Here is a 211,952-nt window from a genome sequence, read left to right as displayed (position 1 = left end):
TTGATCCCTTAATTCTGGCTAAACTCAACAGCAACAAAAGCAGCTATATTTTGTCTGCAGTACTATAGTTAGAAAAAAGTACAGTCAGAATCGCTAGATTTGGATCTAAGGAATGCAGTGCTTATTTGGACGAGTCTTCAAAAGCCACAACAAGGTACTACACCAAAGCCACAGTTCTGGGCTGCCAGATTCTGGCATTCAGGACAGTGATAAAAATAAAAGAGCTCTGTCTTGCTTTATGCCATGCATTCTTGTGATTTCTTCAAGCAAACAAGGAGTTAGCACGGAGTGAATACACACACAAACAAAGTAAGCTGTGTTCAGTATTCAGCAATGCTTGTTGAGTAGTTTTGGGCGTAGAGCCCACAGTAATGAATAGAAAACTTTGATCAGTGTATCTGTGGCCTGCCCAAGTCATTTCATGTGATCTACAATTCTGCCAGTAACATCACTCGATGGCCCTATTAATGAGGAATGTTGGAGCCTGCCTTCTTTGTGTACATTCTCCCATCAGACTTGTGAAGTAGGAGTCATCAATTTTTATCGGATCGGGAGCTCTGAAATGCTTATTCAAGGACATCCGAGCCCTTAAGTTACCCTTACATTTATCTTGCCTCACTGGGAAAAAAGGTTTAACAGGTCTCTCTGGACAATGAGAATATGAACATTGAGAGCATGAAGTCAGAGTCTTGACTTCACTTCCAGCAGACATATATCTCAGTTCCAGCTTGACTCTACTCAACTCACTAGAACAAATATATATATATTTTTTTTTTCCTCTGTAGACTATAGTCATGGCAGTTCTGTGACTCCAAACTGTTTTCTTGATGTTGTTCACCAGTGCAGGGCTGTCCATGAAAACAGTCACTTTCTGGAGGGTCATAATTTTTTCCTCTCCACCCTGTATATTAGTGGTAAGATGAGCCTTTCTTAAGGGCTATGAAAATCATAACAACTGCCATCCCAAGAAGGACAAAAACACTGCTGCCTTGTAGGTGGCCCTTACAGATGTACTGAATTTTCATTTTAATTCTTGTCCCCTTTGCTTTGTTTTCAAATATTCTGTTTTACAAGTCATGCTTGATTGATAAAACACTGTCTGAAATAATCCCGAGGTGGCTATTAGTCTGGTCTGGCTACATCCCCCCACCCCAGCAGTGACATGTTGTAGAAACAAAGTTATTCTCCTGCCTTTTCAGTTCTGTTTGGGCTTTACTCTGTAATGGGTCATGGTATATTAAACAACTGGATAAAAGCAACATATACATTACCATTATTCTGCTTCTAGCTAAAGCTCCAAAACTAATATAGTGGAGAAGCTTGGTTAAGAATTTACTTATAGTTTTCTTTTGCCATAAATTCAGCCTGAAGAAATCCAGAACAGCTGAAATGGCACAGTCTCTGGCTGAGTAAAAAAAAGGCACATTTATAAAACTAAAGAAGACTTATGAAAATATCCCAGCTGGATTATGAAAAATGTAGGAGGGAATAGAGTGGAACAATTGCATTTCTGTTTATATTTGCCCACTCTGAAGAAATATTTACAGAAGTGAATGACTGAGAGACTGTCTCTTAGAGACAGCAGGTATTAGGTGTCTGAAATTCCTTTGAGTTCTAATTGTTTGTTAACAACAAGATTTTTTGGTAATTATTTTGCCCAAAATACATAGGGATTTAATGTACATTGTTTTAGGTGAAGATTTTTTTAGAATTCAGTCTTTTTCTGTATTTACTTTATAATAAAGAAAAGGCTGTGGTATAGTAAAAAAACAGCTAATTTTTTTATTATTTAATATTCCATCTTTAGAAAATAGACAGCATTTTCTTACAAAAAAGGAAGATTTTCTGTGCAAATGTTTATACTATATATAGCAATAAATAAAATTGCAAGCAGCCGTCTTTCTGGCTGTAAAGACAGAGTGTAATGTTGAGGCAAGTCTAATTATTAACCCACAAATATTATTGAGGGGTTTTGTACTATTCAATGAATTATGTGTTATATGTTTAACTTGTGACATAAAATATATAGGAACGCAGTCCAAAACCCAAATCCAAACAAAGCAAGCCTCCACTTAACTTTGTTGTACTTCTAAATTTCACCTTTTGTGCCTTTGGTTCTAAATAGCGAGATGAAATTATTCAGTGCATTAGTATCTGTTTTTTTCAGAGGCAGTGATGATGCTGAGACCCTGCTACAACAAGATTGTTTAACAGCTATTCTTCTCATATCCTATAGAAATGTATTTGTAAGCTTCACAAGCTGCTAGCAAAAGCTGACTTTTTAATAGCAGCCACTATCCATCCTTTTACTGTATGTGATTTACTGGCATTAGTTTGATGGCATGTCCAAATAAAGTAATGGCCTCTTTTTATAAGTAAGTGCTGGTTTTATCCATAGTTTATTTTCACTGAGCTTTGCATAAATGTACTGCTGATGTGCATTAGAATAAAATGTTTTAGGAACATTTGGAGAAATCACTTAAAATTTCTCTTAAACATTAGCCAGGGCATAAGTGACTATAATACACTGATAATCATCAAAACTCTAGATGTGACATTGTTTAGCTCCATACCTCTCAACCCAAAAGGTGGACACCACTGCCGAAGCCTTGAAGCATTGTTTACTTCCACTGCTGTCTTAGAAGCTGACTACTGTACAGATCCTTCTGTACTGCCAGAATGAAAGAGTAATTCTGCTCAAAACTGTAGCTCGAAGTAAATGCAGTGTTCATGAATGATCTCTGCCCATGAGCTGCACTCAGAAGATTCTGAATTAATTAATGATTAATTAATATCTGTATGTCTTAATTGCCCATATGAAAAGAAGGAAAGGAGAGGATATTGTGAAAAACAGAGACAGGGCTGTGCCAGAAAAGGTTCCTTTTGAAAAGACTTTGTTCAGGATACTGGTCACTCAACCTGAGCGCAGTCATAGTTCCAGCTTGTTTTGTGAACCGGCCCAGTCCAGCTGTAGAGCTGAATTAAGGATTCCCGTTCATAACGTAAACTGGAATCGTGTGCTCAGTTCAGAGAAAACTTTGATTCTTGTTCACTGATGAAATTATACTTGTTGTGGAATCGTGGGCTTATTTTGAACAGTAATCTGAAGATGTGATGTGTCAACAACTGCTATCCTATGTCACTGTTGGAAGAAGAGAAACTTACTCTCTCAGTTAATAACTTGATTTTTTTAATCTATACATACTACAAACACTCTATTCTTGTTTAATTTTATTTTAAGATTTTCCATTGTGTGTTTATCTTTAAAATAAATGTTAGCTAGATATGACTCTAGAGAAAGCTGTCAAATATACATTTATTCATAGAACTTCAGTGTCAAAACAAACCTGCTAATACTAGGAACTATCATTAGTGAAATTGATTGTCTTGAAAATGTTATAATCTCCATTTCCTCATCCTTCTGCTCAAAACCCTGGAAATGAAAGAAATTTTTTCATAAAGATCAAATGATAGCTATAAATCCTAGAAAGTAAAAATATGTTAAAGGTAGAATTTTCTCTTGGTAGACTTATAATGAAGCCTGTATAGACGGAAAGTCCAGTAAATCTGTTAGATTTCTGTAGTACCAAAACTGGTCCATATTTAGCTGTATGCTACTGCTTAGAAATCAAGTTTGAAAGCTGTAACAGTGGCTACTGTTCTTTCCCTTAGGGCCCAGACAAGGAAATCCAATATTTTCTGGTCAGCAGCAGGAATTCCACTTTGTAATCTGACACTCCTTACTCTCTCCTCTCAAAGGGAGTAAACCAAAACATTAAAGGCAGAACAGATTTTCAAATCATGTAGCATTTGCAAATCCTCATACACCTTTAATGATTTGCTGGCATGTACAGACTGAAAGCTTCATGATCTGGCCTTTCTCTTGTCAGTTCCTGCTCATTGCATCATCTAATAATGCCCTTTTCACTGAGAATTTGTGCTTTCTTGTTTCTCTGATTTCAGCCCTATTATTCCAAACTCTTGAGGAATAAGAAGAGTCATAGAAAAGCCAAGATCCTCATAATAGGAGGCTGATACAGCTCTGCTGTAGCCGAGTTATGCTAATTTATACCAATAAGTACTATGCAGTTATTCGAAAGAGAGTAGTCCCTTTTTTCTACTTTTTTTTTTTTTTTTTTAATTTCTGCTCTCTAGTAAGCACGTGGCAGTAGCATACTTATGTAGTGGTAACAATTGGAGCTTTTCATGCTCAGAGTGAGTAACTCAACTGTAGTCAGTCTGTAATTTCTTTCTAACAGGCTTGTTATTTCTCTGCCAATGATATGGTGATGGTTAAAGCCAGCTATACAATTTAAAAACAGACTATTTGTGAGCACAATATGTCTATCCAAGCACACTTCTGTCATAACAGCACATAACCCTACTCATCCGATGACCACTGGTTGTAGAACGTGGTTGGAACACACTGGATAGAGCAAGCATGTTGCTATACAGTTTTCCTTACTGCTGTCATTTTTGTTTATTCATCTTTCTGTGATGCTGTAAATGATAGATACATATTTTTACAAGGATCATTGCAAAGTCTAAGAAATGATAACTAAGAAAGTTATCGAGTTGCTTTGGTTGCTTGTTCTCATTTAGGATTTGTTCAAGTTCATGCTGGTGTCAGCATGCCCTCTAACTTCGTCAGAAGACCTCAGTGCTATTTGAAAAAAATCAGATTATTTGCAATGAAAGACTTATCAAGCATGACACCAATTGCAAACTCAGTTGGTACTATATAAACTTCCATAAAATTTGTTTGTAGTAGGAACAAATGTAGTAAGGAGAGCAATATTAGGAAATCTCTGGTTGCAGTTCTCTGTGTTTTCAATATATGTGCTTCACTTTATCTGTATATGTTGAAATTATCCATCCTTAAGATAGCTATTTTTGGAACATTTCTTAAAACTGTGATATTTGCTGGAGATGCCTAAGAAGTTCTGAGAAGTCCACTCCTGAAGCTAGTGCAAATTTCTTGGGAAATCATAGCAAAATTTTTGTGAATTCTTACAGCTTGAGTCTGAGTACATCCCTAGAGTTGACACCTTTGGCATATGACATTTAGCTCAAATCCATACCCAAACAATGACAGAAACTATTCATGTAAATTAGCAAAATAAAAGCTTGCACGTTTCTGTATCTTTACTATAAGGAGGTTGCAACAGAAAATTCCAGCATAATGACTTTATGCTCACAGGAAATGATGTGGATGTTGTTCATTGTCACTCTTAACAGTGAATGTTATACAGCTGAAATTTATACATTGTTTGCAAAGCAGAGAGGAAGGAACACTAGCATTAGCACAGGGAATTGCAATCTCGGGCTCTGCACTCTGTTAATTATGAGCCTGAGACTCATGGTTAATGGTGATTAATGTCTCTTTATATTTCGTTAGTTTCTTCCTTGTGGGAAAAGATCACATAAAGCTGAAGTACTTTCAAATAACTATTGATATTAATTGATGAAAATTTTTACAAAAAGTTATTTCTAAATTTGTTACCGACAAATTAAGAATCAAATGCTCATCAGAATGTGCCATTTAACTAAATAAGATGAACATAACTGCACTGAACTATTGTAACTGCTTCTTTTTCCCACAGTGTTGTTTTATTTTTTTAAAACTTCAAAGTCTCCAAATTCCTCCTGATTGATGCACTGATATTTTAACAATGTCTTTGTTGTGTACTGCAATCACACAAGTGCTAATCCCCTTGAGGAATCTGGCAGGACTGTGGGAATCTTCCAGCCATAATTGTATCTCTATCGCAAACGTGATGATATTGTCAACTTCGGCTGAGTTGACAGAATGTGCTGTTGGTGTTAAGGGTGGATTATATCAACTTTCTCTATTGACTCATGAGTCTAATGGTCATTCATTTATGCACTCTTTGCTGTCTCTGGTAGGGGTTTTTTTGATACTGTTCTGGAAGTTGTTAGAGATATAAATGCCTGCTGTAATTAAACAAAGAAAGGCTGTAATCATTAAAACTAAGAGGAAAAGCCAACAGGAAATCCTAAGTACATAGTTAATATAAAATTGCTTGGGAAAAAAAAAAGGTATTGAATTATAATCAGTGAAACTGAATTTTAATGGACATACTAATGGGGTAACAAAGACAACTTTCATTTTTGTTGGTTTGAACATTAAGAGAAAAATAAAGCAATATAAAGATGCTGAATGTAGTTTCACTTACTGTGCAACCATGTGGCCACAAGTCGCTGGTTTACTTATTCAGTTGTTTACAAGTTATTTTAGCTGAACACTTTAATATGTTTGTTTTCTTGAACAGTTTCTAAGTGGAGAATAATTCCATTATAAGATAATTTTGGGGTAACTGACTTTGCAGCTTATTCATTAAATGTCTAAATGTGTAACCTCCTCATATTTATTCAGTTTTTGGATCTCTGCCTCAAGCTGTGATTATGATTTTTTCAAATTCTGGCATGGACCATCCATTTCTCTGGTAATCTTAACAGGGTTTTCCCCTTTGTACAGGGCAAAATCTTGATTTTTTTTTTTTTCTTTTGAATTACTCTACATTTCTGCTTTCTCTGACATGAGAAAAATGGAAAATACCTGTCATTGAAAAGATCTAGTAGACTTACGACTTGCAAAATATTTATTCACTGGATTTTATTTCCTGTGACCAGACTAAGAAGAAATAAATCCTGTTTGTTGTTTGGTTGGGTTTTGGTTTTTTTATAAGAGGGAGTGGTTAATTTATTTTGATTATAATAGCATTAATGGAGCTAAGGGCCATTATGGTTCTCAATTTGTAAGACGAGAGAAAGACAGATCCCGTATTTGTTTTGCTGTGTATACTATATCTGGACTCCCTAAAGTCCACTTGGCCTACAATCAGTTTCAGAAAGACATGATTTGGCTCCGAGTCAGATGTTTCAATTGAAATCAGATAGCCAAAACCACAAGAATCTAACTTGTTAGAAATGGTGACTGTTCCAAAAATGCGAATCCACAAGACTGGCAAACGTACCGTAAGTAGAGGACATATATAAAGCTTCTGCAATACCCTTGGCTTAGGGTTTTGTTAATTTTGCTGCTGTCACATCATTGGGAAACCATGTGCACTTTGCCATATGAGATGAGTTTTCTTTGTTTGCTGTTCCAAAGCCAGAATATATATTTTCTGTATTAACAGTGGCTTTAATTCTAATTTTCACTGTATAGTACTTGCTATGAAACTGCTGCATGGAACCATTTCTTAACGACCTTGCACCATCTCCTGTCTTTCCACAGCACTCAGAATGACCATGCTTGCACTGTGAATTCCTAGACAAAACATGATGCTTCCCTTTATTGGAGCAAAGAGGTGTAATTCTTCTCAGTTTACTAAATCATGTTTAGAATTTTCTTTTTCAGGAATTTCTCCCAGTGGCATCTCAGGGATTCATAACCAAATGTGATTCCCAGGACAGATCATCAACTGAATTAGTTTTGATGTTAAGGTATGATGTTTGCTTACTTGTCATTCAGTGACTTTGCAAATGTGCTTACCACTTTCTTGTGTAACCATCCCTCAAGTTCGAAGGAAGAAAAGGCTGGAAAAAAACTCTTCAGAGAAATAGTACTAGCTGAAATTTGCGATTTGGTTAAACTAACTCACCTAGCAAAAACATGTGTTTTAAAGGTTTCAGTAGGATAGTTAGCCAGGTTTATTACTGTGCACTGGCCAGCATGGTATTATTTTGTGAACTACACCTGATGTGTTGTGCAATTATTGAATTTGCCTTTGATTCCAAGCCCTAAGGTATAGGTAATACCTGCATGTTAGATTTTTCTGTATTTGCTACAGCACTTTACAGATGCTTAGTACTGTGGGAAAAACATGCACTAATGACTGTGCAACCTACTGTTGGTCAATATGTGCCTTATTTTTCTCTGTAATTAGTTTCTTCATTTCTCTTTCCTCTTGAGTTTATTAGCCCCACAATTATCATTATTAACAACATTTACTTTTAATCAGTTGTGGTATTTTAATTCTAATTTCTTATTTGTCTTCCCGTGTTATTGTCAATAATTACAGTATCCTTGTAATATCAGTACCATCTGCAACTAAATGGAAATACTGGGTTTCCAAGCTATTATTTTTATTCCGTCTTATCTGTTCAAGTAATGAAAGCACGAATTCCTAGTACTAATCACTGCAGTGTTTCTTTTATGTTATCTCCAGCTAAGCATTTTCATTTGCGTTTTAATGTAGATCATTCATCACATCTTGAAAAGCTAATTTAATTCTTATAGAGATGAAAAACACCAAAAAGCAATTTAAAATTTTCTACTTACATACAAAATAGTTAAAGATGCAGTTTGACTTGCCAGCACTCACTTAGCAGCACATGAGAAAATCTTTGAGAAATAAAAGGCTGTTTTAGTGCCTGTAAGCGTGGGATCTGAAAGATCTTTAATTAGCTGTCTGTACCAAGGATAGCTATTGCCGAAACAAGTTTTATGCTGCAGTCAGAACTGACCATAAAACAGGAATAAGGTTATTTGATTATTTCACAGAGACAGTGCAGTTGATTCATCAGAAGATGGGCTTACCACTGAGCATACACAAATTCGAACGAGTGGCCTAGAAGACAAATTTACATCCCTTGTAGTGAGTTGGTGCGGTAGTATTTACAGTGTAGAGAATTTTAAGGGCTGTAAAAGACCTGAACTTTTTCCATGAGAGCCACCAACCTATTTTAAGACAAGGATTCAAGTACTGAATTTTTATAACGTGGCAAGGAGAAGCCTGAGTTAAAGATCCCAACAGATCTCACATGCTGACATAGACAGATAAGCACTGGAAGGGTAAATGAGCAATAAGGTGAAAGGAGGTGTTGTGAAAATGCCAGTCTTTATTTTAAAGTAAAGCCAAGGGCAGGGAGAAATAGGTATTTTAGCATAGGGCTGGATCTCTAAACAAGTTTAGCAGCCGCTGGTCCAGAATCCTCAATCTCTTAGACAAGCAAAAGCTCCTATTTAGGTCTCATCTGTTTATATTGATGCTGATTTTCACATTCTTTTGAAGTTGATATAGAGATACCATATCAAACAAGTGATGAATTCAGCTTCCAGTGAATAATTCGAGACAGACAGTGCTCTCTACATGGAAATGCCGTAAATCCTAAATATCAAGCTCCTTCAGCAGGGTTTTCTCAGTGATTAAAGTTATGTTTGAAGTTTGTTTTAGCCAGCATTCTGGTCAACACAACACTTTATTGCTAAAACCCAGTAAGCTCAATTAGATGAAATTTAAGTCCAAAACACTCAATGAATATTTTGTGGCTTAATAATAAATACAAGCTATTATTAGGTTTAAATACAGAGTATTACTTTACAGAAATGCCATTTTTAAATGAAAAGGCACAATAGTTTCAAAGAGGCTTCATGCAGCACTATGCTCCATGTGAATACAAACCCTTTAATGTGTTATATAAAAAAGAAAAAAAACAGTTTATTGCATTCACTTAGCTTTACACTATTAGCCAAAAAATGAATTCCATTACTTTGCCATTAACAGCTTCAGGTACCGGAACAATTGTCTGTTTGAGCTCTCTTAACAACTTCTGACATGATGTGTTTTCTTCAAAATAATGTCAAATTAGCAAGTTTGTTTGCTAGTTTTAAGCAAATGGTTCCTCACTCTTCCAAGTTCATCAGTATATGCTCCTTGAAAGTGTCTAATGTTTAGGCTGAATGTCTTAAATTTAGTGTATGCTGCACGGCACAATGAGATCTCATTTCAAAAGCTTTTGAATTTTTAAAATACCAAGAGTAAACCTCTTTTTACATCTTACATTTATTTTTTCTGTTAAAATTCACAATACGTGGCCATGTCCCACGGAAGCTAATATTGTAATACTCTGTAGTTTGACTAGTTACAAGGAAATTGCTACACTGTAATTGTTAGTACTTCATTGTGATTAGTGATTGACAGAGAAAAGCCTCCTGGTGTGAGTCCATGCTGGAGTCAGTAAACACGTGGTATAAAAAATACAGGATTCAAGTTCAAAAGGCATTTTCCTGATTAGTTTACAAATCTTTTCTTTTAGCGAGATCCAGATTCTTCCAAGTCACATAGACTGGACTTGATCCTCCTCATTAAACAATCATCCCCAAATCAATGTCAGTGTGTACTGTGCGTATCTTCCATTCTTTGGAAGAGATGTGCTGTTGTGTGCCCCCAGGCTGCTTAGGACATCTGAGTCGCTTTAATCTGACACGTGTGATATTATTACTTTAGTGAGGCCATAAACATGAACGTGATGTAGCCCTACAGGATGTGGAAGATGTGTTAATGCTATTGCAGGCTTTTTTTGGAGGGAGTTACTCTAACCTGTGATGTTATTATTTTCAATTCATATTTGATGGGCTTTTCAGGTATTTGGCAACTAAAACTGCCTCTGGGTTGTTTTTTAAATTCTGTATTCTGTGCTAACTGCCTTCTGGAAGAATTAAATGTGTTCTCTTAACCAAGATGGCTTGTACAATATGTCCTCCAAAGGTTAATTTTTTGAATCTTGAGTGTATTGGAACAGTTTGTGGCAAGGTCCGAGCAGATGGAAAAGGAGTTACTTCTCAGGAAGTTCAAATTTAAACATAGATCAACTCTTTTTGCATTTTTTTGTTAATTTTGTTCTGGTTTAACCGAAATATATAGTATTGGCAAAAGTGCCAGACTGCATGCCTTCCAATTTGGCTTTACAGTCAATAAGGTTCAAAACAGAAAGTAAATGCTTCTGAGGGAGAAACAAGGATCAAGCTGGAAGTGTGATTCAAGACAGTGTAGTTAACCATATACATGCAAATGAGAATTCCATCCTTTTACACAGTCTGGAAATAAAAAGCTGATGGATTGAGCCTGTTATGTAATTTCATTTTGGAGATGAATGTGATCATTTCATATTATCCATGTTCAGAAGTAGGGAGGGTTCCAGTACATTTGTGACAAAAGCAGGAAAGGAAAATAGAGTGAAAGCAGAGACACATCAGACAAGGAGGGGAAAGGATTTCAAAAACATCCTAACGTACTGTGTTACAGATGGCTGATAAATAAAGAAGATGAGGATAGACCACTAAGTGAGACTTCTGGGCTGGAAGGCATTGTTGTATCTTCTGTAAAAACAGTTTCATTAGGATGCAAGGTGTGGAAATGAGATAGTCTACAGGACAAACAAATCAAAGAAGGTCGAATCCAACAAAAGCCAATCTGCATCATCATTTTTCCCTCCTTTTCCATGCTGACAATATCATGGTCAGTGTGTACAATCCTAAGCATCCAGACAAGCATAAAATATGCTAGGAATCCACTGCCCATCCCTGAATGTAGGGAATGTGTGGAAATTAGCTCCAAAGCAGCACAGACTACCAGTGGGAGTAGCTGGTGTCTGTAACTGCTCTGATTTGTGCCGCTCTGGGTCTCACTGATGCTCCACATGGAGCTTAGGAAGCCTCATCGTCATCAAGGTTGAGTTATTCCCTAGGCAGGATTGCTCATTGGGATGCCCATTTTAATTCTGAAAAATGTTTCAAGCAGCTATTCTAGAACTGGTGTTATGGAGTAAGAAGCCTGTTTCACTGAATTTCTCTGGAGAGTTTGGGTGAATCTTCCCAATTCTTAAGCAATTTCTTCGAGTTTTAAATGGCTCTGAAAAACTGGGCAGTGTTACAATCTTTGAGATTTTCTTATCTCTAATGATGTTAGCACTGATGAATGAAAAATATTGAATAATTTGGAGATATATAATTCCTAGAAATAGCACTAGACTATTTCCTTTTATAATTTGTAACACAGCCAGTAGAACTGTAGGATATTTTGGACAAAGTCCTAGAAAGTGCCTCATTTGTGATAAATAAACTAGTAGTTGAAGGATGTATCGGAGCTGCTTTTTTCAACTGGATATATGAGTTGATAGAGTAATTTCAAATATTATATGTGTAGTATCCTGCTTGAGATCATTAAATCATTTGACTGTGTATGTTTTCTCTTAGCACTCCTTAGGACATAAAAAGAGATTTTAAGACATTAGAAGAGAAATAGATTAGCATAGCTGAGTATTAATGTGGGAATTTCAATAGATGAATGTCATATTTAAAAACTGGCCTCTTTAATTACTTATAGCTAATGGATGTCTTGGTTTGTTCTGTAGGAAGGATACTGCTAATTTAAATTCTCATGAATTACTGCCTCAAAGTGTACTTAAAAATATTCTCTGTACTAGAGACCCAAATTAGGGGAAAGGAGATAAAACAGCTGTTACTGCTGTTGTGTCAGGCAACATTTATTTGGCTAGACAGCTTTTTTTCATACTACTTACAATAATATGTGTTTCAAAAATACAGATTAGACACAGCGATAAATCTGGATCCCTTCAGTGAGCCTGAGTGTCTGCATTCAATTACAGCCTTCTTAAAATACAGTGGTGGATTCCTGCTTGTACCACACTGGCTGAGTCCCAAACTATTTTAACAATTACTGTCCCCAAAACACCAAGATTTGTTCAGAGCTGGAATGTGAGACCTCAGAATACTCAACCAGAGTCAGCTGATATCTCTTGACACCCACCAAAGGCCTTCATCTCTTCTAATGTTGCCTTCTTTTTAAAGGTTTCAGTCTATCAGATACACTGTTTTAACAGACCTTGTTTCTTCAATTTGTTTTTATTTTGATGAATGCATGCTGCTGCCTTGCATTGGTCTGCATGTCTGTTTTCTTCATCACTTTCCCATGGAAGCTCTAAGCTGCTCTGTCCTTTGTCCCCTTTGCTTGTTTGTAGTATCAGAGTAATCTGCACGCTATTAAACTAACTTTCCTGAGTCACCCTAGACTTCTCCCTCCTGTAGAGATGAAAATCTCAAGATATGTCTCTTGATATTCTGGAATTAAGCCATCAGTTCAAATTCTGTATGATTAAAGACAGCTCCCACCCTTTTCTTCCAAATCTTCCTCCCATTTCCTTTCTCTGCAGACAACTCCATGCTTTCTGCTACTTAGCACTGATCTCTCCCTTAGGCCCTCACATGCATATAGTCTAGATATTGTACATTGACTCTGTACATAACAACTTTGAGACTTTATTTTGGGTCTGAACTATAAAATACCTTTTCTCTGAACTTGAGAGTTTCGATAATATACTGCTGTTATCCACTCAGGATGCAGTTGCACTCTTTTTTATTATCTGCTAATTTTTAATGTCATTTTCAGCTTAACCACAGCCTCTTCTCATCTCTCATTTGCCACCAAAATCTCCATTATATTACAAACAATCCATGATGATCAGTTTGGGGCCTTTTTTTTAAATGATACTTTTGCCAAAAAGTGCTCATTAGTTGTTATCATTGTTTAGTTCTCAGCATCCTTCTGCTTGTCTGTGCCTAGGCACTGAGGTTTTTGTCTGATTTGCTGAGAGTATAAGATGTTTCTGGCGAGGATGCCCTCATTTTACTCTTGTGTTTACAGTACAGTGTGAGTCTCATCTGTGACCAAGGTTCCTACAAGCTGTGGTAAAACAGGCTGTGACAGATGGGTTTCACCATTCCTCAGATGTCTTTTTTTTTTTTTGTCCCTACTGCCACTGGCTATAGAGGATCAGATTCTCTCCTGTAACACTAGCTGACACTAGAGGAATGAATTGCTGAAAAATTAAATGTCATAATTAAGTGCTTACAGGAACTGAGATTTCTGAACTTGTAAACAAAAACAAGCATTACATGAGAAAGATACATTTTCTTGGAGACCTATCTCAGATGATGTTAAATGTCTTACTTTTCTTTGGGGTAGAAGAACAAACAAATCATGATAAAAGAACACCCATGCCCTCACCCAATTCCCTCCAACTCTTAAAGAGTTGAGTCCTCTCTTTTGTGTATTTCCCACCATTTTCTGTTTCCTTAACTCCTCTCTTTCCATTTTCATTGGAGTTCTTAGGACAAGTTCCAATTTTAGCATTGTTTTTCCAACATTATTTTTCTACAATAAAATTCCTCACTATGCGTTTCTATAGTCAGGGCAGACCATTCATTTCAATAGAATATGGTAATTTATTCCAGTCTTCCACAGTGAGAGGGTTTTGGAACAGCAGCCACTTAAAGAAAAGTCAGGAAAGTAAATAAAAGCAGGGAACAAACTGAATATGAATATATCTCAAGCTTATAAAGTTGAGATTGATTAGCTGTTTAGTCTAACTATTTCTTCTAATTGCAATATGCATACACGATATTCCCTTTGTTCATTTTTAGCTTTTTGTAGGCAGCATATAGACATTTTTGTATCTTCTCCAATATTTTAATAGTTTCCAGTGACTATTCACAGACTAAGCGAGAGCTTCATTTTGAGCCAAATAGTGTCTGTTCTGCTTTCCAACCTATATGCTATTTTCTAGTTATTTGGATATTGTAGCCTCTTTGGTTGTACTTTCTGCTATCCTGTTTTGTCTGCCTTGTCTATATTCTATTCTTACAACCTTCAGAGAATGTTTTTTGGGCCACATCCAAAGCTGTATTTGTTCAGGTGAACTTCAGGAAATTTCAGGGTGAAATAATACTTCATTCTAACAGGCCACGGAGAATATAAATAGATCAATCAAAATGATGTCAGTTATTACTATCTGGGGTTATGAGTAAACCAATGTTTAGGGAGGAAAACTGTCTAAACAAATGAATGCCTATGAAGTTAATGCTTGGGAAGGTCTATGAGCAAGAGGAAAAACCATTGTATCATCTTTTCCATCTCATATATTACTTAATCCATAGTGTGCTTTTTTGACGTCTCTATTTCCTGTTTGGATAATGCGTATGTGCTAAGTTCTGGTGATGAGTTATTTGTTTGTGCAGTTGGGTTTCAGTCAAAATAAAAAACTTTAGAGCTCCACATCAAAGCCAATATCGTAATTAGTTAGCACTAAAACTTCACTACTTCGATAAAAGGAAATACTGTGTTCCTCACAGCAATTCCAAATAAATAATCATTTCAAATTAGGAGAATTATAAGCTATGCTTAGACCTGTTGGGGTCCCAATCCTTGGCCTTCAGGGTCAAATCAGAGCATTTCAGAGTGCTGCTTCCTACCTGCTAGTAAGAACTGCCTGCTCGTGACTGTTTTTCTAACCCTCAGACTCATTCAGCCCCACCACCTGCTGCACCGAGCTTGCAACACAGATTTCTGCACCCAGAGTTGTATGGTAAAAAGTGTCTGTGACAATCTGTGCTGAGCACCAGACAGCACCCGCTAGGGTCGGACTATCTGATAGCCCAAATTAAAATATTTTAAGCTATGGTTGCCCTTTGTATTACGTGCCCTACTATAAGTCTGTAGCCAGTGTCTTAAGAACTTTGTCATAGTGTTCAGTGGATTATAATTTTCTTATTATCCGGTGTCATCATTCCCATTAGTAACTACTTTATCCAATGGCTAAGCCTGCACACAAGCACTAACTGATAGCAGGGCTGTGTAAGTGTTCCTGCGTAACCGTTCCTGCTGCGTATTTTTAAATAGCAAACAATTTTTAAACAGTTAATAGAGGAGGAAGAAGAGGCTGCTGCTGCCACTGGATCCACTACCACAGTAACCATCACAACATCACTCCTTATCCCATCTGTTAATTGCAGTGAGACTTATGTGTGATTTGGACACACATGGGCATCTATGAACTCTGTCCAGTTCTGGGCTCCCCAGTTCAAGAAAGATGAGGAGCTACTGGAGAGAGTCCAGCGGAGGGCTACGAGGATGGTGAGGGGACTGGAGCATCTCTCCTACAAGGAGAGGCTGAGGGAGCTGGGCTTGTTCAGCCTGAAGAAGAGAAGGCTGCAAGGGGACCTAATAAATGCTTATAAATATCTGAAGGGAGGGTGTCAGGATAGGGCCAAGCTCTTTTCAGTAGTGCCCAGCGACAGGACAAGGGGCAATGGGCACAAACTGAGGCACAGGAAGTTTCGTCTGAACATGAGGATGAACTTCTTCCCTCTGAGGGTGACGGAGCACTGGAACAGGCTGCCCAGGGAGGTTGTGGAGTCTCCTTCTCTGGAGATATTCAAGACCCGCCTGGACAAGGTCCTGTGCAGCCTGCTGTAGGTGACCCTGCTTTGGGAGGGGGGTTGGACTAGATGACCCACAGAGGTCCCTTCCAACCCCTACCATTCTGTGATTCTGTGATTCTGTTTAGAAGCGAACTTCATAAATGGGATGCATTAATAATTATTTCCTTTCATTCTAGGTAAGATTTATTAAATCAATAGGCACCTCAATTTATCTTGTTAGGAGTTAATAAATAACCAGTTGGAAAACCAATCCTTGCTACAAGTATACTTGGAGTGCAGGTTTTATACTTTTTGGTTTCACGTTGTTGATGGATTATCGTGGTCTTAACACATTCTTTTGAAACAGCGTGGGGCATTTACAGGTTTCAGAAAACACCGATCCAAAAGTACAGGAGCCATCTGTTATGGAGACTACCTCAAAGTGCACTCGAAGACTGGAATGCAAAAGGTCTCATAGCTTTTTTAAAATTAATGCATCTATTACTTTAATTTTGTATTATCAAGTAAGAGTGTGACTGCTCACATCTGTGTGAAGTCTCTAGGGTTAAAATATTCTTTAAAGAGATGTTTATTTTTGGACAGGCCTGTTGAGTTGTCTGCTATTGTATGCTAAAGTAGCTGCTCTTGGAGGTCACAGAGAGTTCAGCTTTACAAAGACACCCCTATTTTGTAGAAAAATGAATTTTCAGAGTCTTTAATGGGAACAAACAAAAATGTCTCTAATAACACTCTTCTAGAATGTTTAGGATAATTACTTGTCCAGAAAGAAGGGGGAGAAGTAACGTAAGGATACGAGTTCGGACAATAATCAGACATGGAAGCATAAACTCCACTTTCAGTAAGTGTAGATAGCTGTGTATGTTTCCAATGTTTCTGCCACAAGAACATAATTCTTGGGTTTTTGTGCTTGTTTCTTCCTCCTAAACGTACATACTTAGGGAAACATTAACTGACTTTTGGTCTCTGAGCAGCAGACAATAATTAAAAAGGCACAGATCCAGAAACCGGACCCAGTCAGGTGGAGTGTGCCCTTGCACAGTGGAAGACTTTGGAGTCCCAAGCAGTCAGCAGGGCCAGCCTGCATTGATCCCTCTGTATCATCTGAGTGAAAGAGTGATTCAGCCCAAAACCATAGCTTAAAGTAAATGCAGTATACGTGAAAGATCTCATTCTGATAGCTGTGAAAAGAGAAATTCTTACTCTTTCCCAGGAGGAGGACAGCTTTAGCTGCAGCAGATGAAGTTTTGCACTGGTGTAGCACTTCATTTATGTATCCCAGATACTGAGAGTGATTTATTTTATTGACCCACTTAGCGGCTGGTTTCATCTATTGCAACAGCCAGTTCCAATCTAGCAAGTGAAGCTGACGTTGAGAAGAGCTGTATGAAGCTAGACACCTGTCATCCACTTGCAGCTCTCAGCGTGTTACATGAAGGCACAACAGCAGGGAATAGCAGAGGCGTGCAGAGACACGTCCGAGCCTAAACCATAATTTTCTCTGCAGACGCTTTAAATGAGTATCGCTGCTAGTAGACACGTACCTGCTTAGCATTAGATGTCTTAAGACACTTTAAAAATTACAAAACTCTTGAAGAGCCTGGGTCATCAGAGCAGTGCTTTGAAGCTGGATGAGCGTTAACTGGGATTTTAAGGGGAGACTGGTGGGAAATTATTTGTTCTGACGGGAAAAGGTTTGAGAACGGAAGCTTTGCAGACGATATTCGAGACATTTTCTTGCAATGCAAATTGTGTGCGTATTCACTGCATTTTTTCCCGAAGGTGCAGACGAAGAGCAGCGGCTGGAGGCGGGCGAGGTGGCGGTCACCGTTACCGCTTTCCGTTCAACGCGCCCCCCGCGCCCGGGTCCGGCAGGGCAGAGCCACCCTGACGAGCAGCGCAGCGGTTCCTGGCGGGCCTGGCGCGGCCGGCGGTCCGTCGGGGCGGGCAGACAGAGGGCCACTGGTCATCCCGGCCGCCGGGATGGCGGGTCGGCCTTCGTTCGGGCCGTCTCCGGAGGCTCTGCCCTTCGGCCGGGGGCACACCGCGCCGCCCGTGGCCGAGCAGCCCGCCCCGCCGCGGCGGCGAACGGCGGGGCCTGGACGGGGCCTCCCTCCCTCCCCTCGCTCGCCTCCCGGCCGGCCCCGCTGCGGGCGTCCCCCCGCCGTCGACGGGCCGGCGGGGTGAGCGCGGGGGACGTCAGTGAGAGGGGGCCGGTCCTGGGCAGGGCAGGGCGGTCGCGTCCCGTCCCTCCCCGCCCCTCCACACGGCTCTCTCCCCTCCCTGCGGCTGGGGGTGGCCGGGTCGGCGCTCGCCGGGATCCCATTCCTTCTCCCTCGGTGCACGGTGGCGGCAGGAGCGGGGAAGGGCGAGCCCAGCGGGGCGCGGGCCGGAGGCGGCGGTGGCGGGAGCGGAGCCCCAGCGCGGAGAAGCCGCCAGAGCCCGGAGGTGAGGCAGCGGCGCCGCTGAAGTTGTGAGGGAGTCGGGGCGGGGGGGGGAGGATAGGGACCGCTGGGCACGTTTCCATTCATTGCCCGAGCAGCGGCTGGGCTGCGGCTCCCCGCGGGCCGGGGCTGCAGCCGCAGGACGGCCCGGGAAACCGCCGCGGGGGGACGGGGCTGCGGCGCCGGCGAGAGCCGCCCTGCTTCCCCCGGGGAGGCGGCGGGGCGGGAGGGCAGCCGCTCGCCCCTTCCCTGCAGGGCGGCGGGGACCCAGGGCGCGACCCGGCGGCGGCGGGGCGCCCAGAGCGGCCGGGCTGTCCCCTTCCCTCCCTCCCTCCCTCCCTCCCTCCCTCCCTCCAGCGCGGAGGTGCCGCCGAGCAGCCGGCCCCGGGCGAGGGTCGGCGGCGCTGGGGGGAGGGGGGGGGTTGCCCCGCGCACCCGTACGCAGCACCGAGCGGCCGCGGTTGCCGCCCGGGTGCCGGTCGCCGCGCTCCCTCCAGTCCCGTTTCTGTGGGAAGCGCCACAAGGAGCGGGGCGGGGACGGCGGGGCCCGGGGCGGGCGGAGCGGCGGGGGACTGCCCGCCGAGGGGGAGGAGTGTCCCATGGCGGCTTCGTGAGGGAGGGGGAGCCGGGCTGCCCCCGGCCGGGCCTGCACGCGCCGACCGCGGCACCTGCGGCCTGCCCCGCCGGGCAGGGGCACGGGCGGGCTGCCCGGGAGAGCGGGGGTTCAAGGCTTACCTTGGCGCCTTCCCGCCTCCGGCGTGTTCTTCCTTCCCGTCGCCTTTCGGGGTTCAGTTTTTGAGGAGGGGGTGAGGGTATTTTGTTTCTTAGGGCCCTTCAGGAAGGGGCGAGAAGTTGATGGCACAAGTTACCGGTGAAGGTCTTTCGGTAGCTCCAGAGGAACTCGGTAACACCCCGAGTTTGGATCCCGTAATTCAGAAGCTGCGGGTGCGCTGGAGGCAGGCTGCCAGTGCTGTGTGCAGAGACCAGTACCTGGTGGCCGGGCAGCTGGGTTGCTCCATCGTAGTGGGCTTACACCGAGCCAGGAGCCAGAGTGCCTGCGTCCCAGTGAGAGATGTGTTGTGAGGAATAACTGAACACAGTTAAAAAGCTCTAGCTGGCCTCATCTAGAAGAAAATATTATATATGTTAATTAAAAGGTTTGGTTTTCTTAGGGAGACATTCCTAGGCGTCATTACAGATACCTTAATGAAGATGTCTGCTCAGTCCCTGTCCTGCAGTGGCTGCACAAGCTCACACCTGCAAGGTTCCCTGTTTTCAGGGGCTTTGCTTTGGTCACAGAAACCTTCTAGAGCTGTAACTCGTCGAGGCCGAAATACATGCTGTGCGCAAAGAGTGGCTTATTAGAAAGTGTCAGCGGCATTAAAATCAATGTTCCAGTTTATTTTTCTGAATAAAACACGCTACAAAAACATAATCCCAGTTAATCTTTGGCACTTGCTTGAGTATTTTCTCCATGTCCAGCCATTGTTAGATGCAGGATGTGAACAGACCGTCAGTCTGCTCTCTTAGGGCAGTTGTTAATGAGAGGGTTTTCTCTCAGACACAGTTTCATGGGACCATTCCTTGATTTTCATTGCATATGCTAGGTGCAGCCACTCCAGCTTTAATCACATCGGTGCTTTCTTCTCAAGTTTTCTCTGTCTGGGTCACGGAGTAGGTTTGATCAGTATGTAGGAAATTGCCCACTTTATCTTGTTTTAGTTAATCATCTGTTTTTATTAAGCATTCTGGGAAATGCCTGCGTGATGATGTACTGGCATATGAGGCAAGTAACAGTGGTGTGTCATTTGCTTTTAAGAGTATAAATCACTGGGACTGGATGCAGCATTTCTGTGTGAGAATGTTATAGTCCTTTCTTTAACCTATTCAGTCAGAGCATAGTCCTCCATTTCTTCTAAGTCACTGTTGACTGTGCTGGGTTGGTAGATTTGAATTAGGAACACTGCCGGAAAAGACTGAAAGGAAGCCAGTAATTGCTGTGATCCTTTTACATATTCTAGCTTGTAGCTGTGAAAATTGCTTGTGGTGTTCTGTAATACAGTAGGACAATGACATATTAAGTGCTATACGCTATTGCATCAGCAGAGCCTGGTTGGGCTGCAGGTAATTGTATAGCTGGCACCAGGCAAGAAACACAATGTTTTGTTTTGTGTACAGTGTGGACATTACTGTTTAAATAACAATTCCATGAAAAGGAGGATTCGTTATTCTTCAGAGTGATGTGAAGAGCAAAATTATTATTCATCAAAATTTTTATTTCCAGAAGCTTCTCCTTTGTTAGACATTCAGTACCAGCTGGAGGGCTCCCCAGTAAAAGGGAAGCATTGGTTGTGACGAGGGGACGTGTTGAACACAGGATGGCGGCTCCTAGCTGATGTAGGATTCCTGGTTGTCTGCTGTAGGCAACAACCCATTTCTAGGAATTTCACCCTCAGCATCTCAAACCCAACTTGTTACAGGAGGAAAAGGGAAGAGTCTTTTCACGTAGGAACAGCCCCCACCTAAGCGATGAGGCTTCCCCCTCGCCATGCAGCAGTCCCAGAGCTGTGTGGTGTAGCTGGGGGCTGGGTGGGGATGGCTGCTTAGCTCTCCCTGACTGTCTTCGCTTCCTATGCACGCATGTGCATTTGTGCATAGGCACAAGCACATGCGGCTCCTCTTGTTGACTGACCCTTGGCACCATCCAGCTTGTGGGGAGGAGAGCAAAGATCGACTTCTGAACTGCTGTTGGCTTCTGGCAATGAGAGAAGCCGTTTTGTGTCCCCATTCCTTCCTTCCTCCTGAACAGGGGCTTTCTGTGTCTTCCCATTTCGTGCCTTCCTCTCTGTTTTTGGTGCCTCCCTTCCCCCGAAACAGTTCCCATTTCTCTGCATTTTGTCTAGGGGATAAATCATTTGGGGTGTCAACATTTTCAACTCCCTTGGGAGCAAGGGCAGAGGTGGTAAGCAGCTGGAAGGTGTTACTGGATCTCAGAGCCCTTTCTTTCATGCGGAGACAATTGCTGATGTGATCATAGCTGACAAGTCTGTTAAAATGGTGCCAAAGACTTTTGCTTAGATTACTTCTCCCTTCTGGTTTTCCAGCTTTCACAAAAATTGACAGGATTCTCCCAGGTCACGGTGCCTAAAATCTGCCCTGGAAATGTGGAACTAACAGGCTATGCTCTTTCAAAATTGTCGTCCTACGTACAGATGAACTGGAATTAAGCTGAATGTAGAGCCTTTGTAAAGTCCAGATAAAAAAGCAGTGTAATTACCACTTGTCTTTTAAAATTGCTGGGGAGGTATGGTCAGATACTCTGAAAGCTGTGTAAACAACAGCTCTATTATTTTATTTTTAAACAGTCTTCCAAGTAAAGCAAATAGTTTTGGTCATTTTCATGTTATATTATTGAAAGTAGTTAATTCATTTTGGAAAATATTTTACTGCTGATCTGAGATATTAAATTTTCTTGACTGCCTTTGTTTCTGTCTATGTTTAGACTTTAAGAGGTATGACATAAACGACGGATGAGCATTTCAACACCAGTTATTCAGAAAATAATCATTTTTCCTAGAAGTATTTTCCTAGAAAATAATTTTGTGATTTTGTAATTCTAAAAGGAACAACGTCCACAATGAAAAAAGATTTAAATTATAAATTTGCTGCAAAAGCAAGCAAATGACTGCAAGTGTGCCCGATCTGTGTGAGTGGATCAGGAATATACCTGAAATTCTGAACTAAGGGAGTATATGTAGCAATGGGGCAATTACCTTTTCCATGACCAAGCACAAAGAAGGCACAGCAGAAGATATTTAGAGACTGTTGTGCTGTTGATGCAGTGAATAGGATCCAGTTTCTGATTCAGTATATATAATAAAAATAAATAAATCACAGTCCATTGCTAAAGATTAATTTCTCCAGTTTTCCTTCTCTTGTAGTCCTCTTAATCTTTCTCAGTTTGAAGCTATATAGTCAGGTATGAGTTCTGCAAAGAAGAATGCAGAATGTTTAAGACACAGCTGCAGGAGCAGAGTGCTGCAGCAACATTTGTTCCTTAAAATATTCCTTATTTATATCCGTTTAAATGTTGTTGGTTGGGATTTTCTTTGAGGGTTTCTTTGAGGCCCATGGTGAAAGCGTGGAAACTGAATGATAAACCATGAAAATGAAATACTATGAAAAGAGGGGAAAAAATGTCTTGGAGAAGTCATATTATGTTGCAGTCAGTGAGAGGACTATAATAAATGATCCCAGACACACAAGGAAGCCTTACTTTAAGCTGATTTTCTTTCTTTTCATTTTCACCTTTATACAGCTTCTGGTGCTCAGAGAGGATTAACAAAGTGATATTGCCGAAGCAGCTATACAGCGTCCTTTGTCATTGGTGTCAATGCTCTATTTCGAATTACTTTGTCTTAATGCTGTCTTATTATCTTGAAGACTGTGGAGGTATTGTTAGGTTTATGTTTTAGATATGGTATCTAACACCTTACCAGTGAAAATGTCTTGGGTTTGAATTAGCTTTAGGGTTCACTAATTGACCTTCATGTTTGCTAACACCTGACATTGCAAACATTGTCTGTATTCTCATGTATTGTGATTCACCAATAACAGTATTGATGCTGTCACTCTGTTCCAGATGAATAGCTGTAAGTTGCATAGATAAAATCGTATAATAGGCTTTAATAATACAGTTGACATTTATTTTAAAGTTTGACTGTAGGTTTGTTGGCCTTTTAATCTTGCAGGATTCTTTTTGATCCCAAGTGGGTTCTTCTGCTGTGGTGCTTTAGAAAGAAGTCTTGTAAGTTTACTGCTAATAGAAATGGTCGACATGATAACTGTAGCAATTACAAACTGGGCCTGGTCTGAGCTGGATATTGCATTGGTTAATTAAGAGCCGTACAGTTTTTAAACCAGCTTCATTCAGGTACTGCGACTTCTCAGCGTGGCTGAGACTTTGGGTAGCTGTGATAGAAGTTTCTTGGTTCAGCTTCTAGGCATAATCCCTTAAACCTGTTTGGAAAGAATCACCTGTGATGTGGGGCGGATAAATCCAGTCTCTGTATTTGATCTTCTGTTGAGACTGCAGATAGGGTGCTGGTTGGTGCCATCTGTGTTTATAGATTTTGCAATAGTGTTCACTGGGAAATTATCTGAAAGCCAAATCAGTTTACATAGGTCAGTGAATTGCAGCTTGCAAGGCTTATGTCTGGGATCACTGTAAACAGGTTTTTCAGAGTTTTCATTGAACTTTCATTTGTCAAAACCTGACTTTATCACTGAAGTGCGTGGTGGTGCTAATGCACCGGTTTTGTATGCTGGCAGATGCATTTGAGAGAAGTTTTATTTTAATTGTTAAGTACTCTTGTTTTGTCTCTTAGCATGTACGTATTGCTGTGATATGTCCTGTGCAAACAGTAGTTTCGTGGAGGGAAAGCTGTAGCAGAAAATACTTTCATACAGAGGGATGGTGGACTTTTATTCCTGACATGTTAAATAAGTTATATATATGCAGTTCTGTAATGTAGTTACTGTTCCTGCAGTAAAGTACCTGTAAAAGAGAAGGTGCTGCAGATAAGAGCACAGTTTGTCAGATTTCTGGATTTTACTGTAGCAAGATTTGTACAGAACATCTCAAGAAAGTTCTTTGTGTGCAAAGAATGGCAACATTTTTCTGTGGAACTCACTTATTTCACAAAATAAGGCAGTAAGTATACGTGGTTCTTGTGACAATTTCAGCAATCATTACTCTTATTTCAGAACAGACACCTGATAAAACCTGAGCATCGTTCTGCACAGGCAAGTCTGAATAATTTAAAATTTACAAGAAAATTTCAAATGTAAATTGTAGTCTAAATATGGTAAAGTGTTCTTTTATAGTTTTTATGTGTTGAGATTAGTTGCACATATGTTGATGTTAAATTCAGTCATATTTGTGGATTTGTTTTTGTGCTCTTAGAAAACTGTTAACTTACGAGTTCAAAGTCAAGTGGTGGGCTGAGTTTGGCATGATAATGAACTTATAGGTTTATGCTCAATAGAAAGTTTTATGTAATGTTATGTCTGCTCTCTCTGTATTGATTTTTCTCAGGACAGTGTTGATTTGGTATGGTTTACCTTTCAAGAGTTAACAAACATCTCATTTTTCTCTCTGTTTTAAGTTTTCTTTAAGCTACTAACAGACATAGTACATGACAGCTGGCGTGCAAGATTTTCCACAGACTGCCCAGCTGGTTGCTCTGCTTGAGATGCTAGATAATTTAGCAGAGGTATCCAGTTTGCAGAAATGTGCATGAGGTTTGTGTTGTGCATACATGTTTATTCAGTCGTTAGTCATGATCATGACTGCATAAAATCAGTGTAATTACCTTCAACCAATCTTTATATCTATGTGACCCAGATCACATTCCATGACAGCCCTGACAGCTTGAATTAGAGCTTGCCTTTCATCGCAGCCAAATTTGGAGTGCAGAAATATCCAGCCTTTCCTGAGCTTGCTCAATGCAAGAATGGGGCATGTTAATGTGAAAGAGTGAAAGTCCGGTGTAAAACAGAGCCTTAGGAATGTTAGAATTCATTGGCACTTGACCAGCCCACATAAGCAGAGTTTACCTTGTTTTTCTGTTGCACTTTGCGTGCATTGCATTGCAGATGGGCAGTCTGTTGCTTCCAGGGTGCATCAGGAGTGTCGCGCATGCATGTATGTACTGTACTCTGCATATTATGCATCTACTTCCAAGCCACGTTTAAAGAATGCCTGGGGAAGGTCAGAGGATAGAAATCCATGCTTTCAGCACAATTTCCCCAGCTCTTGGCTGCTAGTCTTCCTTTCCACAGGCTTCTTGGAGCTGAACAGGGAAAGGGTCTGGATAAATATTTTATGTATGAGCAGGTTGCTTGTAACCTCATTTTTTCCAAAGCAGCCTTGTAACAATCCCGCCCTCCTCCTCCCTCTCCCCCACTTTTTTTTTTTTTTAAATCACCAAAAGGAGATGCTGCCTCTGGTCCAGAGGAAAATATCATAAAAAAACAGGACTGGAAGAGGCCTTAAAAGTCATCTAGTCCATTCATCTGCCTCAGGTTAGGATCATGCATGTCTGTCATCTGTGACTTGTTCTTAGGAAATTAACAGTCTCCCTTACATCATCATGCTATGAGAAAAATTTCTTTTCATGTTATCCAATTCACACCTTGTTGCAGTTCAACACCGTAACTGCTCATCCTGCATCTGTCTGCGACAAAGCAAGTAATTGTTTTTATTCTTACTATCCTAATTGTTTTTCTCCTTAGCTATCATAGCCTGCTATTTCTTTAAACCCAATTCTTTGACCTCATAGGTGCCGTTTTCTCTACATTAGTTATTTTTGTTTATTTTCTTCATGTTATCTTCTGTTACTTAATGTCTATTTTGTTCTGTCCAGTTTAAGACTGTACTCCACTTGAGGTTTAAATGAAGTTGAATAAAATGGAATGGGATCCTCTTCATACTTACTGACATGATACATGTCTTTTTTGCTGCACGGTGACTCTTTTTCATGGTTAGGCAGTGATCCCCCAGGATCAAAGGACACATGTTCTAAGACATTGTTCTCACTGATTGTTTTATAGCTGGTTATTTCTGCCTAACTGTAGCATCTTGCAAATGTTCATAATGAAGATTACATTGTTTTTTCAGGTCATTTGTCCAGTTCGTTGTCTTGAATTATCATCTTTTCCTCCAATAAACATGCTACCTTTTTCTACATTAACATTTTGTGGTCATAGAATAGTTTATCACATCATACAGATCCAGAAAATACTGAAACAAATGTTCTTTGGAAATCTTACCTTAAAAAAAAAGGGAAGAAATTTTTAACTCTTTTTTTTTCTGCTTGTAATGAACTTTTTCAGGGAAGGAAATATAGAGGAAAGAGAACATTTTAGGACAAAGTATTTTACTTGTAGTGCAAGTGATTTAAATTAGCCATGTGTATTGAAGAATCTGTGGAAACAAAAATTCCCCAGACTCCTGGTAGTCCTGTGGACTAGGAAAAACAATTCATGCCGATGCTAATGCTCATTGGGAAGCCTCCTTTCTCCTCAACTCTTTCCATTAATTTACAGGTGATGGAGGTAAATATTTTCACAAGAAACTGTTGGCTTCCATCCTTGTGTATTATTGTAATATTAATACTAGTTCATTGTATAATCAAAGCCTGTTGAAAAATGTACTTTGTAGGGTAGTAGCTTTAGTTTTAAAAGTAAAAATTGTGTGTGAAAAAGGAAAACAGAAGGGCCAAACTCTGAAAGAATTAAATGTCCTCAAGAAGGCAGATTAGAAAAGAATTTGGAGAAGAGGTCAAGGACCAGGAAGTCTGCCACAGAGGGTATGTAAGGCCAACAGGTTATTGCGGAATAAAAAGAACATTCAGGGAAGTTAAGGCCATAGTAGAAGGACTAAATGCATATTTTGTTTTTTCTGTTCACTGCAAGGACATTCAGTGATGCATAACACCTTCCATACAAAGAACAGGTAAGTTAATGAGGAGAAGAGACAACTGGGGATGCGGTGATAGTTTTATAAAAATATGAACGGCATGGTGAGGGTGATAGGGATCAGTTTTTCGTTGTCTTTCCCAGTACAAAAACTAATGAGCATGGAAATGAAGCTGGCAGGTGTTGGGTTCAGAACAGCAAACAGAGGAATTTTGTTTTGTGCACATATCATTGAGCTGTGTAACTCCACAGGATGTGGTGGATACTGAAAATTTATACCGATTCAAAGGGAGACTGGGCAAAATGAATGGAAGAAAAAATCTGTAGGGGATTATTAAATATATAAGCATGACCTCCAGCTTTGAAAATCCCTGAGCTGCGAATTATTGGAGACTGGAGAGTATATGGGGAAAGTGTGACTAAACGCTCACACTATTCTTATCCTCTTCCCCAGACATCTGCTTTTGGCTGCTCTTGGAAACGGGGGTACTGGGTAGAAGATTTGACCTGGCATAATTCTAGATTTGTCTTTTTAAGTTGTAAAAACTTAAGACACATTTTTCTGTGAGTTAGCAGCTCGGGGTAGCATCTGCAAATCTTGTACTTTGTAGACCGAAAGCCTCCTATTCATTTTCCTTGTAATTTAAGACAGAAGTACATTTTTAACAAAACACAAAAATTACCATGAACATTTGTCTGTCTCCTGCCAGTTGGCGTCAGCTACAAATTATGTTTTATTTCAATCATGCTAAACTGCCAGATGAGATAATACATATTGTCTTGTTTAGGCAATCTAAGCAATGTCTGTAATCCTAACTTGGTTTTTAATAGTTGTATTTAATATGGATGTTTTTTGTTTCTTTACCCTTCTCCCTTCTATTATAGATGCATTTTAACTGCTGACATGAACACAAAATAAGTGAAATTCCCTGCAGAGTTAGAGAAAAGACTGAAAGCTCTTAGATCTCTTGTGGGGACAGAGTAGTATTAAAGGGAGGAGGATGCTGTGTTACTATTCTGCAGACACTGATTTACTGGGCTGATTTAGAATGTTGATTCAATGGTGTGTTTTCAGGGCACTCACCGGCTGATTAAAAACCCATCTTGCATAAACATACCTCATCAGCCGAAATTTTGTCATTAACCTTGTACTAGTGGGTTTTCTGCTCTGTCAGATATTGTCATGTCTCTATGGCGCTGACAGTGCCAGACCAGGCATTGTTCATTGTCCTTCAGCTGGCATGGAGTCGGCATGAATGCAGCATCCTGTGCTCTGGCAAACTTGTCAGAAATATGATTGTGTCTGCACCTGCTCAGGGGTAAATTTGTATTGCGTAGTGATTGCACCAGATGGTATTGTACCAGATGGTAATCTGGCATTAATGAAGACACAGACATGTGTTGCACATGCATTCTTTACTCTTCTGTCATGTATTAATATATTTAACACACTTTCGCTGGGTTTTCCAAAGTGACTGTGGGGGTTAAATTAACAATGCCTTTCACTCCAGACTGTATCTGCAGGCTTCTTCATGTCTTACCACCTAAATGTTTGCTCAGTTCTTGTTAATACCAAATAAACAATTTTGTCCTCCTTTTCTCTGTGGTCTGAGGCATGGGGGAACGTAACTCTGCCTGAAGGTGGAAAGCCCGGGCAGTGATATACTGCCATAGATGTGGGGGGTTTTTTGTACCAGATATTAGACCATTCCATATTACTGGTGGTTGGGTTCCCAGGTTATCTTGGGCTGCTGCAGCGGAGGCTGGGTTAAAGAGGCAAGGATCATGGAGGTATTAGGAAGTGCCTTCCTGAGTCTTTGTAGTCTGTTCCCACATCTGCAGCTGAAGTAGCTTGAGCATACTGAAACTCTGTACAGGTTACTTCAAATACCAAAGTGGGCTTTATTGAAGTATGTGGCTTTGGAGGTGGGGAAGGAAAGGCAGCATTTAGGTTTGTGTAGGTGAGAGTATTGAAGTTTGTTGTAAATAACTGTGAGTGCTGTTTTGTTGTTGGGATGTTTGTATATACTAGCTACTTTGATGTCTGCACACTGAGTGAACACTAATGTTACTACAGCAGAGTTGTTTTGTGACTACCTTAAGAATAAACGGTAGGAGAACCCAGAAGTATTCTCACATTCAAATATCATCCTCTGATACCTGTAAATATTTGAACTGATGATGTATTTGTGTATAGCAAATACAGTTCTTTTCTCTTAAGGTTTATTAAAGCTGTGCTAAATGCAATTAGTCAGAGTCAACAGCATCACAGCTGGGTATTTCGGAATTGATAAAGGATGATGAATTTTCTGTTTAGACAGGAAAGTCGTCTAGCTCTTCTGTTGGACTGAAATAGCTCACCTGTAGAGACAGGGAAGGGTTCAGCCATGTCATTAACTGATTATACTGAGAAGAGTGTCAGGTAACATGAAGCTTCTGTTTAGACATATAACAGTCTGCCTTTAGCTGAAGAATAATGCAAGGTTCTTCACCAGAGAATGAGGGAATACATCCGAGGGGCTCATACTTTAGATACAATCTGTGAAAACAATCCAAAGAAAATATTTTTAATGGTTTTTCTTCATTTAGCCTTTTGCTGTTGAGTTATACTGCAAAAGAAATAAAAGAAAAATGGCCTTGTATCTAGCCATCAATCAGTCAATCAATAGATCATTGACCTCAGATGTAGTACCTATGATAGTGATTCTCCTTCTAAGTTTTTATGTAACCAGACCATACTTTTTAGGAGAAAACTGTTAAACACTCCTTTTGGAGATTAGATTATGGAAGGGAGATCATTAATTAAGTAGGAATCCAAAGAAGTCTTTATTGTCATCCTTTCCTCCTGCAGTAATCATGGTTAAAATTTTGATCATAGTAATAATGATAATAGTTGTCAGGTACTATTTTCTCATTCTGTATTATACGACATCTAAAGATGTCAGAAATTGTCTCAAATGCACAAGAAGTTCTAATGTTGTCATAAAAAAATAATCATCAATTGACAAATCTTCCATTTGGAGTTTTTCATTCAGAACCCTTGTCTGTGGCCATAGAGTTCTCTGCCAAGGGACAGCCTGCATTTGCAGACATTGATGTTTATGGCTTCACTTTCCATTCATGCTTGCTCTTGTGACTAAGTAGAATATATTTTTTTATTGACTACATTTTTTTTTTTCAGTGAGTATGAAGAGTTCCGATTTGCATCATACAAGCCAGATGATTTGGAAAACAAATATGCCTCCTTCCAGTGTGCTTTCCTCTACCGGAAAGACTGAACAAAGACAGAGACTGATCAAAATCAATACTGTCATTACTTAGTTGTGTTATTCTGTATCTGATAATGTGAAAGGTTATTTATAAGCACTGGTGAATTAAAATCCAGTGCATGAGACCTGTGTCTGTCTGTCTGGGCTGAGGCATCATTCATAGTCTGAGGGGATCAGTATATGTGTAGCCATCTTTGCAAACACACGTAATATACTCCACATTCTAAAATCCTCAGATGTTATGGGCCATTTCATGAAGATGTTAGTCTGATAAATAAAGAATGGGCAATTACAGTCCCAATGAGTAGCATGATGAAGCAGTTTGCAATCTAGGGGGAGACAAAATTACCCCATTCTTACTTTTTTGTGGGCTAACTTACACCGTTATGTGCCCCTCCTCAGTCGAATTCTCAAAAATATAAAGCTTATTTCCCTTTTCTTTTTTAGAAAACAGTGTTTTGTTTTCGTGTTAGTTTCCCGTGGTTTCCTGCAAAGCCTGAGAAGCTCAAACGTCATTATGTATCTCCTTATTCAGAGAGGAAGCAGGTAACATCAAGCGTTTGTTTTTTCTAAAGAAACTGTAACTGATAAGAATAGCTAAAAACTTTACATGAAATAGTAACAAATAAACACTGGCTACATATTCACAGGCATCTAGAAGAGTCCTGTGCGCTGGGCATTGTCCTTGTGCAAGGGCAGGATGCAAGGGCTCAACTGACGGACCCTGAAATCTGGGCTCCTCTGGGCAAAACCTGCAGCTCTCTCCTTTCTCCCCAGTAGTTTGCTGTGAGCTTTGTTGCTTACGGCAAGGAGCCCTCTGTTGTCTTTGGAGCGCCACGAACATCTCAATTTTGCTTCTGAGAAGCAAGCAGCATACCTCTTAATCTGTGTTTATCTCATTACCAGATGATGGAAATAGTCTGCTGGTCCTACAGTGAAGCTAGTGTCCTATTTAAAAAATAACAAACATGTCCACCTACCGGTTCTATCTGCTGTTCACAACTGGCAACTTCCTAAAGTCTCTTTGCTGTACACTACTGTTCTGTTTTTGCATATAACTCTAAATTGCTCAATCCTGGATGAGTTATATGTCCTAGTATGTCTGGATTTCACTAGTTCAAATTAAATGTTTCTTTTGTTTTAACATGTGCATGCCATTTCTCCATTAATGATTGAGTAATGTAGCAATAGTGTTTGTTTATGAACCAAGAGGAAGGAAAATTGCTGCTCAGCATTGTCGTTACTGAGTAGAGGCTTATCCACATTTTAAGCTTTGAATCTTATTTTTTCCATGCATACTTTATGTCAGGGTTTTTTGTGTGTATGTGTGTCTTCATTTGACTGAGATAAAGATTTAAAGGGGAAAATTACTATATATGGCTATAGTCAGCCTAAACCTATCTATGCAGCAGAAGTTTGCTCCTTTTCTTCTATTTTTTGCCTTTTTTCTATGAATTTCGCATGCTCTCACAGTGGAATAAATGATTCAGTAGTTGGTCCCTCCCTCTGCTGAGAGCCAAGTTTTCGAATGGCTCATGTTTAATCTATCTTGTTTTGAAGATAGGGTACATTTGGTTTTTAATAAAGGGCCGATATTCTTTACCTGTCAGCCAGCTGGAGGAGAAGCAACCGTTGAATGAAAAATTTGATATTCCTTCTCCTGTAATTTAACATGATCGGGAAGTGGCTGGTTTTCCCTTTCTTTTTGCATGGAGGTTTGGATGTTTGTAACTTGTAGGCTGGCACAAGATGATCCCCACTGCTGTGGTTGCTGGCTGTGGCTCAGAGCGCTCTGCAGTTCTGAAAGCCTTTGCATCTTGAAGTTTAAAAAAACAAATGAAGTGGTCAATGGAAGACTTTTGTTTAAAAATGAATTTGTTTCTCGTGTTGCATTGGAATTATTTGGGGGTGCAAGCCTGTGCAGAGGCCTGTAGCTATTCCTGCATCCTCAGATGCCCCTGGGATAGCCAGTGTTCAGTCTGGCAATGGTAGTTGTTCTTGAGGTGCTGGCAACCATTTGGTGAATGTCTCTACTTTTCGAGCCATGTGTAAATGATCTGAGCATTGCCCTGAGTGGGTTAGTTGCTTCATCATTACTACGTGTGATTTTCCAGAGGGAGTGTGTGGTCCAAGAGACCTCACAGATTTCCTGGACGTGGCCCACACTGTAGTTGTATCTGTTATTTATTATATCCTTTCAGAAACAGGAGATAAACTCGTTTCCCTAATGATTATGGTTTTTTCGTATGCTTAAATGAGTTTCTGCCTTTAGAGGGAAGTTGTTTTGGCTCCCTGTCACTTATTTGTCTGTGTACTAATGTTTTTGCTCAGCTCAGCTGGAAGACCCTATTGGTTTGTTCCAGCCCAAGGTAGATAGTTATTTAAACATGTGAACAGTTAAGTTTGTAAACACATGCATTATCTGGAAAATATTATAGAAGCAAGTGGCTGTGTGTTGCAGTTTTTACGATATGTAATATTTATAATAATGTGATTGCTTGTTACATAGTTAACTTCTGAGATGTATTTTGAGTCTTGCATACACACACAGAGTCTTAATTTTGTTTGATTGGACATGTGAAAAAAGTATTATTTGACCATAATTTACATGATTTTATGAATAATTTTTTAGAAATCACAGTTCACTCTTGTGCAGAACTAATATATCATTTCTCAGGACAAGAATCTTCTAAGAAAATACCAGCAGAGATAGAAAACATAATATTATCCCTCATTCAGCATCAAGCCTTCCAAATTAAATATCAGCAGGAACCACACTGTACTGAGTTTTATCTTGAAAAATGTTGTTTACTACTATGCAGCTATGCAGTTTAAACTAAAAAGCAAATGGGTCTGAGAAACCTAAAACCTGTTAATATTTAAAGAAATGGAAAAATATATAAGATCTGAGTTTCAGGTAGTAATGAAAAAAGATAGTCCAGTAGTTTGCAAAAATATTCTATGGACCAAGAAAGGGGGGAAAGAAAAAGTGTTTCTTCCCTGTTTTACAACATGCCTCTCTGTCCCAGAGTAAATTTACCTTTGGTTGAATTGCAGGCAGTTTAAGGTACCTGTTATGAAAATATGTTGACAGAATCAAAGGAATTAAGAAGAAGGTGTCAAAAGGATGAAAGGGTTAGTGGGATGATTTGTGTGGAAGACAGAACTACTCTTAGTGGCTTTGTTAAACAGTGGTGAAATGAGGTCAAAGGAGCAAGGTCATATAGGAAGAAATGAAGAAAGTGTGCGTTGTGTGTCAGTGTTACTTTGTGAATTGGAATTATTTTCTCTGGAACTGTTTCCTGTCAAATACCAAAAATTTCCTTAGTCAGAGATGATAAAATTAAATAGGATGCTTAGTTCAGAAAGCAATGCTGTAACGAGCAGTCTTGCATTGACCTAGACTGACCAGACTGTCTGTTTCCTATCTCCAGTTTCTAAGAACAGTTTATGGGGTTTGTTTTGTTTTGTTTTAAAACCAACTTTTTCCTCATTAGTGCTAACGTTCACTGAAGTTCTGATGGAAATATTCATTGAATATTCACCTTAATGTGAGGGTCACCACAACAGTTCAATGTGTAGGTTTGTAGTTAACCCTTTCCCTCTTAATCTCTGGGAAATTTTTCCATTTCATGGGTTTAAATTGGCATGTTTTCCATTATTTTTCCTCTTTTATGATTTTTTTTTGTTTTATGCAATAATGTGGTGGTGCCTGTCATTCCCATCTCCTCTCTTTCTTGAGGCCCATCAGTGCAGAGAGAGGGCACTGGACTGGATGAATTGTGAACTGTATCCTGCCCCGACTTCCTCACTGGTGAGGACTCAACAGCCCCACCAGGCAGCAGAACTAAGTACTTGTCTGTCCACTGCAGATGCATGGGCATGGGACTGGAGGACATGTGCTGATTATAAAACCAGGGATCACACTGTACCTGTTACATTAACTGGGATTTATACATTTTGGTTGTATGAGTGTATGTATGTATAGTTATTTATGACTGAATATTGGAGAAGCTATATGTCTTGCAGGAGCCAAAAGGGTGGATGCTCCATTTCATTGAATGTCCACCACACATAGCCATGCAGCTCCTTTTTCTTAAAGCAGCTCATTTGAAGTCACTTTTATCTTAAAAGCATGAATAAATACTGAGGACTTGCATATTTTGGGTAGGGATCGTGCAGCCGGTAGAAGAGTCCCCAGTCTTTCATGTGTGAAGATGTGAAGAGGTGGTTTGTAAAACCTTTCATTGGCAACTTTAATATAACCAACAGACAATGAACTACAATGAACAAAACAAGCAAATAAAACCTCTGCTTTAAAAAATGGAGAAATGTTAATGCAGATTTTCTTGAACAGGAGGAACAGCTGAACTATTTCCATTCGCTTTCCAAAACCTCATAACTAAATCCCCTCTTAAGAATTATTAAGTAACGCTCACAATGTACTTTTCAGATAACTAAGGGACCAACCACATCATCGTCATACATTCTTCTGGTGTTCCCTGAAGAGGTGGATTGTGGCACACTGCCAGGAAGTGTGGTTTATTAAATAATTATCTATGGTAAATGCAAATTTTGAACTTATGAGGCACTTGCATATTTCACAATTTTAGACAGCTTTTTGTGATTGTCTGGTTTTATTTTTATTTTGTGTATTTACAGTTGATACTTTAAAAAGGTGAACATTACCAAAAAATGATCAAAATTAGTTCCTAAAGGCAAAGTTAGCTTATCCCTTTTAACAGTTATTCTTTCATTGCATTGTTGACTTATTAGGCTTTTTGAATGCATGAATGTTTTGAGTCTGTTGACTTTTAAAGAGGCAACCAAATCCTCAACTGTCCATATTGTGGCATGGCTGCTATTGAGAAAAAGTGCTTCTAAGAAACCTCAGTGTTCTGAAACATAACTGAGAGATACTGTTGTGTGATTAGCAACAAATGTACAATATCAGTTGGTCTTGCATTTATAGCGAGGGAATTTATTTTAACACGATCATTTAAAACAATTTCCGTAAATCTGTAACACTTGATTTGGTTTTATTCTAAAACAGGTTCCAATAGTATGTTTGTTTTCCTCCTATAAACAGAAGAAAACGCAAAATTGGATTTGAAATTCAAGCTTCCTTTAGTTTGACAAGAACAGGACAGGAGAAATTTGAGCCATCTTGGCTGGGTGGTGTCAGTTTCTTGCTAAAATTTCAAGTATTGATTTTTGTATTGAAAGCATGCATGTTAAAGGAAGTCTGGCTGTCTTGTTTCAGCTGAAATGAAGATACTTGCTTCAAAAGAGTACATGTTCACTTTAGTACCTTGAATTATTTTGTCTCCTGGCCCTGGGAGTTCCTCAGAGCCTGTATTTATTATTCCTTTAGTCAATTAATAAAACTTATGTTGAGCATTTGAGAGAGAAATGAGTGCAGATAACAGTGAAAAGAGAGAGAAGTTACTTAACAGATAATTGCGGTTACCAAGGAAGCACACACTGACCTATGTGCTGTATGCGCTAATGTATTTTCCATGTACTCTTCATGTGTGTGGTGTACATTCATTTACTCTGGGCGTATGGTCCCATTTTGTGGCACTTTTGGTTAGCTTTTGACATGCAGATCTCATTAGTCTCCTGTACCTGATGGAGAACTCTTGACTTTTTAATCTTTTTCCATCCTGAAGTAGGAATTTACCTTTAGGAATAGTGATTGGTGAGCAAGAAATTGTCATGCTTGTATTGGTACTTATTGTGGATACATCATAGTGTTATCATTTTTCTCATGGTTGGTCTGACTTCGATAGAAGAAAGTTATGATACTGTGTGTCAGCAGCCTTGGAGAGGGGGTCCAGTGCAGCAAGGTGGTCATGTGCTACCGAATAGACAGGGCACAAAAGCCTCCAAACCTTTAATGGTCAGTTCTATACTGAAGATGGGAGTCCTGTTGCATGTGTTGTATCAGCTTTTAATCTCAGAATAGCCAAGGGAATAGCTAACTCTTGTCTTTTGTCTATTGCTTTAAACTATTTTCACAGAGCTGCCCTGCCTTTCAGCTTTAGATGGTTGTGAAGGAAACCACTGGGCATAGCCTGGGAAATGTTTGATTTTGCTCAGAAGAGGCTGGAATTGATCATATTGACCTAGCTGAGGTCACGCTTTCTGAGTGTTTCATGAATAGGAATTTTCCTCTGTAAAACTTGAGTTGGAAAACAAATTTTCAGTCGCTTACAGAAGCCTAATTCCATCTGTTTGTTTATTTATTTAATATAACACTGAAGACATAAATTCCAGTTCTTAAACATGGTAAGCCTAGATAACGGTTACACCTTGAATTGTCTACGATACACTTTCAGGTGTAGTTGTTAGTGTGGCAGGGCACACTTGACATTTGGGGTTTAAAAACCAGAAAAAGGAACCAGAGTACGTTAAACAATGCTGTGAGCATTGTATCTACTTGTCTTTCTCTTCAGGAGTGATTACTGATTAATGTTGTCTGGAGCTTCTCTTTTTAAGGCCATTATGCAGTGTTGCGTTCATGTTGATGAGGGTTTGGGGTCTTGTCATGTCAGAAGCTGGCTGGCATTTAGGAGATCTGGGGAAATATCAGCATTGATTATAAGAGGAACTAATGCTGGAAATCTTAATAACTAAGAATAGCTATAGACAGCCTTTAGCTGTATATTTGTATTTTAAGTTTACATGAATCTGTTGATCTAAAATGAAAGAAAAAGACTTTTCTTAGAAGTGTTGAAAGACAGACCACCCATTTGCAGTGATAGTGTTGCAGTGCCAGTAGAGATCTGACTTAAGTTTATAGAAGTATTATGCGGGGTAAGAGGAAATTAATTGAAATGTATGGTTTCCAACCATCAAGATTATACAGGATATGTATACTTACGATCACATAGATGAGAAGAAATTAGTTCTACGTGTGCAGAAATCCAAAATGTAAGGTGAAAATTTAATTAAAACCTTCAATACAGCATAGCTGACATAGTCACTCTTAAAGCCCTTTTTCAGCAGCAACTGCCCCATGCCCGTTTTCAGTTATCATAAATTCTAGAGGAACATCCAGGCACTTCCTTTATGAATTATTTGAGAGCACAGAATTGCCAGAGGGCCTCTGGCTCCCAAAGTCTGGTCTCCAGCTTTTGAATGCAGCTAAACAGTAGATTTCTAGTTTTAAGAGATTCACAGAGTATCTCTTTGCCCACCTCGACATGCAACTCAGAATGCTTCCCAGTCCCACCTATTAACCTCTAGACATCTGTTCATTTCTAGCACACACATTATGTCTGTATTTGGTTCCAAATATACAAAAAAAAGTTTGTTTTTTACACTAGTCATTTGTACTTTAATTTATTAGGATGGGATAATAATCAGAGTTCTCAGAACTTGGTCTCCTCCTGTTTCACTGCTCATGTGACTTCAGTCTTTGGATGCTGAAGAGGAGTTAGCTACAAATCTCCTTTAAAGGAAGCCAAGACTCTGGCTCCATGGGTGTGATTGTCCTGATCAGTGTATTCTGGGCTGTTGAGTTTATTCTATGAGGACCAAATTGAACTGCAGCATTACAGTTTGTGCGTTACTCAATAGGAATGGTATAGCTGTGAATGAAAGTGCAAAACCAACAAGGATTTTATTAGGTACTGTTGTTCAGTATTTGGAAGAGACACTCTAGCTCTTGTCACAGGTTTATAACTAAAGAGATTCCACTCCAGTGATGCCAGCCATTAAACATCCATCTTTTAAAATCACCAGGGCCAAAGAAAGTGCATCCAGCAAATTCGGAAAAGCTGAGCAGTGAGTTCTCTGTTCTGTTAATGCTATTTACATCCCCATCCTCACCAGCTCTCTCCCCAATTTGTTGTGTTTTTTTGACTCCTGGAGAAGTTTCAGAGCCTAGAATATGAGGTAAGTGTTTTGTCTCTAGTTTGTTAGATTACATGTGATGACATAATGTTGTACAACACAGACTTGTGGGCTGGATCTGCGTTTTATTATGGGCTGCTGGGGAGAAGAGGTTAGGCAGACAGCTGGATGTACATATGGGTGGGTGGACTGTGCTGTCAGCCCTGAATGGTCGAATTGCTGTTGCTGTCTGAGGAGGTAAGAGCAGCATGATGGGGGTGGGCAGTGGTACACCAGAAACGGTCACTGGCTACCATTGCCAGCAGCTTCAGCCTGACCCTCTGCATCAGGTTGTAGTAGGCAGCAATATTTTGCTCTTCAAGCAGTGGGTGCTACCTGAAAACCACACTCTGCCTTCTCCAGGGAGAAGGTGCTGGGTGGGCTGGATGGAAATACTGGAAAAGCCAGGCTTTAGGGTAGGACCTTGTGCTGTGTATGGTGGGATGGAATTAATAGGTGCTGAAGTATGTAAAGCTGGTACTAACTGATATGGGTTTGTGGAAAATTTATCTGATAAAATGAACTTGGTAATGTTTTTACATGAAGTGACATGTTCAGCACATGGATAAAGATGTGGTAGGCTTAGGTACAAGTATTTAACCTTTCAACACCCATTTTTGTACTTCAAGTAGAACAAAGCAAGATCAAAGGATCAGCTTTGACCTGGCTAAATGGCAGGTGCCTAATGTAATTGTAAGTGTGGAGTTGTCGTTGTTGAGCTGGGTTTGCAGATAAGCTACTGGCTCTTCACTGGTATTTTTATTGGTGACATAAAACAAAAATCACACTACCCCTGCCAAACTCTGAAAAGTTGGCAAAAACAGAGTTTGCAAGGACTGAAAGGACCCCTGTGGTCAGGCAGCCTGACTTCATGGACAATGAAGCCGTTAGGACACTTCTGAATGAATTCCTGTGTGAGCTGCGACAAAAAATGAGCATTCTGTGCAAATTTAAAAAGTCACCAGTGACAGAAAAATCATTCCTTTCCCCACCAGTGACATATAGCAGTTGGTGGAATGACAAATAACAGAAAGAGACAGTGATGTGGATAGGTTGGTAAGCTGAGTCTGGCTAATGGCAGTTCTGAAGTCAAAGTCATCCTGATAGGAAACGTGAGTAACTCCCATGGGCATGTCCTGTGTGAAATGTGACAGCTCTGAAGAGAGGGCCGCAGCAGATAATCCGCTCAACATGAGTTCTCATTGTAGCACTATGCCCGGAAAGGACTAGTGCAATTCCTGGGTATTAAAGATGAAGTGATCTACATAGGAGTAGAGGTTATATCATGTATTTGGTACTGGTACTGCTGGTACTGGAATACCCTGTTAATGTCCATGAATCAAAGATGGTGAAAGGATCTATAAGGTCCCTTCCAACTCAAACCATTCTATGATTCTGTGTTGACTGTGACCAGAGAAGAGCCAGAGAAATCTATAGTGGACTCAGAACTGTGCCCTAAAATGTATTAATTTGGTTTAGGGTGTCAGTAAGAAAGTTATGAGCAATTCTAAAATCAAGATTATGCTTCTTTTTCCCCTTGAAAAATAAACTGTAATTCAACACAAATTATTTCAGGGAAGGTACATGGTGTTCTGGTTCGGCTGCAGCCGGCAACAAAAGCGCCACGCGGCCGCCCCTCCCCCCGCCGGGGTGTGGAGGAGAATGGAAAAGAATAGGCAGAAACAGGTGGGTCGGGATAAGGGCAGTTTGACAGAACAGCAAACAGAGGGAACAGCAACAGCAACGATACAGAAAAGGGGAATGCACAAAACAAACCAGCAGAACAGAGCCGCTCTTTCGGACCGAACCGCCGCTGCGCCCTCCCGAGCCGCGAGTGAGTTCCCGCCGCGCCGCCCCCCCCCCCCCCCCCGCAACCCAGCATGATGGCACATGGTATGGAACACCCGGCTCTGTTTGGCCAGGTGGGGTCAGCCCCCACCCCCCCAGCTATGTCCCTTCCTGGATTCCCTTCCTGGATTCCAGTGAAAATTAACCCTGTCCTGGCCAAACTCAGGACATTATCCACCCCTTATTCCATACCATCTACGTCATGCCCAGGTCCTCCTTTGTCCAGTTGATCACCACCACTTCTCCTGTCTCCAGATATCATTCCCTTAGTCTATGGATCATCACTCTAAAGTGTCCGTTGAGTTCATTTAATCCATGACTTCGGGCTCCGTCTGTCGTAATGGTCTTCCGTGGCAGGAGAGGTGATGTGTGGTGATGGGTGGTCACTTGCTGCATCCGGAGCTCACGGCTGATGTATCTGGTACGGCCCGTGCCCACAGTCTGCAGGTTGGAGACGTCGATCTCGATGAATTTGCAGCGTGCCAGTTGTTGAAAACCAGATCCAGTCCCATCATCGCTGTGCTCTGCTAGGTTTTCATCGAAAAAGTCCATCCTTCTTTAATCTGGACGATTCTTAACTACGATACTACTGGTACAAAATATAACAATTATAACAGTGATAACAGACAGTGACAGGGTTATTTAACAATTAACTTTATACAATTTATTTATTTATGGACTATTCTCACCCAAAATCAAATCCCCATGAGGTACACATCGGACTTCCCCATCGTTCCGCATTACCCACCAGGTACACCCAGGTCCTTGAGCAAAAGCAATCCCGCGGACGGGCTTGCCTTTGCCCGAGGCAGGACTAACCCAAACCGTCTTCCCTAACGTGTTCTGCATGTGCACTACAGGGACTTTATCCCCTTCTACGGCGCGCTGAGGTTTTGACTGGGCAGGACCAGCCTGGTTGGTGGATCCCCTGGTGTTAACCAACCAGGTGGCCTTTGCTAAATGGGTATCCCAATTTTTGAAAGTCCCACCCCCCATTGCCCTCAAAGTGGTTTTTAGCAGCCCATTGTACCACTCGATCTTTCCAGAGGCTGGTGCATGGTAGGGGATGTGATACACCCACTCGATACCGTGTTCTTTGGCCCAGGTGTCTATGAGGCTGTTGTGAAAGTGAGTCCCGTTGTCTGACTCAATTCTTTCGGGGGTGCCATGTCGCCACAGGACTTGTTTTTCCAGGCCCAGGATGGTATTCCGGGTGGTGGCATGGGGCACAGGGTAGGTTTCCAGCCATCCGGTGGTGGCCTCCACCATTGTGAGCACATAGCGCTTGCCTTGGCGGGTCTGTGGCAGTGGGATGTAGTCAGTCTGCCAAGCCTCCCCATATTTATATTTTAGCCATCGTCCTCCATACCACTGAGGCTTTACCCGCTTGGCTTGCTTGATTGCGGCACATGTTTCACATTCATGGATAACCTGTGCAGTGGTGTTCATGGTCAAGTCCACCCCTCGGTCACGAGCCCTTTGGTATGTCGCGTCTCTTCCTTGGTGGCCCGAGGTGTCATGGGCCCACCGAGCTATAAAGAGTTCACCCTTATGTTGCCAGTCCAGATCCATCTGAGCCACTTCAATCTTAGCAGCCTGATCCACCTGGTGGTTGTTTTGATGTTCTTCAGTGGCCTGACTCTTAGGGACTTGGAAGTCCATGTGACGGACTTTTACAACCAGCTGCTCTAGCCGGGCAGCAATATCTTGCCACAATGAGGCAGCCCAGATAGGTTTGCCTTTGCGCTGCCAGTTGTTCTTCTTCCATTGCTGCAGCCACCCCCACAAGGCATTGGCCACCATCCAAGAGTCAGTGTAAAGATAGAGCACTGGCCACTTCTCTCGACTGGCAATGTCTAAAGCCAGCTGAATGGCTTTCATCTCTGCAAACTGGCTGGACTCACCTTCTCCCTCGGCAGTTTCCGCGACTTGTCGTGTAGGGCTCCATACAGCAGCCTTCCACCTCCGCTGCTTCCCCACAATGCGACAGGACCCATCCGTGAACAGGGCATACTGTTTCTTATCTTCTGGCAGCTGGTTATACAGTGGGGCCTCTTCAGCACGTGTCACCTCCTCCTCTGGCGATGCTCAAAAATCTTTGCCTTCTGGCCAGTCCATGATTACCTCCAGAATTCCTGGGCGACGGGGGTTTCCCATTCGGGCGCACTGGGTGATCAGCGCGACCCACTTACTCCACGTAGCATCGGTGGCATGATGCGTAGAGGGGACCCTCTCTTTGAACATCCAGCCCAGGACCGGCAATTGTGGTGCTAGGAGGAGCTGTGCTTCAGTGCCAACCACTTCTGAAGCAGCTCGAACGCCTTCATACGCTGCCAGAATCTCTTTTTCAGTGGGAGTATAGCGGGCCTCGGATCCTTTGTATCCCCGGCTCCAGAACCCCAGGGGTCGACCTCGAGTGTCCCCTGGTGCTTTCTGCCAGAGACTCCAGGTTGGGCCATTCTCCCCGGCAGCGGTGTAGAGCACGTTTTTAACATCTTGCGCTGACCGGACTGGACCAAGGGCTATGGCATGAACTATCTCCTGTTTAATTTGTTCAAATGCCTGTCGTTGCTCAGGGCCCCATTCAAAATCATTCTTCTTCCGGGTCATGTGGTACAGAGGACTTACAATCTGGCTGTAATTTGGGATGTGCATCCTCCAAAAACCCACAACACCCAGGAAGGCCTGTGCTTCCTTTTTGCTGGCTGGTGGGGACATAGCTGCTATTTTGTTGATGACATCCATCGGGATTTGACGGCGCCCATCCTGCCATTTTATTCCCAAAAACTGGATCTCTTGCGCAGGTCCCTTGACTTTACTTCGCTTAATGGCGAAACCGGCTTTCAGAAGGATCTGAACTATGTTCTCCCCTTTCTCAAAAACTTCCTCCATGGTGTCACCCCATACAATGATGTCATCGATGTACTGCAGATGTTCTGGAGCTTCACCCTTTTCCAGTGCAGTCTGGATCAGTCCATGGCAAATGGTGGGACTGTGTTTCCACCCCTGCGGCAGTCGATTCCAGGTGTACTGGACGCCCCTCCAGGTGAAAGCAAACTGTGGCCTGCACTCTGCTGCCAAAGGGATGGAGAAGAATGCATTAGCGATGTCAATAGTCGCATACCACTTGGCTGCCTTGACTCCAGTTGATACTGAAGTTCTAGCATGTCTGGCATGGCAGCACTCAGCGGTGGTGTGACTTCATTCAGGCCACGGTAGTCTATTGTCAGTCTCCACTATCCGGTAGATTTTGTCACTGGCCATATGGGACTATTAAAGGGTGAGCGAGTTTTGGTGATCACTCCTTGACTCTCCAGCTGGCGGATCAGCTGATGAATGGGGAGAAGGGAGTCTCGGTTGGTACGATACTGTCGCCGGTGCACCGTTGTGGTTGTGATGGGTACCTGTTGTTCTTCAACCCTCAGCAACCCCACAACGGAAGGATCCTCCGAGAGACCAGGCAAAATGGACAGCTGTTTAATTTCTTCCGTCTCCAAAGCAGCTATGCCAAAAGCCCACCGATACCCCTTTAGGTCCTTGAAATACCCTCTCCTAAGATAGTCTATCCCAAGGATGCACGGAGCCTCGGGGCGAGTTACGATGGCGTGCTTCTGCCAGTCCTGCCCAGTGAGGCTCACTTCAGCCTCCAATACACTCAGCTCTTGGGACCCCCCTGTCACTCCAGAAATACAAACGGACTCTGACCCTTTGAAATCTGATGGCATTAAAGTACACTGTGCACCAGTGTCCACTAGAGCTTTATACTCTTGTGGATCTGACGTGCCAGGCCACCGAATCCACACCGTCCAATAAACGCGGTTGTCCCTTTCCTCCACCTGGCTGGAGGCAGGGACCCTGTAATCCTGGTCAGAGAATTTGCTGCTCACCTGCTGTAAAAATGACTTGGAGGTCCCTTCCAGAGGATCAGAATCAAGAGCAAACTGTCTACCTGGTCTGGAGAGCTGGCTGCTGGAAACTGGAGAGGCATTTTTCCTAAGAGAATCCCCTTTGGTGATTGTTTTACCTTGTACGCCACTAGTGCTTACCTTGACAGCAACCTGTGGCCTAGGGTTTTTCGCCCTCACAAGCCTTAGTGCTTTTTTGGAGACTTCTTTTATGTGAAATGGTACATTCTTGAAGATCTGAATGTAACTGAGAACATCTGTAAATCCAAACAATTTCTCTAGATATATCACTCTTCTATAATAAATCATGGCAGCTGGAGGACTGCTTTATTTATACCTGCCATGTCTTATTTACAGGATGAAACACCAACATGTATGTTTGATTTCTTTAAAAAAAGGTGTCTCTCCAGCTGCAATACATCACTCCTTCAGACCTTGTTTTTGGAGCTTTTGTCATTGCCATTCCATTGTATGTCTATTATAGGTGCAGATTTTGGCATGATCTCATTAGCTGAGCACTTTGCCGTGTCACCGTGATTTTTAAGTCTTTTCTTTCCAGCATGACTTCTGCTGTTCCACAAAAAAACAAAACAAAGCACCCAAGCCAAAAAAGCAATTAAAATTCCTGTCTTTTGTGCCCTTCCCTGCCAAATTAGCTTTGTTTGAGATTGCTTATGGCATAGTAGAGTAAAAACAAACCTAGATGCGATGTAGTGCTTTGAAGAAAATCCTGTGTACTGAGTTATGCTGTGAAATAAAGTCTTGATAATATATTTATTTAAATATAAATGTCTAGAGACACATCTGGATACTTTGCTTAAAAAATAGATAGTACAATGCTTTATAAGCTGATGTGACTGATTTCAGATGTTAAAAAAGCAAATGAAGAACATGCCAGAGCAATGTAGACTTTACCATTATTTTGCAAAATCCATGGTATGAAAATAGAGTAAAAACAGTCAAAATGCTAGAAAGACCAAGCAAGGTCTGTTTTAAGTTCGTGTTATGATTTTTTAGTTGGAGTGTGCAATGACTTTTACCTAATAAGAAAAGAAGTGAATAATCAGTTGTTCACTGCAACTAACTGATCTGCCTGCAGGATGATAATTAAAATGAGTCATGCATGTAAAAAGAGACTGAATCTTTCTCTCCCTTGACTCATTTTTCTTCCATAAATTTGTTTTCAGAATGGCTTGCTTTAAAATTCTGACAGAAATTGATATACCAGTATATTAAGTCATAAAAATGCTGGGTACAGCTTGAAAGCAACTCCAAGTACTAATCCCCTGCAGAGCTGAAAAATCGAGCAGCTGATTCATGTTACCTGAGCTTAGAACCTGCGATGTTTGTAGGGTCATTAGAGAGAACCAGAGACCTTCAAGGGAATAGTGAGGCTTGCAGAATTAGCCCATGGAAAGCGTTGCTTATCTCCTGCCTACCTTTGGAGTGGAGGTAGCTGACTGGTGCGTGCTGGTTATCTCTACCAACGTGGGACCCTCTCCTGAGGACATGTAGGTAGAAGGTCTGTGCCTTGCCCCATAGTCTCACAGCACATTGGTTAAAGAGGTAGTGCTGTCACCTCCCTTTGCCTGCCAGTTGGGGTGCTTGCTATATGACCTGTATTCACATCTCTCTGCAGGCTGGGGGACCCATGTGCAGTCACCACTTCCAAGTGGTGTGTCCTCACCACCAGGACACAGAATTGTCCAAGGGAGAGGAGCTGGAGGACTTTACCCTCTTACTGAAGCTAACCCAGTCATGTTGAGAATAAGAGAGCCAGGAGGAAGGAGAAAATGGTTGAGGGAACCTGATTCTGTGTGTGTTTTTAGCTGGTGCCTGAAGTTGGGAGTGGTGCCTGCAGTCAGGAGTGGGGAGTTACTGTTTCTAGGTCCTGTGCTTAGGAGCATGACTGATTTTAGATGACTTAAATACATGAACAATATAAAATGTCCACAGACTCTGGGATTGTAAAGCATTACATCCCTCTCATGATTTAATTAGAATTTCGGGTTGTTATCTATGACTGATGATGAAAGCACATGTTGGGCTTCTGGTGCAGTTTTTTGTGTGGAGAGCCCCCGTGTTTTGGCACTGATGAAAGAAAACCTTCAGCCCAGCAAAGACCCGGCTGCTGAGCTGTCACTGCTGTGGGGTGGGCGGGCAGGCAGGCTGCTGCCCTGTTGTCTCATTAGACGTGTATTTCAGAAGTTAGCTTCCTCCCAATGCTAATTTTAGGTGCCAGCATAAGCAACTTGATGTTAACTTTACACACCTAATTACCAGCTGTGTCTGAGAATTTCACTCACAGTATCGCCAGAAAAAAGGAATTACATGGTATTTGCTAGTATATTTTGGAAGTATGTGGTGTGATGTATCCTTTGTTTATCACCATGAGACATTCCTCATATTCAAGGTTTGATAATTTCCAAGGAGCTGAAAACCAATGGCTTCAGTAAAAATCAGCGGAAGAGGTACTTCTCGCTATCCCTGACTGCTTTTTATCATAGATCAAAGGGAAATAATCTTGGTTTTCTTAAACATGCTAGGAATAAAAGTAAAATTCATCTATTCTCTCTCCTATCTCTTGCTTTTGGTGCTTGCTTAAGAATGTTTACTTGGAGCTCTGCTAATATATGTTAGTTTTTCGAAAGACATTGTCAGAGATGGATTTAAAAAAAAAAAAAGGTTTTGTTTTCTAGAATTGGTAATCCTCTCCTGAAGAAACGTAAGAAAAGACTCTGCTCTCTGCTAGTTGAGAAGATGAGATTTATCCAGCAATTGACTTCAAGTGTTTCACCAGGTAAATTGTTCAGGATTGGTTTTTTTTATTTTGTTAGGAATATTGTAAAGACTTTAATTGAGAAAATGGGTTTAAATTAGTTTCTCAGATCACAAAGAATCAGAAATAGCATTGAGACCATCAGGTTCTTAGCTATAATTAAAGTAAACCTTAAAAAAAATTACTTCACATGTAAATGTTGCCGTTTCCTAGTGGCTATTCTGTGTATTTCCACATCAAAGGAAATGGGCTGCAAACAGTTTTTTTAAGGCTGACTGGCTTATACTTTCTGCAGACTGAAAATGTTAATGTTTAAACACATGGAATCAAGGGGTTAACTTGTCTTTAAGTGATTATTCAGACTGGTTAAATATTTTGCCAATTAAGAAGCAACAGATTTTATGTGACCCTCTAGAGTGGGATGGGGATTATTAGAGCTTGATCATTTATAAGCTACACTTGATGTAAGGGGCTAATGTTTATTGACTGAACTCTTGGGTTTAAGAGAACTTTTTCTGAAATATGGTGAGATCTAATTTTATTTCATGTTGTTTGCAGAGAAGAGTTGTGGGGGGTTTTGTGGTTTTTTTTTTCTCAAAACATTGAAAATAGTTGAAGTCACTCATGCAGTTAACTAAAGGTCCATGGGTCTTTGCTAGAGATGCAGATGACAGATGCACAGACACAGAAATAGGTATGTATTGGAAGTACATTAATTTGATTTAAAACCAGCTCTTTTGTGGATTGGGTTTAAAATTTGGGATAACTTGGAGACTGTTTTGTATTTATCCTGCATTTACTGAGGACTGAGCTTCACTATATTTAGAGTGTAAGTAGTATACTGGCCTCATGAGGATTAATTAAAACTATGGCCCCGTCAGATTTTCTGTGCAACACCTGTAAGAAGAGTTTAACATGGAGAGGAGAACTAGAAAGAAAAGGATCAGGTTAATTTGGCATCTGGTCTGGAAAAGGAGCGGTTTTTTTTCTTTTGTAAGGAGGCTGGTTGTATCCAGGAAAAAGAAATTTTTTCTGGAAAGGTAAGTGTTGCTGTGGTTGGCCAGGAGCAAAGAAGTGGGGCTCTGCTAAAGGTGTACAGAATGTCCTTTTCTTGAGTGTTTTTCCTTTTTGTTTGGGATATTGATCATCTCAAAAGAACAGAACTGAAGAATGCATTCTGACCCAATGAACTAAAACACCCCACCGTTTCCAGTAGGATCCAGTACAGGTGGGTTTCAGGAAGCTTGATGTAGTTGACAGAGTGCCACTGAGCTGCTCCTTGATGAGTTGTGGCCAGTGGTTCACTCACAGCATGCGCATTGTTGGACTGAAAGTTGTTATCCTGCTTATCCTGCTATGCCTGTTCTTCTGTGCCGTATGACTTCATACATTTCTATGACTCCCAGTATTGCAGGAATCTTTGTGTCTTTATCCCATCTGTTACAAGAACTATTGTATTTGTATTACCGAGTTGCGGTAAATTTGTGGCAACTAGGTGCTGTTCCTGAAAACTTGGAAATTCTTTATAGAAAGGTGAGGGTTTTTTGGTTTAGTTTGGTTTGGTTTTTTGTTTTTGTTGTGGGGTTTTTTTTAAATCTCTGTCTGCTTAAGAGAGGAGCTTCCAGTTCTCTTGCTTGCAAAGACAGATGCAAATGAAATCTTATCTGAAAAAAGATTTTTTTATCTAGATTGGGACAGGAGGTTCCTTCAGCATCACAGTTTACTTTGGTATCCCTTAGAAGGATAAAGGTCTGTTTTCCATAGTGGCCAGCTCTTGGTGTTTCTTACCAGGAGAGAATTTAGCTTCATAGGTTGTCTGCCCTTGCAGTAGTGAAGCCTGGGTGTCAAGTTTACCCTGATCTCATTTTGACACTCGCCTTTAAGTAGGAACATCAAGATGTTATGAGGCAAATAATTTTTTGTTTGCTTTTTTTGGACATTTGACCACTGAAGAGTTTCTGTTGATGTTCAGAACAGTCGTAAATGGGCAAATTTTTTTCAGTGTTCTCTCTCTGTATTTAAAAATTGCACAACAGAAGTGCTTTATCACTTGGGGCATACTTCAGGTGATCAGATATGTGTTCAGATATGGTCAGATAAATTAGTTTGTTAACTGGTGGAGAAGTTTAGGCCATTTAAATTCCTCTTCTTTAATTAAGCTTGTAATTCTAAACTGCTGTTTAAAATACATGTGGTATTCTAGGAGATCTAGGATGCTTGCATAGTGAAAGATGCAAGTTTGTGTTTTGTTGCAACATTAAGTATCCTAAAAAAGGTAGGCCAGTAAATCATTATCAGTTTTTATAGTATACTTTAAACTTAGTTTTCTCAAACAACTGAAGATAAGTGGCAAGCACTAGGTATAATATTCTATGGAAGCATTGTTATTTTCTAACTAAACTGTGAAATGTGCATTTGCCTCTGAGATAATTTTATGCATGTATTTGCAAACATCATCCATTTGTTGGTTACTGCACAAAATACTGTGAATATGTCTGTTTTAAAATACTTAGGACACATAATGCTAGCATGCCCTCATTACTTAATTTACAGATGTTTTATTTTAATGAAATAGTGTGCTACAAACTTAACTGTGTTTGTGTTGCTCAATGAGAAAATGGTTTTGTTTATGTTAAACTGTTGTACTGTTCAGTCAGTTAAAACAAACAAGCAAGCTTATAACATTTTTAGATAGGTCTCTCCAAAATCTGGAAGAGTTTTTGTTTATCTTCCGCCATGAATGCAGAAAGCCTTAGCATGAGCAATTACCAAGGCCGACTATTTGTTCACTACTGCAGTCCTAATAGAAAGCAGAGATGTCTGGAGTCATCAGAAAAAAATCAATGTGTGGGCCTGACTCCTGTCAAGTGATCCAAGAAAAGGTGTTACAGATGGGGCAAATTAGGGATCTTTACAAATCCCATAGATGAAGCAGCCTTTTCCAGTGGTCCCTGAAGAGGGCAGTCTTGAGCGTGGCCCGGTGTGTAGATCCCCCAGAACTGAGTGAAGGCATACCCTGGCTCTGCTCCTCATCAGCCCTGCTCTTCCCCCCTCCCAGACTAGCTCAAGAGAAAAAATACCCAGGCTTTTACATGTAGTGTCTTGTTAGGAAGGTCTGTCACGTGCTGGCGTAAGGGAGGAAAGGAGATGGGACTGAGTGACCAGGCGCAGGGCAGTGAGAAGGGAGGGCAGGAGGGGGAAGGCCTCTGTTGTGTTTGTCTTTGGGTGGCAAGAAACCTTCAAACTGCTTTGATGGCTGCTGAAACTGCAGCCTTGGGGTTACATGTAGGCCTCTTTCTTCTACCAGATGCTTTCCTTTTGCATGTGAAAGGCGTTACTCATCATTTTGATCAAAGGAGGTCAGTGGATACAAGAGACTAAGATGAATGAGATTTTTAGGAACAGATCTCAACCTTGGCTGCCTGTAAAGGCCATGACAGGACTGATATGAAACCAGCCTTGCTCTGCTTCAGATCAAAGCTTTGCAATCTGCTCCCCATCTTATTTCTACTTCCAGATAATTGGGGACAAGCACAGCAGGACACTGTCTGTCAGACACATCTAAATAAATTCTTAATGCAGAGATTCCTCTTCAAAGCATTCCCCCTTTACCCTCCCCAGCAGTTAAGCTTCACAGATGGAAGGAAGCCATTTTGTTTTCACAAATTCTGTCGTTACCATTTGAGTCTCCCATGGGTATCTCTTTTTTCCAGGATTACAGTAGCAGTAATGTTAGTTTTGGAAAGAGGAAAATAAGCTGGTCTGTTCCTGGAAATCAAAGTAGTGCTTTATGCAACAAGGGGAGCTGTGGTGCTGTGGCCCCTGTACTCTGGATTGAGGAGTGACTGGGAGACGTGGCACTGGCCACACTAAGATGAGCATTTCCAGGTATAAGACTATGCCCTAGAAAAACATTAACGGAAGACGCAGTTGTCGGCAGCGAGGAGTAAGTGATACCACAGAAACAAAGCCTAGATCCTCCTGAGACCTATCAAGATATTTGCTGTCTTGCGGAGACATACTCAGTGGTCGAGTTACTTATCTGGTGACTGTGGATGTCTCCCTTCCGCGTCCTCATCTGCTGTGGGGATCGTCCACTTCTGCATCTGTTGACGGTAGAGATTAGCTTCTGTTTGAAGGGATCTTCCTGATTCCGTTCAGGCAAAGTGCATTAGAGGGTCTGCTCCATTTACCTGCCACTCGCCTGAGGTGTCACACTGCTCCTGCCTATGCGAAAAGCAGGCGTGTGCTGGTGAGTACATCAGTTCTTATGAGAACTTGTTATGGAAGCTGCAGTTATTCCTGACCTGCAGAGCTATTCACCTCTGCCAAGGGAATCAGTTTCCTGTTGCTTTGTGAATGGTTCACACACTTCTTGAGAAAGAAGACGGACCAGTGCTTGTGTGATGATGCTGGTGGGCAGAGCAGCTCTCATAGCGGGGTGGAAGTATATAGCACATCATGAGTCCTGCCAATGAGTTTGTGATCAGTCTCTTTGCATCTGGAAACTGCTAATCATAATCCTGTACTGCCAGCCAGTGTGAGGACACAGTGGAAATTGGTGGTGATGGGGGTTCTTTTTTTTGTTTGTTTGATTTTTAGGGCTGTATTTGGATAATTTCTTTTTAAATTTTTCTCATCATTTCAGTGGTCACTCGTAATGGAACAAAAGATAGAGGATGGCCTGGACACTGGTTTTATACATTTTTGGCTGGAGAACTTACTGCTCTTTGGTTTGTTTAACAAAACACGGAGGCTTGCAAATGCACCTTGGCAGAGGCAGTTTCCTGGTGAAGAGCAGGCTTCCATCTGGTTTTGTGTGGATTTAAAAGAAGTGTTTGGATGATGTGGTATATTGGTGAGCTAGGCTCCAGAAAGATGTCAACAAGTGTTGTACTGGTTTGTGTAAGTCCAGCAGTTAAATACGGTGTTAAACATGTGAAACATAACCTTGATGACTTTTTATGAGAGTTTCTGGCAAAAGTATGATGATACTATGCTGATGATATTAACACATGCAAGAAAAGTATTCTTTGCAAGGATCCCAGCATTAAATGGTTCCTTAAGGTACAAATTTTATTCCAACCCTTGCAGTTTATAGATTGTGACTTCATTTCTCCCAACACTATATTAAAATGTCTTGCTGTATCTGGAGATCTACTGCATCTCCACTGGGAGGTTTTATATGAAGTTGAGAACTTTCCTAGCACAAATAAATGTTGCTAAATCGCGAAACCATTCCTTGTAGCTGTCGTGGCCATTCACTGTCTTGTATAATTTTGAAAACTGATGCTTCTTCATTTTAATATCAATATTGAGTCCTTTAGGAACTTTCTGCCCTGAACAGCTGTACAACTTCAGTAAGTATCTAGTTGTCTGTCAAGTGCTAGTTCAGTGTTGTATACTTTTCTTTTTCAGTCTTGGTCCTTATTTACATCGGATATTATCAGTATATTTTAATTTCTGAGGGAGTACAGGACAGGTGAAAAAGCAAAGGGGAAAAGAGCAGGTGAGGGAGGGGGATGCTCTTGTACAGAGTGCTGTATGTCCACACCTGAAGACTGTTTCTCTGCTCTTGTTCCTGGAGGCATAGGTCCAATTCTAATGGGAATGTGGTGCTTGATGTAAGGAAAAAAGGAAAACTGTAATTTTTACCTGGTACTTTATTTTCTTTAAAGGGTAAATTTGTATCAACTAAGTCAGCTTAGTTAAGCTTGCTAAAAAGTGGAAATTGACCTTTTAGACTTCGAATTTGTTACAAGGTAGAACATGGTCTGTTTTGCAGAATTAGAAGTTAATTGAAGTATGTTTAAAATAATCAGCTGTTTAGTAAAGCACCTCTTAGTGGAAAATACGGGGCTTAAGTAGCATGAAATGGCTTTACAAAAAGCAGTGACATACAAGGAAAGTGATTGACCATGTTAACAGATTTGGATCCAAGTGAAAAACAAGTATTTCAGATTTAATTTTTCTTTGTGGCTGATTTAACTCTTGTTCCATTACTTAATGGTGAGGAATTTGATTTGATATTACCTTTTGACTTTTCCAGCTCCACTCTTAATCCTCCTCAGTCTGTGCTATCTGTGTCTCCAGGCTATTCCAGGCTTCAACACAGATGAGAAAGCAAACAACCCCCTGCCATTCAAAACCAAACTGAAACAAAGCCCCTCTGAAAGAGTTTTCCATGCGTTTTTTCCCCTGCTCTGACATACATACTCTTTCTCAGAATTTGAGATATTCTTTATTCAAGTTTTATATACTGTTTCTACCCAGCAAACTTCAAAGGACTAAGCGTTAAATGCATGATTAATTGCCTTTGCTAGTTAGGTGGGACTGAACTACATCTTTGTTGGATGTCAAAAGAAAATGAGTTTGCTTCATAGTTTCAAAAAGGAGAATGATTTTAGTAAGGAGAACTTTACATCCAGTGCCTGGAAAATTGCCAGAAATATATGAGGGGCACGGATAAATTTTTGAAGCGAAACCTTGGAATTCAAAGGTTGTATAAAGCATTCTTTCTGTCAGTAATACGCATATACTTCCTTTCCATCTTTGTCTTTTCATCATTTTATTCATACTTCTTCCCAAGTTTCATTATTTTCTTTCCTTTCCTGAACCGTCACCATTTTCTGTCTTTGTGGTCCTTGAAAAGAGGAAATACAAATGATGGTGTTCTTGAACAAAACCTGGTGAGGTTTTTACAGGGTAGTGTGTCAGCCTTCATCTTGTAGAGTTATTTCATGTTTGAGATTCTCTTGCTTAGTTTGGGGTGTGCTTAGTTTTAAAATGCAAACATTGACTTCTGAAGGTACTCCAAGTTTTATGTTTTCAGTGTGCCCTCAGTTCCTAGCAGTCAAACTTGTTTTAGAAGCTTATTCTCTGAGGCAAACTTTACAGTAGGGCACAGGACACTGGCACTATCCTGTCATTTAAAAGGAGCCATTTGTTTACTTCTGGAAAATGTGGGAACTGTGAAGGACCGGTGTTGCCAATAATGAAAACCCGGTGAGACTGATTGTCAGGAAAAAACAAACAAACATATACTACTGAAACAAAAGTTTTACAGATGGGCCTGGTGACATTTTTAGACATGTAAATTGGTTGAGTGTTATCAATAACACTTTCTTTTACCTGAACTGCGACCAATGCTTTGCCAATTTTTCTGCTTAGCCACTCTAAAGATTAAATTGAGGTGTCTTACAAATAATTTTTTTCTGTCTAGAACTTTTCTTTTCAAGATCTACAGATATGAAATAATCATTAAAAAAATCAAAGTTGATTTTTTTCAACAGTAGAGAAGCAATGCAATGTGCTGCCTGTTAAACAGATTTATATAGAAGATCATGGGAGGCTGCTGAGCATGGCTCTAGAATATCATTGTATGAATACAAGCACGGCCTTTGTTAAGCTTTATGGATCACCTACTTTTTAAATAGGCTCCAAGAGCAGAAAAACTGCAGATTAAAGAATAATGTACTTTTTATGCTTCTGTGTCTTGAGTTCTGTTTCTTCTGAAATCTGATTTTCCCAAAGCTCTGTAGAGATCATAAGCAGTAAACTGACTGTATTTTGGTTGCTATGATCAAATGAGGAATTTGAAAATACAGAAACAAGAAAACAGCAATTGATCACAGTGTTACACAGGAACATCTGTCTGGAGTTTCAAAGGCAGCTAGCTATCAGTTAAGGCAGATTTTCTGTCTGGCTGTGTGAGGATTGTGTGAGCTTGTTGTGTCTATATTGAAGCTGCTGTTCTCCTGCTGTGCAATGACAGATGGATGTGTCTATCCTGAGAGATCTGTGACTTTGGCTGACTTGTACTTTCCAAATTCATGCATAGTAGAGCTTGCTCTAGTCCTGCAAGAGGGAAGAAAAAAACAGAAGACAAACCCAACACAAATGAAACATATGGTGCCAGGCTGTATTGTGAAATCATCAAAAATATATTCCTTTCTTCTTTTTGAAGACAGATAGGTTATTTTTCTCATGGGAAGCTAACAGCTTTTGGTTTGTTTTTGTAAGGATATAACATATCCACTGCATATGTATGTATATAGTTTCCTTTGCCTTGGATAAAACAAGTTACGGTGCTATTCTAGAGTACTCACATGGACAACCAGTACTAAAACTTGGGATCCTGAAAAAAAAAATTATGATGGAGACTGAATTTATTGATCAGTGGGAGGGGAACGTGTATATTTCAGAAATACATGTTTTGTTTTCTAATGGTGTGAATTAACATGTCATTACAGACATGTTAATTAGTTTTCTAATTACATGAGTTTCCTTTACTTCATATGTAGCATAAATGTATGTTAAGTATGTGTAACAAAAGTTTGTTAACAAACAAGTAAACATACTTAACATAAAACTAAAACTGTAACATAGTTTTATGTTATGTTTACTTCATATGTAGCAAAAATGTATGTTAAGTAAAACTAGATGCCGATGCTTACTCTTCAGTTTACCATTGTTTAGTTCAAACACTGGCATTCTTGTTTCTATGATGTTTCCTCTGCAAGTTTGTGAATTGTTAAGGCCTGCTAAGGCAGTCTGTTAGTCAAGTATGCACCACTGCAATTGTTTAAACTGGGAGCTATAAACCGGCCTTCCAGACTGAAGGATCTGTTTAAACAAAGTGTTCATTTAAGTCCTGTACAAACAAATACATAATAAAGAGCTATGTATCGTAGAAGGGGAAAACATGAAATGGGCTGTGGGTCAAGGCACCATTTTTCTTTTCTGGGATGTTTTGTTGTCATGTGACAAGTAGGTGCATATTTTTAAATTACTAGAAAGACAGCTACTAATTTAGTTAAATATTTGACTTGCCTTTCCTCATGCTGTGGTTTAGACAGGTGTGTTACAGCTCATCCCTGTGTTACCTTTAGTTCTGTACAGAAATATTTGAAGGAACCGCATGAGGCAGTGTGACCTGTATCTGTTACACAGACACACTGGACACACGGTGCTGTATCAGTGGAAGCATATTGCTCCCGAACAAAGGATCAGTCAGAGCCAGCCAGTGTCTCTCTCTTTCTTAAACTCGTAAGAGACTGTCCAGTCTAATTCCATCAACTGCCATGTTCTGTGAAAAGTTATTTCTTTCTGCTAATATGTAACTTTATATATCAAAAATAATTTGTTCAATTCAGTGCAGTGTATTTGGAGTCTAGTGTAGGTATTATCACCTTGATCCTATTCAGTAAAATTTTGATCCAGATCCCAATGGAAAGATTCCTGCTTACCTAAATGTTTGCCAGTGTGTATCAGGAATCCTTGCCAGCTGTGTTTCTGAATGACTCTTAACACATCATGGTAAAGGCATGGCTGATTTCACCCAAGTCTTTGTTGAATGATAAGGTATAAATAGCTTCTGCTGGCAAAATAAACATTTCGAATGGTGAATTTAATTAATGAAACGTGGACATTTGTCAGAAGTAAGGGATAAGAAATGTGCTGATCCAGTCCTCCTTCATCCATGTATGTTATTTTGGTTCTCTCTAGTATGCTAGTATTCAGTTCAGTTCTTCTAACTGGGTTTTGGATAGGTCTCTTAACTGCTCTAATGCTCTACTCTCTGATGAGATCCATCACTGTATTGCCAGCATACAAAAGATGTGAGGCCTTGTACTTCGAGTCCCATATATGCGTTGAACACAGTAAACTGAAATTATGCAGTAACTCTGCACAAGTAAGGTCACAGGCCCCAAGCTGATCAAGCTAAAAGAGTAACTATGAATATTTTACTCATGAATGGGTACTGGTAAATGGAGTGACTCTACTATCATACTTTCTGGGCTACAGGTAGGTCTGAAGCAGGAATGCATATGTTAGAATCTAACTCGGAATCTATAGCTGCAGCTAGCATTGATGGAGAGTGGAACCAAAATGCATAAATGCCAGAAATTATGTGTTGAGTAAACTGTGGAAATAGTTTTCAATTGCTGTCTCTTGCTCTTGGTTTTCTTTCCCTTTAAAAACTTCCTTCTGTTTAATTTTTCTTGTATTAAAAAAAGGGAGAAAAGCAGCTTTTGATGTGCCTTGAAGGCTAAATAGGTTAGTGTGACAGTATTTAAATTAGTGCACATGTGATAAGGCTGTTTCCGGCAGTACCGGCAGACTGCTTTAACTGATCAGTGCGTAACAACACATATTAGTGGCATAATGTCTTCTTCATGTGCTGAATCCACTGTTCAGTGTACCTTCTAGGTAACCCGACATTTCCATTTACTTCAAGGCAGGTACAGAAAAAAAGATTGCCTTCTTGCTATTGCTGCTGCATTCTCTGTGTCGTGACAGGCTGTCAGAATGGTTTGTGTCTCTCCTGTCCCTCTCTCACAATCCCATGGAGAATTTCCCGCCTGGACAAGGTCCTGTGCAGCCTGCTGTAGGTGACCCTGCTTCGGCAGGAGGGTTGGACTAGATGACCCACAGAGGTCCCTTCCAACCCCTACCATTCTGTAATTCTGTGATTTCTAAACTACAGGCCTTTTTAGGCACTCACATTTTGGGAAAACTTGGCAGGAAGGCGACAGTGCTGACTGCAGTTGTGAGCTAACAGGGGATTTCCATTAGCACAATAGCCTCCTGCTATAGCGATAAGGAGTGCCTCAGACCAGAATGATGGAGACACCGGCTTCCTGCACTTTCTCAGCAGTGCAGCTGGAGGCAATACACAAGCAGGCCCCGACTTACCAAATCTGGACAAAGGGGTTTACTAAGTTGTTCAGAATTGCATTGTTAAACACCTGTTGAACCAGTCTGTTTTATTGCCCCTTGACAGGCTTTTGAAGGTAAGCAGTAAGGTTAGTGGCTTAGGCTATTTTTTTCCTACTATCTTTACTATTTTTTTTAAATCATTTGAACCACAATATCCCCTCAGGCAGAAAACAAGTGTTTTTTTCCTAGATGGTCAGGAGTCACTCTTAGTAAAGTCCACTTCTTACCGTTTTCCTCTCTCTCCTCTCCAGGGATGTCAGCATACTATTTAAGTTCCCATGTGATTAACTTACCTTGCTCTTTCACTGATTTTAATAGCTTACTGTGCTCAGGTAAGAACTGGGAGGTTGCTAAACCGAAAAGTCAGCATTATGCTTCTCCTCTTTGTCAGGGACACTTTAGTCTGACTCTTCAGAGAGTCTTTGAGAGGACAGGAGATTCTTGAGATGACTGGGGAACAGCAAATGTAAAACTACACTCCCTACTTTCTTCTTTCTATAAGTGTTTTTTTCTTCTTTTTTTAAAAGTACTGGGGAAAATGAAGTGAATTGTAAGCTAGTCAATAAAATCTTAAAGAGGAAAGGAATTATAACCTGGTCAATGAAACCTTAATCCCCACACACTTTTTTAACAAGTTATTAAACATATGCTTTATAAGCACCTCTGGGATAGTAAAATTGATAAGCAACCATTATAGATTTATCAAGATCAAACTGTGTCCGACAATTTTAATTTCCTTCCTTGTCAGTGTAGCTATCCTAGCAGATAAAAGATGAGCAGTAGATGGATGAGGTATCTTGACTGTTATTTTTTTCATGCAGTGACTGCATGTGATATTCTTGACTGTCTCGCATATCATTCATAGAAAATGGGTGGAGAAGGCATGAAATCATTGTAAAGTGAATACACAAGTGGTTGAGAAAAGGTCTCCACATGTTAATGGCTCGCTGACAACTGAGAGGGCATTTCAGATAGGTCCAGTATCTTCTGTTTCATTTTGTTCTGGATTTTTATTAGGCGCTTTGCTAGTAGAATACAGAGAATGTATTTGTGGACAGCAGCAAGATGTTGCATTAGCATGCTGAAATTCAAGACTAGTTGAGAGTGATGATGGTAAATGACTTTAATGCTGTGGTCCACAGACCATGTGAATCCACTGGTTGCTTATAAGGAGTCGTGAAGGGTAACTAACCAAAGCAAGCCTATTATCAGTAGGCCTAAATTCACTACATAGGGTTGTATGTCTCCACCGGAAAATTTAAAGGGGTTCCCACGTGGGAAAAAGGTTGGTTGGAAATCAGTTGTTTTAACAATTTGGAGAGAGAGTCCAAAGAGAATGAGTTCAAATTCCAAAAGGAGAACACAATTTTCTATGTTTTATGTATGTATTGAAAGAGGAATAAAAAGCTAAAGTAGTCTAGCCAATGAAAAGCTGGGGTTTATAGTTGAAGGACAGATACCATATGAAAAAGGCATGTCACAACTAAGGGGACATAGCTGTTATTCTCCACTTAGCACTGATGAGATCTCAGGTAGAGGACTATACAGCAGCTGCAATGAAGTACTTTGATAATATGACCTGCAAGAAAATTTTGAAGGAAGTGACCTTGTTTCATCTCATAGAATAAGAAATGAAGGGTTGTGGAAGAGAAGTCTTATGAGAAGTGAAAAGCATGAAAACAAATACTGTCATCCATTAGAGGAGGGCAGAAAAAAAAGTAGTATGACTTGGGACAGATAATAGAAAAATAAGAACTGTCTTAGGTATGCAAGTTTCTATGGCAGCTGCCCAATACACTGCTTCTATTATGTGATTTAGCCCTGCGCATATTCTCAATAACTTGGTTTTATGGCACAATAACTTGTTTCAGTTAGGCACTGAAATAGATTATTAAAGATGTTGTGGCATAGCTTTTGAGATTAGAGGTTTACAGAAACAGGTTAGACTCAAAAAAGTGTCAAGGAGTATCTAACTATACTTGCTTGTGTCTCACAGCAGGGATTAGGTAAGATGATCTTTTGAAATCTCTCCTAACTCCTCCTATAATTTTACTAGTATAGGAACAACTTGAGTTAAGGAAAACTGACTGGCTCTTGAAACAAGGTACCACAGGAATGAGAATTCATGTGGAAAATCTTGTGCTGGAGAGCAGTAAGGTGGTACATTTTTTCAGGGGACTTGCTTGTGGCCAGAGCCAACAAGAAGGTATTAGTAATCATGGGAGTAGAGTTAACTCTGTCTAAAGACGGAGGCGTTCACAGCCTTTTGAACAAATCTGTAAGGTTTGTTTCCCCGTAACTCTCCTCAATAACTAAAGTAGTTGTGCCAAAACTGTTGTCCTCTTGATTTCATTTTGGTTTACTGGAAGAAATAAGTTCTCATATGTCACCTAATTGGGGGTCAGGGAATCTCAGCTGCTACGGGCATCCAAGTCACACTTATTTTCAAGGCTGAAGTATTACTCTCATTCCCGATGGCTGTTGAGCACAGTAGAGAATAGAATTTAGGCAGCAAATTCTGTCCAAAAGAACCAAATCCTATTTCGTGACAAACAGGGGATGACAAAATTAAATCTTGGTTGGTTTGTTTTCCCCATAGAAAAGGTATACATTTAATTTTGCCTTCATTTTTAGAAAAAGTTCTGAAAAATACCTCTGTACCTAATTGTTCTTGCATTATCACTTATGCATTAAGTACCATAACGCTAAAAAACAAAGAAGCAAACCCCAAAACATCCCCCAAACCACGCCATTCCTGTGTAGCTGGATTTGATTGGCCAGTTTGCAGACTTCCAGATAAATCTGAAGGGACTATAGATCTTGATGGAAATTTAATAGTTAACCAAAAGAAAACGAACATTTAAGACACGAAAGGGACAGAAATCTTGACCTAAATGACTGCTCAGTCCTTATACTGGGCAGGATCTATCTACTGTGCTGGATCATTCCTCAGATACAGAGTCCACCTGTCCAGTCTTGATTTCCACTGAATTAGAAAAGCTTTCTAGAAGTGGACCAACATTTAACCTCTGTAGAATACAGCCTCAGCTTTTAAAGCTGGTTGTACCTAATTTGTTTTCCTGTTTCAGAGCTGGCCATGGATCATGACTCGCTTCCCAGTAGCGAATGAAATCACACATATGAGAGTTAGAATAATTTTTCTCATTTATAATTTTTGTTTCTCACCATAATTATACAGGACTGTCCAAATCTGTTCTGTCTTACATTATATCATGCTGTTGGCAGAAATGGTGATTAATGCTATTTGTAAACTGGGAGGGGAGTAAGAGTCTAATGTCTGCGTACATTTTGTGCCTATTGGTTTGTCTGTCTTCATCTGGTATTTGGCAGGTCTTCCAGTATTTCATGAGAACAGAAGAACAGCCATGTTCTGGTCAGGCCAAGTGTCGATTTAGTTCCATACTTTCTCCAAAGGCAGCTAGTAAAGATGCTTGGGAACAAAAAATGTCAGAAATGTGTGAAGTATATATAGTGATTCTTTCCCATGGTTAGGTCACTTAATTAGTGGTTTAGGGACCTCCTTAGCTAAAGGTTGCACCCAAGCATTTGTGTTTTAAATAACCAGCAGTGGGTCTGTCATTCAAGAATTTAGTTCTTTTTTGAGTCCGTTTGTGCTTTATGTGTGTCTAATGTCTTGCTGCAGTGGTTCCATAACTCAGGTATACATTGTGAAGACAAAGCATTTCCTCAGTTGTTACAGATGTGCCATTTAGGGAGCTGCCCACTATTTTTTGTTGTGAGAAATGGTTCTTTTGACTTTTCCACATATCAGTCATTCTGCCAGCCCCTGTGATCTTCTCCTTGGTGATTTTTGTTCTTTGTTGAAGATGTCCAGCTTTTGTGGTCTTGAAAGGATTAACAGTGCTCTGAGTCAATCTCACAACAATGTGAAAGTACCACCATCCAATAGGTAGCCAGTGCACTGATTTTTTTTTTTTACTTTGCTACCAGTAAAACTGAGCCAAGATTTTTTTAATTAACCAAGGTTCTGTGAAGACCTGTTAATGCCTATGTTCATATATTAAGGATTAGATGATGTACACATTAAGGAGGAACCAGACTGTAGTTCTGAAAATGGTGATAACTTCCACAACTAGTATATTACTGAAGTTCCTCCCTTTGTATGCTGTATGTAGTCATTAATGGTGGCTACTGTTATTCGATGCGAGATATTCACACAGGCATTTTTGTTGCTGAAAGCACTTGTAATAGCTCTGTATTTATGTTTTTTCCTTTTGTTTAAGTATAAAAATTTAAGAATAATGAAAGCAATCTTATTATAGCATCTTACTGTGTTTGAGAAACATGTTGATGAACAGCTGCCAAGGCTGTGAAAAAAGACCTGGTGACAATGAATGGTGACACAATCTGATGAAAAGATGAACGGTGACCCAATCTGTTAAGCCTGTAAGCGGATTCTCTCCAAGTGCTCTGGCAGTCCAGGTGTGCGTCACTCTTTGCCTATCAGCCAACCACATGTGCCTGTCTACAGTTTATCAAATGCTCTGTTACTCTCCTTTTGGCTATGCCGCACCTTTATGGCCTTGCACGAAGGAGGGACGGTATATATGGCATACAGTAGTGGAAAGGACAGTATGGGTATAGCATTGTGGCAGGTTTGGGATGTATAATAGCACTATGCAGTGTAGAGGATTAGGGAGCAGTGAGTAGTGGGAAGGGCTGGCATTGCAGTGCTGCTGAACGTGAGGGTGTTGAGTATGAGGTGGTGGATGGTGGTGGGAAGTTCAGCAGAGAGGCTGGTGGGACATGGTCCGTGTGGCCTGGAAAAGAAAACAGGTCTGAGTCCTGTTCAGTTGTTCACTCCTGTATTAGGAGGAAACCACATCAGTCTGTGGTATTAGGGGGTTAGGGTGCATAGCTCACAGACCTTCCTGGCAGCAAGTATCTTTCGTGCAGACTTGTTACAAGGCATTGTCCTCCCCTAGCTGTTAGGTTTCTGAGCTGGGATATGTAGGTGCTTCTTTCTCTATGAAATTTTTTTGTTCAGTCAATTGATTTCAGCCATCCGCAGAAAGGCAGACTTCTCAAAGCTAACAGGGTACCTCTAATTTACAAAAAAACAGGTGGCCAGTTGGAGGAGGAACTGTAAAACATCCTGTTGGAAGACTTGATCAACTGTGAAGCACAAACCTGACAAAACCAAAATTCATTAGTAGCAGAGCTCATAGAACTAGTTGCTTAATCAGTTTTCCATAGCTGAGGAATTCTTTACCGTATAAGGGTTTATTTCAGATGCAAGTTTTCCATTAGCAGACAAACACTATAAATTTTAATTAAAATAATTCAGACTTCACTCCTCCAAAAGTCAATGAAGTATCACTCTTTGTTTTGTGTGATTTGTTCATATAGTCTATTGGGAGCCTTAGTGGTGAGAAGGATTGGATGGATGACTCATCTGTCCTTACTGCTTGCTAGGTTGCATGGAGGATACTATGTGTGTGCAGTTTGCAACTCTAAGCTAGAAGTTGTAAGTTTGTGCTAGACCATGTCATCATCTGCTATGTGTTGTTTGAAGCTGCATACCTACAAGAACTTGAACTGGGGAAAGACACTGCTGGAGAGAAGAACAAACACCAGTTTGGCAGGCAAAAGGTAGGGCCAATATGTGGCCTGCTATGAAATACCAATCTTAAAATAAAGCGAAAATGTTATATGGGTCTTCCCTCTGCACATTTGTCAATGTTTTGAGTTACAGAAGTCAAAAGCAAACCACAGGTTTTGGCAGGTGGGCTAATGCTGTCTAGCCCAGTGATCATAAATGATGACTTAAAACATGTTTTTAAAAATATATTGCTTGTACTATTATCTAATAACTCACAGTATGTTTAAGTTAGATTATTTCAATCCCTTGGCTCTGCCTCTATTATGAATTATAAAATATCCCTTTTCTTTAGAAACAGAGAATTCTGACTGGCAAGGTTTATAAGCCCAATAGATCAAATTCAGTGTAGTATTAAAATTCTATTTAAGTACTTTAGTGTTTCAAAATTAAATTGTTCTGTAGTAGCCAGTAATTGCTTAAAGTTATTTCCACTGACACAAGCAGGAGCAGTTGAATTAAACCAGTGTTTAGCACTTTAAAAAAAATTACTTAGAATATATGACATTTTTGTTGTTGCTTTAGTGATTTTTTTTTTCTTTCTTTCATAGCCAAGTGATTTCATGTTATAATTTTATATTGGCTTTGCTGTTGATAAATACCAGTCAAAGAGCAGTGGGTTGAGGGGAGGGGGGGTTCTTTGTAGCCTTATTTCTAGGCATTGGTCCAAAGTACACAGCTAAAATGCTTTATAGGTTTTCTGTAGAGCAGGGCTTTTAATGCAAAGATCACCACAGAGTCTTTTTGATGCAATTTTGCAAATACTTGACTCTTGTTCTTTCCTTAAAATTCAGCATTACATTTAGTGGTGGCTGTTAAAAATACATGTGATTGACCTGCATACTGTGCTTTAAAGAGGATCAGAGAACTTCTCAATTTTTCATGAACATGTGATGCTTTTGTAACAGTATGGTAATGAGAGGAGGGGACATGAGTACTAATTGTGTAGAAGGCTCAAGAGATCATCTTGCTGCAATGAATGTGAAGCAGAGAGCTTCCTTTGGACTGTTTGGGTAAGGCTGTACCCTGATCTGCTCCTCAGTGCCCATGACTGAAGTTTATGATGCATGGTAGATGCCTTTAGGCAGAGAATGAGCAGCCAGCTTTTCATTAATTTGTAACAGAGAAACTGGTGGGAATGTTGTTCCATGTCATGGAGAGCTTGTAGTGAATTCCTTCAGTGTTAAGCAAGCTAAAAATAATACTCTAGAAAATGTATGCTTTAGCCAAACCCTTTGTTTTATGAACATCCATTTGAACATGGGTTAAAACTATGCTATGAAAGTAAAAAGAGCAAGAAGTGTCCTCCCTCTCTTTATTGTAATCTTGAAAATACTAAGCTGTTTAATACATTTAAGTGAAGATTTTAAATTGGTCAGTGTTCTGGTTTTGGATACTGTATATGCTTGTGTAGGAATGATTTGGGGGATTTGTCTATGTGCAATTTAAAGATTCTGTTAGAAAACTTGTGTAGTTTTGTAAGCTCTTTAGCTCTTTATATCCTGTAACTATTTTTATGTCCCCTTGCCTCATGTTGATTGTACAGAGGGACTGGGGTGGATGAGCTAGCCCATCTGTCTGTGAATAGATGAGCTGCTGAATCCAGCAGCTCCTAGTAGGCAGAGGTAAGGAAGAATTGCACACTAGCTAAAACCAGTTTCCTTAGCTGCTGTTTAGAGGCATAAAGTATGAAGAAATTTTGATTTCCACAGGAAAGGAAACAAAGATAAGAGCCATGGGTGTAGCCCTTTAAAAACCGTGGTGGAATGGGTAATGGAGGGAGAGTTGCCAGAGTGGGAAGAGAGATCAGCTGTTGGAGGGAGCAGAGATGTAGCTGAGGGGCCAACCACAGCAGAAGGAGGCTGGTTGCAAGTCAAAAGGAAAACTTCCAAAAAGCAAGCAGTGACTTGCAAGCAGAGCATCTTTGCCCTGCACAGATTTCATTATCTGGTCCCCAGGTGCATTCAAGTGTGGGGAGAACCAAAGGCAGCAAGCTGTCTTTATAAGCTTTAATATTGCTGTGAAAATAGAATGCATTCATATTATTTTTAAAGTAAGTTTTTAAAATTTAGGTCTGTATGTCTCTTCCTTGCTTCAGAGAGCAAAGATGTTAAAATGCTGGACGAAGCTGCATAGGTATGTTGATGAAGCTGCATAGGTATGTTTCACCTACTGCATCTTCTTGAGGAGCAAATGGTCTATGACAAGGATGTTCAGGGGAAGAAACCTGCCTCCCGTGAAAGTTTCACACTGCCTCTCTCAGGAGAGAGGCCTGGACTGGGGTCCTTTCCTGCTGATAAATGACTGCACTCTTTTTTTTGTGTGTGTGTAGGAAAAAAAAAAGGGGGGGAATTACCAGAGTATTAAGATGCTGTTCTGCTCCCCGTCTATGTGGTCACTAAATCATTAAAGCACTTGGCTGTGAACGTGCGTTTCTGTCCTCGCTGCAAGGTCGTTCACGTTGTCCCACCTCTCCTGGCCAGAGAGGCTGGAACTGGTGTGTCACCAGCCTGGGGCCACAGTCTCTGGTCTCAGCAAAACTGTGCCACTGAGTAGCTGGGAACACAGCCCTCTTTGTGCGGGGGGGAAAGGGAGATTGGCACTGACCTCATTATTTAGCTCATAGCTCTCAAGGAGAAGAGTGTGGAGATCTCATCTCTGTTCCAGAGCCTGTTCTTATGGCCTTAAACGGTGAACAGTTGCAAACCTCTCTGTGGATCTCATCTTGATTTGAACATTTGTTTTTTGTATTTGTATTGGGGGGACAGGAGACGGGAAATAGCTGCAAGCTGACCTAGTATCACTTATTTAAGCTGGTGTGTGTGTCCCTGAAAGGCTATGCCTTAGTTCCAAGTGTTCTGTTTTTAGACCAGTTTTACTTTGCTAGCAGAGTTCCTTAGGGCAAAATGTACATTTTAAATCGCTGTGGTGGCTGCTTGTCGTCTGTTTTGGTGGCTGCTGTATAGTTTATGCGTCTGTGAATTCATGAAGAAAGAAGATGAAAATATTAGGTGTAAGGTTAAACTGCATAACCCATAAAATGAACTATATGAACATGAGAACATCTAAGCCAGATGGATTTTCATAGTGTGGAGGTTTGTGGGTAGAGCTGCTGCCAGTCACACGGATAAGGGTCTGGCAAACATAACTCCTTAACTTTTTTTTGGTAATACTCAGAAATAACAAAGATCTATTTATCAGAAAAACCCTTGCTTAAAATTCAAACAGGAAACAAATGGAAATCCCATTAACTTTGTGTTGAATCAGGAAAATACTTAATTTACAGATACCATTTTGACTGAATACAGGAATGTGTTTGTATTGTAAAAGGGGGAAGAATTATTGAACTTAAAAGCTGTTTGGGGCAATGTAAACATATTACTTAGCCAAAACACTTAAGCAAAGGAAGTGTGCCCTTCATGCTTTACCTTAGGAATTAATGTTTTGCTTTAAGTGGTAGTAATTTATACAACTTATAAATACAATAAGTATTGTAAACTATAAGGGACTAAAGGTTGGTGTTTTTTTTTTCCTTCCTTCCTCTTTTAAGGAGTGTCTTTCATGTCTTTACTGCTATAGGCCTATTAGGAAAGACAGCTATATTCTATTATGTTCAGAAGTGCCAGTAGGAATTTCATTTTTTCTTACGCTTAGGCAATAGCCTTAAGTGTCAGTTCCTAGTGTTTATTTTTTATGTTAATGTTGGCTTTAAAGTCATACTTGATCACTGCATAAATATGGAACAGAAAGCTGCCATTAAAGCTTTTTAGTTTGTTTGTTTGCTTTGTTTTATAGGAATATTAAAAATGTATATTGGCCTTATGGTTGGCCTCACAGCTTTCCTGCACTAATCTCAGAGTTATTTTGTTTTTCCGCTGAAAGCATTAAGCATAGTTGTCATCTTGTGCTAAGTTTTATAAAAAGGACTTTAATTTTACAATGTAGACAAAAGCATTCAATTTGTTTTATACAGACATTCACAAAACAGGGAATTAAAGAGAATTCTTGCTCCTCTTTACCTTTATGAGTAACTAAAGCATCTTCATCCACTGCCACTGTGTTTTTCCTTCCTATTCTAGTTTTTTTTAATAGTATGTCTAAATAGTAACTTAGGACACTTCCACTTCAGATGATCTGTGCCACAAATTGAAAAACATTATTCCAAAGTTAATGTTTAAAAGAAGTTTTGAATAAGGTTGTCCTTCTATAAAGGCAGAAAAATGGGAGTCACATCCCTAGCAGGCTAAGACAAGATTTACAAAGAAATTGAGATTTTTTGTAATGTTGAAAAGAAAAAATTGAAAAAATGCTGTCTGTGGCCAGACTGTTGGTGAGGAGTTGTTTGGCCACAGGCTCTGTAGTACTGCAGCTTAGATTTTTACCTGGCTGAAAGGCATTTTTGTCTTCACATCCAGCCAGTTCATTGCTATCGAGAAGCTCTTTGGCTTGTCTGTGTAATGTTGGATCACTGTCCAGGTGTGAAGATCCAGAATAGGTTCCAGGTTAAATGTGTTGTTCTGTGACTTCAGAGGATACGCTTTTCCTTCATCTTCAAACAGTGCCTATTGGGCAGTTCATTTTTTTCACTCTTAAGCGGTTTCTTGTCTTGGCATTCAGTTCTTAGAATGTGAGCAGTCATGAAACAAAACTTTAAAAAGTTCTCAATAACCAGGACTTTGCCTTTCAACAAGTAACACCCTGGTGCTGGAATAAAGTCTTTGACCAAAAAAGGCAGACCCAGAGTAGTATAGTTCTCGAATGCTAATCATTTAACTGTTCACTGGTAGGTAGTTAATAACATTGGGTAAATTAAAGCTTTAAATGAACTAAAAGAAATTCACTACTAAGAATTTTGACCGCAATGCCATGATGAACCTGAAAGTCATAAATACTTATTTTAATGAAGAACCTATTTTTTATAGCCCAACATTCAACTTGGTTTTTGATTTTCCAGAAGCTCCACAGCGCTTCCAATTTTGAAGATGCAGAAAGAGAAAGTTTCTATTTTCCTTGTTCGGTAGCAGCAGCTGCCTCTGAATTTCATTCTTGCGAGCTGGTGATTGTAGACAACACAGTTTAACAAGCCAAATGTGATATGCATCTTAATATTACTCAATGAAAACATGAAAAAAAAAATACCAAGTGTGACTAAAGGCTATGTGAAATAAAGTCCCTAGCCTCACAGATTCCTGATTGCTGGTCCACACAATCCTTAATATTGTCAAAAGGGCTGACTGAGGTAACCAAATGGACCAGGAAGAAGCCTCCCTGATCAGGCTTTTAAAACCATATATAAATATTTTTTGAGCTTGGTTGTAGTGTGATCATGGAAACATTATATATTATTTATAAAGAAAATAAAGTTGTTGAGAGAAAATGAAGTGGCATTTACTTAATTTATCTTTGATTCTAGTTGTTAAAAAAATACTTGTTTTGGGAGCAAGATGCTTTTGATTGACTCTGTGGGAAGCCATTATGTTAAGCACAAAGATTTGAGAGCCAAGCTTAATAGCAATATATGCTGTCATCCAAACCTGTTTGTCTTTCATTAAAAGCAAATTGTTTAGGCTGTAGGAATATAAAAATTAAAATAGGAAAAACACACTTGTTATAGACCTGTAGGCTTTTAGACGTGTTTTTAAACTTGAAAACATGCCTTACAGATAGCTGTACAGGTACTATGACATGTAACCTGATACAAGGTATTGATTCACATAATAGCTGAGAGGAATGTTACAACTGCCTGGCATATACAGCCAGAAATTAACAGTATTTAATACTAGTTTCTGTGACACTTTCTTAGTTCAGTTAGATTTTGAGTTAATCATTAGGAATCTTTCATCAGTATACTTACAAGTATACTTTCCCTAAAACCACTGTTAGCATGTGAAGTATTTTTAACAAGAATATACAATATTCAGAAGACAAAGAAATGACAGATGCTGTTAATTGCCTGAATTTTTTAAAGTAGCATTTCCTCTAGATGGCTTGCCATGTATGGAAACTGGAACACTGTACCTACATGCACAATCCTGAATGGCCTTTGCTGGATGAACTTTGTTTCCAGAAAACTCGACAAAGTTGCGGAAACTTCAGTGTTTATCCTAGTGTATTGATATCCTTGCTGGGCATTCAGTGATTGTGAAATAATCTATCCTGCGTGTGACTTGTGAAGATACATACTTTCTGTTACTGACAGGGGAAACTGTCTTCATGTTACGTGCAGGTCACGTTTCTGATGTCCATCCTCAATGCATGATTAAATGTAAACCAAGGGTTTGGTTGTATGATGAAATTATTTTGTGCTGTGCTTCTGGATTACTCTGTATAACCCATTTCTTGCTTACATCAAAAATTTCTGACGAAGATTGAAATATATAAATCCTGATTCTGAGAATGTTTTTGATGTTAATTCAGAATCTGGAAGATGAAAACAGAATTTAGGATCTTAGTGGGTGCCCCGGACATTAAAAGGATGCTTAAAATTATTTAAGACTTGATATTATTTAAGACTCTATGTAGAAGAATAGCAGTTCTGTCTGGTTTTTGGTCGTTAAAAAAAAGCACTAGAGAAGTAAAAGCCTATACTTAATCTTCTTGGTTTTACTCTTCTATTGCTTCTTTTCATCTTTGAAAGCACTCATTTTCTCTCACTTTGAACAGTTATATGACTGGAAGAAAACCCACTATAAATTTCTGTTTCAGAAAGGCTGGGATGAGGCTTTTTAATTTAAACAAAGTTGATGGTTTGCACACTTGGATGCTTGTCTGATGGGTTAATGGAGGACATTGAGTTTCAAAGAAACTGAAAATGCCATTTTGCACAAGCATGCAATTTTCAAAAATCAGAGTAGTAGCAAGCACAAAATAGTCCATTCTCAAAAAAAAAAACTTAGAATAACTAGCCTTGCTGATGCTTTAATTACTGGATGGTATAATAGAAGTGGAAGTGTTGTTGAGCATTTGACAGATTTGTCAATATATGTGTTAGAATAGGATTTCCTTCTCTGTTAAGTACCTGTCTGTTATGGTTTGGCTGCAGCCGGCAACAAAAGCGCCATGCAGCCGCCCCTCCCCCCGCCGGGGTGCAGAGGAGAACAGAAAGAAACAGGCAGAAACTGGTGCAGTTTAACAGAACAGCAAACAAAGGGAACATCAACAACTACGATACAGATAAGGGGAATACACAAAACAAACCCGCAGAACAGAGCCGCTCTCCATGACCGCCACCACACGCTCCCGAGCCTCGAGAGAGTTCCCGCCACCCAGCTTTCCCCCCCAGCATGACAGCACATGGTGTGGAATACCGGGCTCTGTTTGGCCAGGTTGGGGTTGGGTCAGCCCGGCTGTGCCCCTTGCTGGATTCTGGTGAAGATTAACCCTGTCCTGGCCAAACCCAGGACACTGTCCTGTTATTTAGTTATGAAAAGGGACATCAGTTCAGCTTCACACATGAGCGCTCCTTTGATCTGAATCCTCTGGGTTTTTTTGCTCGTTATCCAGGGTACTGGTGTAGGGTAAGAGTAAGTTCCAAGCCCCTGCTGTTCCTCCTGTAAAGCAAAAAACAATCTCTTCTTTTTTCTTGGTTCCTCTTTTATTTTAATTTCTTAATTTGCTCTCTGTTGCTTGGTGTTCATCCCTCCTTATTTCTTAGGAGGCATTAAATGGCTGCTGTGGTATTTAAAGAGGGTATGAAGGGACTCTAATAGGGATTTCTTTTCTGTCTCAGTATGTTAAAATCGATGGCTGCATGTTATGGTGCTTTTCCTCCCTCCCCTACTGCTGGAAACATGAGTGGATTAATCTAGCCCCAAACTACTATACGGAAACACTTTGTTCTTAGTCAAAAAAGTCAGTGCAAGTCTGTGAATCATATTACGAAAATACTGGATTGAGTTTCAAGCTTCAAGTCCCTGCTGATACATTAAATTGTTCATGGTATTGGCAGGGAAGAAGCAAGGGACCTTTTTTTAGCTGGATAAATAGGAGAAGTGTCAGCTACAGATGCCTGGAGAGAGAGACTCCAGACAAGCCTTTAGTACAATTACAGAAGGACAAAGTGGAAGAGACCCGTGGGACTCCTATGTGTATTGAATTTTGTTTAGCCTTTTGGTCACAATTACAGAAAAAAAAGCCGCACAAACTATAGGAGTCTTGAAAGTGTGTATGTTTGTAGTCTTTTGGATATAAATATGGAGGTGTTACTTTTTTTTTTTAAATATGTATATTTATGTCTATGTATGCTGTAGTGTTTTAGGAAATGGTATTGGCAGGGGGTACTCAAGCTAAAAAAAATTACAAGTACCTCTCTTCCAGTGCCCATAGCACATGGAAGAAAAGTCAAAACTTTTTCTTCAGATGTTTCCCAACATTTGAAGTAAGCGAATTCGTGTGGGACTGGCACATAACTTGGCAGCATGGATGCTCAGCTTCGGTGCTGTCCTGGCTTCAGCAGCATTGGATGTGCAGAAGGAGATTTTGTTCATTTCCCTGATATTTCTCTGCAGACAGTTAATGACTTGTTTAAGCTTCCCTTGCCTGCAGGGAGCCTTCAGTAGTTCTTTACATGAAATAATTTAAAATGGAAGAATAAAACTCAAAGTCATTATTATTTACAATTTGTTGATCAGTATGGTAATCATGCCTGCAGAACCTGCCTAGTTTTTATGTATAAATAAGGATATTTGTTGTATTTTAATCCTTAGTCAAGCAATATTGCTTATTCTTTTAATGTTTTAGTGGCTTTAATTCAGATTTTATAGGAACATTTCTTCCAAAGCACAATGCTGTCTGATCATGTGCTCTGCATTATATATCTTCCCTTTGTGATACTCTTTAAGTTACAGAATGAAACTGAAAATATATAATTATCATATGCAGTGGGTCCTCTTTGTGCCTTCAGACTTATGGAATTGGTTATCCTATGCATTTTAAATAGAATTACTAATTAAGTAATGTCAGACAGCAATTTTGCTGAGAAAAATACTTCTAGAACCCAACAGTGTCCCTTGCTGTAGAAGGTAGATTTTTTTTTTTCCTTATCTGTACAGTTTCTTTTTACATAAAATATAACTATTCTCTTATTTGATTTCTTCTGCATCTTTTTTCCTTTTTCACTCTAGGACTTCTCTCTGGTTATCATTAATGTTCTTCATCTGTTTCATCTGAGGTGACGCAGTGTTTCAGCACTGGGAACACATATGGGACTACCCAGTTTTAACCTGGTTTACACTGTTGCCAGTACCAGTGTGGGGGAGGAAGGGAACAGAATGGAAAACAATGATGCTTATTGTTGTACAAGTGGTTTGGTTTGGTGTATGTGTGTTTTTGGGGGGTTTTTTTGTTTGGTTGTTTTTTTGTTGAGCATCTGTTGTCACCCATGGTGCCAGTCCTAATGACTATGGAGAAAATTTTGAAAACACCTCTTGTAATGCGAGGTAATACCATACCCCTGGCATCTGCAGTTTAAAAAAAAAACACCAGGTATTGGGAAGTTCACAGTAACATTGTAGGGAGTTGGCAGCTGTATCTGGTTTCTTTGACTGAGTCATCAGTTTGGTGTGGCTGAACTGAAATTTTGGCCTTTCTTTGACGCATCCTCATAGATGACTAATTGTTACTTTAAGCTCAGAATTAAGTAAAATAAAATAATAATTTTAAAAGTGTCTTTCATTTACCCTTAGCCCTCCCTGTGAATTTCTTTCTTAATCACTGTAGATAATGTCACTCTTGTACTCGTTACAGGTATAGGTCAAATGAAGATCCAAGCTAGTGTCATAAGGCCATAAATAAAATGGTTAACAAGAGGTTGTTTAGCCTGGTATATGGTAATAGCCAGTGGCCTAAAGTACAGCACAAATTTACATGGATGCTTTCATAGCCTCCTCTGCTCTGCATCTTGAGGACTTACTGGCTCAAAGGAGGCAGTTGTTGCGTTTAATGGCTGTTGTGGATCTTTCCTTCATTAACTTCATCAACTTGTCCCACTATATCTTGAGCAAATACGGAATTTAGCATGCACAGCAAACTGTGGCAGATTTCCTCACCGTAACTGCGTCTTGCATGGAAAAAGTGCTTTCTTCAACCTTATGTTCCCCAGTATGCTTTGGTGCTGTCAGCACCTGCATTAGGAAACACAGTGTTGTTATCTATTCTTCCTTTCTGTGCTTCTCAGCATTTTGCAGAGATCAAAAGAAAATACATCCTTACCACTTAAATGTGTGATCCGTTCTAAAGACGCTGACTTTCATACTGTAATAGCCTGGAACGTTCTCTCACAACTGCAGAGCTCTGTGAGGAAACCATTTATTTTGTGTGTCACAGTGCTGCAGGATTTTGCCACCTCTGCGTAATTTTGAAAAGTTACCTGACAGGCCATAAAATGGATTTTGGCTCTCTGGGTAGACTACTGGGACATGAAATGATGACCTTTAGGAAGAAAAGAGGGATTTTGCTTTGCCTTTTTAGTTATAGTGGATGACTTCTTAAGCATTTATTAGTGATTTCCATCTGAGAGCATCTTATTTTTTTAATCTTACTTGGAAAAGAAACAAAAACATTCAGAAAAAAAAAGCTTCTTAGATTCATGGTGTTTCTCCCTGCACTTCAGGATGCTATTACACATGCTTGTGATTATCCACTCTGCAAACAAATGTCAGAAAAATTCATCTGTTTTCCAAGTCCCACAGAAGAACAGATGTGGAATTAAGTTTCAAACAATGTACTCTTAATCACTTACATGTGGACGCGAAACGAACTGGACCTCAGTGGGAACTGATTGGATACTTTCTTAGTTGAGTGTGGAGTGGAGAATTTGCATTTTTCTTAGGCTTCATTCTCTGAAGGGTCCTTTGAAAACAGTACTAATAAAGCAACAAGAGAATGGTCTGTTTCAGATATTTAACTCTTTCTAGAGAGCCAAAACCTCAGGGAAGCACCTGAATGGAGCTGGGATGGATTATGTATATGAATATTAAAGAGATTATGTGTATACGTGTAATTTTCTTCCTTTATTTGAGAGCTCTTTTGATGCTGTAAAGGATATTGGGGAGTAAAGTAGCTGCTTATCATCTGTGTGCTTTCAAAAGCAATGATGTAAACCAGCCAGCTCTGCCTGTAAGAGATTTCAAGTCTCTGTTCAATTGCTGGAATACCATAAGAAAGCAATTATGTCAGAAAACTTACTCATGTTGTGTTCTAAACTTCAGCCTTCATTAGAAAAATCACTTTAAAAGGTAGTCCATACATCTGCTTCAGAAAGCTAATTTTAGTGGAGAAAAGGTTAGTATTTAGGGACTCTGGAACTTACGTCTTCAAACTTTATAGAATTATGATTTTGAATCAGTGCATTGGACAGTTACCGAGACTTAAGTAATTGTTGGATTCTTGGAATTAATTTCTTCGTAATTGATAAGAAAACTCATGGAAACAGGGCTATTGATAATTGTTCCCAGTGTGGTTGCCCTTTCTCTTATACGTATAGGTTTTGAAAAATAGTGCCTACTAGCAGGAATTTGTATTTTCCACTGATGCAGAACTGAAACTGTTATTAAAATGTATAGCTTATACGTATAAGATTATTTTCAGTTATATGATCCAGTGTCATCTGGAAATAATTTGCCTTCCTGAACCTCCAAAAAAGTAATGGGAGGGAAGAACCTAACAAATGTGTTGCTTCTTAAATTTTGACAAACTTGATTAAACAGACAAAATTATGTCAAGGTTTATTGTGGTTCCTCTGAAGCTTGTAAACCCACTTGGAAGTTTTTAAAATTAGCTTTATGGTGTTATATTGAAGAGTTAAGCGGGCTGTGAACTCAGCTGCAGATAGTTTTTCTCTGGAAAATAATAGTCGCCCCCCCAAACCTATAGTGGAGTAAGGAGATTAGTAGTGATGCATTTTCATGTCTTCCAAGGAACAGGAATGGAGTCCTCCATCTCACTGCCTTGTTGTCTGTCCCTTAACTTCTCACTTTGCATGTTCGTCATGTTTATTCTAGTAGCAAGCAAATGGTCAATGCCAATTAAAATGTTCACTGCTAATAAAATAGCAAAATTGTTTTCAGAGATGGAGAGAATAGAAGGAACTTTCAGAAATGTTTGTTATGTTCAAAAGAGGTGTTGTCTCTTAGCTTGACTGCTGGTGAGATCTGTGAAGGTTATAGCAGAGTTTATGTATTCTTTAAAAAAAACTTTCATATGGTTTCCTGAGGCTGTTTTGCTTGTGCTCTGTGAAGTGACCAGTTTCTTCCTTTTCTTTGTTTTTGGGGAGGTCTGCTTGACCTTAGTTTTTCATGTTTTGTTTCAAAATAACTTTCTTTCATGGATATTACTTTGTTTATGTACTTTGCAAAAGAAAAAAAAAAGAGAGAATAACATTCAAAATAAACATCTTTATACCGCCATGTCTTGTTTTTTAGCCTTTGTCTGGAATGACATAAAGGGCTAAGTTTTTCCTGTTCTTTAAACATGACTTTGTGAATGCAGTCAATGTAGATATCTTGGGCATGATCAAGACTTCAAATAAATGCAGTTGTCTGCTGCCTTTAATAATCAAAAGCATGGGATAGAGCCAGTAGTTCTGTATGGGGCTGGTAAAGTTCAAATGAGAAACTGTATTTTTGACATTTAATACTTTGAGAGTATTTTAAACGGACTTAGAATGCATGTCTTGGTTTTAACAGTAGAGTTTGGGGTGGCTTTAAGCTATTAAATACATACTTTCTGAGGGGTGATTGGAAGATATGCTAACATCCTCTAAAAAATTTACTGAGCTTTGAATGAGAAGGCCCTTGTAAGGGAGTTTGTTCCCTGGTTAATGCAGGCAATCGGGTTGTATGCAATTCCTTTCATCATAACATCAGCCTCGCTTAAAACTAGGAAGGTTTCTTGCCTCTGCTTTTGTTGTTGAAAGGTTGTTGCAGAATTGTAGAATCATAGAATGGTTTGGGTTGGAAGGGACCTTAAAAATCAACTAGTTCCAACCCCCCTGCCATGGGCAGGGACATCTCCCACCAGACCAGTTTGCTCAGAGCCCCATCCAACCTGGCCTTGAACACTGCCAGGGAGGGGGCATCCTCAGCTTCTCTGGGCAACCCGTTCCAGTGCCTCACCACCCTCACAGTAAAGAATTTCTTCTCCATATCTAATCTAAATCTGCCCTCTTTCAGTTTAAAGCCAGTACCCTTTGTCCTATCACTACATGCCCTTGTAAAAAGTCCCTCTCTAGCTTTCTTGTATGCCCCCTTCAGGTACTGGAAGGCTGCTCTTTTAGATGGATTAGAAATCCTTCTCTTAACCTGCACCTTAAGTGTATTCATAATCAATTCACAGTTATGTTGCTCCTGCTGCAATGTTGGCTTTTAATTTAAATATCTCTCCTTGCTAATCAGCTGCGTGCAGTAGCTGAGTAGTAGTAGAAACAATACTTCTGTTTGTCACCATTTTTTTAGGCTAAAGAAGGCAAGACCTCATATCTTTTCTTAGCTCTCTTCCCTTGATCAGTACAGTATTCCTTACGTGTTCCTATTCTAACCTGGATGTCTTCCCCTGCCCCTCACGTACGATACTAAGAATTCTTTGTAGTATTCAACGTAAGACCTCACTGGAGCCTTCAGCAATTGGTAATACTGTCTCTCTGGGTTGATGATAACTTTTTTGATATATTCTAAGATTATACTGACATTCATCACCCCTGTATCTTGTTCTAGCTATTGCCCAGCAGGCTCAAAATCAGTTACGAGATGCTTCCAAAGGTCTTCCTCTTGTCAAAACAATACACGCATATTAAATAACCGTTCTCTAGGAATTCAAGCTACCAGTAAACATTAACTAACTCTGTGAATCTGGTGGAGAATGTCCCCTGAACTGTAAGTAAGACTTCCTTTTTCTAATTCATTGCTTAAATTTGGAAAATTGTTGTTTAATGAGAAAGTACAGTGTTTTTTTAAAAAGTTATAAAACAAGCCTAAGTTAAGTGAACTGATTCATATCACCATCTCAGTTTCTCAAATGGAAACATGAGGAAAGTGAGGAATCTTCCTTCATGCAGTTGTCGATAGAAGTTAAAGGAGCAGACATCAAAGAATTCAAAAAGTTTTTGGATCAAACTTAAAAGTTTGGGTCAAGTAAACATCCTCTCACAAGTTTCAGTAAAGAATTTTAGGGGACGATCTTATGATTACCTTGAACTTTCTTGCACATTGAATACCTACCTGTGGGATCGTTAAGGTTAATCAATGTCAGAAGATAAACAAGCAGGAAGCCTAAGAATACATATTCAAGAGAAACACATCTGACTAAGATTCATATTCAGTTATTTGTAGTTAGAATTATACATGTTGGAAGGGACCACTGAAGACAGTGGTCAGTTTTACCCTCAGTTGGGAAGGAGGGTTAAAAAAAAAGTTGGGTAGCTTTCTTCCCCCTTTCCCCCAGCCATTCCTATTTGAATTGAATCCTTCATGGATTATTCTGCAAGCCCATTATTTCAGTCTGAAATTGTCCCATGACACTTGAGTTCAGCCTTGCAAGTACTGTATAGGAAATGGTAAAGGTAACAATCAGTATGTCTTTTTAAAGAATTAACTTATAATAATCTGGAAAGGGAAAGGAAAAGCAGAAACTGAGATCTCTTTTTGCCCTCTGAAATAGGAGACATATTTAGATGTGATTCTCCTTGTTGTGTGTACATCTGTTCATGGAGACAGTCTTTCACAATCTTCTTTTAGGTATCACTAGGAGCTCATAACTTGTCAAGAAGTTACATCTCAGTTCTACTGAGAAAAGTATTTTAAACAATAAGGAATTTTTAAAGAAATCTAAAGAATAATTACAGCTTCTTACAAAGTGTGTGCTGTGACAGTCTTCAAAGAGAGTATTACCGGCTTCAGGAAAAGCTAAACCTAGATATTTTATTTCTTGTATTACCAGGACATTTTCTGAAAACAAGATTGTCTCCCTAGCAGTATTTAAGCAAATTGGCTACAGGGAAAGCTTAAAATGACAAAAATTAAAAAGGCAAAGGAGAGCTTCTTTGTGGTAAACAAAACCACAGTTAACATATTTCTTAGTTGCTGTTCAATTCCTGCTATCCCTGGGGCTAGCTAATTGTTCCGTCTGCAAACTGAGTACAATTTTTAACTCCTACCAAGCAGCGGCTAGGTCATTTCCCCTTCCTTGGGTTAGCATCAAAGGAGTACCTCTTTGTGGGCTTGTAAGCTGCTGTTGGAAAAGCAGGCTGGCTGGAGGTGGCTCCGGACATTCAGGGGTCTTTAGAAACTGCAGGATGTTCTCCAGAGCAGGTAAAAGTCAGCAGGTAAGGCCTGAATAAGGATTTCAATGTCTGTAACATTATTTTACTGAAGCACTCAAGAAAGGCACATGGAATGTTGCTCAGGGTCCCATCTTTCTTTCATTTTTCTTTATGTTGGGTTTTTGTTTTGCTTTTTGTTTTTTACAAGACTGAAAATCAGTTCTGAGACACAAGCTGGAGAAGAGCTGAAAATAAACAAGTTGCTGTGCTCTAAGGGGTATTTTTAGCTTTCAATTAAGGTCTTGATTGCATGATAGGCATATTGGTTGGTAGTGTTCAGATAAACTTCAATAGAAGGAGCTTTGCTTTGATGTCAAATTGAATGGCGTAAGCTCTAGAATTTGTCACTTAGCAAAATCATTACATGAATCACTGAAGGTTTCCTGATTAAAAAGCGGCTTTTCACCAGTGGAAGGTAACAGGTAGTGCCTGTGGGTGCTTTAATTTGATAAACTGCTTTTTATGTGTATTTTTGAATTGCATCTATGAAGATGAAAGCCGTGAGGAAGACATGAAAATTAATCCAATACAGATTATATGCTTAAGGTAAACAATATTGTTTTCCTAACACTGTAGAGGAATTTGCAGTTGTATTTTGAGGACTCTTAACAGATTGTTTGTGTCTTAGTAAGTCAGTCCCTAGTTCTGTGTTTGGTTGCTTTGTTAGGTATCTTGTCTCAACTGTCAAGGAAGTTGAATGTCAAAACAAGTCTGCTTTTCTTTGGGGGGCAGGGGAGGATTGTTCTTAAGGGATCTTTTTATTTAGGTTGAAGCCACAAAGCAAACAGGTTCCTAATTCAGTTGTGCTATAGGAGTACTAGAAAACACAGGAACTTTATAAGGCAATTTGGACATTTTAATAATTGTTTTCATTTTTTTGTAATAGTCAAAGCTGGTGTCACCAGGATGATACTCTGACTGTAACTTTGGCCTGAGAAGGAGGTGTTGGGTTCAAAACAAAACAAACCCCGCAGCGGCTGGCTTAAATGGGGGTGGTGTGTGTAAGAGATAATATCTCTCTTTTTTTTTTTTTTCCTAACCGATGATCGGATAGCTCTGCAGACATCTGCAACAGGCTCAGACTCTCTGCCAATGAAATAAAACAATGCGTTAGCTGCCTACATCTTAACAGAACTCCACAGTTGTCATCTTCAGGCCTTCTGGAAAAGATAAGTGAGTTGTCCTCCTTGGAGTCATTCTGTTCCACTTCTGCCAGCAGATGGCTTTATTAGTAAACAGCATTTTGCAGGCCACAGTGTCTGGTAATCTGGGGGCAATAATTCAGATGCTAATAATACTCATCAGAAGTTGTTATTTATTAAGCCAGATGACATTTAGGAAGAATAGCCTGAGCTTGCCAAGTGATTCTAGCTCACTGCTGAGGAGCATGCTGCTGGTTAGAGCATTTCATTAGCGACCCCCCGGCACTGATGGGCCTTGGTCTCCCCTGGGTCCTGCCCATGCTCCTGCCTGGGCCCAGGAGCCTGTGCAGTCCAGCTGGGGCCATCAGTCCCTGCTGGAGCTGTGTTACCAGTGTGCCTGTTCCAGTCCCAGCTGCTGCAGGGTTGACCTGGAGCCTGCCTTTGCCTGATGACCGCTGGGCTGTCCATAAGGCTGGTTTCTCTCACCATCTGTGTGCAGGCCACAGGCAGCTGTGCAGTGCTCGCCCTGGGGCGAAGCTGCATTCCTGAGTCACGTCTTGTGTGGTCCCTCTTGGTGGTGGCCAAGCTGCAGCCATCTAGAGCAGCTTTATGGCCAAAATGGAGCCAAGAAACATTTTTAGTGACTGTGGATGTTCTTACTGGAGATATTGCTGCAGAGGTATTGGGTTTGGCTGCCTTTGGCTGGCAGAGGTGATGGGTTGTATGGAGCAAGAGCAAAGTGCTGGCTGTGGTGTAACTCAGGGTCCTGCTGTGGGAGGGTGACTCACCTGTTTTCTTTCCCTGTGACACAGAGATGTGGCTCAAGAAGCATGTTGTAAAGTGAACCTGTTCAGTGCTTTTACACTGCCTTTAAAGTAAGCAATTTATGTCCTTTTATCCTCATGAGTAACACTAAAGATGAGAGCTCCCACTGATTTAAGTAAATGTAGGATCGGGATCCTGGCTGATACTCTGTATACTAACTTCAAATTAATTTTTATGCTTAGGTAATATAAACCCTAGAAGACAAAACTCATTGTAGAGAACAACTTTACTAAAAATAAATTTGCTTGTCTTTTGCTTCGGTTAGTAATGACTGACTTGTTAAAGAAATGTGGTAATTTGATTCACTTATCACTCGAATGCTTATTGTATTAGGTAACAGGCTAAGGGGGATCTTTCATTCACAGTGCAGGTCTCTTAATGCTTCCGTATTTATTCTGTTTAATTTTGTGGGAATTGCTAGGATTATAAAAATGTAAAATTTGGTTTAAACATTTTAATGATGTGTCAAACTATGCTGTACCTCTTTCTTGGTTAAGGTGGTGCAGTGGGAAAATAGGCATTAAGAGCAGGGATCAACAGTATATTAGAAGTACATCTGGCTTTTATTAGGTGTAAACTTCAGGGCAGGTGCATTTGGGTGAAATACTTTTTGTAGTGTAAAAAAGTGAGAATTTTTTTGTTCTCATTGAAATAGCTTGCAAATTATGCAAATTACTCATTGAAATAGCTTGCTCTATATGGTATGCTCTTTTGAATTTGCTTTAAATTACATACATATAGATATGTAGCATGATCTTCGAGACTGAACAAATTAGATAGATAAACCTACAAAATAAATAAAAAAACCTTCCAGTTTTGCTTTTTGCATTGTATGAAACAGAGAATAATCAGCTTGAGAAGAAATGTTAAAAAATCTGTTGTATATCTCAAGGTGCTAGTTTCCTATGTGTTTAGCATTGTAATCCATTTACAGGTTTGGGGGTTTTTTAATCTGCTAGCAGGGTATTCCTAAAGAAAATACTTTCCCTTTCTTGTTTTGCTGTTATATCTGAAGGTAGCCTTAATGACACCTATGAAATTGTATGGGTTTTTTTATTTTATACTGTTCTGCATTGATAGCAAAAGACAAAGAACCCAGTGAATGCATTATTTGTATTCATAGTGACATAATTGGTCATACAAACCTTCCTGAAGAAAGTAAATATTTCTTTGATTTGGATACTTGCTGTTATATAATACATGGAAGTATCACACAGTAGTATATCTGAAGAAAACGCTACTTGAAAAGGGTGTCTTAAGATACCGAGGAAATATCTGTATTCTTTTTTTATTTTATTTTTGCTGGGGAGCCTACATATACCCAATTCCTGTTGTGTACAAAGCCAGGGTATGTGACGCTGGGATGTTATCAAACCAGCTGTGTTCTCTTAGCAGTGTCCAGCCTTTTTGCTTCTCCTGTTGACTGTAAATAAACAACTTTAAATTGATGACTCTTCTTGGTATAGAGACTCTTTCTCCCTGAGTTATACTAAAACATTTCTCCCTTGCAAATGAGAAAGGAGCTAAAAGTGAAGAATTTAATGTTTTCGTCGGGGGCGAGGCCGGGTGATGCGGCCAAATTCATGCCTAGTTGAGTGGAAAGGAAGAAATGGATTTTATGTATTTTTGCCAGCTGTTGTAGAAATCCATCTGAGCTATTGCAGAAGGCATAAGAGCGACCTTCTGAGAGAAAGAGTGAGACCATACATGTGTTTTTCTCATTCTGTTTTGTTTGGGAGGATTTGGGTTTCATTTTGGCCATCTGCAGCATAAGGAAAGTGCACACTGCCCCTGTGGTGATGGGGTAGTGGAAGGCATGTGGAGTTTCTTCTTGTTAGCTTAGTCACAAATGTGGTGGCATAAAGAGCCCTTCTTTTTAATATAGTACTTGCTTGCCTCCTTTTTTTTTTTTTCGGTATTTCTTGTGTATGAGTGAGGAAGACCATTGATGTGCCTTTTGGTAGGTGAATGGATCTATGAGAAAAGGCTCTTCTGCAGCGTCCTTTATGGGCTGATCCTGTCTGATCCTGCCAGTACCACTTCTCTTTCTTAGGGAGCTCAGACTCAGGCAAGGAAATTCTCCTTAAAATCACCAGTTAATTCTAATTGTCCAAGCAATCCATCATTTTCACATACTTAAAACTGATTGTGCATTTTTGGGTCTAAAAGAAAACAGTTTGGCCTTTTTTATTCATGAAATGTAGTCTCTGTCTCTGCTAACGTTGGTGTATTCTCACTGCCGTGTTAACTGCTTTTGAGACAGAAAAGTTGGAGTAATCACAGCTACCTAGTCCAGTCTATTGTTGTGGGGTTTTTTTGTTTGTTTCCTGGAGGAATATTCTATGTGCAAGGAACTCAGAGGCCATCTTAAGCCATGCTTGACTTTCCAGTGCTCCCAGTATGTTTTCCACTGTCCTCAGCAGCATGCTTTGTTAGGAGTTATGTGCCAATTTTTTTCTTTTGTTAAACCATCTTCACCGAGGCCACATTATCTCTCTTGTTTAGAGTCTGCTGACCTTCCGACTCCCTTTGTTCTCTTGTGTAACAGGAGGTTCTTCGTATATTCGGTCCTGATGTATGTGTAAAAATGCAGAATTTGTTATTATTGTGGGAAGTCCTGTAGTTCAGTGTCACTGAATCAACCTTACCTTACCTTTATCACCTTATTTTACTACTTTTTAGTACTGGGGATCCAAAACTGGAAGTGGTATTCCAGATGTGTATTCCTGGAGTGCTGGCTAAAGGCAAATAATTGCTTATTAGTGGGAGTTTAGCCTGTAGATATACCCCAGGATATTCTTGGCCTTCCTTCCTGCCAGGGCTAACTGCTGGCTCATGTTTAGCCCACTGTCTGCCCAGACCTCCAGCTTCATTTCAGAGAGCTGCACTCTATGTAGTCAGTGACCAGCCTGTCCAAGGGATTAGCCCGTCTCGGGTACAGGACTTCATTTTTGTCCTTGCTGAATTCTATGAAATATGTGTGTGGAGTGGTGGAAGGGGCTTGGAGGTGCATCTCATATGCTTGTGGGGTGAATGTGCTATGCAGTTTAGGTTTTCATTCCAGTGGTTTAGGAATTTCCAGAGTTCTTCCTAAGTCATACCTGATTTTAAAATGTTATAAATTGGAATAGAACATACAAATAATTTAAAATGTATTTTCAAACCTTGGCATACTTTATTAGTAAAACAGAGGAAGAGAAGAAGATGTAATTTTGTGCATGCTTAGTGGTTTATGTGTTACTCCTTCACATGTGCTTATTTTTCTTAACTCCTTAGTGTTTGGGGCAATGTCTAGAATGTTGCATTTCTAGCAAAGCAGAATTGTCCTAGTAGTGAAATATTACCCATGTGCCTGTAATCTCTTACAAGTGGAGCTGTACCATTCCAGCCACCAATGCTAATCATAAATATTATTTTAATGTTTTTGGCTCTGTACCTTTCTTACATTTTACATCAATTATTTCTCTAGGTATTGCCAATCATCTGAAGTGGTTTACTTCAAACAGTAGTAAGTAAATGAAATTAGCATTGTATTATCTGGTATTTTCAATGCTGTCTGATTGTGAAGTTTGACTGCTGTTTGATGGATGGAAGATGTGCAGTCCGTTTTGAATATTTTCTTCGAGCACCAGGTTCCTGCTCAGAGCATTCTTCTGACATTTTTAAGCAGAGATTTTAAGAAGGTAAAGCGGAGGTAGTCTCAGTGACAGCTTTTGATAAGTGAAACCTCCTCCACACCACCGCCTTGACTTAGAAAATACTGAACTTGAAGTGTTTCAGGCAGAATAGTTCAGCCTATACTTGTTGGACCAGTAACAGACACTGTGACCTGTTGTATGAAATGAATGGTGCCTGCATCCAGACTTCTCAGAATCATGCCAGTGTATATGTTAAGCAATTAAAAAAGTCAGATATCATTCTATAATACATGGAAACCTAAGGTAAATTAATAAATTACTGCAAGCTGGATATTTTCTTTCTTTAAAACCCCAAGCTGTGTCTGTGCTTCTTAACTCCCCCTCTGCAAACTGTGGTGTCCTTTGTAAAGACAGATTATTTTGTTGATGCCCTGCACCCTGCTCACTGCTGATTCTTTGCATCTGGTGTGCCAGTTATGTGCCTGTTGTGACGGGAGAAAAATGCAGGGAGGATCTAAGGAAGAACTTTAAAAATTTCAAATACTTTTTAAAGTGAGTTTTGAGTTTAGTAATGCATTTGTGAATATATTATTTCCACTTCTTTGGCTGTAGGTGTAGACTGGCAAAGAGAGCCTTACAAATGCAGAGATAAACTCACTATTAATTGTACTTAATAGTAGTAGAAGTAGTAGTAGTAATAGTAATGATAATAACGTTACTACTTTCAAAAAGAAGCTGCGTTTTCTTACCAAGAGATAGTTATTTGGAATAATGTAATACTTCTTTTTCTCTAGTTTCCATAGCAGAGCCAGTTTATATGAAATATTTTGGATTTATGGAATCATGTTTGATTTCAGTGCTGTTGGCAGCAAATGTTAGTTTTTAGCACCCATGCATGTGGTTGCATGTGCTGTTGACTTTCGTGGCCAAGAACCAAATGCAATACATTGAGAAATTCTTGCCTTGTTTTTGCCTTATTTTTTGCTTTAATGACCTCTGAAAATTATGTTTGTATAGCTCTTAATTTCTAGAAATACCATTTAGTTAAAACTTTGAAGGAATTTATAAGTTTAGAACATTTACCTGCATATAGTTCTGTATTTAGTATCTGCTTGCTACTTCTGCTTGTATTTTACACGGAAAAGTAAATAAGTGAATTTTAAGTGAATTTGTCAGTTAATTTTGGATAGTTCCTTTTTGCCTACTGTTTATCTACCCTCATGCCACCATCCTCCACCCCCTGACAATTCTCAGGGCTGAACTGCTGTGTTCATGGTATCATCGGTGCACACGTGGAACAAATTGATAGTTCCTGTGCACTTCCCATCCACTTTATTCCTCCTCCTTGGTAAGAATGAACCTTGTTCTTTCCTACTTCTGTGAGTGTTCACCAGGGCGTTAGAGAGTCCTCAAAAATAAGTGGTACATTTTGTGATATTTGTATTAGTTCATTTAGTACTCCAGAGTAAATGTTACAGGTTCTTCCCTATTTTGAATGTGTTCACTTATCTAGGATATTTTTGGTCACAGTGGATAACAGAAAGACCCAAACAACAATCAGGTTCCCCTAGAAAAATCCGTGTTTTGCCCTTGCCTGTAAGTGTAGACTGAATAGGGCCATGTTAAATTTCAGGATCGTGAAGAGCTGTGGAAGGAGGAATTCAAACTACATTGAACCACATAAACCAGTCTTGTTCTTGCTGAGATACCTACATGGATTTATGTGGCTTAATTTACCTCTGTGCAAGTGTGACGCATTTAGTCATGCTCTGTGTAAGCTAAGCGCCACTACACAAGTGTGCCACTACAATGAAACAGATGTTTTAACCCAACAGGTACCACTCCAGTGCATGTATTACGTGATCCCATGAAAAGCTGAAATTATAGTGTACAATGGACAGTTCTGGTCTGTGCTTCTTCACATATAGGATCTGATAACACCGTGTGCCTAGTGTTCGGAAGTCACTTGTCCCAAACATTCTGAAGATAAAAACAATCCTTCTGTTGAGCTAAACATACCTATCATTTCAGGGAAATTTAAATAAAATATACTCAGTGTTTAAAAGTAACCCTAAAACTTGCTTCTGACTGCTGCTTGTTGGTGACTCAAGTGTGTTTAAAAGTAGTCTTACAGACCATTGCACCCCACTTCCATTTAATAGAAACAAAAGCAGCAGTGGACGTTTTTTCACTTTCTTTCCTTTTGTCTGTCATCAGAGGGGAGAGAGGACAAGTTACTGAGTCAGGAGGATGTTAAGGTTTGCAGTTCTTTCCTTGGGAAGCACTGGGAACTTTCAGATGCTGAAAACCACATTGAACTGATAATTTGCTTATGAAGCAGCAAATAAAATGGCTAATTTTTCTCTGACTCTTGCATTCGATTTCTGCCTCTTTTGTTAACCTACTAAGTGATATTAGGAAAGTTAAGTGATTTCTAGTCCTTTTGCGTGTTTAGATTGCAAGGCCTTTTGTCCAGATACTGTGCTTCAGTTCATCTTGCTGTACTTTGATGCCTGTGGAGTCCTTCAGTTGCTATAGTATCACTGCTTTTACTTGCACAGTTTCTCTCACGCTGTGACACTAACTCTCAGGGACTCACTGTGTGAAGTGGAATCCTGAATATTCACACTAGAATATACGTTCTGCAAGAAGAAAGCTAGTAATACTATTCAGAGCATGGTTTAATGTTGCGTCTGGTCTTGCGCAACTGCAGCCTGGTGCCAAAAGGGGCAGTACCGCTTCAGCCTGTTCTTCCCGTCTCTTGCATCAGCCCCCAGCCCCAAGGTGAGTTCAAGGTAAGCAGCTGATTCAACAAAAAAAATTAACTGCCTTGGAAGGAAAACTACATCAGGTAACTACACTGGCCTGGCTTATCCTGTGGCTGAGAAATTACTAGACGTTAATGCAAGGAACAATGAGGGAATAAGCAGCTGGAAGTAGATGGGGAGAGTAGTACTGTTCCTTTCAGCAACAGGTAATAAATACACCAGAAGAGACATAGCATGAAAACCTAGGCTTATTTGAGAGCTGCATTTTACGACCAGATTTTGAACACAGCAGAAGAATGGCTTGCAGTGGATGTGACAGCCCAGCTTCAGTTCTGCTGATGTTAATTGCTGCTGTTACATATTCTTCACTGGAAGTATTTTTTTCTCATATAGCTTTATAATTGTTTTTTCTAAAGTAGCAGTCACCTTTGTGATCCGTATTACAATTTCAAGGCATGTTTCTGATGCCTAAATATATCTTTGATTTTATTTAACTTTAATTTAAATCAAAGTCCACTTAATCTTGCAAATTGAGCTGACAGAAGTTGCTCTTGATGTAATATATTCTGCAGACCTTGTTTTTCTGATTTCCCTTTTAAACTCTGTCAAGAAACTTCATTCTGCTTTAAAAATGGCTTGTGTAATTGGAGTTGACTCTTTGAAGGGCATTTTTCACCCACTACCCTTTCTCTTAAAAATGTATACACCAGATTAGATTGGTTTCTTTGATCTTACTTTCTTTATGAGCTTCATGTAATAAGATCTTGTGTTGAAGGACCTGTCTTTTCTTCCCCACTCACCCTAAGTGTCCATGAAATAAAGAGGGGTGAGTGGGATGGAAGAAGAGAGAAGTGAAATGTTAAAATGATTTTGCAAAATGTAGTGACTAGTTTTAATTGAGGAGCTTTTACACACAGCCCACACATGCTTGCAAGGACGGGAATATTTGCTGTCGATTGCATTCATGGGTGAGGTCGCTGAGTAAATTCAGCTAAGCAGTGCAAACAGTTCAGTGGCTCAAAAAGCAAGCGTGCCTCTGAGAATGCTGCAGCCCAGTGGGGACCCCGTCTCTGAAGCCGTCTGTATGAGTGACCTAGCCAATGATGTTGCTGAAATTTCACATCTGTTATTTCTTACTGCCCACTCTTCTGGCAACAGCCAATCTTCAGTTTTTCCATTATAGGTAGCTGCTGGAACTAAAAAGAGCTTATTTTCAGATGTGTTAAATAGACTGCGTTTTACCTCCCCCCCCCCAGCTTCTTTCTGCTACATACTACAGCACACTGACTTACTTCAAAAGTGCAGGATCTGTGAGTTGCATGTGCTAGATGTTTCTGAAGATATGCAGATGTTTTAGCCTGTGCATGCAAATAATTTCTTAGAAACAGGGCCATCAGAAAGTCTGGGAAAAGAGATATTCTTAAAAAGAAACTGTCAGTGAAAGAAGACATCTATATAGATTGAGAAGGACTGATTGTCAGGAATCACCAGTATTACCATTGAAATTTCCACCCTGGCTGTGATTAGGGTTACCTTAGACAGAAAACAGAGAAGTACTCAGAGCTCAGTGGTGGAGCCAAGTATTTTATGTCAAAGTAGAACTAAAATCCTTGAAAGAAACAGTTCCTTTTTCATTTCTTGAGGCTGACTTGCCCTTTTTCTTTGTGTCTCACAGAGGAATTCTTCTCTTGTATCCTGGCCCTCTCTAGCGTAATCTATTGGAGCTGTTAGATTACTTCCCAAAGCTATTAAAAAGAGGGAGGTATTAGGGCCTCAAAGCAAGCTTGCAAGTAATCTGTTGATGGCTGTTCAAACCCGTGTGTCTAAACACATTGTGGAATTGAAGCATATAAAACAATATGGGTTTTTTTCCTATTAATTCATGCAGACAGACCATTGAAAAAGCATGCAGTGAGAGTTATGAACTGAGAACTGGGCTGCCTGGTGAGCAAATGTTGCTGGCTGAACTTTTTACAAATACCAGGGAACCACCAAAATCCCTACTTCACTGATTTTTAGAACACCATGACATCAGTAGAGATGTGTCTTAATCAAGGACATGTATTGATACAGGTAGTCAGGAATCTCTGACACTTGAGTCCGTGGTCTGATCGTGCCACTGCAGTTCTCCATAGGGGCATAGCACCTTCCCTCAGCCCCGTAATCGCTGCTCCCTGCAAGGTAGCGCGTAAGGACTTAGGACAAAGAGTAAACAACAGTGAGAGAATATTTTTGGCTTTCAGTACAATGGAATTAGTGGGAGGAATGGGTGGGAGGAGGTGCTGTGACATGTCTGACCCAAAGGTGAATGTCTCCTTATGCTGTACATACGTCCTAAAATGCTTCAATATGCCCATGGAAAATGTCTTTAAATGGTGTTCTGCTGAAATATATTTAATATTCCTGATAAAATCAGATATTGCTGTAATTGAAAAAGATTGCTATACCAAATGTAGAGTTGTTATTTCATTTTGCACTTTTTCTATCACTTTCTATCTCCTACAACCCAAGAAAAATAGTTTTGTCTAGTTGATAGAAAGTTGCAGTTGTCATTTACTGGATCATTTTTAAATCCACCTCTTAGACAAATAATAAAGGAAAATAAATATTTTCATGAAGATTCTTTTGGGGCTAAAATTTAATGCAATAGAAAATGAAAAAGTTATTAAATGAGGAAAAAATCCTTCCCTGCAGATAATTATTTTTTTTCAGATATTGGAAAACTTGAGGCTGAGAAGAACAAAAAGCAATTCTATACTAGGGAGGCTGAAAACATCCCTTGAAATCCAACTAGTTTTCCAGATTGCGTTGAGCATATTTCTCTCTGGAATTTGGATACCATTTGTATCCCTTCCTGAAACTGTCAAATCTGTTAGGTGTATGATAATAAAGTACTGATGCATGCACATATGTCGAGACAACATTATATTTAATGCAGTTAAAGCATATTCTAGGTCTGCCTCCCTGGCATTCTCACCAGTCCATCCTCTGATGGCTGGTTATTAAGCTATTTTTCTTTGTTACTGAATTTTTTTTTAATGACTGTTTTTCTGGCAGCTGAAGAGACTGCACCTCAGAGGTACTGCTAGCATACTAATGCTTGTGATCTATAGAGGGGATGCTGCTTAGTCTACACGGGCAATATCTAAGTGAATCAAAAGAGAGTTGACCAAATGCTGTGCCTCTCACTTGGAAAGTCCTTATCCTATTTATTTTTACTTCTTTTTATCACCAGTCTGTGTGTACAGTTCCTTCTTATTAAAGGAAATCAGTGAACAGTAATAGCACATTTTAATTTGTGCTACATTTCAGCAAATGATTTAAAAATTCATTACTACTTTTTTAGGTTGGCACTTGACTAACAAAAGGCGGATGGGAATTAGGATTAGCAGTGCAAAATCATTTTTTAATATGTTCTGTAACAGTCTGAAAGATTGCTATCTAGGTAGCTTGTTTGCATTCATGAATGTCCTATATTCTGAAACTCCCACAGTGGTCTGTGCTCATTGCTGTGCCTGTAGCAGCTCACCCATCACTCTTATGAATGAACCACTGCAGATCTGTATACTGTGCCAGTGGGGAAGAAGGTGTTAATGGTGAATCAAGATCTTTCTCTGTTCCATCTTGGCTGCACTATGAAAGAGTTCACTCTAGGCAGAGCAGAAATGAAATTGAGGTAAATAAGTAAATAAAAGCTCAGAGGAAATAAGAGTAACTTCTTAAAGCATTGAAGGTACTAGAGATTATCAACCTTATTAACTCGAAGTGATGTGAACTGACATTTCATGAGATGATGGTCTAAAAAGGCTAAAACTTAAAAGCTCTTTCGGAGCCCAAAGATGGGAATAGATCCTTCGTGCTATTTTCAAATGCGCCTGGAGGCACAGCTCAGAATTTCATACCTACAGAAAGCCTCTTGGGAGTCTTGGGTGTTTCCAGGTGTTTGAGTAGCCTTAACAGAAACCTGGTCACACTGGCACGCTTTTATTAATTTTATATGTTGGCGCATCAAATACCTCTGCATATCATGAGCAACTTTCTAATACTGACCGAGTTTGATTCAGAATGTTTATAAAGTATAATTAAAATAACATTTGAAGTGTTTTACAGTCATCAGAGAAAAGGAATTATTTCACAGATGAATTCCTGGCTGACGTTATGGAATGTAGTAATAGGTGTCCATAATTATGATGGTCTAAGGAAACGTGCAGAAAGGAAAAAAATAAAGGGGCTGGGGAGGAGGATTTCAGAACATATGCCTTCCTCAGTGATACTTCAGAAGGAGGAAATTTTCTGCATTCACTTATAAGTACCAAGTCTCAACTTATCTTTTAGGAACATTTATGTTTTAAAAGTTGACTTAGTGGAATTTCACAAAGATTGGTGAAAATTAGAGGAGCGTATTAAGATAGGGATGAAGTGCAAACAAAACATCTAAAAAAAAAAAGTAGCTAGAGAGTTCTTAAAGAAATAAAGATTGAATGCTATTAATTCCCTGGCTCCCATAAGGTAAATAACATTTGCTCCTTCCAAACCCTAAGATGCGAGCTAGTAGATTCAGGTGTCCCAGTGTGAGGCACGTAATCTGTTAGAGCATTGCAAGAGCTTCTGATGAACTTCAAGGGTTGTGGTGGTATCACCTCCATACAGCATTGTGCCCAGCTGCTTAGGTAACATAATACTGGGGTAGAAAGCATAGAAGAGAGCACAGAGCAAAAATACTTCAAAAAGTGTTTCATTAAGTTGTTTTAAAACTAGAATGTAGAAAGGTGATAAATTAGCTGTATGAGACATTCATCTGGTGCACTGGAAGAACACTGCAGGGCTTGCTTGCTCTCTCAGGCTGTGAGATGTTTGGGCTTAGAGATCTACAGAACTTATGACATAGTGTTAGGTCCTCTCGTTACGCTGGATGCTGATAATACAGAGGATATTACAGCTCCTGCTCTGGAAACCCTTATGCACAGTGCTTAGAGGTATGAGAATTCCTTCTGAAGGTGAAAATCTTTTGTAAGTACAGAGAGAGAGAAATGTCTGCGTCTGTGGAAATGTGACAGGAACTGATACTGAGCTGGGTATTGCTTTGTTCCATTTTCACTTTTTATTATGGAAAAAGTTACTTCTAATTTGAATTCACTGAAGTATTTTGCATAAGTAAAGAGTTGAATCTGCTCAGCTGTTGCAATACTTTCCTTTTGTAAAAATACTTTGAATCTAAACTGGGACTTTGATTCTCCTTTTTTTTTTCTTCTTAATACAGGCCAACTAAAAATTGCCAACTTTGTAATGTATCATACAAAAATTCTATTTTCACTTCGAATGAGTGATTCACTCCATATTTGCCATGATTGCAGTCATACTTTCCTGCAGGATTGTTAAATCGCTAGAGAAATTCTGAAACCTTTACCCTCTCCTTATGATCGCTGTTGTGACAGAGCAGCCAGTGAGCACTTCAGGCTCAGTCCAGTTGCTGAGGTCATCAGCTTCATTTAGAACTCGTTCTAACAGCTTAATAACTGGATTTTGGTGAGAGCCATCAAGTCAGATGCAGTCCATTTGTTCTGCTAACAGCCCAGCTGTGAATATGTAAAATCTCCTTTCCCCATTGCTCCTTGCAAAACAGGTTTAATTGTTACAGGCTCATAGGAACCAATTAGATTAACAGATGTTAAAGGGAGCCAGTTTCAGGTCTTGGTGGGAAGCAGTAATTTGAGAAGACTTGTGCAAGGGCTTGCTGACACCTAGGTGATGAGTGTCAGGCTTTGAGGATATGGATGCCATGAAAATTGCATCACTTTACTGTTTGCTGAGGCCAGATGGTGATGTTTGTAAGAACAGCAGCCAGAGCACAGTCGTACTTATTCTAGCAAATAACAGCATACTGTAGAAGCTCGTCCTTGGTTTTGTGTTCCCCTTGGTGTGTTCAGCTCCATGGAACCCTTAAATTCGTGCTTGCTTGAATCTATCATGTGGAGAGAGTTTACTTTGGTGTCTTTTTGATTTTCCTTATGAAATAACAAGTTAATTAAAATGTGGAACATCATCAAAACTTGATGTGATGGAGATCTGTTAGTTAATCTACTTAATCCATTGCTGAAACAGAATTGCTTCCTGCTGGGTGCAACCTCAGAGAAAGTTTTAGTACTTTCAGTGTTGGAAATGACGCTTTTTGTCTTTTCTTGTTCCTATACTGACTTAAACTGTTTTGGTAATTGCTGAAATAGTGTTGTATGCTTCTGACAATGGCTAGGATTTACAGAGGTTTATGTGACCATTGAAAGCCAATTTGTTTGCGGCAGTTGCTTTTCAAAAACTTAGTAATGATTTTGAGGATATTCAGAGGGACTAAATTGTATAATGTGTAAGTATGTTTGTATTGCAAGCACTTGTATGCTTTCCCCTTCCGATTTAGATAGTTGGTTCTTACATGACTACTTGCATCTTGAGTAGCATTTGAACAGTCTTGTAATCATACAACAGGATAACAGTTTTTAACAACAGAGGCCTCACCAATGTTGTTTTCTTACTGATACTACTCATTAAATTCATTTGGTTTATAAAGGAGAAAAAACCCAGAAAATTTAACTTCATCTATGTTCTTCCATTTTTTTTCACTTGTTCCAGCTTATTTGTGGGTGGAACGTCGTATCATTGCTTTTGTAAGCTGTCCAATAAATACATACTTGTTTTTCTCTGAAGAGAAAAAAATGGGAGTTCTCTCATTAGTGAAAGTACACATCAAAGAAGATATGTTGGAATTCATGTATGTAGATCTTAGTCCACTGTCAGTAAGAAATTATCATTAACAGATTAAAAACACTTTTGTAACAAGCTCTTGCTTTTTATGCAGCAAAATCTGATACCCAGTAGGCTGGCATGTGACCAAGGGTGTCACCTGCATGCTTCATGTCTTGATGCATATATGTAAAAAGGCAGATTCCTTTCCCTCTCACCACAGTAACAAAACTGTAAAATGTAATTATGGGCATCACTGCTGAGGTTGCTAAATGTATGACTCAAGCAAAACCCCAGATATGACTCATGATAAAATCACGAGAGCTGGAAATCATCTGAGCTCCCTTAGTTTCGATTGGTATCGGCTATAGTTGCACATTTCTTTACAGGATCATGCTTGTAGATTCACCTAGCGGCATATTTTTGTGGTGTTATCCATGCTAATGTAAAATAAATTAATATTACCAGGAACTGTGCAGTGGTATGTTGACAATGGAACTTAGTTTTCTGTGCCAGGTGATGAAGTTCTAAGTATTGATTTAAGTAATTATACCCATCCTTCACTAAGGGACAATATAAGTTTAACTTCATATTGGTTAAACATAAGACATTAAATAATGTGACACAGATCTTTACAGTTTGATTCATTGGAAGCTAGTGTATTATAAAATACCATGTATTTAATAAAAGGATCACCTTCCAAAATAGGTCCATAAAACTGGGCTTTCAATATTTATATGATTATTTCCATTCTCATCCACAAGAAATGAGAGCTGAAATAGCAGACTTAGATGAAGAGAAAATTAGTCCATTTTCCACTTGAGTTTAATCTATAGATCAATTCCGTATTTTCAGCTGTATGTGTGTGTTGGTCCTGTTTCCTAACTGGCAAAGGGTGCGGTGATGCAGTGTCTATTGTAAGGGTCCAGCAATTTGCAGCGTGCCTAAATCAGCAAGAATTGTATGAAGTTATGTCTTTTGTCAGATTTTCCAACCAGGGTGGCCTAATCCGCCCAGGTTTTTTAGGCTTTTTTAAAATGTTGGCTGTGTTCAAACTTGGAATAATCAGCACAACTCTAAGAGTAGTTACATGATCCACCTGGATTTAATGCTTGAAGTGGGAAACAGGTGTGCCTTTTTCAAGAGCTATTCCTATGACGTTTGTGTGCATGCAGTTAAGTTTGAACGAAAGAGGGGTATCTCCATATCTGTAGTAACGCTGGTACACCTCTGTCCAGAGTCCACTGAAGGTAGGTGAAAAACTCCTGTTGGCTTCGGTGAGCAGTGACTACACCCTTAACAATGGAGTATATGTTGAAACACACCTCATTCTAAAAGCCTCTTCTAGAACTTCACAGAATTTGGCGTGTTACTTGAAAAAGCCTGAAAAAGGGTTCTTACTAGAACACTATTAAGTAGTTTTCTTTCACCTCATTACAGTTGAGGTGGGGTTTTTTTACCTCTAGAGTCTACAAATCACAGGGTTAAAACAGACCCAGAGAGAAATGTAACAAATATTAGCATCAGATGTTTTAGAAGTTTTGGAAAAGAAGAGAGCAGAGATACAAAACAGTAGATAAAACACTCGACCTTTTGTCATTGCCCTAGTTATTTTTGGAACAGAAGCAGTGTTCTTCTTTGGGACTTCTTTGTGACTGGTTGAGGGGTCAGGGGCACAGGTGGTGTTTTCCTCCATCCCATCAGTGGCAGGGAACAGCACTGAAAGGGGCAGGAAAACTCACCTGGTTAACAGGTGGCTCAGGGACTGGTGCCATCAGTCAAATTTTGGCTTCTTTGATCATGGGGAGGTGTACACAGCACCGGGCCTGCTGGCGACAGGTGGATCGCAGCTGTCTCAAAGGGGAAAAAGGATTCTTGTCCACGAGCTGGCGGGGCTCATTGAGAGGGCTTTAAACTAGGTTCGAAGGGGGAAGGGGATATTGCCCAGCTCACTAGGGACGAGCCCAGGCTTGGCATGCCAGGGTCAGGGGTGAGACTGACAGCCCAGATCAAGTGTGTCTATACCAACACACGTAGCATGGGCAATAAACAGGAGGAGCTGGAAGCCATTATACAGCAGGACAGCTACGACTTGGTCGCCATCACAGAAACGTGGTGGGACAACTCGCATGACTGGCATGCTGTCATGGATGGCTACAGACTCTTCAGGAAAGACAGGCCAACAAGGAGAGGTGGTGGAGTTGCTCTATATGTGAGGGAGCAACTGGAATGCATTGAGCTTGGCCTGGGGGCAAATGAGGAATGAGTTGAGAGCTTGTGGGTTAGAATTAAGGGACAGGCTCACACAGGTGACATTACAGTGGGTGTGTACTACAGGCCACCTGACCAGGAGGAGGAAATTGATGAGGCCTTCTACAGGCAGCTGCAAGCAGCCTCACAGTCACAGGCCCTGGTTCTCATGGGGGACTTCAACCACCCTGACATCAGCTGGGAAGACCATAGAGCCAGGCAGGCGCAATCCAGGAGGTTCCTACAGAGCATCGATAATAACTTTCTGATGCAAGTGGTGGAGGAACCAACAAGGAAAGGTGCTCTGCTGGACCTTATATTAACAAACAAGGAGGGACTGGTGGAGGGATGTGAAGGTCGGAGGTAGACTCGGCTGCAGTGACCATGAAATGGTTGACTTCAGGATCCTGCATGGAGGAAGCAGGGTGATAAGCAGGATCAAAACCTTGGACCTCAGGAGGGCTAACTTTGGCGTCTTCAAGGAGCTACTGGGAGGAATCCCGTGGGCCAAGGCTCTCGAAGGCAGGGGGGTCCAAGAGTGCTGGTCGCTCTTTAAATGTCACTTCCTCCATGCTCAGGAGCGGTGCATCCCCCTGAGAAAGAAACTGAGCAAAGGAGGCAGGAGACCTGCATGGTTGAACAAGGAGCTTCTAGCGGAGATCAGGTGGAAGAGAAAGGTCCATGGAATGTGGAAAGAGGGCAGGCCACGTGGGAAGAGTACAGGAATGTGGTCAGAGCGTGCAGGGATGCGACGAGGAAGGCCAAAGCCCACCTGGAATTGAAGCTGGCAAGGGATGTCAAAAACAACAAGAAGGGCTTCTTCAACTACATCAGCAGCAAAAGGAAGGCTAGGGACAAGGTGGGGCCGCTGCTGAATGAGGCGGGTGTCCTGGTGACGGAGGATGCAGAGAAGGCAGAGCTACTGAATGCCTTCTTTGCTTCAGTCTTCAGTGCCAAGGCAGGCCCTCAGGAATCCCAGGCCCCGGAGGTAAGAGAGGAAGCCCACAGAGAGGATGACTTTCCCTTGGTCGAGGACTCTGTGAGGGATCACTTAAGCAATCTGGACGTCCACAAATCCATGGGCCCTGATGGAATGCACCCACGAGTGCTGAGGGAGCTGGCAGATGTCATTGCTGAGCCATTCTCCATCATCTTTGAGAGGTCCTAGAGGACAGGAGAGGTGCCCGAGGACTGGAGAAAGGCGAATGTCACTCCAGTCTTCAAAAAGGGCAAGAAGGAGGACCCAGGGAACTACAGGCCGGTCAGCCTCACCTCCATCCTGGGAAAGGTGATGGAGCAGCTTATCCTGGAGCTCATCAACAAGCAAGTGGAGGAAAAGAAGGTTATCGGGAGTAGTCAGCATGGATTCACCAAGGGGAAATCATGCCTGACCAATATGATAGCTTTCTACGATGACATGACTGGCTGGGTAGACGAAGGGAGAGCCGTGGATGTTGTCTACCTAGACTTCAGCAAGGCTTTCGACACAGTCTCCCATAATATCGTCCTAGGGAAGCTCAGGAAGTATGGGCTGGATGAGTGGTCAGTGAAGTGGATTGAGAACTGGCTGAATGGCAGAACTCAGAGGGTTGTCGTCAGCGGCGCTGAGTCTAGTTGGAGGCTGGTAACTAGTGGTGTCCCCCAGCGGTCAGTACTGGGCCCAGCCTTGTTTAACTTCTTCATCAACGACCTGGATGAAGAGTTAGAATGTACCCTCAGCAATTTTGGTGATGACACCAAACTGGGAGGAGTGGTAGATACACCAGAAGGCTGTGCTGCCATTCAGCGTGACCCGGACAGGCTGGAAAGTTGGGCAGAGAGGAACCTGATGAGGTTCAACAAGGGCAAATGCAGGGTCCTGCACCTGGGGAGGAACAACCCCATGCACCAGTACAGGCTTAGGGTGGACCTGCTGGAGAGCTGCTCTGCAGAGAGGGACCTGGGTGTCCTGGTGGATGACAGGTTAACCAAGAGCCAGCAGTGTGCCCTGGCTGCCAAGAAGGCCAATGGCATTCTGGGGTGCATTAGGAGGAGTGTGGCCAGCAGGTCAAGGGAGGTTCTCCTTCCCCTCTACACGGCCCTAGTGAGGCCTCATCTAGAGTATTGTGTCCAGTTCTGGGTCCCCAGTTCAAGAAAGATGAGGAGCTACTGGAGAGAGTCCAGCGGAGGGCTACGAGGATGGTGAGGGGAGTGGAACATCTCTCCTATGAGGAGAGGCTGAGGGAGTTGGGCTTGTTCAGCCTGAAGAAGAGAAGGCTGCAAGGGGACCTAATATATACTTACAAATATCTGAAGGGTAGGTGTCAGGAGGATGGGGCCAAGCTCTTTTCAGTGGTGCCCAGTGACAGGACAAGGGGCAATGGGCACAAACTGAAGCACAGGAAGTTACGTCTGAACATGAGGAAGAACTTCTTCCCTCTGAGGGTGATGGAGCACTGGAACAGGCTGCCCAGGGAGGTTGTGGAGTCTCCTTTTCTGGAGATATTCAAGACCGGCCTGGACAAGGTCCTGTGCAGCCTACTGTAGGTGACCCTGCTTCGGCAGGAGGGTTGGACTAGATGATCCACAGAGGTCCCTTCCAACCCCTAGCATTCTGTGATTCTGTGATACCATTCTGTGATAAGTGTATTTGGATGGAAGAATCTGTTGAATTGTGAACTGCTCCAATTCTGCAACTTTTTAATTTCTAAATAGTATTGGGTGTTTTACAGCTTACAACTTGACTTGTTTAAATTCTGTGTTTTGAGGAAGAAGAAGAGCTAGTCAGACTCAAATCTATCTCTTAAAGCCTTCACAATCTGATGTTTCTATGGCGTACTCTAGAACAAAGTCTGTTCAGTAAAATTCACGAAAACAGAGTAGATGTTTCTGCTATGGAAAAGTTATTTAAACAGTGATGGCATTAAGTTGTTTTGAGGTGTGCTGAATTGTGATGAAGTACATACTGTAGTAAAGAACATGTTATTTTAATTAAATGGATGCACAAGTCTTTGTGATCTTACTATTCTGATCATCGTTTGATAAAGGTCTAGACTGAGCTTTCCAGGTGCTAAAGCATTTTGCTGACTTGAGCGTGATGGCTTATGGTTGCACCATAAGGGTTGATGGCAGCTACGCTGATTAACATAATGCCTTTATAATTTTAACACAGTAAGAGTCATTGTCATCATCTTTAATTCTCAAATATTAGCATTAGTGTTATCTCACGCTACTGTTAGCTGTAGCTGGACGGAATTGCCTGATTGTGCCTTTTAAGAAGTAAATTGAATTGTGCCCCATTGTTCTAAGGGGAAGCTCAGCTTTTGGTACGGAGCAATATTTGGTAGGTGACTTGTCCTTTCTAAAGTACAAAAGGCTAAGGGGAGCTATGGTTTTGCAGAAGGAAAAGAGAAAAAGCTTGGACTCTAAATCACACAGACGTTTTGGAAGTTGTGTGTAGCATATTGAATACTGCTGAATCAAAAGCAGATTCCAGCCTTTTCTTTGCTGAGTGGAAAGCCTTCCTTCAGCAGTATTAAAGAAAAGCATTCAGTGTTGCTTAACTTCTGCTCCTTCTCAGCCATAGCAGGAATATCCTCTGGAGTTTGCAGTGTTGCAGAAATTATAAATTATGCAGCTTCTGTCAGTGTAGTATTCTAGCACAGTATTTTGTTTACACACAGCTGCCACCTTTGAAATGCAGAGTTGCTTCATGCAGTTCTTTGTTCCGTTATAAGCTGACATTTATGTGTTACAAAAAATAATTGGTACTCAAACATTAATTTTAGGTCTGAGGGACAATATGTAATTCTTCCTCTGAAAAGAGGGTACTATTGAGACTTTAGTGAGAGCAACATCTTTTATTCTGTGGTGATGTGGGACTGGAGAGGGGACAGTGAAGCTTGATGTGTAATTTAAAAGAGGTTCTTCCTGAAAGTGAGTGATGGATGTGTTGTTTTTTCTCATCCCAGGATTAATAAGAAAACAGTAGTTCATGGCAGACTCTGTTGTCTCAGGTTTTAAGTCTTACTGCTATACCACTCACTTTTGCAGGATGACTTTTAGCTCAAAAAGGGAAAGAAAATAGAGAGGTGCTTAGCAGATAGGAGGCTGATGGACATGGTCCTGTAACGGTTTGAATGTTTGTCAATAGCAAGTACACAATACTTGTTTGGAAAAGGATATTGGGCCAAGACTGTTTTGAAATGTGCTTTCATCGAATCTCTTTCTAACTTGTGTGAAGTATTTTCCAGAATAGTTTGCAGTTGTTCCAACTTGCCAATTTATGAGCTGATGCTGCCTGATATCAAGCTGATGAAGAATTTTCCATGAACTTTTTTAAAACCTGAAACTCTAAAAAATCAGTGTTTTTCATAGGTGTGTGTGCTATAGACTTTTGACAAGAATGGAATTGCTGGTGCAAACAAGTCAGATTTGTTTGCTCTGAAACAGCTGACAGGGAAGTAGCTGCTCCCTATTTCAGTCAAAAGTCCTGAGTTATGCCCTTGTTCACTGATACTAAGTCAGGGTCTTGGAAGTCTTGTCTGTGTTTGAAGTGTTTAGTCTTAACTCTTGAGATGTTGGCTCTTGGAGGAAAGTTTGAAAGATTTCTGTTTCCCAGGTAGACTATGGCTTTTAGCTGTAGTGCGTAGGTGGGGTTTTTTATTATTATTTTGTCTTATATATTTTGGGTTGGGGGGGTGGTGGTGTGAGTTTTTTTGCAAAGCAGAATTCAGTTTTTTTTTTCAGGAAGGGAAACTAGCTGTCTGACAGACAAAAATATGTTGTATGCTAATGCTAAAAATCATGAGAAATACTTCCAAAAAAACCTTCCTGTTATGTTGGTTAGAAAACTGGATCATATGTGTGCTTCATTACTGTGGTTTGATTTATATTGCCTAATTGCAGCTAGATTTCCAAGGCTTTGGAAATGTTCATCCCGTTAGGAAAAGCAGTAGTTCTTTGTTTAAAGAAGAAGAAAAATTTCTGGCAGGAGGCAAGGAGGACTGTAAATACTGCTGGCATGGGACCTGTTTTGTGCGTGTACATCTTCATAAAATTGTCACTGAAAAATAAATGCCTGTATGCATACTCAGCAGCCGTTGTTGTGGGTTGCTATCTGGAAGGAATTTGTGTCCTTGAATAAAGTACAGCAATCAGTTAAGCTGGGTTCCTCAATACAATGTGTGTGGGGGGTTTGGTTGTTTTTTTTTTAGTAAGAATACAGTGGCTACTTCATTCTTCAAGAGAAACGCGAAAATATGTGATGAATTTGATAAAGAGACTTGGCAGGGTTTCAGTTTATGACAAAACATGATTTGAAAGTTTGGATGTGTGAATCATGTATCTTAGTTTCTCTTTTGTGTTCAAAAGACTTCTTTGGAAAACAGAGTAAATGCCTTTGCTCCAGGGCAGTGTATGACAGGATAGCCAGAAAAATGTTGATCAAGTCTGTGTTGTACTGAATTTTCATTAAATTTTAGTGTGTTGAATTCTGTATCTCATTCTGTGCTGTCAGACCTTATGAATAATGTCTCTGAGGTGACGGTTATGTCTCTGAGGTGATGGGCATTAATGTCAGACCAAGCCTTAGCTCCCCGTTTTGGCATGCTGATAGCATATGGACAGAGTGCTTAGTACTAGGAGGAAGCAGTACAGCCTGATGGCTTGGCCCCTCCTGGTGAGCATCGAAGGCTGTCTCTGGTACATGAAGGTGGTGATCTATGGTATGGGGTCTTCTGTAACACTTTTATTGGGTATGCTGTTTGTGTTCGTGTTTGTGTTAGGGCAGCAAATCCATGTTGTTAAGTACAATTTGTCTGCGGGTATCAGAGGTTGCAGGAAAAAAATTGTGAGGAATGAGAAATTTTCAGATTGTCTCACTTCTGTAAACTTTGTAGTTGTTTGTATTAATTTTGGAGGAGACATCTGGAAACCCTGGCTCCAAGAATGTTAAAACTCAGCAGGCAGCTATTGGTAAATGTACAGAGGGGAACATCTGCAGCAACCACAGGATGGCTTTCTGTGCCTCTCTTCGAGACTTAGCTTCTATGACAACTTCACTTACAAGCTATCTGTTAAGACTTTGATGTAGAAGAGAAGCAGATGTAAGATATGATCTTTCTGAGTTAATAGTGGATATTACAAAGTAACAGAGATACAAGTGACTTAGTAGCCGTTTCCAGTTAGCCATGACTTCTTGTGTAACTTGGTGGTGATGCTTTAATCCAGAGAGGGAAAAGTATGCGTTACTCTTCCACTAATAGGATATAAATATTTGCACAGAAGAAAATAGATTATATGGAGCATTATTCTGTGAGATTGTAGTTCCCAAACATAGAATCACAATGATTATTAAAAAAAAAAAAAAAAAAATCAGAAAATTTGTTTCTGTAAGGTGAGGTGGTTACATCTCACATATGCATGAGCTATCTGCGTGATCTTTTCCAGGCCATTAATATCTTTATATTTCATTATTTCATTCATTTGCATGGTTTTGTTTTCACCATGCTTTCTCCCATCTTCAGATAAAGCTTAGCACATTTTCTCAATTTATCCTGTTTTCCTCATTAGTTTGTTATCGTTTTCCTTTGTTCTTCCAATGCCAGCCAAACTGGAGACATTTGCTTCTTTTATCCATAGCTAAATGGTATGAATCTCAACAGTGAAGGGGAAGAATGACCAGCAGAACAGGCAGGCTGAGTGGCAGGGTGAGCTTCCACAGTTACTCCAGCCTGAGAGCACTCAGGTGATGAGTTTTGCAAATTATCAGGTCAGGCAGCAGCAACAGAGCTTTTGTTTGGAGGAAAAGGTACATGATTACAAAGAATCGACACCTTTGCTTAGAGATTGAAAAGGTTTATCACTGGTTTTCTGAAAGTTAATGGAGGATCTTCTTGAAAGAGGAAACCTTGCAGTGGAAGTTTGTTTCTGCCTAAGGATATGTTACAGAGATGCGTTGTTAAGCAGATAGGTTGACTATCTGTGAGACAAAGTGTTAAGAGGACCACTGGCAACACATAAACTACTTACCTTGTCTTGATACCATTGTGGTTCAGTGGTCAATGTTATGAATATACTGGTAGGCCAAGGTCAAATACACCTACAGAAGTGTATAACGACTTGCATAGTCTTTGTTTTTAAGTACCTGTGAACTGAATCTGCATTCTTCTGCTTTATTTATCTGTTAAAATGTTCTCCTACTAGCTCCTGAAGGAGGCGATTTAAAGTTTTGATGAACATATCAAAGTTGTTATTCTCCGAACTTGGTTTTTGGCTTTAAATGCAATTTTCAACAACTTGCAAAACAGCATAAGGTAAATTTAAATTAACCTTGCATCCTTCCTACTTACAAGACAAATCTGACTTCAGGCATCAGCTTTTTGTGTAAGGAATTATCTCTGACTTGCCAAAAGACAGTCTTTAAAGACAGAAAGAGTTTTCCCTTGCTTTTAGAATAATACCAAAAACATTCATTAATGAAGAGCCTATAGATTGTACTTTCTGGGATAGAGGTGAGTGACAGGGGAGAGGGAGTTAAACAGAAGTACCTTGTTTCTTTTTCCCTTTCCCAAATATTGTAACTCTATAAGAGTAAGCTATTTAGAGAGAAGCTGAATAGTTCAGATTAAAATGGCAATGAAACACAACAGGAAAATCAATTCAACCGACTCCTAAGGAGCTCAATGTTATTTTTTTTACAAGGACAGCAACCAAGAAGGTGAATGAATGTTGAGCTACACAGGCCATTAAAATATTCACTTCATGTTAAAAATAACGTGTATAATAGCTGAATACAACTTACTACACTAGAGAAGAAATTTTGTTCAAACTACGTATTTTTCATACATCACTTTCAACTCTATGGGATTAGAGAGGATATAGTCTCTATGCTCTAATGAAAGTGTGCAACAGTGCAGTAAATCTTGATTGAATTTGGTACATTTTGAACATTCTTTTCAAATTTGTTTCAAACATATTTGTCAGCACTAGCTGATGGCTGCAGGCAAAGAATAATGGCTTGTTTTCAGCTTTGTGAATGGTGTTTTTCAGAATGTGGATGCTGGAAGCATTGAAATTCAATTTGCAAGGACTCTTCATAGCAAGAAGTGTTCTCTCTAAAGAGTTTTTTGTGGGGTTTTGGTTTTTTTTTTAAGTAGCCTACTATGATCTTTAATCCTGCAAAATGGAGATTCATTCCTATAGACACAAAACCTACGCACATTTGTGTGGTTAGAATGTGAGAAAGGAGAACTTTAAAAGAAACATATTCTTATAGCCTGTTACGTGAACGATGTTGGCATTACAAAAAAGAAAGCAAGGAAAGCTGTTGTACTTCTCTTGTTACTTGCCGGAGGCCTCTGTTAAGGAGAATGAGAAAATATCCCAAATATACTGTGTAAAGCTTCACTTTCACATAGGGTCTTACTCTCTTTGGTCAATGCTAACCTATTAGCCTGGGACTTTCAGCATCAAATGGCAGCTTAACCCACCTCAGAGCCCTTCTCATGTTGTCATATACAATGCACAAAGATCACTTCTTGCCAATTAGCTCTACCCTACACAAGCACCTTTATTGCTTTCAAGGTTTCTTTGCAAATTCAATTCTTCAGCCTGTATTACATTGTTGTTCTGGTTCGGCTGCAGCCGGCAACAAAAGCGCCACGCGGCCGCCCCTCCCCCCGCCGGGGTGCGGAGGAGAATGGAAAGAAACAGGCAGAAACCGGTGGGTCGGGATAAGGGCAGTTTGACAGAACAGCAAACAGAGGGAACAGGAACAACAACGATACAGATAAGGGGAAAACACAGAACAAACCCGCAGAACAGAGCCGCTCTCAGACCGCACCGCCGCTGCGCCCGCCCAAGCCGCGAGTGAGTTCCCGCCGCCCCCACCCCCCCCCCGGAACCCAGCGTGACAGCACATGGCATGGAATACCGGGCTCTGTTTGGCCAGGTGGGGTCAGCCCCCAACCCCCGGCTGTGCCCCTTCCTGGAGTCCGGTGAAAATTAACCCTGTCCTGGCCGAACCCAGGACCATTGTGAAAGACCCTGAAGGGCTGACTTCTGTGTTTTGCCAGGGTGACGGAAACAAGATTTGTTTCAGATGACTTCTTAACATGTGGCTTAAGTAAGAGAATATTCCATCAATAACTGTGTTTTTTTCCATTTTGACCTTCTTTTTTGAATCTCTGTGGCTAAGTCAGTGCTAAAAGCTTTTACCAAATCTGCCTGGCAGTATAATTTATGATTAGACCTGAGAGGTGAAGGCTAATTCAGCAGTGTATTTCACATAAACGAGCGCTTAGAGTTGGTAGTTGGAAAGGCAGCTTCTCTGGCACAGGGGCAATTTACGACATTTTTAGAAGCCTAGAGAAACTGAGACAATACACAAAAATATCTAAGGCTGGAATATTTCATGCTCTGACTTGTAATTTTAATTGTTTTGGGGCTTTTGTTGTTCTCACATGCCAAGCTAGCAGCAAAAGCTACAGCCTTTCTTTTAGCTACATTTTGAGTTAATTTGACAAACTTTTGTTATGCCTCTAAATCAAACTTCCTGAAAATAAATGCTTGTTTTTAGACTGTCTGAACTCTTCGAGGAACAGAAGCAACTTTTTCATCTCAGTGGCACGGTGCAATAAGGCGGTCAAACCCAAGTCCGCCTGTGATTTTTCTCTTACAGCTCTGAAATCTAAAAAAATGGCTGAATGTGCTTCTCCCTATAAAGTATTCTGGGAAGTGGGTTGAATATGTTAAATCCTGCCTCTCCTGGAATTGAGAGTAAACTCTGACACATCTTTCAAGTCTGTATTCAGTGTTGTTAAGATTCAGGTTGAAACCTATTTTGTCGGTAACCATTACACTCAGGTCCTCCCTGAAGAACAGGAACACAGCTGGTTGTCTTACGGTCCTGGTTAATCTCGGGGGAAAAAATGGACTATAAGGAATGTACTGCTGAATTTCCATGTCCTTCCCTCTTTGACCTCCACTTTCTTTGCTGAAATACATCGTTGGGGGTTAGTTTCTTAGGATTTCAATTTTTGAATCAACCTTCTGGATGTCTGGTGTAGAATACAGTAGGGCTTCCAAAGTACCCAGGAAATATTTTCATGTCAGCAAAATCTTGTCATGACAAAATGCATGTGCTAATGAGTAATTATTGCTGAGAATAAATGGCAGTCAAGTTGAATAGATCATTACATGAATTAGAGCCATGTGACAAACACATCTGAACCTTGTATTTTGGCCAAATAGGCAGTGAAATCTGTACTTCAGACTCTTGGACTGAAATAATTTTGCTTGTCCCTTCACTTCCCCATCTAACACCTTGACTATACTTCTTTTACTTCTCATCTTATGTTAAACCAGTGGTTTTTATGTTGAAAATAATTGGGAAACGGACTCCAGATATTTTACCAACAGATCATGCGTAACAGCTTTGTTTCAAACAAATTTTTATTTTCTTTTTCACGGCTGAGTCCATAAATAAACTTGCACAATCTGCAGTTTAATCAAGCTTCATCTTTCCCCCAGCACCCACAGAAACTGCCAGTGATGCAAACATTTGGGAATTCTAATTGTATATATAGTGTTACCTAAATCCTTTCATCTCTCTCAGAGAAATTCTTTCCTGCCTGTTACCTGAAAACCAAATTACTTCAGTTAGTATCAGCTCTTCCTGAAGGGAAAAAGGAAAAGGTGATTAATTTTTTTAAATACAAATTTACTAATGGTCTTTATTATTTTCTGGAAGCTGAGTCTTGTTTCTTTCTTTACTGTGTGTACTTATAGACACATAGATGTACTTTGTTTTTCTATATGATATACACTTGCAACATCTATTATTTTTTTTAATTACATATTTATTGCAGTTGGAACTTTGTAGATGTTCACATCGATTCGTTACAACTGAGAAGACACATTTTGCATTTAGGATTAGTACACCTAACTCGCATGACTAAGAGTAAAGGTATTTTCAATTATGTATGTAATAATAAAAGCACTTGGCACTTGACAGTCTAGAAAGAGATGGAGGTTCACAGCAAGTATATTTTACCTCCGAAGAGCTGAGAGAAGCCTACAACAGAGGCTTCTCTCATTAATCCTATGTCAGGATATAGTGTCTGATGTTCTGATTTCAGAAGTGCTCTGTCCCTGGAAAGCATCCTGCAATAGAGTTAATGTCTTGAAGATAAGAACACCAGACTGGAACCAAGTAGATTGCTGCAACTGGATCACTAAACCAATTGGAAGCTCATTCTTTGAGATCTTGCTTGGAGAATATCTGCATATTTAGGTTTTTTTTAATGTGCACATGTAGCTGCAATTTCTAACTGTTGAGCTCTGTTGAGGAAATTAGCTTTGAGATGGGACTTGGAGGATGGTTATGGTACATGAGGTCAGGAAGAGAGTTGGGCCAAAAAGGCCCTGAGTGCAACATAAGAAGAATGTGGTACTAGAGTCCTTAATTCTTGCTGCGGACCACTCAGTGCATGGTGGGATTATTGTTGCTTTTCCTTTTTCCCCCAGTACAAAAGTCTAATCTGTCAGCTGGTGTGATGAGTGGTGCTAGTCTGTAGCTGGAGAGCAGTGTGTCAGTCCTTTCCCTGCTCCAGGATACTTTATGCTTGCAGATTTGTGATGCAGATCCAGCTCTGTTTGGGAGGGTTGTGGAGCCAGGAGAGGCCACAGGCAGATCTGTGTGTCTGTGAAATAAGGACTGAACTGCAGGGAACCATTTGGGAAGCTCAGTTGTACATGTCTTTGTGCATGCTCCAGGATGGTCAGTAGCTTCACATTTACAGTTACCATCCTTGCACCGAGCCTATGGCATGGCGAAATGTGCCCTCCCAGATGTTTCTGAAACTTTGAGGGTTCTCACCCAGCAGCAAGGTTCTCCAGTGGGTGTGTTGGGGCTGGTGAGACCACGAGGCTTCTGCTGTGCCAGCACCAGGGTCACTGGCTCTGGTCACAGCAGCCCTCCTGCTCAGTGTCAGAGCCATACGAAGGCTGGGCTGCTTTGTCTGGAGCCAGAGGCACTGCTTCTCTGACCACCTCGCTGCTGTTATTTTCAAATGCAAGCATTACAACTGGGAGATGGATTACTGACCGCTTTTTTGAGATGGGTTTAAATATGTATTTTTGCAAGAACTGTCAGGGTTTCGGGTTGGGGTGGGGGTGGAGGTCGGCAGGCTGTTGTTTAGGAAAAAATTGGTGGAAAGAAAACTCTTCAAAACTTTGTCTGGAGTGTAGTGTCCGAATATGAGTTCAGTTGTAATGTGGGTAAAGGAGGAAGAACTTTTTAATAAAAACAGAAGGATTATTTTTCTAGTTTTAATCTTGAAGAGGGTGCGGTACAATTGGACCAGTGTGAACTACAGAAAAATAAGAGACACTAAATAAAACTATGTTTTTAAACAGCATAGATATGAGATAAACAAAAAAGCTGAGTTCTTTGTGGGGAATATACTGCACACCAGCCTGTGAGTCATTAAACATGGCTGAAGTGAAATAATTTCAGCATGTGACTCCAGAGTTGTGACTGTGAACAAAGAAATATCAATAGTTTTGTCATGTTTTCTGAAAGAAGCTGCTGTTTCTAGGAGCCCTGATTGAGAGGGAGGTTTAAACAATTGTTGTGATACATTGCTTGTGTATAGACAGAGTTAATGGCTTAGCTTTAGGTAAGCCAACAGTGTTCTTACTTCTAAAGCTTTGATATGCCACACTGTAAATATCCTTCAACTTGCAATGCTGAAGGCCATTATCTGAAAAGAAGTAGTGGTCTACTGTTGTGTGGTCCTGTGCCTTTCCTACTGCCATCTGGTGTACTTCTCATCTTCACTGGGAGCCAGTTCAGCTTGCTCACTGAGAAGATGCTGGTGTGGTTGCTTCCTGGGTTTTCTTTCCTGACATTCTCTTCTAGATTAACTTTTTACTGGGTTGGTGGATTCAGTCACCCCACGGAGGGATCCAGTGGCCACCAGAATGGTCAAGTGAAGTGGAAGGAAAAAGTGTCTGGGAATGGGAAGAAAAAAGTCACATTTAGCCTCCAAGGAGTCCCTGCTAGGCTGGCTCAGCTATAGCATCTAAGTTCACTCTTCACAGTAGTGTCTGTCGACAGTTTAAAGTAGCATTGCAGATGCAGAATGAGGGAGCTTTAAGAATGCTGTCATGCAGAATTGTAAAAGGTAAGGAAATTCCAGATTTGAGGTTGATTGTGCACAATAAATTCTTTACACCTGTAGGTGCTTTTCACCTCTTACCATTAACACCCAGTTGCTCTCCCTGAGTAAACTGATTGGGGTGCTCCCTGGACAGACCCTGTTTGTTTCCTCGTCAGTGAATCCTGTCTCCCTGATCCAGACTCTCAATCTGCTTCCAGCTCACTTTGTTCCTTCAGCCCACCCAGTCCCCAGCTGTGGAGTGGTTGTTGTTATTGTTTGTGTGTGTGTGGTGGGTTGTTTCTTTTGGGTTTAGTTTTTAAAGTTCTTTCACTGTTTTCTTCCAAAGCAGCCCCCCGGCCTGGCCCTCTGCATAGCCCAGTCACCGGCAGGAGAGAGAAAAGCACACCCTGTCTTCAGCTCTGATTCCAGCTCTGGTCCATCATGGTGCACAGATGATTGAAATCACGTGTTGTCCCTCGGGGATGGTGACTCTGCTCTGCTGATCTGGTCAGGACTCTAGCTGGAGGGGAAAGGCGTGCAAAGTGAGGGAGCAGTCTGTGGAGGTTTGAGTCACTAGACAAACTTAGGAAAGGCTTACGACTGGCAAATCAGAGTAGATGTGACCCCTCAATGTCACATACCAGCTGATGGAATAGAAGATTTTATCTTCTGTTACAAATCTTACTTCTCTGTCAAGCTAACAGGCATTTGAAATCTGTCAGGAGTGTCTTTCCTTCTTGAAGAAAAGGTCACCAGAAGCTTTTAATGCTGAAAAATGTAACTTCATTTTCTAAAACATCTGAACCGTTTGGCTGAAACTTGTGCAAGAAAATTGAGCCTCAGGCAGGCATCTGGTGTGGAAAGTTTCAGCCCAAACTGCTATTTTGGCAAAGTTGTAAGTAATGAAAATGTGTTTTAAGAGTGGAAAGTGTTGAACTATCTCTGTACTAATGCAGAACTTACATTTTGGTGGATAAAGGCAGCGTGTGCTGGAATTTTAGGCTGAACTGCAATAGCTTTCATTCCCCTTTCCTGTAAGGGGAAGCCTTACCCAACTTGAAATTCTCCAACAACCAACTTTATTGGTTGAACTTTTTTCTAACACTTACCTAGTTACTTTCTGCAGCCTTAGCTATTACCTAGTGAAGTGTGGAGAAGCTCTGTGCTAGTATAACTAAAACTTCAGGAAGAATATCCTTGGGTTGTGATGGCATTCATAGCTTTTCTTGTGGGTTTCCACAGCACACTGCTAATGCCTCCAAGAAGCGAAGCAGCAGATTGTGTTATGGGATTCAGTTTTATAATTAGTTCTGGACTGTTTTGAGCGTGTGCATCACCTGGGCTGGAAGTTACTGCAAAACCCCTTGGGTGTCTTGCATCTGGATCCCAGAAGAGGTGTTCCAGAAACACAGCGACTTCCCTGCACATCCTGTTTTGATTTGGTTCATTTATTGTCCTGTAGTTTATAGACTGGCCATGTGAAGGGTGTGAATCTTGAGTTTGACTGATTGCACCATAAAAGAAAGCTCTTTTCAAATTGCCTTGAAATTCTTGCTGTACTTCTGTCCAGCCATGTGAGTTTACCTCAGCCATCGTTGCTTTCATACCTCTTGATGAAACTTGAAACTAGGAGAAAGGTAGAGAAATCTGTATACAGATTTTTGAAGGTTAACCTATACTTACAAATATCTGAAGGGTGGGTGTCAGGAGGATGGGGCCAGACTCTTTTCAGTGGTGCCTGGTGACAGGACAAGGGGCAATGGGCACAAACTGAAGCACAGGAAGTTCCATCTGAACATGAGGAAGAATTTCTTCCCTCTGAGGGTGACGGAGCACTGGAACAGGCTGCCCAGGGAGGTTGTGGAGTCTCCTTCTCTGGGGATGTTCAAGACCCGCCTGGACAAGGTCCTGTGCAGCCTACTGTAGGTGACCCTGCGTCAGCAGGGGTTTGGACTGGCTGACCCACAGAGGTCCCTTCCAACCCCTACCATGCTGTGATGCTGTGATTCTGTAACCACACACAGCATTTTTTTCTGTTCCATTCTGTTTTCTTATGGCTTTATTCAGCAGTGCAGTTGGTTTTATGAGTACCCTATTTAGCTTGTGTCTCATATTTCAGACCAAAATTGTCCATTGGACAACACATCCATCTATTGAGGGTCTATGCTCTATTTGTGAATGCTGTTTCTATGATCTTAGTTGTATTACTTACCTCAGTTAATACCATATTGTAGATCTACTCCTTCATATGAATTGAGGTTCCTTGGATCTTCCCTCGTATGTCATATTTTTAAGATCTCTGGCCATTCTTGTTGATGTCCTCTGGTCTCGTCTCTTGTCTACATGTTTTGCATGCATTACTGCAAGGTGCAGTAATGGAAGTGTTGCAATATCTCCTGTTTTTCACTATTAGTGCAAATATGGCTTATGTCTACCAAAGCAGGAAGGGAAAAAAGACAAATAGAGATTTTCTATGTTAATTGTTTCCATGCCTCATTTATCTTTCAAAGACGTTGCTTGTTCTTGAGTGATTAACTAGCACATATGTGGAGTACCAGCAAACCTAAGCGAATGTGTTTTTCTCCACTGTCTCAGAAAGCGGAAGAAAAAATGGACGGGTCATCCTTGGTTTTTCTCAGTATGGTGCTGTTAAATGGTTTTGAATGGTTTCAAAACCAAGCTTAGGATAATTCCTGCCTTCTAAGCATTATTCATGGTTGCTTGTCATGAACATAAGGGCATGACTCTGCAATGTGATGTAAAACTCCCATGCTGTATTGAACTCTTGGCTGCTTTTCTGCCTCAGTTACAAGAGTTTCGATGGTAGCCTACCCTTAGGAAACTGAGTTGTTTGGGGTCTGATAAAGGGATGTATCCAGTTTTAGCCTAACTCAAGTTGTCTTCAGCAGCATTCTGTTACACATGTCTTCCTAGTATTTTCAGGAGACAAAAGACAGCTTAAATTGCATGGAGGGATAACTGCCTCCTTGTCCCAAGACCCTTCTTGATGTTTTCCTCCCAAAGAAAAAACAGTTTAAACTTTGGATTTTAACCTGTCATTCTAAAGGAACACACCATGGGAAGGTTTGACTTATTTCTATAATCTCACGTTCTTCATGGATTTAAGGGAATTACTTACAAGTGTTCATAGGTGTCCTGTTTCTTGGTCTTAGCTGAGGCTGGGTTGATTTCCCCCTCCCTCTCCAGCACTACACTGTTCAATGTTGAAAGGTTACTGCTATGTTTGATAAATTCCAGTCTTCTGTATTAAACTTCTTTTTACAAATTCCCTAAGAGTTTTCAAAGGTTAAGCCATCACTGACTATTCTTTTGCATACATTTCAATTATCTGCTGTTCTTCTACAGCCCCTTATAAAATTCAGTATCACATTCCCTACATCATCATTTAACATTTGTTTTATAAGACTTCTGGTTATGTCATTTTTTGTACTGGCGAGTGGTATAAAGCATCCTGCAGCTCAGAGTCACCTGGAGCAAGGACACCTTCTTGTGTGAAACATGCCTCAGGTCAGGCAGAGCTTGTTTTCCTCCAGTATTGTCAAGAGGCGGTGGTGCTGCTGAGCTGCCCTGCTGGGTTTCCTTGGAGAACGGCGCGGGCTTTCTGGGTTGGCCTTCAGCAGCCAGACTCTTGCAGCATGAACGAGTGCATCAGTCTCCAGACAGGTGCAACTGAATGTCCATCATTTCTGTTGTTCCTCTTCATATTTTAGTACACTCTTTGACTATAGTAGTAGTGCATTGACCTTCTCTTACGTTTGCAGCTTTCCTGCACAGGTTACCGTAGGTTACTGTAACAGCCTGTGTTTGCATTCCCATAGTGTGCTTTGTTCCACCGCTCTCTTCCTCTTACCAGCTGATTCCTATTTCTTTATTTTCTTTTTAATGATATTTGCATAAATACATGGGTGTTTTATTGTTACTTTCCTTCCTCACCAACTCGCAACTGCTCCAGATTTATTTTTAGTATTTCACCTTATCTCTTCCTTGCATTTGTTTGTGGTTTAAGTACTTTCTGCTTATTGTTTCTTTTTATAGCTTCCTGTAAAAAAAAAATTAAAATCTTAAACATAAATATGGGTTTGAAAACAAGGGAGAGGGTTGTTTTACTGGGTATAACTGTGACCAGCGTGTTAGTTTTATATTTCAGACACACACACCTAATCTAACCTAACCTAACCTGTCATGTTTGAGTTTTTTTTCTACAAACCAACCAACTTGCCAAGTACCTTTTTATACAATATTATTATAACAGCTCATAAAGAAACCAAAATCTGGTACACAGAAGTTTTTCCACATTTGGAGAAAGGAGCTCTGCGCATTCTTGTTCTTCTTGCAGCATATATCATTGCAGTTTCAGCTGCTTGTGAGCTCTCATGTACAAGACAGTGCCTGTGGAGTAACAAAGAGAATTGGCTGCACACATGCTGCAAGCAGTGTTTGGCTCCAGCATATGGCAATTGAGCTCAAGGTTGCTACGCAGCTACATTGCTGCACAGTTCCTGCAGCTTCTTATTTCAACCTGCAGCTGGGAGACAAGGTACTGGGCGTGTCCTAGGTAAACACACTTTGCTCAAACTCTGCAAAATGCTTTAGAGTTTTTCTGATAATTTTATATAAATCTCCCTGAAGTGAATACTGATATTCTTCTTTTGTAACTGTATATTTTGAAAAAACATTCAAGAGTTCAGTACAGCTGCTAAGACTCGTAGAAGTCATACATCACACTGCAGTTGTGCCCTTATGATCGTGATAAACAAATACAAAAATTGCTTAGAAGACAGGAATAACCCTAAGTTTGGTTTTGCAACTGTTCAACAATAACTCTTTTGCAGCACCATACAGAGAAAAACAAGGATGACTTGTCCATCTAATATCTTCTGCCTTCTATGATCCCTTCCCTGAATAGGATAGCAGATTTTGATTGTAGTGAAAAAAGAACAACGCAATTCTTTCATTTCTTGGGGAAAAATGTGCAGTAAACAAATGTAAGTGTTCTTGTAGTCAGTGACACAGTTCCCATTCACCTCCTGCAGCAATCTGTTTAGGTCTCTTCCAGTCCAGAGAAGATAAGCCTGTGAATTTTGGTAAAAGATAAGCTGTGTTTTTTAGTGCTTTATCCAGAGCTGCTCAGACAGCATCTTAAAACACTGCTGCAAAAAGACTTAGTACCAAAGCGGGCATCACCAGCAGTGCCAATGCCGTCAGCAATGAAGCCAGTGGCAACAGCTCCACTGCCAAAGCCTGGTACATGGTAATTTTTTCCAAATGCAAAGGTGAGCAATGAAGGTGGACTTGGCCCCACAAGGGCAGAACAAGTAAGGCACAGGGTGTGAACTGCAGCTGGGAGAGGACAGCCTGCTGCCGAGAGGCTGCCGCAGCACTGCCAAGAGCTCTGACCTAGCTGCACACATGTACCAACTGGCCTCTGTGCCCCAGGAGTGTCTGCTTTAAGAGTCTCTCATCTCTGTCTTCCAACAAAGCCCTCTTTCTAGGAGAGCTACAGAAGAATCTAGATTTTGCAACAGCAATTATGTCATCTCAAGTCACTTGGTATTTTCACAGCTTCAATTCAGATGAGATCATTATCCAAATGATGAGTCGGTCCAGTTAAATTTTTGGCATGCTCTGACTGTGCTGCAGATCTCCCAGCCTCCACCAAAAAGCTTTAAGAGTTCCACTCTGTTGCTGCTGTGCCATCCTCACAGCTCAGAGAATACACAGACAAAAGTCGTTGCAGGAGCAAGGACTCATATTCTTGGTTCAACCTGTTTGTGTTTTGTTTTATAAATTGGAAAGTTCTGTTTTACCCCAGTGCAGAAAATATAGTGTACACCACTGAGTGTATTTTTGGAATTTATCCTATGCAAAACACCGAACTGATCTGTCCACTCTTACTGTAGACAATGAAGTAAAATTTAAAAGAAAAACAGTACTTCTAAAGAAATAACACCTTACTTTCTTTAAGATACCATTCACTGAACACAGATTAATTAATTTTATGTCCAGTTTCATGTAGAATTGTATTCCCTGTCATACAGATAAGAAAGGGAATCTTGCTGTGCCATTTTGGTGCAATAGGTGCCAAACTGATGATCTCCTGTGTGTATTGCAAACATTACTCTTCCAACAGAGCTTGGAGACTGGCAGGGTACTGGATGTGCATGTAAGCTGCTGTGTTGCCATTTTGATTTATTCAATGGGTTGTTCAATTGTAACAGATTTTTTTTTTTCTTAATGCTTTGCGATGATGGTAATTTTTGAAGTTCAGCTTTTTATATAAGTATTTTTATGAGTTAACACTAAATAAAATAAGAACTTTGGTGTCCCCTAATCATTTCTCTGCTATAATGAGAAATAGACAAATCTCCTGATTCAGATTTTATGCAGGAAGACTGAAAAGTGATTTTGTAAGAAGAGAAGATTTCCAAGCTTTTTGTACTATATATACAAAGATAAAACTTTCACTGTGTCAAATAGCAAGACTTCACTCATTATCAGACATCTGAAGCTTAGTAATGGGTAGCAGTCATTGGAAACCATTTCAGTACATGAAGGAATACTTCATTAGAAACAAAACAAAACCCTGCTGGCAAAGGAATTATAGTGCTGCAGAGATCATAGTGTTGGTCTTTTGCGCTCTACCTGCATGTTTTTGCTGACTGTACATTTAGGTAGTCTATTTTGATTTTTTCTTTCTTTTCTCTTCCTTGTTGCTTTGGATCAATCTCTTAACTTTGTTACTCAACAGTGAGAGAACATAAGGCTAAGCGTCTTGAAAAAGAAACAAAAAAGACAAAATACTGGTTTGCTCAGTATATTCCATTTTAGGCTCAAGTGGTTTTGATTGATTGCTTTATCTAAAGTGTTAATTCCACAGTCTTAACATAATCAAGTAGACAAAGACTGGCAGGAAAGCATGCTCTGCCTACCTGAGATAGAGCTAAATGTGCAGCTACATGAACTAGGAGATGTGTTCCAGGACATAACTGAGATATGCGTTTGAGGAAAATACTGTGAACAGGAATATGTGCAAATGGTGGAATTGTGCACAACTTAAGCTGTGACACTGAAAGACCTTTGTGGATTCATGAGAGAAGATTGAGTAAAGTTCTCATAAATGTTTAAATAAATGTGGTCTGCATGACCATATTTTCCTTCCATTTTATAAATGCTGTTAATGATTTATTCAGATCTGCTTAATTTTGTCGCTGATTAAATTAGTTGATTTTCTAGGAGGGCACTTACTAGGAAATTAAAGATAAAATTTATAATTTCCAACCATGTATTTTAAAGAACCAGCTAATGCTAATAATTGACGTTATCAATTTACAAAATACAGTGCATTGTTTAGCATTGTTTTGAAACAGCAAGTTGCATTATGGACAGTTAATGAAACTGTTTCTTGTACTGTGCACATACACTGTATTTTCAGTTTTGCACTGAGTTTCTGTATTTATATAGAGCTTGAAATGCAATAAGGAGATCTACTAGGTAATCTTACATGTAAAGATCACTTTCAGAATCCAGTTAAATGTTTGAAACTTACAAAGCAGACATATATTCTCAAAGCTGATATTATGCAGGGACTTTTTCTTAGTAACAGATGTCTGTCTAGGCATTGGGAGATCTTCAGATATGCAGGTTTGATTTTGATTTATTTGTATTTCCTAAGAGGAAGACATAATCAAGAACTTTCCACCTTTTGGCAATAGTACAATCAGATGCTACGTCTTACATTGGTTTGTAGACTGCATTTGCTTTCAAAAGGATTCATGTCAGTGAAAGCTTTAAAAAGAAAACTCACCAACTCAATACATAAAAAGACTACCTGTCCTGAAGGAAGTCCACTCCCTATACCCTCTTGGGACCTGCTGAATATCTGCTGTTGTCCTATAGCTTTATTCCCTGCAATAAGGTATGCATGTGGGCAGAATCATCCCCTGTGGGTGTTATGACTGAAGTTATGTTCTTCTTTGAAGTACAAATAGAGAAAGCTACTTGTAGAGGTAATACTGTTTCTTTGCAGGTGAATTTGTATTTCCTGATACGATGGACAAGCTGTTGTGGCATATTGTTATGGGAATTATCTATTTCAACAGTGAACACTGTGAGAAAAAATGACAGTTTAATAACAAAACTATTTCTCAGTGACCAGGAAAATCAAAGTACTGTTGGAGATATGATCATTTCATTTGGTATCATTTGTCCATGGCCATACTTGGTGGAGGAGGAGTAGCACCTTTGCTGGCATGTCAGGTCTGGAGATTCAAAGTGACAGAAGAATAGCTGAGGCTTTGACATTTGAAGGTTCAAACAGGTTCCTGTTTGAAGGATGAGAAGTGATGACACTGAGAAGTATATAAGGCCCCAACGTTTTAGGGTTTGTAATAGCAGCATTCAGCTTCAGTTCCCAGTGTTGCTGCAGACTTCGTTTGTGAGGGAGAAACGTCTCATCTGGAAGACTGGGATGGTTAATAATGCCTTCTTCCTTTCATTTTTCCTAGCTATGTAGATGACAGGAAGGTGTAGCACTACCTTACCTATATGAATATCCCCACACAGGTCCAGTTTTAGCTTGCTCCATTAAGTGCTGCTGTGACACAAATCGTAGGTTATCAGTGGCAGACAGATGATAGAGCATTTTCAAGTAGAACTGAGAAAGATGCAGAGGGTTTTTCCCTCTAGCCCTTTTCAGCTTTTAAAAAATGTTATTAGTTACTCATTTTCACAGTCCTTGCATTTTAAGGACGGAAAAGGACTGTTATCAATATCTAGTCCGGCAAGTCAAAATGCATAAAACAAGCCAGAATTTTGTACATGGCTCAGCTTGTAGAAGTATGTCCAAACTTGGCTTTAGACTCCTGTTGCTAAAAGTAATCATCTGTTTCTTTTTGTTTCTTGCTCTAAAATGGGGTTTCCAGAATTTAAATTATTAGTCCAGATTTTTCCAAGCTCTTTGCAGTGAGCTTCTATTTTAAATTTTAGAGATCCCAACTGAACACAGCATTCCTGTAATTATTAATTAATGAAATATGTAGTATCAGAAACATCTCATTTCAGTTCTTCTCTCTTGGCCATGGTTAGATAGTTCGCCATTAATAAGGGTTAAAGCTCACAATCAGTAGATGTTTGCAGAGATGTTTTACGTCTGTGTTTCTCGGAGTACACTGCCTTTTTTCAGGATTTCAAGCACTTTTTTCAAGTTTAGCGTTCTACTCAGTGCCCAGGTATTTCAGATGTCTACACACCTTTTCAGTATGGAAACCTGGCAGCTCTGATCCGTCACGACCCTTTTCGATTAGCTTGAGTCACTACTGGTTCTTCTCAGCTCCAGTACAATGAAAAGTCAGTGTTTGTTTGATAAAGGTGTTCCTGTCATGTACACAAGTTTGTGTGCGTTACAATGCTGAGCTGCTCATCTGCGTTAATTATTCTTGAAGGATGTTTCACTTTCAGGTTGAATTAAGAGGAACATAAATGAATACCTACATTTTGAAATGTGATGGGCTCTCCATCTCATCTGTCACTGGTATCGTAGCCAGGTAGTTTGCTTGAGCTGTATGGCCTGGATCCAAAGTGCATCTGGTTCTGCTGAAAGTGCATCATTTCTGCACAGTGGGAACCTTACCTATCATGAAGCTGGGGAACAGTCAATACCTATGAGGCAACTTGCTAACTGGTGGTTTTCTGGAGGGACTGATGTAGAAGATTGTTTACAGGCATGTGCGGTGAGTAATAGTGCAAACACCTCTGAGTCCTTCCTGCTCACAAAGAGCAGTCCTTGGATCTACAGCCTTAGGTCTTAGCAGAAGAATGACACGCCCTGGGCTGTTCAGACAGGCTGGAGATCCATAACCTTTTGTGTCACTTTGCTAACACAGCCACAACTGGGAAAGGAAGTACTGCAATGGTTTCCTTTTGAGAATTAACTGAAGTGGTCTTTCGTTCATACAAGGAACCAAGGCTGTTTGCAGGGTTGCCTACGTTGCCTAAAGGTGAATGAGGGGCCAGAGATGGTGTCCCATGTTGGCCTAACTTCAACAGACACCTCCAATAGGTGCCTTTCCTTGAGCTTTCTTGTCCAAAGCAGCTTCCCTTCCCTTTAGTTTGATATACTGTTCCTTCCTAAACAGTCCTCAAAAATTTGATCGGCTGTGTTTGCAAGGCTTTTCCTGTCTTAGTATTGTCTTTTTAGTAAGCAATTCTCCGGAGTTTGCTGAGAAGTGGCGTAACTGAGTCATTCTTTCCTTTCCTGTCTGTTTTTCTCACCAGTCTCGTATTAAACAATAACCAGTGTATTAGTATAATAAATATCTTATTACAATATTCATAAATTATTAAGAGCCGTTCCAAATCTGTCATGATGAACTCATGGGAGTGAATTGCTTTTTACAACAAGCACAGATTCCAAGTTTTTTTGGGCTGATGCTCTGGCTCACGCAGACACTATTAACTATTTAAACAGCCAAAGCCTAGCTTCCTTTTAAGGTAAAAATCCTTATTATAAAAATAGCAAGGATTTGTTTGCTACCAAATATTAGTAGTACTTTCCTTCTGACTTCCCATTTTCCTTCTAACCACTCTTTCTCCCTCACGAAACTCCTTTAGAAGCTGTAGTTAAGAGTTGTTGTAAGAAGGAATTGCAACACAATGAATATCTGAATCCGTTTGACAGATGTGATAATGTAGGTAATGAAGAAAGGGGGGCTTCAGATGAGACTCTGGAAGATTAAGACTTCAGTGAGCTAGTGAGGAGTAGGAGGAGGAGTAGGAAAGGAAACTCATGATTCCACTCCCAGTTGGTAAATTCCTGAGCAGTTAGGCTATCACTAGTTGTAGCCAAGATTGCTCCCTTAGTGATGATTTTTGATGCAATGTGTAATTTTCTCATGAGACAGCAACAGTAGAAATACTACACATTAGCTTTTCTTAGCCTTGTAGGCTTTAATAAATTCTGGAATTGCAAAAGATCTCAAGTAAGTTTTCAAAACACAACGTAATAGCTGTAGCTTTAAGGAATTTTGTAAGTCAGTAAATACAAAGCAATGGAACAAATGTCCTCCTTGAGAATCTGAGGGTCAGAGGAGATGCTGGAAATCCGAGTTAGCTTGTTCTCTTCTTAGTGGGGGGGCAATAAACAAAGTTTTGTCTGGATGAGGGAAGAGGGAAATGAATCCTGCGCTTAAACCTCCCCTGCAGTTGGTCTGAAAATTTGGAAACTCTCATTCTTCTAGTGATTTTTCAGTGATGTGTTGGCCCCATTAAGTCAGTGGGAGTTTTGCTGCGGCTTTTAATGAGGTCAGAAAGAGACTATTACATTTCAGCTGGTTGGTTTTTTTTAAGTTGGAAATAAGTGTTTTATTTGTTTCTTTTACAGTGGTGTATTCTAGAAACAAATCTACCTGTAATTAGATGGCATTTTCCATAACATGACAGGAAGAAGTCCACTTGCAAGATGGGATAGAACAACCATCTCACGCTGCCTCAGGAGAACAGCAGTCGCCGTCAGCATTTTTTTTGGTTGTTTATGTATTTATTTTCTTACCTGTGGACATACGTAGAAGTTGGGTATTTGGGCACATGATGGATAGTTTAATTTAAGATTTTCCATTTATAAGCTGTGACTTTGGTAGGAAAAGGCTGAAGTAAACAGGGCATAATTCAAATGAAAGGCAGACAAATAAAGATTTGATTAGGATACTTCAGTGAGTTTTAACTATTTTGCAAAATATTTTAGTTACATTTCACATCTTACATTGTGCCAACAGGATCAAGACATGATGCTTTATAAGTCTACATTCCTTCTACTACCAGTGAAATGCGTCTGTCCATGATCAGAGCAAGGCACGTTTCCAACAGCCTGTCACACTAATGCACTTATTAATATGCCTGTTCAGGTTTATAACAGTTAAATATTCATGAGATATGCAAATGTTTGTTGTTCTTTAATTCACAAGTGACGACTAATCAAAGCTTTGCTTTCTGTTCTTCAAGAAAAAGCTCTGCTCTGGAATGTTGTTTCAGTAGGCAATAATTTGATGAAAATATGAAGGTGGATGGAGGGGGAGGGAATCCTTTGCTTGTTCTCTGCTGTTGGTCTGAAGCTGTGCAACCACTTCAGCTTTAAAGCACCTTCTCATCTTTTATGTGACCCTGAATATTTTTGATTACTTTGAAATGTGTTGCATTTAAAAAACAAAACAAAGACACATTGTAGTATCCAAATGTCCTTCCTTCTTCTTGGTGCAGGTGCTTCCCGTGGTGAGTATGCACTGCTTACCAGAAACCAGTGCCAGCAGAGCTCCCTGTGGTCTGCAGAGATTACTCCAAACCTCTGGGGACAGCTTGTCTTTCCTTAAGTACTAATCATTGTCCCTGTTTTCTTGTGACAGGGCCATGTGATGAACATGTAGCTTTTCTTACATTTGCAAGTCATCTGTAGGTGTGTGGGGATAGAAATGCAGAGGTGCACCTTTAGCAAAGTGGATTGGTGTGCATGGTGGTATCTCCTGAGAAATGCTGCTTGGTGTCTGGTCCACTACTTTGAAGACTGGGTGGAAGTTGGCAGGAGCCTGCCCTCTCCCCCTGGGCAGCAGCTCCTGGAAAAATGCACCTCCTGTGAAGGGACCAGGTGGGGGGAGAAGTTTATTTGCTCACGTTTATTACTCCCCCAGAGAACGAATAATCTCTAATGCTCATCCCGCATTGTCTAAGTGTTGTCCCTGCTGCCTCCATGGTTTCGTGGTTGCCTCAATCTGCCAAGCAGGGTGAGCTCACTGTTGACTAGCTGGCTTGTCCAGCAACACTTAAGGATGGAAGCTGCATAAAGTCAGAGCTCATGTTGACCTGGGTGGGGGTCAGCTTGAGGTAATTGAGCCTTAGTGTGTGAGCCTCTGTGTTTGTTTTAAATAGCAAGTCTGCAAACATCAACATAAATAGGAGCCATTTCCACTCTCATAGTTCAAAGCATTTTCACAGTGTTTGTAACTTCTAATGAGCAATGTTTCAGAGAAAGCAGAACCCATGCCTCCCAAGATTTGCACATTTTGGGTTATGGGATGCTCAAGCTTGTGTATTGTAAATAAGATTTAGAAACTCCTGCGTGTAGTTGTGCTTTGGACTGTAGCAAGCTTAGGAAGAAAATGTCGAATTGTGACTGGATTTATTTTATAAATTGGGATCGTTTCAGCAGTCTGTGTGGCCTTCCATTCAGCTGTTTGTTTGAGCCAAGCCAAAAGCCACTTATCTAAAGATGATTTATTCTCACTCTTGAACTGACAGAACCAGGCTGGGAAGGATGAAAGCTGAATTGTAGGGTCTACTCTGAGCACCCTTCTTCAATGAAACCATAAGGGGAGCATGAAGGACTGGTCATAACATTGTTCTGGAAGGTACTTGTTGGTCTCTTGGATGTTGCTTGTAGCACACCTTTTTAAAATAAACAACCGTGGTATGTGATTGACTCAAATTTGAACTTTGCAGCTGTTCCTTCCTATCTGCCTGGTGTGCCAAAGCAAAACCCTGCAGCTCAACATCTCTAAAATCAAATCTTTAATTCGAATATTCTAATTTGGATCAGCTTCTGAGTTTCTGGATTTGACGGTGTAAGCAAAATGGAGGTATGTGTGTTTGTTTATTTAGTTCAGAAAAATAGATGTTATTTGTTTACTTAGAATGATAGAATCATAGAATCATTTATGTTGGAAAAGACCTTTAAGATCGTCAAGTCCAACCATTAACCTAACACTGCCAAGTCCACCACTCAACCATGTTCTTAAAGTGCCATGTCTACACGTCTTTTAAGTACCTCCAGGAATGGTGACTCAACCACTTCCCTGGGCAGCCTATTCCCATGCTTGATAACCCTTTCAGTGAAGAAATTTTTCCTAATATCCAATATAAACCTCCCCTGGCGCAACTGGAGGCCATTTGCTCCTGTCGTATGGCTTTTTACTTCGGAGAAGAGACAGACACCCACCTTGCTACAGCCTCCTTTCAGGTAGTTGCAGAGAGCAATGAGGTCTCCCCTCAGCCTCCTCTTCTCCAGACTAAACAGCGCCAGTTCCCTCAGCCGCTCCTCATAAGACTTGTGCTCTAGACCCTTCACTAGCTACTTAGCATATAGCAATGTTGTATAGTAAAAGGCAACAGCTGAATAGTCTTGAGTTAAAGATGTGAAAGTATAACTTGAGGCAGAGTATCTGGCTGTCAAAATTACATCTAAAGAGGAAGAAAGTTTTAGGGATACTTTAAGATAGTTTGTTTTGTTAGATTAAAACAACTGAAAGATTTCTGCATTCAAGAATGTAGTTTTAGTCTCTCTGAATGCTGTGAGAATCTGATGTTCTCACTAACATCTTTTCACTGTGTTCGACTTCACTTAGTGCAGAGCCTGACCATGAGCATGGTTCAGGGAGCAGAGTAAATGAGGCTGAAGGTGTAGTTTCGACCTGTCCAAGAGCTGTGCTCTTCAGCCACGGAACGGTAGGCAATATGGTGAGGTGGGGTGGCACTGCCGAGACCTTCATGATGGGGAGCTGCCATGGTGTACGGCTCACACGGGTGCTTGTGGTGCGGGGCTGTTTCCTTCCTGGGGCACCAGCTTGCTCAGCACAGGTGGCCTCCTTCCACGCCTGTACAACCAAATCCAGTAGTAAAAATAGGGGGAGGCCCAAATGACTAAGGAGGAGCCTACTTTTTGTAGTCTGCTTCCTCAGTGAGAATTGTTTTGAATGAGTTAATACCAGAGAGGTTAAAGGAACCATTGTATATTTTGAATTTGGGCTGTCAAAGCAAATATTTTGACAGTCGGTCAGAAGTGGATATTGAGTGGTGTGCTGTGAAGAACACAGTTCTGTCATGGAAAAAACTTGTCACGGGATGGGAAACTGAGAGGGGGAATAAACAGCCAGTTTTCAGCCTTGCAAAGGCCTAGCTTGAGTTTCTGTTGAGCAAAAATGGAAGAAAAGGGCTGAGCAGAGTACTGGAGAGAAACTTCATGAAGCATGGTTATTTAGCACTGTCGGTATCTGGAAAGGCTTCAAGGTATGGCACAAACATGCTGTTGGAGTCATGTGAGAATTGGTTAGGTTCATTTGGAAACTCAGGGTGTGGTGTATTGGAAGGAAAAGCTTAATTCCGTAAGTGAGACTGAACTGTGACTTCTCTCCAGTACTTGATTTGTAGCCTTTCCTTGCTAAGTCTCACAAAGAAGAGGTGCCCCTGCCCCTCCTCTGGTCTGTGTGCCATCCTGCTTTATCTATTTCTGTCCATCTACTCATGAACAGGAATTGCAGGAGAGTGGCCCCTGCCGCTTGTCTGGTATTGCCATCCTACTTCAGATGTTTCTGTCCCGTCTGCTCACAAAAAGGAGTTGTAGGTGAGTGGCATTCCCATTTGTGAGGGCATCACTAGTGCAAGAGTAAATTTATGCAGACGTTCTCCCATGAATAGGAGGACATTGCTCTGGAGATATATTTTGTACCAGAATAAAGTACTCATTACCTGAGAAAAGCCCAATTGTGAAGGTTTCATTGGAAAGCAAAGTATATTTTGTTGAACTGTAGTTATCAATAATATTTACTAATCTGTAGGTGCTGTGAAGTTTCCCAGTGTTGCAAAAAGGGGAGGTACATGATCCAGGGAAATCCTGAGATTTGACATGACCTCCATTCCAATTTTAGACAGGGTGTTTTGCTAATGCAGTGACTGTTCTGGAGATACTGTGTCTTAAATGTTACTGTAATTTATTCTTACAATTGCATTTCAAATGGAAAAGAACCCTATGGTTTGGTCATTTCTTCTGATTCTAATATGGCATCGCTTCGTTGTTATCAGTGCCATGTTTTTGTGGCTGCCAGTGTTCACCTAGAATTTCCACCTACTTAAGTAAATACGAACTTTGTTCTCACCTGTGTTTGGCAAACAGTATTTTATGTTCAGCAGGTACAGAGTAAACAGTAAAAGCTATGATGGGTGTTCAACTCTCATGGCCCTTGCACCTGGGTTAAAATCTGGATTCGCAAAGAGGAGTTTACATGGGTGTGGCGCTTGCACAGAAATACAGATTCTAGACTTTTTTTTAACTTCTCTTAGAAAATAACAGCATTTTCTGTTAAATTCTCTTTAGTCGTGCAGATGACATCAGAACAATGTAGGTTTGCAGTCGATACTTCCTACATTCCAGTTGTTATTTAAAGTGGAAATACTGAGAGAATTAACTTTTTTTTGGCAGGCTGACACTTCAGCTCTCTGTTATTACAAAGGGTGTATTCGAGTCATCAGTATGTCGGGTTGCTTGAAAACTTCATGCCTTCCCTCAAAAAATGGAAAATGAGCTGTACTGTTATCTCAGTATGGCTAAAAGCACAATTAAATATGTTTTGTCTTTTTTTAAGGCAACGCCTTAACCTCGAACTAAGGGAGACAAAATCAAGTTGTTAGCAGAGCTGCTTAAGTCCGTGTATCTGCTAGTACCAGAGAAGCCTGCAGATCTAGATGAGAAAGAGTAATGCAGACAAAATCTTGCAGATAATTCACTACAACTAGTATAGGAGGGAGTAGAAATTTCTGGATTAAATTCTCAGTGTATTGAAGTTGTGGGTGGCTGTTTTTGTTTTGCATTCAGTGGGACTTGGATTCAACCACTGGGCTCAGAACTCCTAAGGAATTAAACACCAGCCCCAGGACAAAGTTAAAAAATATCGGGGATGACTGCTTTTCTGGCATCTGCTGACCCCTTTGTGTTTGGCAGCAGCACAGCAGTGAGGAGGTCCAGATCTGGTTCTCGACTCTTTTGCCTCCAGTTCAATGTCAGTATTTTGGTTTTTGTGAGGAAAACTTGGAAGTGCTATGTTCTCATCACGGAGGGGGTAACGTCAGGGCATTTCCTGCTCCCACCACCACCCCCCACCCCCCACCCCGGCTTTGAAGCGACACAGTTTCAGTTCAAGCGCAGAGGCGTGTGCGATGACCCGTTTGTTATTTTAAGGCCGATATTTGGATATGGGTTGGAAGTGTAGTGATCTCTGATTGCCGCTTGTACTAAGATAAGTGTAACTCTGGGAATGTCATCATCTACTGTTGAAAGGCAGCATAAAGGCTTGGGGAAAGCCCTAGGGAACATTCTGCTGCAGTCCCAGCATGCACAGGATTGTGGAAGGGGGGAATCAGGAGGAGTCAGGAAGCTCAAGGCTGACTGGCAACCGCTCTCGCCGGGGCTCTTGGCCACTTGGCAGCAATTGGGGTGTTTTTCCACAGATTCCTATTTACAGTGGCGTAAGTCACTGGAGGCTGCCAGTGTTGGCATCAGTGCGAGATGAGGTGTGTGGCATACCTGCAGCCAGATTGCTTTTCTGAAACACTGGTGCAAAGCTGGATACAGAACCTGGGGAAGCACTGCTCCTGCAAAACCCAGACTTCAAAGCGATGGGCTGTGTCACCACATGGCCGGGTGGGCCTGCTGTTCACCTCCTCTTGAGGCCGGGGTTGGCTCAGCTGCAGTCAGCAGAAGCCCAGAACGTTGGAACAAAGTTCCTTCATTGCCCCTTGCACCCAGGTGCCCATGGCACGTGGAGCTGTGGCCGGCTTCCTTCCCAAAGGCGCGCCGTGCTGCCTCCCCAAACCGAAGGCAGGAGCCGCGCGTCTGTGAAACTGCTTAAACGTGTACGGACATTTTGCTGGGTAACTGCCAGCAACTTTGGTAATTTCGACCAGAGGAAGATGATGGGGGCGTGGTGGTAGGAGTGGGTGGGACCACTGGGTGTTTGTGAGACCTTCGCTTGCAAAGTGCTTGACAAAAACCCGCAGTGGGATGGGGCAGAGCAGATACCATAAGTACAGCCAGGCAGTGGGAGATTAATCACTCCCCTGGGACAAACCTGGGAGGTTTCCAGCAGGGTCTGTTTGACTGGCCCTTGTTAGAGCTTTGGCATGTTGATGTGGGTCTGTGTGAGATCTTGGCTCATTGTGGGAGTGGAAATGAAGACTTTTTTTCTCACTGCTGATGCGTTGTCTCTTTTTTTCTTGTAGGTGTGTGATGTCAAACAGTGGGCAGTCCTTGCGGCCTCCCCCGCCAGCCTGCAGCGTCATGTGCCAGTATGAATATTAAGAAAGAAAAGCATACTTCAGAGCTCAGCATCACAGAAAGAAAGAAGGAGGAACTAAACGGAGAGAACAGATGACTGCACTGCTTGCAAAACTTTGGGCCGTTCACTTTTTCTCCTGAGAAATTTCATCTTGGCCTTTGTGAGAGAGCTGAAAGAGCAGGCAGAGCAGCCGCGGTGATCTTCTTAGGGTCCTTTTTTTCTTTCTTAATTTAATTTTTTCCCCTTCGTGCCTGGATTTTAAGACTGTCAGCTGCACTGATCACAAGCACTGGACATCAATATGTGTCATGTCATTGTAACGTGTCGGTCGATGCTATGGACTCTCCTGAGTATTGTCGTGGCTTTCGCAGAGCTCATCGCTTTTATGAGCGCAGACTGGCTGATTGGTAAAGCAAAGCCTTCAAGCTCTGAGGATGTGGACAACAGAACAGGGGGGTCACAGGAGCCTTACCATCCAACGCTGGGCATCTATGGGCGCTGCACCAGAATCTCTCACATGCAGCTTTCTAGACGAGACACGCTTTGTGGTCCTTACGCTGAAAACTTCAATGAGATTGCCAGTGGGTTCTGGCAGGCAACCGCTATTTTCCTAGCCGTGGGAATCATGATCCTCTGTGCCGTGGCATTTGTGTCTGTCTTTACTATGTGTGTGCAGAGTATTATGAAGAAAAGCATTTTTAATGTCTGTGGGCTGCTACAAGGGATTGCAGGTATGTGTACTTTGAGAGCAACTAAAGATTTTAATTTTGGGTCATTCAGATGAAGAAATACAGCCATTCTGTCATGTCTACAGATAGACTGCATTAGGCAGACTCAGAGCGGTTCTATATGCTGGTGTTTATTCAAACACAACTGAAATTTATAGCTACACAGCATGTAATACATTGACATTGGCAGCAGAATTGCAGCCTGATGTGTGCCAAAATGAACTGACCAGTGTTGCCTTTGTTTGCTGTTTAGTTTTTTTCCCTCTGTTTGAATTCTTTCAGCAACAAAAACCTCTCTCTTTTGTTACCAGCAGAGAGCAAAGTTAATACTCACGTTAAGGCAGTCTATTTCCCTCTTGCTACTTTAGTAATTTTTCCATGGACCGAAGGCAGTTTTCTCATGTCTCAGAGGCTTGATGACTGTGGTGAGAGCAAATACCACCCCAGGGATAGGCACAGCCTGCATTCGCACACCATATTCTCCAGCGTTTCATGTTAAGCTGCCTCCTTCAAGGCTGTGAGCTTGACAAATGATACCTTACGATAAACCCTTCCTTCAGCCAGCTTATTATTGTTCAGCTGCGGTTACACAGCCCAGTGAGCTTATCTTTTCACTGTCCAAGTATCAGCTATGCTTTGCCTGCAAAGATGAATTGGTTCTAGAGATTTGGTGTTTCTGCTTAAACCCATGGATTTTACAGTTTGTTAGTAAACCGACACTGGACAGCCCTAGTTAGAGAAGCATCTGGCTTTCTGTACTCGACAGTGAGCTGTGGGGAGAACCTGTCCCATATGGAGGTTTTTATCATTTGTGCTGTGTGCGTGTGGTCACATCTGGAGGAGGAAAGTGGTCTTCTGCCCTACCTCAGGCAGCCCTCAGAGACCGGTGAGGAGGGAGGGAATGAGCAGGGCCACCTCCTCTTTCCCTCTTAGTGGTGCTCTGAAGCAGATGTTTTAAATTCATAAAATTGTTTTGTTACAACAAAAATTAGGAGTTTTAACTTGTTTGCTCAAAATGTGAATATAGCTTCTCCCCTCCTCACCACTGAGGTGGCCAAACACATCTATGGTGGCTGTACCTATACAGGAAGTATAACCATAGGTGTTCAAACCTTTATGAAACTGGTTTGTTTCATTTGCTTAGTTGAGACCTAAATTAATCTTATTCTAAACACACGTGGGGAAGTAGGCAAAAACTGCCAGCAGTATGGACCACAGACCAGCTGACGCTGGCTCCTGAAGCACTATCATGGTCGCTCTCACTGTCGTCCAGTTCTTGCATCTTTGGTAGATGTTTATGGTAGATGGTAGAAGGGTACTGCTTATTTCATGTCACCCACAATGTAAGGTTAGTGCTTCTGGGACAGAATTAGATCCCTAAGTTGGCTCAAGAGGCTTCCGTTCACATGATGGCATACAATTAGCAGATGAATGTCCTTTAGATAAACATTACAGGTTTTGCTGTAGTCTCTCCTGATTTGTGGCATTAGCCAGAACCAGTGAAACGAGGAAGCAGCTCTGCAGTGCACATTAAGCCAGGGGAGAGGTTTTAGCTCCTTGCTTTCTTACCCTGTACTTCAGAAATAATCCATGAAACCTGTTTTTCAGGAGATTACTTCTTTTTTGTTTGAGGGGCATTTGTATGAGAGAGATCAGTTAGCATCATAAGGAGATGTCTGGTATGTCAGACTGGGTGTATTGAAAAGATAACTTTACTTACAACTCTGATACCATCTCGAAGTACCTCGTCTAACATCACAAGATTAACGGAAGTAGATTCTTGTATCTTAGAATAGCGTTCTGGAGACAGTATTCTCTTTTGGTATTTGTGAGAAATAATGTGCAAAAACAATTTTATGTTTTATTATCAAACCAGCTGTACCTATAGTGGAACTAGTGGCCTCAAGAATTGAACAATATGGTTGACAAACCATTTCTCCCATGGTAGGGGATAGATCAGTCCTTTTTGAGCTGTACTGAGGATAGTAGCACTTCCCTTCTTATAAATCAGATAAATTGACACAGCATGAAACTGGGTAACAGAAAGGTCATGTTACTGAAACCGTTGCTACGAGCAGTACGCCTGCCAATATTTGCAGCCAGGCGTCTCGTGGCTAGCAACTCATTTTCTCAAGATTAGTTTTATTGGGTCCACTGCTACTTTTGTGCCAGTAGCATTACAGCATCTGCTTACTTAGTTGAAATTATTTTCCCTATGACTTATCACAGCTGTTAATTTCAACTTTCTCAGTTCCCAAGTTTTGGAAAATGCTTAAGTAAGTTGTTCAAGAAGGACAGTAGTCGGCATGGTTAATCCATACTGGGATTATGATAGGCTACAGAGAACAAGATACAACCCTGCCTTAATCATCTTAAGCGTAAGGTCATTTTTTCAAATGTGAACAATTATGTTTTTAATAAGCGTAGGAGAAGAATTCACAAAATCATTTTGTTTATCAGCCTACATCAGTCCAATATTTGCAAGTATGTCAAACATCTCATTTTCAAAGATGAGATGCACCCGTGGTACAGTCATCTACAGGAACTCAGGATCTTGCAAACTTAATCTCATTTAAAATCTCTATATCTTTGCAGTTGAGATTTAATATAATTAGAAACATACAACAAGTTAATTTATTCCTGGAATTCATCATGAAAAAACAATAACAGACACCGGATATATCTTTTCAGTCCAGCAACATTGGTTGTGACCTGGGTGATGCCTACGGTAAAATTACGGTACAGAAAGCAACGTCTTTTCTGTTATGGCCCTTGGACAAATGTGCAAACTCTCATTTAGGTCAACGGGAAGGAGCTATAGACATATCTGGTCCATAGAGGGTTGTTTTTGTTTTTTTTTGTGGCAGAAAATGAGAAATATAAAGCCATAAAGGAAGAAAATATGACTCTTGTTTAAACTCCTGCAATTCTTTTGTTATAGAGCAAGACCTTCCACCACTTATTTTCAGACTGCAGTGCCTTTCATTCTGGAGCTGTAGCAACAGTAATCACTGGCCCTGGGTTTGGAGATATTTGAGGATTGTTTCATCTGGAAAAGCATCTGTCCTCTGCAATAGAGAGTGCAAAGGATGGAGCCGTGTAATTAAATAGATAATTACTACCCAGCAGCAAGAACACCAGGCAGACTTTCATTTGAATGTCTTTTTGGGGAAAGTATTCTTTTTTTACAGTCTGTGAATCACTTGAAATGCAGAGGCTAGAAAAGGCAGCATGTTATTATATGGTAGCAGATAAGAATCAATTAAAAGTAAATTTTCACTGTAATCATCTAGTTACAGGAAGTAAATAATTGGTGATCCCCTATTGACATATCTTCATGTGCATACAGGATGGTTGCATATGTGTTTACAAGTCTTATTTGGGCTTGGGTACTTCACTTTGGTGCTAAGTAATATAATCTAAACATAACCTGGCCTCAAAGGATGGGGGGCGGAGCTTAGGGCAGAGCCTAAAACAGGATCGTCTTCCATCTCTGACACAGTTTCCTTTGTGAAGTTCATTGTCCAACTTTTCTTGGCTTTTTTCTTTAACCTCTGAGGGCACAGCTGGGCAGAGGTGGCCCCTGGCACGTTGGCTGGGTGGGCACGGCCCCTTCCAAACAGCCAGCGGCTGCCTGGCTTGCAGGTGAGCCACAGCCCGCCGGTGAGACCCTGACCGCGCGCCAGGACACAGAAGCTGAATTAGCAGCTCATCTATTACCTCAGCTGCAGAGCTTGAGCAGGCCCCTGCGTTTCCTTCTGCGGAGCTACACCATCATGTGCCCGGGAAGGCTTTGGGGAGAGCGGCGGGGCCAGTGTGCTGGCGTGTCAGGAGGGCAGCGGGGTTTGGGAGTTCAGTTTCTGTTACTCCTGCTTTGCCGTTCTGGAGCAGGGCTGCACCACCAGGCAGGTTTACCGAAACAAGATAAAATAGCTCCTCTTCTCTATAAAGTCTTTCCAGAGCGCCGGTGGCTTCATCTGGGTGGCCTCTCACAGATCACCCCGTTCTCACCACTTTCTCTGTTCATGGTCCGCTGTCTCCTAGCTCAAACGGGACTTGAGTAAACGGGTTTCTGACAGAAGCATGAAGAAAAAAGCATGTAAAATTTGGGTTGAGTCAGTCAGGAGACAAGCTGTGCCCTAGCTGTGTGCCGAGGGGGTGTCTCTGGTTTGGTCAGATGAATGCATCACTGCATTTTGCCGTCATGTGGCTTAGCAGGCTGGGCCGTTGGCAGTTACACCTTTAACAGATGTATGTGCAGTCAGATGCAGCAGAGGTTTGTGTCTTCAAAGGCCGCTGCACGTGGGCCAGGAGCATTAGGGTCCCCCTGCCACTTTGTCAGGGTCTGTCTGCTTGGGCCCAGACACTGCAGGTTTGGGCTTCCCTCCCTCATCTCAGCAGTTTCTTCTCCAGCACCCCTGGGGGAGGATTTGGCTTCTTCCATTCTAGGGTCCTACTTTAGTATTCTCCTCTCGTCACCCAGGGCTGAGGTTTTCTTAACGTCTCACCCAACTTCATTCCTGCCAACTGTGTCCTCTTGTTCCTCTGCTTTGTTCTGGGAGGCTCGGTTTTTCCCCTGGCACTTGTCCTGCTTAGTCACAAGCAGTGAAGTCTCTTCCACGCTACTTTCTCTTTTCAGGTACATCACAAGGTCTCCTGTGTTCATTCTTCTGTCCTTTCCATGACTTCTTACTTTTTCCCTTTTATTACTCTTCATGTCTTCTCGTGTTCCCTGCTGTAGTATCTTGGGGGGGTTCCTCCATCAGAAACTACAGCAGTACCTGGGCAATAGTTGACCAGGAATGCAGCTTTAGTCTCAAATGCAAGGAAACGTCTCCACAATTTTCAAAAATGAAGAGGTGAAACCCAGTTTGAAGACAGCTGTGTCTGTCACAGTCTGTCTTTGCTGCTGGAAGGGTTTGTTTTATGTCTATTGCACTAAGAAATAGTTCAGTGTGTTACACTTATTGGTCATCATTTCCATTTGAGAGGTTGGGTGATTAGGAAGATGGCCTGAGCAGAGCTTGATGGAAACCATCTGAAGGGGAAGAGGATCTGGAGCTGCTCCTGAGGGTGTCTGAGGTAGGATCTGGCTGCACAGGCTGGGCTTGTGGTGCTTGGGGCTGTGCGGCTGCACGTTCCTGGCTGCTGGAAGGTAAGGAGGCCGTTGGGAGTTGTGGAGGAGGAAGCTGAGGAGGAAGCAAGAGGTTGACTGGGACTTTTCTTGGAGAGGGGAGTAAACACAGAAGGGAGAAGCAAGCTGCTGTGGAGGGGGCATGAGGCTGCTGGAGCACTCTGATGCTCAGAGCATGATGTGAAAGGTTATGATAGTTGCAGAGTAGTTTAGGATATTCGGTTGTAGGCAGCAGCATGCTGTAAAAAAGCATTTTTTGGTCTGAAAAAGGGCCAAGCTGGTGAGCAAGGAAGAAAGCACCTTGTGAGCTCATGTTGCTGCCTGCGGGCAACGGAAGCAGTTGCTCAGCCCAGGAGCCCAGGCAGTAGGAGAGCAGAGTGAGAATGGTTTTGCCCTCGAAGGCAAGGAAGCTTCTTGTTTGTCTTTCTAAAATGCAGAGCATGCATTTTTCAAAAAGCATATTTCCTCTTGGATTCAGCTCAAAGTTTTTCTGATGCCAGAATTCTGAATTCTTGGGGTGGGAAGAAAGAAAGGAGGGGGGGGGGGGGGGGAAGGGCAGAGGGAGATTTCTAATGGAAATCCTGACAGTCTGAAGTGCTTTCGTTGTCTGGGGTATAGCACTTCCTGTAACCTATATGGCCAAATGCCAGCGTGACATCTAATACACACTTGGCTGCTGAAAGTTCAAGCGAAGGGGACTGCTGTGTTGGAATATGCCAGGGAAGGAAAATTGAGTTCAAGTGCTAAATTGCTGTTGAGCCTGAGGGAGAGTATTAGTAACTTCAAAGAAATAAAGTGAAGATGTTTTGATAGATATGGTGGTCAGCTTATCTCCTGTGCTACCAAGGTGGGCATGTGGGAACCAGTAGACACCCAGCAGATTGTAAACAGAATAGAAAAATTTTTAAAAAATCAGATTTTCAGTGGTCAAATTTGGCAGCTAATTTTCTCAGCAAGCATAAATCTCTTACATCAAACAGAGCTCAGTGTGAGCCTCATGCTACCCAGAGAGAAATGTTGTACTGTGGCACATGTGCACACTAAGGGCCCTTACCTCTACTGACGTAGGTGAGACGCCGAGAATTTCTTCACACCCTGGCCCTGGCAACGTGGGGTGAGAGAGCACTGGCTGCCAGAGAGGCCAGGGGGATAGCAGGAGGGTAGTGGGGCTCCCCTTCTGTTGGATTTTTGCTTCCAGGCCTCAGAGTCAAGACTGATGCTGCTGTTTGTATATACGATGCAAACACTAGGAGAACTCAACAAATGCTGTGTTTTCACTCAAATGCAAGAAAGAACATGAAAGTGGCTCTTTCAAGATGGGGTGCTAACTTACACTGAGCTATCTTTGGTGTGCCTGGTGTAGTGGTGGAGGAAATTGGTGGGTTTGAGGTTTGCTTCCTTCCCCAGTGCAGATGACCTGCACTGTGCTGCTGTACGACCCATGAAGCCACCCAAAACTCTCCTCTTCCTGCCTCTCTCTTCGCTGTTCCTTCCCACTGAGCCTTAGTTCTTCTGCAGCTCCTCCCCCTCCCTGCACCCCTGATGTCTTGTTTGTGCTGCAGGGTCAGTGCTGACAAGATGTAATGGCATGAAAAAGACAGCCTGCAGCCCTTTCACCTCTTTGCTGAAGCCAAGGCAGTTTATTGCTTTGGTCTCCCTTACAGAGCTGTGGTAGGGAGGTGGTGGTTTTCATTCCCTTTCTGCTGATTCAGCATAAGTGACTGATGGTTTGGAGGGCATGGCGCTCAGTGGTCAAGCGGTAGTGGAAAAGGTTATGGTCAGTGGTGTGAAACGTAGTGAGTCTTCTCCTGTGCTTCTGTCATGGACGGAATAATTGACACGCCCTGATATTTCCTTCCCTGACTCAGGAACCCCCTGAATTTACCATCCACCATGAGTTTCTCATTTAGCAGCTTCTAGCCTTTTACTGGGCCATTCTAGATTAAAAACGCTCAATGCTTCATTTGCTTTTAAGGTAACGTGTGAGAGGTGACCAGCCATCGTGGCTGTGCCTGAGCAGTGGCCCTACAGTTGGAGACATCTTCAGTTACCTCTGCATTGCTGAAAACTTGTAAACATTTGGCTTTTACCCTATAAGGTGCTTTGTCTTGTCTTAATTGCAGGGTTAGCATCTGCCACACAGGAGACCTCGTAGTATGGTGACATGACTCCACATGGCTGACGGCCAGCAAAGAGGCAGCGGTGTCATTTCAGGGCTTGGTACCAATCTTACTTTGAGTCTCCGCATTTCCTTCCCTCCCAACTAATGGGGACTCTCACCACATATATAAAAATTATTAAAATCTAATGGGAAATTTGCCCTTCTCTCTCCTAAAAACAGGAGTCTGCAGGCTCACACTTTGTTACAGGGAAGTCCGAGCACTTAGATCACACCAGTATCAAAAAAACCCAAACTCCGAGTCCCTTATATGCTGTCATTCTGCCAAAACAACCCACGTCAGGCTGATAAACTGACTAATTTTTTACTTTTTTTGCAGGTAGCAAAATATACTTAATAGTTGAGTCTCCCACCAGTAGCCCCCTGTACTGTATTCCTTCTTTCCCTGTTCACACCTCAACATCAGTAATGCCACCAGAAATTTACATATGTTTGCATAGGTTTGGTTATGAATTAATATCTTTCTTTTGCTTAATAAATGGGAAAATATTCATAAGCAAATGGTATAGTTAACTTATTGTTGAAAAGAGTAGGGATCTTACCCTGTTCCTCAGTTTGGGGAAGGCAGTGGTTAGGCAACTTTTTCTTCTGGTAACTGCTTACCCTTATATGACCCTGAGACAATTTTAAAGGGGAAAAAAGTATCTGTCCAGGTTCTGAGCCACCACCTGGTTATATTTTAAACAATTCATTCTCCTACTTCAGCTTAGGGTTTCCCAGGTACACTGATATCTCTATATGGCTGCACTCCGCCGCCGTGACTGCAGGTATGGAGGTACGGACCTTGCCTCGGTGCATTGCCCACCGACAGCCCTCCCCACCCTCAACAGCCGTGCTTCTGACTTATCCCGCATCCCCTCTGCTCGTGTGAACATGCATTAAGTGTGGTGTCCAGGTAGGCTTTTTTAAGCGTTGATCTTCTTAACATTATGAATTTTTCTTTTATTTGTTGTGCACTGTTTCCAAGTGGGCCAGAGGCTGTATCCAAGGTACTAGGGCTTGCAGAGCCTCCCCTTTCTTTTTGGGTAAAGACCTTGCCTCTGGTCAGCTGCTTGCGTTTGATGGGTCTGGTAGTCATCTGGGTGGATGGAGAGCAGCTGCAGAGGCAGGTCTGGTGCCTTGTGCTGTGGATACTGTAACTGGCGTGCCCTTCAGCATCTCGGCACTACCCTCATCCTTTTCCTATAGCCAGTGTGGAGTGCTGAGAACACCACATCAGCTGGCCTGAGCCTGCCTTGTTAGCTCTCTTAAAATGGGATTACCGAATCATTTCATAGGGCAAAAGGTGTCTGTTATGGAGCTGCTGAGTAGGAAGCTGTCGCTTCAGTTGACTGTCAGTGGAAGAAGTGGCCAGAAGCATGCAAATGGTGACCTGGTGGTATTCCTGCTGGGTAGGGATTTGTACAGGGAAAGTCTGCATAAGTGCAAGCCTCCCTGGGTTAAGATAGTGTAGTATATTTATAAAAATATTTTACACATTAAATTGTTCAGGTATTCAGGTAGCATATTGACACGTTTGGAAATATGAGCAATAAAGGCAGGATTATTTTGCCTGGCATGTGCAATGCCCTTGGGCTGAGCGTTAATCTCTTGTTGTTGAGCAGAAGATGAGAATGATCAGGATCGCTGCTCTGAGGAAGCGACCCCCCTGCGCTGCCTGTGTAGTGGTGTGCAAGGCTGATTCCTCCTGCCTTTACCCTTTTTCTCTTCCTCTCTTAAAATGTTGTTGCTCGGTTGTGCTGCTCCATGGGAGCCTGTTGCAGTGCCACCTCATTGATCACAGCTGCTTCATTTCCTGTTTCTTCAGCAGCCTTTAAAAGCTTTTTTGCTGTTTTGCTAGGAAACGAGAAGATAGTTTCAGGCTTTGCAATGGAAATTGGCTTTGTTAGTATATGCTGTTGTTTAATATGGCACGACAGCAGCTGCACAGGAGACTGTCAAAACTAAATAGAATGCCTTCACTTAGCTAAACAAGCATCTGCCTAACCCCTGTCTCGAGGGTTTCTTTCAAGCATGGAATGAAAAGGCTTTTACTCAGACCTGACCCCAGCGCATAATGTGACATATAAATGCCTGTAATGATAGACCAGTCATTTGGTTTTCCACGATGTTAGCCTGGCAGCGCTACTGCAGTGCATGAAAACCAGGAGGAGCAATTGCTTGCTGCAGTTCCAGGCCCTTAAAAGGGGAAAAGTTCTTGGTGCACACATACAAAAAGGCTTCTGAACTACAGAAAAAGCGTTATTGAACTGTCTTCAGAAGTGTCGTTACACAGGGTACATGCTGCTATATTGATACTTCACAGTATGCTGTAATGTTCTGCTTTGGTGTTTCAGGAGAAAAGACTTGCTTTGCCATCACTGGAATATAAGAAGGGCTGATGTTTAGTAGGTGGTCTGTGTTGTAATCAGGAAATACATTTTAGTCTAATAGGCTAAATCTCATCTAAATTCTGTATGTCTTAAGACTTCTTTTTGAAAGTGGTTAATTACAGATTGATAATAAAATGTTACGTGGGCCTTACAAAAATGGGAAAATGTTCCCTGTTGACAGACTTATACCAAAGAGTTTTAGATGAGGTCTCTGGATAAAAAAGTCATTTAAATAGTTTTCTGATGTCATTCCTAGGCATCTGGCATCATTGTGTAGCATTCTTTCAGACTGTTTTAAGGAATCCTAAGACGAAAGGTAACTTGAGAGCTGGCAACAACTAACAAAAAGGAAAATGTGATTATGAAAAATTATCATACTGATTTAAAGAAGTGAGACAGAGTTAATGAAGAAGTAGGAACAAGAGTATGTGTATAGCAGAAGCTGCACTCACAGCAGTGCAGCTGTGCTCAGAAAGGGGGGTTATATCTAGAACAGAGCAAGCCTGAGCTCTGCGAGCCTGTGGAGGAATACAGTGAAAAACAGCTTGTAATGTTTTCAAAACAAATTTGTTCTTTCCAGCAGGGGGAACAAACCAATAATTCTGCAGGTAGATTGGCTGTGAATTAAAACGCAGTTACTGTATGTCAGCACAAAGAACTGAAGGTATTCGTTGCAGAAAACTGTTCTTCAGACAGAGCAGTCGATTTTTCTTCTCTGTTCTTTCTCTTGAAGATTGGCTTCTTTTCAGAGACACTGGGACAAGGGCAAAAACGGATTTATTAAGAAAAAGAAATCACCATCATTAATATTTGCTGTCCTCCTGCCAGATATCATCTCAGGGCAAACTGTCGACAGGAGGTAATTGTTGCTTTATCAGATATGCTGACAAAATTATTTAACACAAAACTGAGCTTTGTACTTCAATGGCTAACAAAAGCTTAAGTGTTTTAGTCTTAATTTACAGCATTAAATGGCTTTGAAAGCCACACAATCCAGATTAAATGCAGAAGTAATATTTGAGTGAGTAAAGTGTAAGAATAACTGAATCAAATTTGAGAAACCTGAGAATTACAATAGTTAATCAATCCAGAGAGCCACTTTTACACACATATCAGTAGATTGTACTAGGAGCTGGTCTTGTGTTTCTGTGTGCTGTGACTATAAATGAATGCCAGGGATAAGGCGCTGGCTCACCTTTCCAGCCCCTTGTAAGCTCCAGGCTACGATCTCTCCCGTCTTTAATTCACAGGCAAGGTACTTTGCTCCTGCCTCCGTGCAGCCCATCAGGCACCCTCCTCCACCTGCCCCTCAGGGACTCTGCGGAAGACAAAACCATGTGCACCCATGCTGCTTTGTGCTGTCCACAGACAACTGAAAACGCCTTTCTCTTCCTTTGACATTTTTCTGAAGACTGTCTTCAGAGGCTGCAAAAGAAAAATTTGGTAACCGTCAGGCTGTGGATTTGTTGAGGCTGTTGCCGCTGTGGTGTTCGGGGTTACCTCACTTGTGCCTTGCACTCCATCTCTGTGGGTCTTGTCTGAAAAGCAGATTGTCAGCTGTTGGGGGCAGAAAGTGTGAGCAGAGCTGCCAGGTTCTGTGGTAACGCAAATAAATGACTGAAACGAGAGAGCTGCAGGTAGGCGAGCCCCAGGGACTAAGCAGCAGCAAGAGAAAGGCAGGGATGTAGGCACTTTAGCTGAAACTTCTATCAAAGAAGCAAGGAAATGTAAGCGACCTGGTCAGGCTCTGCCCTCTGGACACTGGTATGAGCTGAGAATTTACCATGCTTTTTGCCCGTGTGGATCGTCTCGCCACACACTGGCGTGTAAGTGGTTTTTGCTCAGCTGCAGCTGCTTGCACATCTGTAAATCAAGGCTACACTGTTAGCTGTAGAAACAGCCCTCTGGCTTTTTGTGTTGCGTAAAATGGTTGTGCAGTGCTGCTTAGGTCAAAGGTGGAAGAGCACAGAGACTGCCGAGCTATTCGTGTAGTGTTTAACCATTTTGCCTGTTAAAAAGCAGACTATGACTTTCCAACAGTATCACAACCTCTTCTGCTTTTGCTAACCCTGCCATATCTTACCTTGTTCTTTCCACGTTGGCATTTTTTCTTCCCTCTGCATCCATGTTCCCAGGAGCAGAGAGGTGGTTCTTTTTCAGCTGTCTCTGGAAGCTGCTGCTCTGGATTGCTGGCTCCTGCTTTAGCCCATGGTTTGCTCTGTTCGTGGGCGATAAAGCATTGAGGTGAGCTCTGTAGCCTGTGACCGTCTCTTTTGTAGTTACTGGGAATCAGGAGGCAAAGCTCCTCTTGATCTTTTTGCATGAGCACCTCTGTTTGGGCAGGTAGGGAGAGTCAGGAAGGGATCTCTCCATGCTGCGCAGCTCAGACGTTGGCCTGAGTATTGGAACTTTGAGGCGAACGCATGATGAGGAGTCTGTCCCTTTCCACTTGCTGTTAGTCAGCGTGAAATCCAAGGAGTGCTGTTTGTGTTGCGGGTGTGTTGAATTGCCTTAAGTGAATCATCTTTATTCACTCTTCCTAGCAAGTAGGAACCAGGTATTCATGAAATGAGAAATGATGATAAATATTAGTGAGAAGAGGTATATGTCCTGAGAAGCTTTCTGTCTGCATTGAAATGGAGTAGCGGAAGGTAGGTTCAGTAGTGAAAACGCTCTTTTTTTCCTTTTCTTGTGCTAGGCCAGTATAGGATTCACAAAGTTAGCTATCTGAAGGAAGAATCAGGTGAGACTCTGACTGTATTCAAGTCCATAATTAAGACTTTTCTCCGAATTTTGTTTTCATCCATGAGAAAACAGCTGTAATGTATCAAATTACGGGCTGTAGTCTGTATTTCTCTAGGAACTTTCTGTACTTTAAAAAAAGTTTTATTTCAGTAAAGTCCTGATGATTACACTTGACAGCAGTGCTGCAGTCTTTTGGGGGGCAGAATTTTGGGTAGCGGCTTTTCAGTGTGGGACATACATACCATGAACTAGTAGCTTTCAGGGGTTGTTCAGTGCTCTAGTTTTGGTGAAAGGAGATGGATGTAGCTTCGTGGTCCTGCTTGTGACTCAGCCGTAAGCCGGGTTTGCTGTAAAACACAAGCTCTCTAGGTCTGTGAATGGTGGAGTGCTAAACTTTAAAAACTTCCTTGCTGGCAGCAGCTACACTGGCATTTCAGATCCGGCTTCTTAATTCAGTGATGGTGATTTTTAACTACCAAAGGGCTTGTGATCATTAGGGAAAATGGCAACTGATCCATACCAATGCACACTCAGAAAAATACATAGTGTGGTCACGCCGGTTACACAGAACAGGAAACTAGTGATGTATAAAGGAGAAGGAACTGCTGGTGTTTAGTCTGAAACGGCTGCAGGGCTCAGCAGGATGAAAGCACAGCTTATCCAGGTCTGTCCAAGACAAAGCAATACTTTATACTTAATGTAGTTTGGCCAATCAGCCAGGAAACACTGCATAAAATTTGTCATTGGTTCTTAAATGTAAGCAGTGGTGAAATCCCTTCACAGAGAACGGATATCACTCGCTAACGGATTTTGCCGCCCCAAAGAATAATGACATTTAGTTCATTCATGCCCGTGGAGTTCTGTCATCGTTAGAAAAACACTGGAGGAAGGACTTTCTTTTGTGAAATGTCTGGCATTCATAGACATTAATTTTAGACAGTTGGATGATGGGTTTTGATTTTGTTCCTATTAACTGCTTACTAACTAGGACCCAGCTTTTCTTTCTCAGTGAGGAAGTTTTCTTGCACTGGCCGTATTTCTTTAAACAAACAATTAAGGAAACCTAACGTACTGCAGAACAGGCTAGTCTAACTGAATTTAAGAACATGCACACAAGTCTTTACAGCTGTTCTTGGTAATCTCTTAGTATAGGGAAGAAAAGAGGACCGTTTTCTATTTTACTACTCAGTAGAAATTTTGGTATTAGATGAAATCTAATGGATGAACCAGCACCATACGTAAAAAGCACAACTTTCAGCGCACTTCTAGAAGGTGACAGCACCTTTACCAGCTATTTTCATCAGGGTGCAAGGTTGAATAAAGGGCTTAACAGTGCAGGACAAATAAAGGAGTAATACAGGATCTGGAAGGCTGTATTAATTTTCTGGATAAACTGGTTGCGTTTAAGCAAGAAGTATTTTTCGTAGTTCTTCCTGTTCTTCTAAGTTTTAAAGAAAACAGACAGCAAATTTGGATAGCTATGAGCTGTCCTGATGTTTAGCTCATTCATACATACCTTGTAGGAGGAAGGTCTCGTTTTAACTCACTGTGATTTTTTTAGCAGGGCCCGTAAGAAAGCACTGTAGCACTGTAGCCACTAGCAGATTAGGTGTTTTGATTAAATCTCTCGTCTTTGTGCAAAGTCTCTCGTCCTTGTGCAAAGACACATCATGTGTGCAGGGATTCTTAACGTGACTTTTCACTGCTTAGATAAAGATCGGTCCTCGTAGGAGAAAAAAATATGACTATGAGAGACGATCAGATGGGCAAAACATCTAGTCTGAGCTTTCTGCTTCCAGCCTGAGGCACAGCAGGGTGTTTGGGCTGTTGAGGAAGGCGGGGAGGTGAGACTTGCTGCTGCATCACTAGGAATGTGCTTTCCCTCTGCAGCAGTTGACCCCCTGTTTAGAGGACTCCAGTGTTACCTATGCACTGGCTGTGTGTACTCAGATCTGTTCGTTTGGGAGCCTGACTCCAGAATCCCTTCGTTATGAAGGCAGCTTACTGAACTGGCAGTATTATTTTTATTCTGCATCGTAATGTGGCCAAATAAGCAGATGCAGTGTGAGAGAAAATTAATGTAGGAAAAATCCAGAGGAAAAAAGGCAAAAATGTTTATGATGAATGACCCAATAAACCTGAATGAGGGCTAGTTAAACACACACAAAAGTGGATGCAAACATTCCTAAGTATTTGAAAAGTGCAAGTGTAAACAATAGGCAAAGATGCTCAAATGTTTTGCAGGCTCTGTGTGCCTAGCAATAACGTGTGAAAACAAAGGATGTAGGAGGAATACAGAGATTAAAATTAGGAACGAGGCCATTATCATACGAGATAAGCCTTTCACAAGAAAAACCACAGGATAGCTCCAAGTTTAGATAAAACACTGCACGGTGTATACTAGGGAACAATCAGTAAAGGAAGGTTGGATGAATGAGGAAGAGTCATAATCCTGGTACTTAGGAGTGAGTAGCGACCATGATAACCATTACTCTGTGTCTTGCGTTTGGTGTTCAGCTGATCATTTGTTAAACTCATTTTTTGTTTTTATTTCTAGGCCTCTTCCTTATCTTAGGCTTGATACTTTACCCTGCAGGTTGGGGATGCCAGAAAGCAATAAGCTATTGTGGACCTTACGCTTCTGCTTACAAACTAGGAGACTGCTCCTTGGGCTGGGCTTTCTACACAGCTATCGGTGGCACTATTCTGACGTTCATCTGTGCAGTCTTCTCGGCGCAAGCTGAAATAGCCACATCGAGTGACAAAGTACAAGAAGAAATAGAAGAAGGAAAAAACCTTATCTGCCTCCTTTAACTCCAGTGGGGACAACCACCAGCGCCTGGATCTCAGTCTGCTTTCCATTGACTGGACAAGCAGACCCGCTTACCTGATTCTACCATTTGTGTGATTGAGCCTCATGCATTCCAGCCATGAACTACTGAAATGTTTTTTCTTTCTTGGTGGGCAATGGGGATCAGAAAAAGGATGCCAAGAAAGCAGAATGTAAATACTTGGGGATTTTTTTAGTTTCATTCTATGATCAGGACACAGTAGGATACATTAATCTGACTGGGGAGGTGAGCAATTGTGTACATAGCAGGAATGTGTAACTAACAAATTCTGATTGATGAGATGGCCTTACCCACCTTGGTCACTTTGAAGAATTTGGATTTAAAATAATAAAAGCCAGCACATTATTTTTTTCCTTATACAAAAGAGAAGCCTATTTTAGTTAGGCTTTGTTTCCAAGGGCTCCCCTCACGTGTGAATATGTCACCACCACCTGGTTTGGTACCATACTTTTCATTGAGGTGCTTTTTGATACTGAACTTTCCTTAAAGTACAGTGCCTTCTCAGTTAGTAAGTGTATGTTGGAGAGAGCAAAGTTGACGTGACACAGTTTACACCCATCTTTAAGCATTTAAAAAGTTGAGTCCCTGCCAGGTTTCTTTGTCTTGAAACTTGCAGTGCAAGGTGTGTGCCGCTTGTTATTCAGCAGGTAGATGATTTTGTTTCCATTGACTAGACAGAGCAGCTGTTGTTATGCTGGCTTCCACCTGATTCTGATAAAATTGTTTGAAATGACCATTGTTAGAAATATTTCTACAGCCTTTATTAAAACTCTGAAATCCCAAGCAGATGACAACTCCCCACAGCACAGCTGGGCATTATCTTGTGAATGTCAACAGCCTGGCCTGGACAGTAGCCTCTCCTGAAAATGTAGATCGCACATTGGACTTTAACAGTATTATTCTTTCTCTTGCCAGTGAAACCTCATTCCTGGTTTACAGATCAGTCTGTCTCATGACCCAGAGCCACATGAGTCCTTAAGAACTTTACATTTGTCAGGAAGCCTTGCCAAATTCTACATGGCTGGGAAGATTGTTTCCTTTTTTTTTTTTTTCCCGAACCACATGTGCTATGGCTCCTTTTCCAACTAAATCAGCAGAAATAAAACAGACCTTGCCACAAATGACATTCCTTTCTCAAAGGCAGTTGGTTGTATTACGTGTGGTGTTGCATCACTTACTAGAACTACTTCTGAAAACAAATTTAAAAGGTATTTTAAAAAACAAAGGAATGATGCAGCTGTGCCATAGAAGTATTTGGGAGAATTTATCAGAGAAGTAGTTCTAAGGAATACTAAGGGAATTTCAGATGACTCGTCTTCCTTCGTGGTAGTTTAACCTCATCCAGTGACAGTGTTTCTCTCCATCACTTAACTGTATAATACAGAGCAGAGACTCTTGTTTACGCCTGGTCAGTCCCTTAACATGTGCCATTAGTTATTTACAGGTGTTAAAAAGTCGTTGTTAGTGCACAGGTAGCGAGCTAATTTCAATACACTGCTGAAGTCCTTCGCGATCCAAGAACTATTTGGCAGTGATGACTGCAAACCCTGGGCCAGCCATGAGCAGGGGTAAGGGCTGGCAGCTGCAGTGTGGGAGCACCCCGGCAGCAGCCGGCCTGGCTGGAGCACAGCAGGCCCAGCGCGGCACGGGCCTGTGCCCACAGTACCTTCAAGCCACATGACGGATGGACACGGAGGTGATCTCTGAGCTGCCGTGCAACAAACAAGGTTCACGTCTGCCAATACTAAAAGGGGATTGTTTAAATCTGCCCTCTTCTTGCATTCACCCGCTCCTGCAACCCACATCCACCGTATTCTAGTTTAAAACAGGTATTTCACTCGTCTTTTAAATATTTAATTTAAAAAAAGCCCAGAAGTTATGGTCTGGAACCATTTCTGCCACCTGCTTGCACAAAGCAAGATTTTAACAAATCAAAATTACTAGCACAAAGTGGTGTCTGAGGACGCAAATCACAGGCAGCACGTCCTGTCCACACCTGCGTGTTTCTCCGTGTTCTCCCTGTGCACACAAACATGCCATAGGCAGGGCACGCACACCTCAGGCGCTGTGCAAACCACCCCCTGGGCCACCCGCTTGGCGCTGCTCTTCTCGGCTCTGCCTCTCAGCACGGAGGGCTAGGAAGAGTAAGAGCAGAGTATAACTCAGCTAAAAATTAATTACAAAATAGAGTCACAGTTTTAGCTTTTCGTAGGTGGGTAGCAGTCCAATGTCCACGTTGCCACTGCCAACAAATCTTATGACACTATATTGGGGTGACAAATGCTGCTTTGGCTGGAGCACTTGATCAGTCAGAATAAGGTCAGTTCTTCCAAAAGGTATAGAGGGGATACACTGCTTTGCCTTAGACGTATACAATGACCGACCTTCATTTACATTACTGGTTAAACTCTGCTGTGAGCTACAGAATGCTTAAAAAATTTAATAGTGCAGTTTTTAAGTACGAAGGCGGTATTTTCAGTGGCATGTTTTGCTTTTGTTTGCATTTGTAATCAAGGAGAACCAGCTTTTCTGCCTATTGCTGGTCTACTATCAACTTGCTCTGCAATAATATAATCAACCAACTTGCAAGAATATCCATGTTCATCACATAGCACAGATAGAAGACAGGCTGAGAAGAAATACAGAAAAAAAAAAATCAGAATTTCTTTTCTCAGGGTTCTGTTTTTCTAGCAAGTGATAAGATGACATTATTATTGCAGATTTTTTTCCCCTGGATAAGGTTTTTTCAGGTGTAGGGTGCAGTCATTAAATTTGACAGAAATTTGACAGCTGTTTCAAGTTGTTCCTGAAGTTCACCTCAGCAGTAGCTTTCAAAGATACTTTGCAAAAAAACACACAAAACACAAACAAAAAAAAAAGAAATCAGCTTGAAGCTAATTGAACTAATTTTATGAGAGGGCTGCGGAGTGTAACTGCTTCTTAATGTACATGCACTGCATAGGACCTAGAATTTGCTGTGGATTCTTTAAAACCTGTGTGCCCATTACTTCAGTATAACTTTGTTTTTGTGGTATTGAAGAATTCTTCAAACATCTGTGGTTTGATTGACTTCGTAAACTTGTATTCTGTAAAGTGCCATAGACTTTTTTTTTTATTGTAGCATATTTAAATATATATATATATATATACACATACACAACCTTGTGTGAGATGTGCAATACCAGGAATGGGGTTTGTTGTGGCTTGTTCCTCCCCCCTTAGTTTTTGCTTTTGAACAGGATATTTGAAAAGGGACTTCCCGGGAAAGAAGTGGCTGGAGTTTTGGTGGTGTGGACACACTAAAGCATAGAGTAATGCAATAGAATCACTGATTTTGAAGATTAATACAACAGTAGTATCAGCAGCTTAAAGATTTAACAAAAATCACTTCTAGATGGATTTGAAATGCTCAGATCTATATAATACAGACAATTCAAATGTGAAGCTGTGTCCATCTGGCAATATACATTCTAAAAGCTGAAAAGGCTCAGCAGGGTTTCTTCATGTGCGTTATTTATAATGTGGCACTGCAAGAAACGTTGCTACTGAGCTGTTTCTGGGTTGTTTGTGTCACCTTTGTATCTATGTTACTCAATAAAGTTCTCTCGATTCTGAGATTTTTTTTCAGCCAAATCATTTCCATTTTGCATTGTCATCCCACATCAGAGTACCTGTGTCACATCCTAGTGGTAAACAGAGAGGAGCTCAAGCCTTCCCTGAACGCAGCGGGCACTGGTGCCTACCTCAGAGAAGGACCAAGCCCACCAAAAGCAGAGCGCAGCAGCAACGCGTACACCACAGCTGCCTCATACAGGGAGAGCGGCTGTGGCAATCCCACTAGAGTAGGTTTTGAGCCATGGTTTATTTGTGGTACTGTTTTTCTGTTCTTGAGTCACCACTATGTACGTTTGTTAGCATGAACAATGTACCTAATGTGTTATTTTTATCTAAATTTCAATTAAAATGTGAGTTTTCAAACTTCAGCAGGAGTCTTGACTCCCTTCATTCTGTCCTTAGTATTGGACAAGCCGAGCCACTGCAAGGTAGCTTCAACAGCATTTAAAATCCCAGCCCACTGATGTTGTTAGTGTTTCAGATTTCCATCTGATTTCAACTATTACCACCACTTACTGATCACAAAGTATGTGATCTGAAATGGCAGCTATGTGTTATACAATACAGTTGCATTAAAGAGAATTTCTAACTGAATGTATGTCTGACAAATGTTTTTCATTTTGTAACTAAAGCACTGCGGTTCCTTTCTCAGGAAAAGGGGTAGCGAAGGTTATAAAATAAATACTGCTTGATCAGACAGACAGACTCTTTAAATGGTGTTTGCCACAATCTGTATTACCTCTGACCTGTGACTTGACAGAACACTAGAGGGAAGTTACATACTGTTCCGTAAGCAAATTTATGGCAGAACTCGGAATAAGGCTTTTAGTAGTTTAAAGAATTTTGTCCCGCAGTAGCTGTGGTCCGTTTCTATTAAATTTACAAATAATTAATTGCATTTAGCTTAATTACACTTCTAACAGTTTCTAAACTTCCAAGAAGTAGGTAAAACCTTGGATTAAACCTGGAACATTTAGAAACCTCCAGTCCAGAAGAAGTTAGCGGCCACCATGAGTCATCTTTATGGATTTCAAAGCAGGTATAGATACGGCAGTTATTCCACAAATATAAAATACTGCCGAAAGAAATGACAAAGTACTGATTTGTATAGCTAAAAACATTACCCCCCTTTTTCAGTAAGGTTAATGGACTTGGCAATAGGGAACGCAAGAGTGCAATTCCCCAATTGTGTAAATTATTACAGATTTCTGTGTTCTAGTAACTTCTTCCCCAACCTCCAGCTGGGTTTAGAGTGGTGGTGCAAGGAGAAAAAGAACGCATATTACTAATACTAGAGGGACAGGAATATAAAGATGTTGTCTTTCTCCTGTGATTCACCGAAAGCTTGTTTTCAAATAGATGCCTTCTATTTGATTTGGAGTATCTTCATATAAATGAAATCGTGAGAGCGTAGGAGTCAGTGTCCATACCCATCTTTAGGTATCTCTCAGATGCAGCAGGATCAGTAATTTGGTCTAGCTGAGAAAGGTAAGGAAAAAAATAATTTCAAATTTAACCATGTTATTCTGACCACTTCCAATTGCTCTCTTACCTTGGAGTAAGTATCACCCTGCTGCGCAACCCAGCACATCCACTTTTTCCTCTAACACACCAAGAACATGCGCATAGCAAGGGCAAAAGCCCTGCACTGCCAAAGGCAACAGGTGCTTCGGCATGCATGCAATGACTGCCGCTCAGACAGCACAAGATTGTTCAATCAGGCTCCAAACACTGTAAAGTCTACTTGCAGCACTGTCCGCTGAAACAGCGGCCGAGCAGCTGATGCCGATGAGGTGGTCAGGGGCAGCTGACTGTTAGAAGGGCAGGGGCTCCAGCCAGTATGTTCTGCCCAGCAACAGCTGTAGGCGTCTGCAAAGCAGGAAAGCTGAGGGAATGGTCGCAAGCCCTGCACTCTAGAGCAGGCTGCGTTTCCCAAGCCAGCATTTGCCCTGCTCCAAGCACACTGCCAGTTACTAACACAACATCCAACTTTTATCACCAGAATTCTGCCCCTGAAATCTCCCTTCTCACCCGCTGCAAGTCCCCCTTCCTGAACTGTGGGTACAAAGAAGTAAGACCTGGTCTTCTCAACACTTTGCACAGCAGCTACTTTGTGTTGAAGTGTCCTCCTTCACCTCTTAGTGACATCACAGTACCGTGTAGGAACATAGACTGAAGCAGGACAATGTATTTGTTTTATATTTATATATTTATATATATATACACACACACACACACATCACTTAGGCATGTTGCAGCACCAAGTGTGTTGGGAGAAGGTACAACCAAACCAATTAAAAGCACTGTTGTTTGGTGTAATCACTATCCGTTCATCCAGCCAAAAGCACATTTTAGATGAGCTGTACATGCTTCCATTGAACAGCTGGACTATTAACTTCTTTTTCCCAGAATAAAAATGTACGGCAGTGTGATCCACAAGTCATTCTTCCCATCAACACTTTCTTCCCCCCTCAGAGGTGTGTGACATGGTGTCTAGTTTAATCCTAGCACAAAGTTAAACTCGTATTCAGCTGCTGAGGTGAGCAATCTGCAACACTTCTTTTGTAAGTCTTCCTGCTTTTTCTACTGATAATAAAAGCTACCTGCAGACATAAAATTCATTTGTAGGAAAATCAAGTACAAACGAACTCTTACACATTTTCATGTAACTGACTGAAACCTAACACACGTGTTTTAATTATCTGATCCACTGTGCCTTACCGATTCATACCCAGGACGGTCTATGTGTGTGCCTTTTCCTTGACAGAAACACCTTTCCAGAAGTATCACTGAGTATTTTTCATCACAGTTCTCTTGCCTGTGCTGTCTTCTCTGTGTGTACATGCCTTCCCAACTTTGTGCTTACATCTTCTTCAGGAAAACTAGCCTCTGCAAACCAGAGGAACTATCTCCCCCCAACAGCACTTAAGTTGTGTAGTAATTCTAATCGTAAAAATTTACTGGATCATGTTGCACAATTATGCTTACCATTTACAAGAAAGAACAAAACCTGTTCATTTAAGTCTGCTGCCAGTGCCATCCCAGATCTGTAAATTACAAAGAATTGGATCGAGTCGATGAAGAATTTCACTACTAAATGATGCACGTGTGCATCATGCCTGCTATCTCCCAAAATAATCTTGACTGTACCTCGGAGCACTGCTCTCTGTGTTGTGCATTTGTGAATGTAACTACATCACAGCGGCCCAGATGAAGTCGTTTTGCCCTTCAAAGAAAACGCGGTAATAAATTCAGTACTAGAGACCACGTGTTACTATATGAAAAAAATCAACAGACTGTGATACTGCCTAAAAAAAATGCAAGACACAGCAGTGATACAGGAACGTCAATTCATAAGCAGAAATTAGGAAAACAAACACTACCAAAGCAATGCTGTTTTCAACAACTTCATTTTACTTTCAATAGTGTTTTAGGATTCACTTAATACCTGTAGAATTTCATTCAGTAATGACAGAACACATTTAGATTTTAACCCTCATAAGTTTACAGCCCAAGAAAGTGGGCTGCAAGTGTTTAAGAATTTTCTTAACCATAGACTGATTCTCAATACCCTAATGTATTATTTTTACAGTGGCCATTTTGCTTCCCCATTTCAGCAGAATTACAGCACTTACATACAGAATTATAAAAACCGAGAGAGACTTCTACATAGATCAGCTGCTCTGTACGTTATCCCCACTGTTAGAAGAAAAATCCCTGTATTGGTCAAAACTATACAGAGCAAACATCCAGGAAAAGGGTTTTTTTTATTCTATGACACTGTTAATACAATAAATATACAAAACTTCTGAACTACTCAGACATGCAACAGAGGGACAGAAGAAGTGCATTTGTACAGAACCATGACATTCACAGGATGGCAGAGCATTGTTAGTAATTTACAAAATATACAAACATCCCTCAGATAAATAAAACCACCTCCTAAATTAATGATTACTGACATTCCAGTGTTTAAACTTCATACTTTGTACTCAATTTGCCACAATACTACAAAATGACAACTTAAGTGGGCACCATACTCTGATTAATTAATAAGAGACTGTAAAATCTAGTTTTCATTAAGTACAAAATATTTTAACAAATACCAGCCTTCTGTTGTAAAAGCTAAACTCAAACTTCTCCCTCCCTTTTGGGCTGCAAAGTGTCAGATTTCTGGTTTAAAACAATTCATGTGTAACTGAACCTTGAATTTCACTGAGGAGGTTTAAATCCGTACATTCAGCCCATGACATTACCAATCAATGGACCCTATACGTAGAACATGAAATATGTTTTCTCAAAGAGCCTTTAAACATTTGGAGGAAAAAAAAAATCTACCTGCCAAATTCAGGTTTTATTCCGATTTTTTTTTTTCTATAACATATTCTGGTAATGTATGTTATTATGCAATCTTCAACTTAAGTTAAATTGCAAGGATGATGGCGCTGGGATTCCTATCCAAGAGATACGAAGAGAACTGGTTAAATTCAGATTTTAAGGTAATCCATAGTAGCATTCTTAGATATAGCCCTCAAGTTAAGTGTAAAAGTTTATGAGAAGAACAATCTTGATATACAGCTGCTAGAAAGATGATGCCTGATCTCAACAGAAAATGGTGTTATTTTGTCTGGAAAGATTTTAGTAACATTCCACACAAATTTAAGTTCCAGTTCTAGCATGTCCACTAGCATGACATTTTAGAGCCCCTATTACACAGAGTATTTAAATCACTTTTAACTTCATGATGCAGAGGACATTTAGAAGCAAGTATATTCATTAATATGAACTTCAGCATAGGTGGAACTACTATGTTTATCCAAATTAAAGCTGGATTTAAAGAAACTAGTAAAAGAAAGTAGACTAACAGGGACTTCATGCTAACAGTACAGAACTGATCCAGGGATTAAGCTGGGCCTTTTTATTTTTTGTAATGCTCTTCTGTTATTATAAATACAGTGTAGCGAAAAAGAATTTGTGAAAGCTGGTCCACGTTCGGGGCATGGAGGAGCCTCAGAATTTTATGCCATCTTACTAAAGGTGATTCACCTTAGGAGCTGAATTCGTTTCAGCTGTAGTGTGTACTTACACAGGTGGCGGGATGTGGTCCTTCCTGTTTGCATTTCCTTAAACAGAGTCTGAAAAGCAGCCCAAGTATTGTGCACAAGACTCATAAGGCAATCCAAGAATATAAATAGTCTTCAAAGGGGAGAAACATGACGTTAGTAAAACCTGATTATATTCTGGAATATTGTGATGGTATGTACCATTATGGATTGTTCAGTTCCACAGCACCAATTTTACCTCTTAGGCATCCAGTTCAGTAAGTTGAATTTTAACTTCATTAAAGATGAAGATTTCTCACTTTTCCAACTCAAAATACTTTAAAAGCCCCCAGCTTAAATCACATCGCAGAGATGTCTGAGTTAATGTTAAAATGAATTCAAGTATTTGTTAAATGCCGTTGCTTAAAAAGCTTTCCCGTTAGAAAATTAAATACTGTATATTTAGATTTTTGGACAAGCAGTAAACAGACTGACTAGGCTAGAGATTTAGTACCACCGCTAAACACAAATCTACACTTAAAAAAAAAAAAAAAAAATCCCAAATACAACAAAAATACCACTGCATGTAGAAGAGGGAAGGGGGGCAAGAAACTAGCGTCCTAAGTCGATATTGGTTTCTTTTCCAGCAAAATCATTACCCCAGGACATGAATACTGAAATTAAAAATAGCAAATATATAATCATTTAGCTCTGTGATTGAAACCATCAGTTACCTTCCTTAAACTGTACACTGCATTACACATTCTATTACAGAGAATGCTTATGCCGTGTAGTAATTTCTCACAAGTAGAGAATACTCTGTGAAAACAGATACAAACAAATGCTATAATTATAAAGTGGCGCGGGTAAATTCTGGACCAAAACACTACTTAAACAAGATCAGATAACTCAACAGTATTCATGCAAACTTACAGGTTTCTACCAAAAGACTTATCCTAAAAAAAACATAATAAAAGAATTTATAATATCTACCCTACTCATATTTGTCCTCCAGCAGCTGCTGAAATTGCAAAAGCAGTAGCCAAACCTAACTTTCTACATCGCAGTCTGCCCCAGTTCTTATAGTAGAAATAGGGAAATCATTTCTTACAAAGAAAAATAATTGATCCAAAGTGCTTTCCTAAAGTTAAAAAAAATACCAGAGTGAACCACTAAAAAACCTTCCAAATTCTTAATACATTTATTTGATCATTATTTACCACAATTCATTCCCAGGCCAATTGCTGAAATTATTCATCCTCCATAAAATATGGAGAGCTTTACATTCTAGAATGCAACATCTTAAAGAAGGGCAAAGAATGGTTATATTTTTAAAATAAATAAATTTATAGTAAGATAAACCAAACATTTCCCATTTTAGCCATGCACAGCTGCAGAAGAGACAAACATGCTGTGTGAATTTTGATCTAGGCTTTTAGGGAATATAACAAGTGACTGGAAAATTAAAGTACGCTCGAAGAGAATCATGACGACTTTTGCTGTTTCCCTACATTCGGTTACCCTTGAACGCGTTCTGAGCTGCGCTGGTTGCCGCTGTTGATGCGGCGTTGGCTGCAGCAGTCTGTACAGTTTTGTTGGACATCACTCCTGTTGCAAACTCCTGCTGCGCCTTCTCAAAGCTCGCACCAGTGGTGCGGTAGAGACCATGCACCTGGGGAGGCAGAAAAGCAGTGAAAAAATGGTGCTGAGCCTGCCGGTTCTTGGTATAATAACAGCAAAGTCTCAAACATGAAGCAGAGCTGTGTGGTGGGGACATCTGGTTTGCTCCTATGTTTGGGAAGATCCACAAAGGAGTACACGGACTTTTGTCCTGCAAATCCTACCACTTTTGATTGCCCCGCTACAGGGACAGTTCGACCGTAGGAATACCTGTAACTTTTGTTTTTGCAAGCTCAGAGGGGTCTTCTAGATCCTTCCTAAAATGTGTGTGGTATCTACTGTCTGAAGTAACATATTTAAATACACAAACAGGCTGCATCCTTAGCATGACACAGGGTCACAGCTTGCAAAAATGTCCTCTGTCTCAACGTGTGTACAACTTGCTGTACTCTTAGAAGAGTTAGTAAGTGTGCACGTTAAAAAAAACAGCAGGAAACAAAACCAGAAAAATAGTTTTGAATCCACTGTGTCAATAACATTTTGGCAAACTTTTTTCTGTATCAATTTTTAGAAACATTTTAATTTCTCTGATTGATACGGTTACAAGAACAAGGTAAGCTATGACTGAGTATTAAAAAGTATAAAATGTCCTAATAATGCAGACGTGTCTGTGCTAAACCAGTGTGATGATCAATAGTTCTGCATAATAAGCAGAGGAATTAAACAATATGACTTACACTCTAAACAACATGGCATATAATCTCTAGCACAACAAAAAAAACAAATCCTGAGTAACTTCCAATTAAAATTAAAATGCTATTTCTGACTCCTGTTCAATCAAGTAACAATAAAGTTGTCAAACAATACTGCAAAGACAACTTTCATTCTAGTGTAGCAGGAAAATTAATGTGGTAACTTTTTCCTTTGATATAAATGTGACTATTTCTCATCCATAAAGATACACCAGGTCCCATCTGAGTTGCAGGGCTGTGAAAAGAATCCAGATGCAAATGGTAAGAAGAGTGTAAAAAAAACACTCCACCATACATTTTTCTAACTTGTTCCTTTCTCCTGTACCTCAGTATTTATGCAGAAAGCAAGTAAGGAGAAGCGCCATCTCAACTTAAAATTTCTAGCTTACTGTAAACAGTCCAGAAGACTTTGGGTATGTGAAAATCTTTAAGTGTAACTCTGAGGCTGAATTATTAGAATTGCCAGCACATCATCAGCAGAATTGTCCGTCACATTTTATTTAAACAACATCAGAAACTTACTGGCACATCAGTATCTAAACTTAGGTCTTCTGGATGTAAATTCACAAAAAGGGGCCAAGGGAAAAAAGCATCTTTCTTTGAGCTTTCATGCTACACAATCATTATTTGACAACAAAATAGTAAAATAATAAAAGCAGAGAAATAAAAATCCATTTCTGAGGAGCCAGGCACCTCCCTCTTCTATTGATTTTAATGGGAATGATTTTGGTAAGAGCTGAAACTTTGCAATCATTTGAATCATGCTTCACTTAGTCTGATCAATCACCACAGATCTGAAAATTACAACCTGGCATCTACAGGTACAATCATAGCATCCAGTGCATTCACCTACCCTTTCACTGTGGGCTTACCTCCCAATTGCTCGTATTCAGAGCTATCCTTCCCCATTTTAGTTTGCAGAAAGCATTTTGTAACTCCACAACAGTATAAGCATAAAAGTACAGTTGTTAATAGCTAAGGCACACCCCCCGAAATACCATTTAATCCCCTTTACTTTGTGAGAGAGTACCCCTCTCAAGCAGGAAAGCAAAATCAAGATTAAACATACGAAACAGAAGAAGGAAATAATACGTAACTTACCTTTTTAAACATAACTAATGAGATGACAGCAGATGCTGTGAAAAGTGCAGCTATGATTATCATCATAATGCCAACAGGAATACTCTTATTAAGACCAGTAAGAGATGAAATCCACCCACTGAAGAAAAGAGAAAGGACAAACTTTACTAGCACAGCACATGAACCATTCAACCACAGGCATCCACATCAAGGGAAACTTTATAACCTCCTGGTTCTGATCAACTTTGAATCTTCTTGAAGAAAAAGTAATGGGAATTTTACGTAAGCGTACTTCGGTTCTGTAATAAGCTTTTAGAGCTTAGTTTCCATTTTTCCCAATGCATGCAGTGAAACTGTAAGGAAAATTGTAGCAAAAATTATTATCCTTGAGCAGAATTGTGAAGAAATTAGAGAGCTGCTCATCAACTTTTGGGTTTTCTTTGCCATATTGTAATTTCAGACTGACTTAAGACTACATGATTTCATGGAAGAGAAGTTGTCCCTAAAAAGATAGCTTCTAACATCCTTAAACATGAAACAAAACCACACCACACACATGGAGCATCTATGGGGGAAGACTTGCGCAATTGTATCCACACAGTGATGCTTTCTCAGTTGAGGTTAATATGATTTTTTTTTCAGTACATAGCATCAAACTAAGTAACAGAAAAGATGGCTATATCAGTAACCATTTCCCCATTCTTCAAAACTGAAGCACCAACAGAAAAATACATTATCAAACTTGAAACCACAAAAAGCAGGCTGCCTTGAAGAAAAATAAAACATTAAGATGGAAAAGATTCTTCCACAGAACAAAAAGCAAAAAATTTCTGTAAACCCGAACAACCTCAAAACTCTTCTCTACCTGTTCCACATTGCTTTGATAACCCCTCTGTCCAACTGGACTCTACCACAAAACTCCAAAATCCAAACTGTAATTATCATTTTCTGACGATCTGGCTACTTTTCATACCCCTTCCCCAAGTATCCTTAAAAGCACACTCCGCATACGTGGAGAACTGGCCCCCTAAAATACTTTTTGATTTTGTTAATGTCAATCAATGTATCTATCAAAAAGCAAAATATTGTATTCGAGAGCAAAAATAATAAAACAGGATCTTTCCTCACACTACAGTTTTAAAGCAGTGCTGTTGTGTCTGCTTTGCATATGTCTGGAGGTTAGCAGCACAAAGCACCAATACAGAGAAGTGTCATTACCCAGCAGCAGTGCTGCCAGTCATAGCTCTTCATGCTACCAGCTGGCTACTACAACCATGTTTGCAGTTGAACAACTCAAGTTTGTTGGGTTTTCTTCCAAGAACAATGACTGACTCGCAATAGCTTTCCTTGTAAAATCTAAATATTAGACCTTGAAGGCTCAAATAAAAGATAATATACAAAAAAGCTTCATGTAAAAGCTTATATACTCACAAGCATCAAAAAGAAAAATCAACTGTTACAGAATAAGGAGCTGACTCGGACAAATGAGCTTTTCAAATAATACCAAAGATATACCACTATATTCACCCGAATACACTGTTGACTCATTCTTCAAATTTTAGCCATAAATTTCCCTAATAAGAAGTAAATTAATATAGTTAGAATTAACTAATGATACAAAATAATATGCAAACATTGTATTATTGCTGCCTAAATTATTTTCATTTTCTTGAAGTTTCACTTATGTCAAATACTGAGCAAATAACATCTCCACACACCATCAAAATAGAGGAGGTAATGTATAAAATAATAGTTCAAAGTGGTTTGCATTGAAGGATAAAATTTTGACCAGACTAGTAACAGAAGTACCTCACATTCTTGGGATATGTTTCACCCACCCTTCCTAGTTAAGAGCACTTCAAAAATGCTTTGAGTGCTAAATGTAACAATTGCAGTGAACACAAGATTTTTTTTTTTTAAAAACACACAGACTGTATTGCAGTTGCTATATCAAATATGAGTGCTCTTCTTACAGACAGTACAATGCTACAGCAAACAGAATACTCACCAGTTTCCCCATCTTTGAAATCCTGCAGCTTGAAGTACATGTACAGCAAACTGACAGATATACACAAAGAAGAACACAAAGAACCTGAATGAACTGTCACTCCTGAAAGAGGGGGGGAAAAAAGATTAAAGCAGCCAGGAAAATTAATGATTTTTTGCAAATACTGCACTACCAATCTAAAAATTTTTTATGCGTCAACTAGAGGAAAAGTGCTTTCATTTTCTGACAGTGACTATTCTGTGGTTTTGTAGAGTGTCTATTTACAAGAGCTGCTGCTTCTTTTTCAATATAGTATTTTTGCCACATGCACCTCTAACAGAGGTGAGAACAGCAGCAAAATATTATCCCTTAGTCTTCCATTCAGCAAACAGCAGGGCCTCTTCGAGTCAACACACAAGTTTCACTACAATGCATGAAGAACAGACTTCTGCTCTACTTTCAGACTGAAGTTCACAGTGGTGTCGGGACAGGAAGAAAATATTTTACTTATAAAAGGAAATAAAATCTAATATGGAATTACAGAAGCACACTGCAGAACAGAATACTGAAGCAGCTCTTGCTTAAAAGCAAAATATACGAAACAGGTTTGCTGTTTAAATCACTGAAATGCCAGCCTGACAAAGACTGAAAGTAAAAAAAGAAAAAGTACAGGCAAAATCTCAACGAAGACCTCAACTTACTGCTATCAACTATTACTCAACTTGCTACATATGATATGCTTGCTACCAAAGTTCTAAATAAAACAGAAATCACTTAGTTAAGTCACAAAACCAGATTTTGCCATTAATATCTCTTCCTGCAGAAGGGAGTTTGTTCATTTCTATTTATCCAACCAGTTCAGTAACTATTTCATTTTCAGCTGAGCACTGACCAAAGCTGAATATGCAAGCAGTAGTTTTCTTCTTCCAAACAATCAATATTCAAAGCTATAGATTTACTAGCGAGCAAATGCAAGTTAAACTATATGATTCCTCAAAGATGTGTGTGTATAGCAATACCTCCTTGGTTAGCAAAAAGAAGCATCTCAGTCTAACGGTCATGCTTAACTGCAAATTCTGGCCATGAATCTTTCTCTAGATCTATCTGCTTTAAGTGAGAATATCCTGAATCACTTCAATGTAAAAAGAAAATTCCCAAGAAACACCGTAAGAGTACAGGATTTAGAATCTCTATATGCTGATTTTCAAAATAAAAAGTTCAATTTTGCATGCAAACCAACCATTCTATTCTTAAAACACAAAGCTATCACATCTCATGCTTGTCAAGTCTACAAAGATTGCTAAAAGTAGGAAAAATACTAAAGTTTGATGACTACATACCTGCTCTACTCAATAAGAATCTCAGTCAACTTCAGTTACAGACACTGTACACATAACAATATAAGACTTTGAAGTGTAGAGTTCTATGAAGTTCATTCAAAAATTTAAGACACACTTAACTATTAACCTACTCAAATTCTTGGTGTGAAAGGATAAAGATTTAATAAGAATTTTCCATAAAATTATTATCAGCCCAATCAACACAAAGTTAAATATTTCCTACAAGTATTTTGTCAATGGAAGAAGCTACAAACACTTTAAAGGGTATTCCATTATATTCCTAACTATTGCCATCTATTTTTCAAATACAATAACTCAATTAATGGAAAATATACTACTTATTTCTAAAGAAAGCATATTAAAGGATTACCATAATGACAATCAAGAAAATTCTGGAATGTTAATACATTTTTACAAGTTGTTAAATATCCTAAGTCAAGCTGAAGTGTTACCTGAAAGCTCCATAAAGTGGTCTGTACCAGCAGACAAAAGAACAAGGGGTAAAAAGCAAGAACCAGAGAATACTCAATCCAAAATCAACCCCTCGCGTAGCATCAACGTAAAACCAGGCCAAACATCCAAAGATATTAAGAAACAGTGTCACTGTATGGACTGTAAAAGCAAAAGCAAAAGAGTCTTAAGTTATGTTTATACAATAAATTATTACAACTGTTAAAGTAATACCCAAACTGAGCATTTTTAAACAAAACATCAGCATGATGACAATAAACCAATGCCCTCAGCAATAAGCTGACTTTTATGCAGTTTTCTAACTTTTAGGCAAACCCTGCATTCACAAGTGAAAGCACTGAACATGAAAATTCAAGTACCATCAGGTATATGGTGAAGGAAAAAATCTTCTCATAAAAATAAAACATTTTCAAAATTAAAATTATGAAAAAAGAGGTTTCTACAGCTGCAATAATTGGTACTTTTCCTACAGTAATAACTGGATACAGAAATTTAACAGACTACTGAGTATTTTTTGAGAAAGCTTATAAATGATCTAACATGCAGCATAAATTTAGCACTGTATGCATTCTAAGATGAAAATAAATTTTTCTAAATACATCTCTCAATGAAAAGCTCTTTGTCTTCCATGTAATAAGAAAAATTCCACTTAGTAAAAATATCTCTCAGTAAAACAAGACCTACAAGAAGCTGTTCTAGATCCTTTAATACATATTGCATTTTCAAATACTTCTTGTAACACTGGTCTTAAACATCTGCCTTTTTGGTGTTCTGTTCTTAGCTCAATACTACCATTTTCTCATTGGCAGACCTTGTTACAGGTTAACTATTGAATTTCTACTAAAAAAAATGCATCGGCATTACAACTTCACAGCTTATTACAAATATATTTAGCTCTTAGAGCAGAAAAAGATATAGCAGTATTAAGAAACACTACAACTACTACCTTCATGCTGTCTGGCACAGAAGTGAGTTCTACCAGACTCAGAAGGTAAACGTGAATTTTTGTCTTTGTTCAGCAATAACCGACGATTTAGGAGTGATTTTGCTATCTCAAACTACAGTTTCTGTCTGTGTGGACCAGGATAAAGTGGAATATTTATAACTGAGAGTGCACACGCTGCTCCTTGCAGCAATGATTTTTTATTTAATTTCAGAGAAACATCTTAGTCATTCTGCTGGAAGGTAAGGTTAACAGAAGAACTGGCAAGATAATAAAGATTCTGAAAAAAGACTCCTCGAACTCTTTGCTGCCCTCTTAACTGGCACTTAAATAAGCCCTAAATCAACTGAGTAGGAAGAAATCTTAAAGCAAAATGCCCACATAGTTGCACAAAAGGCTGACAAAACTAGAAACATTTCTCTCAAACAAATCATATTTTCTCAATGAGTCACTAGAAACAGAAAAATTTGTACTTCTGAACAAAAAGCATTTAATGCATCTACATGTCTTAGCACTGTTCCAAGAGGTCAGCAAAGCAACTCATTTCAGAATTTGTGTATGCCTCAAAGCAAAACAAAGGATACATATCCAAATTCCTGCCTTCCTTTGACAAATATGAGAAAGCTTACTAAGGGGTATTCTTTCTTTTTCTAGTCAACATCGGAAAACAGGGAGACCCCCTAGATTACCAGAAACAGCCACATTCTGGTGGAGTTTGACCCTTCCAAAATTACTACTTTTTTTGTAATTGCAATTATGGTAACAAGACAAGCTTTAAAAAATACCATCGGAGCAGAAGAGGGTTGAAACGTCACACCCTGTACCGACACGTTTTAGCACAATAAATCCAGCACCACAAGGGTCTGCTTCACTAGTACCATGGAGAATCTCAGCTGTAAAAAACTGGTATTAGCTAGCTACAGATGAAGACATGGGACTTCACTGACAATTCTCGCTTCAGTCTACTCGCCCTTCTCTCTGCCTACTGCCAGCTACAGAAAGGCACCTGTTCTCTGAGCCAACACCTTCACTAACGAACCTCGATGAGTTTTGCTGTTGTATGAACAGGCAGGTGTTTTTATGTTCAGGGTAACGGCTGCAAGTGCCTTCCACCTACCTGCTGCCTCTAATTAAACCATGACACAAGTTATTAGAAGACAATGACCACCTGGGGGCTGAAATGACCTAAGGCTTTGGCAGAAGTTTGCAACATGCAATGTCTATATGACAGTAACTTCACAGCTATACCAGTACAGTACTCAGTGTGGAATGATCTAAGGCAGTCTTCTCCTAGTTTAGCTGTGGAAACAGTTCAGGTTAAAAAAAAAGAGAGCACTCCTGCTAGAATAAGCATGACTAATGGGAAATTACATTAGTTCAATAAATACTCAGACTCATCCTCATTTTTATTAGTGTAAACTTCCTTGTACAGAAGAATCCTACTTAGATATACATTCCCTGTCTTAATTAATTACACTTTATCATCCATTAATGTTAGACAGTGAATTGTAGATAAAGACCACAAGTTGCACTGATAGTGTTTGGCATCTACATTCTTGAGATTATTATTTTGCAGTCCCATTTGGGACTGTATGAAAGTAGCTTTTTCTAACAAGATTCATTTCAGTAATGTTTTATTGATGGTATTCTTGGGAAACCAAAGTCCTCACTAGGACACGGGACAAAACAATGTGCTTCTTCTGAGGAACCAGCTGGACTGTTGCCGTGCAATGGACTGCCCTCAAGGAGAATGGGATGCCTACAAAACAGAGGGTTTTGAAGCCACAAGGCAACTGACAAGTGAGGACAAAGCTGGTGAAGTTTGATTACACACAACACTGAGGCACAGACCGGCTTCAAATCTAGTTTAGGCTTTTGTTCCTTGACTGCTGTGCTCTTCTTGGAGAGAGGGTAAGACATGCAAATACGCCTTACAAATGGCAGAAATACCTTCCATAGGAAAAAAATACATTCTAAAACAGGCTTAGATCAGCACATAAGCACGTTATCAAAAATGTGTAGGTGTTTTTTTTCTCCACACAGTACATCAGGACTTCAGCTAAAATACTGGACACAGTCCACACTAAAAAAACCGTAATAATATGGAGTGGACCAAGCAGCGAATCTGTAATACAGCGACCAAACAATCAGACCTCTAGAAAACATAACTACAAAGAAAGGCTGTGTAAACTATGCTAATTTAACCAAAAGAAGATAACTAATGGAGATAGACGGGTTCTCCACAACAACAGTGGACAGAACAGGGAAGATCAACCACCACAAGAGAGTAATAAATTATATACTTGGAAACATTTTCTAATGATAAAAGACAGCAACGCACTAGAACAGGCTTGGAGGGAGTTTATGAAGTGCCCACCCTTGGAGGTTCTCAGGAACAGGCAGAACAAATATCAACACAGACTGATATATGTACTATTAATCATATCCTCAGACAGAAGGATGTTGAGATTAAACTCTCGTGAACAGAAAAAACACCATAAAAGTCAGCACTTCAAGTATTTTTCATAGAAAATGGAAACATTCACAACCTATATAAAGTAACAAACCCAAATGCCACAAAAGCTTTCCATGAGATTAAACCGCTCTTTGGATTGTAACTTTAACTAAGAAATACTCTTTGAAAATCCGTACTGCTCCTTTTGTACATGCTATCAGCCTGTGGGGAAAGTAGCTGGAAAACACAGGGTTTTGAGACAAAAAATTTCTGGTGTTCGATACGGGTCAAGAGACATGGGACATTTCACTAGTAACAGCACAGAAATATCTAAAAAGCAGTGCTCAGTGTTAAAAGAGTCAGGAAACTCTCATTCTACCTGCAAGCCATTAAAACAGCAATGGTCACAAAACCAAGACAGAACAGAGAAGCTCCACTAGCAGCTGACAGAAGCCATTGCTAATTGATTGCTGTAGTTCACAAAAACAAGAATACTCAGTCAGTTAAAAAAAAAAGGTTCTCCCCAGGGGAAAAATAAATAAATAAATATATATATATGCAAAGACAAAACCACATCAAGGAATCCGAAAACTCCGACTTCTGATACAAATGGAGAAAAGATAGATGAATTAACCCAACAAAGATGCAGACAGACTTGTTTTCTCATAAGATGAAGAGCATATAGGTCTGAAATAAGTAAAAAAATATCCTCAAATACATAAAGATTAAAAATAAGGACATAAAAACTGCTACTAACCACGGAAACACACAGAAAACTGACACAGAATGGTTTGTTCTTAGGGCTGCTAAAAAGGAAGAGGAAAACTAAGCTACTTTGTAAAGTGATGAGCACGCGGTACTGGATTTATCCAAAAGTCATTATGTTCATGACAGAACCCCTAGGCCTTACAAGACCTAGGAAGTTCGGGAAGATGAAATAAAATGTGGGGTAAAGCAGCAAGCAGCAACAGGCTGGCTTGCTATGGTAATGAGTGCCTCCACTGAGGAAGCACACACACTCTAATGAAATATGAGCCAAATTATGTAGATACAATCCTGGGAAAGAAGAGTCACAAGGACTGATTCAACAGCCAGCCTTAAGGCATGGAGTTCCATACTCAATCTTTTTTCTTTTTAGCCTGAAACAGATTTTGTCTTTCTTTTCCTTTATCATGCCCTTTTACTTCCTTCCTGAGTAATCCCTAAGTCAGAGAGTACCAGAGCTAAAGAAGGGAAAGGGCAATAGGACTCAGTTAAAATCTCAGCCTACCCAGAAGAAAAGCTGTCATGTTAGTATAAAAGCGTAACTCCTATACATTTTTAAATACTGTAACATTGCTGCTTCCTTTATCTACTGCCATAAGAAGGAAAAAGAAAAACAGTATTAATATTCCAATTCTCACTGGCCAGCTTCACCTTTTGTTTGAACTCAGTCCTGCAAATGGCCAGAATTAGTAACTATGATAAAGTTCTGGAGTACCTGATTCTAGATTTCACATAAACCTTCAATATCTGTCAGATTTATGAGAGTGGCTAGTCACGCATTCTACAGTGGATTTAGTTACTTATTTGAAGATTAATGACCCAGCAATGAATATAGAAAGTTGTGGATTATGATGAAGTGGAATTCACTTGATTCAGTGCTGACGGCTCATTTTATGTGTTTCAATTACGTGGTTCAATCACAGTAACAAGATTACCAGATTAACAGGTAAAATTACAGAGATTTGCTAACTAAACCTGAAGCCGTGAAAAAAATACAGAAAAATTCTGAAATTCACATTCCCTTACTATGCTAAAAATATATTAAAGGCATCAAAGCACCTAAATCTTTGCAATTTCCTCAGTCTCAGCACCATTATTAGGCTCTCATTACACTGGACAAGGCAGAATAAACAAATGTTGTAGCATTTGTACATTTGGTTTATCCAGCATTTCTCCAGTAAAAACACAGCACCTGAATGAGGGCAAAATTCACCCCACCAAGATGGTGTAGAGTGTTCTTGGTATACACAGGATAGTTGTAACATGGAACGATTCTTATTTACTTTACACTACATTTTAAATAGACTAAAACAATATTAAGTCTCCACTATAGACTAAAAACTGTATTGAATTATATAAAACTCTGTATATTAAAGCAAATGGATATTATACTTCTTAAACTCACAAGTCTATTAACATATTAAACTACATAAAACTATGTATATTGAAGCAAATGGATATCACGCTTCTTAAACTCACAGTCTATTAACACATTTTCTTATCTTTTGCTATGTTACAGACATAATATTCTATGCAAGTAGCAGACTGTGAACTATATTTCTTAATATATAAGCTGATTTTAAAAACAGTAAATTATTTCTAAATTAACAAATGGTCAAAGCTCATTTTACAACAACAGAGATACTTCAACCAGACAACTACAATATACTAAAATTAAACTGCCTTTGGATAATCCACATCCTTTTTTTCTGCTGAAGTTTCTATAAAATAATTAAATACTTTTACAATTGAAGAAAAAAAGATTTCACTTCAAAATCTGACTTCTGGATTTAAACCAATTTCTCATTACAGATGTTGCAAAAGCCAAAGTAGCAGGTACATGTCACCAAGTTTGAACAGACACTTTGTTTTTCCTTTAAAAAAATACTTACACATCCACAAATAGTACATAATCTTTACCGTCTTCTGGAATTCTACAGGAATGTCTACAGAAAAGTCCTGGTAGAAACAAGGACCTACTGGAAAATTTTCAGGAAGAGGTGGCCAGTTATTTTTTCTACCTACAAAACAGGAAAAAAAAAAAAAAGAAAAAAAGAGCTTTATAATACCATTTTAATCTCTGTATACTAGAAAGAGATATGCATTTGGACTTTTTCAAACTGTTTTATGCATGAGTTTCCTAAGTGTATAGATAACTTGGGCTACCAAAACCCAAGAGTTTTATCAGCCATCCTCACACAATACTGAAAATAAACTTTAGAAATAAAATGCAATGAAGTGCAGACCAAGGAAAGTACAATATTTTATCTATGTAAAAGACTAAGGAAGCATCTGACAGTTCCTATAAAGTAATGAGAAATGAGAATTCTTCACACAACAAGCAGATATGGACAGAAAAACAATTTCTCAGAGTTCCTTGACTTTAAAACGCACATTTCTCTGAAGTCCCACCATACTCACATACTTTATTGAGCACAAAGACTGCGGTCTGAAAAGCATTCTTCAGTCTCAGAATCCTGATATTTTTAACACCAGGCTATGTCTAACACTTTGAAGTAGTTCCCAGTACAGTTTACAGTCAAAGCTTTACCTAAAAGCCCATAAGCCTCACGAAAGGCAGCTATTGAAATGGTCTAAACTGCTTTTTTGTCACAAGAAGATGCCCTACAGCCTCACTGTATTTTGATACAGTTGTGTGAAGGAGTGAGGACACTACAAAGGACACAGTATCAGACACCTGAATTTCTTGTATGCTGATCTGCTCACAGGCTACAATATACATTCTGCCAACCATAAGTCACACCAAGCACAGACTCAGATTCAACTGAGATAACAACTGCAACAAACCTTCACCATAGCATTTCAAATTCTGGATGCAAAAGATACGTTTTTGCTTGTAATTTCTATCTCCAAGAGCATCTTTACTCGCAGTTCATTTTGCAAGATCCGAAAACTTGCAAAGCTTACATATTTGCATTATTTCTTATTTGTTTCCCCACACAGACAAGATGAAGCTGCCAGTTCTGTCCAAATAGGTCCAAAATACTGTCTCTCAAGTTTTCTGCCTCTTCTACTGAATTTTTTACCAAGCCTTTCAGAGCAGAAGACTAGCAGAGGAAGCATTACAGAAGGTAATCAGGTAGTATTTCCATTCATATTAAAACCTACCTTGGGATTTGTTATGTGAAAAATATCTGATAATAATTCACATCTCCATTCTGCAGTATATGGTTATTTCTCTCAGGACTGATAGTTTCAAGACAGAGTTATGGAAAAATTCAAGTATCTTACAATAATTCAAGTTATTATTTATGAATTGTATTTCATGCACTTCCCTACTGCTGTGGTACAGTTTCAAAATTTTCAACTAAGACTGAAAGACGGCTTGGTGAGACAGTCTGAGATCAAAAATCAAGCAGTCTTTTTCTAAATACACTTTGGATACTCATATTCCAAGATTGTACCTTGATAAGCAAAGAGCTAGCTCAGAGTTACTTCATTCAACGTAAATCACCACTTCAAGGCCTATTACTGTAACTTCAGTGGCACGCCTGCACGATGAATGCAGACACCCCCAAACTAGCTTCATGCAAGCACAGAAAGGGATCTTCAGGCATGCCCAGATGAACCAGCTGAAATAGGAACAACACACTTCAATTAGCTCAAATGCGATGCTGCACAGAACCTGAGCAGAGAGACTGAAGGCATCGAGCTGAGCTGACCTGCCAGCTTGAAGATCTTTGCAGTGTAGTCAATCATATATGATGGATGACAGTGTCCTATATGTGCAGCCAGCATCTTAAATTGAATTCAAATAGCTGGAGTATTGCAAAGACCTTGTCCTCCAATCAAGACAACTCTAATGTGTTCCCAAAGGAGTTTAAATGAACACGCAAAAGGAAAAAAAACAATCAAAAGGAAAATAATACTGTTCTCCCTGGCCACCATACACAACTCCTGATTTCCAGCATCTTTTACATAGTCATTTGGTAAAAAACTAGTATCTTCTTTAAAGCTTTAAGAGCTCTCTCTTCTCTGTTCAGCCTTCCTAAAGCATCCTTTAGATTCTTCACAGATTCTTCAAGCACTTTGATTTGAACAACTGCAACCTAGTAACAAATACCCGTATCAGAAATATCCTGAAACATGCACGGGGTGTCTGAGTTAAGTTCTCTAAGATACACATGAATAAAACTGAGCCTGACGCCTGGAAAAGTAATCAATCCAAACCATCAATATAAGTTAGTGAAATTAGATGAAGGGCAATATATGGAGACGGAAATGAAAAAATGAAAAAAATCATTATCTGGGAGAAGAGGTACAGAGATTTAATAAAGAGATTGAAAAGAACAAATACTGAGAAAACAAAAATGGTTTAACGAAGGGACAATACCACCATGTTTATTTTCCACAGAAGAACAGCAATCCCCCACTCCCAGATCCTAGCATATGACTGCACTCCACAGCCTCCTGAGGAAGGGATGTGGAGAGGGAGGTGCTGAACTCTTCTCCCTGGGATCCCGTGACAGGACGCCTGGGAATGGCTCAAAGCTGCGTCAGGGGACGTTTAGACTGGACATTGCAAAGCATTTCTTTACCAGGAAGGTGGTCAAGCACTGGAACAGGCTTCCTAGGGAGGTGGTTGATGCCTCAAGCTTGTCAGTGTTGAAGACGCAGTTGGTCAGTGCCCTTAATATTCTTTAGCTTTTGGTCAGCCCTGAAGTGGTCAGGCAGCTGGACTAGATGATTGTTGTAGCTCTGTTCCAACTGAAAATATTCTATTCTATAAAATTCCCTGAGAATTTGAGCTACCAAGCAATCGTGCAATCTGGAACTGTACCACTGCATATTCAAAAAAACCAGCACATGTGAAAATAAGAGAGTCAAAATGCCAGATAAAAGTGAAAAGACTACACAAAGTCCACTTTACACACAGTGTTTTGTTTCAGGTTTTCTTCCTAATTTCAGTCTTAAGTTCTTCCTTTCGAAAAGGAGTATTCCCACAGATCTACTTCTAGCAAAGTATCTTCAGTTAAGAGGATGTAAATCTTCTCATTTTTTAAATGGCTGTACAAAACCTGACGGTTTTGAACAGTACACATAAAGTTTGTGGCAAAATAAGATACTGATCTTGGCTATGGGTTTCAAAGTGTTGTATGAAAAATTAATAAGAGATTAATACTAGATCTCTGCTATTTGTGTAGAATATTATGTCTCTAACATACCAAAAGATAAAAAAATGTTTAAAAACAGGAATGTTCTCATACAGCTATAAATACTGACAGAAGAGAAATCAAAGAGATGTTACTTATGAAGTTACTTTTACTTGTTCTCAAAACGCTCCATTTCTTATTCAATAGTATTACTTAGATATTAATCTAGAATAAAACCAGCTGACAGAGAGCAACATGTAACAGAAGCCACATTTAAAATTTTCACAGTGAAAATCTGCACAGGACTGGCCAGTTTTTATTCACTGTATGCACTGTATGCACTGTCTCTAAGAAGATAAACTAACTTTTCCTGCAGAGATTATAAAAACTCCTCTTTGATCTGTTCCACAACGTCACTGCAAAATTAAAACAGTTTCTAACAAAAATTATATTTCTGCAATTTAAAGAAGTATTTTTTTCATGCATACCCCCCTGCTGACTGAGACTCTGCATTTCCCTTTCTCTGCGATCTAGTTCAGCTGCTTTTCTTTCCAGTTCTTCTTGACGCTTTAGAAGTTCTGCTTGGGCCAAGGCATGCTCCTGAATAAAATAAGCATCATTAAGATACTGATAAAAAATACAAACACAAAATAAATATTCCTAGTTCTTTTTCTATAATTAAGCATCTCCAGTTATGGATGAAGACTGATGTAATATCACACGAATTAATATATTAACTGATCACTTAAAGGCAGTTATTAATTTTCATAAATCATTAGGAAAGCAATGCTCGCTTACAAAAGACATTATTCTAGAAGTGTATTTAAACAATTATTATTAAAAAGAACCTAGTTTCTGAAAGTTATGACAAACCTTTGCAATTTGTGTGTAAGCAGGTGGCTCTTCTGTGGGTTTCATTATTGCTGGCTGTGTACTGGGTACATTAGGCATTTTCACATTTCCTGGAGGAGGCTAAAAAAACAAGACACAATTATAGGGAAACAGTCTCCTATTCTAATAAACATGTTTTCATTAACTCTGTAAGAACCAATCTAGTTGTTTTCAGGGAAGTGTTGCTGATAAACTGACAACCTGATATGCTGCCTGCAATATTTATAACCTTTAGGAAAAAGAAGTTAACTACATTCTGCGGTGCAGTGTTCTGCTTATTTAGTTTTACACTGCACTACTTGCCATAAACACATATGCAATTTTACGAATCAGTAGAAAGTAAACAGAATTTTAATTTTGTTCAGACATGAATATGAATAAGGACGTTACTAAGAGAACTGCAGGATTCAACAGTGATCTATTCATACTCTGAAACACGATGCCATTTATTAGTAATGTCTTCCAGAGCTTTCTACTTAACAAAGGCTTTTACCACCTAGCTAACTAGAGAAGGAATGTAACATATTAAATTTTCCAATTCAAGATCCATAATCTACTGCTTAACTGTTCCACCTGTAGGTACCGTATTATCTAGTTTCATGTACCACTACCAATTCGTTCACTCGGTCATTACTTGTAAGAATACAGCTTAAAAGAAGCTTTTAGTAGGTCAGTTTTTTTCTTTTTTTCTGTTTTTTCTTTTTAATCCTCTGTTCCTCATTCCCATCTGTCATCTGCTCTGACTCTCTCCATATCTCTCTACCATACACAATGTTAACAAGTAGTTATTAATTCAAGGAAAAAACTACTGCCTAGATTGAAGTTATCAACTGAACTTTACCAAAGCAGATCAGTACAGCACTACTATGTTATTTTATTCTTAAATGTGTGTGTGGTGAAACAACAATTCTTTGTGTAGAGCTTGCAACATGAAAGAGTTCCCTGTTCTGTGATCTTGTAAGACAGAGAACCACTTGTTCCTGTAAGACTGAAATCAAGAACAAAAATATGGTGAGAAGTGTGATGTTTTCAATACAAAATCACCTTAAAACAAAGCAGGAATCAACTAAGTATCACTAACTTAACTAATTATGACTTAGCCCAGATTCCCTGTATCTTTTGTAACCATCTTTTGAAATGCACAAACGCTTACACGGAGGAGCAAACATCATGCCTGAGTAAACCCCATCTCTGTGTGTGATATTGCAGCACGTCTCGGCAGCATCAGCTGATTCCAGCATTTCAAAACTATCTTTCCACATTACACATCTGCTCCTGACAGAATACTGAGATACAAGAGACGTCTCAATTCTCAGAAATGCTCAGTGATTTAAGCTTTTCATGCCAAGAAAGATTACTCAGAGTTGTAGGATGAAGACAAGCGAAGGCTGAGTGCCAAGTCCTGCACTTGGGTCACAACAACTCCAGGCAACACTACAGGCTTGGGGAGGAGTGGCTGGAAAGCTGCCCAGCGGAAGATGACCTGGGCATGTTGGTCAACAGCCGGCTGAACATGAGCCACCAGTGTGCCCAGGTGGCCAAGAAGGCCAACGGCATCCTGGCTTGTGTCAGGGACAGTGTGGCCAGCAGGAGTAGGGAGGTGATTGTGCCCCTGTCGTCCGCACTGGTGAGGCTGCACCTGGAGTACTGTGTTCAGTTTTCGGCCCCTCACTACAAGAAGGACATTGGGGTGCTGGAGCATGTCCAGAGAAGGGCAGCGAAGCTGGTGAAGGGTCTAGAGAACAAGTCTTATGAGTAGCGGCTGAGGGAATTGGGGTGGTTTAGTCCGGAGAAAAGGAGGCTGAGGGGAGACCTTATTGCGCTCTACAACTACCTGAAAGGAGGTTCCAGAGAGGTGGATGTTGGTCTCTTCTCCCAAGTAACAAGTGACAGGATGAAAGGATATGGCCTCAAGTTGTGCCAGGGGAGGTTTATATTGGGTATTAGGAAAAACTTTTTCACCAAAAGGGTTATCAAGCACTGGTTCAGGCTGCTCAGGGAAGTGGCTGAGTCACCATCCCTGGACGTATTTAAAAGACGTGTACATGTGGCGCTTAGGGACATGGTTTAGTGGTGGACTTGGCAGTGTTAGCTTAACGGCTGCACTCAATGATCTTAAGGGTCTCTTCCAACCTAAACTATTCTGTGATTCTATGAAGCTGTTTAGAGACAGTTAATACTGCTGTTCCTTATGTTGGAGGATTCTGTGATAAAGGCCTGCATGAGAACTACAAAAACTAGACAACCACCAAGAGTCTCATCATCTTCTGCTTCAAATCTAAGACATAAAATCTGCATCAGAGTAACAAAAAACTACCGAACAAAAACCCCTATGCACTATGCATTATAGTCCAGAGCAATGCTATAAAAGCCAAAAAAAGAGTCTGATTATTGTAGCTCTGAGGCTAAAGTAACAATAGCTTTGAATGCATAACTGATGAGCAGCTGCCTGCTAGACTAAGGAGCACGACTGTTCACAATCTCCAGCCAGGTCTCCAGCAGCCCTCCTGTAATACTGCAGAAAGTAATATTACCTGTAATAGTGTAAAAAGGTGGACTGTCAGACTAGAAAATATCTGAACAACGAATTCAAAATATTTACCCTTGAAACACAGTTTGTCCAAACAGCCTGTAGTACGCTAATGACTGAAACATGCACATACGCTTAAGAATAAAGGAAACAATCTGAAAGCTCACTAGAGCTACATTAATTGTATATGTAGCCAACAGCATATATGACATGTTATTAATATAAGGTACTAATAATGTACAAAATTCTTCTGATTCAGATGTCTACACTGTTTACGCTCCACTATATGCTAGCTGGCCATCTATACAGTGTTAAGACTTGCTTTCTACTATGCACATAATGACAATTGTGTAGAAGACACGGTGCATACGTAAGAGCCTGTGCTCCCTGGAAGAAACAAGACTACACCAGTGATTTGTAGCAGGGACTGCACATCCTGGAATCCTAACAAAGTCAAGAGGGGCTGGGGGACAAAAGCTGTCAATGGATGTCACAAAGGCTACCACTTCCAGCAGACTCTGAGACCCACGAACTCCTCCTTTCCAAGCGCTGGAGCCCAGCCCAGCGCACTCCAAGACCCTCTAAGAGCTCTTCATTCCAAGCACATAGATACAGCTATTGCTTTCCTGTTTCCAGGTTCAGCTAGTAGCAAGTATAGTGCGTATCCCTGGGATGCACACAAATACATATCTGCACACACCAAGGACACTAAGATGGACAGCTACACAAACTGCCACAGGCAGGGTAATGCCTTTAACAACACCCTCACGCAACACTACCAGAACACAGAACACAGGTACACAGAATCGTATCCCATTCCTCCTCTCCACCTGATCAGTACTGACGTTCACTGTTGAAAGCACATGCCTCACTCTAGATTTGCAAGCACACAAACAGCTGCAGATCTCTCAGATATGAAGCAGTGGGCCCTCAGCCTGCCTAAGATACCTGCCTGGATCTGGAGCTCTCTTACCTGGTATACGGGTTTTGTTCTGTTTGCTTGTTAGCCCAGCCTGACATCCACTAGAAGATTCACACACTCATATGCTCCTGTCACAAGCAATCTCCATATTCACAGCTCCCTCAAACACCAGCACAGGTTCTGAACTTGCCATATATCCAAATCCAGACACCAGACTCCCTTACTCACTTTTTACTCAGGCTTTGAGCCCAGAGAGAGGTCTTCCTCCTATCTGCCAGCTAGTCCTGCTTCACCTTTGGTAGTGAATTACACAAATACAAAAGAGGAAAACACACTGGTCCCCCTCTGTTGCTGGCAGGTCAAACACGTGATCCCTGTGACCCATAGTCCCTCCAGCTGCTGACACCCAGTTGCTCATTTGTTGACACCACAGACCTATGAACCACTACTACTTGGGGTCTAACTGCATTGCTGGCACCTAAGTCACTCACTCTAGTCTCTCCAGTTGCTGGCACCAGGACCTGGCAGCACTCAGAGGAATGGTAGAGAGTGAAATATCACTGAAAGACAGTTAAGAAAGAATTTAACAGTAACTGCAATGATTAGGCACATAGCTGTCCAGCAAGGGTCCTGATAGGTAGCAACTTGCATGCCATCAGCCCCTTTTAATCCATCCTCTTCTCTAGTCTCCTCCTTGCTCCACCTCAGTCCCTAACTGCTCCACATCTGTGACTATTCCCCTAAACATTCTGCACTAAATTTTGCATAGTCCCACAGGCTCCCCTCAAACTATCCATAATGCTCATGGTTATCCTGTTTCTCCCTTCTTATCACTTAAAGAGTCCAGGTTGACCCTCTTCAAAGTGCATAAATTAGTGGTTGAAGAGTTTTCATCTTCCATTCTGTCTCTGTTATCACTTAACTACCACGTCTGTGTTTCTACCTTTGTTTATTGCTTTCTCTTTTACTTATTACTCCCTTTAAACTGAAAAAAAAGTCTATAACCTTAATGAAACAGATGCTCTCACATTCTACATATCCTTGCAGTAAACAGTATGACTAACTCGATTATTTGGACCATCATGGAGGTTTGCAACTGAAAGGCTACCATAACTTCTACAACAATGGTATGTGATTAGGAATCATGTATACCTTTGGATACTGTGTAACAATGTGACTGGGATTATGATCTTCATTCAGGCCTCGGCCTCTCAAAAACCATCCAGCCTTATCACTGTAGTAATATGAAGGATGACACTCCAGGCTTATTACTTCAAGCACAGTAGTGCAAGGAAACAGCTGCCCCGAGTCTCAAGTTGTTAGACCTGTATGCTACAGTCCATTGCTTAAGGCAGGCATAACCCACCAGTCAAGGCAACATCCATGTCCATTCAAAGGTTAAAGCCCCTGTCTGTGTAGAGGTCGGCTAAATAACAACAAAATAAACCCTGAACTAACAAAGAACTTCTCCATGACCCTCCCCGCCCCTACTTGCCCAGTAAAGAACTTGTACCTTCTGGCCTCTTTACTTCTTGAATCCTTTTAAGAGCTTCTTCTATAGTGAGTGTGACAGCTGTCACTTTTCCTTCCTCTGGTATGAAGCCAGTTGAGGTACATTCGAGTTCATGCTTTAATAATTTTCCATCTTAGTTTTCTCAACACTCAGCTGACTACCTACTTCCTGCAAGTTATCACTTCTCTAAAGCCTATTCTACTGACAATTCAAGTTTAAGACACTTCCTCTGTAAAAAAACAATTCATCTAGCTTTTTCCTACACCATTAGTCTCTGTTAGCACTCCTACAATCTTAAAAATGTCAGAAGCTTCCTGCTTCTAGGAAAGAAAGTTTCCCAAGTTCTTCTACAAGCTCTTCCTCAGAGCTTTGAGCTTGCCTTACAGTTTCACACTTAGCTTGACAGAGTTTAAGCTCTTCAGTTTGCTTTGAAAATAGCTTCCACTTTTCTAAAGGCTGTCTTACCCCAGTAGCACACCTGACAAGACAGCAAAAAGCCAGCACCGTTAGTCTCTTCTTTTGGTGGATCTAAAGCAGTTATTTTCAAGCTACACCATTCATGAATGTTATTGTGTGTTTTACATCACTCATGAGTTATTTAATGTCACTCGATGGAATTAGTGTATGGTGTTAGAAAAAGTAGAGAGAAGAGCTTGTAAGAGTTGGAGGTAGTAAGGAAAGGTAAGAAAAATCATGTATCGCTGTTAATTTTTGGTGGGTATCACTCCAAAATGTCTGCTATTAAGAAGAGAATCCCAGCAAAAGTTGCATTCCAGCCATTGTATTCACAGGATACAGCCAACTGCGGAAATGCATTAGCATTTCTTCATTAAGTAAGAAAAAGTCATGCGTATTTTTGTACACTATGTTTTCATAATTACTTATTTTAGCTTCATAATGTGTGCATGGGGGAATAAAGCAGCAGCATTCAAATCTGCCTCAAATGCTGGAAGCTCAATATTGCTTTAATGTGTTTATTTTTCCAGTTTATTATTCAAAGATCATAATTTAAGGCACAACAGACACAGGTATTACAGATCACCTTCTGCAGATCAAGAACCTAATGTAGAAAGCACTGTAATCACAGAATATCTCAAGTTAGAAGGGACCCATAAGGATCATTGAGGCCAACTGCCTGTTCCTTGCAGGACTACCTCAAACTAAACCATATGACTAAGAGCATTGTCCAGATGCTCCTTGAGCTCTGACAGGCTTGGTGCCATGACCACTGCCCTGGGGAGCCTGTTCCAGTGACTGACCACCTTCTCCATGAAGAATCTTTTCCTAATGCCCAACGTGAACTTCCGCTTATGCAGCTTCATTCCATCTCCTTGCGTCCCACCGCTGGTCACCCAAGAGAGCAGAAGCTGCCCTCCCCCGAGGAAGTTGCAGGCTGTGATGAGGTCACCCCTCAGCCTTCTCTGCTCCAAGCTGAACAAACCAAGTGACCTCAGCCACTCCTTGTAAGTCTTGCTCTTGAGACCTTTCACCATCTTGGTCCCACTTGTCTGGATACACTCTAACAGTCTGATGTCCTCCTTATACTGAGGCGCCCAAACTGCACACAGTGCTCGAAGTGAGGGCACACCACTGCAGTGCAGAGTGGGACAATCACCCCCCTCAGCCGGCTGGCTGTGCCGTGCTTGATGCACCCCAGGACATGGCTGGGCCGTTTGGCTGCCAGGGCACACTGCTGACTCCTGTTCAACTTACTGCCAATGCAAACCCCCAGATCTCTTTCCGCGGGGCTGCTCTCCAGCCTCTCGTCCCCGGATTTGTACAAATAACCAGGATTACCCTGCCCCGGGTGCAGAGTCTGGCACTTGGTCTTGTTAAATTTCATATGGTTGGTGATTGCCCAGCTGTCTAGTCTCTGTAAAGCCTCTCTATGATCAAGGGAGACCAGAGCTTCTCCAAGTTTAGTGTCATCGACTGGCACTGGCCCTAAAATTGAGTCCTGGGGAACCCCACTGGTCACCATCCTGATATAACCCTGTTTACTATAACCCTTTGAGCCCGACCCATCAGCCAATTGCTCACCCAACGTTTTATGGACTTGTCTAGCTGTGTGCCGGACATTCTATCCAGTGGCATACTGTGAGAGACAGTATCAAAAGCTTTGCTAAAATCAGAACCACCACATCTACTGGCTTCCCTTGGTCAACTAGATGGGTGACCTTGTCATAAAAGCAATTTAAGGTAGTTAAGCAGGACTTTCCCCTCCTGAACATGTGTTGGCTATGACCAAGACTGCACTGTCTCTCACGTGTTTTTGAGTAACTCCCAGAAGAACCAGCTTCATAATTTTACCGGGCATTGAAGTGAGGCTCACTGGTCTGTTATTACCAGGGTCTTCCTTTGTACCCTTCTTGAAACTTGGTTCAAGATTTGCCAGCTTCCAGTCAGCTTGTACCTCTCCAGACTCCCATGATGGGATAGAGGTCACATGATAACACTTGCCAGATCTCTCAGTACCCTGGGATGAATCCCATTATGCCCCGTAGACTTATGTGAATCCAGCTGGAGCAAGAAGTCTTGAATAACTTCTGGGTCGGCTAAGAGTTTATTTTCTCCCCCAGTCACAGGGTCACCAGGGTTAAAGACAGAGGTAAAGAACACATTAAACATCTCTGCTTTGTCTACATCCCTATTTGTCAGGTGACCCACCTCATCAAGTAATAGACCAATGTCATCTCTGATCCTCCTTCTGCTGTTAACATGTTTAAAAAAGCCCCTTTTGTTGTCCTTCACAGTGCTGGCCAGCTTGAACTGTAATCGAGCTTGGTCCACAAGTGTTTCTCCAAACACCATCTCTGTAGTTCTCCTGTATTACCTGTCCTTGCTTCCAATGTCCGTACACTTTCCTTTTCCACCTAAGTTCTAGAAGATCCCTGCTCAGCCAAGCCAGGTTTCTGCCCCACTTGCTTGACTTCCAGCACTTCGGAATTGCCTGCTCCTGCATTCTTAACAGTGACCAGCATGCAAACACTTTAATCTCAGGTTGCATTAAGTCTTCCTATCAAACTGAGGTACTCACTTTTACAACCGTAACCAAGGTGGAGAAGAAAAAAAAAGAAAACAAAAACAAAAACAAAAACCCACCCACAGCTACTTCACATGAAACAAGAAGTATCCAGCTGCCTGGGAAAATCATTCAGGTACCAAAGAAAAAAAAACCCCAAAGCATCAAAACAATGTAAAACTGAAGTCAAATCAGAGAAGGTATATCTTCATGCTCTAGCATTGTGCAGCAGACCTGGAGAGCTTCAAAAATGTTCAGCCAACAAACAAGGTTATCTGTTACTGGGCTGACATACATAAGGAAAAGGAGAGAAAAAAAAAAATGTTATCTGAGGTAACATTTTGTCAGACACCACTTCTTTTGTCCTACAAATATATTTCCCTGTATTCAGCAATCACTGAAAAAACAGAAGTTCAATAAAAATGCATACAAGGCAAACAAACAAGAATGAGGGAGAACAGAGGTTATGCACACTAAGCCTTAATGCAAACACGGTACTCAAAACAAGTGTTGCTTCATACATGCAATTAAAACATACTCAATAAAAGTCAAAGAAATAATAATTTATTGGCTTGATAAACAAAGCAGTAAGGCAGACAGTTCTTTGTACAGTTATTAAAAAGGCAATACAAAGCAGAATTCTATGATTTAATGACTCACATCAACTTCCAAATATAGAGTAAGCACAGGTTTGCTCTGATTGTCATCTCTGAAGTCAGATCAATTAATAATTAAGCTAACTTCATTAAAAAAGCAGAACAATTCCAGTAAAAATATTTATTGGAATGTTAGCTAGCATACAGTAGGTTCCTTACATTATGAAATAGAGATGTATTTGCAAGCTGTTGTATTGAAAAATTTGAAATAGCCTAAGTGCTATTGAACAAGATGCATGAAGTCTAAAATTGGAGGCATTCTGGAAAGCAGTAGCTCAGATATAGGTTTTTGAAAGGTTGCCAAGGGACATGCATTTAATACAGACAAAAACTATACAAAACAAATGTAAATCTTCCTGAAGAAATACTATTACCAAGCGGTCACCTTAGTAATAGGAGCAACTGATTTGCTATTTCGAACCAAAACCAAACATCCACTTTCTAAGGTCACCTCAAATGTGTTATCAGCACAAAGGATGCAAGCAGGAGAGAGACACTTTGTCAATAATTATCAAAATCCTTAATATGTCAAACCAGGTGACTGCAGGACCTAGTTTTGAGAATTAATGGACATTTCATAAAGACACTGCGATCCATAACTATTTAGTAAGTAGAACAGGAATTCTCATCTGTTAGTGTACTTTAGTCTGTTTTTATTTTTATTGACAAAAGATTTCTAGGAATAAAAATTACTAAGGCATCTTTGAAAGACACCAGTGAATCTTGCATTTTCCCAATAACTCCTTTAACCTTGATGAACATCTTATGCAGTTCATACTAGAGCATCCCAAAAACTGCTGTGCCTTGTCTTGTCTCAGAAGTAGATGAGTAAACATTGGCTTCTCGAGTGGTTTCAGGACAGGAGAAGTGAAGCCTCTTCCTTCCCCTCTCAAATACAACAGTCCAATCCATCCTTCTGGAATCTGGAAGACTCAGGCCCATAATTAAAATCTGAAAAGACGACTTGATCCATTGTTTTTACCTGAGCAGCATGTCACAGTCATCCTGTAAAAATTCTTCCATTTCTTAATTTCATTTTTACTGGGCCAAAAGTCTGGCTTACTCACATATCAGAATAAAGCTGAAAAACTCTGCCATAATTAATACATAATTTACTAAGTATAAGAAATGAAACAGATACATTTTGTCTCCCTTATGGATCAGCATACACATCGGGTTGCTGGGAAAAGATGCTGCTGCTTTTGTTACACAGCATGTTACTTGTTGGAACACGGCACACTGATTAGATATTATGGGGAAGAAAATCACTGTAAGAACTGCCAAACATTGGAGCAGATTGTCCAGTGAGGTTACAGTATCTCCATCCTTGTATATATTCAGAACTCCTCAGGAAAAGATGCTTAGCAATGCAACTTAGTGACCAACTTCAAATAGCGGGGTTTAAAAAAGATGACCTCCAGAGGTCCTTTGCAACCTATGACTTCACACGTATTTTGACATACCTGTCTGTCCACGTGCTGTTGGTTGCGTGTGAAAGTGCCATGGGTAGCTTCGGGATTTGGGTATGGAAGAGAGATACCCAACTAACTTACAGCCTGTGTAAGACTGACTAGACATTCACAGCAAGACATATGGTCAGCAATTCTGACTTTTTAAGGGTGTAACTCTAACACTAATTACTGAGCATTGTATTGTGAGGACTATGCTAACCTCACTGGGTAACATCATACCATGACATACCACCCACATTTGGACAGGGGAACTAAGTCGACTGTTTTTACAGAGACTTTATTTCAGATCCATGGTCTTTGACCCTGACACATTACCATAAGGTACCATAAGGTACTTGCATCTTGGAATTCAACCAACCCCATTCTACAACACATCTTTTTGTTCCTACCTCAAATAGTTCCTACCTCAAATGGTACTTCTGGCATAGATCATCTTATTCCATATCTTGCTCTCACAGATGAACTGGGGGAAGAAGCAAATTATTATGAACTCTCTTGAAAAGAAGAGGCTGGATGAAGATAAATGCTCAAAAGAAGCTCTCTCTTGCATAGATTTCCCCATGTGGGTGAAGTAGTTTATTTACTGGGGGAGGAAGTAAGACTTCCAAAAGAAGCCAGGTGTGGATGATAAATCCGGTTTCCTATAAAAACTTCACTGTGCTTGGATGCAAGACAGAAGCAGCAAGTTGCCCAGGAATTTACTGGAAAAAAAAAATCTATTGAAATATGTCTTTTAATGCAGTGGGTTGACCCTGGCTGGATGCCAGGTACCCACCAAAGCTGCTCTGTCACTCCCCTCCTCAGCTGGACAGGGCAGAGAAAAATATAACAAAAGGCTCATGGGTCAAGATACAGGGAGAGATCATTCACTAATTACTGCCATGGACAAAAGAGACTTGACGTGAGGAAAATTAATTTAACTTATTACCAATCAAATCAGAGTAGGCTAATAAGAAATAAAATCAAATCTCAAAACGCCTTCCTCTCACCCCTCCCTTCTTTCTGGGCTCAACTTCACTCCGAAATTCTCTACCTCCTCTCCCCAAGCAGTACAGGGGGATGGGGAATGGGGGTTGTGGTCAGTCCATCACACTTTGCTGCTTCTTCCTACTCACGCTCTTTCCCTGCTCCAGCGTGGGGTCCCTCCCACAGGAGACAGACCTCCACAAACTTCTCCAATGTGAGTCCTTCCCACGAGCTGCAGTTCTTCACAGACTGCTGCAGCGTCGGTCCTTCCCACAGGGTGCAGTCCTTCAGTAACAGGCTGCTGCAGCATGGGTCCCCCACGGGGTCACAAGTCCTGCCAGCAAACCTGCTCCAGCGTGGGCTCCTCTCCATGGGTGCACATGTCATGCCAGGAGCCTGCTCCACTGCAGGCTTCCCACAGGGTCACAGCCTCCTATGAGCACATCCACCTGCTCAGGCATGGGGTCCTCCCTGGGCTGTGCAGGTAGAGATCTGCTCCACCGTGGACTTCCATGGGCTGCAGGGGCACAGCCTGCCTCACCATGGTCTTCTCCAGAGGCTGCAGGAGAATCTCTGCTCCAGTGCCTAGAGCACCTCCTTCCCCTCCTTCTGCACTGACCTTGGTGTCTGCAGAGTTGTTTCTCTCACATATTCTTGCTCCTCTCTCCGGCTGCAGTTGTGCAGAGGGTTTTTTTCCTTCTTAAATACGCTGTCACAGAGGCTCTACCACTGTCGCTGGTGGGCTGGGCCTTGGCCAGTGGTGGATCCATCTTGGAGCCAGCTGTCACTGGCTCTGTTGGACACAGGGGAAGCTTCTGGCAGCTCTTCACAGAAGACATCCCTATAGCCTATCCCCACTATTAAAACCTTGCCACGCAAAACCAATACACTTAAAAATAAAAAAAAACCCCAACTCTACTAATGATTGCTTCCAAAATTTTAATGCAGCAATTTGAAAGTGATTGCTATATGCATTATTGTGTCTATGCATGTTATACATACACACACAGAGTGCTCATCGGACTTCAACATGCATTAGCAAAACTTGTAGAAATGCAGGAAGAGATTAAAGGCCTTCTTTAACAGTAGTTTCATTAAATGATGGAGCAGAAATACTAATTGTCTAATCTCATCTGTTCCTTGTTGATTTCAGAAACATGACAGAAGACACAAAGTCATCTCCATGGTGACTGTTAGAGCTGGAGACAAAAACACTGAAGATGCAAGCAATGATATTTAATCTGACATTTATACTACTCACTGAAAACTTTGTTTGGTTCAACAACCAAACATAAGACAGGCTTTGAAATTTGATGAGGAAAAAGACGACAAAAAAAGACTCCTGATTCCTCATGTTAGATATCAAGGTGGTGACACCTGAGATCTAAAATCTCCTATGCACATTCACTTTCCTCATTGTGTCTTACATGTTATTTTCCTACCAAATTTCCCACTGCAGATGTGAAGGACAGAAGTTGACTGAGAAAAGATGAATGCACTGAAATACTAAAAAAAAAACCCAAACAAACCAGAACTGCTTTTTTCCCTGTCCTATCCTGATAACTACGAAAAAACAGATAGGAAGCAACTCCCTTGGCAAAGAGAGAGCACAATTAAACTAAGCTAACAAATGTCAGTACTCAGAGTTTGAAGTCAGTTTCCTACAGAACAAACATCCCTCTCTGGATTTGCTATGGAGAAGTATTTTTGCAGTCCACCATGCTTTATTAACTTGAATTTGCAGATAAGGGGCAGAGGTTAATGCTCTAGACTGCAAGATACCATCTTACCACTACTACTAGAAATCTGGATTTCTAATTGAAGCATATCATTCTCAGCTTCCTTAGAAACTACAACGAACACATTGTTAATCACAGTTAAAAAAACGTCATTTTAAGTCTTACAGATGAGCAATTCTCAAACTAAAGTGCACAGAAATCTCCAGGATATATTTTGCTGCCACCAGCTTGTATCCTTTCTGCTCACTAGCACTATTGTGATTGTCAAATGTTACAAGTGGGATTACTTGCACAAAACTGTTCAAGGTGACTCAGTTTCCCAACAAAGGCAGAATAAGGAATAGCAGCAAATCAAAGACCCCAGAAACTATTTGGACTTTTTTTTACTCTGAGCAGCACACAAAATGAAGCATGATTTCTATCCCTACCCTGACAGGCATCATAATCCTCCAAGTACAAAATTCAGAGACCCTGCTTCTACCTTTGTTCATCCAGTCTTTCAAGGCATTCACTTGCACTGCCTCTTCCCTTACTCTTGTCACATACACTTATTTATACACGCATAGTATGCCCTTCTTTTGCATACGAAGCTGGTAGGAAAAGAGAGGTGAGCACATGGAATTGTGAGCATAGCCTCAGGTACCTAAGCACATTCCTGCAAATGCATATAATTACAGAAAACATACTCACATATACAGCATCCACAAGAGACAGAGAGAGGAAGAGGAGTATCATCTAAAGGTTGATTATTACTGCACTCTTAGATGAATATACACTTTATTGTTTCAGTCTCGCTTTCTGCAAGAAAACCTGTGAAAGTTCTTTTCCTCTACAGTAACAGAACTGCTTATTTAATAGACAGTTTTTATGAATTTCGTAACATCCCACAGATTAATTGAATCGCAGTGGATGAATATAACACATTCACTAGATCTGAACACTGACCCAAAGATTTCCTCCGTTCTCACAATTTTTCTATATAAGTGACATCCATAATCAGCAATTCGAATTTTTTTTATACATGCACAGCTGACTGTTTAATGCCAGACAACCTCAGCCATATACTTCAGTTTTCCTTTTCCCACAGACCTGCATGTTAAAATAAGTACATAAATAATAAAAAGTCAGAGTAGCTCTAGACACTTTTTTTTTTTAAAACAAGACCTACTGTCTTTATAGCTTCTGGTCAATACAAAATAATTTTGAAACACTTCAAGCTTCAGAAAGATAAATCAAACAGTTTGTGATACTGTGAGTTGGGAGAAAAAAATTCAGAGATTTAATATTGTTGCTAGTTGTAATTATTCTGCCTTAAACAGTTGATCCAAGAAATACTCAAAACCAAACTTCTCCCAGTCTTGAATTTTAACACTGTATGAAACCTTACTGTTGCATTGCAAAGACTCAAATACCAACACTCCATATCAACACTACCAGTTTTGCTACACAAAATAAGCCTACGTTTGAAAAATACAGTATTTGAATGTTTATAAACTATACTGACAGTAATCATCCACATATTTTGCTAATCCTGCACAAGATCTTCACTATCAAAAGTAACCACTGAAAAATGCTGTCACAGTATGAATTTACTTCCCCATTCCTTGTATTCCCCCCCCATGAGTGAAAATAAGCACAAAGTAAATTAAAATTACACAAATTAGAGGCAAAAACCAGCTGTGCTTCTTAAACATAAATTCTTCCTTTTACTACAGGAAAAGTTATAGCCTGTGGACTGTTACTTAAACACAATGCTTTCTCTTAGTCTGAGCAGCACTGTCATTAAGCAAAATGGAAATCAAAAGCAAGACACTGGAGAAGTGTGCCATGCTCAAGCTTTAAAGCAAGTAGTATTTAGAAAAGCATAAGGACATACTACCAGAAGTCTTACTGAAGAGGGGAAAAACTAAATTCTGTTTTCGCCCCATCTCAGTAAGCCACTCTTCCTTAATAGGTCAAAGCTCACTTAAGTCAACCTACCTAGTGAAGCCTCCAAGTACTTCATAGGAACTTCATTCACTTCACATCTTCCATTACCTCTAGCTAGCCTGTAACATGTTTTACAACACAGTCCCAACCTCTGAAAACTATACCTCACAAATCTTACCTAAAAAGATTAACAGCATGACTAAGAAATAAATGTGCTTACCGTTCTTGAATCAGAGAAAGGATTGTACTCATCTAGCCCTGGAGGAACATTTCTTGTCACTTGTGTAACAGAAGGATCCTAGAAGAAAAAACAGTTCTGTGAATGCATGCACACATATATAAGCAACAAGTCAATTCTTACATCACTGTATCAAATAAAACTCAGCTTTTGTTTTGTCTGTAAAAAAGGTTTGTTTTCACTAAAAAAAGCCTGTAAACATCCACCTTTCTCTGTCTCCAAAATGACATCATTCCATCCTGAGCTTCTTATAACCCTAGATTAATGCTGTCTAAAAGAAACTCCATCTGTCATACATCTGATTTAAAAAAAAAAAGGGTTCTCAGAGAAGGGACAAACTGTTTCCTGCTACATTGACCACTGGACTCCACAACTATACAGTTAAAAAGCCCAACAGAAGAAGAGAGCTTTCTGTAACTCTTGGTTTTCCCTACCCAAAAGTACCTACAAAACCTTCAGAAACAGGAAAAGCACTTCAGAAAAATGAAGGTGAGGAAACAGTGTCCCACAATGCCAAAAGCACCTCTGGTTCAGCTTCTACCTGAACTGGTAAAATTAAGAAAAAAGTGTAATGTTTCTCCTCCAATGAACTATACAGTGAGAAAGACTGCTTGATGTTTAGCTTGAAAAAGCTATTTCAGGAAAGGAGTATTTCTCTGTGCTATGGACAAGCAAGCCTGGTTCTGCAGAAGAACAGAAGGGCCCACTACCATAGGCCACACTAACTTTGTACAAAGAAAAACTGTATTTATTCCATGTGATGCCTGGTTCCACTACATTGTTTCTGTGCCTTAATCTAATGTTTTCGTATCTTCAGGACATAGGAATGGATGAAAGGAAGGTTTTCTTGAAAATTAGTAAATCCATTTATTCAATATGGTTAGTTACATTTACAGAAATGAATAAAATAAGTGTATAATATTTTACATGTACATCAAATATACTAAACAGCTGTAAATATACTATTTACTTATTTGTAGCTTATGCATAGATACACACATTTTCTTAACTTCAACAGTCTCTTTCAACATTGGAAAACAAAACAGAGTTGATAAAGACTAGGAAGAAGACAAGTATTTACATTTATATACATTTACATTCATATACATCTATATCCATATTTCCTGTAAAGATAGCTACATTTAAAACCCCTACATGAAATATTTGCCTAATTCTTTTAAAAAAATAGTAACTTAATCAACACTTAAGTAAATCTACAAACTATTAAGCTACTGAAAAATTAAATCTAGATTCTTAGAATCAGCATCTGTCACAGCATCAGCTTAGTCTTGACAGCAGTAACAATCTACAGATGCATGAACTGTATTTTTAATGGCTACAGTAAACTTATTTACAGCTAGAAAAAAAAAGTGCACAATATCTACCCACTCTAAAATCCTGAAGGATACAGCAAATAAGAACACGTCTGTTTTTTTCCATTAGTATAGTCACAAATTAATTAATTTCAGTCCATTAAAATATTTTTACTATAAAAAGTTTTAGGCAAAATCATTGCTTCAAAAATTAAAAAAAAGACATGTTGCATATTTCAGCCAAATTCATGTGCATAAGCATACATAAGAACGACCCTTCTGGTCACATAACATGCTACTACCTTTGGCTGAAGCATACATTTAGATGCAAAGCAGTATTTTTGTGGTGACTGAACAAGAATCACCCTTTCTGTAAATGCACACACAACAATGTCACATGCAATTCAAAATCAGCTTTCCTACATTTGACTTGCACCATAATTAGTGATTTCAATAAAGCCGCCCTAGTGACCGTCTCCCCTACAAGTCTGCATATTTTTTAGTTACCATCCTAGACTTGAACACACTGTTCCAATTAAAATTTCTTCAGGTCTTGCATAAACTGATGGACATTGTAACGTTCTTTCATTAAATGACTGCCACAAAATCTTATGAAGATGAACAACAAAAACAAGGGCAAGTGTGGGGGGGCGGGAGGGAGAATGTTTGCTGTCAAAATTCAACTACGAATCATTTGAAACACCGAATAAAAAGATCATAAAAATACGGGAAGAACTAAATCTGACATTTGAACTAGGCTTTAGTTTACCAGATTTGTCAGTACACAATCAAAAAAGGTGAACTTAAAATACAGTTAATACAAATAAGCTAATTTCATAATTCAATATACAGGATGGTAGAAACTTGCAGACAGCTGAAAACTTTTAGCTTACTGTGGTAGGTCCAGCCCAGCCAGCAGCTAAGCCCCCACCTAATCACTCACTCACTGCCCTCCCCAGTGGGACAGGGGAGAGAATCAGAAGGACAAAAAGCAAGTAAAATTTGTGGGTGTCAAGAAACAGACAGTTTAATAAGGGGGGAGGAGGGGTAGAGAAAAAAAAGAAAAAAGCAACAAAACCCCACAAGTCATGCAAAAGCAATCACTCACCACCTCCCAGCGGCGGAGAGGTGCCCAGCCAGCCTCAGGGCAACGGTTACCTCGGAACATCCGCACTGCCACTGCCAGTACCACCAACGTTATTGCCGAGCATGATGCTACACAGTGTGGAATGTCCCTTTGGTCAGTTGGGGCCGGCTGTCCCGCCTGTGTCCCCTCCCAGCCTCTTGCCCAACCCCAGCCTACTCCCTGGGGGAGGCAGAGTGTGAATCAGAGCAGGCCTTGATGCCGTGGAAGCACTGTTCAGTAACAGATGAAATGTTGGTGCCTTACCAGCACTGTTTCGGTCACAAATCTCAAACACAGCACCAGTGGGACTGCTATGAAAAAAAATTAATTCCATCCTAGCCAGAACCAGTATATATCTTTTAGCCTCTACATGTTAGTGTGAATTAGCAGAGCATGAAATACACTATTCTTCACTCACGCTTTCAGTACAGTAGCCTTTCCACAAATGCTCTCATATCATCCCCTCTTCCACAAATAAAAATGTTCAAGTATTGACCCATATGAAACTAGTGACAGCTAACCATCAGCCACATAGTGAAACGGTACGTCTACATTATTAAGACCCAAATGCCACTTAGTACTTTAAATGAAATTAGCTTCTTAAAGTACATTTCAACACTAAACTTCTGTGTTCAAGACTGCACTACTAACCAAATAACTCAGCCCAACTGTGCCTGTAAAGGACAATACAACATAATTATTTGAATAACTAGAATATCAGACTCATGAGACAGCCACTGAACAGCAGCAGATTTCCAAAGCTGGAAAGAAGAGGTCAAGCCAAATTCAGAAGAGCAATCTATATTTGGAAATACAACATGCAAACAATAATAAATACCTGATGAAAGAAAGTCTGTTTTCTGCAAATTTTTCAGAGACAACTGGGGAAAAAAAGTTTCTCAGATCTGTCCACACAGCTACTGTGACATTAACACTGACAAACCACAGGAAATGTTATGCTGAGCCAAACAAGCTTACTACATCAAAAGTCTTAGTACTAAAAATAAGTTCTATGTTTAAATACACACAGCAAGTAGAGCAAGAAGCCCTCCATCAGAAGTCCACTACCATTTTGAAATAACAATTGCTCTGTTTTTGACAAATATTGCTATTGTTTGCAAGAGTAGCAGCAGCTTTGAAAAAAACTGAATGACTCAGAGGACATTCAGTATCAGCTCTATTTAAGAAAAGTTTCATTACCTAGTAAAAAAAAAAATATAGTTGTACTGAAATACACAAACTGAACCCCACCTTGGCAAGTAGCATTCAAATTCTGCTCTCAGAAAACCTTAATTACACAGTTTCGACTTCAATAGAAGTTTATGGCCTGATACTAGCTTGGAGATCCGTATTTCTCCTATACTCGTTCATTGTGATCTTCCCTAATGCTAGAACTACCCTCAGCATTGAAAGAAACAAGCTCTTCACAGTCTGTGTGCCAGGTGTAGGCACCTGGACTTCAAAATTGTTCTGCACACCTACGGTGAATCTAACAACTGATACCAACAGGAGCTGCACTTCCTATTTCAAAACACTACTTAACAGTATTTTTGAAGAGATTAGACCTGACATCCCAAGGAACACAAAGAATTATTCTGAATCATTTACCTTACACTCCTTGCATCTTATTTTAAACACGGAGTAAACGCCAACTCGTCTAAATACAGTGAGAAAAGCTGTGAAGCACTCATACTCACTGCTACAGAATAATAAAACATTGAATTTGGAAGTTAATCAGGGTTTGAATAATGAACACAAACAATAAATGTTGTCCAGGACCACATACTCAAAGAAAAAGTGGCAATTAAATGAATGCTATCAAATTTCTGTATTGCATGACACGTATGTTCTAGTGGTTAAAAACAGTGAAAACTGTAATATTCTAAGGAATAAGTAAATCTAGGCTGGCATAACTTATTTTTCCATATTTGATATTCCCATGAGATAACAGTGTTTAAACGCATTATTTTTCAGTTATTTTTGTTTTTCAATATTAAGAAATAGAAAAAAGCCACAAGTTCCAGTAGGTGATAACACATGGACACCAATACAAAGCTGCAGAGTGGCTGGAACTGTGAAATATCCAGGAACCTCAACTTGCTGCATGATTTAAATGATTAAAAATTGGGTTACCCTCTGCAAATACAGAAGACTGAGAATTTCTGGGACAGACTTTAAGTATGTGATGTCAGCCACTGAATGCAGCAACTGCAAAATGCCCAGCCCAATCTCAGACTGAGAAAGCCATGTCCTGGTGGACCAGTACTTCTGTCCAAACTGGACCTGCCCTTGTACTAACTCCTCACCACAGCCTGATTTTCCTCAGCCACCAAGCCAGTCACAATCCCTGCTCCTTTAAGTGCTGATGCCTGTAACTCATCTTCCCTAACTCCATGTTGCCCCCTTCCAATTCATACTTCCCCCTCCAGCTGTATCTCACCCAAACTCCTGCCAGTTCAGCTTCCCGAGTTTCTGGTCTTTTTATTTAAAAATTAGCAATAGCAACCACGGAACAGAATTTAAGAATAGACCATTTTTCATACCCAGCTACAGTAGCTATTAGTGCATTTAAGTCACACAGTCATTTCAGATGACATTTTCAAGATCTGAATTAGTTCAAGAGACTGGAGTTTTAAGAAACCAGCACACTTTATTAACTGTTTTCCATCCAATCTTTCATTTTGCTTGCTTCTTGCAGTCTCTCTCCTATAATGTCAATCTTAAAAGGAGAGATTATCATCACACTCTTCGAACCACTAGGAGTCAGCTACAAGAAGCACCTCAGTATTTACATCAAGACTGGCAAAGTCAGTCAGGAAAAAAAAACACAAAACAAACTGAAACAAACAAAAACAGAAAACGCAACACATTTATATTTCACACTGGCAAGAGCACCTATAGAACTATCAGAAACATCTCCTGTGCCAGGCTAACAAATTGTGCTCACATCACTCAGATACAAACAAAAGTAACTGAACACCCAGTTATCAACAAAGGTGTACAAACACAATTATTACAAGTGAACGTGTTTAAAACGGAGCAGAATAATCCTTTCTCAGCAAGTTTTTACAGCTTTAAAAAAAAAGGCAAAATTAAACAGAACAGAGACCTCTGTTCCCTAGGAGACCAAAACTAGTCATCAGCCACCAGGTTTCATTAATACGAAACAGATTAGCAAATTAAAGACTGAAGTAGATACATCTGTAATGATTCACTGGAAACAGGTCCAGCACTGTTTCACCTTGAGTTAGATACTTTGACAGCATACGTAACCCAGTAATATTCTGAGAAACACCATCAGCTAAGTTCACATTGTTAGATGCAATTTTGACTTACAAGTGAAGAGAAAGTAGTGAGCTAGGAATTGCCCCCTCCAAACTGTCCTTCAGATTGTTAGAAAGTTTTCACTTTTGAAGTACATTGCATCCTTCTGCCAAAAAGGCCAAAGCATTTACCTGATGCACAATTTATTTATGAAAGTGTAAAAAAAAAAAAAAAAAAAAAAGGCTAAAATTGTAACAGTGATAGTATTGGCTTATGTTGTCTTTTTTTCCTAAGTGAAACTAAAGAAGTGGTATCAGTGCTCTGCACAGAGCATTTAATTTACTTCAGTATTTTTCAGTTTGCTCCCAAGAATTAGCAGGGAAATAAGAGCAACATCTTATTACAGAGGTCAAGAAACAGGGTTTATAAACACTCATTCTAAACATTGATTTGGACAGAGATTATAATGGCTTTACAACACATCAGCAACTGAAAACTAGAATTTCAAATTAAAATCACATAACCGAGTAAAACAAAAAAGAAAACTGTTGGAAAGAGGAACAGGGGAAAATGCATGATACTTTTGCATGGAAAAGAACAAGAGGAACAAAGGTAACTAGTAAGGGAACAGCATAATAAGGTAAATTTTTAACACCGACAAGGGCAAGTGAACAAGACAACTAAGTATCTTCCAAGACTTGGATACTAGGAATATTGTAAATCAAAAGCATAATCATGTTCTTTGGAAAAAGCATAGAACTGAAATGCTCCACACGGAAGTTACAAAATTTTTTTTTTCCTTTTTTCTTTTTTAAATTTACATGGAATTCATAAGACAGCACTAAATACCTGAGTAAACTGACAGGAGTACACCTGGTTAGTCTTAGGGAAAAAAGACTAAGGAAAACCAATATACTATGAACACAAAACCGGATTTTAAAAGAGGATTAATTATTTTTAGTGCATGAAATCAGAAAAAAGAAACATGGAAACCACCTTATCAGTTATGTAGCTCCTTACGTACAGCCAAGGCAAGAATAAGCTACAGAAGACGACTGTAGAAATCTTCATTTTTAAGCATAGTTCTAGGCTAAATTCAAGGGCTAAGAATGATCTCTTCACAAGTGGAGTGGTTGCAATCCAAGCCAAGAAAACAGTACTTCTCATCACAAAATCTCTTAGAAGATGAAGTCTCTTTATATTATCGATAATTCACTGTATCAATCCTGTCATGTCCCTCATCGGTCACTGGCTACCCCTCAGCTCTGCCATTATACAGTTTTCCTCTTTCACTTCAAGATTCTCCAAGTAAGTTTACCCAACCTAACTGCTTTACCAGTCTCTGACATCAACCAGCCTTCACTTTGCCAACGTGTTCAGCATTTACTGTTCCGTAACTACCATCACTTCAGTACACGTTTTTCCTGCTGCCTTCTGTGCTTGGAAGGAAGTTCCCAGAAAGCAAGAGAGGCACAACCCCAATCTTACCTTACCCTCCAAGCTACTCAGCTTGCTCAGTAAAGATGTTATTCCTTAAAAAGAATCTGACTCTATACAGAATAGAAGCAGAAGCCAGAGGTCTACCAGGACAGAATCCAGACAGGTGAATCCACCCTGGGGAAACCATGAGATTAGATCCACAAATCTCACAAAGTCAATGTTGACCAAATAGGATTTCTAATCCCTACCACTCCTACTGAAAGCCTTTGTTTTGCTACATGAGAAGGATAAGGTCTTTTCATTTCATGTTAAGCTCTCCACTGATTATCACAGCTTATTCCTTATACCCACTTCATATTAGCCTTTTCTAAATGTGAATAACAGTAATTGCACGCTTTCCAGTAAGAATTCATCCCGAGGTTTGTTTGTTTTTTGGGTTTTTTAATAGTAACATTTGTACTGACTGCTCTTTGTTGAGCACTTCCTAAGATCACAGCACTGGCTTGGAGAATTAAGAAAAATGCAACAAAAAAATGCGTGAAACTATGCTGGTCTGATTTTTTTGATTTCTTGATCAAAGAGAAAACTATCCATCCCACTTCTCATAAATGAGTGCTGGAAAGCAATCAATGCTATTGCTGTTTCGGATGAAACTCTCCATATGATATACCTTGCTTTCTGTATGTCCTCATGAGCATTTCTGAGGCGAGAACAAAATCAGGAGAAAAAATGTATTTGGACAGCAATAGTTATCAAAGCTTTTTTTCCTCCTGTGTTAATTGTTGGGTTTTAGCTTTTAAATTAGGACCTGACACTTGGAAAAGATGATAGCCTGCACATGAAGGATGTGTTTTTCAGTTCCTAACACTCTACATTCAGTCAGACTAAGCCTCTGAAATTGCAATTTGCACAAGTTCAGTAAACATTTGGTACAAATCACACAGCTACACTCCCCAAAGACTTCCTCCCCATTCATGACACAACAAGCTGCACATGGAAAAGTTAAGTTTCAAGCAGCTACTAACGCTTTGATGTGGTGTCAAACACTGCTGGTTCTTCATGCTTTACTTCTTTCATCATCATCCCAGGCCCAAGAATGTAAAGGTACAGAAACCTCAGAAGCAGCAACTAAATTGAGGTATCATGTTTCACTATCCTAATAGTACATTAGCAGTATAAACAGTTTACATTTAACAGCATAAAGGAAGCCTTAATATGTTGCACCTACAAGACTATATTTTAACCTATGATTAGAAACCACATAGTAAAAGAAAGAATTGTCCTCAAAGGTTACACATGTAACACCTGGAGGAATCATTAACTTAGAGGCAAAATAACGACTCTTTCTGTACTTATAATAATAATAATAATAATAAAAATCTGAGTAACCACTACAACAGTTCTTTCACAATTTCAAGTTTAAATCTCATTCGCTGATCAGTCATTTCCCACGCCCCTCACCGAATGATGTGTGAAACATTTACACTCTAGCACTGCTAGAACACAGTTATTACACAGGATAGCACAGAAGTAGCCAACTGGGGTTTCTGATACTTGGCTTTCAAACAGCGCCCGTTAAATGCCACATTATCTCACAGTAGCAAAGCTATAGCAAAGCTATAAAGGGTTCTGAGCTACTGAGCAAGGCAAATTCCCCAGCACTGAAATCAAAAAGAACTTCAGAGCCTCAGAAGGCAAAATTTGTCGTAAAGCTTGTAACTGTCCCACCTTGCAATGGAGTACTGTATGCCTAACAAGGCATCATCTCCACCTTACAGATATTCTCAAATCTTTCTCCTTCCTCAGCTCTGAAATGTGTGTTACATTCCTTTTTGTAATGTTGAATCTCAATATATAGTGCAATAATAATACTAATGCAGTATATGCTAACACTTTACTGAAAATCTGGAAAAAATGCAGCTAGAACTGATACTTAATATCTATTAAAACACTTCACAGTTTTAATAGATTACAGTGCAGTTACAGCACTGATGAAGTGTACTCTTGAAAGCTAACTAACATGTAGGACAGCTAAAGGACACTTCCAATACCACAATGTTCAGCATTAAATTCTGCAAGATTTAGGGGAATTTATACACTATGAAGTCATGAAGGCAAACTAGCTAATAAATTCAGAAAAATATTTGTAATTTATGTCCTTTACTAATTTTAAGATAGACAACTTAATTAGTTATCTTTTATAGTCATACAAAGGAATCAAAACTCAGTTATGCACATAGGCACACAACAGAACTTTTGAATTCTAAAGCACAAGTACTGCAGAAACACTTCAAGTAATTAGGGTGCCAATCCTTCAAAAATAATTGACTCCTCTTTCTTCCTGTAAGTTTCTACCACTTTAGCTTCACTTGAGCAATCGAGGCATAAACTGTGTAGATTCTGCTGCCACACAAGTTAGCCATCATCTACACTATTACCTTCAGCATCAAATCCAGCTTATACTTCCTGCCAAGCAAGATAGAAGAATAAACTGTGCTCATGTCAGTCAGATTAAATGAAATATCCAAATTATAACTGGAATTACCTCTGTAGTAAATTTAAGCTCTAACATATACTTAGCTCTAGTGACTCAAGTAATCCTGTGACCTCAGTGGGAGCAATTAAAGCGCCTAACGTCATTTTTAGATGTCTTGGTGCATCTCACACATCCGCACAAGAATGGCAGTCATGACAGAACTACAAAAGATCCAAGATTTGGAGCAACAATTCAAAGCGAATTACAGTTTGGATATCTAATCCCACCCAAAGAAACTATTCACATAATTAACATTACATGCATTAGAGGGTTTCCATGCTTGTGTCCTTCCACTCTAAAACTGAAAAACACATAGGCCATTCTGTTTAAATCTTCACCCATATCACACAGTGGTTTGGCTATTACCTGAAGGTCACCATTCACATTTAAAGAGAAATAGATCTTAGTTTTCAGTCCTACCATAATTTCTATAGTATCAAATACCTGCATCTGCTCAGAGTTCTAAACACATCAGATGAACTGACCAAACAGAATTCAGAGAACTCAGTTTTTAAAAGCCCCGATTCCACAATCACTCATAAGTAACTGTTTCATATGTCTGTATAACAGTCCATCCTCAAACCTTTTACAGTCTGTCAGCCAAGTCATAATGGCCTGTGAAATTCATAGCTCTACCAAAAAAAAAAAAAAATCTTTCTTCTCTTACTAGTAGTATCATTCACTTATAAAAGGAAAAAAAAAAAGCAAACACAGAACCAACACATTTTTATTGCAGATGAAATGCCGAATTGTTTCAGAGTAACTGAAACTTACAAAGGTTCTGCAACAGCAGTGTCTTTGTACCACCTGTCAAGACAGAAGAATACAACTATTCCCTATCCTATGACATTTAAAAAAAAAAATAAGGCAAAATGAGACAGCTACATTAGAAATTTGCCTTTGTTCTGTCATACAAAATTAATTTCACACTGCTTTAGTCTATTCAAGAATAAACTGTCAGGGCCTTGAGGATGCCCAAACCCCTCCTAGGTCTCGCCTGGTCATCATGGGACTCTTGGCTGACCCTGATTACTTTCACTGGACTTGATCCTGACCATGACTTGATTTTCTAACCTGGGCTCAGATCTGCCTCCTCCCTATGGACTTGTCTAGCACTCTATACTCTTGGCCGAATATTTACCGTCACTGGATCTGCTCTGCTTACCCTCTTTGGGTGCTGTGGGAGCACACCCTTTGTCAGTGAGAAACTTGCCAAGTGTGAATTCATACACACAAGCTATGACAAGGGCTTCTCAGTGAAAGAAATGAAATAACTTTCATTATTAGTCTGCTTTCATTTCTGCTACTTGAGGTCACATCAACTGTGTGTTTCTCAACAATGATGCTACATCAATTATAGCAGGATTATCACGTCTTCATTTGTATGGTACATGGACACATTTTCTTCTGCAGAACTTTAACGTAATCGAAAGCTTTTTAATGTTAGAATGTTACTTATCTGTTTGTTTCATTGCCACTTTTTTTTCAGACCTAGATATCTCTTGGTTTTGTTGATACCTTGGTAAGTTTTTGTTGGACAGCTATTCACAGAATACTATGACTTCAAAAGCTTATCAGCCTTTGAGTTCAGTTCAAGTCTGAGGGGTTTTCTTCAAGGAATCAAAAAAAGAAAAAGCAGAAGTTAAGTAACTACTGTCTCAAAATCAGTAACATTTTATAATCAATCCAAGTAAGCTAATACTTCAAACAAGAAATTCTGTTTTACAAACTAAATGTCATTACTTCCAGTAGATACCAAAACTGAAACATAATTTAATTTTAGGTTTCCAAAAGAATTAACTCCCCAAAATATGGAGCAAACTAGATGTTTTTGCTTTACCTTTATTTTCCCAAAGAACGTGTTTATTTGATTCAACATCAAGCAAGAATCTCTGCTTAAATCTTATTAAAAGGCATGAGAATAGTCACACAAAACCTCACAAGTAGATCACATACAATTAGTAAAACGAAACTAATTAAGAAAAAGAAGGATCTATCTTTAGACCGTGGCAACAACTCTTCCATGTGATGCCCCCCCTCCCTTTCCCTGTCATACTACTTTGTGATTTTACATTAGCATAGGAAGTGGCTTCAAAGGTAAGGAAATCTACTAATCACATCATACATAAAATTATCAAGCAAAGACAAATAAAAATGCAAGTACATTTGAATAAGGCATTCAGATAACATGCGTTAGGTTGTCACCGTCCATCTGGAAATACTGGTTCTATGTGCAAAGTACTTTAAAACACACTGTCAGACAAAATTTCAAAGCAGACATGCATTAATACCCACTAATTTCAAAGCTGTTATGCCAACAAGATGACAGTCAAGGTTTGGCTTACATATGAGGCCTTCTGCCCCTTCAAGTTAAATGTGTGGATGAGTAAAGGTATGTAAGATCACCTTTTGTGGACAGTGGAGTGTGAAGGAAGTTAGCAAAGACTGAAGGAAGTGTAAAAAGCCTCTGAAAAAAGGAAAAGCATACAGCTTTCCTAAACCAGCTTCTGCAAATAAAAGAACTCCAGAACTGTGTTTAACGGTGAGCTTCAAGATACAGAGCAGCTGTTACAGAGTCCTTTTATCATGAAGCATTGCAGATGAGAAGTAGAGTGTGGATTCTGCCTTACAGCTACAATAGAAGTCTTTCTCTGAAGAGAAACTGGAATAAACTACAGCACTTTAAGCAATGTCTTCAAACTGCAAGTATGGTTGAGGTAGGTCCCTAGCTTAGGTCTCAGAAATACTATATTGGACAAGTTACCTGGGCTGATGAGTGACACAAGGGCAACTATACTGCTTCCAATACCCCTAACTGCATTGGCATCTATACGCAACTAATTTTGCTAGATGCTATTTTCATAACTATTACAAAAAGTGAGAAAAAGTATCATGTATTTTTGTTGCTGAAGACACATTCTAGAACAATTACGTCTTTTCAGTGCTTGGTGCGACAAGGTATTTAAAACAATAGTGCTTACTGCCATTGGTGCCAGTCCAAACTATTCCTGGCAGCAACCTCAATGCCAGGGCTGCTGTTTATCTGGAAGGTCACTGCACTGTGTACAACATTCAGTGAAAATGCAGTGTCTAGCCTAAGCAATACTATTGACTAAATTTTACGACCATAAAACTAAACGAACTGTTCAGACAGACTCCAGTGGCTAAACATCAGTAATGCTATGCTTCCAGCTGCTACCTGCACAGAATTATGCTTGAAATATGACAGCTCAATTTTAAAAATGCTTAATTATTCCAGCTGATGTCCTAAACTCACTGCCATATACTATGTGTGTTCTTTAAAGCATCAGCATGGAATAAGATGCGCTAAAAAAAAGTTCGGCAAGATTACTCAAGTAGCCAAATAAATTAATTGCACTGGATCCTAATAAGAAATAAATAGAAGACGAGGAGGGGAAGCACCCAAGGAGGTCAGCTCATTCTGACAACTGAACCCAGAACAGCGGGTGAAGAAACAATTCTCAGCTGTATGACAAGTCAATCGCGCAAAACCTAAAAGCTTTAGAACACATTACAACACAGCATTTTGGGACGGGGGGTAGAACGTACACCGAGCCACCAGCCCCCCCCCCCCCCCCCCCCCCCGGTTCAGAAATAACGTAAAGAATCAAGCAAGCTTGATGGGGGCTGGGAGGAGGCTAGAGAGGAAAAAGGGGGGTAAGTTCACCAAGCCTAACTATCTGGGTCAGTCAAACAGAAGAAAAAAGGCAGTAGTAGTATTATACACGCACGAAGTTACCGGCAAAAATCACGAAACCTTTACCTTTTTTTTTTTCTTCAAAATAACGCACCTGAAACGCGATGTGCGTTATTTATCCACAGAAGTAAACACGAAAACCTGAACTTGCGAGAAGGCTGTGACTGTTTCCAGCGCTTCCCGAAGCGCTGCCCATCCTGCGAGCCCCCCCCCGAGCCGCCATGCGCCACCGGCGGAGGGCGGCCAGGGCCTCCGGCCCGCCAGCCCCCCCGGGCAGCGCTGCCCGCCCCTCCCTGGGCACGGACCGGACCCGCACGCAGCGGCGAAACGGCCGCGGCCCCTTCTCCCTCCCTCCCGCGGGATGCCTGCGGCTCAGCGCGGCCCGCTCTCCCCCCGCCGCCATCCCGAGGAAGGCTCGGGGCCGCCCCCAGCCTCACCTTGAAGGGGTTGTTGAGGTCCGGGTCGGCGAAGGGGTTGCTGTCGAAGTCCGACATGGCGGGGGCAGGCGGGCGGGTGGCGCGATCACCGGCCAGCGGCTCCTCCCCTGCGGCGCCCCGACACTCGCCGGCTGCGCCCCCCCCGCCACTGACGGTGACCAGCCGCTGCGGCCCGGGCCCGAGCCCGCCCCCTCCACCAGCCGCCAGCCACCGATCCCGACTTCCCAAAATGGCCGCCCCGGAAGTGAGGTTGCAGGGCGGGACGGCCCTGGAAGGGTGGGGGAGTGCCCGTGCCCGTGCCCGGGGCGGTCGGGCGGCAGAGCGGGAGCAGGGCGTGGGAGAGCCCATTGCTGGGGCGGGGAGGGAGGAAGGTTGGAAGAGCCCGCTCCCGGCGCGGTTGGGCGTAGCCAGAGGGACGGGGCGCGGGGTCTCGCCTTTCCGCCGGCCCTGGCCCCCCCGCACCCCTCAGCGTGCGTCAGGGCGGCCCGTCCGGTGTGGGCAGTGACACGCGCAGGCCAAGGAAGCAAGAAAGCCTTCAAATTTGAGTCGTTTTTGGTAAAACACAAATCCACTCCCCTGTTGCCTTGTGCTGTTGGCACGGCAGACAGCTTGCCACGCGCGTGGAGTCCCAGGCCCCTTCCGGGCTGTTGGGAAGACGTTCCAGGTGCTGCCTCAGCGGTGCTGACACCGCACTTCGAGGAACCTCGTCCGAACGGTGCGGATAAGCGGGAGCAGCGGCTCGAGGCGCTGAGGAACCTTCCGTTCGGAGCTGTGGCTGAAGTCCCGTGTGCCCGGTGTCAAGCAGTCTGCCTTGAGGCAACGACTTAAAACCGGTGAATCCTGGATTTCTTCAGATGCTTGCTGACGAAATGATTTAAACTTTCATCTAAATGCAAAAAAAAGACAAGTTTGCGGCAGGTCAGATGAAAAGAAATTGCGGCGAGGGCAAAACTGGCCTTTCAACTTTCTGATATTCAAATGTGATTTTTTCCTATGTAAAAATCATAGACTAACTGTGGGGCACACTGTCCAGTGTTTTTGAAGGCTGACTCGGAAAGTTAAAACTTTATGTGTTTTAATGGCTTTACATATATCATTGCTCTGATCCTGACACTGGCAGTCTACAATGGTTGTGTTCTGTCAACAAGTCAGGAAAAATCCTACATGTACACGAGAATTGGTTTTGCATGGATCACTAAAGAAAGCAATAATTACTTCAAGGCTTGCTCTAATTTCTGCAGAAGTTTCTCAATTACTGGTGAAGGACTGTCAGATAGAAGATGATATGCAAATGGGACAAATCATAAAAGCATAGCTTCTAAACAACAAAACACTTTCAACTTCTTTGTTGCTATGAAGTGTAAAATACTTCATACTTCAAAAACCACAAAGGCAGCTGATGTACAATCAACAAAAGTACGTCACAGCGTTAGTCACAATCATTCATATAGCTCACTTATGGTGACTATAGCTCACTTATGGTGACAGTAAATTAAATCATGTTGTTTTCCAGTATTCACCCGTGGTTCAATATATCATAGCTCAATGATACGTGTCAATGGTTCGAAAGCTGTGTGCTTGGCAACTGTATATTTTCTCCTCTTTCAACTGAACGTGACTGAATGAATGCACACATGAATGAATGAAGGTTTGGCTGAAAATAATGTCTTTTCCTGTGTGGCTGCTGGTGCTTCAAATCATAGGCATTGTGACATTTCTCTGATAATAATTTGTGCACAATTAAAGAGGAATAATCTATCATCTTGTATGAGTTTCAAGGCAATAACAAAACTGCATTAGGACATTTTTGGAAAGGATAATGGCTGTTTTACAATTAAGTGATAGAACTTTGACAGTGCTTCTTGGCTTCCCACTGAAAGTGCTAACTTTGGGAGATACCAACTCACCATCAGCTAATAGAAAATTGAGAATTAGATTTTGCTTCCAACTAATTGAGTAGTTTGTACTATACATAAACAACATAGCAATATAAATGGTCATTGTCTGATGCTCAGGGTTGACACTGTCAGTTATTTTCCTCATCTTGCAAGGGAGTTTCGGAATGAGAAAAAAGACATAATTAGTGAAGGATGCCCCCCAACCAACAAGTCCTCTCTACACCATGCTTCCCAAATAGTAGAATTGAATTTTTCATAAGGGTTGCCTACTTGGAATGAACTATTTCTAATTCTGGTACAAGATTTATCCCCATGAACACATCAATCTGATTTTTAATATGCCAGTAAATTCATTGAAAAAGAAGTACTAGTAGAGAATAAGTGACATTCTTTAAATAAGTATATCTCTCATCTGAAAATTCCCCAGCCTCCTGGAACTGGTTTCATTCAGTGGTTTTCAGTAATTCTGAAATAGTTGCCTTCTTAGCAAACAAAGTATCTTAATCGAAATTGGCCATTTTCTCAGAAGAGTTTAAACTTCAACAAACAATAGATTTAACTGCTTGTGTGAGTACTGTACTTGTATACTGTGTTTAAGAATTCTTGTGTAAGGAATTGACTTGGTATTATTCCTTCAAGTCCCAGTTCTCTCAATTTTCTATCACTTGTGGAATTTACAATCTTTATGCCAACATCAGATGGTGGCAAGGAGTGCTCGGAGCAGCAGAGAGGAAAATCTGTCAGGTTTTTTTTCAGTCCAAAGTGTTCAAATGCTGAGTAGACAACCAAGTGATCTGCCTTGATCAGTTCTCTGTCCCAATAAAGTACAGTTTTGCAGAGGATGCACGTTAAAAAAATAAAACCAAGCTGTAGCAAATAAGCCCTAGTAACCCTTATAAAGATGTATTTCCTGTCATAAAGCGGAGCAGTGTATGCAGCATCAAATGCAAGCATAATTTTTAGAAGAAAGCATGAATGGAGAATGTCACTGCCACATGAGCACGTAGGTGAGGCTCTGCTGCAGAAGATGGGCAAAATGACTGGCACAGAAGACAGAACACCTGCTAGAAACTCACATAGCAGAACAAAGCAAGAGAACTCTGTGGTAGTATAAGTGCAAGTTACAGCTTCAAATTAGGTCATATGCAGATACCAGTTTCAAACTCTTCGTGAAAGTTTAGGCAAAAGACACCTAGTCTGTTAGGTAAAATTTTACCTGAAGAATTATTCAGTAACAGCTTTTGGGACAATTTAAAATAGCAAGAACCTTTTCTTAGGTTTTAGAGCAGAGAGATTTACTTGTAAAATGTAACTTACAAGAGATGGAAGAGGAGTGTGATAAACAGGCATTTCAATATAATACTTCAAGGTCATGAGCTGCAATATTCCCAAAATCTTTTGCCTCAATTTAGAAGAAAAATTTGTGGAGCATATAGAAGAAAGGACAGAAATCACATCAGTGTGCAGAACTCAAAAATCTGCTACACTGCAGACTCCCATTTGACCTCTCTTTCACTTTCTTACAATCAATGAAGCCGTGATTCCACAAGATAATAAATCCAGTTTTAGTGTGCTGATTGCTGAATCAATATCTCTGTGTTTCTGCCATGCCAAGTGTTGGCTAATGTAAACTTGCTTTAAATAGTCTGAGAGGTAGCTTTAGTCTTTTTCTGGGAGTGGGGCCGCTTTGCCAGTTCTACTGTCAGAAGAGACGCTTGCACCCTTTTCTGAGCAGAACCAGCTTAGCCAGCTTACAGGAGGAGGTGCATGACCAAGCCAAACCTCTGGGCTCACCTAATGAGTACAACTGTGAATACTCACAGGGTGGTGAGTGTCTTGCCCTTTTTGTGAGAACCCTGGCTACATTCTGAAGCCCAACACTTAGCTTTTCCGATTGTGTTCCAGAACTGTAGCAGGATATTCTGAATTCTCTCTGTGGACAGCGCAGCTCTTCAGAAATAGGAGAAGGATTCCCAGCGCAATAGTTGAATTGCAGCAGGGAACAGGTAACTGCTGCATGGCCAGGTTGTGGTCATTTTGCCAGTCAGTCTACTACTGCCAGTGACCTCGTGCCCTGCATGCCCAAGCTCTACCCTGCTCTCTTTTTGTGACTCACCCTGCCCCGAATGCTCTATCCCAGACCCGCACTGATGTAATGACACATGCGTCCAGCCACTGTTCCCCATGCTCCTCAGGGCAATCAGAACTGAACTTCAGTTCACAGCAGAGAACAGACATCTCATATTTGCTACTTGGAGAAACCGATTTTGCTAATGTCCAGGTGCTCTAAGGGCACGTGCTGTAATAACAAAAATGGGTCATTCTTGTCTTGAGCGAAGAATCTTTTTTGCTGACCTAGAATGACACTGCTCAATGTCATGCCATTCAAAACAAAGGTTAGATATGAAAAGTAAAATCTGTCCCCAGTAGAGCATTAGTCTCTGATGCTTTTCAAATTCACCTTAGTACTATTCTGCTCCATCTGTTCTGGGACTCGAAAAGGAGTAGATCATCAGCAAACCACCTTTCCCTCTTCTTCTTTTACCTGCGGACCAGTTGCTGGTCTTTGTCCAAAGAGCAGAGCCCTGTTCCCACAGCAGGGGATGCCTGTGTTTTGGGAAAGTGCAGGCACAGCATAGCTATCACCAGCAAAGTGTCTTCATTTTTCTCCCAGACTTAACTTGTCTGCCTGTTTTCCCATCCCATGGGCAGCAAAGGTAAGCGTAAGCACATTTATAGAGCCCAGCAATCATTAGTGCTGGCCAAGGGAGCAGGATGTAATCATGTAAGAAGGGTTATTCCTCTTGGAAGAAGATTTACGTATCCATCTAGCTGGGGACAGAACAGTAGGAGTTTTCCCGCTCTTGTCTAAAGAGTCAGGACACCTGTGGATGAAGCCACACAATTCCACAAACACTGCCTTTAAGAGGATGGCTAACCTACTATGGAAGCCAGCACGTGGTAGCAATGAGTAGTAAGCTACAGTCATGAGGGAAGATACGGCAAAGCGAACACATGCTATTTGGGAGTGGGGAGAGCATTCCAGGCAGTTGTGGAGTGAAGCCAAGCAGCACTAGCGGTCTGTGCTGCTTGCATATGTTCCTGTACCAACTCAAGAGTGGGAGGAAGAGCAGAAGCTAAGGCAGGTGACATAGCTAGTTAGGGCAGGGAGCAGACCTCAGTCTCACCTGCCTCCTCCTCCCTCTGTATTATCTCTTGCTGTATTATGCAGATGCCTGGCTTCTGCAGCTCGCTTCTTACACCTCCTCAACCTCTTCTCATATTTGTACCCCTCAAGAACAGGTACACTGGCAGACTTCAGCAGGAATTGTCTAGACATTTGCAGGACTTGTGCTATGACCCTTTCCAGACAAGTGATTCTGGCAAATAACTTTTCAACGTGTCTCTCATCCTTTTGAATTTTAAACTGTACGTAAATAGTTGCATGTGATTGTCTGCATTTTGATTATTTTGTGTTTTGCATTGCTTTTTAGTCAGTCCTATTTTCTTCATTGAGTGATTATTAAGTTGTAATTATCAAGCAATTAAATTCCAATTAGAAAGCAATTGAATTGCAATTCTGGGATCTGGAAAACAGTTCAGGGAGGAATCTATATGCATGCAAGGAGTGAGTGATTCAAAACTGTGGTCCTCAAATGTCAGGAGTTCTGTTCTGCAACAAATAAGAAGGAAAAAAGATTGACAACAAAAGGTGTGAGGAATGATGGTTTCTTGGTTTCAAGTCAGCTACATATAGTTTTGCAGACCAAATGTGGGATTTTGCATAAAATAGCTCAGAGGGCATTCTTCACAGTTTGACTCTCCCAATTCTGATGCGCAAATGCAAGTAGTTACTAATCTTCACACAAAGCCAAATGATATGTTGAGAATTTTTAGTTTTGAGGCAGCCTGGCCTGGTGTCTTTCCATCTCTGCACATACCTCTTCTCCATGTATGTGATCGTTAGTGAGCAAGAAGGCTCGTACCTGGCATAGAGGGTCTCAATACAGATGCATCAGGAAATGTACAGCTGTCATGAGGCAAGAATCCATCTGTCTGCTGCTGCAGTCACTGCTCAGTCAAAAGCAAAAATTATGTATTGCTTTTGTAGTGCTGAATGGTGTCCTGGCAGTGAAGCAGTGCTTTAAGGACAGTTGTTTCTGGCTAGCAGCGTCGGGGAAGTCTGATATTATAAACAGAAGACCAGCTCTTCCAAAGAGGCCAATCCACAGGGAAAAAGGATGGACAAGTGCACGGCTGCACATGCAGCAGTCAGAGCATCAGGCTTCTCACCATCTACCTTTAGCTCTGTCTAAGTGAACAGTGGTGTTGGAAAAGTGCCCTTAAGTCTGAACTGACTCAAACCTGTACTCCAAGGTAATACGACAATGCACAACCGTGAACGTGGAACCACAGCTTTAGACAACAAGGGAAATTTAAGGCAGTCACCTGCAGTCTGAAGCTAAATGTTGGATATAAAAGAACATAATTCCAAGATTAAATCTAAGGATCAGATGGTGAAATTAGTCTTGCAGATTACCACACTGCTGGGGAGATATGGTGTGGTGGAGACATTCTGAAGTCTACAATAGCAGACATGAAGTGAAGCTGACAGAAGGATTCATATTTGTATGATTCAAACACTAAAGTGTTGAAGGAAAATAAGGCAGATTTTAGTTTAATTTGGATAGGCATGATTCTTATGTGCTGATGTCTACTTTTTATATAAAGAAGAAAAAGAAGTGATTCCCAGAAATGTCAGCAACTAGAAGGAGCAGAGATGACAGTAAACCATAAGTTAGGTAACCAGATATCGCACTTTGGATAGGACTATCTTTTTTTAATGGCATGCAGGATTTTTACTGTTTTCCTCTTCTCAGTCTTTATGCCTGAGAATTTTTTTAGGGCAATGACAGAACCAGAAATAGTAGCCTATCACATGTAGTAGGCACATGACCTAAAGCAGACGGTATCCTTTTACAAAGTAATCCTTAGAAACAACAGCTTTCAGGAATCTCTGCAAATCTTGCTTTTGTGAACAAAACCAACAAATAATCAGATGGTGGTCTATTGCTGACAGCATATATAATGTGGAGTTTGTGTTCTTCTTTTCAGGAGTTTGTGTTCCCATGGGAGCTGTACGTAGAGTTTAGGAAAGCACATTCATTTAAGGGCTGAGTTCTGAAAAATCTTTTAAATCTTACTTGTGTCCTTAAAATGGTGTGCAGGAAAGGGGATGGAACTGAGCGAGCAGTGTGGATGGACACAGAAAAGAGCTCTGGAAGTTTCTGATAGCTACTGGTGTGCACAGCTGTACAGACAGCATAGTTTGAAATGAGAGAGCTTTATTGCACAAGGGTTCCTATTAAAAATATTTCCACTTTTTTAATAAGAAACTCTTTCCTTTGAATTTGCCATTTGACATTCATAACAGGTTACTAAACAGATCCTTAAAAGGAAAAACATCTTGGCAGAACTGAAAAAAATACCCACTCATTATTTTGAGAAGCTTATTTACAGAAGGGGCAAATTATGGGCATGAAAAATGGCAGATTTAAGCATGCAAATTAGACTCCCTCTGAAGAAGAAGAAACAAAATGGCTGTTAAACTTGTGCCTTTTCAGATTCAAAGTCAATTAGAAAAGAAGGATATTTTATCTTAAAAATGCAGTAATTGCTCTCTGTTTTCTAATAACAGTAGCTCAGTACATGCTTTCAAGACAAAAAATATTGTTTCTTTAAAGCACTACAGATCCATAGAGGAAAGGATTTCAGCATTTATTCCATTTTGTACTGATTCCTTATTAGGATAGAGTTGTTTTAAAAAAGAGAGAAACAATAGAAAAGGAAGCAAGCATATCACTAAATCTCACTGCTGGAAATAAATGCAACAAGGGAACCATATTAGTCATTTTATTGTGACTCTGATCTCTTGTTTACAAAAGTGTTGTCGTTAAAATCTTTAAAATGTTAACAGTTATCAAAAGGTAGTTCATTCAGTGGTTGATCAAGCCTCACTGGAAACATATCAAAAGTGGTGGAAAAAACACGTATCTTGCTGCCTTTAAAAAAATTCTGGATCTCTGAAGCATTGCATAAAAGGGAGGAAAACGTGTTATTAGCTCAAAAGTTTAAGGTTATTCAGGAGTTTATATGCTCAGAAAGTATGCAATTTATAAGCAAGAAATTTCTTATTAGGGTCACATTAGGGTCACATCCCCTTGTCCTCCATTTAAAAAAGATAACTGATTTTTCTGTAGTTTCAGAAGTAGCTTTTTAAATTAAATTGCAGAATTAGCCAAGAACGTCCATTAATCTCCATTGCAACCCGTTGCCTGTCTTGACCGTGTAGCATTTTATGTGGATGATAAGATAATTAAAAATTACATCACAGAATAGTTTTATATACTGATAAACTTTAACACTATCTAAAAACAAATAGCTAAGGAAATCCAGGACTTCATAAAAATGTTTGACTTAAAGACAGTGATGCTAACTCTGAACTGCTAATAGTAAGCATGCTGAAGTCAAATCAGTATTCCCTTTGAAATACCTGAGTACAAGCATGCAGCAAGCTCTATGCGGTACTTGAGAATTCAAAGCTCAGAATAATCTAGAAGTTGTAAATGTCAAAGCAGCATTTCAGTGAATGGAGATCTGAAGTGTTGGGGAAAAAACGGGCAGGTCCTTGCTGAAAGAGATTGGCCACTGACAAAGTTAATGTTTTACCAAGGATATTCTTGTTTCAGTGTTTCCATAAGCATTGCAGATGAAGCAGAGAATACTGTTAACATTTACGTGGAATGAAGAGTGACGGATAGAGTATATACTTCGTGCAGATCTATTAAACTGGGTTGCCAAATCGTTTCAGTTATCGTATGATATCATTATTACTGTGTGGTAGAGCTGTAGCGCATGTAGAGTGCTCTGCTCCAGCCAAATACAGTGTGTTCATATAAAGAAAAAATTTAGAGGTATGTGTGTACCATTAGAATACTGTGAATCAATGCAAATCAAGTTTTTCCCCTTAGAAAATTCCATCTGTCTTCTACTAAAGACTAGTTTGTGAATCTGTAGTAGAACCCTGAAATAAATGTACACCTCTCCCGCTACTGAAAATGCTGGAGTGCAGCTCATAGGTATTATGAAGTGCTAGATATCACCCTTTGGTGAGTCTCATGGGCATCTTCAGCAGAAATGAAGAATTAATTTTTCATCCACTAGTGTACTATCAATATCCTAGACTATCAATAGCTACAGACTAGCAGCATGGTGTACGTACTCCAAGTGGCCAGCAAAAGATGGGATAATAAACTATTATTTTAGTTCTCAAAGCACATATGCCTTGAAAATCCTAACCTCTTTTCCATTTTTTTATGTTAGCATTTGATAGGTGTGTCTGGTTTGGTAGATGAGATGTCACTTTCACTAAGCTCAATTAAAAAAAGTGACCAGAAGGTATATGATCCAATTGGTGTAAAGAAGCTTACTTTGAAACATGGTACCACCCTGTTAAGCAAACTCAATTATATTACTGCATAGTGCTTGCTAAACATTGATGAGCTGCTTGTTTTAATGATGGATGTTCTGGCTTTGATACTTATGTGACAATGGGAGTACATATTACTGTTGCTTTGCGTCATCCTTTTTCTACCCCAGCCGGGGCCCTACATGCTGCCTGAGCACGAGGATACCCTCTGGAGTGGAACAACTAGCTGTCCCTGTCCCCAGCACCGCTGGCAAAACTTGGGGGCAAGTCAGCAGTCGATCAGCCCACAGATCCCATCACCTAGCCCAGGCTTCCAGCACTATCCTGGCTGGCCTGGCATCTTTGCTTCCAGCATAAGCTATTGGCGTCATGCTGTCAGCGCAGCTAGGTCTTGCAGGGTCATTCAAAGCACATTTAAAATTGTTAAAATACCTCCCAAAGAAGGAGCAAACGGGACTGAGAAAAGACATGTCAGTCTCAGCTGTAGCAGTATGTTTTGAGCTGTCCTGGGCTCAGGGAGGAAAGGAAGCCTGATAGCAGACAACCTTGACACCAGTTTTTCACAATGTGTAATAATTGTAATCTCTATTTACTGAATTTCCTTGATTCCCTCAAGCAGGTGTGTGCTGGATTGATTTCTCAAAAAGACTCTTATTTTTCTGTTTTTCATGGTACAATAACTCTGTGGAAATCCAAGAAAGAAGATAGATACTAGCCATCGGTCAGAAAGTGCTGTTAGGAAAAGCTGTGGAATTAGGACAGAAATATGTAAGCAACAAACCACACTGGGGTTCATCAAATGCCTGAGAGGAAAATAGCCTGTTCAAAAAATAGCAGGTGAGAGCTGAATTCCTAGAACCTTGACTCCAAGGAAAAAATATGGTTCGCATGAATTTAATAGCATAGATGAGCCTCATTATGTAAACAAGAGTTTGTGAAAGTAATTGCTTGCTTTCACTGAGAAGAATGGCACTTGTGTGTGTTATGTTAAAGAAGAACTAGTTAATAACCAGTTGCACACATGCAGTACTGTGAGTTTTTTGTAAATAAGCAAATGTTCTTTCAGGTTTTGTCCAAGTAGTTATTCCAATGTCTGTCAAATACTACTTATCCTTAGAAATCTGTCTTCAACACTTCTCTCAGTATTTATTCCCCCTCTTCCTTCTGATTCTGTCCACAGAAGAAAACAGCAAAAGAAAGAATCAGATTTTTTACTAATGTTGGTGGGTGTGCAACTCCATTCCTTTATAAACAGACTTCCATTTACACCATACAAATGCACCATCCTACAGGATGTATAAAACATTTGGTAGTGGCACTGTAAAGTCTGGACCTGCTGTGAAATGTGACTTATAGCAAAAATAGTAATAAAAGCGTTCCATATGTATTGCTTGTCTTCTTTCCAAATCTGGTTAGACCAGCTTTCAAATAATGGAGAATTTTCCTATGTTTTTGGCTTTTAGAAAATGTGTAGAGAAGTATATTCTTAGACTCAAAGGAGTTTCTATTTTTGGATACAGACTAAGACTCAGAATTGCTTAGTTTTTTCATGCTGCATGAATCAGAAGAAAACCCATATTTACAGTCAGTGAAAATTTGAATAATATAGAACCCAAAAGTAATACAGAACACAAAGAGCGAAATACTGAATCACAAATACTGACTTTGCAAAATTTCTTTTCAGAAGTGTAATTGTGTTGTAAAATATCTCTTCTTCAGTTTGTGATATTCGTAGTAACAGAATAAAGAAGCTGTATACTTTCTGCTTCATGCCCATGTCCTTGGTGTGAGATGCACTTTACATGTGAGAAATATTTAGCAATTGAGCTGTTCCTATTTTTCTGAAAGGACATCTATTGGAGCATTGTAGAAATGCTGAGAAAATACAGTCAGCAAAATAACGTATTTGGTATTTAATTCAGATGAACATTTATGTGAAAAGTGCAACACAAGAATAAGTACTCCATTCGCTTTGTAACTATCTGACAAATGTTTAAAAGCAACACAGTTTTACCCAGATGTCTCATCCAAAAGATAAGCTCGGCCAGCGGTTCTGGCAAGCATTTGCAACGAAACATTAATTGAGGTGAAGTAAAAATGTTAGCAGTATGCAGTCATAGTGGCCCCCTTTCTTATCCACCCCAACAACCAAAAACCCTCTGCAAGGCTTTCATCATCTTGTATCTCATTTACTGTAACAACCTTTCCCCAACTAATTAATTTTTCGCCACTCGTATCTGCCCAGAATGCTGTTGCAAAATTTGTTTTGCAGTGCTGCATGAGTTCTCGCTTTTCCATCAAGTCCTGTAAAAAGTATGGCCTGTGTAATTTTACATTTCACATTGATATCTGGGACAACAGTACTATCTAATTATATAAAGAGTAAAACGTTCCATGAAACGGATAGTACCGAGCTTGTGCTCTCTGGTTAATTTTGAGATAACAGTTGTGATCTGCATTAGCTCATTCTAATCTTTTGCTGTTGGTTCATATTTGCAATCCACACTTCATAAATTTACAGACTTCCAATTATGTCTTTTGAAAGCATAGCCTTGAAATAATACATTACAAAATGATTTCCATTGCCTTTGCACATCTCAGATTTCTGTATGAAATTTCATGAGGTAAGTAGCTTTATCAGCTTGCTTTCTAAGGGATTTTTTATGAAGGACTGCTTTTAAAAATTCCTATCACAGATAGTTATGTTTAAAAGCATCTGTTATAATGTTATCTAAGGTTGTATGCCATGAATAAATACTTCTCTTTGTTTTAAGACTTGTGCGATTTTTATTCCGAGTCTGAGTGAAATCATCTCTGTCCTCTCCCTCTTTGTCTGCATATGTAAATGTGTGTGTGTGTGTGTATATCTATATATTATATTTATATTGGCTAATTACATATTGCCCAAAGTGCCATATACTGTCACTGGTGCTTTTAAATTCCAGAGGCTCTTTCATGCTTGCCAGAATTTTTATACTGAAGATTTTGGGCCAAGCTACATTACAGAATCAAGGTCAATAATTTCTGTTCTGTGTTTCTGAAGAAGTATTTCCTCCAGGAATTCTGTGGCAGCACTGTCCTAGTTTGTCCTGGTGCAGCATTGTTTCAGTTACAATTTAACATATAGTTGTTGCTTAATTATTTTTATAGACTTCTCTGATATTCTTCTGTGGATTAAAAGAGATTCAGGAAAAAGGGGTACTAAAGTCCAACTGTTCATTTAAAGCCCTGGAATTCACCAGGTCGTTTCACTGGTAATAATTTTTTTATATTTACATTACAGTAAGTAATTGCCATTCCATATTTCATTGAACCAGGTCCTCCACCTTTGGAACATTAGTGCCAAAATATCTAAATTAATTATCTGTACATTTTAGAAGTCATCTGTCATCCTTCACTGTTTTAAGCCACTGTGTTGTATCTGTGACTTATGTATTTTAATTCATATCCTCATTGCTGAAAACAAGCTTTATTATGTATATTGTATGAAGAACATAAAGTCATAAACATACACAGAAATCTTAATTTCTGCTTCTAATAGGTAAATCCCTCCAGCTTCTTCTGCGTCCCCACTCAGCTATCCTAAATGGCTTTGTAATTAAAACATGTGGTAAATATGGTAAGAAATGTCCATGTATTTTTCTTCTGTATAATGTTATTGCTTCTGGGTTTTGCTACTGTTTTCCAAACAACTGCAGAGTCATTATTTTAAGCTCATTTCTCAAAGTGTTCCCCAAAACAGCTTTCTTCTGTATTCTGAATAAAAGAGCATACCCTGGCAATTTCAAATACTTGTATGTCTTCTCAGTTCAGGTAGTACGTCTCTGTTAGTAGTTCTAGAATGCTGTATCTCAAGTAAATATTTTATCTGGCCTTCTTTATTTTCTAAAGCTAGTTTACTTTTAGTAAACTTTTGTTATAATCATTTTTTACTGAATTCCAGCAATCTGATGAAAATGTTGCATTAAAAAATATTCCTTGAAGAAAAAAGGCTTACAGATTGTTGCGTCTAAGAAGTCTTCACCTGATTTGTGTATCAAAGTTGCGCTTGTCTGATGGAAGAAGCCTAATAAGAACATTGTTGTGTTTCAAGACCAGGGTGCATATATTTGCCTACACTAAAAGACAGTATCTGAAGGTGGAACCACCTGATTGAGGATACTTATGTGTTTTTTAATTATGAGAAGCTTCTATTTCTTTTTTGTTATTGAGTCCTCTATTCCCTCTCTTTTATTGCATATCAAAACAGGCATTTCCAGACTCTGAAGTATGCTTGCTTCCAGGCCTCTAGTCTCTGCAGGGATATATTTGAAAAATGCCATTAAACTATTTTGATTCCTATGTATCTTAGGACAGGGACTTAAGGCTTGGGAGATGTTGAGAGGTCATGGAAGGTCTGGTCTTCTTGCACATAGTAAAACGTTTGAGTATTGAACATGTTTGAATGCTGGGCAGAAGTTTGGTGCGTTGTGACATTTTAAATGAATTGCAATAAAACTACAGATACACTCTAAGGATAGCCTGTTATTATCTTAATAGCGTCACTACCATTATTAGGCAGAAAATGTCACAGTTTCACGTGTAAGTTTTTGCGATATCCCTCATCTGAAAATATCTAAATATCTCATATAAGAGTTTAAAAAGCCACTTTATCACTTCAAAGTTCTTTGCTATTCATGTAGCTCTGTGGTTTGCACTGTATA

The 211,952-nt window shown here is 40.3% G+C and overlaps 2 protein-coding genes and 1 pseudogene across 7 annotated transcripts; 2 read left to right on the top strand and 1 right to left on the bottom strand.

Annotated features, from left to right (window-relative positions):
* The first annotated feature begins 18,335 nt into the window (after nt 1–18,335).
* LHFPL2 (LHFPL tetraspan subfamily member 2) lies at nt 18,336–144,268 on the top strand. 4 transcript variants are annotated; one of them, XM_075411758.1, is made up of 3 exons: nt 18,336–18,493; nt 126,901–127,687; nt 142,672–144,268. In XM_075411758.1, exons 2-3 carry the CDS (start codon nt 127,258–127,260, stop codon nt 142,926–142,928), a joined length of 687 nt encoding a protein of 228 aa, XP_075267873.1. In that variant the 5' UTR covers nt 18,336–18,493; nt 126,901–127,257; the 3' UTR covers nt 142,929–144,268. The 4 variants fall into 4 exon arrangements, with proteins under 4 accessions (XP_075267873.1, XP_075267875.1, XP_075267876.1 ...); XM_075411760.1 differs by lacking the exon at nt 18,336–18,493 and adding an exon at nt 83,781–83,821; XM_075411761.1 differs by lacking the exon at nt 18,336–18,493 and adding an exon at nt 126,479–126,534.
* On the top strand, nt 143,618–144,261 carry LOC142358775 (uncharacterized; annotated as a pseudogene).
* Nucleotides 144,269–150,329: 6,061 nt separating the features above from the next.
* Nucleotides 150,330–198,095, bottom strand: SCAMP1 (secretory carrier membrane protein 1). 3 transcript variants are annotated; one of them, XM_075411754.1, is made up of 9 exons: nt 197,863–198,095; nt 184,011–184,088; nt 169,024–169,122; nt 168,639–168,750; nt 164,929–165,057; nt 158,855–159,014; nt 157,084–157,185; nt 155,097–155,214; nt 150,330–153,295 (listed from the first exon to the last, which is right to left on the bottom strand). In XM_075411754.1, the coding sequence occupies exons 1-9, from the start codon at nt 197,917–197,919 to the stop codon at nt 153,131–153,133; spliced, it is 1,020 nt and encodes a 339-aa protein (XP_075267869.1). In that variant the 5' UTR covers nt 197,920–198,095; the 3' UTR covers nt 150,330–153,130. The 3 variants fall into 3 exon arrangements, with proteins under 3 accessions (XP_075267869.1, XP_075267870.1, XP_075267871.1); XM_075411755.1 differs by lacking the exon at nt 197,863–198,095 and adding an exon at nt 179,562–179,619 and having other exon boundaries at nt 184,011–184,084; XM_075411756.1 differs by lacking the exons at nt 184,011–184,088; nt 197,863–198,095 and adding exons at nt 179,562–179,619; nt 182,552–182,597.
* Between the last annotated feature and the right edge of the window lie 13,857 nt (nt 198,096–211,952).

The sequence above is a fragment of the Opisthocomus hoazin genome, chromosome Z (genome assembly GCF_030867145.1).
Source record: "Opisthocomus hoazin isolate bOpiHoa1 chromosome Z, bOpiHoa1.hap1, whole genome shotgun sequence".
Taxonomy (NCBI): domain Eukaryota; kingdom Metazoa; phylum Chordata; class Aves; order Opisthocomiformes; family Opisthocomidae; genus Opisthocomus; species Opisthocomus hoazin.
This window is presented reverse-complemented; position numbering and strand designations above follow the sequence as displayed.

What these genes read in the sequence shown, in the direction of transcription:
- LHFPL2 (XM_075411758.1), top strand. Translation starts at nt 127,258, where the DNA reads ATGTGTCATGTCATTGTAACGTGTCGGTCGATGCTATGGACTCTCCTG. An exon ending in GCTGCTACAAGGGATTGCAG is followed by an intron (nt 127,688 to 142,671) that starts GTATGTGTACTT and finishes TTTTATTTCTAG; the next exon opens with GCCTCTTCCTTATCTTAGGC.
- SCAMP1 (XM_075411754.1), bottom strand. Translation starts at nt 197,919, where the DNA reads ATGTCGGACTTCGACAGCAACCCCTTCGCCGACCCGGACCTCAACAAC. An exon ending in ACCTCAACAACCCCTTCAAG is followed by an intron (nt 184,089 to 197,862) that starts GTGAGGCTGGGG and finishes TTTTTCTTCTAG; the next exon opens with GATCCTTCTGTTACACAAGT. An exon ending in GAGTCTCAGTCAGCAGGGGG is followed by an intron (nt 165,058 to 168,638) that starts GTATGCATGAAA and finishes CCTGTTTTGTAG; the next exon opens with GTAGAAAAAATAACTGGCCA.